Source organism: Ahaetulla prasina, chromosome 7, assembly GCF_028640845.1.
Source record: "Ahaetulla prasina isolate Xishuangbanna chromosome 7, ASM2864084v1, whole genome shotgun sequence".
NCBI lineage: Eukaryota > Metazoa > Chordata > Lepidosauria > Squamata > Colubridae > Ahaetulla > Ahaetulla prasina.
Window position 1 is genome coordinate 65,574,540 of NC_080545.1, and position 269,751 is coordinate 65,844,290.

At 38.3% G+C, this 269,751-nt stretch overlaps 9 protein-coding genes across 25 annotated transcripts; 5 read left to right on the plus strand and 4 right to left on the minus strand.

Moving 5' to 3' along the window:
* Positions 1-6,770: 6,770 nt before the first annotated feature.
* MEI1 (meiotic double-stranded break formation protein 1) lies at positions 6,771-67,962 on the minus strand. The gene is made up of 30 exons (XM_058191665.1): positions 67,825-67,962; positions 65,943-66,066; positions 63,814-63,864; positions 55,300-55,373; positions 53,952-54,057; positions 52,606-52,809; positions 49,946-50,076; positions 44,695-44,809; positions 43,951-44,067; positions 43,745-43,844; positions 42,406-42,540; positions 41,930-42,044; positions 41,545-41,636; positions 39,327-39,468; positions 38,831-38,942; positions 37,952-38,012; positions 37,265-37,362; positions 36,663-36,837; positions 36,431-36,578; positions 34,517-34,801; positions 34,010-34,175; positions 31,790-31,894; positions 26,499-26,609; positions 25,025-25,206; positions 23,103-23,181; positions 22,061-22,251; positions 17,460-17,541; positions 14,662-14,768; positions 12,381-12,512; positions 6,771-6,944 (listed from the first exon to the last, which is right to left on the minus strand). The coding sequence occupies exons 1-30, from the start codon at positions 67,960-67,962 to the stop codon at positions 6,771-6,773; spliced, it is 3,852 nt and encodes a 1,283-aa protein (XP_058047648.1).
* A 5,637-nt stretch (positions 67,963-73,599) lies between these two features.
* SNU13 (small nuclear ribonucleoprotein 13) lies at positions 73,600-80,792 on the plus strand. Of its 2 annotated transcripts, none has more exons than XM_058189658.1 (3): positions 73,600-73,682; positions 77,509-77,629; positions 78,689-80,792. In XM_058189658.1, the coding sequence occupies exons 1-3, from the start codon at positions 73,680-73,682 to the stop codon at positions 78,949-78,951; spliced, it is 387 nt and encodes a 128-aa protein (XP_058045641.1). In that variant the 5' UTR covers positions 73,600-73,679; the 3' UTR covers positions 78,952-80,792. The 2 variants fall into 2 exon arrangements, with proteins under 2 accessions (XP_058045641.1, XP_058045640.1); XM_058189657.1 differs by lacking the exon at positions 73,600-73,682 and adding an exon at positions 75,771-75,920.
* A 1,097-nt stretch (positions 80,793-81,889) lies between these two features.
* Positions 81,890-105,313, minus strand: XRCC6 (X-ray repair cross complementing 6). Of its 5 annotated transcripts, none has more exons than XM_058189648.1 (14): positions 105,174-105,313; positions 103,764-103,890; positions 100,685-100,775; positions 96,342-96,454; positions 95,725-95,863; positions 93,973-94,227; positions 93,136-93,319; positions 92,723-92,909; positions 91,183-91,351; positions 87,388-87,549; positions 86,238-86,367; positions 85,238-85,338; positions 82,843-82,956; positions 81,890-82,275 (listed from the first exon to the last, which is right to left on the minus strand). In XM_058189648.1, the coding sequence occupies exons 3-14, from the start codon at positions 100,761-100,763 to the stop codon at positions 82,073-82,075; spliced, it is 1,836 nt and encodes a 611-aa protein (XP_058045631.1). In that variant the 5' UTR covers positions 100,764-100,775; positions 103,764-103,890; positions 105,174-105,313; the 3' UTR covers positions 81,890-82,072. The 5 variants fall into 5 exon arrangements, with proteins under 5 accessions (XP_058045631.1, XP_058045630.1, XP_058045633.1 ...); XM_058189647.1 differs by having other exon boundaries at positions 100,685-100,778; XM_058189650.1 differs by lacking the exon at positions 105,174-105,313 and having other exon boundaries at positions 81,890-82,272; positions 100,685-100,778.
* DESI1 (desumoylating isopeptidase 1) lies at positions 104,959-117,021 on the plus strand. Of its 4 annotated transcripts, none has more exons than XM_058189654.1 (6): positions 104,959-105,442; positions 109,221-109,810; positions 110,401-110,470; positions 111,048-111,157; positions 113,289-113,411; positions 114,080-117,021. In XM_058189654.1, the coding sequence occupies exons 2-6, from the start codon at positions 109,668-109,670 to the stop codon at positions 114,171-114,173; spliced, it is 540 nt and encodes a 179-aa protein (XP_058045637.1). In that variant the 5' UTR covers positions 104,959-105,442; positions 109,221-109,667; the 3' UTR covers positions 114,174-117,021. The 4 variants fall into 4 exon arrangements, with proteins under 4 accessions (XP_058045637.1, XP_058045639.1, XP_058045638.1 ...); XM_058189656.1 differs by having other exon boundaries at positions 104,969-105,442; positions 109,221-109,242; XM_058189655.1 differs by having other exon boundaries at positions 105,344-105,632; positions 109,221-109,242.
* A 5,615-nt stretch (positions 117,022-122,636) lies between these two features.
* Positions 122,637-138,096, plus strand: PMM1 (phosphomannomutase 1). Its single transcript, XM_058191081.1, has 9 exons — positions 122,637-123,229; positions 124,147-124,837; positions 128,271-128,388; positions 129,410-129,486; positions 130,314-130,405; positions 131,830-131,929; positions 132,222-132,297; positions 133,498-133,613; positions 134,991-138,096. Exons 2-9 carry the CDS (start codon positions 124,760-124,762, stop codon positions 135,111-135,113), a joined length of 780 nt encoding a protein of 259 aa, XP_058047064.1. The 5' UTR covers positions 122,637-123,229; positions 124,147-124,759; the 3' UTR covers positions 135,114-138,096.
* Positions 138,097-139,350: 1,254 nt separating this feature from the next.
* On the minus strand, positions 139,351-163,047 carry CSDC2 (cold shock domain containing C2). Of its 6 annotated transcripts, XR_009156116.1 has the most exons (6): positions 162,932-163,047; positions 150,963-151,156; positions 145,184-145,306; positions 141,404-143,346; positions 140,234-140,309; positions 139,351-139,714 (listed from the first exon to the last, which is right to left on the minus strand). XR_009156116.1 is itself a non-coding variant. In XM_058191080.1 (4 exons), exons 2-4 carry the CDS (start codon positions 151,136-151,138, stop codon positions 143,184-143,186), a joined length of 462 nt encoding a protein of 153 aa, XP_058047063.1. In that variant the 5' UTR covers positions 151,139-151,156; positions 162,932-163,047; the 3' UTR covers positions 139,351-143,183. The 6 variants fall into 6 exon arrangements, 1 of the variants encoding a protein (XP_058047063.1); XR_009156117.1 differs by lacking the exon at positions 140,234-140,309; XR_009156115.1 differs by having other exon boundaries at positions 139,351-140,309.
* A 7,509-nt stretch (positions 163,048-170,556) lies between these two features.
* ACO2 (aconitase 2) lies at positions 170,557-207,072 on the minus strand. Its single transcript, XM_058189668.1, has 18 exons — positions 206,902-207,072; positions 203,382-203,524; positions 200,643-200,901; positions 199,413-199,505; positions 197,317-197,475; positions 196,846-196,996; positions 196,110-196,214; positions 192,435-192,526; positions 191,063-191,168; positions 190,373-190,530; positions 190,194-190,267; positions 186,800-186,911; positions 184,801-184,923; positions 183,947-184,102; positions 180,839-181,030; positions 178,988-179,120; positions 172,368-172,489; positions 170,557-171,042 (listed from the first exon to the last, which is right to left on the minus strand). Exons 1-18 carry the CDS (start codon positions 206,935-206,937, stop codon positions 170,905-170,907), a joined length of 2,352 nt encoding a protein of 783 aa, XP_058045651.1. The 5' UTR covers positions 206,938-207,072; the 3' UTR covers positions 170,557-170,904.
* Positions 207,073-208,676: 1,604 nt separating this feature from the next.
* On the plus strand, positions 208,677-220,555 carry PHF5A (PHD finger protein 5A). Its single transcript, XM_058189673.1, has 4 exons — positions 208,677-208,809; positions 210,711-210,734; positions 213,602-213,768; positions 219,983-220,555. The coding sequence occupies exons 1-4, from the start codon at positions 208,758-208,760 to the stop codon at positions 220,070-220,072; spliced, it is 333 nt and encodes a 110-aa protein (XP_058045656.1). The 5' UTR covers positions 208,677-208,757; the 3' UTR covers positions 220,073-220,555.
* Positions 220,556-227,579: 7,024 nt separating this feature from the next.
* Positions 227,580-239,480, plus strand: TOB2 (transducer of ERBB2, 2). 4 transcript variants are annotated; one of them, XM_058189669.1, is made up of 3 exons: positions 227,580-227,956; positions 232,338-232,413; positions 235,102-239,480. In XM_058189669.1, exon 3 carries the CDS (start codon positions 235,179-235,181, stop codon positions 236,196-236,198), a length of 1,020 nt encoding a protein of 339 aa, XP_058045652.1. In that variant the 5' UTR covers positions 227,580-227,956; positions 232,338-232,413; positions 235,102-235,178; the 3' UTR covers positions 236,199-239,480. The 4 variants fall into 4 exon arrangements, with proteins under 4 accessions (XP_058045652.1, XP_058045653.1, XP_058045655.1 ...); XM_058189671.1 differs by lacking the exon at positions 227,580-227,956 and adding an exon at positions 229,407-229,985; XM_058189670.1 differs by lacking the exon at positions 232,338-232,413.
* Positions 239,481-269,751: the final 30,271 nt, after the last annotated feature.

Below are 269,751 nucleotides of genomic sequence, written 5' to 3' on the forward strand. Positions count from 1 at the left end.
TATTAGACAAAAGTATATAAGGACTGTTTCTATTCTAACATTGTCATTTATGCACCATCATTTAGAAATAATCATAGTCTGTTGCATACTATTGAAGTCAGCACCCACCCCCCTCCTAGAAGAATGAAATATTTTAGAAAATGTTGGAAAGGCAGAATATTATATTTCCTTGGATGAGAAAGGGAAAAACGTTTTAAAGACAAAGCAGTTCCCTGCCCCCCCCCACTTCAGCTCAAGGGTGATGGGATTAAGACATGGCCCTCAGGACATAATAGGATTAGCCCTCTACCCATCTAGCAATAGAACTCACCACATGGCACCTGGGAAGATTGCATCACTCAGCAAGATTCAACCAAGCCTGGGACGTAAGACAACCTACAAAGCTCCCCCTGCATGGCCCCATGGGAGTCTGACAACCAATCAGAATACATTTTTTTCACAGGAACAGGAAGCTCCAAGAAGGGGCCCAAGAGAGGGTCTCACTCTCTCTTCCCCTCTCCCTCCTTCTCCCATGTGCTCATTTTGGCCAGGGCCTCAAACCATGTGGTCCTCTCTGCCATTAAACCATCTTTCCAAATAGCTCCATGTTTCCAATGTCTTTCTCCCCACTTGGAACTGAACCCAGATGGACATTTCTTCCAACACTCTGATGAGAATGAAAGTGATTAAAGGCAAATAGGCACCTTAGACAACTTGGACTTAATTCAAAAAAATATTAAGCAGGAACAGACCAGGTCAATACTTAGAGATCCTGGGAAATCCGTGAGCTATAGGCTAGGCTGAGATTTTAAAAACAGCTGGAAGGAAATTTAAAAAAAACATGTCTGTATTGCCAGGAAACCTGCCATAACCATGTAGTACCAGGAACTGAGTTAAACACAGAGATGGATGGGGGTATATTTACTAATACTGTACATGTTCTAAAATTATTTGGAAATTTTTGACATCATGCAAGCAGAGAAACACACTGCTATTCATAAAGAAGCCTGTTTTTTTCAGGTTTCCATCACACCTTGAAATATGCTAATGTTTTAATAGACACATAAATTTTAGGAGCAGACTTCTTGAAGTAGTGGTACGCTATATAAGCTAGCCCTAGTATTGATCTTTTTTTCCTGCACAGACTTTTTGTTGCCCTTTCAGCTAACAATTTTACCCTCTTTCCATCTTAAAATTTTAATACCTTATGTGCATATAAGGTATTACTTACTCCTTGTTTTCAGCTTGTTAGTTTTATAAACCCCTTTCCTTGTTAAAATCCTTGAACTACAAGTGATTGCTTAGCTATAAAAAACATAGTACTATATTAACAAACAAAAAAAATCACTTAAGAGAATTAGACAAGAATATACTAATTCCAAATTCTTAACAACAGCATAGAAAATAGCCTTAAAATGAAGTGTATAGTTTTATTTATACCATTTCCAGAACAATGGTAATTTTAATTTTTAATTAATTTTTTTTATTTATGAATTTCTTATTTCAACATCTGAGAAATTTCTAAATCTTTCTGCAGGGGAAAGAAATAACCTGCATTATTGTTCTGTAGGTCTATAACTGGTAAGAAAATTTAAATGCAAGGTGATTTATCAATTTATAATACTATGTTCTGTTCATTCATTTTTCTTTTCTCATTTCAGTCTGTAATATGTGAAGGAGATATTGCCACGTTCCCAAGGTATCTGAAGTCAAACTGGAGTTAAGAACAATCAAGTTGGAAGAATTATACATTACTAAGAAAATGCATTTTTTTATCAAATAATCTAGAATCCTTTTTCAATTTCTAAATCTACTTTGGTGCCTGAGTTCTGCTCTTTTAAACTACAATTCTATGTAAGTTTACTCAGAACTACCCTGTTTCCCCTGATAATAAACCCAATCTGGCTTTTAAGCGCATGGCAATAAGGCCAAGCGCTTATTTCAGGGTTCAAAAATATGTAAGACAGGGTCTTATTTTCGGGGAAACATGGTACTTGAATAAATGCTAAAAGCTTAAATAAGGAGTCTCAGACTATATCTCTGCCACAGGCAACTGCAGTATGGACAAGTGAGGGAAAATGACAAAATAAACAATATGACACACGTTTTTTGACATTTTAACATCATTGTTAAGAATACCTATTATCTGATCAGAAAACCCCTATTTCTTCTACCAAGTTAACTTTTCCCTTTTTGCCCCAGAAGGGAACTTTTATACAAATGCTTAAAAACACTATTAAAAGAACTATTAACTACTAAAGTGATCTCTGGTTTGATTTCTTTTATGTACACTGAGAGCATATGCACCAAGACAAATTCCTTGTGTGTCCAATCACACTTGGCCAATAAATTCTATTCTATTCTATTCTATTCTATTCTATTCTATTCTAATCTATCTTTAATTAATGTTAATAGCAAGTTGAAGTATCACAGACTATCACTTTTATTTTTAAAAAATAATATTCTCCCAAATTCTCGCCCTCTGGAACGAACTCCCCCCAGGACTTCGTCAACTTCCGGACCTCCGAACCTTTCGCCGCGAGCTCAAAACTTACTTATTTATCTGCGCTGGACTGGGTTAGTTTTTTAAGTTATGGGTTTTAATGGATTTTATCTCCAAATTTTAATTGTGGCCAATTTAAATAAGGTATTACTTACTCCTTGTTTTCAGCTTGTTAGTTTTATAAACCCCTTTCCTTGTTAAAATCCTTGAACTACAAGTGATTGCTTAGCTATAAAAACATAGTACTATATTAACAAACAAAAAAAATCACTTAAGAGAATTAGACAAGAATATACTAATTCCAAATTCTTAACAACAGCATAGAAAATAGCCTTAAAATGAAGTGTATAGTTTTATTTATACCATTTCCAGAACAATGGTAATTTTAATTTTTAATTAATTTTTTTTATTTATGAATTTCTTATTTCAACATCTGAGAAATTTCTAAATCTTTCTGCAGGAAAGAAATAACCTGCATTATTGTTCTGTAGGTCTATAACTGGTAAGAAAATTTAAATGCAAGGTGATTTATCAATTTATAATACTATGTTCTGTTCATTCATTTTTCTTTTCTCATTTCAGTCTGTAATATGTGAAGGAGATATTGCCACGTTCCCAAGGTATCTGAAGTCAAACTGGAGTTAAGAACAATCAAGTTGGAAGAATTATACATTACTAAGAAAATGCATTTTTTTATCAAATAATCTAGAATCCTTTTTCAATTTCTAAATCTACTTTGGTGCCTGAGTTCTGCTCTTTTAAACTACAATTCTATGTAAGTTTACTCAGAACTACCCTGTTTCCCCTGATAATAAACCCAATCTGGCTTTTAAGCGCATGGCAATAAGGCCAAGCGCTTATTTCAGGTTCAAAAATATGTAAGACAGGGTCTTATTTTCGGGGAAACATGGTACTTGAATAAATGCTAAAAGCTTAAATAAGGAGTCTCAGACTATATCTCTACCACAGGCAACTGCAGTATGGACAAGTGAGGGAAAATGACAAAATAAACAATATGACACACGTTTTTTGACATTTTAACATCATTGTTAAGAATACCTATTATCTGATCAGAAAACCCCTATTTCTTCTACCAAGTTAACTTTTCCCTTTGCCCCAGAAGGGAACTTTTATACAAATGCTTAAAACCACTATTAAAAGAACTATTAACTACTAAAGTGATCTCTGGTTTGATTTCTTTTATGTACACTGAGAGCATATGCACCAAGACAAATTCCTTGTGTGTCCAATCACACTTGGCCAATAAATTCTATTCTATTCTATTCTATTCTATTCTATTCTATTCTAATCTATCTTTAATTAATGTTAATAGCAAGTTGAAGTATCACAGACTATCACTTTTATTTTTAAAAAATAATATTCTCCCAAATTCTCGCCCTCTGGAACGAACTCCCCCCAGGACTTCGTCAACTTCCGGACCTCCGAACCTTTCGCCGCGAGCTCAAAACTTACTTATTTATCTGCGCTGGACTGGGTTAGTTTTTTAAGTTATGGGTTTTTAATGGATTTTATCTCCAAATTTTAATTGTGGCCAATTTAAATAAGTTTTTTACTAGTATTTTAATTGTATTTATAATGTATTGTGCATTTTTTACTTGGCTGTGAACCGCCCTGAGTCCTTCGGAAGAAGGGCGGTATACAAATTTAAATAATAAATAAATAATAAATAAATAAATAAATTAATAGTATGAATTTAGGACATATAAACTTTAGAATTTATAGATCCTTCTGTTTCACCTAGTTACAATGGAAAGTAGTAAAGGACAGGCAGGACAAATTAGAAACTGATTTTCATTTTTCTCATTTTTTCCTATCAACAGAATGGTTTTTGCTCTGTCAAGTTAGCATTGAAAGCAAAGACAGTTTTCAGCACAGAAAATTAAAATTGGATCCTAACTTTACTTCTCTATGCATATAGATAAGCAAAATACTATCTTGCATTTAACGTCGCACATAAGTACAGGTTATCTTCCACTTACAATAGTTCATTTAGTGATTGTTTGAAGTTACAATGGCACTGAAGAAAGTGATCTATGATCGTTTTTCATACTTATAACTGTTGCAGCATCCTCACAATCACTTAATAAAAATTCAGGCACTTGACAACTGGTTCATATTTATGACAACTGCAGTGTCCCAGGGTCATATGACCTTCTGACAAGAAAAATCAATGGGGAAGCCAGATTCACTTAACAACCATGTTACTAACTTTAGTGATTGACTTGATAACTGTGGCAAGAAAAGTCGTAAAATGGAGCAAAATTTGCTAAACCACAAAAATGTTGAGCTCAGTGTGGTTGTAAGTTGAGGACTATCTCTATATTCATATATCTAATGCTGATATTTTACATCACTTCAAATGATAAGAGATCAAAAGCACACACAAAAAATTCAAGATAGTAAAACTGTTTCTCTTCTTCCTAGATTAGGCACAAAACTACAAGGCTTCACACTCAACGACAAAGCAGACTGTACTTCACTTTAATACCTCTATAGATATCCTCTGAAAAAAGATACACCAGGCCTTGATGGGTCCATTGAAGCCTGTTTACGGGTGGGAGGTTCTCCAATAATGTTTGGATCACAGCTTTTTTGCTTGAATTCACTTCATATTTTATTTATGAATTTCTTATTTCAACATCTGAGAAATTTCTAAATCTTTCTGCAGGGGAAAGAAATAACCTGCATTATTGTTCTGTAGGTCTATAACTGGTAAGAAAATTTAAATGCAAGGTGATTTATCAATTTATAATACTATGTTCTGTTCATTCATTTTTCTTTTCTCATTTCAGTCTGTAATATGTGAAGGAGATATTGCCACGTTCCCAAGGTATCTGAAGTCAAACTGGAGTTAAGAACAATCAAGTTGGAAGAATTATACATTACTAAGAAAATGCATTTTTTTATCAAATAATCTAGAATCCTTTTTCAATTTCTAAATCTACTTTGTGCCTGAGTTCTGCTCTTTTAAACTACAATTCTATGTAAGTTTACTCAGAACTACCCTGTTTCCCCTGATAATAAACCCAATCTGGCTTTTAAGCGCATGGCAATAAGGCCAAGCGCTTATTTCAGGGTTCAAAAATATGTAAGACAGGGTCTTATTTTCGGGGAAACATGGTACTTGAATAAATGCTAAAAGCTTAAATAAGGAGTCTCAGACTATATCTCTGCCACAGGCAACTGCAGTATGGACAAGTGAGGGAAAATGACAAAATAAACAATATGACACACGTTTTTTGACATTTTAACATCATTGTTAAGAATACCTATTATCTGATCAGAAAACCCCTATTTCTTCTACCAAGTTAACTTTTCCCTTTTTGCCCCAGAAGGGAACTTTTATACAAATGCTTAAAAACACTATTAAAAGAACTATTAACTACTAAAGTGATCTCTGGTTTGATTATAATCTATCTTTAATTAATGTTAATAGCAAGTTGAAGTATCACAGACTATCACTTTTATTTTTAAAAAATAATATTCTCCCAAATTAATAGTATGAATTTAGGACATATAAACTTTAGAATTTATAGATCCTTCTGTTTCACCTAGTTACAATGGAAAGTAGTAAAGGACAGGCAGGACAAATTAGAAACTGATTTTCATTTTTCTCATTTTTTCCTATCAACAGAATAGTTTTTGCTCTGTCAAGTTAGCATTGAAAGCAAAGACAGTTTTCAGCACAGAAAATTAAAATTGGATCCTAACTTTACTTCTCTATGCATATAGATAAGCAAAATACTATCTTGCATTTAACGTCGCACATAAGTACAGGTTATCTTCCACTTACAATAGTTCATTTAGTGATTGTTTGAAGTTACAATGGCACTGAAGAAAGTGATCTATGATCGTTTTTCATACTTATAACTGTTGCAGCATCCTCACAATCACTTAATAAAAATTCAGGCACTTGACAACTGGTTCATATTTATGACAACTGCAGTGTCCCAGGGTCATATGACCTTCTGACAAGAAAAATCAATGGGGAAGCCAGATTCACTTAACAACCATGTTACTAACTTTAGTGATTGACTTGATAACTGTGGCAAGAAAAGTCGTAAAATGGAGCAAAATTTGCTAAACCACAAAAATGTTGAGCTCAATGTGGTTGTAAGTTGAGGACTATCTCTATATTCATATATCTAATGCTGATATTTTACATCACTTCAAATGATAAGAGATCAAAAGCACACACAAAAAATTCAAGATAGTAAAACTGTTTCTCTTCTTCCTAGATTAGGCACAAAACTACAAGGCTTCACACTCAACGACAAAGCAGACTGTACTTCACTTTAATACCTCTATAGATATCCTCTGAAAAAAGATACACCAGGCCTTGATGGGTCCATTGAGGCCTGTTTACGGGTGGGAGGTTCTCCAATAATGTTTGGATCACAGCTTTTTTGCTTGAATTCACTTCATATTTTATTTTTTGAAGCTAACATAAAAAAGAGAAATTACAGAATTTCAGCATTGAAATTTCCCCCAGTTACCACAATTGCAATAAATCAAAGTCTTGCAGGACTTTTTTCAACTAGAAAATGTTACTGAAAGGCATAATAAGTTATTGTGGACTGCAGCTGCTGCACTTAATGAAGTGAGTTTCAATTCACAAAGTATGTCTTTTAACATTTTAAATCAGAAAAGGTGCTACCAAATTCCTGATTTTTTGCGCCTATAGACTAACCTGGCTCTCCTTCTACAACGCCTATAATTGCAAAAACAGTCCAAGGTCTAGCCATGGGGAGGGGGGGTTTCCACGTAACTTACTATGCATAAAAAGACTCAATGTGTTTTCCTTTTTTTGAAATGAGAAATTTTTCTTTTTGGTAGATTAGGCACAAAACTGCAAAGCCTGATACTCAATTACAAAACAGACAGTACTTCAGGGGTGAAATTCAGCAGGTTCTGGAGATCCAGTAGTGGATAACTAATGAATGTACAACTGATCCAATCCATACTACACTATACAACGCTGTTACAAACCTAGGTCTTGAACAACTTGTAACTAACAATACAAGACTCAAAAATTGCCTTGACCTCATCTTCTGCAACAACACAAACTCAATTTATGGACTACAAATTAAAGAACCCTTTTCCAACAGCAACAACTGCATGATTGACTTTTGTCTCAATATACGCCCTTACATAAATCGTCGTAACAATAGCATTCCTAACTACAACTTCAAAAAAGCCAACTATGACCTTATAAACAATGATCTCTCAGCTCTGGACTCGCAAAATCTGTTCACAACCTGTATAACTGCTGAAGACCACTATAGAGTTTTCCTACTTGAAATCAATAGAGTCATTAAACTTTACGTATCACAAACAACCATCAAGATCAGGAAAAGCAAACTACCCATATCAATGAAAATGCTTCAATCAAAAAAAAAAATCCCTCTAGAGAAGAAACAAAAAAGGCTATGTAGCAAATTTCAAAAACCGCTACAGAAATATATGCAACCAAATAAAAACCGAATGCACAAATTACCACACCAAGCAAGAAGAGGACCTTCTGCGCACAAATTCCAATCGTGCCTTTTATAATTTTGTGAACAATAAACTTAAAGACTCAAGATCCATCCCACCACTAAAAGATTCTAACGGCAAAGAATGTAATGACGAAACAGTTAAAGCAAACCTCTTCAACATATTCTTTGGCTCAGTTTTTGTTAACAGCGATGACACATATCCGACATTCCCAAATCGTACCAGCAATGAGTATGACGACTTAACACATATAGATTTCACAGAAGATAATGTTGGAAAAGCTCTTCATAACTTGAAACCATCACTATCTATTGGACCCGATGGACTATGTGCATACTTCTTAAAAAAACTTTCCACTAATATAGCAGAACCCCTAAGCATAATCTTTGATAAAGCTTTCACGAACAGTTCCCTTCCCAAACTTTGGTCACTAGCCACAGTCATCCCAACCTTCAAAAAAGAAGACCACAGCTTAGCTGAAAATTACAGACCAATCTCTCTGTGCTGCATCACCTGCAAAGTTATGGAATCAATCATCAACCAATCCATTACCTTCCACTTAGAAACAAACAACCTACTCTCTAATAAACAATTTGGTTTCAGGAAAAAATTATCATGTAACTTACAACTTCTCCACTGTAAAAACATATGGACTACAAATCTTGATCAAGGCAAAACAATAGATGCAATCTACATAGACTTCTGCAAAGCTTTTGACTCAGTAGTACATGATAAACTTCTCCTAAAACTAAAATCCTATGGCATTTCAGGACCCCTTCACAAATGGATATCTGCTTTTCTGTCTAACAGACAACAAGTGGTCAAAATTGGCAATGCTCTATCAAATCCTGTTCCTGTCAAGAGTGGCGTTCCTCAAGGCAGCGTTCTTGGACCAACACTCTTCATACTATACATAAATGATCTTTGTGACCATATCTCAAGTAATTGTGTTCTCTTTGCTGACGATGTCAAACTATTTAACACCACAGAAAATACATCTACCATTCAAAAAGACCTTGATCATCTAACCGCTTGGTCTAAAACTTGGCAACTCCAAATCTCAACCAGCAAATGCTCTGTCTTACACATTGGAAAAAAGAACCCAAACACTAAGTACATACTTGATGGACATTACCTTACAGATGACCCCCACCATGTTAAAGACCTTGGAGTTTTCATATCAAATGATCTAAGTGCCAAAGCCCACTGCAACTACATAGCAAAAAAGGCTCTAAGAGTTGTAAACCTAATGTTGCGTAGCTTCTTTTCCAAAAACACTACACTACTAACCAGAGCATATAAAACATTTGCTAGACCAATTCTAGAATACAGCTTGCCTGTCTGGAACCCTCACCACATCTCTGACATCAATACAATTGAACATGTCCAGAAATATTTTACAAGAAGAGTTCTTCACTCCTCTGAAAACAACAAAATACCTTATCCCACCAGACTTGAAATCCTAGGCTTAGAAAACTTGGAACTCCGTCGCCTTCGACAAGACCTAAGTTTAACTCATAGAATCATCTATTGTAATGTCCTTCCTATTAAAGACTACTTCAGCTTTAATTGCAGTAACAAAGAGCAACCAATAGATTTAAACTTAATGTTAATCGCTTTAATCTAGATTGCAGAAAATATGACTTCTGTAACAGAATCATCAGTGCTTGGAACACTTTACCTGACTCTGTGGTCTCTTCCCATAATCCCAAAAGCTTTAAACAAAAACTTTCTACTATTGACCTCACCCCATTCCTAAGAGGAACATAAGGGGCATGCATAAGAGCACAAACGTGCCTACCGTTCCTGTCCTATTGTTTTTCTTTTTCTTCTTCTTATATATACATATATTCTTATACCTCTTTATATTTCTTCATATATATGTTTATATACTATATAATCTTTTTGTGTGATGCTTATGTATATTGTTGTGACAAAATAAATACATAAATAAAATAAATAAATTTGAGTAGTCGGAGAACCAGCAAATACCACCTCTGGCTGGCCCCAGAGTGGGGAGGGAATGGAGATTTTGCAATATCTTTCCCCCAGGAGTGGGGAGGGAATGGGGATTTTACAGTATCCTTCCCCAGGAATGGGGTGGGAATGGAGAGTATGCAGTATCCTTCCCCTGCCACGCCTACCAAGCCACGCCCACAGAACAGGCAGTAAAAAAAATTGAATTCCACCACTGCCATACTTCACTCTAATACATCTATACATATCCTCCAAAATAAGATACACTATGCCTTGATAGGCCTACTAATGCTTGTTTATGGATAGGAGGTTCTCCAACAATCAGAATCAGAAATATAGCAATTTTAATTATGATACCAGAGTAGGGGTGAAATCCAGCAGGTTCTGACAGGTTCTGGTGGTGGAAATTTTGAGTAGTTCAGAGAACTGGCAAATACCACCTCTGGCTGACCCCAGGAGTGGGGAGGGAATGGAGATTTTGCAATATCCTTCCCCCAGGAGTGGGGAGGGAATGGAGATTTTGCAATATCCTTCCCCTGCCACACCCACCAAGCCACACCACTCCCACCAAGCCATGCCCACAAAACCAGTAGCAAAAAAATTTGGATTTCACCACTGTACCAGAGGCATATAAAACTAAGACCTAAAGGGAATATGCACAATACAAATAATGCCCATGCTTATTGCATTAATAGATCTAGATTAGTACACAAAGTATTTAAATGAACTCAATGTCTATTCTACATATTTTGGTTAAACCTTAAAACAATTCTACTCTTTTTCATTTTCTGTACTGATATTGGAGGAAAGAAAACATAACTTCATGGAACTGCACTTAGAACCAAGTGGTTCATTTCAAAATTCCCATGCGTTTTTTTAAATAAAGATTATGAGAAAGGATAAATAACTATCCATTCTTCCCTTAATAGCCTATAATACAAATTAGATATTAAATACATAAAATAAATGCAAACAGCAATATTACTATGAAAAACAAACAGTAATTATGTTATTGAAAGTAAAAGACAAAAAAAGAGGATCAGATAAGCAGGCCAGACTGTATCTAAAGTGAAGTAAATCTTTTGACAGCCCTTCCAGAAACCAACCTGACAAGAAATTCAGAAGCAGGAAGCACAGCCAGTTGTTTAACTTCACTTCACAGTTATTTTTATTTATTTTTATTTATTTATTTATTTTGTCGTAAGAGTATATATAAGCATTAACATGAAATAATTATATAAGCATATATATGAGCATAAGTATGTAATAACTATATTAATTGGATATAATGAAGAGGAACAATAAGACAGGGAACGGTAGGCACGTTTGTGCTCTTATGCACGCCCCTTATAGACCTCTTAGGAATGGGGTGAGGTCAATGGTAGATAGTTTTTGGTTAAAGATTTTGGGATTTTGAGAAGAGACCACAGAGTCAGGTAATGTGTTCCAAGCATTAATAACTCTGTTACAAAAGTCATATTTTCTGCAATCAAGATTGAAGTGGTTAACATTAAGTTTAAATCTATTGTTTGCTCTTGTATTGTTGTTGTATTGTTGTGATTACATTCTATCTCTACATTTCCAGAATTCTTACCTGAAGAAGAAACGAGCGAAGAGCACTGATTGTGTCATTAGAAAGTTCTAGCACGTTGATATGAGCTGCTTCTTCAAGAATATGCGTTTTTTTAAATAAAGATTATGAGAAAGGATAAATAACTATCCATTCTTCCCTTAATAGCCTATAATACAAATTAGATATTAAATACATAAAATAAATGCAAACAGCAATATTACTATGAAAAACAAACAGTAATTATGTTATTGAAAGTAAAAGACAAAAAAAGAGGATCAGATAAGCAGGCCAGACTGTATCTAAAGTGAAGTAAATCTTTTGACAGCCCTTCCAGAAACCAACCTGACAAGAAAATGCAGAAGCAGGAAGCACAGCCAGTTGTTTAACTTCACTTCACAGTTATTTTTATTTATTTTTATTTATTTATTTATTTTGTCGTAAGAGTATATATAAGCATTAACATGAAATAATTATATAAGCATATATATGAGCATAAGTATGTAATAACTATATTAATTGGATATAATGAAGAGGAACAATAAGACAGGGAACGGTAGGCACGTTTGTGCTCTTATGCACGCCCCTTATAGACCTCTTAGGAATGGGGTGAGGTCAATGGTAGATAGTTTTTGGTTAAAGATTTTGGGATTTTGAGAAGAGACCACAGAGTCAGGTAATGTGTTCCAAGCATTAATAACTCTGTTACAAAAGTCATATTTTCTGCAATCAAGATTGAAGCGGTTAACATTAAGTTTAAATCTATTGTTTGCTCTTGTATTGTTGTTGTATTGTTGTGATTACATTCTATCTCTACATTTCCAGAATTCTTACCTGAAGAAGAAACGAGCGAAGAGCACTGATTGTGTCATTAGAAAGTTCTAGCACGTTGATATGAGCTGCTTCTTCAAGAATATGGGTAATTTCAATTTCAGAAACAGTCCTGATGTCCTGATATTTCATAAACTTAGAAAAGTTGTATTTCAGTTTTAGTGGGTCAAAATTATTTCTATTATCCAGCAAAAACACAGACATTAACTGCCACAAGTTTTATTGAAACAGATTCTTAAGCAATACTTAAAAATGGATGTTAGAATTAATAAAATTTTAAAAGTTTGGATAAACCTTCCCTTAGTAGTAGATTAGTGAGCCAAACTAGTATTTTTTTCCATTTAATGAAATTTTTGAAATATTTCAGAATTTCCAAACTTTATGATTGCACAATTATCAAACATAGAAGTCTTTACATTTTAAGTTTTGGAATATATGATATTCTAAGTAATGCACATTACTTAGTAATACAGTGAGCACATTACTAAGTAATGCAGTAAGTTTAACAAACAGGTAGGGAAGATTTATCAGTCAAAGGACACAAGGCAGCTTTACTCTACTTGTCTCCCTCAATAAATGAAGCTAGCTTAAGAAGTTGCTCTCAGGATTTCAGTCTGTTCTTTAGTTTTGGTGTTCATGGGTGTTATTAATTATAGTGATTAATTGCTGCCTTCCTTCCTTCTTTACCCCTCCCACCGAAGTCTTTTTGATGACATATTTCCATTGATCATTCTTTTATATGGGCAGGGGGTTGGACTAGAAGGCCTCCAAGGTCCCTTCCAACTCTGTTGTTATATTATATTATATGAGTTCACATATGCTGTTTCCTTCCATCCATGGCATCCACCACTGGATTGCTGGAGGAAAAAGTTTAATCTTCCTTACTGTCACTTCAGCTACTAGGAGAAATTAGCAGAACTCTTTTTTATCTTGCTTTTTTTTAAAAATACATCTTTTACTAGTTTACCAGTGAGCCTATTAAGAGAAAAAGTCCTGCCTTTCACCTTAACCTTTTCATTAATTCACTTTGGGAAGGCCTCTTCAAAAGTCAGCAGGCCTTCCAGCAACCCAGACAAAATGGTAATGCAGAAGAGCAACCAATGACAAAAACAGAGGGGCCATTTCTGCCACAGCACAAAGTAGACAGTTGGAGTGAAGCCATTTATCTACAGAAAATGAAGTGCAGCAGACAAACTATATAACACTGACTTCACACAGTGGAAGTCTGAAAACGTAACTTTTCACACAGCACATGAAAAGACAAATGTAGATTGCCTACATGAAGGCTCATGGCAAGATGAGGATAATGTGTATTCCTATACTAAATAATAATCGGGACGCGGGTGGCTCAGGGGCTAGGACGTTGAGCTTGTCGATCGAAAGGTCGGCAGCTCGGTGGCTCTTCGGTTTTTAAATGGAGATGAGCACCGCCCCCTAGAGTCAGCAACGACTAGCACGTATGTGCGAGGGAAAACTTTACCTTTACCTATACTAAATAAATGGTTACTGTAATGGCTATTCTCATGCCAGGGAAGTTAAGATGTTCCTGAGCCATAAGAATGTTGTTGTTTTTTTACCGTTGAACATCTAAACAGCTGAAACTGATGAATATGAATGAACAGATTTCCTAAATAGTTTTAATCTTTGGGGGTTTTTTAATTGAAAATCATCCATGGCAGTCAGATTTTGACTGAAGCAATGGAAATTGCATTCTTTCATTCAAATATGCACAACATTCCTTTGAACAAAATCATACCAATGCACAAGGGTTAGATTCACAAATTGTGCTAAATTATTATGCAGTTTGTTTGCTAGTGCTTCTATGAACAGTGTTATTTATAAATCATATTTTCTGCTTTAACATTATATATTAAGTCCATTAACCTTATTTAACAAATGTTTCAACAAACTCCTATTCGCTTTGCTAGAGAAAAATGACAATAATTATTGAGGGGATTATTAGAGTTTTCAAGCAAAGAAATGGAGTGTATCCTCTCTAATGCACCTTCTTGGATCAAAATCAGAATTATAGTGGCTGCATTTAAGAATTTATTTTGATAAAAGAAATGCAATAAGGTTCATTCCCTGTAAGTTTATGCTTAACAAAAACATGCATATTTAAGGCTCTCCAAAGTTTATAGCATAACCCAGTCCTCACTGTGTTATAAATGGTGTTTCACTTACGTTTTGCCAGTGATAACTAAATGGAACAATTCAGTTAAAACAGTCATAATGCAATGGAATAACACAATGGGAATTAATGGTTAACAGCCATTATACTCACCAAACTAATGAGTCTCAGAATTTCTGAGTTAAGAAAGGAATTCTCATTACCATCTAAAAGTGTGACCAATAGAAATTTATTCCATGGGTGTGAGGCAATATGACACGCTAGAAGTGGAAAAATTTACCACAAATATCTTAGAAAGAAATCTAAGAAAATAATCCACAAATAAATATATTATTCATTCTGTACTGAGTTAAGTCTTGTTTTATACCAGCAAACAAGATTTAAAAAAAAATAACAACAGAGGAAAAACAATGGAAGTAAAAAAGTACTCTTTATATGCTGCCCACAATTTAAACAATTTACAGGTAGTCCTTGACTTAAAACCGATCTTTAGTTACCATCGGTTACAACAGCACTGAAAAAAGTGATTTATGACTGGTCCTTGCATTTATGACTACTGTAGCATCTCATATTCAAAATTTGGATAATTGACAGTGGCGTGTATTTATGAAGGTTGCACTGTCACAGGGTCATCTGATCACCAGATTTTCTTAATGACAGCATGATTCATTTAACAACTGTAGTGATTTACTTTACAATAGCAATAGCACTTAGTATATACTGCTTTACAGCCCTCTCTACCGGGGTGAAATCTAAAAAATTTTCCTACCGGTTCTGTGGGCGTGGCTTAATTGGTGGGCGTGGCTTGGTGGTCAGATGGCTGGGTGGGCATCACCAATAACAATAAATAATAAAAATAATAAAGTATACAGAACAATAAGAGGTACCAAAAACCAACTTTCACACTTTACACACACACACAACACAACACAACTGATTCACACACAATGTAAAAGCAGCTGCACTTCACCCAAAATGGCCCCTGCAACAAGCAGGAACCTCACCCTTTCACACTTTACACACACACAACACAACACAACTGACTCACTCACATACACACACAAAATACCACATGCAGCTTTGTCAGATTTTGTGTGTTTGTGTAGTTGTGAAGTGAAACACTACAGAAACACCAAATCTCAGAAAGCTGCACAAATATTTTATTTTATTATTTTATTTTATTTATATTTTTTAGATCAGGGATCTCCAACCTTAGTAAGTTTAAGGTTTGTGGACTTCAACTCCCAGAATTACTCAGCCAGCAAAGCAGGCAGATTGAGTTGCTCACCAAGGAGATGGATATTAGGCAGGCAGATTCAGTTGCTAGCTGATGCAACTGACTGCAGTAGCTGAAGTAAAGCATGGCTTTGCCAGCCCAAAAGGAACAGTAATTAGGTAAGTGCGGAGGGGGATTGGCTGGGCATAGGTGGAGGCTGTTGTAAGAGGTTGTTAAAAAATGATTTTAAAAGCCTGTGATGATCAGGAAACTCATCTGGGATCACCAGAGGGAAAAAAGATTTTAAAAGCTCCTCTGACGATCCCAGCTGAAGTTGCCTCATCACAGCCCAGAACCTCTTAAAAGATTTGTTTTAACCTCTTTGGCTGAAGAGCTTGTAAAAAACATGTTTTTTAAGGTTCTGGTGATCAGGCAACTCAGGTGGGATCGGCAGAGGAGCCTTTTAAAACCATTTTTTAAAACAACCTCTTCAGCCGAGGTTGAAGAGGTTGTTAAAAAAAAGAATTTAAAGGGTTCTGACGATCCCACCTGAGCTGAGCCACGGGATCATCAAAGGCTTTTTTTTTACTTTTAAAGGCATATTTTCGGCTGAAATGCTTTTAAAAGTAAAAAACAACAAAAACCTCTGATGATGGCGCGGCTCAGCAGGGGCAGGGGGCAGGGCCAAGGATTTTTGTTACCGGTTCTGCGAACCACCAGTCACCATCGCTACCAGATCGGGCGAGCCAGTCCGAACCAGGAGCATTTCACCCCTGCTCTCTACGCAGTTTACAGAGTAAGCATATTGCCCCCAACAATTTGGGTCCTCATTTTATCCACCTCAGAAGGATGATCAACCTTGAGCCTGGTGAGATTGGAACTGCCAAATTGCAGGCAGCTGACAGTTTTTTTTGGGTTTTTTTGAATTTATATCCCGCCCTTCTCCGAAGACTCAGGGCGGCTTACATTGTGTAAGGCAATAGTCTTACAGTCAGCAGTCAGCAGAAGTAGCCTGTAGTACTGCACTCTAACCACTGCGCCACCAAGGCTCATGATAAAAAAGGTTGTAAATTGGCCATGACTCACTTAACAACTGCCTTAACAACAGAAATTCTGGTCCCAAATGTGGTCATAAGTCAAGGACTACTTATAATTCATTCAAAACAAAAATATAATAGTAGAAGAAAAGATCCATTCAGATAATATAAAATCTAGGAGAGTTGCTATATTATTCAGTAATGAAAATAGATTATTAAGATTTTCTGCCATGTGTAAAATATAAAACATGGTTCAGCCGAGTTAATTCTGCTTTTATCTCACTGGAAATTATAAACTTAAATATTCTGCCCTTATCCATGATCTTTTACATTTTCCATGAAAACCTTCTGCGACCAGTCCATTTCCCAAAAGACTAACATCCCAGTAAACTCAAGATAGCATGAAGAGTATGGGAATTAGGATGGTGTGCATTAGTTTCTGCACTGGAAACCTATAACATCTTCATAGCATCACCCAGCCATACCCAAACTGATATAAAGTTTTTCGATAATATTTTCTTGGTAACTATTAAATATCTGAAGTACTATAAATCTTCATTTTAGTAACAAAATATTTTATACTATTAGGTTTATATCCGCTTTAGTGATGATTGCAAACCATTTAGGCAAAGCAAAATAATTTCAATGTAAAGCATTTTTTACTAATAAAGAATACACAAGGATATTGAAAGCTGTACCGGTGCTCTGATTTTTCAGATACAGATATTCCAACAAGACTTCAAGACATCCAATAACAGTCTGTGATAGCAAAAAGTCCTTCTGTAAACATAAAAGAGAGAATACAATTTATTTTCAAATTCTTCTAAAAGGTATTCCTGAAATTATAACAGAAGTGGGGGCTCCTACCCTCTGGAACGAACGTCCCCCTGGCTTGCGCCAAGTGTCTGATCTTCGAACCTTTCGCCGCAAGTTGAAAACGTATTTATTTACTCGCGCGCGGCTGGCTTAAATTTTAAATTGTTAAATTTAAATTTCTAGATGAATTTTAAGGGTTTTTAGATTTTAAATGTTTTTAAATCTCGGCCAATTATTTAATAAGTTTTTTAATTTTGTTTTAATTGTACATTGCTTATGTTCTTATTTTTTGGCTGAGTCCTTCAGGAGGAGGGCGGTATAAAAATCTAATAAATAATAATAAATAATAATAATAAAAAGATAATTCATAATCTTAAGGTTGTCTTGAGACTCATAGGACATAAAATATTTGAAAATGCTCTATCATTTAGGAAGTCCTTCACAAGCAAAGGAATTTATTTATTTATTTATTTATTTATTTAGTCACAATATATATAAGCATCACATAAAAAGATTATATAGTATATAAACATATATATGAGGTAACATAAGGAAGTATAAGCATATATATATAAGAAGAAAAAAGAAAAGAAGAAAAAAGCAAACAATAGGACAGGAACGGTAGGCACGTTTGTGCTCTTATGCACGCCCCTTATAATCCTTTTAGGAATGGGGTGAGGTCAATAATAGAAAGTTTTTGGTTAAAGCTTTTGGGATTATGGGAAGAAACCACAGTCAAGTAAAGTGTTCCAAGCACTGATTATTGTTACAGAAGTCATATTTTCTGCAATCTAGATTAAAGCGGTTAACATTAAGTTTAAATCTATTGGTTGCTCTTGTATTATTGCAATTAAAGCTGAAGTAGTCTTTAACAGGAAGGAAATTACAGTAGATGATTCTATGAGTTAAACTTAGGTCTTGTCGAAGGCAATGGAGTTCCAAGTTTTCTAAGCCTAGGATTTCAAGTCTGGTGGGATAAGGTATTTTGTTGTTTTCAGAGGAATGAAGAACTCTTCTTGTAAAATATTTCTGGACATGTTCAATTGTATTGATGTCAGAGATGTGGTGAGGGTTCCAGATAGGCAAGCTGTATTCTAGAATTGGTCTAGCAAATGTTTTATATGCTCTGGTTAGTAGAATAGAATAGAATAGAATAGAATAGAATAGAATAGAATAGAATAGAATAGAATTTTATTGGCCAAGTGTGATTGGACACACAAGGAATTTGTCTTGGTGCATATGCTCTCAGTGTACATAAAAGAAAAGATACGTTCATCAAGGTACAACATTTACAACACAATTGATGATAATATATCAATATAAATCATAAGGATTGCCAGCAACAAGTTATAGTCATACAGTCATAAGTGGAAAGAGATTGGTGATGGGAACTATGAAACGATTAATAGTAGTGCAGATTCAGTAAATAGTCTGACAGTGTTGAGGGAATTATTTGTTTAGCAGAGTGATGGCCTTGGGAAAAACTGTTCTTGTGTCTAGTTGTTCTGGTGTGCAGTGCTCTATAGCGTCGTTTTGAGGGTAGGAGTTGAAACAGTTTATGTCCAGGATGCGAGGATCTGCAAATATTTTCACGGCCCTCTTCTTGATTCGTGCAGTATACAGGTCCTCAATGGAAGGCAAGTTGGTAGCAATTATTTTTCTGCAGTTCTAATTATCCTCTGAAGTCTGTGTTTTCTTGTTGGGTTGCAGAACCGAACCAGACAGTTATAGAGGTGCAAATGACAGACTCAATAATTCCTCTGTAGAATTGGATCAGCAGCTCCTTGGGCAGTTTGAGCTTACTGAGTTGGCAGAAAGAACATTCTTTGTTGTCCTTTTTAATGATGTTTTGATGTTAGCTGTCCATTTGAGATCTTGCGATATGATAGAACCCAGAAATTTGAAGGTTTCTACTGTTGATACTGTGTTGTCAAGTATTGTGAGAGGTGGAAGTATGGAAGGGTTTTTCCTAAAATCTACCACCATTTCTACGGTTTTGAGTGTGTTCAGTTCCAGATTGTTTTGGTTGCACCACAAGGCTAGTCGTTCGACCTCTCGTCTATATGCGGATTCGTCATTGTCTCGAATGAGACCAATCACTGTTGTGTCATCTGCGAACTTCAGTAGCTTAACAAATGGATCATTGGAGATGCAGTCATTGGTATACAGAGAGAAGAGAAGTGGGGAGAGCACACAGCCTTGGGGGGCCCCTGTGCTAATTGTACAGGTATTTGATGTGATCTTGCTTAGCTTCACCTGCTGCTTCCTGTTTGTTAGTGGTGTTTTTGGAAAAGAAGCTACACAAGATTAGGTTTACAAGGCTCTTAGAGCCTTTTTTGCTATGTAGTTGCAGTGGGCTTTGGCACTTAGATCATTTGATATGAAAACTCCAAGGTCTTTAACATGGTGGGGGTCATCTGTAAGGTAATGTCCATCAAGTATATACTTAGTGTTTGGGTTCTTTTTTCCAATATGTAAGACCGAGCATTTGCTGGTTGAGATTTGGAGTTGCCAAGTTTTAGACCAAGCGGTTAGATGATTTGCCTCATCTCCCCAATATCATGGATTATCCAATATGCAGAGACAATTTGGAACTATAATAAGTCTGTTCCTACTCCAAAGGAAATACAGCAAGAACAATTTTGCTGTGCTTCTTTTCATTCCAATCAATTTTCTATTTAACAGAAGAGAAGTGGGAATTTACTTCTCATCCCAGCTCCTGGGATTCCTCGTCCTTCATGAACTTAAAGCAATAGCATGTCACAATCATCTGTTGCTTTTTGGCTGTTCTGAGGGATGACATTACCATATCATTGCACAGTAATCTTTTAAAAAACATTTTCCTTGCTGCAGAAAAGAAAATATAGCAAAGGAATAACAAGAAAGTGGAGAAGTGATGTTTTTAGTGTTTCCCATTGGCAGCTGGAATTAATGTTGACTTGGTCAAGGGTCTGGGGGAAATACATGTACTTATGGCTCCTGTCGAATGTTCCAAAATTCTTCTCACAAATAAGGGGCAGTTGCAAGAGACAGTGGCTTTACAGCATTGAGAATAAATCTATAGTTTTATGAATAATTGTTTCTAGTAGTTTTTGCATCATTAGAAAGTTCAAAAGTGAGAAAAAGTGTACTTGATTGTATTCTCTTTACACTTCTCCATTCATTTGAAATAAATCAGCTTTGTTGAATCCTACAATTAATATTTCAATTCCATATTAACAGTAAAATTTACCTGGACAAGTAGGTTTTGTAATCTAGCAACCAAGGACAGTACATGCCACATAGCCAGTGGAAACAAGGAAATATTCTCTTTTGACTGTGGCAGTTCCTTTTTCTGTTCATCTGTGGACTGGACAATAAACTTCACAAAGGATGAACAGAGGTTCTCCTTAAAGAAGGCTCTCAAAAACTGAAGGATGCTAACTGGATATAAAACCAACTGTTAGTATAAAATAAGTATTTCCTCATACACTTCAGAGATCCTAGGCTACACATAAAATCCATTTACTTGGACAGTTTACTTGGACAGTATGTAGTCTCCTTATTGAAAACCCACTAACTAGCCCAAAGTCCTAGTTTTCAGTTTTAAAGGTAATAAATTATTTTATTGCGGTCATTAACCAGCATAATTAAAATTTCTGGCTCTTGAATAGGGGGAATATTCTATTAATTTCATCAATCTGTTTTTTGAAAAATGATTTGCTACTATGTTTCAAAGTGATCAGTAAACAAGGAAAATTCAACTAAAACATTGCAGTAACTCTAGTCATGGTGATAAGAACAGTATGGACAATTTGTCTGAAGAAGAAATTTCCTGCTTAATTTTATGTATGTTATTTTCAATATATGTCTGCTGCCACAAAATTGAGGAAATCAGCATTTTAATATAGTATAGCATAACTAGGATTAGACATACAGTTGAAAACAATAGCTAGCAGCAGGAAGTGGAATTTACTTCTCATCCCAGCTCCTGGGATTCCTCGTCCTTCATGAACTTAAAGCAATAGCATGTCACAATCATCTGTTGCTTTTTGGCTGTTCTGAGGGATGACATTACCATATCATTGCACAGTAATCTTTTAAAAAACATTTTCCTTGCTGCAGAAAAGAAAATATAGCAAAGGAATAACAAGAAAGTGGAGAAGTGATGTTTTTAGTGTTTCCCATTGGCAGCTGGAATTAATGTTGACTTGGTCAAGGGTCTGGGGGAAATACATGTACTTATGGCTCCTGTCGAATGTTCCAAAATTCTTCTCACAAATAAGGGGCAGTTGCAAGAGACAGTGGCTTTACAGCATTGAGAATAAAGCTATACTTTTATGAATAATTGTTTCTAGTAGTTTTTGCATCATTAGAAAGTTCAAAAGTGAGAAAAAGTGTACTTGATTGTATTCTCTTTACACTTCTCCATTCATTTGAAATAAATCAGCTTTGTTGAATCCTACAATTAATATTTCAATTCCATATTAACAGTAAAATTTACCTGGACAAGTAGGTTTTGTAATCTAGCAACCAAGGACAGTACATGCCACATAGCCAGTGGAAACAAGGAAATATTCTCTTTTGACTGTGGCAGTTCCTTTTTCTGTTCATCTGTGGACTGGACAATAAACTTCACAAAGGATGAACAGAGGTTCTCCTTAAAGAAGGCTCTCAAAAACTGAAGGATGCTAACTGGATATAAAACCAACTGTTAGTATAAAATAAGTATTTCCCTCATACACTTCAGAGATCCTAGGCTACACATAAAAATCCATTTACTTGGACAGTTTACTTGGACAGTATGTAGTCTCCTTATTGGAAAACCCACTAACTAGCCCAAAGTCCTAGTTTTCAGTTTTAAAAGGTAATAAATTATTTTATTGCGGTCATTAACCAGCATAATTAAAATTTCTGGCTCTTGAATAGGGGGGGAATATTCTATTAATTTCATCAATCTGTTTTTTTGAAAAAATGATTTGCTACTATGTTTCAAAGTGATCAGTAAACAAGGAAAATTCAACTAAAACATTGCAGTAACCCTAGTCATGGTGATAAGAACAGTATGGACAATTTGTCTGAAGAAGAAATTTCCTGCTTAATTTTTATGTATGTTATTTTCAATATATGTCTGCTGCCACAAAAATTGAGGAAATCAGCATTTTAATATAGTATAGCATAACTAGGATTAGACATACAGTTGAAAACAATAGCTAGCAGCAGGAACTTGAATTTATCTCTCTCTTGTTCAAGTTTTAATTCTTTGGATTGGGTTTTTATTTATCAAATATTTGCACATTAAAAAAATCATCCTACCAATGAAAATAAAGTATACTAAATTCATGTGATAAGTGGAGCATAATTAAGAAATTGCATTAAATTCATGAGGTGCGAAAGAAGATGGGAAATTGTGATATTGATAAATACTGGCTACTATTACACCTGTAATATTGTTGGAGAACTCCCAAGATCTTCTATTTTTTATTGTTAAGAATATCCTTAGGATATTTTGTGTTCACATATTTATTTTTTGTGATGTTACCTACCAAAGAATAATATGCTCTTTTTTCTGTATGCAACTGCATTGAAGACCTTGTCCACATCCAAGGAGATCATGTGATGAACCTTTCAGAAAGGAATCAAATGAATTGGTTGAGGACAGATGCATAGAAGGAGATGTATTTTTTTTTGTTTGTTCAGGATTTTCCCACTGAAAAAAGAACTTCGCCAGGGGTCCTACAGCTTATTTTCTCTATATGACCAAATCACCTCAGCTTATACTGTTTATGGTTATCACTATGGTCAAAGCACATTATTCATCCTTTCTGCAGTTTCTTTTTCTTTTAACAACACTTTTTAAATAACTCTTTAGTGACTGTTTGAGAGCTGTATGCAATGAAATTTCATTTTAATGTATGCCAATAAGAATATATTTAAAGTGACAATAGTTATCATTCTAATTCATTCCTACAGCATTTTAATTTTTATGCTTTTCCATATTAACAAAATAGGCAGCACAATATAGTATACAATACAGTATATTTATATATATATATATATATATACATATACATATATATATATATATATATATATATATATATATATATATATATATATATATATATATATATATATATATATATAAAGTGTCTTGGTGACGTTCGACAAAGTCTCATTCGTCATCTTCAGGCTTCAACCGTGCTTCTGGGAGCAATGTGTGATTGCAGCTGTTTCTTCCTTTTTAACTGCTAGTGGGGGTTTGAACTGATTGGGTGGGAGCTTGGCTGTGCTCTGATTGGCTGGGGTTTTTTTTGTGCTCTGATTGGCTGGGGGTGTGTCCTGTGTTGGTGGGGGCTTGGTTGTGCTCAGATTAGTCTGAGTTGCAGGGGGATTTGAGCTGGTGAGCTGCATTGCTGTTGTTTGGCTTCGTGTTTGTGGTCGTGCTACATCTTCATAGTGGGTGTCTGTCTGCTGTATGTATGGATTAGAGGGGTTTGAAATGGCTAATGTTGCAGCTGCGGTCTGGCTTCTGGTCCTTGGTCGTGCTTCCTGATCAGTGTGGGTTTGGGTCTGCTTTCTGGGTGGATGTGTGGTGGTGACATCCTGTGTGGACCTCGTGAGTGTGGGTCTGGTGTCATTCCTCGTGTTAGGGACTCGTTTGTCAATAAGGGCGGTTTCCAAATGGCTGGTAGGCGGGACGTATCATCTCGTTTGTTCATGCTGTGTGGGCGTTTTTCTATCTCGATGGCTTCTCTTATTATTCTGTTGTTAAAGTGTTCAGTTTTGACGATAGTTCTGGTCTTTTTAAAGTCAATATCGTGTCCTGTGGCTTTAAGGTGTTGGACCAGGGAAGAAGTTGGTTCCTCTTTTTTGACTGAGTTCTTGTGTTCTTTGAACAACTTCTCAAGAACATTTAACAGACAATTCCCATATATTCTTGCAATATTTTTTCTCTATATAAGGAAATAGTAATGGCATTCTTCTGATTGTCAGATAAGATATAGTCTTCATACATACAGTACATTAATAAACTGCACAGACAGTCTATAAACATATCATACCCAATGTTATTTTTCCATTTATATTATCTATATCAAGTTAATAATGCTTAATATAGTTAAGTAATGCCCTTATTAGTGAAATGACACTTATAAAGTAAAATTTGAGCCTCTGAGGCTCAGACTGGTAAGACAGTCTGTTATTAACACAGCTGCCTGCAATTACTGCAGGTTCTAGTCCCACCAGGCCCAAGGTTGACTCAGCCTTCCATCCTTTATAAGGTAGGTAAAATGAGGACCCAGAATGTTGGGGGCAATAAGTTGACTTTGTATATAAATATACAAATAGGATGAAGACTATTACTAACATAGTGTAAGCCGCCCTGAGTCTTCGGAGAAGGGCGGGATATAAATGCAAATTTTAAAAAAATTAACTGGTTGTACACAGATTTATCAGTGTTTCTAACCTCTGTATTGTAAATATTTTGTTGAGTCAAGAGTGAAGCTGTCAAAAGCCAAGCAGAACAAATAAGTGATTCAATGGATGAGGAGAAGACAGGTTCAGAGAAAGAGGTTGCCATCCAGGTGCAGTAGAGGACTTTCTCAAGGAGCTTTATCAAAGATTTATTGGAAAGTAACAATACTACCACTGTAAAAGAAGAAAGGATTCAACAAGCTGTAAGTGTAACAAGTATAAGTCAGTAGCAACCAGGTATAATTATAAATTAGTACTGAAATCAAAAGGAACAAAATACCATGGGTCTAAGGCTCTTGATCTAAAGATCCTAGCAAATTTCAGTAAATTGTATATTTTTGTCTCTGGAGATTATATACAAAAAGAGAACACTATTTTTAAAAATACTTTTGGGTGGTATGGAAAGAGTTTCCACAGATATTATAACACAATAAAGTATATTCTTAAAAACACAGTAAGACAGATGCCCTCACCACTAAATATTTGAATAGAAATAATAAATAGCATTCCCATTTTCGAACAGTTCTATATTGGTACCTATCTTTACATGTACATATTTTATTTTTTCCATCACATAACTAAGTTTTTTTTAAAAAAAGATTTAACTATGATGTACTTATTCTAGTACACAATAGAATCAAATAACTTTGGCTTAATAATTGGCTCAAGCGCACAGATTACTAGTTTCTACTATAAGAGTTGCAGATTACTAGTTTCTACTATAAGAGGAAACTTTGCATAGTTGTTTTAATATCAAAACTAGACTTCAACTCACTGAGCTAAAGACATGCAATAGTTGATAATCTGAACCTCATCAACAATATACAATTTTTAGAGAAGCATTAATTATAAAGAAGAGAACTACAACTAGATAGGGTCTTTGCTGTATACAACACATCCGTCTTTCTATTTCATTTTAATGTATGCCGATTAATGTACATTCAAAGTGACAATAAAGTTATTTTATTCTATTCTATTCTATTCCTATTCCTATTCTATTTCTGTTCTCTAGCTGGTCATCTCAAGAAAGCAACCCTGTGCAGCATAAAATAATCTTAATACAAGTCATTTTATAAAACTATTATATAATAAATTTTAAAAAGTATTTAGAACTATAAAAGCAAAACTAAAAGAAAAATAATAGGCAGAGAAACATTAATAATAAGGGAGCCACCTCACTTCTTTTCTTATACTTGTCTCAAAGATGCTTCTTTCAAAAGGCAGCTGGGTTGTTTTTTATTTGAGAAAGGAGATGTTTCACTTCTCATCCAAGAAGCATCACTGATGAAGTTTCTTGGATGTGAAGCGAAACATCTTCTTCCTCAAATAAAAAACAGTCTAGTTGCCTTTTGAAAAAAAAACACTTTTGAAACATTCATCCTGAAAATAACTTATGACTCTAAGTTCTTATGGGGGAAAAGCATTCATTCTATGACACACAACAAAACAATTATTTTACTTTTTACCTATTTGTTGGCTGGAACGAATTGTCTGCTGAAGGCTCCAATAAAGAAAGTTCAGGGATGGTTGAAGAATTTCAGTGTCTGTTGGATTACATTTCCCACACAAATTGATAACTGCATAACAGAAATACTGCGGTCAGTATAACAATCATCCTTTATAGATTTTAATATGTGAAATCTTTGGGGATAGCTACAATACAGAGTACCAATCAGATAAGTTTAAATATCATCATTGTCACAAACAAGACCAACTGCTTCAAAAAACCAGAACAGAAATCCCATAGTGAATATAGTCACAGCTGTGCTTACTAATTAGCACCTTCGTGGCCATTTTTCCACTATCATTCGGTTTAAGCTGCTGTAGTTATCCTCAGAAAAACAATACAGAGGAATAGTGACAATCTGGCTCAAGGAGCTTGGTTTTGAAATTAAGAAAACAGAAGCCTGGCACAAGCTACAAAAAAAAAAAGTTGTCCCTTGTTCTTGTTGACTAAATACTTATTTCAGAAAGCACAATTTTCATCATTACTGTTTTAGTGTGTTGTCTCCTGATATACGCAGGTGCATCTCTCTTGCCCAGAATATAAGCTAAACTAGCCAATTCAGATCCCAACGGGGGGAAATGCATTCCAAAAATACTGCCACTATTGAAAAAGAGATTTGCACCACTATAAAAGAAAAAAGATATCTCTCTTTGATCTGAGGAATCTCCTTATTATATAACTGCCTTTATAAGTTCTATGAAGTTGGGGATTCAAGAAGTGTGAGAACTCTATTTGCAATCGCTAAAGGTCATCCAGAATTGGTTGGACCCTTGAAAAAGGTTTTAATTGATACAATAAAAAAATCCCTCTGTCTCTCAAAATTGGGGCAACGGAAGGAGTATGGTTGTTAACATGACATACAAAGCCTAGTGCCGTGATGCCAGAAGTGACACACAAAGCCATCTCTCCAGGCATGCAGGTTGTTGCCTATTGCTCTTCCAGGTTCCGGCACGCCAGCCAGCTGGTCTTTATGCGTGCAGGAGCACTGGAAACCAGAACAGCAGCCAACCAATGTGCATGCACGTGCCGGGAAGACTGTCTTCCAGTTTCCGGCACATGCATATGTGCCAGCCAGCTGGTCTTCGTGTGCGCATGTGTGCCAGAAACTGGAAGACCAGGTGGCCGGTGCAAATGCGTGCACCGGAAACTGAAAGATCATCTTCCCAGTGTGCACATGTACAACGTGTAGCTGCTCTTCCAGTTTCCAGCATTCGTGTATGTGTGCGTGCATGCATGCTCCCATTTCGGCACTCAGTGCTGAAAAGGTTCGCCAACATGGGCCTAGTGTATCACTCAAAATGTCTGAAATTTCACACCTCTTTCAACTTTCCATAAAAAGTCAGCTTTTTTATATGTCTCTGCAGTTACAGGTAATCCTTGACATACAATCACAATTGAGGCCAGAATTTCTATTACTAAGCAAGGCAATTGTTAATAGAATAGAATAGAATAGAATTTTTTATTGGCCAAGTGTGATTGGACACACAAGGAATTTGTCTTAGTGCATATGCTCTCAGTGTACATAAAAGAAAAGATACGTTCATCAAGGTACAACATTTACAACACAAATGATAGTCAATATATCAATATAAATCATAAGGATTGCCAGCAACAAGTTATAGTCATACAGTCATAAGTGGAAAGAGATTGGTGATGGGAACGATGAGAAGATTAATAGTAGTGCAGATTTAGTAAATAGTTTGACAGTGTTGAGGGAATTATTTGTTTAGCAGAGTGATGGTCTTCAGGAAAAAGCTGTTCTTGTGTCTAGTTGTTCTGGTGTGCAGTGCTCTATAGCGTCGTTTTGAGAGTAGGAGTTGAAACAGTTTATGTCCTGGATGTGAGGGATCTGTAAATATTTTCATGGCCCTCTTCTTGATTCGTACAGTATACAGGTCCTCAATGGAAGGCAGGTTGGTAGCAATTATTTTTTCTGCAGTTCTAATTATCCTCTGAAGTCTGTGTCTTTCTTGTTGGGTTGTGGAACCGAACCAGACAGTTATAGAGGTGCAAATGACAGACTCAATAATTCCTCTATAGAACTGAATCAGCAGCTCCTTGGGCAGATTGAGCTTACTGAGTTGGCGCAGAAAGAACATTCTTTGTTGTCCTTTTTTGATGATGTTTTTGATGTTAGCTGTCCATTTTAGATCTTACGATATGATAGAACCTAGAAATTTGAAGGTTTCTACTGTTGATACTGTGTTGTCTAGTATTGTGAGACGTGGAAGTATGGAAGGGTTTCTCCTAAAGTCTACCACCATTTTTACGGTTTTGAGTGTGTTCAGTTCCAGGTTGTTTTGGTTGCACCACAAGGCTAGTCATTCGACCTCTCGTCTATATGCGGATTCGTCATTGTCTCGAATGAGACCAATCACTGTTGTGTCATCTGCGAACTTCAGTAGCTTAACAGATGGATCGTTGGAGATGCAGTCATTGGTATACAGAGAGAAGAGAAGTGGGGAGAGCACACAGCCTTGGGGGGGCCCTGTGCTAATTGTACAGGTATTTGATGTGATCTTGCTTAGCTTCACCTGCTGCTTCCTGTTTGTTAGGAAGCTTGTGATCCACTTACAAGTCTGTTCCGGTACCTGTAGCTGGTTTAGCTTAGTTAGAAGAGTGTCTGGAATGATGGTATTGAATGCTGAACTAAAGTCTACAAAAAGGACCCTTGCATAGGTCTTTGGAGACTCAAGATATTGTAGGATGTAGTGCAGAGCCATATTAACAGCATCATCTGTTGATCTATTTGCTCGGTATGCAAATTGCAAGGGGTCTAACAGCGGATCCGTGATGGTTTTCAAGTAGGAGAGCACTAGCCTTTCAAAGGTTTTCATGACTACAGATGTTAAAGCAACTGGTCTATAGTCATTCAGTTCCTTGATGGTGGGCTTCTTCGGCACTGGGATGATGGTAGAGCATTTGAAGCAAGAAGGAACATAGCACATCTCTAGTGATTTATTGAAAATATGGGTGAAGATGGGGGCCAATTGGTCAGCACAGACTTTTAAGCAAGGAGTTATCTTGTCTGGACCTGGAGCTTTTCCTGGCTTTTGTCTGTGAAATAGGTCCTGCACTTCCTTTTCTGTGATCACTAGGGGTTGTGAACCCAATGAAATGGGGTCAGTTGTAAGAGGCTTGCTGTTGTTGGTGTGTCTGAGATGGGGGTTGTGGAGATAGATGGCTGTAGTTTCCTTTCAAACCTGCAGTAAAACTTTCAGGTCATCTGCCGGTTGTTGATTACCTTCAGCCTGGGAAGGAGGTTTGCTATAGGCGGTGATATTTTTAAGAGTTTTCCACATGTTTGCTGGTTCATTTGCTGAAAACTGATTCTTTAGCTTTTCAGAGTAGCTTCTTTTTGCTGCTCTGATCTCCCTTGTTAGTGCATTTCTGGCCTGATTGTACAGTATTTTATCACCTTTTCTGTAGGCTTCCTCTTTGGAATATAATATAATATAACAACAGAATTGGAAGGGACCTTGGAGGCCTTCTAGTCCAATCCCCTGCCCAGGCAGGAAACCCTACACCATCTCAGTCAGATGGTTATCCAACATTTTCTTAAAAATTTCCAGTGTTGGAGCATTCACAACTTCTGCAGGCAAGTTGTTCCACTTATTAATTGTTTTAACAGTCAGGAAATTTCTCCTTAGTTCTAAGTTGCTTCTTTCCTTGATCAATTTCCACCCATTGCTTCTTGTTCTACCCTCAGGTGCTTTGGAGAACAGCCCGACTCCCTCTTCTTTGTGGGATCCCCTGAGATATTGGAACACTGCTATCATGTCTCCCCTAGTCCTTCTTTTTATTAAACTATCGTAGCTGCTTAAGTTTAGGTGTGAACCAAGGTTTGTTGTTACTGTATATTCGCAAGTTCCTTGTAGGTACACATAGGTCTTCACAGAAGCTGACATATGATGTTACAGTATCTGTGAGTTCATCCAGGTCTGCAGAGGTATCTTCAAAAATATTCCAATCAGTGCAGTCAAAGCATGCTTGTAGCTTTATTTTTGACTCCTCCGTCCAGGTCTTCACTGATTTAATTGTTGGTTTTGTGGTTTTAAGTCTTTGCCTGTAAGCAGGTACAAGGTGAATCATGCAATGATCAGAGTGTCCTACAGCTGCACGTGGTAGAGACCGATAAGCATCTTTTAGTGTTGTGTAGCAATGGTCTAGAGTATTCTTGCCTCTGGTGGGACAATTGACATGCTGAAAGTATTTTGGTAGCTCTTTAGTAATGCCTTTAATTTAATTTAATTTAATTTAGTAATGCCTGATTTTATGACCTTTTTTGCTATGGATATAAAGCAAATCCTTGCAGTTGTTAAGTTGTTAAGTGAATCACATGGTCGTTAAGTAAATCCAGTTTCCTCCATTGACTTGGCTTGTTAGAAACTGGTTGGGAAGGCTGCAAATGGCATTGTGACCATTGGATGCTGCAACTGTCACAAATACATGCCAGTTACCAAGCACCCAAATTTCGACTGTGATTGTAGGGCTTCGGTAATGGTTATAAGTTATAAATGAAAAGGATAGGCTGTAAGTCAGTTTTTCAATGCCATTGTAACCTTGAAAGGTTGCTAAATGATTGTAAATGGTTGTAAATCAAGTACACCTATAGTTAGTTATCTATGTAGATGGTTTGGAGTGAATAGTCAAGAAAAGAAAGGGAGGAGCAGAGGAATAGTGGCTAGATGGACTAAATAGATGCTTTGTAAGAATAAAAAGATGCAGTGATATGTGGTAAATGTTGATGTAAATTAGATTTAATTATATACAGTTATTATAAATTATACATTTTTCTTATCCCATGACTTAATTTCTTTATTGTTTCTTATCCTTTTTCTATCCTTTGTATAAGGTTGTTTACGCTGAAATAATGATGTAATGGTTATGTATTCATAAAAGATCCTTTCTCTTAAGTGATACAAAGAAAAAAAAAAGAAAACCAATCATTCTCAAACTGCAATCCTGATAAAACGCTGATATGATTATAACATTTAGAAAAAGTTGGAAGGAGAAATAGAGTTGATAACACTGTTACAGAAGACAGAAATGTAATTTCTATAGGCATTGTGCACCTGAAGAAGCCCACTGTAATATGTATTTAATTTCTTTTAAAATGTAATTGCAAATGTCATTAAATCCACTGGAGAGAGAGGGAGGGAGGGAGGATGGATGGATTTCTTTTGGCTTGCAAATCCTATATTCTTGTTATCCCTACTTCAAATGTCCAAAACAAATTTAGACACTCACCTAAGCGAAGCAGTCTGAAGCCTGTATTATCCAACTCTTGTTCTGTTGCATATCTCAGCTGAACCAGGAAAAGGAGATTTAACAAAAGTGGCACATTCTGGCTTGCTAAAACAAAACAAAAACAATAATTGGAAAATGCAGGAAAACATGCAGGTAGTTCTCAACCACAATTGAGCCCAAAATTGCTGTTGCTAAGCAAGACATTTTTAAGTGAGTTTTGCTCCATTTTACAATCTTTCTTGCTACAATTGTTAAGTGAATCACTGCAGTTGTTCAGTAACATGGTTAAGTGAAACTGGCTTCCCCATTGATTTTGCTTGTCAAAAGGTTGCAAAAGGTAATCACATGACCCTGGGACATTGCAACCGTCATAAATATGAATCAATTGCCAAGTGTCTGAATTCTGATCATGTGACCATGGAGATGCTGCAACAGTCATGTGAAAAATGATCATGTCACTTTTTTCAGTGCCCTTGTAACTTCAAACAGTCACTAAAATGTAAGTTGAGTACTACCTATATTTTAATGACATTTTTAAACCAAATTCTCACACATGGTGGTGGGCTTTTTTTCACTCAAGTTAATTTAGTATAAGTGTATAGCCATTTGAGGTCAGAATGCAACTAGATTATAATCTCCACTAAATCCCTTTGTTACAAAATATTGACCCAGAAAGCTAAATAAAAGCTACAATATGGTGTCAATTGAATTAAGCACTGCTTTTATAAATGGGCATATATCTACCTTTTCATTTCAGTTTAGGTTTGTAATCATTTGATGCAAAAAAGCAGCAATGTTGTAGATTTCCCTAAATTTTACATATTTCAGTTTCCTACTCAAAAGCAGTCAAATCTGTGTTGCATTAGTGCAAAGTATTGTCTCATTTTATATCTGAAATGCAGTCTATGCATTTTACTATATGCAGATTACTATATAATATTTATTATAGGACCCCAGATTTATTAAATTTATGTCTCACCTTTTCATTTAGAAGCTCAAAGAAGTATATATAGCATTTTGTCATCGTTGTCATCCCTCACAACAACCAAATGAGGTAGATTGGCCTGACAGAAAGAGACTACCCCAAAAATATCCAGTGAGCTTCCAGAGCTAAAGGTGGACTCCATACTGCTTATCCAGTATCTCAAGCACAGGGATGAGATTCAGCCGGTTTGAACTGGCTCGGGCGAACCGGATGTTAATTTTAATCTGGTTCACTGAACCAGTAGTTACAAGAACTGGCTGACCCTGCCCATCCCTCCCCTCCCCTGAGTCTCCACGCAGCCCATTTTGGATGCGAGGTAAGTGGAGGAACTGCACGGATGTTATGGCAGGGTGAACAACGGGCCTTCTGGAAGTCCGGAAACGGGATGGTTTCCGGCCTCTGGAGGGCCTCCGGTGCCTGGGGGGAGCTGTTTTCATCCTCCTGGAGGCTCCAGGAAAACCTCGAGCCTTGGGAGGGTGAAAAATGGGCCTACCAGAAGTACTGGAAGTGGGCCTGTTTCCGATCTCCGAAGGGCCTCCAGTGCCCAGGGGAGACTGTTTTCACCCTCCTGGAGGGTCCAGGAAAGCCTCTGGAGGGCAAAAAATGGGCCTATCAGAAGTACTGGAAGTTCAGAAACGGGCTCGTTTCCAGCTTCCGGAGGGCCTCTGGTGCCCACGGAGGCCATTTTCGCCCTCCTGGAGGCTTCAAGAAAAGCCTCTAGAGCCTCAGGAGGGTGAAAATCCCCCCCCCGCCATGGTGCAGGAGGCCAAGTAGGCCATGCCCCCATGGCCATGCCCACCCAGCAACCAGGCAGCAGGCCAGTTGTTAAATTTTTCAATCCCACCCCTGCTCAAGCACCATACTATACTAAATCTCAAGGGTATACAATTAAAATGATTTAATATAAAAATGATCTGTTTGTACGTCCTGAAAACAGAGAAAAGTATTAACATTATATCAGAGTTATGAAAGGTGTCTCAGTGATAATCAGGCTGTGCCAGATCATTCCTCTCCAAAGCAGAAGGGAAGAATCACATCTGTTTCTTCTATGTGTGCTGAATACGGAACTAATGAATAGAAGGGCATTGCTAACTATAGAAGTCAGCTGCAGACTAAAAATATTATCTTGGTCAAATACATACCTATAGAGAATTTAATAAATCAATACATCCAATAGCATTTCACAATTAAATTTCCCTGGAACAGTTGGTACTTAATTATTTATATTTATTCACCTTGTGAAATACTGGAATTATTGTCTACTAAAAGCTGTTGCAAAATCTGTAGAAACTGGCTTCGAAGAAGGTCACAGACATGGAGATCCTCAGCTATTCTTAAGAATTTTTTCAGTGAAATTAAGACTTTTTGAGCCACTTCATTGGTGCCAAAGCAGACTAGATCCTGAGTGGGAAAAAACAACTCAGACTTCATTTATGTGGATAACATTATTTACATTTGTGCTAAAGACATTAATATGAACATTTAATGAGAAAACCAAATCCAAAATGCTGGGGGGGGGGAATGGAAAATACTATTGCTAAATGTAACAAAATAAGAAACATTGAAAACATTTTCCTCATTTTAAGTCTTTCTTATTCTGTTTTTCAAATTCTACAGAAAATGGTTAACAGAATAGAGAATTTATGTATAATATAAACTATACTTTGTTTTATATCCTGGAAACAGATCTATATTTTAAATATTTTTAGATTTTTTTGTAAAATTTTTGTAAAATCACATACCAGTAATACAAGTACAGCACTGGGATTGGCTTTTAGCAAGCAAATCAAACTATTAAAGTTGATTGAAGAGTCAGAAAAGTCAACAGAGCCTCTTGTGGCAGCATCTTCATATTCAGTTTGGGAGAAATCTTCATAGGAAAACCAGAGTTGAAGGATGCAATGACCAAATCTTCCCATAAGATCAGGATATTGTAAAAAGAACTTAAGCAGTAGAGGATGATGAACATACACTAGGCTGAGATCAGATATAACATCCAGGATTTTCCTTATAGCAGAAAGGCATGGCTAGATATATATAGGACAGGGGAATAAAAATAATCAATTTAAAATCAATATCATGTCTTCGGGCAATTATATTTATTATTCCTTTTTGAATTAAAAAATAGTAACATAATAAATTCCAATCATTTTCACTGTAGTAGTTAGCTTCTCAAGGCTTCTTTTAGATATCAAAAATAAATATGGTAATATGAAATCATCAATAATTTCAATAACATGAAACAACATTCTACCATTTTTATTCTGAAAGTGGTTTGATATTGTACACATATCCATCTACACTTGAGTATTTTAGATGGTGTTTGCAAGATTATCACAAGTAGTAATAAATTCTGGATTTTTCCAACAAGTATTTTATTGTGGAACTGTTCTGCCTCATTCAAGAAACTCTTCATGAAAGAAAGGTACAGGTAATACCAACTTCCATAGTCCCACTGTGTTCTGCTATCTTTCCTATAATTATCTTCTTACAATTAGGAGAAAAACTAGAGGGAAAGATAGAAGGACAATTATTTTTGAATAATTTAAAAGTAGTCGATGTAGAAACAATTATTTTTCTTTCTCATGCCAATATTCTTTTGCAAAGGGTTATTGTCATTCTTTGTGGGGGAGAAGGTAAAGATATTTGGGTATTTTTAGCATGCCTGGACATTTTGCATACATGCTATTTGAACACGACATTTAATTATGTTGTCCTGTACACCTCACTATTCAAATTCTTTTCTTGGGAGTTTGATCTTTGTTACATGATCATTGAACTACTGTGCAAAATATAAAACATTTATTCACCAAACCCTAGTTAAATAAACCAAATGTAATGACTGCAAGATTAACTAGATGACTTTGAGTGATCTCAAAAAACTAAGCATGATGGTACCTAATAAGTGCTTTGGTGGAAGGCCAGCAGGAAATGTCATTACTATAGACTAGGCTGGAAAGTTGAAAAAGCATCACAGAATATCAGCTTTGGAAGCCATACTAGGCCAAAGGCTTCCACATGCTCCCACTTTCTCCTGTGTGGGAAAGTAGGGGAGTGTGGGTGATACAAGGGACTATTAGATATAACAACATTCTTCCTGCCAGTCAAGGTCAGGCTGAGCTCTCATCTGGAGAAGGAATGGCCGGAGTGATGTCTCGAGATGGGACGGTTGAAGATTAGAGCATATGATCGGCAGAGGGGTCATGAGGGTGGAGATTTTGGAATTTGTATTATTGAGGGAGGAACCCGGATCCCCAGATTCGGAATTCCAACAACTGTGCCAGATTACCTATGCTAGTAAAAGAACTTTGAAAGATGATTGCTTCAGAGTCTTTTCTGCAAGAAGGGTTTTCTGGAACGCTGACACAGAAGATAATAACATCTGTTTCATACAATTTCCATAAAAACTTCATGGACACTTCCATAAAGTTCCCAGATGTTAAGCCAGTTCAAAGAAGAACACTCTTGTACTCTAAAAAGCTTTTTCAGACAAGAATGGGTTACTAAGTTGCTGCTTGCAACAACAAAATACTGGTTCTTAATTCCTGGACAATTCCTTTAATAAAAAAAGACCTTCAATGTGATGTGGTAAATTTTAAAAGCTGTTTCTGTATATAATAATTAAGCCAATATATAATGATTAAGACGGTGTTTACCAAATCTAAAACTTTACTTTTGTGCTGACAAATTGCCAGAAGATACAAAATAGCTTTAACAATATATGGAGGTGGACAATCTCCCTGGTCCTCAACAGACAGAAGAAAACTTGATATAGCTGAGAATAGATCTGCTTCTGGAACAATTCTGAAAAAAAAAAAGATTAAAAAAATACTTAAGTTGATTTATCTTGCTTATTGACTGCTTTTCCTATTCATGCCATTCACCTACCTGTCTTCATGACTAAAAGCAAGGTAGAAAAGAAACAGAAGGCTATATTGCTGATTACGAAGTGTTTCATTTAAACATAAGGGATCTGGGGTTTCAGATAAGAGTCTGAGACTTTCCAGTGCACTGAAGTTTAATAGGGGCAGAGTCTTCCACAGGAGTTCAGATATTTCTTGCTCTATGAGGAAAAAAACATTAACAACCATAAATGTCAGAAAAGCCTGGACAGCACATAAACATCTTTTCTGCCTTAAAATCCTGATCCCTTGCTCCTAATATAACAACGGTCACATTATTGTTTTACCCACAAAAGAGAACAGTTTTCCCTTTTTCTTCTTGGTTAATATTGCTAGGTAATCATATGGTGCCATGAGCCCTTAAAATGACCATGGCAAATTCATATAATAATTTAGACATTGAAGGGCCCAGATTGTAAACAGAAGAATCTATATTTTAAATGTATCATTTACAGAGCCCACAAATTCATACCAATCTCTACAAATTGGACATATTTTTCCAATTTCTGCCACAAGCTTTATTTTCAGTTTTGAACTGTATGCTGCAGTTCAAAAAAACTTCACAAACAGCTGTTTTATCAAACTTACTTTGTTTTGAGGAATCCACCATTTTCTCAGAGGACAAATGAAGACTGAGGCACATGCTATGAAGAAAACTAGAACAAGCTTGATTCAAGGCAGCATTACTTAAAAAAAAAAAGAAATCAAGCAAAATGAAAATTTGAAAGTGCATCCATGGACAAACATCGGTCTAAGTTTAGTCATATGGTATTCTATGGTTATATTTAGTCATATGGTATTTATACCATAATAAATATGGTAAATAAATACCATATTTAGTCATATGGTATTCTATGATTTATATTGATATATTGATCATCAACTGTGTTGTAAATGTTGTACCTTGATGAACGTATCTTTTCTTTTATGTACACTGAGAGCATATGCACCAAGACAAATTCCTTGTGTGTCCAATCACACTTGGCCAATAAAATTCTATTCTATTCTATTCTATTCTATTCTATTCTATAAAAGTATGATGAGCTACATTTTGAAATACATGATTTTATTAACTCATAAAGTTTTGGCATCTTTAAAACATTCAAATCAACAAATTAACCAGCTGCTTTTTAAAATTATAAACATTTCTTCATGCTGTCTAAATGAAGATGCAAAATAACAAAATCCCTAAGAATTTCTGGATAGATCTATTTAAGTAAAAATAATGTTTTAATAAAATGAAGCATGACATAATTTTAATGTTAAATTTAATACCTTTGTCCACTGCAGAATTTAGCTTTCAATTCCAGGTTCAGCTGGATGAAAGAAGAAGATGCTAAAGAGAAAGATAATTCTACTCATGAAAAATGTCTGAATTAAAATAAGTATATTGTGCTTATCACTGTGCTTACGTCTTGGCACATTTTTTCAAAATCAATAAAGAACTGCTCTTGTCATCATTTCAGCACCATTTTCCTAATATTTTGGTAAGCGAAATTTTAATTTTTCTAAAAATGTGCATTTAGATATACCTGTAAAAAGTCTCTTAGAGCAAATGCAATTATTTATTTAATAAATGATAGGAAAATGTTTACTAAATAATAAAAATATAATTCAATAAATGGTGTGCCCAAGTAAATTACCATGACTTGCCTATGAACCTCTGCAACATGTTTTAAAATGTATGGCAGGTAAGCAGAACATATGCTCAAATTTAAGTGTTGTAAAGTAATGTATTGCTTTTGAGAGAATATAAGGAGAGGTAAAATAAGCCAGCTATGCATGTGTTGGTAACTGTTTACACCTGATGTAACTTGCAAGCTATCAATAAAGCCTACTTATGTATTGGTGTTGTCTTTCTTAATATTTTCTAGGTTCACTGGGGTAACAAATATAACATTCAGGAACAGGAAATGCTATATTCTCCAACTGTAGAAAGTCGCTTACAGTTCTGCCAGTAATTATAGCAGAAAAAAAAATGTTGGTCAGCACTAGGAGCCACCAATCTTTTAAGGAATATTACCTACTGAATCATATGATTAGAAATATATTTATTTAGGATTGTTATTGCATTTCTGGCATCATTAAAGTTCAGCAATAAAAATACATATTTTAATCATACTTCCAAAAATAGTTTGCTCTAGCTCTCCTTACCCATCTTAATGGATAATCTCTTATGCATGTCGGGCACAACATTGAACAGGATGCTAAGTGCTGAGATGAAGACTTCCATAATACCTGGGCGGACAGCCCTTTCAGAATATTTCTGCAAGAAAATATATACATATTCTCCCTATTATAAAAAGTAATGAAATGCAAATCAGAAATGCAAATCAGTATAGGCCTAACAGACCTATGATGCATAATATTGTTATAGCTGAAAACTCTTCCTAAAACAGCTTATTTTCTTAATAAAATTTGAGATGTCAAATACTGTATAATAAAATTAACTTGTAAATACTCCTAACTTGTTAACAATGTAATAAAAATTAGAAGCAGAGGACACTGCAGTTTTGCCTCTATTAATCAAACTTTGTCACAATTTCTTCTATATGATCCATACATACAACTATTTTCTTTCTTTTGCCTTCCTGTATATTTATATGACTTATTTGATATTTGTTGCTAAAGACATAGCAAAAATAATTACCATGACCAGGGGAATGCAAAGTGAATCAGATATCCATAGAAGAAATTCCGAAAATCTTTTCAATGTCTCAATATTCTCTGAATTTGGAGCTGTAAAGGCATTCTTCTGAGCCAGAGGATCTTTTTGGTATTGCACAGCTAAACTAAAAGGTTATAAAACGTATTAGATGCAACCTATACTATATCATGTTTCTATATCTTCCCTTAACCCCAGTATCATATTTAGACATGGTGAGATCCTAAACTACAGAAAGCAATAAAGGCTTTATTAGGCAGAGGTAATAGAAAAAGATGAATAAGAATGCAAGAAAACTTAGAACTACGCCGCTCATGGTCTGACCTAAGCTTAGTACACAAAATTGTCTGCTACAACGTCCTACCTGTCAATGACTACTTCAGCTTCAACTGTAATAATAGATACACACTCAAAGTAAACCACTCCAAACTCAATTGCAGAAAATAAGACTTCAGCAACAGAGTGGTCAAAGCCTGGAATGCACCACCTGACTCTGTTGTTACATCCTCAAACCCCACAAAACTTTAACCTTAAACTGTCTACAGTGGACCTCACCCCATTCCTAAAAGGTCTGTAAGGGGGTGTGCATAAGCGCACCAGCATGCCTACCATCCCTGGCCTACTGTTCCTATTTATTTGTACTCATTTCTTGTGTTTATACTTATACCTGTTTATAGTAATATGTTTATATGTTATATTTATACTGATACTTGTTTTCTCATACATGTCTGACAAACTAAATAAATAAAATAAATAAATAAAATAAAATAAGATGTGGTGAGGAAGGAGCTTCCATGAACAGAAGGTGTAAAAACATGCAACAACAAAGGGTAACTTAAATATTAATCAATTAATGTTGTACCTTGATGAACGTATCTTTTCTTTTATGTACACTGAGAGCATATGCACCAAGACAAATTCCTTGTGTGTCCAATCACACTTGGCCAATAAATTCTATTCTATTCTATTAATGAGATTCATATGAATAACAGAGGAGGCTTAATTCATTAACACTTTCATGTATAAAATTATAACGAAACTGTAACATATTACAAAAATTCTGAAATTTTGAGAGGCCCCTTCAGACTATGAAGAATTTATGATATAGCTTGCTAATCTTACAATATGCTGAAACCTAGCTCTGCTTAATCCTAAAGAACCTGATTTTAATGTTGTAGCTGGAGCACAAGATTTGGTATTTGTATTTGTGTGTGTGTGTGTGTGTGTGTGTGTGTGTGTGTGTGTGTGTGCATGCACACACATGCCCAAACATTTTTGAGTGAAAAACTGCATTGTCATTATAAATCAACTTACGACTTCAAAATATTTAATTACATAGTATGATATGTCAGACCTAATTAGATATATTTAGCTGAAATATCAGTAGAATTTTACATGTAAAATTACTTTTTCATACAAACACTATCTTGCTCAGGGTTGTACATAGACATAGTTTGTTTACTTTCTCTCCAACAGAAATCAGGAGGTATGACCCTATTTCTATTTTGAAGATATGAACAGAATTTAAACTGTTAGTCCAGTCTATTTTACAAGGTAGCTGTCAGCATAATATTAGGTAAGCTAAGTTGAACTTCCAGGAAGAAAGGCAGGATATAAGCATAGCAGGACAAACAAATGAATAAGACTCCATTCATATCTGGCAAGATTAAGGATAACTGAATAAAATAAGCTTCATTTCTTGTTATTATATATCAAATCACATTATCAGGTTTTTAATTTTTTAAAAAAACTTCTTGATAGGCTGCAATTATATCAGCTAAATATATGTGCATAAAATAGGAATTCTAACTGAAACCCCTTCAATCATTTTGATTGATTTTATTAAATTTATTCATCTCAATCAAAACAGTTTCTAGCCAATTTTCAAAAGTTAGTACTTGGATGATAGTATCACAGCTATAAGCAGGACTGAGAAGATTAAACAAAAATCCCAGAAGTCACTGGCAAAACATTTCTGTATTGTTGCTAACAAAACTGCATGGACATATCCATCAAAGATCAAGTTTGATTGAAGGTCATGTTCAGATCTAAAAATGAGCTCAGTACTTTTCTGCTGTAAATTCATGTAAGTGTGAATGAAAAGTATATTAAATATTTGTATATTTAGTATAACATCTCAGTTTCTAGTTGGTTTTTCTTACCGCTTCTACCTTCAGTAAAATTGAGCAACATCTTCTCTTACCTACAAGCATTTCTGAAGCTTTCCAAGGCACTCTGCAAGAACTGTGCCTGTTGTGAAAGTGCTCTATTGTTACATCTATCCCCTCGATGATCCTGTGATATTGAAACAAGAAAAATCAGTAAGAATATTTTTATGCTGCTATAGCCCAATGTTTAGATTAATAATTACTTTAATAAAATAATAGTGTGCAAATATGGTCAAAATTACATTTAACAGAGGCAAAGAATTGTCTTTAAAAGAAAGGAGGACTCAACTTTCAATATATGGGGATGGGAGCACTTTCAGCAAATGTTCTGTTAATTTTTTTTAAAAAGTTTGTATTTATTATATATATTACACATTCCTGGTCTTAAATCAGAACAAAAAAGGAGCTTGAGGGACTAACCATCAGCCTCTTACTAAACGGTGCCAGTGGGAGATCATTACATCGAATCAATATAGTTTCAATCAATTTCTGTAGTTGCTCATATTGTATAGGTGGAAAGCTCACATGATCCTTTCTGTGCTGAGAAAAACAGAAAAATGTTAAGCAAAGATAATAGTATAAATGAGTGTCAATATGAATACCGTGGTAAAAGAACAAATCAACTATGAATAAACAAGAGGATATTCACATACCATTTTTCCTACTAAAATCACACGTCATTTCTCTTGCCTAAATGAACATTTTGGTATACTTTAGACAAGTATATTTTCAAAAAGCATGCATGTTATAGAATAGCCAGATCCTAATAAACTAATGCTTAAAGAATTTTACCAATAAGGGACAAATTGGCAGAAAGTTATAAAAGAAGATGCAGAGGTAAGGAATTATCTATATTTTCCAGATAATAATTAAATTAAATTAAACTTTTCATTTACCTCAAAATTGCAGTAACAGCTTTCACTGCTTCAGATGCTACTTCAGTAACAGGGCATTTCACAGCTTCCATTAGAACACTAACAGCATCTTTAAATGTAGCAATATTTGTAAATAATTTAATATCTTCCGGTTGCCTGAAATTAAATAAAATATTCAAAACTTTTACCCAGCAAAAGAATTTTTATAACAGTATATATCACTTTGAACTTCAGGGTAACAGAAATTAAAAGCTAACACCTTAACATTTTTGTAAAGTACAATATGATATTTTCACATTCGAGTTCAAGGCAGGCTGCTTCAACAGACAGAATTTATCCAAACTCAAAACACTTTTAGTATGGATTGTAACCCTTTCCTAAAAACTGCCCATTTGAACTCAAGTTATTTCAAATCTAAATATACAAATGCCTAATCTAAAATCATTGTACACAATTACTTAGGTTTTATAGTTTATTTATGAGATGTATAAACCACTTTAGTCTTCAAGGACTGTAAACCGGAATGACATGCTCCTGGTTCAGACTGGATCGTATGATTCAATAGTGATAGGGGCGGGTAGTTCGGAAAACCAGTAGCAAAAATCCCTCCCCCACCACCACCCACACCTCGCTGTTCCTGTTCTCTGTCCCTGAAGCTCTTGGTGGTGATATAGCTGCAAACAGCCTTAAATGACTGCCGCGGCACTTCAAAGGGCCGCACTACAGCTGATCAGCGCTGTAAGTGGCTAGTAGACCGGTGCCTCTATTTTTAAAGGAGGTAGACCAGTGCGCTCCCAAGTTTTGTATGCTTTATTTTTTTTATTATTATTGGCCATGCCCATTCAGTCACCTGACCATCAAGCCATGCCCGCAAATTAAGCCACGCCCCACAGAACCGGTAGGAAAATTTTTTAGATTTCACCCCTGCTGTAAACAGTGATTATGTTAAATTAAAAATTAGTAACCCACCTATAAAACATATGTATATATATTAAATATATTAATTATATATATTATATATATATTAATATATTAAGGTTCTCCACTGAAATCCATTGGAAAAAATAAATTTGTAACTACAAAATATAAACATGCCATACACTGACAAATAAAAAAGCTAGAAGAATTTCATATAATATGCAAGATTCCCCATCATCCCTCCCAAATCTATATAAACTATTTTTCATTATTTAAAAAATAAGGGTAAACAGTTTTTCAAGTTCATAACATTAAATCATACTTATTATATATACATATTTGTCCCCTGAAACATTTATCCTCTCAGATAACTTTGGTGAAAGCTGCTTCCTCTGCTCAAATTTTCCAAACTAAAGTCAGATGGAAAGTTGATATCTCTTACTTTTTCAAAATTTCAGTAAAAAGTAGAAGTCCTTGTTTTTGCAATTCTATATTATTAAGATGCAAAGTTTCTTTCAAGCTCTTTATAAAAGGTTCTATGCCTAGGATAAATAAGATATTAAAAGATTGGTGAAGATAGTTTATATAGTTAGTAAATAGTGCCTAACATAACAGCAGTTTTATCCTATAAGAAAAGTGATGATTTACCATAGACAGTGTGGCATTTGGAAAAGAAAAGCTGTTCTTCAGTAAGGAGCAACAGGCAACAATAAACTGACCAGATGAGACTTTCACTCATGCAGAAGAGACATTCAAATAGAAATTCTGCAAGCAAAAAAACCAACAACCTATTAGCAGTTCAACCAATAAAACTAAGAGATTGGATTGGGGAAAACAAGGCTAGACTACATCCTACCATTTGTGTCCTTCTGACAAGCAAAGTAAATGAGGAAGCCAAATTTACTTAACAACTATGTTACTAACTTAACAATTGCAATAATTCACTTAACTATGACAAGAAAGGTCATAAAATGGGGCAAAACTCACATAATTAATGCCTCAGCAACAGAAATTTTGGACTCAATTAAGGTAATAAGTTGAGGACTACCTGTACATATATCAAATGCTGACACACCATATAAGGTATTTTTCTAATAACATTATAGTGTTGTCAGTTTTATATTTCATCTCTTTTTAAATGATTCCTTGCATGGAATTTGCCTGTTTCAGAGCTGCCATACCCTTATACATTTTTACTGTGCAGTCCACTATGAGCTCAGGATTGTAGTCAGTTTTCAGGTGTCTGAAATTAGATATTGACCTTTATACTATCATTAAGATTTCACTCATTAATAGCAATTCAGCAAAAGTTCTTTGAAACATGGCTTTGAAATCAAATACCGTGGCATTCCAGAGTATCAGACAAATATAATGTCCAATTATTCTTGTTACCTGGAATATCTGCATGGATAAAAGCAGGAGCATATTTAGCTGGAGAGTGCACCAATATAGCAGCCATGCATTGTGTACTTGCCACCTGTAATATTTCATCTCTTGATAATAGCAACTGCAGGAAGCATCAAAATTTGCAATTAAAGGATCATTTTATACTAATTACCATGAGTGCATTAGAAAATACATTTATTGATCATGAACAATATTTAACTATTTTTAAAAATGTTTGGAATTTATGGTAACAATGCAATATTATTAAAAGTTCATTAAGCTCTTATAAACAAGCTGTCAGGGTTCCAAGGAACACCCCCAACGAAATAAAGCTCCGAGGCTTTAGGTTCCTCAAAGTTCCAATTTATTAGAGATGTCATGTTGGCACAGCTGTGGTAGCTCAGGGCCGTGGTGGCTCAGGCTGTAAGAAGCCTGTTATTAAAACACAGCAGCCTGCAATTACTGCAGGTTTTAGTCCCACCAGGCCCAAGGTTGACTCAGCCTTCCATCCTTTATAAGGTAGGTAAAATGAGGACCCAGATTGTTGGGGGGGCAATAAGTTGACTTTGTAAATATACAAATATACAAATAGAATGAGACTATTGCCTTACACACTGTAAGCCGCCCTGAGTCTTCGGAGAAGGGCAGGATATAAATGTAAATTAAAAAAAAAAAAACCAGCTAGGAAAACTCGAATCTGAAAGCTTCCAGGTTTTCCACACCCAGTTGACAGTCCTGCCCCACACCCACAAGTTCATCACATTGTCCAATCATCTCGCCACACTCAATTGGATACAATCTTCAGGCAGTCTCCATCAAACGCAGGATGTCCTTGAATACGGAATGTTGTTATGACTAACTTTCTACCGCGCCAACAACAACCCCCTCCCAACTTCCCCAGCTAAAATATGTGGCAGTTAAGAAGCAAAAAAGAAAATTGCCTTCCAAAACTGACACAAGCTATATTACAGGAAGTGCTCTGACATAATTCCCTGCATTAAAAAATACTATATACAATATGAAAACAAAATTCCTATCACTCTTCTCATTCAGGCATGCTACATGTAGACATAATACAGAAGCTATTAATTTCTTTTGCAGCAAAAAATAGTAATTCAATTATAGCAAGTAGAGAAACCTAAATAAAAGCAGCTTGAAGTAGAACACTGGGTAGATTATTTCAGAAAACAGGCTGCCTTTTATTATATCAGATCTCCTCCTCTGAGATAGTCATGTCCTAGCTTCTGATGTTTATATTTTAAATTATTGGGTGCCTTGGCATCCAGTTGCTGTTAGAAAATGCTGTGTATTATTAAAACTTGGCTGGATAATGTGGATATAGTCCCACCTGAAATTGGCTTAGATGAGTATCTGGTCTTGCATCAGCTGCTACATCAATATTAGAGGAGTTGCTGTGATTGTGCATAAGGTTTTCATGGTGATACAGGGCATTGTTTTGAAAATGAAGGATTTTGTACAAATATTTTGTAACACTGAGATACTGTTGTAGCCTGCCAGCGACCAGCAGAGTTGGCAGCAGATTCGGACAGTGAGGAGGTTGGGGAGGAACATGGGCCAGTCCTGGAATCTGGGGAAGGCTCGGACGATGGCTCTGAGTCAGAGGGGACCAAGGCCATCTGGTAGTTCTTTGATGCCTCCGGAGTCTCCAGACTCTGACATCAGCAAGGCAGAAGAACAGCATGAGCCTGTTCCCAATGTGCACATGCGCAGAGCTGCCAGGAGACAGGAACAATTAAGGAAAGACGGTCGACTTGGGAGTAAGGCTTGGAGATGATTGGCCCCTCCCGTAAGACATAAAAGAGAAGTGAACGGGACGTGAGCTTTTGCAGGAAACAATTAGTTCATCTGGCTGATTCAAGATTTGAAACTTCTGTTTGTGACTCTGCGCCAAGTTTGGCCTTTCCCTGCATCTAGAAATTAGTTCTTTGGCAGCGTTCCATGTGAGCTAGGTGGGTGTTGATAACCTTCCTCTGAAAGACTGTTTATCAAGCCTTGCAGACTGTAAATGAAAGTAATTTACAGCTGTATGAATTAAAGAAGTTTGCCAGGACTAAGTTTGTGCTGTTTACTTTCTAAGGAAGCCTAGGTCAGAACAGATATTATGTCAAGCTTAGGCTGCTGCTTGTGTACTGACCATCCAGTTGCCCAGCAGTGGCCCTCTAGAAGTTCCTTAATTTCATTTTGGGGCTGGTGTTTGGGTTCCAAAAGTTGTCTTTTTTTTGTAAAGTTTTTTTTATTTTTTATACACAAACAACAACATACAATGCATCATTTCTGAACAGAATATCGGTCAGGTACATGTTCATATCAAATTTAGTTCTTCTCCAACACATCTTACATGCTTTCATCAATATATTTTCTCTCATTTTTATTTTCCTTCTTATATTCTCTTTGTAAATCTAATCTTACCCTTCAGCCCCAATTTTAATCTTTTATTATATTTTCCCTCTTCCCCCCACTTTTTCTATTCCCATTTATATTAAACCTTTATATTCCCATTTAATCATTGTATTCTTTTATATCTTCTACTTGTCCAACATCATCATATATTTACATTTCAGTGACAATTCATACATTATTAACCATAATCAAAAAAGGAAAAGAAAAAAACAAGAAAAAACTCAGTTTTTCTTTATATCATTTCTAAAATATCATTTATAAATCCATAATAATCTTCAAACATTTTTTCTCATTTTAAATTCCATTCTCAATATTTAAATCATTTAATATATTGCCAGTTCTTTTTTGTGCTTTGAATTCCATTAATATTTCAACCAGTATATATTTCAATCCTTTTTTATTTTCCTTTTTCTCTTCTTCTTTTTTCCTTTTTCTCTTAAAATTCTCTACTCTCTTTGCTTGTTCTGTGTTTCCATCAACTCTCCTCCTCCCCTTTATCTTTTCTCTATTAATCCCAAATGATCCTTCAACTTTGTATTTTTTTTCTTTCCCTTCGTTCTCTCGACTCTTCCTTCCCTCCTTATTTTTGTTTGCCCTTGTTTGCAATATTTTTCTATTTACTCTCCTCATTCCCCTTTTAAAGATTTCTCTTTTGTCACTATCAATCCCATAATTTAGAATCTTCTAAATTCTTTGTGCTTTTTCCCTTCTTATTTTCCCTCTCCTTGTTAATCCCTTCATCTCTCCTCATAAAATCATTTAATGTTTCACAATCATTTAATATTTCACAATCAATATTTTTTTCTTTGTCTTCCAAAGCCCTCTCTTGCTTCATGATTTCTTTGTTTTCTGTAAATTCCCATGCAGCTCCTGATTCTTCTGGTTTCAATTGTCCATATAGTCTTGTAATTATTTCTTTTCTTTCTCGCTTTAAAGTCATATACATCTTTTTCATCATTTCGATTATTTCCTGCACCATTCTCTATTTTCAGGATTGTATTTATTATTTTGTTATCAAAGTCAAACAGCTTGCAGGCATAAAATCCTCCCTTAAAATTCTCACCAGCCTTATCGCTTCAGCAAGAAAATTTTCCACAGCAGATGTTAGTTAGTGTAGTTTTACCTTCCGCCTGAGGGTGTCTCTTTCCAATCCACAGTTCCAATCAACAATTAGCGAAGGTATCCATTTTGTTTCTTTTTCTTAAAGCTGCACTTTATTTTGCTTTTACTTTTTAATTTCTCCCAACAGTTCAATTTAAAGTCTATGTCCCAATTATATTAAATCCAACTCACCAGGGGAAAAAGGAAGTCAGAGAAATTTCACCACGTTATAGTTCTAAGTACCCCAGCTTTCTTTTTATATTCTGGAAACAAGTTTTAGAAATCTCCAAACCTCTCCAACTTTGAGGTTTTTTTTCCTTGTTTTTTCCTTCTGCTTGGGAGATCTCCAATTTAATTTAAAAAACCAAATTCCTTTCAGGTCTTAGGGTAAATAATTCCGTTTCTCTTATTTCTTGCTAGGTTTACATTCCTTCTCAATTTATTCCACCACCAAAAAAAATTTCTTTGCCAATTCCAAATTAAAGTATTTTCTTGTGAATTGGTGTTCACTCACCCGGCTTCAACATTCCGTCCAAGTCACCGCTCCTGCTCAAAATCTTGGTCTGGTTGCCCCAGCTTAATGATGGCTGCTATGGCCACCGCCACTGCCACTGAATTGAAGAGCTTTTCCTCTGACCTCCGAGGAACTTGCCAGTTCCTCTTAGTCATCCAAGGTGTTTCTCCTTCTTCACCGTCCCTACAGGACAGATCTGGTCCAAAGACCCTAAATGGTGGTTTGTCAGCCCGGGAATTCGCGAAGCTTGACGGAGCTTGCTCTTCCCCGACTGTCTCGCCACGACACTTCCAGTCGAATCCAAGTTGTAAATCTTCAGAGATTAATCTTAATGGCCTGGAAATGGGAATTTTTGACTTCATGGCCTTTATGGCTGCAACCTCAATTCACATGGGAGGACACACATTTGATCTGATCTTTGTTTTTGAAAAAATTAGATGTAATGTGAAGATATAGGATTTGTCATTTTGCTCTGGTCAGATTGCTTGTTAAACTGAGGACATGTGGAACAGAACGAATTAGAACCACCAACCCCTAATATTTAATGGACCCAGATTTCCAGAAGGTTTGGGTTATCTTCCCAATTCTTTGGCAGGCAATTATATCTCTTCTCTAATTAGTCTGGTATACAAAGATGGAGTCAGATGAGGTTATTCCAGTAAGATCTCCATTCAATTGCCAAACATAAGCAGTTCCTTGATTTCCTTAAGCCCAATTTAAGATGCTGGTTATCACCTTTAAAGTTCTATACATTAGTTACTACCCTATCATAATATAATCTGCCCATCCAAATGATACTCCCTCCTCATTCTGAGATACATGAAATGTGGATAAGGCATTAGACTTTCTCAATAATAGTTCCCACTTTATGGAACTCTTTCCCTCCACTGGAAGGGCATTCCAGTGCTCCTAGCTTTTGATAAATACATTAAAATTGCATTATTCCATTGTCTTTGGCCCAAAATGAACAAAGGTGCAACGATATGAACTTTTCTTCAATCAGAATTTTATTAATTAATTATTTGATTTAATTGTGTTTTTAATTATTTCCAATGCGGGCTGCCCAGAGTCCACTAGGAGTGAAGTAGCCTAAAAATTATGTAAAATCAATGAACAAAAATAGGTTTATTATTCATCTTGACAATTACATTTATAATATTGACAAATTTATTTTGCTTTCATCAACTGATATTAGAATTAAATACATTTTTATAAAGTTACCTTCTTGAGAATTAAAGGTAATAAACTATCTCCTTCAAATAACTCAGGACTTGCAGAAACTACTGCTTTTCCTGTAAAACTCATGATAATTGAAACAAAATTATCATATTTCAGCAATTGCTTTAATAAACCTGAAGAGAAGAAAGAAAATGGACAATAGGAAACTGAACAATATTGAACTATGTCACCATTAGATTCCATAATATATTTGTATGTTCATATAATTAGCATTATATGGTAAGAGCTATAATTATTCACTTATGTTTATGGCAGAAGCATCTAAGATGCTTCTGGATTGAAAGGATTAGCCAGCAACATGACCGTTGCCCAGGGAATGCCCAGTTGGGGACTCTTTTCATGTCCCTGTTAATGTGCCCACCAAAGTGGTATATATCTATCTACTTACTATTACATGCTTTCAAATTGCTTGGGTCTCAAATAGAGGTTTGCTGATTGTCAACCCAGCATCCTAACCACGTGAGCCACTATGCTCCCAGCTATTATTATTTCCTTTGATAAAAAGATTAGGGCTTAAATATACTTGAGATACCCAGTACATTCATAGCTAAATTGAGATTTAAAAAACTATTTTTCTTTCATAATTCACATTTTTAACCATTGTGCTACTTTACTTGTGCCACTGATTCTTTATTTTTTTGTTTATTTTTATGTGTCTGTTGATGACTGATTTTTCTTAAGATTTACTCATAGTTTCATCTGGCAAATTATGAGTATTCTAGACCAAGTCAAGTACAAAAATACTAGTGAATTCCTGGAAGCCTGGCTCTTAACTAGTCAATTTAGTATTTATTATCTGCAGCTAACAACACAATGTTTCCTAATCTTGTTGTTTAAAAATATTTTTTCATTTGGGAAATTAAAATCAAGCTGCTTTCTCTGGAAGTTATTGAAGTTTTTGTCAGATGTCTGAACTTAAAACTGAACTTAAAACTTTGAAAGGCTAGTGCTTTCCTACCTGAAAACCATCACGGATCCACTGTTAGACCCCTTGCAATTTGCATACCGAGCAAATAGATCAACAGATGATGCTGTTAATATGGCTCTGCACTACATCCTACAACATCTTGAGTCTCCAAAGACATATGCAAGGGTCCTTTTTGTAGACTTTAGTTCAGCATTCAATTCCATCATTCCAGACATTCTTCTAACTAAGCTAAACCAGCTACAGGTACCGGAACAGACTTGTAAGTGGATCACAAGCTTCCTAACAAACAGGAAGCAGCAGGTGAAGCTAAGCAAGATCACATCAAATACCTGTACAATTAGCACAGGGGCCCCCCAAGGCTGTGTGCTCTCCCCACTTCTCTTCTCTCTGTATACCAATGACTGCATCTCCAATGATCCATCTGTTAAGTTACTGAAGTTCGCAGATGACACAACAGTGATTGGTCTCATTCGAGACAATGACGAATCCGCATATAGACGAGAGGTCAAACGATTAGCCTTGTGGTGCAACCAAAACAATCTGGAACTGAACACACTCAAAACCGTAGAAATGGTTGTAGACTTTAGGAGAAACCCTTCCATACTTCCACCTCTCACAATACTTGACAATACAGTATCAACAGTAGAAACCTTCAAATTTCTAGGTTCTATCATATCGCAAGATCTCAAATGGACAGCTAACATCAAAAACATCATTAAAAAAGGACAACAAAGAATGTTCTTTCTGCGCCAACTCAGTAAGCTCAAACTGCCCAAGGAGCTGCTGATCCAATTCTACAGAGGAATTATTGAGTCTGTCATTTGCACCTCTATAACTGTCTGGTTCGGTTCTGCAACCCAACAAGAAAGACACAGACTTCAGAGGATAATTAGAACTGCAGAAAAAATAATTGCTACCAACCTGCCTTCCATTGAGGACCTGTATACTGCACGAATCAAGAAGAGGGCCGTGAAAATATTTGCAGATCACTCGCATCCTGGACATAAACTGTTTCAACTCCTACCCTCAAAACGTCGCTATAGAGCACTGCACACCAGAACAACTAGACACAAGAACAGTTTTTTCCCGAAGGCCATCACTCTGCTAAACAAATAATTCCATCAACACTGTCAGACTATTTACTGAATCTGCACTACTATTAATCGTTTCATAGTTCCCATCACCAATCTCTTTCCACTTATGACTGTATGACTATAACTTGTTGCTGGCAATCCTTATGATTTATATTGATATATTGACCATCACTTGTGTTGTAAATGTTGTACCTTGATGAACGTATCTTTTCTTTTATGTACACTGAGAGCATATGTGCAAAGACAAATTCCTTGTGTGTCCAATCACACTTGGCCAATAAAATTCTATTCTATTCTATTCTATTCTATTCTATTCTATTCTATTCTATTCTATTCTATTCTATTCTATTCTATTCTATTCTTAATCTGGATCCATGTAACACTAGCCCATTTTTTTTCAAATAAAATTCCTTATCTCCAGGTCAGGTGATTGTTGGTATGTGCTCAATAGTCAAAAAACAAGTAAAATCCTTACTTACATTGACAATAATTTATGCTATATTTTAAAAATATTTTCCATTTTTTCCAAACATTCAGCATTCCCAAAAAAAGGATTGTTATTGTACATAAATTCATCCCTAACAATTATGAAAAATCCTTCTTATAACCTTCTGACTTACCTACAGAGTTAAGTTGCAGTTCCATGGTCTGAGCATCCTTCAAAGTAGTCAGAATGAGACTATTAAGTTTATCTTTGAAATGAATAGTCAACTGCTCTGCAGCACTGGGGACAGCATACAGTTTGCCATAAAGATAACATACAGCAGCTTTTATCCTCTCATTGGGGTACATCAAACCTGCAGTCAGATGCTCAATCAGGTTACATGTTAAAGAAAATAGAAAAGCAGGTGTAATGAGAAAACAGAAGTTTTGTTAGAAAAGTTCAGAAAAAATAATCACTGAAACCAAGTTCTGAAACATCACATAATTTCACATATTGTGCAAACCACTCAAATCTCAAGAAAAAACATTGGTTCTTTCAACAATTAATTGGAGGTGGATAGGAGATCTTAAAGGTGAGACCCTAAAACTTTTGCTTTCAACAGATCAACTCAGAAAATATTGTGCTAATAATATAGATAGTGTGAAATACTGTACAGCTAAATCTATTGGCAAACAATGAATCTTCTTGGGAAATAGTGATCCAAAAGAAACTGAGCCTCTATAGTTTTTCCAGTGATGCAATCTTAACTTTAGATTCAGATCAAGCTAGAATAGCACTAAGGTAAAGGCTCTTAGGTGTAGCAGGTCAAACAGAAATTGCTGCTTCCTCTCACAATTGCAAATAACCAAATGTTAGTATTTAAACCAGTCTCCTATTTATATTACAGTTCCTCAGTTTTGGACAGCCTTATCTTTAGCTCAGTTTAATATGCTTCCCACAGCTGTCCTGGGAGGAAAATCTAGGAAAAATCCCATATGAAACCCAATTCTTCTCTTATCATATGGATACTGTAGAAACCACAGCCCACATTCTCTTTTATTTTTTATTTTTTTAATTCACATTTATACCCCGCTCTTCTCCGAAGACTCAGGGCGGCTTACACTATGTTAGCAATAGTCTTCATCCTATTTGTATATTTCTATACAAAGTCAACTTATTGCCCCCAACAATCTGGGTCCTCATTTTACCTACCTTATAAAGGATGGAAGGCTGAGTCAACCTTGGGCCTGGTGGGACTAGACCTGCAGTAATTGCAGGCAGCTGTGTTAATAACAGACTGCATTAGTCTGTTGAGCCACAAGAGGCCCATTGCCAGTTCTATGGGGACATTCACCACCAGTTGATTACCAAGTTATCAAGAGCAAGTTATCTTGCTAATAGTTTCTTAGAGGTTGAAATTATGTTTTTAATCCTCCTTTTTACTGCTAAAATTATTCTGTGGAACATCAAGAAAATTGTTTTTATCATCCACTGAGTTCATAATATAATCACTGCATAGTTAAATTCACCTGTAATACTTACTGTGTTCAGTCACTAAAGTATCAGCAAACAATGGAATAGCATCTGCCAACTTTCCAAGAAGAATAAATACAGGCAAACTATTTCTTGTTGTGGCTATCTTGCATAACTATTGTGGTTGGGGGAAGCAAATTAGACAATTTACAAGACTAGCTACAGTATGGAAATCATTGCAATTTGCTTCTTTCTCTTTAATCAACTATTTTCCTCTCCTGTCATTCTTCTAAAGGGTTATTTGCCACATGCAATCATCCTCGGTGCAATTCTCTTGATCAGAATGCAAAGATGTATTGTGTCAACAAGCATTCCACAGATACATTCCCACAATCCTAAGTATGCTTTTAAACTCATTTAACCCTAAACCAGGTTGTCCAAATTTGGCAACTTTAAGACTTGTGGACTTCAAGCTGGTTGGATAATTCTGGGAGTTGAAGTCCACAACTGCCCTAGACCATCCCTCTCAAGACAAATTGAGGAAAGTTCTGTCTGCAAATGACAAAAAAGGTGCAAATTTGTGGTTACATGATTCTGAGATGCAGCAGGTTCCAATAGACACAAACCCGTAAGTGGTGTCAGGACAAATTACATAAATGACATTTATATCTGTTTCCATCCCTAAATAAATGTAGCAACAGTGACAGTTCTGGAGGCCCCTGAGGTGGCACTTTGTTATGCAAACTGCAAACCTGCTTCCCAGTCCATTTCAAGGTGTTGCCATTACCTTTAAAGCCCTGTATGGCATGGACCCAGAATATCTGAGGAACTATCTAGCCCCAATGAAATCAGCCTATCCGATTTGTTCCAGCAGAAGGGGCATACTACGGACTCTATTAATCAAGGAATTTTCTGCCACGACCCTCACTTTTTGGAACATCTTGCTGTGACAGGAGAGATCCATTTCCTACTCTTCTGGTCTTCAGAAAGAGCCTCAAACCCTGGCTATGTTGCTTAGTGTGAGGTCCTGAAGGAAAAAACTGTAGGTGGAGGTGGTTGGTGAGTGCAGTAACAAAGAGGACATCATCAATCCCCTGCTCTAAATCTGTGGCCTTTTTAGTCTGTCCTTAATATTTTGTAATTTTTTTTTATATTTATAATTGTTTTTATATCTCTATGTTTTATTACATTGTAAGCTGCCCAGAGTTGCCTTGAACTATGAGATAGGTGCACATAAATTCAATAAATAAATAAACAGGTTAATACCACAATACGATTGATTTTATCATTGGTATCATTGATCTTCCATTCATCCATCCTTCATAGAAATCAATATTTTTATAAACTAGAAAAAATCACTTATTTTTCAACTTACTTCAGTTAATGAAAAGCACATGGAAAAATGGAAAATACAAACCTCTTTCTGACATTCATCCAATAGATAATGCAGATACCTCTCCAATTTCAGCTCTACTACCAACTGTACTAATACTGTTCACAGCAAGAAAAAAAATACTCAGTTTATTCATAGTAATTGACACATATACCACAATCTATTTTGCTAACATTTTTACATATGACATTTAATTTTCTTTATTGCAGTTTTTCCAGAATTATATTTGCACATTAAAGTAAATATGCTTAATAATAATATATTATATACCTAATGATAGGGATTGTATAGAGCATGACTTTAGAATTCTTAACCACTTTACCAGCAGTGGCTGGGGGACAAAAAATTTTGTATGAACAATAATGCATTTCTGTAATCTGTTTTTGTGTTTCTGTTCTTTCCTCACATCTGTGTGTGTTTGTGCCCCAGGAAGAACAGAGCATTTGCATACATTCCGGTCTGTGTTTGATAACACAGATAAGAGGGGCTTATAATAAAAGAATACACAAATTTACTAGCCACTGCCCAACTGTGTCTCCCACAGGGATGCAGTGTAGGATTTTTTCTGGCATGTTTTCCTCCATAGCCCTCATCATTATGTTGCTCATTTTTAACTCAATTTTTTGTTTTGCTGGTTTCTCCTTGCATATTAGATTTGGTTCAGTTCTATTCAATTTTCTAGAGATCCTAAAAGAAATAAGGCACACTCACTACTGACCTTCTTGATGTATAAATGTAACAATCAAATTTCAGAAGATAAAGAATTTGGTTTTATGTATCCTTTTACATATCATTCAAGAAAAACTAGCAGTGTATGTATGTGTTACAGAAAACAAGAGTGAGCTATTTTTAGACATTCTAGTCCATGTGAGAAAGGCATCTTAAACATGGAATCCCGATTCTTACCCCTGGTTAAGGACCTCTATTCAAACAGCCACTTGAAAGTGTGTGTGAATGTAAATATTTTCTGAGTATGCCTACCCATAAATGTGTTAGACAGGATTGTATTCTAGCCCCAATGCTTTTTAAGCTCTATATCTGTTCCAGGATCCTTGTATGCTCCAGACACTTACATGCCAAAGTTCATTAGATGTATTAATATTCTTTTATAAGCTGACAATATGGTTCTAATAGCGCGCTCTCAAATAGGCCTGAGAAGTCTGTTGCAAAGCTACCTGTAGTAGTGTAGTCTCAATTCTCTAAACATCAATAAAACCAAATCTAAAATTATGCTATTTAGCAAAAAAAAAGTAAGAAATATAACTGGCCACTTGATGGGAAGCCTACTGAACAAGTGTGTTATTTCACCTATTTAGGAGTGGCCTTTACCATTACAAGACCATGGGCAAACCATTCTAAAAGAATGATAAGGGCTGAGGCAAGTACCAAAAAATTATATACATTGTTTAATTAAAACTAGCCAGGCATCTTGACCCCCATATTGAAAGTATTTAGGACAATGCTGACCTATGGTACAAAACTGTGGGGCTATACAGAACCTATATAACCTGAACAAGTTAGATTTGTTTATTAGGCACCTCAGGGTGCCGTCAGCCAAACAGTGTCGACTGGCAGCCCCCAGGGGGAGGGCCTTCTCTGTGGGAGCTCCGACCCTGTGGAACGAACTTCCCCTCGGACTTCGACAATTACCTGACTTAGGACCTTTCGCCGCGAACTTAAAACTTATTTATTTCATATGGCTGGACTAGCCTGATTTTTATTTTTATTGGATGGGTTTTTAAAATTGTGTTATTTTACAGGGGAGTATGTTTTTTAACATTTTGGGCATTTAAATTAGTTTTTTAAGGGTTGTTTTAAATTATTGTGTGTATTTATATTTTATCTGCCTGTTCACCGCCCTGAGTCCTTCGGGAGAAGGGCGGTATACAAATTAAATTATTATTATTATTATTATTATTATTATTATTATTATTATTATTATTATTATTATTATTATTATTATTATTATTTTTATTATTATTATTATTAAGAATAATGGGAATTGACAAGAACCCATCAGCCGCCGCAGTCAATATTTACTCTCAAATGCCTCCCAGGCAAAGGGAACTTTTAAAGTGAGAGTCTTAGATATCAGTGCCGAACAGACATGGTATTGGCAAAAAAACCCAACAACTTTAAATTGGTTGGTTAAGAACAAAACCACTTTCCAAGTGAAAAATACCTGTAAATGAGTTTGACACAATTCCGAAGAAGGGCCTATTCTAGAGCAAGATTTGAGTTGCAGGATTTCCTGGTCAAAGATGGATGGTCATATGCTCTTGCATCATGACAGGTTATGTATATGCAGTGCCTCAGCCACTGAAGATAATTGCTCATGTTTTCGTTTGTCAACTATATGCCTGTTTTAGGTTTAGACACTTAACATCCCTACTTGAAAGAACAGCCCACTGGGACCTGAATTGCATATAACATGATTCACAGTTGACCAAATGAATATTTGCAAAATATTCTTACATTATTACATTTGATCATGCTGGAGTAAAATTATTAAATGTTTTTAGAGAAACTTGTTCTAGTAGTTTAAGACAGGGGTGAAATGCTACTGGATCAGACCGGATCTGGCGAGTAGGTAGCAGAGATTGGGTCTGGTTCGCCGATCCGGTAGCAATCGCTGGCTGGCCATGCCCCCAAACCAGTCCACGGCCCGCAGTCCAGCCTTCGCAAGCTGGACACCGGAAAGGCAGCTCGCCACCTGCTCGCCCTTCGGTCAGGGGCCGGGGCCCATTCCCCGAGGCCCTGGAGCCGCCACCTGCCTCAACCGGGTCAGGGAATGCACCATTTCCCAACTCCGGCCTTTCCCCGGAGCTGCTGCCCACTCGCTGCCCGCTCGTTGCCCGTTCGCCCTTCGCCTTTGGTCAGGGCCCAGGGATACCTCATTCCCGAGACCCCGGAGCCACCACCTGCTTGCCACCTGCCCCAACCGGATCAGGGAATACACCATTCCCCAACTCCGGCCTTTCCCCGGAGCTGCTGCCCACTCGCTGCCCGCTCACCGCCCGTTCGCTCTTCGCCTTTGGTCAGGGCCCAGGGCCCAGGGATGCCTCATTCCCCTGAGACCCCGAAGCCACCACCTGCTTGCCACCTGCCTCAACTGGGTCAGGAAATGCACCATTCCCCGACTGGCCTTTCCCCGGAGCTGCTGTCCACTCGCCGCCCGCTCGCAGCCCGTTCGCCCTTCGCCTTTGGTCAGGGCCCAGGGCCCAGAGCCCAGGGATGCCTCATTCCCCAGAGACACCACCTGCTTGCCACCTGCCTCAACTGGGTCAGGGAATGCACCATTCCCCGACACCAGTCTTGCCCCGGACCCGCCGCCCGCTCTTCCTTTGCCTTTGGTCAGGGCCCAGGATGCCTCATTCCCTGAGGCCCTGGAGCCGCCACCTGCCTCAACTGGGTCAGCGTCCAAAAGTTACTGGAGTCCCTTTCCTTGAATATGCCGCTGCCATGGCTGCTTGTTTCATGCACCAGCTGCGCAAGCGCACACCGTTTATTTCATTTATTTATCAGCGGCAGGTTGGGTGTGCGCTTGCGCAGCCGGCGCATAGAACAAGGTGGCATATTCAAGGAGAGCAACTCCGGTAACTTTTGGACGCTTGCCTTTCCTGGCAGCGAGCCGTTGGAGGAAAGTAAGTATATGCCGCATGGCGAAGGAAGAGCAGGCAGCGGCTCCGGGACAAGGCTGGTATCGGAGAATGGTGCATTCCCTGACCCGGTTGAGGCAGGCGGTGAGCAGGTGGCAACTCCGGGGCCTCAGGGAATGGGGCATCCCTGGGCCCTGACCAAAGGCAAAGGGCAAGCAGGCGACGAGCGGGCGGTAACTCCGGAGAAAGGCCGGAGTTGGGGAATGGTGCATTCCCCGACCCCGTTGAGGCAGGTGGCAGCTCCGGGGCCGCGGGGAATGGCGCATCCCTGGGCCCAGCCCCCGACCCAAGGTGAAGGGAGAATAGGTGGCGAGTGGGTGGCAAGTGGGCGGAGAGGCTGCAGCTGCAGGCATCTCGCAAAAAGGGAAAAGGCAGAATAGAAATTTTAAAAATTTTCCTACTGGGTTCTGTGGGCGTGGCTAGGTGGGGGGGGTGTGACTGAGTGGGCATGGCTGTGAGGGACATTGACCCACCCACCAAGCCACACCCCCACCAAGCCACCCACCAAGCCACACCCACAGAACAGGTAGCAAAAAATGTTAGATTTCACCCCTGGTTTAAGATGGTACTTTCTTTCATATGTCATTAAAAAAAAGGTCAACTGAATTACGTAGTTTTTACATAGAGAATTAACCAATTTAATTACTGTTTAAGGATCTTTAAGACATATATTTATGAGGAAAAGGATTCTCACCATAATAATTTAGGGAAGAAAGTTAAACAACTTTTGAACACAGAGATCTCTAGTCTGGAATTATATAATGCCTTTAATGTTTTAAATTGGTTCTTAATCACTCCAATGTGTGTGATGTGAAATTTTCATTACATTGGGTGAAGCAGAATTATTGAGATGAAATACTGGGTAAATTATTGACTTCTGGGATGAAAAAACAACAACAAATTATTCTACAAATAAGGAATTACAAATAAGGAATTACAAGATAAGATATATGCTTTCATAAAACATGATTAAACTTTTAGGATTAGAGTTTATTGAGAATAAGAATTAGAGTTTATTGAGAATTAGAAATATTTTTATATAATTTAAGCTGAATGTTATGTTGAAAAACAAAATATAACCCAAATCTAAACCTCAAAAGAAATTTACTGGCATTTGCATAGCACCTCCTGATACAATTTTGATTATTAACTGCTCTTATTATCACACAGATAATAAAGTAATTCAAGCTCAATCCGTCAGCATCCCGTCGAGGTCTCCCACGGGCCCTGTGGAGTGGAGGAGGTCATCTGGGCCGTTGGGATGTTTATTAGACCGGCTAGTTCTACCTTGATGTTCTACCTTGATGGTCTGCAGAAGAGATTATGCTCAAGGTCTGCTTTGAGAGCATTTATCCTGCTTTTATCATCTTGTTTTATCATCTTATCTTCTGTGGGCTCCACGTTTCCCGCCCTCAAAAATGACTGCTGTATTACCATCAGTGACATTGGACGAATTCTTTTTATGCCCGATATGAGATATGAGATATTCTCCGTTGGAACTCCGTCGTCTGCGAGGTGCCCCCGCCTCGCAGAAATGGCCCTCTACGTTATCGGGGGCCTATCTTAATGACGGGTTTTGGGACCCAGAGAGATGGCATGCATCGAAGAAGAACCTTTGGGGGTTTTTAATAGGTTTTTAAATAAGGGGTTTTTAAAGGGGGGGAGGGGAGTGACGGGTAGGGGGAGAAGCCCGTCAGGGAGGGTATGTCCAGTCCCAGCGCCGGCTCACGGCATCACTTTATCTGGTCCGAAGACAGGGGGGGAGGGGGGTGTTCCGAGCGTAGAGTGTTATTCCATCTGTACGGTAAGTGGAAGAGGCAGATATGGCGGAGGCAAGGGGCCGTATCGTTCATTGGGAGCACGTGGTCGATGTTTAAAAGCGATCACGGGCTCCGGCCCCTCAGTCCTTACTCGTTCCCCGGATGGTAAGGATCCTCAGAGCTTGGGTCTTCGACTGATGTTATGCAATGCCCGGTCCGTGGCTAATAAGGCTCCCTTGATTTGTGACTACAGGGGTGGGGGGGGTGGCGGTTGTGATTAAAGAAAGCCTAGAGCCGAGGGAGTCCACTGTGCCTCAGATAGCTGGCTGTGAATCCCTCCTTGTGAAGTGGGGCCATAGGAATCAGATGGGCTTGTTGATCGTGTACCTGGCTCCTTGCTGCGTGACTACAGCCCTGCCTGAGCTACTAGAGGTGCTTGCCGGGGTGGTGGTTGAGATTCCCAGACTTTTAGTCATGGGGGATTTCAACTTGCCATCGGCCGGCTTGTCATCAACGGTGGTCCAGGAATTCCAGGCTTCCATGACGGCCTTGGACCTGATTCAAGTAACTGATGGCCCCACACACACTGGGGGAGGCACACTAGACTTGATTTTTATCTCTGGACAGTGCTTTAATGATCTGGAAGTAGGAGATTTAGTGATAGAACCGGTGTCACGGTCAGATCATTTTCTCCTTCGCCTAGACTTTCGGACCGCCGCTCACCACCGCAGGGAGACGGAGCCAATGTGTTGGTTCCGTCCCAGGCGCCTGATGGACCCTGAGAGGTTCCAGACGGAGCTTGGGCCGTTCCCTGAGGATCTTGCCCACGGCACGACTGAAGAACTAGTCACGGCTTGGGAACAGGCCGCGGCTGGGGCTTTGGACCGTGTCGTGCCTTTGCGGCCTCTGACCCGGCGTAGATCTCAATTGGCTCCTTGGTTCTCCGAGGAGCTGAGGGAGATGAAACGCCAGAGAAGACGCCTAGAGAGCACCTGGAGGTCTAGCCGTTCCGAGGCTGATCGGACACTAGTGAGGTCTTTTACCAAGACCTATCTAGTGGCAATGAGGGAGGCGAAACGTTCTTACGTTTCCACCCTCATTGCATCGGCAGATAACCGCCCAGCCGCCCTGTTTCGGGTGGTCCGTTCCCTCCTTCATCAGGAGGGACGGGATGACCCCTTACAGGGACGTGCCGAGGAGTTTAACGGTTATCTATACGATAAAATCGTTCAGCTCCGGGATAGTCTGGACCAAAATTGCGATGATCCAAGCGGGATGACGGAGCCTCGTCTTGTTGAGGTTATTTGGGATGAGTTTGATTCTGTGGCTCTCGAGGACGTGGACAGGTTGCTGGGGAGGTTACATGCAACCACATGTTTACTGGACCCGTGTCCCTCCTGGTTAGTACTGGCTACTCAGGAGGTGACACGAGGCTGGCTCCAGGGAATTATAAATGCTTCTTTGGTGGAAGGGGTTTTCCCCGCCGCCTTGAAAGAGGCGGTGGTGAGACCCCTCCTCAAGAAGCCTTCCCTGGATCCAGCTATTTTGGGGAATTACCGTCCAGTCTCCAACCTTCGCTTTGTGGCGAAGGTTGTAGAGAGTGTGGTTGTATGGCAGCTTCCCCAGTACCTGGATGAAACCGTCTATCTAGACCCGTTCCAGTCCGGTTTCCGGCCCGGTCATAGTACAGAGACAGCTTTGGTCGCGTTGGTGGATGACCTCTGGAGGGCCAGGGATAGGGGTTGTTCCTCTGCCCTGGTCCTATTAGATCTCTCAGCGGCTTTCGATACCATCGACCATGGTATCTTGCTGCACCGGTTGGAGGGTTTGGGAGTGGGAGGCACCGTTTATCGGTGGTTCTCCTCCTATCTCTCTGACTGGTCGCAGACGGTGTTGACAGGGGGGCAGAGATCGACCGCGAGGCGCCTCACTTGTGGGGTGCCGCAGGGGTCGATTCTCTCGCCTCTCCTGTTCAACATCTATATGAAGCCGTTGGGTGAGGTCATCAGTGGTTTCGGGGTGAGTTACCATCTGTACGCTGATACGCAGCTGTACTTTTCCACCCCGGACCACCCCAACGAAGCTGTCGAAGTGCTGTCCCGGTGTCTGGAAGCTGTATGGGTCTGGATGGGGAGAAACAGACTCAAGCTCAATCCCTCCAAGACGGAGTGGCTGTGGATGCCGGCACCCCGGTACAGCCAGCTGCAGCCGCAGCTGGCTGTCGGGGGCGAGTTATTGGCCCCAATGGAAAGGGTGCGCAACTTGGGCGTCCTCCTGGATGGGCGGCTGTCGTTTGACGATCATTTGGCGGCCGTCTCCAGGAGGGCTTTTCACCAAGTACGCTTGGTTCGCCAGTTGCGCCCCTTCCTTGACCGGGATGCCTTATGCACGGTCACTCACGCTCTTGTCACTTCCCGTTTGGATTATTGCAATGCTCTCTACATGGGGCTGCCCTTGAAGTGCACCCGGAGGCTGCAGCTAGTCCAGAATGCAGCTGCGCGGGTAATAGTGGGAGCAACTCGTTGCTCCCATGTAACACCAATCCTGCGCGGCTTGCACTGGCTTCCTGTGGTCTTTCGGGTGCGCTTTAAGATTTTGGTCACCACCTTCAAAGCGCTCCATGGCTTAGGGCCCGGGTACTTACGGGACGGCCTGCTGTTACCTCATGCCTCCCACCGACCCGTACGCTCACACAGAGAGGGTCTTCTCAGGGTGCCGTCCACCAAACAATGTCGGCTGGCGGCCCCCAGGGGCAGGGCCTTCTCTGTGGGAGCTCCTACGCTCTGGAACGAACTTCCCCCTGGATTACGTCAAGTGCCTGATCTTCGGACCTTTCGCCGTGAGCTGAAAACGCACTTATTTATTCAAGCGGGACTGGCTTAATATTTTTAAATTTTTAACTGGGGTTTTATTATTTTAGGGTTCGTAATTTTTAAATTTTAAATTTTTTAATGTTGGCCATTTTTTTCTAATATGCTCGGTTTTAAATTGTTGTTTTAATTGTATATTTTTTATGTTTTTTATCTTTTGGCTGTACACCGCCCTGAGTCCCTTGGGAGAAGGGCGGTATAAAAATTTAATAAATAAATAAATAAATAAGCTCCCCATTTTATATATACCTTCAATAAGTAAATCCAGGATATTGCTGTCTTCTACAATTTGTAAGATTCCTATAGAAGTATATAGATTAAGAATCATCTTTTGGGGAAAAAATAATTATCATTCTTAAACAAATATTTTGGCTGCAATCTTCACTGCACTTACTAAAGAGGAAACATAAATATATAATCATGATGCTATTGCTTTAGGGTAAGCAGCTTTATGCAGAATAAAGAAAAAGAGCAACAATAATAAATCTATATACTATATACACACACACACACATACATACACAAACCCAAAAAGGGAAATGTAGCTAAATCTAATTGCATTGCATCAACCTAATTTACTATCTCTCCATACCTTTTAATCCTTGAAAACCACCTCACCTTCTGTCATAGCTATACACTAATACACATAGCCTTTTGTTTTTTTAAAAAAATTGTCAACTTCTTTCTATTTAGGAGCTTATAAATTGTAAATTGTCATTTACAATAATTTATTACTTTCTTTCTGTCCTTTGGTACTTTAATTTTCAGATCCATTCTCCTCATTGCATCATTTATCTAATCTTTGCTGTAAGTAATTCATATTCTCAGGTATTACGATGTAATCTTCTGTATATACATTCCTCTTGCTATATATTCTATCTCCATAAATACATTGAAGAACCTTATCTTACTCATTGCTCAGTATTAAAGAACCATTCGTCAGGAATTCCAGGTATTTTCATGCATAATTCCTTCCATCTTATATCACTTTTATCTCATTCAGCAAGCAGCCTTCACATTCCATAAATCCGTGATGGCGATCCTATGGCATGTGCGCCGTTGCCAGCTGCTCTTCTGGTTTCTGGTGCCCCTTGCGAGTGCCGGAACACCGGAAACCAGAAGACCAGCTGGCCAGCCCACATTGCAATATAGCCTATGTCAGTGATGGCAAATCTTTTTGGCACCAAGTGCCGAAACCTGAATCTGTGTGTGCTTACAGGCACAGGAAACCCAAAGACCAGCGGGCCAGTGCGCATGCATGTGCTGGCCAGCTGGTCTTCTCGTTTCCGACACTCCAGCATGTGCATGCATGCATGCATTCCGGTTTCGGCACTCGGTACTAAAAAGGTTCGCTATCACTGCAATAAATCAAGGCGCTTCATTTTATATTACACTTTCTCTGAATCAGCACATTTACAATTAGCTTTCTTTCCTATATTTATATATTTTTCAATAACCTGCTAAAGAATGAAGCCTTGTCTGAATACCCTATTAATAATTCTTAGAAAGGGATGAACGAAGAATAAAGAAAATTAGAGGCCTGTTAACTTGGATGTTCTTGATTAGCAGAAGGTATGAGGTTTCCCAATTACCATCTTTAGAACATGCTAAAATAAATATTGCCACATATGATTTAACACCAGATTCAGGAAACATCTTGCAGTTTCTTATAGAACAATAACCTACTAATTACAATATGTGGGAGAGGTATCCTTTTTTAAAATCGTATTTAAACACACTTTATGTGTTCAAAATATTGAATAACACCACAACAGAAGTAAATATATTGATTGTGGATTACTAAAAACAAACACATACAAATGTACCAGGATATATATAGTTCATTCTAAGCATTCAAATGATTTAACATAAATTAAGAAATTTTAAAATGGCCCTAAAAATTAAACCTACATTATTAATAGCACTTAGACTTATATACCACTTTACAATGCTTTACAGCCTTCTCTAAGTGGTTTACAGAGCCAGGATATAGCCCCCAACAGTCTAGGTTCTCATTTTACCAACCTCGGAAAGTTGGAAGACTGAGTCAACCTTGAGCCATTGGGAATCAAACTCTGGCAGTCAGTAGAATTATTGACTGCATTTTACTGCATTTTAATCACTGTGCCACCATGGCTTTTAATTAATACAATCTCCTCAAAGGCCACATCCTTTATTCTTATTCTTTTCCCTGTGATATTTTTCATCACAGAAGAAAAAAAACTAATTATGTAATAGAAAATCAACTATGGTATTTAAAATGTCTATTTTGGCCAAACACCTCATCTTAGTCACTCTGATTCACAAAATAAATTGTGCTGAAAAAATTAAATTATTCTTGCAGAAGAACATGTTGAATGTGTCTAATGTTCTCTTACCAAACAAAGTTGCTATAAAATAAGCACATATTCTTTCATTCTGAACGAACAATGGGATGACTCTTGTTGCATGCTGAGTCAGAACATCTCGGAGACAAGAGACCACATGCTTCTTGCGTATTAGCTAAACGTTAACAAGAGAAAATTACAAAAATTGTTAAGAAGAAATATAAGAATTCTCCTTAATTCTCCTGTAAGCCTATATTCTTACTTTTTGAGCCAAAAACTGTTGATTTCCTTTGAAAGGATCAAAGTAGTGAAAACTTCAGAATTTTTCCCCTATCTTCTGCCTTATTTACCCATTTTATATCCAACACATCCTTGCACATAACAATCAATCGTATAATCTAGTAATCTCAACTGAAAAGTTTTTATATACTTTAGATGGCTATTTGATAAAGGATGTCCTAACTTCTCTCACAAGCCCTATGGCTGAAATGAAGGCAAAGTCATGGAGACATGGCAGAAAAAAGATATTGTCAAGTCAAATTTGTACCATGATAGTTTTAAATGGAGAAAGTCTCAATGAATGTCATAAAAAGCAAAAATAAAGTTACATTTGAAAACAAATAATCTTAACAACCATAGCAGCATTTCCATGATCAGATGATCAAAATTCAGACACTTGGCAACCGGCTCATACTTATGACAATTGCAGTGTCCTGAGATCATGTAATCACCTTTTGCCAGATTCACTTAACAACTGTGTTACTAACTTAACAACTGCAGTGATTCACTTAACAATTATGACAAGAAAGGTCATAAAATGGGATAAAACTCACTTAACAACTGTCTTGCTTAGCAACAGAAATTTTGGGCTCAATTGTAGTTCTAAATTACCTGTATTCATTTTAATTTCTAAAATGACTTTATTCTACATTCCCCTTTTTGATTCCAATAGAGGAAAACAACTAAGAGCAAAAGTCCATCAATTGTACAAAAGATCAACTGTAGCTGTATTCATTGCTCTAATAACTTATTAATTTATTATTTATAGACTGTTTGTTATTATCTATTAAACCGTTGTTTAGTATTTGTATTAAACACAGTAGCAGATTCAGGCAAGTTTCAGGAACAGAGAGCATACAAATTTAAAAGTTGGATCACATGTAATGCAAAATATAACATACTCTCATATTTTATGCAAGAAGTGAATCCCAAGGAAAATGTAGTACTTAGGAAGTAAACATAATTAGGACTGTGCTGTAAAAAGTATGGGTATATTTGAGAATAATTTGGGCTTTTTAATTTCTCATACAGTATGAAAACTATATTATCATTATCACCTGCCATTTCAACCCTGGGCTAGAACTCAGAAATACACAATCCATGGAGGCCAAATAATTTCCATACTCCAAGACCTGCCAGGGTTGGGTGCTTAATCACTGGAGGTTTTAAAGAAGAGACTGAACAGTCACTTGTCTGAAATGGTATAGTGTCTCCTGCTTGAGCAGGGGGTTGGACTAGCAAACCTCCAAGGTCCCTTCCAGCTCTATTCTGCTTGATTGATTATGTTACTACCATTACTCTACCTACATGTCTTCTTTCTCATCCCATTTAAAAAGGATCATTTCATAGCTAAGAGTTAGTAGTGAGCAAGTAAATGCTGGTTTTATGTACTGTTGCTATTCCAAAGAGAATATATTTGTTTCCGAATGTATGAACTTAAAAAAAACTTTAAAAATGACCAAACACAAATACACACATCCAAACCAGCCCACTGTTTGCATTTGAAGCTGATTCTTTGAGCTTAGAACGGGAAAGAGGAATTGTGAACTAAGGCGGGGCAACGACGAGTGACGACACGAAGAGGAAAATGGGGAGCGTTATTCAGCCTCCCAAAGAGTGCCGCGGCTCAAAGCAATCGCCCTGGCGCACATACCGAGACTCCGTCCTCCTTCAGCGTCTCAATGGCGCAAGCCAAGCAGAGCGGCGAAGGCAAAAACTCCAGCAGCCAGTGAGGGTCGTGCCGCGAGTGAAACCGTTCGCACACTAAGGGCTCTGAGGCGAAGCCTGCCATCTCGCCGCCTCACGTGCTCCTCCATACACGGTGGCAACTGCAAAGAAGATGCGACAAATTTGGCGGGATAGTTTAACGCAAGCGCACTGCAAAACCACCATATGTTGCTATGGGGATCCCGATGAAGGGCTCCAGGCCAGGGGAATCTTGCTTTCCACACTAGCTCTTTATTGTGGTGGCTGTTGCTCCATCAGTAGTTCAGCCTGATGTTTGATTGGGGTTGTGTTGATTTCTTAGATGTTAAGGGTCCCTCCCCCTGTACGAAGTGATACTATTACCCATCATTCCTTGCTGTCACATTGCAAATCTTTCTGTTTCAAGTCAAAACAGCCATACCTGATTTCCAAGATGATAATAAAGTCTAAATACACACTGAGGATTCTTTTAACCTGGTTAGAATAAATAGGAAAACACTACTTTAATGGCTTAAGCATGTCTCCCTAATGAGCTGAGGACAAGATGAAGGTAACATCATAACGACCATAGCAGGGAAAAAAATGGTGTCAGAGCATATTTGTACTTTGGATACAAAGTCACACAACAGGATTATAACTAAAAGCTTCATTTTAATCCAATATATAGGATTTTATTTAAGAGGTTCATTTTAATGTTTTTATTTTTCAATATATGTGTTAATTAAATATCAAAGGATTACATAATAAACAATATTTTAAAGCATATTTCCTCAGAAATCCAATGTGCTTCACTTGTTCCACAAACATCTCTAAATACTGTAGGAATTTAGCACCCACCCCCCTCCTAGAAGAATGAAATATTCTAGGAAATATTTTAAAAAGCAGAATATTATACCTTCCTGGATGAGAAATGGAGAAACATATTTTAAAGACAAAGGAGCTCCCTGCAACTTCCTGACTCCCCCCCACCTTTGTCAATGGGCCATTAAAAGCCTCAGCTAAGCTCACTCATTCTCCCCACCTTTGTCAATGGGCAATTAAGGCTTCAACCAAGCTCACTCAATCCCCCCATGATTTGCAACACAATACAACTGAAACTCACCACATGGCAAGGCTCAAGCAAGCTTGAGAGACAGCCAGCAAGGCTAGCTAAGACCCCCACCCCCTGGGAGTCTGACAACCAATCAGGATACTCTTCCTGTGCCCCAGAAAGGTCAAAGCTCAGAAAAAGCATAAAACCAGGGAGCACACAGGATCTCAGGCCCTTTTCTGTTCAGGAACTCAAGCCATGTGATCCTGACCACCATTAAACCATCTTTCCAAGCAGCCTCCATGTTTCCAGTGTCTTTGTCCCCACTTGGAACTGAACCCAGATGGATATTTCTTCCAACAATTGGCACCCCAGATGGGACTCCAAGCTAACCTAACCAATGGACCTGGCCCAGGTAAGCCTCCCTTGCTAGCAGCAGACCCATTGAGTCTGTGGGTAAGTTTTCCTGGACCTTGGCCATTTGGAACTAGGTTTTAAAGGGGTTTTGAGTGTTGAGCTCAAAGACTGCTTGGAAAGAAGGTGAGTACCTCTAAATTTTAATTTTAAGCATGGAAAAGCATGGGAAATATGTGTATGCCTGCATGTGTGGGAATGAGAACCCTGCTCCCAATCACAGCTGGATCTTGCATCCTCTGTGCATTTCCTAACCGCAGAAAGACCAAAAGTCTGGAGAGCATGGGGGTTTTGCCAGAGCACAGGACCTTCTGTTAGGGAAGGAAGAAGTGTGTGTGTGGGATTCCACCTAAGGAAACAGTCTGATTCCACCTCTTTGAGCAACCTCTAGCCGCACCTCTGCCTACTGCTAGCTCCACCGAGCCGTGACCGGTAGGATAGAGAAAGCAAGGGGGGGAAGCCAAACGTGGAACTTTGTGTTTATTGGGAACGGAAGCCGAGCGAGAGGAAAGTAAGTGTGAATGAAGCAATTAAGAGAGTAAAAAAGGAGAAAAGGAGAAAAAAAAGGAAGCAGGAAATCTGCTTGGGGCCCTGGATGCCCGGAGGCTGCCAGTACTGCCTGGTATGCTAAAAAGGAAGCAGGAAGCAGTGTTGAGGAGGTGCTCGTACCTACTGGCAGGGCAGTAGGTCCTCTGGGATCACCTTTTGATCCAAACCGAAGCTCCTTAACAGGAAGGTGCCCATACTTCGACAGAAGGGAGTCGAAGTCCTTCCCAGAACTTTTTTTTCTGAAAACTGTAGGAGGATCCACCCGGCTAAGCCAAAGTGAAAAATAAAACCTCACATCGGAGAGGGAAACATGGGAAGCAGTAGCTCGAGGGTGGAGGGAAATCCCCTGGAAAACCTGCTGGGGGCCTGGAGTGCCCGGAGGCTGCCAGTTTTACCTGGTATGCGGAAAAGAAATTGAGGAAATTGTGTAATAAAGATGAGACTAGGAAACAAATTTGGCTAAATAAAGGTACTTAAAAGAAAAGGGAAATATATAAATAGGAATGTTTGGGTTTTTGTTTGTTTGTTTGTCTCTTTCTCTGTCTTCTATGGAACCACGTGGTCTGTCTGTTAAGATTTGTGCCTTCCCTAATTTAACTGAGATTTATGGCGGGAATGATCAGTGTGTGTGTAAATCTCAGAGTTTTGTTTTCCTCTCTGTCCTCCTTGTTTTTATGTGTGTATGTCTGTCTTTGTGGGCCCTTGAAGTAATTGTAACTGTAAAATGTATCTGATCTCTAGAGACAAGAATTTTAAATTGTTAGGGAAAAACAAAAACAAAAGGTTGAAGCAATAAAATAGGGAAAAGAGAGAGAGAGAGAAAAGAAAGAAAGCCTTTGCCCTATTTTCGTGTGGCCACCGGGAATAGGGTACAGAACTTTTCATTTCTGCTTTTTTCTCCTCCTCTTTATCTTAAAGTAACAACTCAAGTTTATAAGGAAACATTTTAAGTTCACTTACAAGATAAGTTTATGAGGAAACGTTTTAAGTTCACTTACAAGAGAAAAAAAAAATTCAGTCTTGCATTTACTGTGTATTTAAATGATTTTACCTGTTCATCCTCTTCCTGAAGTATGTGAAGTTTTTTTTCTTATCAGTTGTGTCTCCATTTTGTTGAAACTGCATTTTGTTGAAACTGCATTACCTTTTAGTAACTGCAATATTGATGTGTTGTATCTTTTCAAACTCTGCCTTCAAGATATCTACCCCCCCCCCTTTTAATCCTGTTACAATGCCTTTCCTGAGAAGATTACCCACAAAAGTGGGGAGGAGATCCTGTTCTAATGTCTTTCAGCCCTGAAAAGATGACTCTGCAACTGTGGAAGCAGAGCACATGGTTCCAGATGCTGCCCCCAGAGGAGACCTTCCATTTGTTGGAGCCAGGAATTGAGTTTGAATCCAGCCCCACTGAAAGTCATCACAGCAACCAGATTGGAGCAGACTTTCCAAGCGTGACTAACCAGCCTTATTACCAAGCATGCTACCCAGCAGACATGAAAAAAAAAAAAGGAAGAAAGGAAAAAGCCTGGATTGCACACTGATTAACCTCAATTTGGACTGGAAAAAAAAATCTTGGATAGACTAAAGTAAGAGCTGGGGCAGGTTCAGTAACCAACCCTTGGAAATGGGCAGCCTGTAATTTAAAGGAAAACCATGGCTGTGAAAATTTTGGGATGTGTGCTTGCTTGAAACCTGACTGGAAGCTCTCAGAAAATTGGATCTAACAGCTGAAATTAATTGGCATAGAAAATTGGATACTGTAAAATTCTTACCAGAACTTTTCCCCTGGCTGCTAGACCTTCATGGTTGAAAGCTTTTGGGAGCCACTGAAGGAATCTTTTTTTCTGTTGTCTCTATCAATGGCTTCCTTTGCATCAGGAAAATTAAAAGCACCCACTGATTTGATCAATTTTAATTTTTGCCAAGAGCATGTTTCAAAACTCACGTTTTGAAAAAAAAAAAAAGTAGGGATTGTAGGAATTTAGCACCCACCCCCCTCCTAGAAGAATGAAATATTCCAGGAAATATTTTAAAAAGCAGAATATTATACCTTCCTGGATGAGAAATGGAGAAACATATTTTAAAGACAAAGGAGCTCCCTGCAACTTCCTGACTCCCCCCCACCTTTGTCAATGGGCCATTAAAAGCCTCAGCTAAGCTCACTCATTCTCCCCACCTTTGTCAATGGGCAATTAAGGCTTCAACCAAGCTCACTCAATCCCCCCATGATTTGCAACACAATACAACTGAAACTCACCACATGGCAAGGCTCAAGCAAGCTTGAGAGACAGCCAGCAAGGCTAGCTAAGACCCCCACCCCCTGGGAGTCTTGACAGCCAATCAGGATACACTTCCTGTGCCCCAGAAAGGTCAAAGCTCAGAAAAAGCATAAAGCCAGGGAGCACACAGGATCTCAGGCCCTTTTCTGTTCAGGATCTCAAGCCATGTGATCCTGGCCACCATTAAACCATCTTTCCAAGCAGCCTCCATGTTTCCAGTGTCTTTGTCCCCACTTGGAACTGAACCCAGATGGATATTTCTTCCAACAATACCTTGTGCTGCAATTCTGACAGATAGAGTTGTATACAGTTGACTATTACTTTTATCAAATATTCTTGTTTGTTTCAGCCAATGAGCACTGTTTGTAGAGGTAAGACAAGTGTGCTGTAAGTTAAAATCTCATGCCAGGTTTCATAACTTTGGTAATTTCAGGTATGTAAAACTTCTATTTCCAGGTGGCTCAATATACACTTAGGCAATAATACATTATCCAGGACTCATTCACTGTATAATCCATGAAGAAAACTATGTTGTCAAAGAACTATAAAGAACTACTTGTATAATCAAATGGTAGACATATCACACTACGGGACATATGCTTTTTAAGTGCTTCAAGTATTTAATGACTGCAGAGATTCTCAATCATCCAGGTCATGGTTGTCTGAAAGGAGGCAACTGGAGGCAGGAGGCAACTGGACTTGTTTTTTCTTTTGAAGACATTTAGTTTCTCATCCAAGAAGCTTCTTCAACTCTGACTTTCCCACTATCCTGCCAGAGCTGAAGAAGCTTCTTAGATGAGAAGTGAAATGTCCTCAAAAGAAAAAAACAAGACACTCCAGTTGCCTCCTCCTGAAAGAGCACCTTTGGGACAAGTATTTAATGAGTTACCTTCAGTACACTGCACCTGTTTAATTTCTGCAAGTTGCAAAGAACTGAGAGGTTAAAAAAACTATAATTGCCATCAGAATATGTCATGGATAATTTCTCAGTTTGTCACATACAGAAAATTTTGATGAATGGATTTAGAGTTTCCTTTTTAAGTCCAACCTCCCCCAGCAGGAAGAACTGCTAAGCGTGTCACCTTTAACCTATTAAAAAAAAACCATGGCATAATATTTTTATTGCTGCTGAAACTAGATGCTACATTGATCAAATCACGTACTTGTAAATGTAACTAATAGTTGTGTATAAATTACAATTGTTAATGAGTGAACGTGGAAAGACTGTTTATTAAGTTCAGTAAACGTCACCGTGAGGGAATTTGAACACGAGCACTATTTTAGGTCGAAGCTCCTTCTCTACACAAGTTTTCGGTAATAACAGTCAAAGGTAGAGGTCGCACTTGCGGGAGCTGAGAAATCTTTGAGGCCCGCCTCATATTCCCCGCAGGAGGACCGCTCCTTTCCAACGTCACTTCCGGGAGCGCCTCTATCTTACATATACGCGCACTTCACGTTTTTCCTCCGTGAAGCTTTCGGGCCGAGGGGATCCAGAGCAGAATCTCTGGGTGAAGTTTCTACTTAGCAGACATGGTGAGTGGGGCCGATCCAGACGTTGAGGAAAGCGAAGGCGCTAGTTGTCGGTGGAAACGCCGAAACGAATAGCGCTTCGGCAGCGTGGTGGAGAGCGCGAGCCCAGGAGACCATGCGGAGGACGCTTATCCGGGCACGCTCGGCCTCAGCTTCCATACAGGCACCAGTGAAATCACGTACTAAGCAAGACGCCTTCCTCAGTTGCTTTTATCGTTGCTTTGCCCATTGGAATAATGTTTTTGCTATCATGCTGAGGTTAGAATATTAAATGCCATCCCACGAATATCGGTGCTTTTGCGATGGATTTCTTTTATTTTTATCCGGTCCTTGTGCTATTGAATATGAAATGCATAATAAGTTGGCCTACTTTGTTCTATTAACAGCTTTCTCTGAAATAACCAAGTATTTGTAGCGGGACTCGGAGAAATCGGTTTCCTTCATGGTTATGTAAATATTTTAAAAAGCAGAATATTATACCTTCCTGGATGAGAAATGGAGAAACATATTTTAAAGACAAAGGAGCTCCCTGCAACTTCCTGACTCCCCCCCACCTTTGTCAATGGGCCATTAAAAGCCTCAGCTAAGCTCACTCATTCTCCCCACCTTTGTCAATGGGCAATTAAGGCTTCAACCAAGCTCACTCAATCCCCCCATGATTTGCAACACAATACAACTGAAACTCACCACATGGCAAGGCTCAAGCAAGCTTGAGAGACAGCCAGCAAGGCTAGCTAAGACCCCCACCCCCTGGGAGTCTTGACAGCCAATCAGGATACACTTCCTGTGCCCCAGAAAGGTCAAAGCTCAGAAAAAGCATAAAGCCAGGAGCACACAGGATCTCAGGCCCTTTTCTGTTCAGGATCTCAAGCCATGTGATCCTGGCCACCATTAAACCATCTTTCCAAGCAGCCTCCATGTTTCCAGTGTCTTTGTCCCCACTTGGAACTGAACCCAGATGGATATTTCTTCCAACAATACCTTGTGCTGCAATTCTGACAGATAGAGTTGTATACAGTTGACTATTACTTTTATCAAATATTCTTGTTTGTTTCAGCCAATGAGCACTGTTTGTAGAGGTAAGACAAGTGTGCTGTAAGTTAAAATCTCATGCCAGGTTTCATAACTTTGGTAATTTCAAGTATGTAAAACTTCTATTTCCAGGTGGCTCAATATACACTTAGGCAATAATACATTATCCAGGACTCATTCACTGTATAATCCATGAAGAAAACTATGTTGTCAAAGAACTATAAAGAACTACTTGTATAATCAAATGGTAGACATATCACACTACGGGACATATGCTTTTTAAGTGCTTCAAGTATTTAATGACTGCAGAGATTCTCAATCATCCAGGTCATGGTTGTCTGAAAGGAGGCAACTGGAGGCAGGAGGCAACTGGACTTGTTTTTTCTTTTGAAGACATTTAGTTTCTCATCCAAGAAGCTTCTTCAACTCTGACTTTCCCACTATCCTGCCAGAGCTGAAGAAGCTTCTTAGATGAGAAGTGAAATGTCCTCAAAAGAAAAAAACAAGACACTCCAGTTGCCTCCTCCTGAAAGAGAACCTTTGGGACAAGTATTTAATGAGTTACCTTCAGTACACTGCACCCGTTTAATTTCTGCAAGTTGCAAAGAACTGAGAGGTTAAAAAAACTATAATTGCCATCACAATATGTCATGGATAATTTCTCAGTTTGTCACATACAGAAAATTTTGATGAATGGATTTAGAGTTTCCTTTTTAAGTCCAACCTCCCCCAGCAGGAAGAACTGCTAAGCGTGTCACCTTTAACCTATTAAAAAAAACCCATGGCATAATATTTTTATTGCTGCTGAAACTAGATGCTACATTGATCAAATCACGTACTTGTAAATGTAACTAATAGTTGTGTATAAATGACAATTGTTAATGAGTGAACGTGGAAAGACTGTTTATTAAGTTCAGTAAACGTCACCGTGAGGGAATTTGAACACGAGCACTATTTTAGGTCGAAGCTCCTTCTCTACACAAGTTTTCTGTAATAACAGTCAAAGGTAGAGGTCGCACTTGCGGGAGCTGAGAAATCTTTGAGGCCCGCCTCATATTCCCCGCAGGAGGACCGCTCCTTTCCAACGTCACTTCCGGGAGCGCCTCTATCTTACATATACGCGCACTTCACGTTTTTCCTCCGTGAAGCTTTCGGGCCGAGGGGATCCAGAGCAGAATCTCCGGGTGAAGTTTCTACTTAGCAGACATGGTGAGTGGGGCCGATCCAGACGTTGAGGAAAGCGAAGGCGCTAGTTGTCGGTGGAAACGCCGAAACGAATAGCGCTTCGGCAGCGTGGTGGAGAGCGCGAGCCCAGGAGACCATGCGGAGGACGCTTATCCGGGCACGCTCGGCCTCAGCTTCCATACAGGCACCAGTGAAATCACGTACTAAGCAAGACGCCTTCCTCAGTTGCTTTTATCGTTGCTTTGCCCATTGGAATAATGTTTTTGCTATCATGCTGAGGTTAGAATATTAAATGCCATCCCACGAATATCGGTGCTTTTGCGATGGATTTCTTTTATTTTTATCCGGTCCTTGTGCTATTGAATATGAAATGCATAATAAGTTGGCCTACTTTGTTCTATTAACAGCTTTCTCTGGAAATAACCAAGTATTTGTAGCGGGACTCGGAGAAATCGGTTTCCTTCATGGTTATGTAAATATTTAAATTCAGCCCTTTTCATTCCAAAACAGCCTTTTTGTTTTTGCCTATCTGTAAATACTAGATCAAACTCGGTACTCAGGACTGGGAGCTACCGGTAGTACATTTTGGTAGTATGTATTTATGTTTATGAATACATGAACAGCCTTCCGTGCGCCTTTGGTATTTAGTCATGCTGGCCACATGATTACACCAGGGAGACGTCTTCGGGCAGCGCTGGCTCTTCGGCTTTGAAACGGAAATGAGCACCGCCCCCTAGAATCAGGAACTACTAGCACATGTGCGAGGGAACCTTTACCTTATTCATGTTTATGAGATTTGTCCGCTGCTTGAAATAAAAAGGACTTTAGGGAGCTTACAGAATTTAAATATAAACGCAAGTCAATATATTAAAATGGCAATCCAATGAAGGCTTGATTTAAATTTTGTTGAAAGTAATTTATTAAACTTATTAAATAAGATGCCTCTGGTACAATTAATCCTTGAAGATCTGAAACTGCTGTGTTTTCACCTGCTTTTGGAAAACTATGAGGATGGGGGGACGTTTCTTCCCTTTCTCAAGAGCTGTAATGGAAAATGCCTACTGCTTGGCCCTCTCTTGGGGGGGCGGAGAAGTAGGGACTCTTAGCAGGCCCTCTTTAGCAATTCTGATAGAATCAGAAGAAACTGCTGGGAGGTGATCCCTAAGTCCCATAGTTGTCACTTATATTGCATTTGGAAACATTTAGTAACAAGTGCAGCTTCTGTAATAAAACGTAACATGACACTCATGACTGATCACTGACCAATATCATTCTGACAAGCTGAAGCTTGGGGAGATCTTTAAGGCATCCCATGTTCAGTGAATGATAGTAGTCTAAATCTAGAGATGACAAGCATGAGTGACTATTTTCAGGATATCTTACCATTGTCTCCACCTGTTCTTTGAATATGTTATAGTGAAAAAAATGGAGAGAGTTTTTCAGGATGACTTGGATTGCTAATGAAAGGGAATTAGCAAATACAACAGTTCTGGTAATGGATAGATAATTACTTCACCTAGCACCAATACAGTTATATTCCTTAAAACAGATAGCAGGCCGTTGACAAAGAAATACTGTTTTCTGTAACTCAATTTCTGATATTTTTCTACAGACTGAGGCAGAAGTAAATCCGAAAGCTTACCCTCTTGCTGATGCTCAGCTCACCAAGACACTACTGGATCTTGTACAGCAGTCTTGTAACTACAAACAGTTGCGCAAAGGAGCCAATGAAGGTGAAATCTGATTGAACCTTTTTATCAAAATGTTCTTATTATATGGATGTTGGGGGGTGGAGTGTTGTCTCCTTTCAAATACTTTGCCCAAAGTAATAAAAACATTTTAAATAATTTGACCAAGGGCAAGATAAACTTAAGGATTCAATATGTTTGAAGATAGTCATAAGAATTCAGCAAGCTTCAAGAATTTAGCAGCTAAACCAAATAAAAATTGATAATGGATTAGATCAGGCCTGTCAAACTGATGGCCTGCAGGCCATGCCCATCCTAGCTTCACAAGGGCAAAACATGTCACAATACATCACATGATGTGATCAAATTCACAACGCATGGATTAGATAATGTACTTAGTAAGTGGAAGGAAAATAGAAGGACAGCTGTACCAGATATTACCAGAGGCAGGTTGAGAAGATGGTTACAGGAAGTCAGTCTGACCTTTAGCTAAATATATCCTTAAACATATTGATTCTCCTTAGTGGTAGCCTATTACTGGTATTTCCTCAAATGTGCTGAACAGAAATAATTGGCATCAGACAGACACACTGAAAATAAGTAAAATAAAATGAATAAATAAAACTTGAAGACAAGAGCTTTTACAATAATATCCATGTTTGCTTTCATTGTTAAAGAATATTTCCCAGATGGGAAATATTTAGAATGCTGCATAATATACTGATTTGTATTTCTAAGGTAGGTTAATTCCCAAAAGGCATTTAACTTGCCATGTATCTGGGTGAGAATGTATATTCATACATTGAAGCCTTCAGAAAGAGATGCAGCCAGATATCCAATTCATTGATTTGCAAGCGGTAAGCTATTTCTTCAGTGTTATAACCACTTTAGTGTCCACCAGACAAATCCCACAAATGTGAAAAGATAGTTGAAAGTATATTTGATTAAGATGAACACAAATCTTGAAATGAGTTCGATGAAGGATATAGTATACTATTGCATGTGGCAAGGTGCTCTTTATCCTCTTGCAGCTTCAGCAAAAGAAGCTAGCTCTTGAATTTAATGAGTGCCTGGTAGTAATAATACTGATTTCCTTTTCCACAGCCACTAAAACTTTGAATAGAGGAATTGCGGAATTCATTGTGATGGCTGCAGATGCTGAACCTCTTGAAATTATCCTTCATCTCCCACTACTTTGTGAAGACAAGAATGTGCCCTATGTGTTCGTGCGTTCCAAGCAAGCCTTAGGGCGGGCATGTGGTGTTTCTCGGCCCGTTATTGCCTGTTCCATTACTATCAAAGAAGGCTCACAACTCAAGCCTCAAATTAATTCTGTCCAACTATCTATTGAAAGACTATTGGTCTAACTTTGACAGAAGTAAGTCCAAAAACCAAGACTATATGAATATTTTGTTTAACAGCTATTATTTTACAATGTAAGTCATGCTCTTATAAGATGGATGGCCATATAAATGATTGGTTAATAAATGTTTATTAGGTTTTTGAATCTAGATTACTTTCTTCAGTTGTTGTTTAGGCCTATAATTGGAGATTGTGTGTTCTTTTAAGTCAAGACAAATTCATACCCTCATAATATTTAGGACAATAATTTGCAGTTACCAGGCAGTAATGATGCTAACCATAACCCTAATCCCAAATTGCTGAAGTTGGTGAGCAGCTTAGTGATTTTCAGAAGTGGAAACCCTGCCGCATGCATAGTCAAATGTTTTCAAGTTGCTTTTTTATGAATTTTGAGAGTGGGAATTGGAGGATTTGCAGAAAACCTGCCTGAAATTGTATCCTAAAAGCACCCTAATGTTCAGAAAATGGGATGAGCTTGCTCTGTCAGAATTCAGCAAGTCTACCAGTGTATTTCAGTGGCATGAGCTCAGGATGCTTGGGAGCCAAATGGGAACTGCACATTGTTCACCTATACTTGAGAAGTGTATTATTGTGTATCCCTGCTTTAAATCTGTCTGATGCAAAAATTCTTCAGTGAGATTTAAACTAATTATTTGATAATAACTAGCTTCATTTGAAGATGTTTGTGTATAAGTTAATGTTTAATACAATAATACAAAACATATACCGTTTCCCCCAAAATAAGACATTCCCTGATAATAAGCACAATCGGGCTTTTGAGCGCATGGCAATAAGGCCAAGCGCTTATTTCAGGGTTCAAAAACATATAAGACAGGATCTTATTTTTGGGGAAACACGGTAATAATCTGTTCAATAACCAATGACATGTTGAAGGTTATTTGGCTTATGGAGCTACCCTAAAAAGAAATCAAAGTTTCCTCCCCAATCTGATGCAGTTTGATAGGACAGAAATGTATGGATTTTTTTTTCATTTGCTTTTTGATGCTGTAGTCATTTTTCTTTGAGAAATAAATTACAATAAATAAGTACCATACCCAGTATCTTCTCTGAAACTGAGGTGCAGCACTGATTCTGATAGGCATAGTCTTCCAAATTTTACCTAACCAATGCTGCTTTCTAGAAAGTTAGATGTGTCAGGATGTTGGCCTCTAGCCTACCACTGCAACTAAACAATGTGATAACAGCAAACTTGGCACTGTTTGTGTTGAGATAAAAAGATAAACTTTTGGCAACGTTTATCTTTTCTGGATCAAAAAGAACATAGCAAATATATTTTGCATGATACAAAGTTTTCAGATGCAAAAATGGGATTATACAAAGGAACAAGACAAGTCATGACCAGATGAGTCATCGTTTCAGATATTTCCCTACGTAAACAAATAGAATAACCATGGGCAGCAAAAAATTTGTGAGACCGGAGTGACTTATTTTCTGTCAGCTTCACTAATGAGTTTCCTTGTGGGAAGGTGATAGGGAGCGTTAAAAAAAAACCCTTTCCCTCCCCAACCTTGTAAGTTTGCCTGCCAGCTTTATTACCTTTTAAAAACTGTTAAGTGCAGCAGCATTGAAGAATCTGTAACTTTACCAAGTTTTATTCTTATAGGAATCATAGATGCCAGATTTGGGTGTATTCTGTAAATTAATCCATTTGAGGTATACTGATTCCAAAGTTAGGACTTTCTAATGCAGCATTTTGCCCAAACAAAGATTACAATAGAAGTTTTAGTAGTATGTGGGTTACACATGTTAAATGTGCTCAACTATGCAAGAATGTCTGTCATACTCAATAGGTTGACTGGGTGTCGTAAATAAAATAATGTCTGTATTTTCTGCATTTTATTTTTATAATTAATTTGTGTGTGTCACAAATTTGTTCCAGGAGCTAAAGATGGCATATATAGGAATCCTTTTCCCATAATAATTTACCCCATAGTAATAATTGAGGTAATGGACTGAAAAAGTATGACTGATCCAAAGTCAAAAGTTAGCTAGTGAGTTTTCATTATCGAAGATAGATTTGAGTCAGAGCTTTCCAATATTTTAATCTCTAGCTAGGTTCAGCCATATGTTCAGTATTGCTGCCAAATCACAGTAAAGGAAACTCAGCTCACTATCACAGATTATCGAATCCTAGTCTGTGCCACCATACTCAGGCTTAGGCTGCAAAAATCCTAGTGACGCTAAATGGTAACAGAGATATAGAAAATTTTTCTTCACAATTTAGGTCAGATTGCCCCAGCTACATTGGAAGTAAACTTTGTGAAACTTCAGCCACTTGAAATAGAATAGCCATAGAAGATGGTATAGTAAAAAAAAAAATGCTCCTTTAAAACCATACTTTTCTGCAGGATTCCAACTTTTCTGCACCTGGATAGCACTTTTTCAACCAGTTCAGTGAATAATTTACTGTCAACTGGATGAGCTGTGTCCTAAAGTACAGTAAGGTTTCTCTCTTCCCCAAAAAACCTACTTTCCCACTTTATAGTGTAATTCATCCAGCTGCCAATTAGCTGTTCCAACAAATGGAAGGAAAATGGCAGCCAAGAATGTTCTCATTCACAAGAGAGAACACCAGCCTAGTAATGAATGCTGCCCTGTGGGTCATTGTAGATGACCTTTGGGTCACTGTCTATCACGAAATAGTAGGCAAATTGCATTCAGCTTTAAATGTTTTTTTTAAAAAGTACAGGGTTCCTCCTGAAGAGGAAAAACCTCTATAAAATCTGAATGGCTAGCTTTTTTCTATCATGGACTGGGAAGAAGTAACATGGTTGAAAAAAGAAGATTGCCAGGGCACGATTGCTATATTTGAGGCATGTGTACAAACCAAATTTGTACAGTACTATTCCAATAATAAGCTATTTTCCTAAATAAGTACGGTAGTTTGTGCATTGTTATATGTGAAATGAAAAAGCTGATGCAGCCAAACCAAGCTCATTTATTAAAGACAGATGAAAGTTGTACAATCAAATCTAGAACCAGAGTGGAAAGGGGAAAACCTGATTCCCGTTCCCTTTTATCAAATGTCTATGATGTCTTGTCAAAATCCTCAACATTTAGGAGATTTTCAACATTAACATGTTTGAAGCAGTTGGGGGTATAAACTCAGTGCTTATTGAAATGTGCAGTTATCACATCTAAAAGTTCTTGCTTCTTTCCACCACCAGTTAGCTTATAAATCCTGCATATATCCTTTAGAATTGGTACAGTAAGTTTACCCAAAGTGCCTTTATCAACATGATTCCTCACTTCGTTTTCAGAGAGTTCCATTCTTGCTTTCTTTTCTGATTGTTCAGAACCACTACCTGCTGGAGAAAAAAATTGGGTGTAGTTGTCACTCATTTGCAATAATTGAAATGTTTCATGTATATATCCATCATAACACAAAATCCTACAAAGCTTCACATTCTGATCTCTTTAAAAGATTTTAAGTCTCCTTCAGATCAAGCTCAACTGTTAGTGATTTCATAGAGATGTCCAGGTAGCTTTCTTAGCAATATTGAGATGATTTGCCATTACCTCACTCCAGGATACAGACAGTATCGATTTATGACAATTCGTTCAGCAGCATTTTGAAGTTACTATGTATTGAATAAAGGGACATACGACCGATCCCCAAAGTTGTAGTCATTTAGCATCCCCACAGGATCACAATCTGGGTATTTAACAACCCATTTGCACTTATGACTGGTTGCCAAGATTGCATTAATATGTCATTGCCATCTGCAAACTTCCTCAGAAAATCAAGAACCTTGGGTCAAGAATATTCTGAGAAAAAGATATGCTTAGATCCCATGTTACAATGTTGGCAAACTTAAAAAGGGCATATGCGTTTAAGGACACAATTGTCTTCTCTCTCTGTTCTTTCATCCCACCTTGTTTTCGTTTCATAGTTTTCCCATCAGGATCATAGCCTGGTGGATAAACAAGTTGTTTAAACTCTTCTGCAAGGCTACCCAGTCGGCCATCCATTAACTCAACCTTGGGCACTGGAAAGGAAAGAAGACGACCTTAGAACTGGTATTAAAAAATACAGAAATAATGGATATTTAATATGCTCAATATATTTTTGAACTTTAAAGCAGCAGGGACCATAAACTGACCCATAAAATCTGACTGGATAGGAACAAATACCAATTACTGTATTTTTGGGAATATAAGACTCACTTCCCCCGCCCCCAAGAGACGGTGAACATGTGGGTACATCTTATACACCGAATGAAGCCCTATCCACCTGCCGGCCCCCACCCTTCAGAGGTGGTCATCCTCCAAGCATCACATTTTCCAGCAGTTCCAGGCAGTGGGGATCCTCACTTTCACTCGGATTTTGATAATGATCAGCACAGATCTTTTTATCTGTTTAAAACAAAACCTATCACCCTATGCACATTTATCTGGAGGGGGTGGTTGGGGGATGATTTTCATGGGGGTAGAAGAGGGACTTGGCACCGAAGGCTCCACTTCCAAGACATCCTGTCTTCCTACCTATAGCTGTAGGCATTGAAAGCCTGGCTTTCTCGCAGCAAGGCCCGATAGACACACAGCACTTCAGTCCTCCTAGACGCTGCCATCTCGTAAATATGGTGCCGGGTCTCCCGGCAAGCCCCCTACGCCTTTGCTGCCTCGGCCAGAACCTGATTCTGGAAGCGGCCCGGGGTAGCGCGAAGGTCAGGACTCGGTTGGCGAAGCGGGCGCTGCGCAGGGGGCATAAGGCAAGGCGCTGCCACCCAAAAACACTGTTGCTGCGATCTCCACCGCCTGGAACCACCTGAAAACGTGATGCTCTTTTTATGCCTCCACATCTCCCATTTTTGAATCGGAGAAAAAAGAGCATTGCGTTCTTGTGTTTTCACGCAGGAGCGCCTGCCACACGCCTCATTTTTGGAATCGGGGAGGAAAGTGTTTTCGGGTGGCAGCACAGGGAACGTACGGCAATATACTGCCATTCCAAAAATGGGGCGTGCAGAGGCAAAAAAAGGAGCATCGCATTTTTGGCCAGTTCCAGGCAGCGGAGATCGCAGCAACAGTGTTTTCAGGTGGCAGCGCCTTACGTTACACCTGTTGTGCAGTGCCTGAAAACGCGATGCTCTTTTTCCTTCCCAATTCCAAAAATGGGGCGTGCGCAGGCAAAAAAAGAGCATCACATTATCGGGTGTTTCCAGGCGCCGGAGATCACAGCAATAGTATTTTCAGGTGGCAGTGCCTTGCCTTACGCCCCCTGCGCAGCGCCTGCTTCGCCAACCAAGTCCTGACCTCCACTCTTCCCTGGGCTGCTTCCAGAATCAGGCTCCGACCAAGGCAGCAAAGATGCAGGAAGCCTGGCACCATGTTTACAAGATGGCAGTGTCCAGGAGGACTGAAGTGCTGTGTCTCTATCGAGCCTTGCTGCGAGAAAGCCAGGCTTTCAACGCCTACAGTTATAGGTAGGAAAATGGAGGCGTCCCGAGAGTGGAGCCTTCAGTACCAAGTCCCTCTTCTGCCCTCATGAAAATCATACCCCACTTCACCCACTCCAGTTAAATGCGCGTAAGGTGATAGGGTTTGTTTTAAATGGATAAAAAGATCTGTGCTGCTCGTTATCAAAATCCGAATGGAAGTAAAGACACCGCTGATCCTGATGCTGGAAGGCAGAGACAGAATTCTTGTTTTCTTGTTTTCCTCCCCAGAAATTAAGGTTCGTCTTATAATATGGTGCATTTTACAATCCGAAAAATACAGTATGTTAATTACTGAAATATTTTGCTTTGTAAAATGACGTAACAAAAACAAAGTAAATAACTGCTTTAAAGAATTAGAAAGTAACTAATACATTATAACTCAATAGGTTAATTTTTTTCCTCAGCCTTCATTAACTAAGAGAAATGACAAGATAATATAGCTGCTAGGCAGAAAACAGAAGATAAGAATATTTAGCTAACTTAAATACACTAACTGATGAATGAAAACTGCTATAAAGCTCCCACTATGTTTCAAAACTCGTAGTACAGATTGGAAATCTAGGCTCTTTTTTAAAAAACTCACTGAAAAATGAATTCTATTTTTATATTTTATACTTTATTCATTATAAAAACAATCCCTACATTCAGGGTTGACTTTCAACTGTCTGGTAAGCATTTAAGCATTACAAATAATGTACAACTCTATCAAATACTTTTACTACTACTGTAAAAAAATATAGTTCTATAACAATTGCTTGCTGCATTCTTAAATGTTTATGACATATCAAAGACCATATTAAAGGCAAATTATATTATACTAAATTATTCTTGCCTGTCAGATCCTCAGCTTTTTCAGGCTCCATCAAATCCAGTGCCAGTGCTTCCAAATTCATATAATGTTGTTGTAGTACTGGATTTTCAAAGCTCTCACTTCTGTCAAAATCCAGCAAAAAGTGTAAATAATGTCATCATAATACAGAAATGAAAAATACACACTGACAGACTTATTATACTAAAGAATAAGGTTCTTCAAGCACCTTTCTGTGGGAGATTATCCAGTTTTGAATGTAAGTCTGTCTGTCATAAAATGGAGTAACTTTGCTATATAGATCTCAAAAAAGAGAAATGGCAGAATGTTTTGCTATTACCACTGGTGCTCTTTAAGAGAAATCTTAGATTTTTCCTTGCATTATGAAGCAGCACACATCAGTTATTGCCAAAAGAAATGCTGTTTAATGAAAACCCGAAGGTTACTTTAAATATAAAAAAATGTACAATTACTATGGTACATGCATTTGAAATCTATAGCAAGACACATCTCTAATGAAGTTAACAAACTGTTTTCTAGGTTAGAATTTTGTCAAAACTGATGTAGTTCCTACTTATAGATATTTTGAATTCATATTTTTCCTCTCTAGGATGAATGCTTAAGTTTTATACTGTTAAATTTGTCCCTCCTCTACAGAAGCAATTTGGTTTTCTATTCAAAAGGTCATTATAATAGCAGAAACTATTTGTTGTATATATATATATATACATCTTAGATATATTGGATTCCAAATTAAAATTTAATTCATTAAAAAGTTGCCTTGTTTGAGAAGCTAGTCTCAGTCCAAATTAATTTCTGCATCCTGCATTGAGCAAGCAATGACAGATGCAGATAGAATGAGATAAAGGAGACTGACTAGTTCAAAGTCACCACATGAACAGTACAGTTAACTTCTACCACAACACACAGGCAAAACAGGGCATTGAAAAAGATACTGAAGTTTGAAGGTTTGTCTAGTTACTATTTGCTATGTATATGTCTTAATTTTTATCTCTATATTCACCTGTACTTGAATCGAAGCTTCTGTATTATTTCCTTCATTTTGTTCACTTGTTGTTGATTAGCTGGTATCTTCTCAGTAAAGTCAGTATTTCGTTTGTCATCAGCATAAGGTAGAAAAATGAGATGAAAACCTAAACAGAAGGAAAAACAGACAATAGAAAGCCAAGTCATTTGAAAGACATTGACATTTATTCTGTCTGCATAATATGCAGTGTTTTGATAAATAATCTACTAAGCTAAGATGGCATTATCCCAAACTTTGCCTGAATGCTTCAACTATTTTAAACTCCTTCGAATATTGATTATTAAAATATTGATTCATTGAAATTGTTTTAAGTGCCAATAAGGGTGATTGTTTTTAAAGAGATAATCAATGTAGAAAAGTCATTAAAAAGGCAGAGTAGAAATAGTTTATTCATGTTTACATTAATTTTATTATATATAATTCAGAAGGGGACATATATGTAAACACCCTCTATAGTTGGAGCAATAAGCTCAGAAATAGGTAGTGAAGGATTGACAGAAAAAAAAAATCTCACAGGCAATCAAGGAACAATTTTCTTGTTAATGAAATATGCAATTTATTATAATCAGAAGTGGCCTAGGTATGTCTACATTCAATTAATGTACATAACATAATAGGTTTTTTTTTAAAGAAATAAAATAGTTGGAGGCAGCATTTAAACAACTTTAATTTGATTACACACACACACACACGCATTTGTATACAGATGCCTATACACACATACACACTATTACATATTTTAATATTTTTATTACATTATTTATAAGCCACATTCATTGGTTATGATTAGAAATAATACCAAATATAGAATTTGAAGATCCTAATTCTTCTGGAAGTTTTACAAATCTTTTTATCAGTTAATACAAAAACAGGAAAGAAATAAAATTCAGGAGGAGAAATACCTGCACATAAATTATTTTACCACACTGTCCTATTTTTATTGGACATATCAGATATCTTTTTTCTAGTATTATTAAATAATAAAGTTTTTTCAAGTTATACTTGTTCCATGCTGCTTATAATGGCATAAGCAAAATATCTTATTTTGATACTCTTTTGAAAAAAAATGGCAATAGAGCAACACCTCTAAGCCAACCACAAAACTAAAATATATCATTTAAATTACCTGCAGGGACTACCTGTACATTCTGCTCATCTAGTTCTTCTTCTTGTGGGACCAGAGCTATAAATCTGGGAGGATTGTTTTGACGTGGTATGTATCTACATATGGCCATCACTCCTTTCTCCAAACACTTTGTTAACAAGGCATTAAACAAAGTAGTACTTCCTGTAAACAAAAGGCCATTTTTTGTTAAATTATTATTTTCCCCTATAATTTTATTAGGGATTATATAATACAAATAAAGCATAAAGAACTACAAAATAAAGAGATACATTAAAGAAAATAACAAAAGAAAGATGTCAAAAAGAAAAAGATAAAAATAGAAAAGTCAAAGAAATAAAAGAAACTTACCCCTTTATCCCCAGCAAGTATAACCAATATCAAGGATGTGTCACTTAAAATAAAACATATCTTCATTCCATATTTTCTCTCACTTTCTATAAACCCATCTCTAAAACCTCACCCCTCCCTATTAAAACTGATCCATCTGAAACTTTCTAAAACCAAAAAAATAATCATCTTGGTATATATTCCAAAGAATAGAATATAAATATTTAATCTTATAATTAAATTGTTTTGTTTTAAAAAGGATCAAAGGACACCCACTGATTTCAATAAAACTTGCTAGTCCAAAGGTTCTTAATTTTTAAAGTAAACCAAATAAATAAATGCATAAAATCCAAAATGATCAAGAGATGAACTAGTGAAATTTAGAATCCATATAGATGAGATTAGCAGCTATGAGCAGGATGGAATCTCATAACTCCCAACTAATAGCAAACTGACTACAAAAATACAGTTCCTACTGTCTGCTCTCCAAAAAACAAAAGCAGTTTTATGGAGCACATGTGGGTAATCTGATAATCTCTCTTTAACTCCCAAAAGATTTGTTGCCTAATTTTTGCAATTGGGTGTTTTTTCAGCCACATGTTCCTCTCTTTTAGAAGAACATCAATTTGCCAATATGCAAAATGCCACTGATTTTTGGTTAAATTTTTCTAATGTTTTGGAACTCTTCAAAATAATCAAGAAGTTATAGCACATTTTCCCAAAACACATGTGAAGGTTATTTTTGTTTTCTATTTGACCTGGGACCTTTTAAAAATATGGATATCAACAGTCTTTTCCCACATTTCCTTATACAAATCTCCATCATGTAGAATTTCATCACCAATATTAAACCAGACTTCTGATGAATTATATAAGAATCTGTCTGGATGGTGGGAATGCAGTTCTTTTCATTCTGTTAGATCTCTCAGTTGCATTTAATACTATCAATCATGTTATCCTTCTGGTCTAGATGGGACACTGCACTGAAGTACAGGTGAAACTCTAAAAATTAGAAATATCGTGCAAAAGTTCATTTATTTCAGTAATGGAACTTAAAAGGTGAAACTGATATATGAGATAGACTCATTACACGCAAAACGAGATAGTTCAAGCCTTGATTTGTCATAATTTTGATGATTATGGTTTACAAGTCATGAAAACCCCAAATTCACAATCTCAGAAAATTAGAATATTGTGAAAAGGTTCAATATTCTAGGCTCAAAGTGTCCCACCCTAATCAGCTAATTAAGCCATAATACCTGCAAAGGGTTCCTCAACCTTTAAATGGTCTCTCAGTCTGGTTCAGTAGGAATCACAATCATGGGAAAGACTGCTGACCTGACAGTTGTGCAGAAAACCATCATTGACACCCTCCATTGGAGGGAAAGCCTCAAAAGGTAATTGCAAAAGAAGTTGGATGTTCACAAAATGCTGCATCAAAGCACATTAATGGAAAGTTATGTGGAAGGGAAGTGTGTGGAAGAAAAAGGTGCACAAGCAGCAGGGATGTCTGCAGCCTGGAAAGGATTGTCAGGAAAAGACCATTCAAATGTGTTGGGGACTTTCACAAGTAGACGACTGAGGCTGGAGTCAGTGCTTCAAGAGCCACCCCACACAGACGGATCCTGGACATGGGCTTCAAATGTCGTATTCCTCTTGTCATGCCGCTCCTGAACAACAAACAACGTCAGAAGCATCTTACCTGGGCTAAAGGAAAAAAGAACTGGTCTGTTGCTCAGTGGTACAAAGTCCTCTTTTCTGATGAGAGCAACTTTTGCATCTCATTTGGAAACCAAGGACCCAGAGTCTGGAGGAAGAATGGAGAGGCACACACTGCAAGATGCTTGAAGTCCAGTGTGAAGTTTCCACAGTCTGTGTTGATTTGGGGAGCCATGTCATCTGCTGGTATTGGTCCACTGTGCTTCATTAAGTCCAGGGTCAATGCAGCCGTCTACCAGGAGATTTTGGAGCACTTCATGCTTCCTTCTGCAGACGAGCTTTATGGGGATGCCGACTTCATTTTCCAGCAGGACTTGGTTCAATGCCCATGGGATTACTGTGCTTGATTGGCCAGCAAACTCGCCTGACCTGAACCCCATAGAGAAACTACGGGGCATTGCCAAGAGAACGATGAGAGACATGAGACCGAACAATGCAGAAGAGCTGAAGGCCGCTATTGAAGCATCTTGGTCTTCCATAACACCTCAGCAGTGCCACAAGCTGATAGAATCCATGCCATACCACCTTGAGGTAGTAATTGATTCAAAAGGGGCCCAAACCAAGTATTGAGTACATAGCATGCTTATACTTTTCAGAGGTCCGATATTGTTCTATGTACAATCCTTGTTTTATTGATTTCATGTAATATTCTAATTTTCTGAGATTGTGAATTTGGGGTTTTCATGAGCTGTAAGCCATAATCATCAAAATTATGACAAATCAAGGCTTGAACTATCTCGCTTTGCATGTAATGAGTCTATCTCATATATCAGTTTCACCTTTTAAGTTGCATTATTGAAATAAATGAACCTTTGCACGATATTCTAATTTTTCGAGTTTCACCTGTAGTACCATATCTGCTATAGGCAGAATCAGTCAACAGTTGTAGAGATAAAAGGGCAAATGCTTTTTATATAAAGTCCCACAGCACTCAGCACTCTCCCCCATTCTATTCAACATTTCCATGGATCTAATGGGGGAGCTCATATATGGATTCTAAGTAATTTGTGATCAATAAGGTCAGTACAGTTATACCTCTGTACTCGGGCCTAAGATGAAATGTTCTAGAGGACCTTACCCAGTATCTAAAGGCTATAAGATCCTGACAACACAGTTCAGTATGGATCTAGCAAAATTAAGTGGCTATTTGTTCAACAACTGCATGACGGTTGGTGCCCTCTTGCTGGCTGGGACGGGATAGCACTCACTTCAAAGGAGAAGATCCACAACTGGAAGATGGGGAGGAGAGGGCTGGACTGCCTTAGGAGTAATGTTTTTCCATCAGAGCATCAATCCAATACCAGTATTATTGAACAAGTTACACCCCAGCATTTAGATGGTCCTATTTTATTTTTCAGATGCTATTGAGATTGGTTGTTCTGCTAAAGCAGATGTTTGTGTTGCACGTTGCTTAATCGTCACTGTTGTTTGACTGGTTTTGCTTATGTTTACGGTTAACGTGGAAGTTTCTTCAGTTTTTATTACATTGTATGTTAATCTTATAAGATGACTTGCGTTAAATAAGTTAGCAACAGATAATGATGGAAAAAATAAAATTAAAAACTTGTTTTGCTAATGACATTTTTCTGGATTCATTTCTGAAGCCTAGAAATTAATCCTTTCTGATTATGCCAATAAAATTTATCTCATTCAGGAATTCCATTGCTGTTGTACTGTTGCTGCTAGTATGTTCTGGAACTGAGTAACCCTAAAGATAAATGGTAGACTATAATTTTCTGTTATAATTACCATTCATTAAGAACTCTTCAGGATAGACGAACTGTGCAGGCCTGATATAGTGATATGGCTTCAGCATTACCAAGGGTTTAAACCCAATCAGATACAAGCCCGGTGAATCAAATCTTTTTACTTCTTCTGTCTCTTCTTTCTCTAGCACAATCTGACGATTCCCATAAATCTAAGAAAGAAAATCAGGAAAAAGCAGCTGCTGAAAAAATGCAGCAAAAATTATCATAGTTGTAAATAAATAAGCCTATTAGAATCCCCATAACAAGATAGCACCACAAAAATCAAATTCCGTACTGATTGTGTAAGAAATAAAGAGAAGAGCAGCATATATTTCCCCCGAGTTCATACTCTACTCCTGAAGGTTACAAATTCAACCAAAGCATCCATTTCTCCCTAGCTTTAAGGACAGAGTTGGATTGGGGCTCATTTTCAACAAAATAAATACATTTATTGTTATCAGAGTTTTCTCTGTTCCTTGAGTTTCTTTATATCCTATCTCTTTTCCAATAAATTCTAACATGTAGCCAGTACATAACAATTTAAAAATACTTTCACTTTATCTACATTTGTGAGAGAACAAATAATGTGTGATAAATAAAATAACAAATAAAACAACAACCAGACTGAGTGTGGACACTCTGACAGTCAAATTTTCTATGATTGGGATTACATCCCAAAAAAAGGCTTTTAGAGCACACAGTGGTACAAGCCCAACAAGTATTACAAGAGGTGCAACTACTCTAAAGCAGTGCAGAAAGGTGCTATGTTCATGTTCTTGCATACTCCAAAGCATATTTCTGAATTATTTCTGAAGCATTGGACAGTCTTAATGGATATTGCAACAAGAGTATACTAAAGAATCCCTATTTTTTCCCAGCCCTTAGTACCACACATACAAGAATGATTTTATTTAAAATATATAGAACTAAAATGTGCTCAAGCTCCTTTAACAGGTTAGTTGGTTTTTGGATTTTGGGGTAATGGTTTCATTAGCTGTCTTCTTTTTCCACTTGATGTATTTCACTTTTTTACTTGTAAGTTGCACAGTCATCTAAAGTTGGACAGCCTCAATACTGAAATAATGATAAACAATAAATCATATTTACTCAATTTTCAACTAAGACATACTCAAACAAAAATAAATATTGCTATGAAAGCGATGCCATGAAAGGGATCCCAATTAAACTACAGTTAAACTAAAATTAATGGTTGCCAAATATTTAATAAGATCTGATCTATACTAGGCTTAGCTTCCTACATGTAAACTTGCCTTAGCAATAGAAAGTGTCTGATTCCTAGCAGTTTTATGAAAGTTGTGCTTGGAGAAAATATATATATACCGTAATACAAATTCCACTATCTGGTATAATATGGCCCAAGAGATGCTAAGGCATGAATTCATCACCTTTTGCAAAGCATCACACCAAGAAGCTCAGATACATAAGGCAGGATATAATGGCTTCTACACCATTATAAACATTGTGATGTACTGCCCTCAAAATTCTTTTTAATATGGAAAACAGAAAATTGAAAACATTACCTGAGCTCTCTTGGTGTCACTTGGAAGAAGCAAACTACCTGTCTCTCGATTAAAGGTTCGTGTTTTTGTTTTCAATGGCTCATTAGTTTCTCTGTAAAGTTTCACTGGAGGCTGCTTGACAGCCTTCTGGACTAAGTTGAAAACGCCTACAGTAAGAATTACATCTTTCCCCAAATATAAATTCAGCCTAAAGAATGAATAAAAACAAATTTAAGTCATTGAAACCTTGTACAATATTTTAATTTCTATTTTAAAGAGATGAAAAGCATATTACAATTTTTCATCTGAAAACACAATAAAGAAACTTTCCACAATTTAATATTATATACTATTTAATGTAACTCTCTGTTATCATGATTCCTCCAAACTCTCCCAGATTACCCTGCAAGAGGAAAATGTTTCTTGATACTCACCGACTTAAAGCTCGCTTCCTTGTTTCTTTTGCTCGTACTTTCTTCATAAGATCCTCCAATTTGCAAGACTCTTCAAACTGGATTCCTAGGTCCTCATCATCTGCTGTATTAATGATGTCTCGGTAGAATAAGGAAATATCAAACCCTCCAGGCTTCTTTAGGTTCATTAAGTCAAGGTAAATTCCTGCAATCACAGAATTGGTGGGGGGGAGAGGTGGTTTCCTATATGAGAACATGGATACCATTACTTCATTTCTTATGGTGATCTCCAGGTATGCACAAGATAGCATTTATTAGGTAAAGAAACCTCCAAGAATTAAACAAGGAAAAAAGCTTTGTTTTAAAACCACCTAAATGAGGGCAGGAGAGGCATCAGAAACTATAAGCTGCAAGATGAGCATACACATAAAATGGAAATCTTTCTCAAATTTACTGTACAGAACTGATGTTCCCTAGTAATTTCCCATACATTTAGAAAGTCAGGTTTAATTGGTTTACCCTCCTTTTCCTGCAATACCCAGGACATGCTGAAATACTTCACATTTCTGGACTGTAGAAAACAGACGCATTCAATCAAATTGGTGACCAAAATTTAGTCCATCAGCAAGATGATGTAATCATGTGGATGTGAGTCTAGGACTTAAACAACATGCATTTAACTCTTCATTCAACCAGAGGTCTTCCTAAATTACTTTGCAGCATTTATAATCTCTCATTTTAAAGTACCTCACATATGCCTTCTTGTAGAGATCAAATAGACGAAATGTTGTTTGCTTCTTTGAAATGAGGTATCACTTTTATTAAAATTATGCTTCACTTATAATTTGAAATACTAACCTGTTTCTCGTAGGTCAGCAGCTTTGGTCCTAGCAAATTTGGTTTTAGTACTATCTTGGCCATGAGGGTCATCTTCATTTGTGAACAGCATAATTCTCTTGTGGCTCATCTTGAAATGGACAACACTGAAGAGATTAGTACAAACCCAGAGTGCCTCGCCTAATGAGTAGTTGTCACTATGGCCAAAGGACTTTTGGAAGAGAGCTCTTCCCTGTTCTCCTTCATAGCTAGCCAGCTCTAATACCCGTTTTGCCCCTGGTAGGGAAAAAAAATATTTTTAGTTCTTACAAAACCAAAGCAATGAATTAGTGACAGTGCTATGGCTCTAGAAATGATAGGCCAGTATTTGCAAACCATTCAACAGTTTGTCAATTGCATTTCATTTTCAATTCAGTAAAGTAATGTTGTTCAACATGGCAAGATTGTTAGATTATCAATAATTTTTTTTCAGTTTATTTTTTATTTATTTTATTTCGTCAAGCATGTATTTTATAACAGATACAGGTACAAACATAAATACATGAAAAGGATACAAATAAAAGAAAACATTAGGACAGGGACAGTAGGCACGCTGGTGTGCTTATGCACACCCCTAAATGCTAAATACATTTATTTTAAAATAGGAAAAAGGCTGAAAAATTTACAGATTAATAAAATAATCTAAATAGGAGGCTTTAAGTAGAGAACAGCCATTTGGGGGAAAATAGCTTTATCTAACTGGGTAATCCAAATAGTTATTTGCATTGTTTACCTAAATATTTTTTAAATTAATTTTGACATTAAATTGTATAACTTGTTGTCAGCCTTCTTCTTTAACCTATTAAGAATTTTTGAATTATATTTCTGTCAACTATTATATTCAGTTTTGTGTAATCTGATAAGCATTCTCTCACTTTTGCATGCAAATCATTAATAGAAAATGCTAAGGAACAGAGGACCCAGAACCAAACCTTATGGCATTCTGGTGGAAAATCCAATGAAGATGATCTCTCCTTTTCCTAGGTTAATGATTCTCAAAGCTGTATTACCATAAAAGGTAAAGGTAAAGGTTCCCCTCACACATATGTGCTAGTCGTTCCCGACTCTAGGGGGCAGTGCTCATCTCCCTTTCAAAGCCAAAGAGCCAGCGCTGTCCGAAAAGGTCTCTGTGGTCATGTGGCCAGCATGACAAAACGCCAAAGGCACACAGAACGCTTTTACCTTCCCAACAAAGGTGGTTCCTATTTTTCTACTTGCATTTTTTACATGCTTTCGAACTGCTAGGTTGGCAGAAGCTGGGACAAGTAACGGGAGGTCACCCATTACACAGCACTAGGGATTTGAACTGCTGAACTGCCGACCTTTCAATTGACAAGCTTGGCGTCTTAACCACTGAGCCACCCTCCTGTATAATAAATGAATTTGTGTGAACCAATTACTCCCATGAATAAATATAAAGCTTCCATTGATATTATGGTTAAATAATAAATATGCCATTAATTTTTAATAATCAACTCTTAATTTATGTGTCACAGAGATTTTCACACTCTGAATTATATCACACCAATTTCCCACTGCAGGATTTTGCAGACAAAATAAGGAGCAAAACCTAGAATGAATTTTTACCGTATTCCCACTACAATTAGTTTTTTTTAAATGCAACTGAGTTTCTAATGGTTTCTCAGATATCCTCACTCTCAATTTGAAGATTCCTACATTATGTATTCCTGAATTCTTTCATCACAGATACATTCCACATAGTTTCCGCTTTACCTGGATTGTTCAAATCCTGGAGAACATATATGTGTTTACAATTCATTGTATTATTATGCTGCTCTGTTCCATAAAACACAACACCAACAAGGTCCCTCTCATGGCTGATGATTTTGTTTCTGTATACATTCTGAATGCACTGGTAAGAAAATACAAATCAGCTGGGATGGGAGAAAATAACATAAATACATCTAATCATCCTATTGACAGATGTCGGGTTATAATACTCTATACTTCTAAGTATGGCCACATTTTCTAACACTTGATCTTTAGAACATTTATAACTGAAAAAAATCTTATAAGGGAGGTAACTTGTACCAGAAGCCACTGGTCATCTACTTCAGATTGGCGAACAAGTTTCAACATCTTTGGTTCCCAATGTTTCAAACAGGAATGCTCCTCAGAGTTATTAGAGGATCTTTCAAGGACATTTTGCATATAAAGCATATGCTCTGTCTCTGAATAATACACTAATCAAGAAAATAAGGAAATACTGGATTGCAATTTCATTTCTACCCTCTCAATAAAGAATTTTGTCTTACCCAATGTTTCAATGCTATCACTACAATGCATTTCAGAATCTCAAATTTCCAGATGTAGAAAAACAGTCATCTTACCTGAATTGTCATATCAAAAGGTGTCAAATTACTACCATCAAAAGACTCAAACATGGTTCTTGAGCCATCCACTAAGAAAAGCAAAGTGTCTCGACCTCCATATTTATATACTCCTATAGAGGTAGAAAATGTTGCATTTAATGTGGATCATTCTATTTATCCAATCCAACTATTCTATATTCTCTAATTATAACTATCACAGTGATTCTGGGACAAAGGATATACATACGCTCGCGGCACTACTTTACCTGGTCCAAAGGCAGGGGGGGAAGGGTTTGTTCCAGTTTTAGAGGATCGTTCCATCTGTACGGTAAGTGGGAGAGGCAGATATGGCGGAAGCAAGGGGCCGTATCGTTTCCTGGGAGCACGTGCTCGCTATATAAAAGCGATCGCGTGCTCCGGCCCCTTAGTCTTTACCCGTTCCCCGGACGGCCAAGATTCTCAGAGCTTGGGCCTTCGGTTGATGCTGTGCAATGCTCGGTCCGTGGTTAATAAAGCCCCCCTGATTTGTGACCTTATTCAGGGGGAGTCCGCGGACCTCATGGGCAACACGGAAACCTGGTTGGGCACGGAAGGGGGTGTTCCCCTTGTTGAGTTGTGCCCTCCGGGTTTCCGAGCATTTCATCAACCGAGAGCCCAAGGTAGGGGTGGTGGGGTGGCGGTTGTTATTAGGGAAGGTCTAGAACCGAGGGAGTCCACTGTACCTCAGATAGCCGGTTGTGAATCCCTCTTTGTGAGGTGGCGCAATAGGAATCAGATGGGCTTGTTGATCACATATCTGGCTCCTTGCTGCATGACTACAGCCCTGCCCGAGTTGTTGGAGGTGCTTGCCGGAGTGGTGGTTGAGACCCCCAGTCTTCAACCTGCCATCGACCGACTTATCATCGACAACAGCCCGGGAGTTCCAGGCCTCCATGACGGCCTTGGACCTGATTCAAGTAATTGATGGCCCTACGCACACGGGGGGAGGCACACTGGACTTGATTTATATCTCTAGTCAGTGGCTAAATGATCTGGAATTAAGAGATTTAGTAACAGAACCTGTGTCATGGTCAGATCATTTTCTCCTTCACCTGGACTTTCGGACCACCACCCACCACCGCAGGGAGACGGAGCCAATGTGTTGGTTCCGTCCCAGGGGCCTGATGGACCCTGAGCGGTTCCTGATGGAGCTTGGGCTGTTCCCTGAGGATCTGGCCCACGGCACGGCTGAAGAACTAGTCGTGGCCTGGGAGCAGGCCGCGGCTGGGGTGTTGGACAGTGTCACGCCTTTGCGGCCTCTGACCCGGCGTAGGTCTCAACCGGCCCCTTGGTTGTCCGAGGAGCTGAGGGAGATGAAACGCCAGCGAAGACGCCTAGAGAGTACCTGGAGGTCCAGTCGTTCCGAAGCTGACCGGACACTAGTTAGGTCTTATTCTAAGGCCTACCTAGTGGCAATGAGGGAGGCGAGGCATTCTTACGTTTCCACCCTCATTGCGTCGGCAGATAACTGCCCGGCCACCCTGTTTCGGGTGACCCGCTCTCTCCTTCATCAGGAGGTGCGGGATGACCCCTTACAGGGACGTGCCGAGGAGATTAGTGGTTATCTATACAATAAAATCGTTCAGCTCCGGGATGGTTTGGACCAAAATTGGGATGATCCAGGTGAGAGGATGGAGACGCGTCTTGTCGAGATTGTTTGGGATGAGTTTGACCCTGTGGCTCTCGAGGACGTGGACAGGTTGTTGGGAAGACTGCATGCCACCACGTGTTTATTGGACCCGTGCCCTTCCTGGTTGGTGCTGGCCACACAGGAGGTGACACGAGGCTGGCTCCGGGGGATTATCAATGCTTCTTTGCAGGAGGGGGTCTTTCCTGCCGCCTTGAAAGAGGCGGTGGTGAGACCCCTCCTCAAGAAGCCTTCCCTGGACCCAGCTATTTTGGGAAATTATCATCCAGTCTCCAACCTTCGCTTTGTTGCGAAGGTTGTAGAGAGTGTGGTGGCACGGCAGCTACCCCAATACCTGGATGAAGCTGTCTATCTATACCCGTTCCAGTCCGGCTTCTGGCCCGGATATAGTACGGAGACAGCTTTGGTCGCGTTGGTGGATGATCTCTGGAGGGCCAGAGACAGGGGTTGTTCCTCTGCCCTGGTCCTATTAGATCTCTCAGCGGCTTTTGATACCATCGACCATGGTATCTTGCTGCACCGGTTGGAGGGGTTGGGAGTGGGAGGCACTGTTTATCGGTGGTTCTCCTCCTATCTCTGACCGGTCGCAGACGGTGTTGACAGGGGGGCAGAGATCGAACGCGAGGCGCCTCATTTGTGGGGTGTCAGGCCTGGAAACCATACTAGGCCTTAGGGTTCCAGACGTTGCCACATTTTTCCCCTGAGGGGAAGAGGGGGGGTTGAGGGGTATGGTAACATTCTTCAAGCGGTCAAGGTCGGATGGTGTTCACATCTGCAGGAGGAGTGGCGGGAAGATATTCGAATGAATTGGGAGAACGTGGGACCATGTGACCAGCAAAGGGGTTAGGGGGGTGGGACTCTTGGGGTTTGTATAACTGGGAAAAGAATCCGGAAGTTCAGTTTTGGAATTTCACTCATCGTGTGCCAGTTTCCTTATGCTAGTAAAGAACTCTGAAAGACAATGGCTTCTGAGTTTTTTTATGCAGAAGAGGTTTTTCTGGAACCTTGACATGGGGTGCCGCAGGAGTCGATTCTCTTGCCTCTCCTGTTCAACATCTATATGAAGCCGCTGGGTGAGATCATCAGTGGCTTTGGGGTGAGATACCAAGTGTACGCTGGTGATACCTTTCCACCCCAGGCCACCCCAACGAAGCTGTTGAAGTGCTGTCCCGGTGCTTGGAAGCCGTACGGGTCTGGATGGGGAGAAACAGGCTCAAGCTCAATCCCTCCAAGACGGAGTGGCTGTGGATGCCGGCACCCCGGTACAGTCAGTTGCAGTTGCGGCTGACTATTGGGGGCGAGTCATTGTCCCCAGTGGAAAGGGTGCCCAACTTGGGTGTTCTCCTGGATGAACGGCTGTCGTTTGAAGATCATTTGACGGCCGTCTCCAGGAGAGCTTTTCACCAGGTTCGCCTGGTTCTCCAGTTGCGCCCCTTCCTCGACCGGGATGCCTTATGCATGGTCACTCATGCTCTCGTTAACTCTTGCTTGGATTATTGCAATGCTCTCTACATGGGGTCCCCTTGAAGTGCACTCGGAGGCTTCAGTTAGTCCAGAATGCAGCTGCGCGGGTTATAGAAGGAGCCGCACGCGGCGCCCGTGTAACACCACTCCTGCGCAGACTGCACTGGCTGCCTGTGGCCTTTCGGGTGCACTTTAAGGTGTTGGTTACTACCTTTAAAGCACTCCATGGCTTAGGACCTGGGTACTTACGGGACCGCCTGCTGTTACCTCATGCCTCCCACCGACCCGTACGCTCACACAGAGAGGGACTTCTTAGGGTGCCGTCTGCCAGACAATGTCGGCTGGCGGCCCCCGGGGAAGAGCCTTCTCTGTGGGGGCTCCCACTCTCTGGAACGAACTTCCCCCTGGCTTGCGCCAATTGCCTGACCTTCGGACCTTTCGTCGCGAGCTGAAGAGGAATTTATTTACTCGCGCGGGGTTGGCTTAAATTTTAAATTTTTGGATGTATTTTAATTGGGTTTTAGATTTTAATATGTTTTAAATTTCGGCCAATTTTATAATAAGTTTTTTAAATTGTTTATTTTAATTGTATTCTGTTATTGTTTTTATTCCGGCTGTACACCGCCCTGAGTCCTTTGGGAGAAGGGCGGTATAAAAATCTAATAAATAAATAAAAAATAAAAATACATTCCTATACAGCACAGAAATGTAGCTTTGGGGGGAAGGAGGTTAGCTCAACAGTTTGCTCATGTTGCAACACACCATAAGACTAACAGCATTAGTCTTATTTAAAAGCAATTTACAGCAGTATATTCTATTTGCTCTAATTTTTGAGCAATAATTATACTAGATAAAAAGTTACCAAGAATCCTCATATCACACTAAACCTATATTTAGGAAAGCATACATACTTTGAATTAACATTGTGTGCTTCCTATAGGCATTAGGGTGGCTACTGTGGAAAAGCCTTTTGTTTTATCCAGTATGCACCAGTGTATGTTTTAGTTTTTCAGGACTCTGCACCAACATAAAAGAGGCACTTCACATAAAAGAGGCAAAATATTACTTTTGACACTTATCAAATTTTACATTAATGAGATAAGATGCATGGTTCCCCCATACCATTGTAATTTAGTTGCAAATTTCCCTCAAAGCAACATTTCTATCCAGCAAATTAACAGGATATGCATGCCCCGAAAATGAATCTTACCAACATTTTCAGCTTCTGTTTCTTCCTCCTCTTCTTCCTCCTCTCCCTCATTTCTGTAGTAAGATACCCAGTTTGACATGGTTCTTCTGTGCTACTACAAAGAATGAGTGATATAAATAACTTACAAGAAAGAGAAATGGGGAAACTGTTCCCTATATTCAGACTGGTTTCCATAGACAGAACTCTTTCCACTTATGCAAACATGAAGATGTTCATGTATTCTATTTTTGCTCCAACTCAGTCTCCCAGCTCTTAAATATATCCATCAGATCATTATTATTTTTTTCAGTAAATAGCAATACATTGTTAAAACATTACATGGGCAGCAGAAATAGATGACATAATAATTATGTACAAGGCCTCTGAAATATAAAGTTTTAAAAATAAATAAATAACAATAATAAAATAGCCACAGACTGACAACATCTTAGTCATTTCTCTACTCATTTCATATTTGGAAAGAGATGCTCAGTGTCCTGCACCAAAGAGATTAATAACTTTGCCGAACTCCAAATTACTGTAAACAAAATATCCCATAGAATATTATTAGAGGAAGAATAAGTAAAATAAGACAATAATAAATCTATCAATAAATTGTTATAATTACTATTCCTAACATCCATACTGGTTATCTTAAGATAGCTCATTCCAAGTTTGCAAAATATTAACAGTACCTAGTAATAAGAACTACCTTCACCTTAACAGAGGAAATGCAAGCAATTTAAATACTTATCCAGTCAGCAAACTGCTGTTAAATTTTATGATAGCATGCCTTGAAAAATAAATTGGATTTTTTTATTTTTATCAAATTTCTACATCACCCATCTGAACTGACTCGGGGTACTTTACATACAATCATATAAACATACAATCATATAAAAAAGACTGTTAAAAATAGTTAAAACAGAATTATAATAAAATTAAACAGTGAAAAGATTAAAAAAAAACAGGGAGCTCCTTCAAGCCACCAGCTACTTAGAGGATTGGATGCCAATTTTAGACACTCCCCCGTATCATTTGGCAGAACCACGTCTTAAGGTTCTTCTGGAAGGCCAGAGGAGTGGGAGTCCATCTCACCTTAAGGGGTAAGATGTTGTGAAGAAACAACTATTTTGCTTTACATTCATCTACAATCAAGATTAGCTGTTGTTTTCACATTAAATTGCACAGCTTTCAAAAGCAAAAACTATTAGATAAGGAAACAAAGACTAACAAATTGGAATCTAATTTCAAATATACTGAGCTCCTGAAGACACTGACAAAAAGAATACATTGACAAAAATCAGTATTTTCAATAGTTTATATCCTAGACCTAGGTAATGCATGCCCCACAGCATGCATTTTTATCCAGCTGCATCCTAAGCATTTGAACAGGAATACTGTAGTAACACTTTTGCAATAAAGTGACCACATTTCTTTGTGGCTTTGGTACAGTCACATAATCAACTACCGATCTATATGGGAAAAACTCATGTTCGACTACGTAAGAATTTGATGAGGTTCCATAAGAGACGTGTGTGTGTGTGTGTGTGTGTGTGTCTATGTGTTTCACTACCAATTTTCTATTACTAAAGGTTTGTCTCACAATCAAGGATTCAGGAATTTTAAAAATTACCATACTTCTGCAATTTGAAAAAGTATGAAAAAACCTGCCCTAGAGGAGAGCCTTCTGTTGGCATTCTCATCACCCAGAATACTAGCTTGTGCAAATGACCACACATTTCTTGACAGCCGTGCAAAATTCATCTGACATTGTTTTGGTATTTGATTTTGAAGTTCCTCCTAATGAAGTACATTTACTATATACCTGCTTTCAACACAATATGGATTATTCTTATCTTTTTCCATTCTTTTTTCACTACCTTGTTTCCCCGAAAATAAGACCCCGTCTTATATTTTTTTGAATCCCAAAATAAGCGCTTGGCCTTGGGGCGCGTGGAGCAAGATGGGGCTCCTCTTGCCGTCTTACCTGATTTCTAGCTCTGCATTTAAATATTTTGGGGGATGGGTTATTTTCGGGGGAGGCTTATTTTAGCACATGCACTCAAAAGTCCGAATGGGCTTATCATCAGGGAATGTCTTATTTTCAGGGAAACAGGGTAGTTCAGCAAGGTTGTATCTGTCAGAGTGTCTCGGGTCCTTGAAACTATTGAGCCTTCCCATCATATCAAGTTATTTTATTTATTTGTATCCCAGCTTTATTATTTTTTATGAATAATTTAAGGCAACAAACATATCCAACACAACTTCTTCCTCCTATTTTCCCCACAACAACCACCCTGTGAGGTGAGTTCTGATGAGGGAAACTGGCCCAAGGTCATGCAGCTGGCTTTCCTGGTTAAAGCGGAACTAGAACCTACAGTTTCCTGCTTTCTATCCTGATGCCTTAGCCACGATGATTTAGCATTATTGTGGGCCAGGCCATTGTTTGAAACTACATTCCAACTGTATGATTCAATCTGATGCATGAATATTTTGAAACAATTTGTAAGGCTTTTTTTTTTTTTTGTATATAGGATTGTGAGCCCGGGGTTGTACATCTTTGCTGAAGAGAAAAATTTGAAAATTTGAATTCAATATTTCCATCCCCTTAAGAAACCGTGCACAAAAAGGTAACTTCCAGAAGCGGGTGATGCCCTGCCATCCTTCAACTCCCCAAATTTCTTTTTTTGAAGAAAGGTCACGTGGGAGAGATTAACTCCATCTTCCAAGCGCCCTCAACAACTCCTGGGGCGCATCTTTGTGTGCCTGAAAACAGAGGCGGGGAGGGACGAGTGCAGCCACGCGCTGCTCTCGAAAACTCTTCTTCTCCACGTGAAAAGACCGCCTTTATTTTCTTACTTACTCACTTCAATGTTGGTAGCATTGCTTTGCCTTAATATTTTCAAACCATAAACCGCTATTACAACACCGCATCAAGGAATAAACAAAACAGCGTGAGCCCCAACTATTTACAACTCCCCTTCCGTCGTTTCAGGCCCTGCCTCATTTGCTGCTGAGGCGGACAGACCCTATAGACGGAATATCTTTATTGTGGTCCCACGGAACTCCCCCCCTCCCGCCCCCGATTCGGACTTACCGCAGATAAAAAGAAAGCGTTCAGGAACTGGCCTTTTGCAGAAAGTCCCCAACCCTTCGGGTTATTCTTTCCTCCCCCACGATGGATTCCAGCATAGGAGCCTGTCAGTCACAACGAATCTCCGCCCCTTGAGGGAAAAAAAAAGATAATTAAAGCGGCGAAGGAAAAGTAGGAACGGTCGTCCACAAACAAGTTCTAAAAGCCTCAGTAAAGTAAATCTTCACTGAGGCATTTGACATTTACTGCGGTTACTATTAATCGCAGGTATAAAACGAAGAATCGCAGAGACGTCCGACATTCCGATCGCCTGGACTGTAGAGGGTTTGCCTTCCGTTGTTTAAGCCGAATCCTTATTTTTGCTTTAACCTGCTGTATTTATTAATACGGCAATGCAAAATCTTTTTTTTTTTTGAGTCTCGGTGCGACTGCAGAGAAATCAAAGAAGCCCGAGACGTCTTGAAGTGAGATGATGTGATGCAGCTGTGAGTACCCTACTTTTTTTTTTCCTCCTGCAATCTGAAAAGTGCCTCAGATGGACGGTTTAAGGGTGAAAACAACTGCTTGTATTTAAATTCGGAGAATTTTAAAACTCCGCACACAAAAAAACCCCCACATTTTTCTTGTGGATGTTTGATTAAAAGAGCATACATTATCTTTGGTGCCAACTTTTATTGAGAAATTGGGAGAATATAGCCAATCATAATTATTCCTAAAGCCTGTTTTGCCGATTTACTGCTTCAAAAGGTAGCACCTAGCCCACCTAAGCTGAAAAGCCGAATAAGACCACGTTCAATTAGTACATGAAAAATAAGCCGCCAGGAAATCCCAGTAACAGAATAGACTAGAAAATCGAAAGGACAACTTGGAAGGAGGCAGCAACAATCCATTTCTTTTTCCCAATATTATCGATGCATTCCGGAGCCTATAAAGATACCAACAGTCGGATTCGATTTATACGGATTTTCCCCGTTTTAACATAGGCAGATTTTAGCGGACAAGAGGATTCAAGGTCTAAAACTCCCCTGGCCAACAGAACGCGCCACTCTTATCTATTCCTATCGAAAGGGAATGAAGTCTGATAGCAATTTCATTCTGAAACCTTCAACCGCGCACTAACCCAACTCGCATCACCCACCAACTTCCTAAATTGTTGCTTCTCGTTAACGTCTCGATGTCCCACCCCTTCCGCACGTTCTAACCAATAGCACGCGACAAAGACAGGCTCGCATTGTCCTCAATGATGCCGTCCACATGGAACAATTGCGTAAACTCTTTGGTCCCGCCTTTCTACTGTTCAGCGCCGCTCCCTCACAAGAGGCCCGGTGACAAACGGTTTCTCACCTTATGGGGCGACGCGTGCGTGAAACGAGCCTTCCCCTCACCGCCCTCCCTCCGCCCCTTTTCAGTCACCTTCTGTCAGTCGGTTAGTCCCGCAATAGCGGTCGCTGCCGGGAGCCGCACTGACTAGGCCGGCTGCGCTCCCCTTCGGCTTCTCTTCTCCAGCGGCCTCGCCAGAGAAGGGCGAAATTGGTCTGGAAGTTTCTTTTTTTCCCTACAAGCTCCCCTTCCTGTTTCCGCGGCCAATGCCATGGATTCGCCTCCGATGCTGCATTCGGTGAAGCTCTACGTCTACGACCTGTCCAAGGGCATGGCTCGCCGCCTCAGTCCTATCATGCTCGGTAAGAGCGGCGAGTAAGACGTGGAAAGCCGCCGCCTCCTCAGTCTGTGTGATAGGCTGAGGGGGAAAGCGGACGGGGATGGCTATCCGGTCAATACTGCCTTTAACGGGGGAAGAAGCGCCTGCTCCAGTTATGCAGGTCTGCGGGAGCGAACGAGCTCTTCCGCCTCTCTCCAGACTCCTAGGACCTGGTGAGAAAATGCGGGGTTGTATTTCCCTTCATCCGCCCAATGCAGGTCTTTAACCTGCCCGGCCTCTTCTCTACCCCTGCTATGTACCGTACTAAGGGGGCGACTTCAAGAGCCCCGATGCCTTTACAATTTTTCCCGCCGACACAAAAGGAGAGGAGGAAATGCTAAGCTCGACGCTTGAAACCAGCTGTTTCCCAGGGTCGTTTAAGGTGTTTGTGGTTAGGTGGGAGTTCAAAAAGCCAGAGACAAGGCATCTTTGGGGGGGGGGGTTGATAATGGAACCTCTAAAAAGGAACACATTCACCTTTACAGGTGAGTTACAGAGAAGACAAAAAAAAATCCTCCAGGTAAACAGAATAGTCACTACTGCATTATGATATACCTAAACCATTAAAAGTGACAATTGAATAAGGCACTTGTGATTTATTATTTTATTAATCAAATTTATATAGCTGCCCATCTCTTCCCAAAGAGGACTTACACAATAAATAACAATAAAACATCCAATATAAAGCAGATAAAAACTTAAAAAGTAACATTTGTGCTCGTTATGAATAATCAAGCTACTATTTCATCAACTCCTGATAACATTTTTCATTGAACTATTTAAATTTTCCAAAATTTGGCTCTTGTTCATTGATCATGTCCACATATGTATCGATTATTTGGGGTTCTTTCTGTAACTAAATTTACCTTTATCTCTTCCTTTTTCACGAGAAGTTTCTCTTTTTATTTTTTATTATGACTATCTTTGTGTAAAACCTCCGCTTGATTTCTCTCATTTTCTTAAATCTCTTGTTTTCCCATTTGATTATTATCCTTCATTTGTTTGCTTTCACTTATTTAGATATAACTTCTTGCCCTTCTTAAGAATTTGTGTTTAGGTAGGTAATTTTTTTCTGTTGCTGTCACCGTTTCCTTTTGCTAGTTTTCACCAATTTTCAGTCATCTTCTTTTGCTTCTGACAGCATGGAATATTTTAATTGCTTCATCTGTATGAATTTGACATACAGTACAACAATATGGCAGATTTCTATTAGGGACTGTGCTGAATTTAGTTCATTCAAATATATTTATGTACTCAATTTATATCCCACCTTTTCCAAAATGCACCCTTACCCAACTTTTCTCTATAAGAACCTTGTGAGATAGATTGGGCTAAGAGAAAGTGAGTGGCCTAAAGTCACTCATTGTGCTTCAATACTAAAACCTGGGTGCCTCTGTTTCTAATTCAACACCTTAGTTCATAAATACACAGACTCTCTCATATGAATCTCTTCTTTGATCATCACAGCCCACTCCAATGGCATATTGCTGAGATTCATCTTCTTGGCTTGATCAGTTTGTTTTCTTTCTTAGTTGAAGTTGGAAGTTCATGATCTGAGCCACAGTCAGCATCATGTCTTCTTTTTACTGGCTGAACAGAACTTCTTCATCTGTACTTGCAAAATATATGGTCAATTGTATTCCATCTGGTAATATTTAGTAGTTAGATTGTTGTACAAGTTGTTTAGATTGGTGAAAAAAGTACTATATTTCTTGTGAACATTAAATTATCATGGCAGAATTATGTTAATCTGTCATCTGCCTTATTTTATATATCAAGGTCTAATTTCCCTCATGAGTAGGCTTTAGTATTCCAGTAGCCTTTGAAGAGATCACATCTTTTTTGTTGTATTGACAAGTTGTTGCATGTCAGGATACAACTATTATCAGCCTCCTCTGTACCTGTGGGATGCAGGGATCACCTTAACATTGAACTTCTTAATTGGAATTAAAATCCTCCAGTCGTTTTTTGAGTTATATCTTGAATTTTGTTTGCATTGGATTTAACACTTTGTTTTTGCTAATAATTATAACTGCTTCATTTCTTGTCCGGTGTTCTTGTTCACTGTAGAATATCTGGTGCATTTTTTAATGTGAAGTGACTTATTCCAACTTTACAGTTTTCTAAGTCCCAAAATTTTGCATATAGACTTGATACTTCTGCTCTAATAGCACCCACTTGCTTTGGTTCATGATTCTAACATTTTTATATCAACTTGTTTGTGTGTGTATATGTGTGTATATACGGTATATATATATACACACATGCACACACGCACACAAATATATCTTTGCAGGATAAAAGTTGTCTTTTGTCTCTGGGTATACAAGCAGCTGAACATTCTATCAGCCTTAGTCTAGTCACATGATTATCATCAGTGCTACACATAATTGTCCTCCACTGTTATTGTCCTACTGGTAGCTGTGAATTTTACTTTGTTTTCTTGGTAGAATAGTGGAGTGAGTTACCATTTCTTTCTCCAGTGGATTGTGCTTAATCTGATCACTCAGCTGTGATTTACTGATTGTTACAAGTGCCCTTTTGAGAGTATGTGCTCCCAACTGTATAGTAATAGTTCATGACATAATGGGAATGTATAACTTTGTTTACCTCTACAAAGTGATGATTCTTGAAGGGTTAAATCATTTAATTTCATGTACGTATTTTAAATACATAAGATTTAATCAAACTAGATACTTTAATTACTGGCCTATAAACAGTAATTTTGTTTTTGATGTAGCATAACTTTTATTCTTAAAATTAATTTCATATCAGTAAAAGTGGCAACCAGAGCAGCATATGATTTTATATGATCATATAAAATGACTTTATATCACTGTCATAATAAAATCATGAAACAGAAGAAGCAAACTAAGTCACCTTATTACTATTCCCACACTATTTATGGAAGATTATTTTAATCCATAATATATATATATAGCCATTCCCTATATTTGCAAAGCAGCATTGAATTTATTCAAGTTGAGTTTTTATGTATCCTCAACATATAGATGTGTATTTACAAAGTAAATGTTTAGCAGTTAAGGGATTCTACAATACTGAAGTCCAAAAAGGATATTTTTTCTTTAAAATGCTACAGAATCATTTACTGTTTATCAAAGTGCTGTATTTGTTTTTGAAAGCAAGATTCAATCAATGATATATTGTGTGCTGCTTACTACTTTTGAATACTTTTAGTAAAGAGCAAGGCATAAACATTAAACCATTTCATAATTTTTAATGTTCATTTTCTTACTTTCATTTCTGAATTTGCACTGTCATTGTGATGAACAAAAGTGTAATCATAAGCAACTCATTTGAGTTTCAGCAGAATTGCAAGTACCTCCCACATGGAACTCCATATTAATTAACAGTCAGACAACAGTTGTTCATAGTATAGTGAGACTTGAGCACAGGGGCAATATTCACTTAATGTAATATGTTGCACTGATGATACATCATTTCTAACATATTAGGTCAGATGTAAATAAAAAGTAATTCAATATGTTTTATTTGATCTAAGAGAAAAAATATTCTGCATTATCTTAACATATTAATATAGATATTAATATTACATTTTACATTTCATATCCTTTAGCAGCCTGCCATACTTTAAGAATCAAGAAAAAGAAAAAAGGTGTTTCACAGGTTTTTAAAAAAATGAGGTAGTTAAGTCTGACCTGAGCTCTTTCTAAGAGAAACTAATTTAGAAAGTTATGAAGATGCTGATACGTATTGCTTTCTTCTTCTTTTGTATACAGGTAAGCAACTAGAGGGTATCTGGTAAGTAACTAGTCTTAAAATTAATTGGAATGTTTGTACTATGGGAGATCCCTACTGCTATGCCTACATAATTTAGACAGTGTGGTCAAGGGATTAAAAATTAACAGAGAAATCTAATTATTTTGATGTAGCTACAGTCAGTGCAAAAAAAATAATAATAATTCAAAATGAAGTAGGGCCAGTGGGGGAACAAAAAAAGTCCATGTGCTCAGTCATTCAAGCCCTTGTCTTCTCACATCTGGACTACTGTAATGCACTCCTCATGGGTCTATCTTTGAAGAGCATTCTGAATCATCAACTGGTGCAGACAGTTCTTGGGGGCCCTAGGATGGCCCGTGTTACACCACTATTCCATGAGCTGAACTGGCTGCCAGTTGCTTCTGGGTGCAATACATGGTGTTATCACATTTAAAGCCCTGCATAGCATGGGTCCATATTACTTGAGAAACTGTCTCACCTCCCTAGGTCTGGCCCACCAGACTCAACAATCAAGGAATTCTAAAGCTGGTGGGTCCAGAAGGGCCTTCTGTGCCATGGCTCCTGCCCTTTGGAACATCTTACCCCTGAGGTGAGATCGGCTCCCACCCCTCTGACCTTCCGTAAGGGTCTAAGACCTGGCTCTGCCAGATGGCTTGGGGCCCCAATAGGGGAACATCACACTGGAGGTCTTTGATGAATCAAGAGGCAATTCCACCTCCTTCTCTTGGTGCATCCTGTTCCCTCCCTCCTTAACTTTTAACTATAATTTTAACTATAAATATTTTATTGTCATTTCCACGTTTATTACTTTAGAAATATTTTTCTTTTATTATTTTAATTGGTTTTAATGTTGTAAACTGCTCAGAATCAATTTTAGATGAGTGGCAAAATAAATACACACACACACACACACACACACACACGTAACACATTACTAGGAGCAAATATTTGTCATAAAATGCTGATTGACTGCTGGAGGCAAGAGGTAAAAGCTAAGGGAAGAAGAATGAATTGAGAATGTCTGAAATTCTGAATATTCTGCAGTGTTATACAAGACAAAATATTATGTCTAAAGACAGATGAGACTGTTTGCATTTGTATTACCCTTGATAAGCTGTTAGGCAACATACTGGCTGGAGATTTACTCTTTCTTTTAACCTGCTGTTTATTTCTTCTTAGGCACACCTCCATAGTTGCCCACAGGGATGAATTCTTCTATGGTAGTGGGGGAATTTCAAGTTGTCCACCTGTAAGTTTACAGACATCTGAGAAGTTATTCTGTTTTTTTTTTTCTTTTGCTCAGTTGATTTCAATTTATTTTGTATTTCTTGAAATTAGTACCATGTTTCCCTGAAAATAAGACCCAACCGGAAAATAAGCCCTAGCATGATTTTTCAGGATGCTTGTAATATAAGCCCTACCCAAAAAATAAGCCCCGGTTAAGATCGTCTTTAATTTAGCCATATACAATGGGTTTTTATTTAACACACTTATCTGAGTTATCTTGACTGGCAAACTGAAGTCCTGGTCCTTCCTCTAAAGCCACTCTTCTGTAAAGCAAGATGTGGGGGATCCACATCTCTATCAAAAGCAAACAAGTTTTCCTGCTATTCCAAGTCTCCAGATTAAGAGGTTATATAAGGATCCTATGAAATACTACTGTCAGTTTTACTAGCGATAGCAGATGTGAGTAAATTCTGGAAGTTTCCAATTTTTGTGAACAAATTATGAAAGTTTGCAGAAAGTTTTCAGCTTAAATTATTCTATAAAAGATACTGAGAAATTTTTGTGTTGACTTAGTAACCTAATGAATGCAAATTTTGTAGGGTGGAACACTGCTTGGGCCCCCAGATTCTGTTGTAGATCTGGGATATACTGAAGTTTCAGAAGACCTCTTCTTAGAATATTTGTCCTCATTGGGGGAATCTATATTCCGGTGAGACTCTGCTGTTTAGTTTCCATTCTAATATTCTGTGAAAGGAATAATTGATTAGAATTATTTTTGAATTTTATGTAAAATTCTGAAATTATATGCACTCTTAGGCTGAAATAATGTAAGATATTAGAATATAAAGATAAACTAGGAAGAGTCAGTATACTACTACATTTGCTACTGATTGTTATAATGATGTCACTTCTGCATTGATTTACTGTATAAAATAAAATATAGTTAATATTCTTGTCTCCCTTCATGTAAATCTTTAAATATAAATACAGAAGACTGCTTATTCAGTCATTGATTACGTCATATCAAAACACTGAAGTATTTAATTGTCTTTTTGATGAGAAATAGAATGTCTTCGATAATTTTCCTTCACATATTTCAATCTCATGCTTTATTGAGCAGTAAAGTGTACAAAGGATTACTGATATATGACTATTAACACAATAAAAATACTACCAGCAAAAAAATAGGCAGCAGAGAAGAGAAATTGAGATTGATCAACTACAGGTGGTCCTTGTTTAGTGATTGTCTTGTTTAGCAACTATTTGCAGTTACAATGGTGATGAAAAAGTAACTTTACAATCAATCCTCATATTTATGACCTTCACAAATCTGCAAACCAAAGTAAAGTTTAAGTAAAATCATAAGCACAATTTCACTTAGTGACTGCTTCACTTAATGTCCAAGTTGGGGTCACAATTTTAGTTGCTAAATGAGGACAATTGTGGTCAGTTGGGATTAAGTTAGAACATGAATGTCCACATTTTTATAACAATTACTTTTTAAAATAATATAATTTGTTTTTTTAGAAATAAAATCTTCAGTTGCACTTGTATTATCTCTCAGTATTTCACCCAGAGTGTTATACAGTATTACAGTGTATATTGTAGAACAGTTGCAAACTAATCAATTCAGCATAGATATGCTACATTAACAGTGATATGTTGTTTCTGCTTTCCAACATACAAAAAAAGCACTTATCAGGCATGTATGGAAGTTGCAGTACTAATTGTTATATTTAACTGGGACACCAACAGAGTGAGGGTGATTAATCCACTTCTTGCCCTTAGTTTCTTTATTTTAAATGCAGTGAAATATGTATTTTCTTCTATATAGTTTGAATAAAATCAGCAGAAGATAAGGCTGACTAAGAGAAATTGAGGGCAGAAAAGAGTTAATTCCATTCAAGCTTTTGTATTCGAAATTTCTGCCTGAACACTGGCTTTTTGAAACAGTACTGACTGTCCTCTGTACCCATAGACGTAAAGGGTACAATATAGCAATTCTTCCTATGCATTCTTTCTTGATGTTTTCAATTGCGTTTGAAAGGAAATGGCATCAAACTTGCTGTTTGTTGCATCCATATCATCACTTTGCAATGTTATGCATTAGAGGAGGGGGATTTCTGTGTTGTATAGGTTCACTATATGATTTAAACTTTGGTCACATAGTTTCTTGAGCTGCAGAGGGAGCATATACAGGTAGTCCTTGACGTATGACCACAATAGAGCCCAAAATTTCTGTTGCTAGCAAAATAGTTGTTAAGTTAATTTTGCCCCATTTTATGACCTTTCTTGCCACAGTTGTTAAGTGAATCACTGCAGTTGTGAAGTTAGTAACACAGTTGCTAAATGAATCTGACTTCCCAGTTGCCTTTGCTTGTCAGGTTGCAAAAGGTAATCACGTGACCCTGCGAGGCTGCAACTGTCATAAATATGAATCAGTTGCCAAGCATCCAAAGTTTGATCATATGACCATGGGGATGCTGCAATGGTCATAAATGTGAAAAATGGTCATAAGTCATTTTTTCAGTGATTTAACTTTGAATGGTCACTAAATGGACTGTTGTAAGTTGAGGACTACCTGTACATATAAATGCAACAATCCACTTTATATCATTTAGAAAGTAGCAGACCTAGGTGGCAGAGGTGTGCTGGAGAAAGAACAATCAAGAGACATGATCCTGGTGTCCTCACTGTATCAACCGATCAGATAAAATCCAGTTAGCTTTTGATCTGGATGCTGTAATTATGAATTGTCTTTATATGTTTGAACTCTTGAGACTTTTTCTGCTTTACATCTTACTCATGTTCATTCTTCTTGATTTTTTGGTGGCTCACAGAGGAGACTCCTATAATCTTTTTGATCATAATTGTAATACATTCAGCAATGAAGTGGCACAATTCTTGACAGGGAGAAAGATCCCTTCCTACATTACAGATCTTCCATCTGAAGTCCTTGCAACGTAAGTGCAATCTTTTTTTATATAGTATACCATGTTCACACTGCCACAATGCATGCTAACTTTAACAACCATGCCTTCTCAGTTCATGATAGCACTAAGTTTTGCCAGAATTTCCATCACTAAACAATGTAGTCATGTCATGTCATGCTTTACAGCCATATTACTTAGGAACACAAATTCTAGTCCCAATTATTATTGTTAACCAAGGACCACCTGTATGCAAAAAAAAAAAAAAACTCAATGGACTGCTTACCCCTTCCCTAATACATTTAATATATTCTAAGGGCACACCTCTTCAGTGTGCTTAGCAGTTCACTGTCAAAGTATGAAGTTAATTGCAGAACAATTCAGTATCTAATGCTATGGAGCTATGAAGCAAAGAAACACAAAGCCCTCAGAAAAAAAGAAGACAAAAATGAAAATAAATTCCATGTCTAGGTTCTGTGCTATTATAGACAAGGTTTTGGATTGGCTTCCCTTTTCTTCATCCTGATTAGATATTATCATAGGTTCATTTCTGCATATGTCTCTTAAGGATTGTATTGATTGTGAATAGCCAAATTCTCCCCAAGGTTTTTAGGTGTCTTGTTTTTAAGTTTAATATTTTTAGTTACAAAGTGTTTTGAAAGCTTAAACATACTCTTCTCCCATGTTTCTTACTGTCACAGACCATTTGGACAAGCATTACGACCCCTTCTTGACTCCATCCAGATCCAGCCACCTGGAGGAAATACTTTTAGCAGACATAATGGACAAAGCTAGCAAACACAGTGAAAAACATCTCAATTCATAAGGGCATTTCCTTTTAAAACTCCACTGTATTAGATACTTGTCTTATGTTTATGCCATGGTTCAAAAGTGGCATTTCGGACTTGATAGGGAGAATATTTATTGAATTGCATGCCATGTGGTGATATCAGAAGAAATATGGTCATAAAATCAAATAATGTATTTACTTATTAAAGCTGTTTTTTGTCTTGGTTCACTTTTTTACTATTCCCTACTAAGAAAGTGGAAATTAGGAGATCCACCTGCACAGTTTAAAATAATAGGGATATCCTTAGCCATCTCTTTCCAAAAATACTAATTTCATTACAATTGTTGCAGTATTTTGTAATCTCAAAGTTGTAAATTTAACAATATTAAACAATACACTTAAATATGCTTTTAATTTTTATAGTAGAAAAAAACTAAAAACATTCACTGTGAAATTATTTTGAGAAATACAGAAAATAAAAGCCAGTTGGCAATAGAAATAAATATATACAGTAATAGATTTTTAAGTGTGGATTGTCGATGCCAAAAAAACCACCCTCTATCACTTATTTTGAAAATCTGACCTTTTCAATACCAGAAAGAATAGCGCTAACCCTTGTGCTATGTTAATCTTTTGTATGTTAAAAAAACCTACAATGGGTAGAAATGAATGTCTTACTGTAAGCAGTAACACCATATTTTAAAGAAGGCTAAATGAATTAAACTAATACAATAAGTAACATAATTTTCACAAAACTTATGCAATGTACAACTTTCAGATAAAAGTGTAGATTAACCATTTTCAATTCTGGAAGCCTATCCAAAATCAACTTTAAGACCTATTATTTAAATCCTGAGTTTTAAATATATAAATATGGTTACATTGGTTATATCCATCCCTATAAACACCCTTCTCCACATGCTAACATCCACTTTGAATCAGGAGAATCTTGTAGCTGGTTTTTTTTTTAAATCATTAAAAATTATCTATTTAACCAGGTTTGGGGCCCACTTCATTTTTTTCTGTAAATAATTGTAACAGAACACTGGAATCAGTTTGAGGAGCAAACAGATATAATATGCCTTTTTTTCTTCTCTGCTGAGCATGATTAACAAAGCATAATATGGCAATGACAGCTTTTTTCTGAGAAAACACACACACACACACACACACTTCCCTCAATATCGGGCTATTTCGTTATATCAATTTTTTATTAATTTAAGTGGATTTTTTTCAGAAACTGGAAGATTTTCCTTTGAGAGGCTATTTATTTGTTTCCACTTTCTCCTAATACTTGGGAAGAACATTAGAAAATCTGCTTTACTCAGAGATAATATTCACTTGTACAATGTATTGACTATAAAATACAGACCTAATAAAGTAACTAGATTGCAGTCCAAATGTTTTTGTCCCCTTTTTAAAAGGAGAACTTTTGAAAGATTTATGTGATGAGCCACAAAACTCACTATCTATAAACATTACAGGACTGCTTGCTGGAATTTGTTGCTAAAGATACAGTATCGGTGATGCCAGATGAGAAAGGCTGTTTTAAGTCTGAGGCTCAGAAAAATTCTTGGTAGGGAAAACAAGGTTTCCTTCCTTAGAAAAAATAGAAAATTCTGAATGAATAGAACAGTAGAGAAATGAGAAAGAATGCTTCATAAATGCATGCTTTTGAAATGCCTCAGAACTTTTGTGCTGAATTTTCAGATTGCAATCTGATAAAGTATTTTTCTATTACAAAAGTATTTTATATCTATATTGATTATTGCAACACAGAAAGAATTGGAGTGACAGTGAATATAGTTCTGAATGTTCTTTCTATATGACAAACTGTACCTGCTTTTAGACATCTCTTCTCTATCACAACCATTATGAATGTGTGATAGAGGAGAAGAACTGCTGATATAAAATATAACCTTTCTAAAATTTATTCCATAACATATTGGAAGCAATGGTTGATTAGAATATTTTGATTTCTTAAAAGCTACATTCAAAACACACATACTTTTTTGTATGTTCCAAAAAGTCATGCTTTCTAGTAAACCTGTTTTGAATTGTAGTTTTAATAATGTAATTGATTGTTTTTTCTTGTGTAACTTTTCATCATTCCTTCTGTCAAATTTAATGTACATTTCTCCATTTAACTAGTGCATATAAGCATATGGAGAAATGAAGAAATTCCTGGTACTTATTTAATCATATTTTTGGAACTTTCCTTCCTATAACTTTAGAAAATGCAAAATAAACTCATGTTTACTCAGAAACAGGTACCACTTTTTCCTACAGGATTTGTTCCCAAGTAAGTTTGCAACCCTAGGTAGTTGCCTTCACTAAGAGTAAAAAGAATATTCTACTTTTTGCATTATGATCATGTCCTCTCTACTGCTTGCAGTAAAGAAAGGATTCTTTTGCTTTCTGGAATACACTGTAGGCTCTATTTTCAGTGATGGGCAATAATATTTAGAACTTCACTGAACAGAGACCTAAAAGAGGCTGCATTTCAAACTGGGGTTTCAATTCTAGGATCTGAATGATTATTTATATGTTATATTCCACGACACTAGTGACTAAGGTCAGTTCAGAGACAGCAGACCTGCTTTATACTTGTGGAAAAATATACTGGTAGCTACATTCATATCTTAACATTTTTCCCATCCTTATATTTATAAGTCTATATAAAGTATGAAATGTGCATGTATTTAAATTGATATACTTTTAACCTGTCAATGGGCATGGAATGCTGAGCAGCCTGTATATGACAGCAAAGATCTGGCTTAATTAACAGGTCTGTCATTTCCAGGAATTCCATATTGTTCTTGTTTTATAATTAAAATAAAGCCTTTGTCAGAACCCACTTGACTTTGCTTGTTTTATTTTGGCATATTTGCCTTCCTATTTATCTTGATATTATAATCAAAAATATGATCCTATGATATTTTAGATTATATTGATACAATCAAAGGCCTTTCTATAATCAATGAAGCACATAGTCCTTCTTTTGATAGTTTTAGCGTTCTCAATTTTCCAGCATGCATCAATAATAATGTCTCATGTTCCTCAGCCTATTTCAAAGGAAACTTGGAACATCTGGAATTTTATTTTCCATGTATGGCTTTAATTTGTATTATTATACTAGTCCATCTTTATTTATTTATTTATTTATTTTATTCAATTTTTATACCGCCCTTCTCCCGAAGGACTCAGGGCGGTGTACAGCCAAGTAAAAATCACAGTATAAACATTAAAAGAAATTAAAACAAACATAAGTGGCCAAATTTAAAACAGTTTAAAACATTAAAAAATAAATAACCCCAATAAAATTTTAGGCCAGTCCCGCTTGAATAAATAGATGCGTTTTCAGCTCACGGCGAAAAGTCCGAAGATCAGGCACTTGACGTAAACCAGGGGTAAGCTCGTTCCAGAGCGTAGGAGCTCCAACAGAGAAGGCCCTGCCCCTGGGGGCCGCCAGCCGACATTGTTTGGCGGACGGCACCCTGAGAAGGCCCTCTCTGTGAGAGCGTACAGGTCAGTGGGAGGCAAAAGGTAACAGCAGGCAGTCTCGTAAGTACCCGGGTCCTAAGCCATGGAGCGCTTTAAAGGTGGTAACCAGAACCTTAAAGCGCACCCGAAAGACCACAGGGAGCCAGTGCAAACTGCGCAGGAGTGGTGTTACATGGGAGCAACGGGTTGCTCCCACTACTACCCGCGCAGCTGCGTTCTGGACTAGCTGCAGCCTCCGGGTGCACTTCAAGGGCAGCCCCATGTAGAGAGCATTGCAATAATCCAAGCGGGAAGTGACAAGGGCATGAGTGACCGTGCATAAGGCATCCCGGTCAAGGAAGGGGCGCAACTGGCGCACCAAGCGTACTTGGTGGAAGGCCCTCGGAGACGGCCGCCAAATGATCATCAAACGACAACCGCCCATCTAAGAGGACACCCAAGTTGCGCACCCTATAGGTCGGGGCCAGTAACTCGCCCCCCACAGCCAGCTGCGGCTGCAGCTGACTGTACCGGATGCCGGCATCCACAGCCACTCCGTCTTGGAGGGATTGAGCTTGAGTCTGTTTCTCCCCATCCAGACCCGTACGGCTTCCAGACACCGGGACAGCACTTCGACAGCTTCGTTGGGGTGGTCCAGGGTGGAAAAGTACAGCTGCGTATCATCAGCTTTACTTTAAAGTATCTTGCAGGGGTTGGGTGGGGTGGATACTTTAAAGTATCTTGCAGAGGTTGGGTGGGGAAATGCCCCTGATGCATTAGTGAGATGGTTATGACCTAAACCAAGGTCAGGTGAGTGGCTCTGGCTCTGGATTTTCCTGCCTCTGAAAGCATAATTGGCATTTTCAGTACAAATTTTTAAATTCTCAAGATGTACCTCTTCACATAAGCCTTGGGGTCATGCTAGCAATGCTTCACCACTGAACGATACCATATTTTTCGGTGTATAAGATGTACCTTTTTACCCCCAAAAAGAGGGTGAAAATCTGGTGCGTCTTATATGCCAAATGTAGCCCCACCCACCCACTGGTCCCCACCCTTTGAACATTTTCAGGCAGTTCCAGGCGGCAGGGATCTGAGCCGGGGCACAGCCTGTCCTGAAGAGGAACAAAGCTCTTCGGGACACTTTGTGGGGGGGTCTGCCCGGCGGCTTTAGTGGACAAGGCGGGCCCCATGGTTCGCGGCTGGTCACCCCTCTGGCCGCCCAGCGGGCAGTTCAGGCCAGACAATGGTCACGATGACTTCACTCCCCAGCAACATGAGGAGCCACTGCTGGTGCCACCACCTAAGCCCTCTCTATGCCCAGGAGCCGAGCTGAGCAGGAGCCGTGAAATGTCCCTCCTTTCCAGCCACCGCTAAACCATTGGCCCAATTCCCCAGTGCAAATTTCAGAACCATATTTCAGGCGGCAGTGTTTTGTCCTCCCTCGCCTCCGTCTGAGTGATGGCTTAATTAGCCGGCACTATCAGCTCTTGCAACAGAATAGCCAGCAATTACCAAGAGCCTCCGTTATCTTCCACGATACTGGTGAGTCACCCAGAAACAAACTTCAGCTCTTAATCAGTGGATTTGCCTGTTACAAAGAGACACAGCAGCTCTCGCTGCCTTTTATTTATTTATTTATTTATTATTTACATTTCTACACCGCCCTTCTCCGAAGACTCAGGGCGGTTTACAGCCAAGTTAAAAAGACATATACAAAAATTAAAACACAATATTTGAAATTTAAAAATCTGAAACCATAAGGCCGAATATTAAAATAACAAGAAATAAAACCACTCAATTAAAAATTACTCTTAGGCCAACCCTGCTCGTTGAAACAAAAAAATCTTGAGCTCGCGCTTAAAGGCCTGGAGGTCGGGAAGAAGGCGTAGCCCCAGAGGCAGTTCGTTCCATAGGGTAGGCACCCCAACAGAGAAGGCTCTTCCCCTGGGGGCCGCCAGCCGACATTGCTTAGCTGACGGCACCCTGAGGAGACCCTCCCTGTGGGATCGCATAGGTCGATGGGAGGCTATTGGCGGCAGTAGGCGGTCCCGTAAGTAACCTGGTCCTATGCCATGGAGCGCTTTAAAGGTGATCACCAACACCTTGAATTGCACGCGGAAGACCACCGGCAACCAGTGCAGCTTGCGTAGGAGAGGTGTTATATGGAAGCTCCGAGACGCTCCCTCTATCCCCCGCGCAGCCGCATTCTGTACCAGTTGAAGTCTCCCGGTGCTCTTCAAGGGGAGCCCCATGTAGAGAGCATTGCAGTAATCCAGGCGGGAGGTAACGAGGGCATGAATGACTGTGCATAACGAATCCTGGTCCAGGAAGGGACGCAGTTGGCGGATCAGGCGAACCTGATAAAAAGTTCCTCTGGCAACGGCCGTCAAGTGTTCTTCCAACGACAGCTGTGCATCCAGGAGAACGCCTAAGCTGCAAACCAACTCCCTGGGGGCCAGTGACTCACCCCCCACAGTCAGCGACGGAACTAGCTGACTGTACCGGGACGCCGGCATCCACAGCCACTCCGTCTTGGATGGGTTGAGTCGAAGTCTGTTCGTCCCCATCCAGACCCGAACGGCTTCAAGGCACCGGGACATCACATCGATGGCTTCGTTGGGGTGATCCGGGGTGGAAATGTACAGTTGATTGTCATCAGCGTACAGCTGGCAACTCACCCCAAAACCACGGATGATCTCCCCCAATGGTTTCATATAGATGTTGAACAGGAGGGGCAAGAGAACCGACCCCTGCGGCACCCCACATGTGAGGTGCCTCGCAGTCGATCTCTGCCCCCCCACCAACACTGTCTGCAAGCGGTCGGAGAGATAAGAGGAGAACCACCGAAAAACGGTGCCCCCCACTCCCAGGCTCCCCAACCGCTGCAGCAAGATACCATGGTCGATGGTAACAAAAGCCGCTGACAGATCAAGTAGGACCAGGATAGAGGAACAACCTCTATCCCGGGCCCTCCAGAGATCATCAACCAACGCGACCAAAGCCGTCTCTGTGCTGTACCCAGGTTGGAAGCCGGACTGGCACGGGTCTAGATAAACAGTTTCATCCAGGTACCGAGGGAGCTGATGTGCCACAACACTCTCAACAACCTTCACCACAAAACGAAGGTTAGAGACCGGACGGTAGTTCAATAAAATTTTATATCCTGTGGAGTGTGGCTCCATGACTCAGTACTTCCTGGGCCTGCCCCATCCCTGCTTCTGTTGTTCCCTCCTCTCCTGCCTATGAAACCTAAGATCCAACCAAGCCTGATTGCCGTCAGCTGGGTGTGAAGGCGTGGCCTGGGGGGGGAAAGAGTCAGGGGACGAGGCCTCGTTATCTCTTCCACCTGGCCTGCTTCTGGCTCCTGGAGCTGAGCCAGGGAAGCCGGTGCTCCCAAGGTAAGTCCTGAAAGCCCTTCCCTCTCACTGTCCAAGTCACTTTCTGGCAGCAGGCCCAGCTCCAAGTCACTTTCTGGCAGGAGGGCCGGGTCGGGGGGCACAGACACAACAGGCAGCCAGTTCCCCTGCAATGTGCAGCTGGGAACCAGGAACCGTTTTGGATTCGAGGAGGGGATCGCAGCGTTGCCACCTGAAAGTGCTCCTTCCCATTGCACATTGCAGAGCCGTGCACCCTCGTCCTCCTCAGCAGACTCGCCTCTTTCTTCCTTGCCAGATCTGCCGCCTAAAATGTGAAGCACTTTTTTTGCCTCTGCACACCCCACTTTTGGAATCAGGAAGGAGATCGTGGGACTGCTGCCCGAAAACACTTTCCTTTGGAATCAGGAAATCCCAATTCCAAAGGAAAGCATTTTCAGCTCAACAGAGTTGTGGGGAAAATGAGAAAGTATTTGTATATTTTTCACCTTAAATTATTTATAAAAACAATAAAAGCAGTGTTTAAAAATCTAATGTGTTCAGTCAAGTTAAGCTTTCTTTTACCAATATCTGAGATAACACTCTTGGCCATTCATCCACTCAACTGACTTAAAATCTGGGTAGCTGCAGCAGCTCATTTGCCAGGAAAATGTTTGGGAGCAATGAATTTGCCTACTTTCTAGTTGATTGCCGGTTTGGACATAGGCCAAAACTTTGTGATCTATTTTTATTTCTCAATTTCTGGAGTTGGATCATTCTAACAGAAATGCCTCAGAACAAGCTTTTCGTTCCTGAAGCCATTCATAACAGAGCTATTTGATAGGCAGAGACTCTCATATGTGTATAAACTTACAAACATGCAGACCCACATGCAGTTCCATACACCCAGTTAGTAGGTGCTGTTGCAGCTATGCAGTCATCTTACATGAGCTCTATGTAGAAGGTAACAGCATTGATAAATCCCAATAAATAAAACCAGTTCATTCTTCAAAGGATCATATTTCTCCTGCCTATCACAACTCATTTGGGATAGAGTTTATTGTAGAAACCAGCCAAACCTGTAACTCAGGTAAAGAGATGTTAGTATGGCTGGCTTTGTAACCCAATAATATTTTTCCTCTTATTCAGTTGCAGTAGGATATAAATGCAATAAATGAATAAAATTATAATCCTGCTTTTACAGCCCACAGGGACTAATCAAGAACTCTAATGCATAGCAATAAATTAAGTTAATCTCATCTCCATGCTCAGGCTAGACCTGAGCAATAAATGTGAGGTTGTATTCAGAACATTGCAATCACTTGTCTCAGAAAAAATCAATACGTCAGTTTTTCCCATCTTACATAAGGGGAATTGCCATATCAAAACTGGACCAGAAACTCTATAGAATTGTATCTAGAAAATAAAAATTTGTTTCAGAAACCACAGACTTGCATCTTCTCTGACGTTTCCAATCTACTATTCTTCCTTTTAATAATTTCATCCCATCTTCTTTCACGACTGGTGAATACATATTAAACTTACCTTTCAGATTCTGTTCTTTATTTTGTATCATGAAATGATAGCTGTTGCCCAAGATATGATAGCTGGGAGTAAAGTTACGAAATAGATCTTTATATAATCTTGGGTCTTCCACATTAAAGTGATAAAACTGGTTTGTTGTTTGTTTCTCCTAGGTTACAGAGGAGCAAAGGGATCAGGGCGTGTCTTTAAGTTGCTGGTTGCCACACACATTCAGATTCATGGGGATTGTTTTGCCTATCTGTCAAACACATACCTTAATTAAAGATGGATAAATATTCACTTTTTAAGTTTAAAGTAGTCATAATGCAGCCTTGCTATAGATAGTAGCTTATACTTGTTTTTTTAGGGATAAGCCAAAAAAATTTAAAGCTCTAGATTTTAAGATGTTTCCAGGCTAGATGAACTGATCTTTTAAATAAAAAGTTAGGTAAAGGTTCCCCTCGCACATATGTGCTAATCATTCCCGACTCTAGGGGCGGTGCTCATCTCCGTTTCTAAGCTGAAGAGCCAGTGCTGTCTGAAGACGTCCCCGTCAGTGGTGGGTTGCCCCAGGTTTGGACTTGCGAACTGGTAATAAAACTGGGGAGAGGCTCCGTCCACCGACCCCAACATCATCAGGAAGCTTCTGCGCAGAAGCAAGCGCACGCAAGCAATCCTGCTGAGAACTGGTAGTAAAGGTAAGTAGAACCCACCCTTACTTTCCAAGAGCATGTTTCTCCTTTTCTTATCCAGGGAGGTATAATATTCTGCCTTTTTAATATTTCCCAGAATATTTCATTTTCTAGAAGGGTGGGTGCTAACTTTCTACAATGACATCTGTGAATTTGCTTCATTAAAAAAAAATTCTGCAGTTCACCATTTCTTAAGACAAAATGAAGAGAAAATTCTTAAAGAACAGCATAGTGTAATGTGGAATATTAATGTAGTGAACTTCCTTGACAAATGCTTTTTAAAATTGGAATTTTAATTCTAAGGCACCACTATTGTCTTCTATGGTCTACTGTATAACATTTTGCCAAAAAGGATTAACATATTGGAAGAAAAAAGTCCAAATATATATAGTGGGATCAATAAGAACGTAACACTCATTTGTCATCTTTTGGTGGAGCCCAATAGAAATTATCCCACTCTATAGTTTGGATTTTTCTTCCATGGATCAACAACGTTATGATTTTATTTTGTATATTGAAAGATGCAGATGTATACCCAATGGTTCTGCAAGGGCAACATTTGTGCCAAATATTCCTGACTGACCAATTTCAGGGCTTTGATCTACAACAGAGGTCTCCAACCTGGGCAACTTTCAGCCTGGCGGACTTCAACTCCCAGAATTCCCCAGCCAGCAAAGCTTTTTCTGGGAACTCTGGGAGTTGAAGTCCGCCAGGCTGAAAGTTGCCCAGGTTGGAGACCCCTGATCTACAATGATGTTTTGCAGCTTACTAGTATTGATAATCTAATTAGTAACTGAAAATGAAATGCTCGAAGGAGTTCACTAATTAAATCAGCACAAATGGATTATTCTGGTAAGCAATACACAACCCTGAAAGCCCCACGTATTCCAATGTTTATATTGCTTATTATTTATTTGTATTAGATCACACAGAATTAGTAACTGCACGGCGCTGTGGGGTATCGGTAAATAGACTCTGCTAGAGCCGAAACTGGGCAGGACCTGTAGATCGCAGGAGGCGGGGTCAAGCTGTCCCTCTCCCACCCCCTCACCTAAGAACTCTCACGCATAACCTTCCATTCATTTATATGCACGAGTGCGTATATATTTGTAAACAACGGTCAATGTAAACCCGCACGTGACTATTCACGCGTATAGATACGCGGTCACTCATTCAGGAACACGTCAAAGGAGAGGACCGATGGAGAGGGCGGCCAGCCTCTTCCTTACGCCTGCAAAGACCGGAAAAATCTTGGCTTACGCCACTCATTCCTCTCCGGTTTTGAGACTCCGGCCTGAGATTTCCGAAGGGTCCGGATCAGCCAAGCTGCTTTGGGACTTTTAGCGCCAGAAACCGCCACGAATCCTCCGCAGCTCTCCGCCAGGCCCGGACGGGTCGTCAGCCCGGTTTCCAAGGATCACATGAGCAGCTCTTATCTTCCTAATTGGTTCCTTCGTGGGCCGACGCCTCCGGTGGATCGCCGCCTTGTCGCCGCTGAAGAGTTAAAGCCGCCGAGGAAAGCGGGGTCGACGCGCAATGGCCGAGACCTCCGGGAGTCCGCCGCGCATTCTCTGCCTCTTTGACGTGGATGGGACCCTCACACCGCCTCGGCAGGTAGTGCGATCAGGAAACCCTCGCCTTCTCCCCTCCCACATTCGCCATCGTCCTCAGCTCGTCCTTCAACACCTCTGCGGAATGAATGGGTACCGTGGGGGGGATCCCGGGAGCCTAGGCGGGCGGGACCCTGAAGCGTGCCGCAGAGCAGTGGCGCCTGAACCCGGGAACGCCGGGCGAGCCCAGCGGGGAAAAAAGTGACGCTTCTCCTGTCTTCTCTGTCTCGTTCCCGCCCTTTGAAGCTCTGGCTGAGAGGCGGTTGCAAAAGACGCGATGTGGGAGTTCAGTTGCCCTCATACACCGGGGTGGGGGGGAGAGGGGAAACCTGCAAATTGTCCGGGGTGGCCTTTTCAAAATGTTTCCATTCGGCACCGATTATGTAGGAAATGTGAAGAGGACAAGCGACTCAGGTTGGTTGGGGAGATTAAATTCGGGATGCTTTGCAGGACTAGAGAGTAACTTTCACTTGAATAGAATAGAATAGAATAGAATTTTATTGGCCAAGTGTGATTGGACACACAAGGAATTTGTCTTGGTGCATATGCTCTCAGTGTACATAAAAGAAAAGATACGTTCATCAAGGTACAACATTTACAACACAATTGATGGTCAATATAGCAATATAAATCATAAGGATTGCCAGCAACAAGTTATAGTCATACAGTCATAAGTGGAAAGAGATTGGTGATGGGAACTATGAAACGATTAATAGTAGTGCAGATTCAGTAAATAGTCTGACAGTGTTGAGGGAATTATTTGTTTAGCAGAGTGATGGCCTTCGGGAAAAAACTGTTCTTGTGTCTAGTTGTTCTGGTGTGCAGTGCTCTATAGCGTCGTTTTGAGGGTAGGGAGTGCTTACCACAGGTTTGGCATATATACGATTAATAGCGCTGTTGTCTTCCAAAATCGATCAGCCAAATATATCCAGAAGTGCCCCTATCAAACCAGTGTTATCTAGAAACAATGTAACCTAGGATATAATAGCAGTTCTTAAACTAACAATTGCAATTGGGGCCAACATTTCTGTTGCTAGGGAAGACAGTTAAATGAGTTTTGTCCCACTTTACGACCTTTCTTGCTACAGTTGTTAAGTGAATCACTGCAGCTGTTAAATTAGTAACCCGGTTGTTTAGTGAATCTGTATTCCCCATTGGCTTTGCTTATCAGAAGGTCACAAAAGGTGATCACATGACCTTAGGACACTGCAATAGTCATAAATATGAAGCAGTTGCCAAGCATCCAAATTTTGATCAAGTGACTGTGGGATGCTGCAACAGCTGTGACAACAGTCATAAGTCATTTTTTTCTGTGCCGTTGTAATTTCATACAGACACTAAACAAAAAGCTGTAAGTCAAGGACTACCTGTAGTGCAAGTGCAACACATTTAAAGGTACTACAGTGGGTTGACCATGTAATGGGCTGACCATTTAAGTTCATTCATTGCATGGAGATTTATACCCAATACTAGACAATCCAAAACTGTTGGATCATCGTTTCACAGATATTTCCTTACTTAAACAGAGAAACCAAATGGCAAAACATGCAGGCAAAATATTAGTGGGAGTGGGAGCAGCTTGCAAGTTCCTGTCAGCCTCCCCATTGAGTTTCCTATGGGAAGCTTGCAATGAGCACTGGAACTGTTCCTTCCTTCTCCCTCTCTCTCTATTCTTTACTTCTTTCCCCCTTTCCTTCCTCTCTCCCTTCCTTTATTCCCTTTCCTCCTCTAGTATTCCTTCCTTTCTCTCTATTCCTCCCTCCCTCTCCTTTCCAGCAGGCAGGTAAGTGGCTGCTGCCAGGTGGGGGAGGGAACGAGGAGTGCAGTGCAAGTGCAGAAGGATTTATGGGAAGCTGCCAGGGAATGTTGAAAATGAAGACCAGGAGGCCATCACTGACCATGGCAGCACTGAAGCAGCAACAGCCAAAAACTGTGAAGCAGACACAACCTCCCCAAATTTCATTCATTTGGGAGTCATAGGCCCATAGGAGTCATTCTGTAAATAAGCCCATTTCAGGTACCTTAGTTGAAAATATTTTGCCCTGTGATGTGTGGTTTTGCCCAGATAAAGGTTACAGACATGGGAGTTTTTGTAATATATAAATGACTCCATCCTAAATTTCTATTTCATTAACTGGTAGTTGGACTGTTGAGTTCCATATCAATCTGCATTTCATGAAAACTTAATTCTCTTTGTCCGTTTTGAAGCTACTGCAAATACCTCCAGTGACTTTTTTCTTCAACTATATGATAGTTAGAACTTTAATCCATTCACCTGTACAGCAGAGCTAGTAGTACCTGTAACCAATTTTAGTATGATGATTGAAAGCTGGAAAGGACTATTGAGCCTTATTCAGTGCATGATTCTTCATCCATTTCTTTGCTGGATTGATATCTTGATTAAAGTACCAAGAAGGTCATTTTGTTGCATTCAGTCTAAATGTAATTTTCCAATTACCGTATATACTCGAATATAAGCCGATCCGAGTATAAGCCGAGGTCCCCAATTTTACCCCAAAAACTGGGGTAAACTGGGGACCCGAGTATAAGCCGAGGGTGGGAAATGAGGCACCTACCGGTTGGGGAAAGCCTCCCTCCCTCAGCTGAGAAGGCTGGCGGCTCCCCCGCCCCGCCCTCTCACTGCACCGGCAGGGCTTCCGTCCGGTAAAATGTGAAAAAAAGAAAAAAAAAACTCGAGTATAAGCCGTATATACTCGAGTATAAGCCGAGGGGCTTAAAAAAAAAAAACCTCGAGTATAAGCCGTATAGACCCGAGTATAAGCCGAGGGGACGTTTTTCAGCACAAAAAACGTGCTGAAAAACTCGGCTTATACTCGAGTATATACGGTAGGTCTGAAAAACAAAACACTTGGACAAATAAAGTAGTATCTTGCCCTTTATCAAGGTGATCAGCGCATCACTACACCAAGCATCATTTAGAAAAAAAATAATGCTCACCACTAAATCTATTATTCCCTAATCTCTCTAAAGTCCGAAAAGCCAAATCATTGCCCTGAAGCAACAAAAACCATGACAGAATAGTAAATGAGACATAGGCAAGACAGCAATGTCTGGTGTTGTTTATAAATGAAAGACCAAGTAGTTCTGACTGGTTAAGAATCAGATGGAAGAAATACAGTATGAGCAGAAGGAAAAATCGTCCATACATTTCCAATTTCCCTTCCCTGGACTGTCCAAAGCCATTTTATGGCTCTCCACCATTTCTAAATAAGGGTTTTCTAGCAGTGTGGTTTGGGTTGGGTTTTTATCTACTGATTACAATTTATCTGGTAATCTTAAACATTAGTTGTCCTGGTTTATGAATGTTTATTTCATCATGATGATTTGATTTTAACACACACATTATGTTGCATAATATCAGCATGCTGCTATCTATAGCTTTTCTATAAGAATCTCTTTTTCTCTGTTCCCTTCAGAAAATTGAGCCTGAAATAGCAAAATTTCTTCAAGAGCTGCGTAAAAGAGTGATGATTGGGGTGGTTGGAGGCTCAGACTACTCCAAAATAGCAGAACAGCTTGGAGAAGGGGATGAAGGTAAGTAAGGTGTCTTTCTTTTGTCTCACTTAATTTTTATATTATAGAATTTTTATTGTTTGGACATTGTTGAATGACTGCATATTAGTGTCAAATCATGTTAGTGAATCATAATTCAAACAAAATGGGAACTTGTGGCAAATTCTCCTATAGCAAGGCTGTTCTAAGTATCCTGGGCAAGTTATTACTTTTAGTGTAAAGATTATTTAAGAGTTTCAACCAAGACATTGGTCATTACTTCCTATGCAAATGCTTTAAAGTCATAGAACAGAACAGGAACATTGAGTTTTAAGGCACAGGAGCAGCCTTGAACTTAGGTGGCAAGCTCTAAGTTTAAATGTATAGTTCTTCATACATAACCAGGAAACTCAGGTGAAAAAAAAATCAAGGATAGAAACACTCCAGAATGCAGGGAATGTAGGAAACAACAGAAATTGCAATGTAAATTTTTACAGACTAAAATAACTTTCAGAACAGAGAAAAAAACCATGAGTTTTATTTTTGTAACAAGCAATCAATCCCCCACCTATGGCCTGCAAAAATTTAAGTGAGGTTGAAAAATGTTAATATAATTTATGCTTACATAAATTTGCATGAAAATGGCAGATTGCTTTCCAGTCCAGGTTTCCAGATATACCATTAAGTTAGTGGAATTTCACTGTATGCTTTCAGTTTAAGCTAGATTCAGTGCAGTTTAAAAAAATTGAACAGTTATTACGTATCCCTGTGTTCTGTGTGTTAGTCATCGTGTTTTGTAACAAAACAATACAATATCAGATTCTGAATCTTTCCTTCCAAGGAAAGGTGAGAACTCAGGTTTAGCACTCCTAAAATTATAAATGAGCATCACTGTTTACACATCTTTTTTAGAGAAGCAGCGCAAATAGAATTCAACTAATTCATCCATCTTGGCCCCTAGCCATCTGAATGATGAAAAGAATTGCATTAATATTTGACTGATTTCTCTTCCATTGATTTTTTTTCTCAATTTCTCTACTCTTCCAACAACCATTTCCAACAGTCATAAACAAGTTTGATTACGTCTTTGCAGAAAATGGCACTGTGCAATACAAGAATGGGCAACTAGTCTCAAAGCAGGTAGGGGTAGCCTCTTTTGTTTCTCCATTGACATTACAAATACTTTCCTGCCATTTCTTTTCACCTGAAATCACTCAAAGGGAGAAAGTTATATTCAAAACCCATTCAACTCATCTGGTTTCACATAGGAATTGAAATAAAGAATAACCTTATTTAAAAAAAGAGGATGGATAATTTTTGTTGCCTAACTATTGTTTGCACCAACCCACACTGGTGCTTATAGTGACTTAGTCTGACAGGAATTGAAACTCAATTAACTCTGGAGGACCACTAGTTGCATAACCTTTTAATAAACCTCCAAAAGGAAAGCAAAATCTTGATGAGTGATGCCTGAAAAACATTATTTCATAATATAATATACCAGATACATGGTTGAACATTATAAGTTATTTTCTTTTTAACACAAAATACAAGATAATAAGACATTAAAATTATATTTAATAAGACAAGATTTTCTGATCCAACATCCACTAAATGTGTTGTAACTCTTAGAAATGGCTGGGATTGCTGAAAATTACGGCCCTAATTGGATTTTGAGGAGACCAAGTCAAAGGAGGCTGTTTTAAGATTATTATTTTCCTTTCAGTCCTCTTCATCCAGATATGACAATCTAGAAATGTCGTGATTTTAGTACTACTGCAGAAGGTAAAATTGTTTCTTGCGTCTTATAAAATAAAATTTGTTAAGCAACATTTTAAGATTTCACCTACCTTGATTTCTACTGCTTTTGGCAAAGGCCTCTGTTTCTAATTAACATACTGTGTGGTGAAAGCATCTGCTGTCTTCTGCAAGGATCATTTTTATCAATTGTATCCTTTGTTCAATAGGCTATCCAGAACCATCTTGGAGAGGAACTTTTGCAAGAGCTGATCAACTTCTGCCTTAATTACATGGCACTTCTAAAGTTGCCCAAGAAACGGTAATGTACTTTCCTTATATCAATATATGAGGGTTCTATTTTACCATATACTGTTTGGACTTTGGATCACAGGTAAACAAAGAAATACCCATCTTTCTTTTCCTAGGCAAGGAACAATTTTGTCCAAGAATAAAGTTTTCCCCATTTTATTATTTAACCATTTTGTTAGAATTTGTAACTAATTAGATCAGTGGTATCAACCTGGTCCCTACCGCCCACTAGTGGCGTTCCAGCTTTCATGGTGGGCGGTAGGGGTTTTGTCCGATACTGAAGCACTTTCCTTTTTTTTAATTTAATTGACTTTTTAAAAAAAATTCATAGCATTATTTAAAAACATTTTCATTGGGTTTTCATAAAATTCCGTGTGGCAATTTAAACTTCTGAAAATATACTTTATGTATCGCCCGCACATAAGTTTAGTTCACATTATGTAAGTGAAACTAAATGGCGCTATAATGTGACTGCAAACAAAAAAGCCTCGTCCCAGAATAGCTCACGCATCTCCCCCCACACCACCCAGCTGTAACAGACAAGCAGAGCTTGTAGCCGGTGCCCCCCCCAAACCCAATCCACGATGCGCGAGAGGCATGCACAGACGATACCATGCCATATTACTGTGGAACCGGTGGGCGGTTAGAAAATTTTACTACTAACGGAGATACAAAAGTGGGCAGTAGGTATAAAAAGGTTGACTACCCCTGATATATAGATGATATATTGAGAAGAAAGTCCTTAATCTTCCAGCCTAATTTGAAAATAGTCAGAATATTTTGTCAAAATTAAGCCATTTCAGTTAATTGTTTTATTTTATTTTATTTATTAATTTAATTTATATACTTGGGGGGGGGGTATGTGTCATATTCAGCCTTCTACAGGAGGCTGCTGAGAGACACGAAAGCATAATCTTAAAGGTAAGTGTTGAGATATTTCAGCTTGCATTCATGGGCAATTGCTTTTTAAGCATGGGAATAGGAACAGAAGAACCTTCAATCTGCTTGGGTCCTAAAAAAACCAGCCGAAAGTCTATTTTTAAGGTGATTTTGAACTGTGTTTGAGATTGGGGATTGGAATTAAGAGTAAATTTGAAGTAGTGGGAGGATGACAGAATGAGAATAGAAATAGGAGTAGCTGGCCTTCCAGAAATTTCATGCTTAATTTGTCTTTTAAAAATTCAGTATCACTGAAATAAAATCACTCAATTAAAAAGTCAGTATCACTGAAATGGAATTTTTTTAACACTGAATTTTAGCAATCCAAATTGAAATACTAGAGATCTTCAAATAGGGTGCTTGTAGAGGCTACATGCCCTCTTTAAGATAGAAGTTGCATACCTTTGTTTCAACCCCAAGGATTTTGAGCCTTTGTAAACAGTACAGTGCTATTTTCCTACCTTGTATTTTTCTTTCTTCTCCAAATATACAAAGGGGAACATTCATAGAATTTCGCAATGGAATGTTGAACATCTCCCCCATTGGTCGAAGCTGCAGTTTGGAAGAACGAATAGAATTTTCTGAACTGGACAAGGTAAATATGAGCATTAGGCTTCCCAATGCATTATCAGTGGGGATGTTTTTCTTATGATATATAATTGCTTTAGGATTCCAGTCATCTTTTAGGTAAGGGTATATGTAAATCTTTTATTCAGTTTTTATGAACAGGATGTACTATGTCAGGAAGCTGAAATTATACAAGAAGATTAACCTAACAGTTTGCTGGAAGATATCTTTGCACTGGTTTCTGTGGAGAAAAAGTGGAATCTGATAAATAAAAATAACTGAAGTGTCTCTTTTCACACTTCTGGTTGCCTCCACTATAGAAAGAAAAGATACGAGAGAAGTTTGTAGCAGCTCTGCAGAGAGAGTTTGCAGGCAAGGGTCTGCGATTTTCCCGAGGTGAGGATAAGAAATTTCTCACAGTTATTTTGGATGCTTTTTAGTGCATTTTATTTTGAGTGGGATTTGGCAAATAAAAATCAAATTCTATTTAAAGCAGGCATGTGGGGAATATAAAGTGATATGTGACTGCAAGGAAGTTAAGTACAATTTTAGTTTGTATCAACTGAAGTTTACAAATCACAGGAAATAATGCCTATATTTTGTTCAGACTCCATTCCTGTATTGCTTTGGACCACATTTTAAAAACATTTTAAAAACACTGGAGAAGGCCAATGGAGATGTTGAAGGCCAGTGGAAATAAGTGATAAATGGAGATGACGGACATTGAACCTTATGAAGAGAGATTGAAATAACAGGACATATATAGTCTTGAGCAGGAAAGACTCAAAGGAAATATGACAGCATTCTTCAAAAAGCTGAAAGAATATCACAAAGAATGCCAATACATTCTTGGAATGAAGGAAGGGTTATACTCAGGTAGATTTCTCATATAAGTGGAGCTTTGCACAGCTTGAACTTCTGTATATTTTTTCAGTTGGCCAAATTTCGTATGTAGTTCTGGCAGGACCCACTATTTCTTACGGTGGTGGCATTTCTCCACCAACATGCCAAACTTATTTAGGAAAAAGTATTAGGCTACCAATGTGTCAGAGATGATATTCAAAGCACTCATGAAGAAGGTCCCTATAGTGTTAAGGTTAAACTGAGTTACAGGATGCATGTGCTAGGTCCATCCATGTTAATTAATTTCAAACCACCCAGAGTTACCATGTGGTTATTAAATTTTACAAATAAATGATAAACATTGGGTTTATGATAAACATGAGTGTTTCTTGTAGTCCAGTTACACCAGAGAATGATAAAAGAATCCCTTCCCCCATTAGCCATATTATTAAGCACATTTTCACATATTTTTCTGAAATGTATTTGAACTCTGCGTACTCAAACCAACTGTTTCTTGTTTGTATCTTCAGCTGAGGGCCCACCACTAATGCCAATTAATCTCATTGCTATGGAAACATCAACTGTAACATTATAATGTGTCTGGGAATCAGGCCGACACAGCAGCGCAGATCCATGTGTCATGTTTAAAAAAATGTTTGCACAAAGACACAGTGTCTTATGCCAGAGATAGCAAAGGAAAGATTTTACTCCCAAATAATCTCATTTTCACTAAATTTTCTCTAAATCTGACAGGTGGTATGATTAGTTTTGACGTTTTTCCAGAGGGCTGGGACAAACGCTATTGCCTCAACATCCTTGAGGATGAGAAATTTGATGTCATACATTTTTTTGGAAATGAGACAACCCCTGTAAGTATATGATAAGAAACCATTTTAAGGACTAAGGAGAATGCTTCCCATGTTCTTATCAGAATGAGCTCTTCTCAGAGCCCAGTTACCACTATGGCTCAAAGACATCTTCTTTGTGATCTTCAAACAGTAATTTCAATGTTTGAAAATATCAGTAGGCACATTTGGGAACCTCAGATATTGGCTGTTTACAAATTGAAGGGTCCTACAAATGCTTCTCTAATTAGAATTTTCAGTGAGCAAGGCCTTGTTTGTACAACAAAGCCAGCTTGTATCAAGATGTTGCAAGTCATGCAGACCCACAGCCCAATATACGTTCTGGCAGTCAAGTCATTCTTTTCCATGGACTGTTACATCCACCACATGAAAGAGAGAGTACTTTGAGACTAGCCTGCTTTTTTTGGAGATTACAGTCGCTGTAAAAAGACTTCTTCAGTAGTTCCCCCGCATTTTTGTAAGCTCTTCCATGGGCTTGCATGAAATAAAGACAGAAGAGCCGCCCAATAGGAGACAGCAAACTTTTCCTGGCTCTTGCTAGGCTTTGAGGAAGCCAGCCATGTGCAGGCAATTGGCTTCCCAAAAGCCTAGCAGGAGCCAGTGGAGGCTTGCAGTCTTCTGACTGGGGCGGGAGGTTTGTTCTGAAGCTGCTGTCTTTGCATGTAGGCAGCAGGTATCCCAAAAGCCTAGCAAGAGCCAAGAGAGGTTTGCAGTCTCCTAACGGCCAGCTGATTGGGCAGAAAGTTCTGAAAGCAGCTGTCATTTCTGCAAGGAATTGGTGTGCTGAAAGTAGCAGCTCTTCCAGGATGCATGGGAAGAAAGCCCAGGCACTGCAGGGTCTCAGTGTGGAGGCATGGGGGGGTAGAGAGATGGGGAGGTGTTGCAGTATACCTGTGTTCGAACTAAGAGCAAATGACATGGGGATGTTGCAGCTCCCATAACTTAAAAACAGGGTTGTATGTAGCTTTTGGGGGGAAGGGATCTGTCGTAACTTCCAACAGAAGTTATATGACCAGTCACATAGTGAGGACTGTCTGTATGCATTTTTAAAAAGAATCATTCATTTTGAGATGCGAGTAAAGCCCTTTTTCATCTATGAAGATTAAGATTTCCTTGTTGCAAATTTTATTCTTGCTTAAACCAGTTCTTAAGACCCTTTGCATCCTTTCTCAATTATGGATTTTTAGATGGACTTTAATTTCCCTGGGAACTGACACATCCAGATTGTCTTGGGCTAATCTAAGTGGAGCCAGGTATCCTAACTCAGTGGAGGCAGGAGGATTGGATGCATGTTTTTTCCATAATTGCTGCCACAGCACTTCCAGCCTCATGAATTTAAAAATAATAAAGCAGAAGGAATAATCTTATTTATGTCCTTAGGGTGGGAATGATTATGAAATCTATGATGATCCTCGGACAGTAGGACATAGTATCCATTCTCCCCAGGACACAGTTCGGCGATGTCGAGAGATATTCTTTCCAGAGACTGTGAACAATTCTTGACTCACGGATCTTCTGCTGCTATTCTTCTTGTTCACTTCATAAAAGCACCTTTTGAATTATAATCAAGGCTTGCTGAAGCCCACGGTTGAAATGCACTTTGGAAATGGAGGTGAAGTGTGAAAATAGAGATTTAAAGTGCCATCACCAGTTTGTAGTAGTAAGAATCTACAGAACAATGACTACCATATTTCATCCTCCCAGCCCCTAAAACAAAAGGTTTCGTTTTAAAGGGAGCTGTGTCCTTTTTCTAAAACTGTGAGAGAGAAGGAGAGAAATAGAAAGCTGGTAATCTCTTCATATATTCACCTAAATCAATTTCTGCGATTAAAATAGTAATATTAATAGGTTAAAGGGAAAACAATCTGATCTTTCAAAGTATTTTCATATTCTCGAACCTGTTAGATGGCCTGCCATTTTTTAAAAATTGGAATCAGGTCTTTTTTAAAGCTAATAATGAATAGGGAAAACACCCCTAATCTATTACTAGCCATGCAGAATGCAGAGAGAGGTAGAAAGTAAACTTTGAAATATAGATCCTATTGAAAGTGATTAGTCATAGACATCACCATTCTACTCAGCTTTCAGTATCCATTAGAATATTCTTCTGTGACTTCTGATCTAATATGTGAAACCATCTGTTTAAAATATGACTTTGGTGCTCAGGTTTATTTTATCATAGATAATATATTTTTGGTCCAATAAAAGTACAGTTTGTGTGTTGAGGTCCACACGTCTTAGCAGTCTTGCATATTGCAACTGCGCCTTCTCACAAAAAGCCTTTGCTTTAGTTTCAGTTATTAGAATATTGTTTACTTGCACTTTCTTCCCATTGCTCACTCTAACTCTTTATCACCTTAATTATCCAACCTAACTATAGAAGTGCTGGCAATAGCATTTAGATCTAATAATCAGATTAATGGAATGAAAATGGGAGGTAAATGTATCTTTTAAATCTATTTACAGATGATTTTGACTCTCAAATGCTTTTTATTTAGCTAGGTATATTAAGGAGTGAAAGAAATTTGCAGAAATGCCAGGACTATCAGTTAATTTTCCTAAATTATATATATATATTATATTACACACACACACCACAAAATTATAATTCAAATATTAATAAAATCTTTACATATAATTATGTACCAACTTGAAAGAAATTAAATAAAGAAATGAAAAACTGGGCTTGAAAACATTTCAATATTTTAGGATGAATTACAGTGGTTAAAATGAAAATGCTTGCACAGTTGAACTTATTATTTCAGTGCCTCCTAGTGGCAACTCCTAAATAGGCTTTAAGACATTGGCAAAAAAAAAAGCTTCTATTTCAATCTACAAATACTAAGAGTAAATAAAATTATTTATATAGATTTCAAAAACAGGGAGGTTGGATCATGCCCTATTTGTTAATACATTATTGAGGATTGCAGCTAAGGCATATGATTCCATGTATTCTGGGAGAATCATCTAAACAATGAATTTATTTTGAAGCTATGTTAGAACCAGATAAGTTTATAAAGCAATGGCTTTTTATCCAAAATGTTTTTCTAGAATTAAACAAATTGAAAATGTTTTTACTAAAACAATGCTTCAAATTTGAAAGAGTAGATATGTAGTTTTGATAAAGCTTATTCCTCATTTTTCTGTCAACATAAATTGATCAGGATGATTATGGCTTGGCTAAAATGAAATCTTTGAGAAAATATATTTATAGATTTTTATAGTAATAATCTTTCAATAAAGATCAGATTGAGCAATGAATAGGTGACAAATTACCAAGCTTTTCTGATATCAACTTAAATTTCTTTTGGGTGATAGAATTATTAGAGATTCAGCAGCATGACCTGATATCCATTTTGAGAATTTAATACTTTATCATTTAAAACAGCGGTTACCAACTGGTGGTCCATGGACCACTGGTAGTCCACAAGAAAATTTTGGTGGTCCACAGAAACATTATTTGCATTTTTTATATTGCACTAAATACTATTTATCTTTTTTAAAAAATCATATTAGTGGTCCGCAGAATTTAAAATTATGAATTTGGTGGTCCCTGAGGTCCAAAAGGTTGGTGACCCCTGATTTAAAACAACCAAAAACCATTTCAAAAATTTATTGGTTGTGATTGCAATCAGAAAGAGAAGATCAGTTATATATTTTAAAGGAAGCTTGGGATACTGATCTTAGTAATCCTGTATAGGAGACAATTGGCAGAAGTTCTGGAAAGATCTTTGGCTTCAATGCAAGAAATGTAATAGAAGATAATTGGATTGTTGTACAATGCCCAGAGTCATTTTCCATGAGATAAATGACATGTGAATTTGATTGATTGGCTGATAAATAAATGAAACAAAACATACCATTGGTACTTTACTCCCGTTAGGCTGGCTCATACTGGATATATCAAAATTATTCTTCCAAATTTTAGAAAAGGTGTTAAGTCATTTTTTCATTTGTTATGATCATGCAATAAAGATATGAAATGGATGCCTTCAGCTATAGTACTTTCATATAACATGGCACTAATTCAGAGACTTGAAAGCAGGCATTTCATCACTTGCTTCCTTCTTCATAAATAGTGCTATTAGAGGCATCTAAAGAAATAAAAGGATGAGAAGCTGATATTATTAATGAAATGAAATTAACCCATTCTTTTCCGAGATGCTGAGGCTTTTGCTTTAAAATAAATATTGCCAGCTCTTCTTAGTTTCCATTGCTTTTCCAGGGGGGTTATGAAGTCCTTAATACAGGGACCTACTTATTACTGTGAAAGACACAAAGTGGTCTATTTCTCAGATGGATCAAAAAACAGAACCCCACTTTATTAAGAAGGAATGTTTATTTTGATGTCATGTATGTTAAAGTAACCCAACTATTTTGCTGTAGCTACAGATGTCAAGCCAAGAACAGATTTGTGGGGCCTTGTTGGCAGGCAGCTTTTATAGCATTATAGAAGTATGACATTAATAAAATTGAATTAAAATATTGTCAAGTGTCTGTTTTGTAGTTCACATTTGTAACTTGATATAAAATTAAAAGTCAAGACATAATAGGAAATCAGTAAACAATATGATTTCACACTGGTTCATTAAAATTTAAGCTAAAAATTCTGTCTTTGGAACTGAATGGTTTGCAATATGTTAAAGCATATATGATTTACTATCCACAGCTTAGAAATGATAGATACTTCCCGATAAAAATCATAACATTCATAAAAGTTACTGGTAAAATCTATTAACAGGAACACCTACAAACCTAGAAGTAGCAGAGAGTAAGAGAAAATGCCTCATTTAAACCTAGGAAAGCTACTACTAATACTGGGCTAGATGGTTCAGTGATCTGACTTCACTGCAAAGTAATCTGAATTAATTGCTAAGTAAAACTGCAACATTCCAGAAGTTGTTCTGTGCAAAGTCATTTCTTTTAAACAGCACAACCAAAAGCATACAGTGATAGGAGCTGCAAGTCTACCAATGACTAACGTGCAAATATTGCTCACCCTAAATGGACTGCATGCATTATGCTGCTAATCAAATAGTTTCCAGCAGACAATATACTTCATCTCTCCCATGTGACACCTCTCCTGCGCAGACTGCACTGGCTACCTGTGGCCTTCCGAGTGCGCTTCAAGGTTTTGGTAACTATCTTCAAAGCGCTCCATGGCATAGGGCCGGGTTACTTACGGGACCGTCTGCTGCCACCGATTGCCTCTCACCGACCCGTGCGCTCTCACAGGGAAGGACTCCTCAGGGTGCCGTCGGCCAGGCAGTGCCGACTGGCGACACCCAGGGGAAGGGCCTTTTCTGTGGGGGCTCCCACCCTCTGGAACGAACTTCCCCCAGGACTTCGCCAACTTCCTGACCTTCAAACCTTTCACCGCGAGCTTAAGACACATCTATTTATTTGCGCAGGACTGGACTAGAATTTTAAATTTTGAATTTGGTTTTAATGGGGTTGTATTACTTTTATTGTTATTTTAAAATATTCGGCCTTATTTAATAAGTTTTTTAATTGATGTTTTATTCTGTATTTATATGTATGTTTTTTATCAGGCTGTAAACCGCCCTGAGTCCCTTGGGAGATAGGGCGGTATAAAAATGTGATTAAATAAATAAATAAAATAAATAAAATCTCTGCATCACGAATTCTAGAAACAGCTACCCCATTCCCTTTACCCAATAACCTTAGACACTCATCTCAAAAGACCATTGTGAAATGAAAAAAATTCAGAACAGAAGAGTCTTGGAAAGTCACTTTAATTTATTGCCAGTGTTACAAAGATCAACATGGGATTAAAGAGGCAAGAACCACACAAAAAGTTGTTAGAACACAGACACATTATAGATAACAAGGTTATTTTAGAAAGAATTAAAAGCATTCTCAGAAGTCACAGTTTTGTGGCACTCCCACTGGTATTGCACCATCAAGGAGGGAGATAAGCTAGAAGCTGCTGGTGTTACATGTGTGCAGGAAGTTCCTCCAACTGTTACAGGAAGCATATCTCATACAGCAAAAGGAAAGTGGCCTCCAGATCTTCACTTCATTGGACTTAAGAGCAGCTGCTGCATCGCAAGGAAAAGTCCAGAAAAATTCTCCCTCTATATCTACATACAGAAGAATGATAATTGATTTCAAAATCACTATACTCCATTTTCTCCTGCATGTATGGAGTTTTCTTTCAAAACAGACCATTGGGAATGTTTTATTTGGATTTTTAATTGAAGGAGGCAGAATATTCATATCATTTGTCACTAGCATAATGAGGACATGTCAGGAAAAAGGGAACAATAATGTCCCTGGTTAAGAATGACCTTAACCAACTTTTTAATAGCTTTGCTTGGAAAGAACTCATTTTTTATCACAAACACAGTTGTAATAAATCCACAAACAGATTTCTTGGAATATGTTAGTTAACAGCATATTGGGAACAGAAGGGGACTGTTAGGGTACCATTTTATTTTAGGCTCCTATATGAAGAAACAAATTCAGGAAGAACTAGGGTAGAACTTTTCTTAAAATTGCACTCCATTTCGATCCATATCGGGCTTATGGGAGAATATTTTAAAAACTCGGCTGTAGAGTAACATCCATCCAAGAAAGAACTGTATGAAAGCCTTCTCTACCTTGGCACCCTCCAAGTGTATTGAAATGGCAGTTCCCAGAATTTCCTCACAATACGGCTTTCCAGGAGTTGTAGCCCTAGCAAATCAGAAGAGAGCTAAGTTGGGAAAGGTTGCGTTATATCAATGTTCTTCAAACTTGGCAACTTTAACATATGGACTTCAGGCCCCAGAATTCCCTACATTGGCTATGAAAATTTGGGATATGAATTACACATGTTAGAGTTGCCAAGTTTGAAAAACACTGCATTAGATTGGCATCCTTACAGCTAGTTCGGGTATCATTTGGAAGTCCCCAAATCCTTATAGCTATGAGGGCTTTCTCTTTAATCTTCTGGGTTGAAATATAAATAGAACGGAACTCAACACCCTCTGGCTACCTTGCATGAAATTTATTATAAATCTAGGCTGGCAGTATACTGTAGAACTAAACTATCTGTGTGGGGTGTCCCCATTGAAAACTAAATATGAACATTAGGCTGTTTTCAAATGTCTATTTCTACCGAGCAACAGCCTATCCTGAACCCTCCCCGTCTCACCTCACACGTAAGTGCAAGTTTGTAAAAGATCAAAGGGGCTGAAATCCCACAAATACAAACAGTAAGTTTGTTGGACAGACATTCATACAAACTCATTAAGGACACTGGAAATACGTCCCAAATACAAAAAGCATATCTTTTATAGACACCAGTTTTATTCCAGCATACTGCAGTACCATTATGCTATAGGCTCTATTTTCAGACTTCCTCATCTCATTCAAGAGAGCCTCACTAAATCCACATCGCTCACATTCTTACTTACTTCATTTACTTAAACACACCCACTAATTCCTAGAAGCATAGTGCTTGCTTCCATGCATTAATTTAAAAACTTTCTATCCATGTACATCTTTTCTCTCCAAGATCATGCAACTTCAGCGTGGCACTGCCCATATGCTTTCAACTCAGCAGATCATACAGTTTAGCCTGCCTGACAATTCCATGCAAGTTCTGAGAATGTACATGGTATCCTGGGAAACTCTTCTTAATACATCTAAATCAATATTGTGCTTTTAAACAAGACCCTGTATATCCTGGGGAATTAAGATGTTGGGGAAAACACTGGATAGAATTGGAACAACTGAAGGACAATACTACTAGATACCATTTATTTAATACTACCCATTAATCTTACCTCTGCTGAACATTTCTTCATCTCTTCTACACATAATCCTCATTCTCCAGTCACATAGAGGATAATCGTTAAAATGGGAGAATTAGCCTAAACATCCATTCTGAGGAAATGTGTTGTGAGAAGTATTCAGAAATGCAATTACATGCAGATAATACTGAAGCCTACATTGATGAATGCGTAATAAACAAAGGTGCTATTTTTCAAACAGATCTTCATGGCCGGAAACTATCAATCATAATATAAGAGGATGAAACAGATGCTTCCTGGTGATTTTATTTCAGATTTTCCTAGCATAATACAGACCAAATGAATTGGAACTGCACCTCCCAGTAACATCTGGAGACACTATGTAAAGAAGACCATTCTAGTCCCTTTTAATGTTAATAATAATATAATCTTCTAACAAAGAAAGCTTCATCTGCAGGGGATTTTATTATTATGTATTACTTTTAGTAGACACAAATGCAGTCATGGACAATACTTAACACTTTATATGAAAAGTACAATGTCAGCAAAATAACACATTTCAGTAGCGGCTGAATTCTAGAATACCCTTGGACACATACTATTAATTGCAATTAATTCCTGTATTATATTTTGCTACCCTTTTAAAAAACAGATGCAACTTAGTTTACAATTAAGAGAAAATAAGAAAAGTTGTTTTTTAGGTATAATCTGAATGTATATCACAACAGTCTGGAAGCAAGTTACTGCTACAGTTCAGGCTACCTGGGACAAACCACTGTGATGCACATGGAAAAAATTAAAGTCAATTTGAGATTAATACATTTAGAAAAGTTCCTTCTTCAGTTACCTCCAGCAAAGAATTATTTGCAAAATTTACTGACTTCCTTGTATGACAACAAGCAGAAGATCCTGATTTTGGTGATATCATATTTTATAAGACCAAAAAAAATCCCTCCACCCATTTTAGACATATCTGAACAAAACTTCACAGTGAATTATTAATTTGTCTTTAGAAATGCTCCTTCCTTAGTGTTATATTCTATTGGATTACTGCATAATTATTTCAGACCCTGTGCATGAAGTGTTTTTGAAAGAAGACTTGAAGCTATAGCAATAATTATATACACAAGTGGTAACCAAGCCATTGATCTCAAACTCAGCCAAAGATAAATAGAAATTTAGAGAAGTGTGATCCCTATGCAGGAGCAAACCTATAGGCTCTTTCTTTGCATATGATTATACATGTAAGAAATACACACAACACCCCAAACAACAAAAAACAAACTTCAAGCAGGTGCTTTAGAAAACTCTGAAAGAATGACAGCTTCATCATGTTTGGACCATACAGAACTGTGCCCTGAAAAATACTATTTCACTGAATGCCTGTTCTGGCTGAGAAGGGTGCATAATAACAATGCAACAGCCTCTGCTGAAGATGGAAGGGAAATTTTTGTTAAAGCGATAGGATAATAGACACTTTCATTACTAATTTGTTTAGAATAGAACCAGATAAACATCACTGTGGCCAACATATACTACTTTGATAGTAGATTTCTTTCATCCTATTGGGTACAGTCAGGAATTCATGACTTAAGTGTAAATCTACCCAGCAACACTTTTCCATTTCTTGCTTGCCCTTCTATAACAAAAAAGCACATTTACAAACTAAGATTAGATCTTAGAAAAGACAAGATAAAGTTGCAAACATGTCACACAGCAAACAAAAATTGCCAGCCTGGCTCTTTCATTGCTCCAGTAGTTCCACCACCCACCATATCATTCAACTCCACTTCCTGCAGGCTCAAGAAGTAGTTTATGAGCCAATTATTTGACCTGACCATGTTTCATGCTTTGTATGTGGTGCTAAATGAGTGAGCACCACCTCCACAGCCTGGAACTTCTGATTCTTTGGTGGGATGGGACAGATTTTATATGTGACCACATCTCCTTCTACCGGGACATATTCCCCCTCAATGCTGAAAAAGAAAAAGAAGGAACATTTAATTACAAACTGATGTAATTAAAACTTGTCAGACATGGCATAACAATTTTTTAAACAACTGCATTTCCTTTAGAAAGCTTCAATGCATCAGTATCTAAATAAGCAATTGCTACAAAATTAACGTATAGAACTATCAAAGAAAACTATAAAATTAAACATCATTAACAGGATGTGAATTAACAGTAAATTCCTCCAAACATGATGCATTTTGTAGCACTCTAATTTAGGAAGAGTTCTGCCATCATAGCAGAATTAAAATGTTATGGCTTGGAATATTAGCCCAAATTTATTTTTAATAACATTTTCTACTGCATTTACTATGAAGAACCTTTTTGCCAGCCAAAGATGACAACAGAAAATGGTTATTTCAACTTCCTCCAGCTACAGAATTTACAGCAAGATTTCTTCCTGTTCTGTGGAAATCCCTATTTTCAATCATGTACACTGATTTCTGAATATACAACTGACCTGAGTGTAATTACATTTCTTAGTTGAATAATTCACTGTATCAAAAAAAAATCTCTTGATGGTATCATAGACTCTCAAAAATGAAAGAACAATGTATAACAGTTAGCAAACACAGGACAATACTTAATAATTTGACCTTTAGTCTCTTGAACTGCCTCTGAATATACCTCCTTTCAGTAGAGTGGGAGATTTCTCCATATGCCACAAGGTTCATTTGTATTATTGTTTACAGGCATACCAAATAAAATGGTCTATAAGCCAAAATGGTTTCCACACTGGTGGCTAAAAAATTAGAACATAGGAGATCTTTCCATTTATTTTTCAAGCACAAAGTTGCAGCCTTCTGATTCCAAGTAAACAGTGAGGCTGTAAGAGATGATGTCTGGGCATTTTAGGAGATGGCACAAGGGCTTCTTCCTCATCTCCACTAAGACAAATTTGAGGAACCACAGTTCTGGAACATAATGTGCTTCACTATCATGAATGGGCAATTGATAGATGGGGGGATCCCCATCTTGCTGACGTATCACAAGAAACCTCTGCTCCTTTCTAAGAGAAAGCATTGATAATTCAGCCTCTTAGCTGTTCCCTTTATGTACTTGGCTGATATAGAAAATAAGAATGTCTATACTACATATACTACACTATACTAAGAATGTCTATACGCTTTTTTCTGAAGCGTACTTTAACCTTAATCTGGTTTACATAAATTTTGGTCCAAATATTGTTTGTCTATACCACTAGGTGCCACTCATTCACCTGCTGTGAAAGTGCCTTCAAAACCAATCATACTTTTCTTCAAGTTGATTGATAGGGAATATTGATGGGACCATTTGTGATGGGACCATGATCCTTGCGCTGACTTTTTTTTTTATTTGAGGAATCTATCCCATTAGACAGGTATTGTATCACCTGAACAGCTCTCCAACTGGCATTCTTTACCAATGCAATGATTGAGCTACCTTGCAAATTCTCAAACAAAGGGGACAAATTGACTGCTCTGCACACCACAAATATGTATACCTGTGTTTGTAAACCTTTATCCTGTCACAAGTGACACAACAGAAAGTTTATGGAGAACAGTATTTCCTTATAGAAATTAAAATGGAAGGACTGCAACACTGGTGTATATAAGTGATTATTGTATTGGAGTATGTAGAGAAGCAGAAAAAATAAAAAGTTCATCTTTTTTTCTGTCAGTATCAATATGTGAAAAAATGTAGTGCATAAGAATAGAATAATGTCAATAATGGAAGTTGGGATGGAGAGAGGAAACAGGGATCCTGACTTACAAACACATAAGCCACTAAAGACATCAATGTTCCATTCCCCATAGAACTCACTCAGAAACATGTACAAATATGTCTTCTGTGCCATTCTCTGGAGTGATGAAACCATGGCCCTGGGAGCGTGAGAACTGCTTACATACACCCTTGTAGATAGGACCAGCAGAAGCACGAGCCGTCCTAGGGAAAAAAAGAGAGAAGGAAAAAAAGAAAAATGAAAATCAAGCTGACCTATTCTGGTATTCAGAATAACAGAGTTGAAAGTGGCCTTGGAGATCTTCTAGTTCAAGTAGGAAAGTCTATGCCATTTCAGACAACTGGTTGTTCAATCTCTTCTTTAAAATCTCCATTCTTGCTTACAAAGTATTACCTTCATTAACAATATGCTTCTTCATGAGAAGGATGCTTAAAGTGAGTAAAATATAAACAAGGAGTAATTATGCTATAATAGGCAACAATGAAGAACATCTTTGATATACCTCTTATAAGACCAGCCAACATATTACCCTAGATTTTTTATTTATCTACTTCCGATATTGAGTATGTATAACATGGATAGATAACATGGTTTTGTGCAATTTAAGCTATTACTACCTTTCACCATTGGTCATGTTAACTATGGCTCATGGGAGATATATCTGGAATTCAACATCTGGAGAGTCACATGTGTACATGTTTCTAATCTCAGGCTGGTTATACTATTTCAACAATACAATCTATAAATTAGATTCTCCAGGATTCACTATTATCATTCAATCATTGTCTATTTTTCATGAGCTAATGGACATCATTTTGCCAGTGTAGCACTTTCCCCAAAAGGGCCACTGACAATCAGGCCTAACCCTAACCCTTTCTAGGGGACCAGCCTGACATGGCCCAGGCACACCAATACACGTGGAGGGAGTTATTGACTTTATTAAAAATAATGGCCATTAAGATAAAAATCAAGTTAAACAACACAATAATATAAAACATGTGGTGGACAACATTGCTCAACTAAAAATGCCCCAAAGACTGTCCTTTTTGGCCAAATGACCCCTCACCAATCCTGCTGTTTCAAAAACATGTCCTCTGTGGACCCAGATAGAGGCCTAAGGAGCTTCCCTCTTGTGGCAGCCAGGATCCAATCTCTAGGCCCAGATATAGCTGTCCTCTCTTCCTTGGGGTGGCAACCTCTCTCTTTGAAGGAGTGCAGCCTCTTTTCCTTGTAGCAGCTTTGTTCTTTTCGCTCCCTCTCAATTCTTTTTTTCCTCAGCTCCTCCTGGGGACTACATTTCCCAGCCATCACTTCCTGCTCCTTCTTGTCCCAATTCCAGGGGAGAGGCCCCGAACCAGTCAGCTAACATGGAAATGCTTCCAATAGAGCAGGCTACATCTGGATTATCTGTTGCCAACTATTACTTTGAATTCTTTTAATCTTTATATCTTCAATATTTAGCCAACCTGACTTCTGATATCTTCTTTTTCAATGTCTTTGATTTTTTCAAGCATTAGGATGTATCCAATGATTGATGCTTTCTTTCACATTATGTGTAAGCTTCAGATTCATTATTATTATCAGTGGTGAAATCCGGCTGGATCTATCCAGCTCGCGTGAACTGGTAAAGTTGGCGGTGGGAGGCTTTGCCCACCCTCCAGGATGTCATTATGTCCCATTTTTGACCCTCTGCGCATGCGCAGAAGAGGCGTGCATGAGCATAGCGAGAGCACACACGCTCACATTCCTGAACCAGTAGTGAAGGTAAGTGCATTTCACCGCTGATTAATATTGCAAGTAATTCAATTTTTACTTCTGCTATTGAATAATGTATTCCTCTTGCAGACCAAAGTATTCTCAAACATTTTTTTCAAGCACCACCAATTCAAAGGCATGCAATTTCCTTCATTTGTTTTGTTTTTGTTTTTAATTATATAAAATAAACAGCTTTTTGGTGAGAACCAGAATTATTTTGAATACCACAAGCCATAACATAGATAATGAGACTTTATAATTTAAATTGGACACTGAAGGAAATTAAAATCCAGGCCAAAAAAAAAAAAACCCTTGCCTTTAGGATTGGGATTTACAAAATGACACAAAAATACCATAACAACTGAAATATTAAAAAACATCTTCAAAGAATGGAGACAGAAATTAGTAGCCACAATTTCAATGTCTGCTTTTATGGATAAACTAATGAAGGATCAACAGGCAAAAATAATGGAATCAGAAAGGCTGAATTTAACAAAAGTATGGATTATAAAACAGGCCAAGCATTCAACCTGGAAATAACAATTTACAGGAAAAAATGTGGATTACAACACAGAGAACAGAGTTGAGAACTTTTTACTGGATTCACGAAAGAAGCTTGCTAATATTTTGAAAAACAAAGGGGAAATATAAAAGACAACTAAAACAATGACCTGGATAAGAATTTTCTTCTCACAATTTTTTAAATCTTATTTCTAATGTTAAAATACAAAAGAAAAGAAAAAACCAACCATCAAACTAACAACTATCAAACATTAATGATAAAAATAAAAATGTGCACAAAAAAATAACAATGACGAATATATAATTCACACTGACGTTAAATGTTAACCCTGGTTGAATGCTAAAAAATACTTTGAAAACATTTGATACATTATTTTCCCCTACACATAACAGGTCCACAAGTAATTATAACTTCCCCATCTATATTTAATACTATGTTACAATACTCCAAAAAATGTCCCTGGTGTGGAAAATTGTGAATCTATCAATCAAATTGACCCACCATTTGTTCCCTATATAAAAGCAGCAATCAACAGGTAACCCCAAAAGTAAAACAAATCTTCAAAGCTCTCAGTTAACCTAGATAAGGATTTTCCATTGGATTTACAAAAAATATCTGCTAAAGTTGCAGTCCCCAACCTTCCAGCTTTGCGAACTTTCCAGCAGCAGGAGGGGAGAGGGATAGTTCCATGCAAGCGGTGGGCAAGCATGCACATGTGCACACAGCTCCATTTGTCCAAGAGGCAGGCGCCCATGCCCACCCGGACTCAAACGGAGCAGCCTTCCACTTACATGTCCTGTGAAAAAGACACAAAAAAACCTCTGCAATGGGAAAAAGAAAACGAATTAAGGATTGAGATTGTTAGAAGTAAAAGAAAGCAATATAACAGTTTGTGTGATCAATATTAAAATACAACATTTTTTTTTAAAGCTCTGGCTTTAGGGACATTTTGCTAATGTCAGGACTGAAAAGTTGATTTATACTTTTGCATATAGAAGGGATAGGCTGGGGGGGAAGATATCTGTAAGTTTATGATGAGTTATCAAATTTGTTTTATTTGTGATGAAGACTGGCAGTCACTTCTTTGCATATTTCTTTTCTTTTGATTCGACTTCTTTCCTCTTTTTGTTCTAGTTTTCTTTTTCTTTCTTTGCATTTTTTTTCTCTTTGTATTTTTTCTCTTTATATTTGCTTTTACTATTGTACTGAAAATTAAAATTAAAAAGCTTCCTTAATTGATCTAATTCAGGACCTTGGCTCCTACAGATTACGAACTGTTAATGATACAGTGGTCCTTGGCTTATACAACAGCAATTGGCTAACAACAGATAAATGACATAGTTGTAAAGTAGAATTTCCTGTGACTGTGTCACTTAGCAATAGCAATTCTGGTAGTCTCAATTGCTGAAATTAAACATGACTATGTGGACCATTAAGCAGGGACCTCACGTGACAGTAACTTCTGACGTCCTGCCAGTTTCCCCATTGACTTTGTTTGTGGGAACCTGGCAAGGAATGTCAGAACTTAGTAATCACATGATTACTAAGTAATCACATGATCACGTTTGGATGCTGTAACAACTGACACTCCATCATACTGTAAATGCTTCTTATTCAGAGTCACTGTAATTCTGAATGGCTGTTTAATGAATAATCATAAATTGAGGACTATCTATATTTCAATTGCAACTATTTGAAAGATTTTGGGTAGTTTGGCTAGTAATTCATCAACTTTTACACATTTTTGTTAGCAATATTTTCTAGAACCCATTTAACTATGTCATCTCTTTAGCTGTATCATCAATTTTTATTTCAATTAGACAGTTATCCCATTTACTGATGCCATCTTTTTTCACCAATAAATCTTTGTGTTTGTTGTCTTTTATGGAGTCCACCATTATGTAATAGATTTCCTTAACTTCCATGATTTCCTTAAACAAGTTTTTTATTTTTTCCCTTTTGATTATTATATTTAAATATGCAATCCAAAGAAACTGGATGTCTCATATCTCTTCTTGCTCTCCTCTGGAACTTGATGTTTACTTGAGAAAATACATTTCTGTTGCCTCTTGCTTTCCACTCTTTTGAACTACTTTCAATATAACAATACACACTCATTTCACCTTCTTTTGTACTTTCTGCATATCAGGATATTTCTATTTTGTTCCAGCTTTACAAATGTTATAGCACGTTACAAACATCAGTCCAGAATTTTCATTTATCATATCTACTACATGAGATCTATTATTTACCATCATTGCTGTTGCTGAAATTGTATGCTATCCGTTTGATGAAGGTTTGTTTTCTTTAATTTAAACTATAAAGAATTCATGATCTGAGCTGCAGTCACATCAGATCTTGTTTTTGCTGGCTGAAATCTTTGATTTTGCTCACAGCATATATTTTCAGTCTGATTCAGTTATATGTAAAGCCATCTTTTAGATTATAAATTAATCTAAAATATTTTAGATTGCTAAAAGAAGGAAATTGCTTTAAATGTTAAATTGCCTCAGCAGAACTCTTTTAGTTTATCTCCTGCTTCCTTTCTATACTGAAGCCAACTTTCCCGTTATTCCAGATGTTATTTCAATTTTAGCCCTGCAATCACCTACATTTGGGAGGGTGTTATATCAATAAAGCACTGCACATTATCACAGAACTATTCAACTTCTACTGCCTCTGCACCTGTGTTATTGGATCACCACAATATTGTCTTTGATATTAATTAATAATGGCTATTCCACTTTTATGATTTCTCATCCACATTAAATCTAATACTCCTCTGATATAAAGTGACTTATTCCAGTACATTTCAGTTTGTTGATTCCCACAATGTCAATATTCATTACTGACAACATCAAGTTTATCTGGATTTATGGTTCTGATGTTCCACAGACTAATTATGTGTGTAACAATAGTATCAAACTTGCATTGTATCTCTGTACATTTTTTCAACCTTAATCTACAACAGCAGCACCACCACCTCTAGTACTACTACTATTGCCCTCTATTCTTCCCCAATACCTTACTGTATATGATACCTTCTAACCTGAGGCATTCAGCTTCCAGTATATTGTCTTGATTGGGAATATCCATTTGGTTTTCTTGGAAGAACATTGGAATTTGTTGCCATTTCCTTCTCTAATGGAATGGAATAGTCTGATTTCTCATATATAACCTGCTCCCATATCTCCACTTCCAGGATTAAATACATTGAAATGGCAATTGTATAACACAACATTAAACAGGGCTATGACCTTATCCAAAAAGGCTCTTATGATAATTTTAATGAAATATGGGTACAATTTGGTATTCTCATTATGTGGGGAACTGAATAATCAAAGTTATCCAAAAAAAGCAGCATTGCAAATATTGCAGTGTTCAACTCTTTCTCTAGGATCATAATCAGGGAGAAATAGACCAGAAATATATGCACCTGGAAACAAGAGATACAAGAGAACATAGAGATACAATTATGACTGCAATTCCTCACTTCTTCCAGCCTCAGCTAATAGGCTTCATGTCATCAAATTCTAAAATAAAAATCTGGTCAATAATTCTGATCAATTTTGGATACTTACGCAGAGTAAGTCCTTGTTCTTTTTGTGGGAAGAGGGCTGGGTAAGTCCCGAAGAAGATGACTACCCCTCTCACAAATCCGGCTTCCCTCTCTGTTGAATGGGAAAATAGGCCACACAGGTGACTTTGGAGAGTGGAGAGGTGGTACTGTAGATTGAGATGTCTGGTCAGATGACATGGTGGAAGAATCTGTCTCCTGGAATGAGAGAATCAGTGTCAGTGGAAAATTAAATGAGCAGCAGTGCTCAGCTTTTAAGTTTGACTTGCAGGGCAAGACAGAAGCAAACGAATAAATTGCCTAAGGATTTTTTGCCTAAGGTAATTTTGAAAAGAAGCTGCAACAACATTAATGTAATTCCTGAGATAATTCAGTGTGTACACACACACACTATATTGATTCACTATAATTCATCATTACTGTATTAATAGCACAAAGGAAGAATCTCTCTAAAACTGTAAGGGATTAGCCAGGCAATGAGAACATTAGGGAGCTATACAATGTGTGTTTGCAAAAATGTTTCCCATTTAAAGTTGGCAAGGATGGAATTCCAGACCCAAAACACTTGAAAAACAACAGGCTGGCGAAGACTGTTCCAAAATGCACCTAAACTTCCCTTCTCTATCTTTCCTCTCTGTCATCAGGGAATGACAATACTGCAATAATAAATAATAGGCACATTGGGTGCAATTCTAAAACACCTACCGTACTACTTGAACATCATTGGCATTGACAAAACCACCATAATCAGCTGCAAAAAACAACTTTATTCAGAAATACTTACATCCTGCAACAATACTTTTAATGCCATCAAACAACATCTGTCTGGCCTAGGTGTGAGAAAGACGCAGGTGGTGGACAAAAATGCCAAATCCACTCTAAACATCTGGTTGACTGTACAGACAGCCATAATTCATTAAACTTGTGTGCAGCTTGACTCTAAATTACTTAGCACATCGCCACCCTAACCTGGTGGCTCTTATATCCTAAACACTCTCTCCTTCCCAATTATGCATATTTATACTTTGCATTCTAAGATGCAGCCACAATTATTAAAAGAAATGAGTTTTTAATTATTTTTACTTTCATATTTAGCAACCATCTTCATCCTCACCATTCACAGTTTAGTTGTCTGTTTGGAAACTAGACAAGTGCATCATGCAAAGCCATGATATGGTTTATTTTGTTTTGGCTGCTTGTTGTATGAACTCAGCCATATTTTCATATGATTTAGTGTAATGTGTGAAAGTAGCAAGTGGTGACCTATTCAACAATCTTCATTAAACAAATCACAAAGTACTGTAAAAGACAAACTCAGACATAGAGGAATAAATATTTTGCAAGATTCTCCAAAAATTGAGGGAACAACTTTTAGGGAACAGTAATTCAATCATCTTCTAGCTATCTGGCCATAGCAAACATCTGGTTTTGCTACTACTAAAAGATTTATGCATCACATTGGAAACAATGTATGTCAATGTCAAATTCTCAGTGAGTTATTTCTTATGAAATGCAAGGGACAGGAATGCTGCTTATTCTTTGATCCAGGGCAGACTAAATCTATCAGCCTAAGGCAGTCTAGAATTGCGCATTTCTTGGAAGTCCTTAGCCTTGTATACTGCAGAGCCTACCTTCCCACATGAAACATTCATAGCATACATCTGGGGCAGAAGCAAGCCCTAGAAAATACTGGCTCAATTCCAAAACAAACGTAACCATTTCTATGGAAATACAGCATCAATTCCCAAATTTTGGATTATTTGAACACTGCTTACAGTTTTAAATCTTAAAATAGAAGATTTTATCTCACAAGTAAATAAACAATTTTTATTGTCCTATTAAGACTGTATTTTCCTTGGTGAAGTTCAGTGGTTAAACCAAGGCTTCCCAGATAAGTGAGGATACAGCTTCTGCCATTTTAACTTGTTCTTCTTTTGCCAGACAAAGAAGAGACAGTCATGACAGACAGCTAGGCTCATGCTCCTCTTTTGTGAAGCTATGCCATTCTACTTTTCAGAAATTCTTTAATCATAAAGACTGAAGTGCAAAACTGGGAGAATCTCGGACAAACCAGAGTGTAAAGTAAGCCTCTCCAAGGCTACCATGGGAAACAAATCAAGTTAACCCTTAACAAAGTAGGGAAAAAGAGCCACAGATTTACTTTAACACTAAGCCATAAACTATACTATGCAAATAATAACTAATTAATGGATTCACACAATACACTAAGGCAGTGTTTTTCAACCTTAATGACTTTATGATATGTAGACTTCAGCTCCCAGAATTCCACACATCTTAAATTTGACAACATTGGGAAACATTGGACGAAAGTAAAAATTGAGAGTTCATTACAGCAGAAAAGAACCAGGTCTTTAGGCAGCAGGCCAAGAGACTTTTCTGCTGAAGTGCTGTTCTCTGGACAAGAAAGATGGCTGCATCTTCCCTCTTTTTTGCTTTACAATGCTCTGTACTTTGTACTCTGTACCTTGCTCTCTTCAAGGGAAAAAAACCAGCAATTACTCCTATTATCTCTCTCTCTCTAAGATATAGAGATATTGATCTCTCTTCGCCCACTGCATTAAATATAATGCATAATATACCAACTTTTTGGTTTGAAATGTTTCGCTGCTAAATGTACTTGCATTCCCTCAGCGCATAAAAACCAGTAATAGATGCAAAGAATCAAACTGCAAAGGCAGGACATGCTAATTAATTCATTTCATGCTTGAATTTATTACCCAAAACAAGGTCCAGTATGAAATAATTTAAGGGAGCAAGGGACGAGAACATATTAAAATCAGATATTAAGAACAGTAATGTTTATCTAGGTATGCTTAATGAGGTGAGGAATTATATTCTAATACTCTTGAGGATGTTACATTAGAAAACCAGCTCCCTGGTATTCAGAGGAGCTGAGGGAGATGAAACGCCGGAGAAGACGCCTAGAGAGTTCCTGGAGGTCCAGTCGTTCGGAGGCTGATCGGACACTAGTTAGGTCCTATACTAGGACCTACCTAGTGGCAATGGGGGAAGCGAGACGTTGCTACGTCTCCTCCCTCATTGCGTCGGCAGATAACCGCCCGGCCGCCCTGTTTCAGGTAACTCACTCTCTCCTTCATCAGGGAGAGCGGGATGACCCGCTGCAGGGACGTGCTGAGGAGTTTAGTGGTTATCTATACGACAAAATCGTTCAGCTTCGGGATGGTCTGGACCAAAATTGGGTAGATCCGGGTGGGATGTCTGAGAGCCGTCTTGTTGAGATTGTTTGGGATGAATTTGACCCTGTGGCTCCCGAGGACATGGACAGGTTGCTGGGTAGGTTGAATGCCACCACATGTTTACTGGACCCGTGTGCCTCTTGGTTGGTGCTGGCCGCACAGGATGTGACACGAGGCTGGCTCCAGGGTCTTACAAATGCTTCTTTGTTGGAGGGGGTCTTTCCGGCCGCCTTGAAAGAGGCGGTGGTGAGGCCTCTTCTCAAGAAGCCTTCCTGGACCCAGCTGTGTTAGGTAATTATCGTCCGGTCTCCAACCCGCCGCGGCGAAGGTTGTAGAGAGTGTGGTGGCATGTCAGCTTCCCCGGTACCTGGAGGAAACCGTCTATCTAGACCTGTTCCAGTCCGGTTTCCGGCCCGGTTACAGCACTGAGACGGCTTTGGTCATGCTGGTGGATGATCTCTGGAGGGCCAGGGATAGGGGTTATTCCTCTGCCTTGGTCCTATTAGACCTCTCAGCGGCTTTTGATACCATCGACCATGGTATCCTGCTGCGCCAGTTGGAGGGATTGGGAGTGGGAGGCACCATTTATCGGTGGTTCTCCTCCTATCTCCGATCGGTCGCAGACGGTGTTGACGGGGGCAGAGATCGCCCCGAGACGCCTCACTTGTGGGTGCCTCAGGGTCGATTCTCTCGCCTCTTGTTCAACATCTATATGAAGCCGCTGGGTGAGATCATCAGTGGTTTCGGTGTGAGGTACCAGCTGTACGCTGACGACACTCAGCTGTACTTTTCCACATCGGACCACCCCAACGAAGCTATCGAGGTGTTGTCCCGGTGTCTGGAAGCCGTACGGGTCTGGATGGGGAGAAACAGGCTCAAGCTCAATCCCTCCAAGACGGAGTGGCTGTGGATGCCGGCATCCCGGTACAGTCAGCTGCAGCCTCGGCTGACTGTTGGGGGCGAGTCATTGGCCCCAATGGAGAGGGTACGCAACTTGGGCGTTCTCCTGGATGGACGGCTGTCTTTTGAAGACCACTTGACGGCCGTCTCCAGGAGAGCTTTTTACCAGGTTTGCCTGGTTCGCCAGTTGCGCCCCTTTCTAGACCGGGACGCCTTATGCACGGTCACTCATGCTCTCGTGACATCTCGCCTGGACTACTGCAATGCTCTCTACATGGGTGCTCCCCTTGAGGAGCACCCGGAGACTCCAGGTAGTTCAGAATGCAGCTGCACGGGTGATAGAGGGAGCCCCTCGTGGCTCCCATGTAACACCTCTCCTGCGCAGACTGCACTGGCTGCCTGTGGTTTTCCGGGTGCGCTTCAAGGTTTTGGTAATGATCTTCAAAGCGCTCCATGGCATAGGGCCGGGTTACTTACGGGACCGTCTACTGCCACCGAATGCCTCCCACCGGCCCGTGCGCTCTCACAGGGAGGGACTCCTCAGGGTGCCGTCGGCCAGGCAGTGCCGACTGGCGACACCCAGGGGAAGGGCCTTTTCTGTGGGGGCTCCCACCCTCTGGAACGAGCTCCCCCCAGGACTTCGTCAACTTCCCGACCTTCGGACCTTCCGCCGCGAGCTTAAGACACACTTATTCATTTGCGCAGGGCTGGACTAGATTTTTAATTTTTTTTAATTTTTAAATGCTTAAATTTTAGATTTGGTTTTAAACTGGGTTTTATTATTTATATGTCTATTTTAATTATTTGGCCGATATAATAAGTTTTTTAGATGAATGTTTTACTTTGTATATTTATGTGTTTTTATATGGCTGTACACCGCCCTGAGTCCTTAGGGAGATAGGGCGGTATAAAAATATGAATAAATAAATAAATAAATAAATAAATAAATAAATAAATAAAAATCTGCCCTAGACTGATACACTAAATTGCTGATTGGGAATAGATTTTAAATGCAATTCAAGCAGTCACAATGTAAAAATGACCATGTAGCATAAAGATATCCTCATTAGCGTATCTTCACATGTTTTTATGAAGAGATATTATCACACACTTCTTCCTTCAAATACCCTGAAATATTACAGCATTTTTTTCCTATATTCCTATGTAAGTATGTTCTTTAGGAGGCTGCAGATTTTACAGCTAGAAACAGCTCTTATAGCTTACTTTCAAAAGGCATCTAACCACCATTAATTGGGGCAGAAAATTGGGTGAATAATTTTTCAAGGGGAAGAAGAAATTCCCCAAAACTTTTGAATATCAGAACTTCCCACTTAACTGGTGACTTCTCATTAAAAAAAACAAACTCATGGCCAAGTTCTGTTGTGATATTTTCGGTTAGAATGTTATCAAATGTGGAAACTCAGACTGCAGATCAGTGGACAGATAATCATCTTCTCTTTCACTCTACATTCAGACATAAGTCCTTGACTATCTTGCAGCTAACTCAGGGCAAGAACTCAACTATCTGCCCAAAAGCATTTTTCCAAAATTCTTTCTACTTTGAAATAATTTCTAAAGTTAACTCCATTTCATGTAATGAATTAGAATTAGAAAAAAAATTGCAGATTACTCTGATAAGGATATTCTGTTGTTTTTCCTGTGGCAGTCTGCTAGGTATTATATCATAATAGACAAGAGTCAAAAGAAGATGAAAATAATGGCTTATCTAGTGCTCTTTGGCACCATTTATATCAGCGTGTGATCTACCAGTGTTAGTTTTTCCTTGAAAGAATAAGGCTTTAGACAAAACAATTTCTTGCTCTGCTCTGTGGGCAACCATTTACTTACAGATACTTTTAGAAGCTCTTCACTAAGTTAGAGGAAACAGTGTCAGGTTTCACACACTGAGCTAACCATGATTCAAGTACATAACAACATCTAGTTTCTGGACTATTAATTTGTTAAGTATTAAAGAAATACATTTATATACTAGTCCATAAGCCACATGTATTGAGATTTACAATAAGAATGTTGTAAAACAACATTTAAAATAATTTGAAAACATATTCATTAAAGGTGGGGGGAAATACTTTTCCAACATTCATATCTGGAAGGACTGGGTGAAGAACAAAGTTTTCAATAGGATAGTATTTTTTCTTTTATGTACACTGAGAGCATATGCACAAATTCCTTGTGTGTCCAATCACACTTGGCCAATAAAAAATTCTATTCTATTCTATTTTAAAAGAATGGAAAGACATTGCTTTGTGCTAAGGCTATGTAAGTATATGAACATTACTCCAGTTAGAACACTAGTTTCACATTGCCATCTGAATTTATATTTTAGGCCAAAAATGTGACAACTGCAGTAAGATAGGGATGCCAATGCCAATAGTCAGATATTGTCTCTGAACAGATATCCATTCTATTTGTAGGATAAGACTTTAATTATACATAACTAATCCATCAGGAAGTTGGTTGATTGCAGAACAGCACTTACCTATCCTTCAACAGTGTATAGCTTTAGAAAGGATCAAAACTATTTTGTTGTTCTCTGAAAATCAAGCTAGATGATTGAGATGATACTACAATAGAAAATTCTGAAAAATATCTAATGGAGCATAGGAATGCAAGAACTTTCCCTTAGTTTATTATTGATTCTTATTTACTCTGGGATTTGTTTACAAATTCTTAAGCTTTTTTTAGTAAAATAAATTTTAATATCTCTTTTCTGTATACAAAAAGTTGAGAACCATCTGACTTGATCTTCTTACTGCTAGCCACATATCCCTTGAAAATTTAAAATGAGGGCATTATCGTGATTGCCTGCAAGAAGCAGCTATCTACTATTTACAGCCTTCTATCTCTGAATAAACTTGTTCTGGTTTTAGTTACTAGGATAAATAATATCAATTTTTCATAAATGTGTCAACCCTTAAAAAACTACTGATAGAATATGCCTATTACTGCATGATGCTAAAATTAATTCTCAATATTAAATATTTCCTTTGACATTCCCAAACCTATTGCCAATATTTTTTATGGCTGCCTTCAAAACTACACCATAGCATTTTAGGATAATTTAGTTGTACAGATTTCCAATATGTCACTAGATATAGTTACTTAGAATTAGTTGCCAAAGCAATACAGAATATTTGCTAATGTAACATTATGATTTAATATTGCTAAATGAGTGTATGGATGAATGCAATATAAATAGTCATGTGCTTCATGACTATTTGGTTCATTTTGAGTATTTCAAGCTTTTGTCAATTTCTTGTATTCATTTACTGCTAGGCATCCAAATCACAGCTGCAAAAGATATGGAAAGTCATCCTGCTATGCAGATCATATCAAGACATATATTCAAACGTTTGTCCTACATGAAAACTCAGAATACCTAGCTGCAAGGCAGTGGACCTTTGGAGGACAGAATTTTCAAGGAGTTATAATTAAACCTGCTCTTTTTGGTGATTTAGGCTTTCAGTTTTGGGCTGCAAAAACCTGAACTAGTAGATGGCAGCAAAATGACACAGTAAACTCTTGTTCCTGTCATCTATGGTCACCTGGATTTTTGTAGCCCAGATTTACTATCCTTACTGCTTTACTGTAAGATGCCTTGAGTTTTGTTGAAGTAAAAACAATTAGAGACCCAAAGTCCATTCTGACAAGACCAATGCCTCTTCAGTCTCAGATTTCACTATAGATAGTCCTCAACTTACAATCATTCTGTTAGCGACCATTCAAAGTTGCAATGACATTTTAAAAAGTGACTTTGTAAGTCCTGGTGCTTACAAGTACAACTGACAAGTATTTACAATGGTTGCAACATCCCGGAGTCATGTGATCACCATCTGCAACCTTCCCTGCAGGCTTCCAACAAGCAAAGTCAATGGGTGAAGCCAGATTCACTTAAAATTGCATGATTTGTTTAACAGCAGCAGTGAGTCATAATCTGACCAAAAAAAAGACATAAAACAGAAAATCTGCTTCTACCGTAATTGTGGTTGTAAGTTAAGGACTACCTATACCTACGCAAGAGTGTTTGGAGTTTGTTTGTTTGTTTCTTACATATCATAGTTCATGGTGTTCTATGGTCTTAGAAGAAGATGCAGAATCATAGCATGAGAAAGCACCAACAAAGAAACAGATCTCTAATTCTTTACTCATCATACATTCAAACAAAGATCAGCTAGTAAATACTATAACCCTCTTAAGGTTTTCATTAACAAAGTTATGAAAGTATTTATGAATATTTGCAATTTACTTTGCCTGTTGAAGGCAAGACAGAATTATCCAATTCTATATATTATTTGTGCATCAGGATTGTAATTTAGTTTTTTCATTATCCAAGAACCAGACAAGGAGCATGTTGGATATACATAATATCATGAGAAGCAGATGGCTTTTTTTTTTGCTTTTTACTTCTTTTTAATAGGATCTATTTAATACAGAACATCCATTCTTTGTTGGAAGATGTCTGAGTCTCTTATGTGACCCATGCTTTAATAACCTTGTCCATGTATATACAATATGCATATACAGTACATTTTGGTGTGCAAAATGCTTTTAAGTTGAATTGTTTTGAATTTGAAACATATTGTTCTGAGAATAAATTACTCCAAGTGTTTAACAGCCCTTTCAAGTATTTCTAAAGTGTTGTAAGCTCAAAACCTCTGAAGTTTGAAATATTTCTCAAATTCTAAAATCAAACTATTTGATGGGTGTTTCAAATTCAAAACAGAGCTGGGAAGATTCAACTCTGCACATCTCTATGACAATATTTGTGTTTTATAATGAAAAAAGTTCACTTCAGACACAGATGATTGTCCACTGATTCATAGTAAATACATGTTAGTTGCTAGCACCCAAATTCTGATCATTTGACAATATGGATGCTGCAATGGTTATAAGAGTGAGGACCAGAAAGTCAGTTTTTTCAATGCCCTTGTAAGTTACTAAACAAATGGTTGAAAGTTGAGGACCACCTGTACTTAGATTGTTTAGGTTTATTTTGAGCTGTATATCAGTACCAAGGAAATATGGATTTTATGCCAGACATAATGAGAACACTGAATTCACAATTCACAGAACACAATCAGTAAATGGAGTTTAGACCAGAATTCAATTTGCTGTGCCTGCTTTATTCATGTTCCAATTTAAAACCAAAGTTAGATTATGGCCCATCAACTTTTCATTCTAATTTCCTGGTGTCAAACTATATCAGGATGAATTGCTTAGATAGGCAATACTAATGTAATAAGTTTTTTCTCTATTTCTCTTATAATAAATCTGTCAGTTTTGGAAGACAATTTTCTTTTTGCTTCTTAACTGCCACATATTTTAGCTGGGGAAGTTGGGAGGGGGTTGTTGTTGGAGCGATAGAAAGTTAGTCATAACAACATTCCATATTCAAGGACTTTCGCCTGCGTCTAATGTAGGCTGCCTGAAGATTGTATCCAATTGAGTGTGAAGAGTTGATTGGACAATGTGATGAACTTGTGGGTGTCGGGCAGGGCTGTGAACTGTCAACTGGGTGTGGAAAGCCTGGAAGCATTCAGTTTCGGGTTTTCCCAGCTGTGCCAACATGACATCTCTAATAAATTGGAACTTTGAGGAACCTCAAGCCTCAGAGCTTTATTTCGTTGGGGGTGTTCCTTGGAACCCTGACACATTGTTTCAATAATGAGAAAATCCTTGTAGTCTCAAAGTCTTTCTCCTTGACACCATTTGAGCTGGTAAAATAAATCCCTCAATAGCATTTTTGTGCATGTGCACACACAGCCATAACCAATACCAAAAACCAATTAATTTTTAAATCCTATCACCCTTCCATGTATCTTAAATATTGTCATACCAAGGGAAAATTGCCAGAAAAATTCATTGTTTAAATAAATACATTGGTTCTTCCAGTCCAGAAAGCATGTAGATACTATACTAAATAGAAGCTTTCACCTAGAGGCAAAACTAATCATGCTTAATTGGATTTCCAAGAGGTAATTGGTTTCCACTGTTTGGCCCTTTTATTAGATCCTTGGTTTTTAAGCAAATTATATATACATAGTTCAAAAAAGAGAAACATTGGTAGTTTTATGAAGTTTTTTTTAATTCATGCAATGTTAGCAAGCAAACTTGTCCTCTTTTACTAAATGGCCCCATCAATTAAAAATGCACACTTAAAGATAGTGCCTTCCCCCACTTTATCTTAAAAGTGTCAGGAACAAATTAGAAAACAGATTTTTTGGCCCCAACTGTATCTAGCCATATAATGTTGCCTTGATAAAAACAAAAGACCTCTCTTCAAACAGATCAACATTTTAAACTATAGCCAGAGTGAGTACAACAAACTGATTAAAAGACAGATAAATCCAATCCAAGATAATGTTCCATGCATTAACAGCTAAAATTACCTTTGGTCCACAGAAGTACCATATGAGGCCTGATCAATGTTAAATCTTAAAACTAGCACATCTTATTTTTACTGCAACAGTTACCCTTTTGGTAGCTATTTTAGATGCAGATATACACATTCACGTGTGTATGATTTACTAATGCCACAAAACAGCCTCTCCAAATGTAGTCCCTCAGATGTTAGATTTCTCCTCTTAATCTCCAAGTCTGTTCTAAAATCTTGCCATAAAACATGGTTATAAATCTTAAAAGAAAAAGCAGCCATAAACGTGTAATTAAATGTCACACTTTTATTTTATTGAGGGTCACAGATTATAGTCCCTCTCTTATACTTCCTTAAATGTTCAAAACTATATATATGCCACTGAACAGTTATAGATTAAATTATTCATTCCTTTCCTAAAATGGTAGAGGGTCAATGCAAGGGAAAACACAATCACTTTCACTTCCATGTTATAAATTTGTAACAGGACTCAGCACTCCTTCAAAAAAGGGAACTTCTATACAAAAGGCATCTCTGAAAGTAAACAATTTTTAAAACCAACCCACCCACCAATAACTGGGTTTCCTCCAAGGGCTACCACTCCCCTACACAGACAACAATCAGTCGCACCCTTATGGAGGAGCCATAGTTAAACAGGCACATTTGCAACCACTATTTAATCTAAGGCGAGATGAATGCCATCTTTATGATCTGAAGACAGAAACCTCCTCAGTGCTAGGAAACCAAGTTTGGAGGCGGCAAGTGAGGGGAGAAGCGATGAAGACCCAAAAAGGGTGTGGGGAACTGAATTATTTCACAAATCCTACAGGCCGCCTTTATGAGTTTTTCTAAGGCAAACGCACAAACCTCCAATTACGGTTTTCGCACCACTTCCTCCGCCCCCCCCCCACTGCCCTCAAATCCTGGCCCCTTGCCGCCTGCTCCCCTGTCAAATTGCATACCCTGTGAAGGGGCTGTATAGCCGATTAATACATATTAGGGAAAACCCCACCTGGCGCTTTTATTCTGGGACCAGAGCCCCTTTTCCTTCGGAATAAAAGGCAAGAAAGGCGTCCCAGTTGATCCTAGCTTCAAAGAAACAGCGACAAACGGCAGGCTGTTCAAAGGCATAATAATATACGTGCACAAGCGCGCACCCAGACGAATCCGGGGTGGGGTGGGGGATCCAACGCGACCCTTCGCGCACATCCAAAATCTCACTCGGCTGTTATCCATCAGGCGGGATGCTAATAAATAAATCCGAATCCCCCGCATTCAGCGCCAGCACCTTTTGAGGCTCTTCTCTCTCTCTCAACGTGGCGCCTTTCCCCCTTGTTCAGCTCCCGTTTTCCCCCTAAAGCTGCCTCGCTGCAATTTGCAATGCATCCTTGCCTCCCTCCCAGGGAAACTATCGATCACCTTCGCTCGAGCGGTGGTTCCCTCACACGAGGCTAAATTTACCTCAGGGCTTCTCCTTGGCGCTTCCTCGCCCGCTTTGATTATGATTTTCTTCTTCACTCCCAAACTACCAGCAGCCTTTTCTGACGAATTTAAAGGACCGGGAGGCGGGGGGGGGACGGGAGGGTGGGAATGGAGAAACCTCTCCTCCTGACGTCAGAATAGTAGAAGATGGGCGGGGTTTGGATGGCGATTTGTGTACCAGATTTTAAAGAGACCTGGCTTGGCCGGGTGGGGGAGAAGGGAAAAGAAAGGCTGCGTCCTATGAGTTGCTTTCATTCGCCTAGACAAACAAAGCCTTTTCTTTGAGAATTTACCAAATGCAAACGCTCAATCTTTAGAGGGTCTGTCTGTAGGAGGAAAACGTGGGCCAGAAGGGAAGCAGATTTTGTAAAAAGGAGCCTCGTGTGCAGTTTTCCCTGGGCCTTGAAGATGCTATTTCCCCATCCTTTCTTCTGCAATAAGAGTCATCTACCAGTCTGGTTAAATGAGTAGCCTGGCTAAGTGTGTGTGTGTGTGGGGGGAGAAGTGGGGAGGGAAATCGCCTTTGCCTTAAGCAACGAAGTATTTTGAGATGAGTTTGACTAGTAGAGTTTGACTCAGACAAGTTAGTGAATACATCCAGTTAAGGGTGAAATCCAGCAGGTTCTGACAGGTTCTGGAGAACCGGTAGCAGAAATTTTGAACAGTTTGGAGAACTGGTAGCAGAAATTTTGAGTAGTTCGAAGAACCAGCAAATACCACATCTGGCTGGCCCCTGAGTGGGGTGGGAATGGGGATTTTGCAGTATCCTTCCCCTGCCATGCCCACCAAGCCACACCACACCCACACAGAACCGGTAGTAAAAAAATATTTGGATTTCACTACTGCATCCAGTTTATACTGTACCAGCAACCCATGCCTCAGGAATATTTCTTACTGGGTAGGAAAGCGGAGGTGGATCTCACACATTTGCTAATAGCTGTACAAAAGAGAAGATGGCTTTATTAGGAACTGCATACTATATAAAGGTAAGAAATTAAAGAACCACTCAGGTGCTGACATTGCCTTTCCTACACAACCTTAAAAAGTGACAGATCCTGCCCTCTTTTGTGGCTGGTCAATAGGCCCAATTCCAGCCATGTCTGCTTATTTCCATAGTAAGAATTCTTGCCAGCTACTATTATGCATGTTCAGTGTCCACTAAGCAAAATAATGATGTCCACAAAGCTATCGTGGTTCTATTTGCCGAATATATTTAAAAAACCTAGTTAACAACCACCTACTACAAAAATGAATTCTGCAATTCTATTGTCACCTAATGGGGATGAGGACATTCTAAAAATTGGGACTTCACATGCATTTGCCTTTCTAACCCAATATGTTTTTCTGCAATCTTCTCAAATCTGACCTCTTGCAAAACAATCCAAGTTTATTGGGACTGTAATTTGCATCATCCCTCTTGCTGTGCTAGCTAGATGATACTGTTGTACTGTTGTAGAGTACCAGTTGTAAAGGAATCTGGCTACCTTGGCAGTAACTACCCAGGTAATAGGATAATTCTCTTTTAGAACTTTATCTTTTGGGAGGATGGGGCCTGGTGAGGCAAGTCTGATGAGGTTAGGGTTAGGGTTAGCAATAACCTTTGCAAAGAGTGATACCAAACTTTTTCAGCCTATTTTTTTCCTTTTTACACCAGCAGCAGTTAACATAAAAATATGTTTGTAACTAAACCTTGCAGAAGCTTAGTGGACCTACAGTGTTTTTGCATTTTTATGTATCAGGCACAGAGACTTATCCCCAAAGAAGGAAAAGGTTATAAATCATTGCTTTTGCCATAAAATTCAACTATGTAAATCTGAGTGATCTGGGAACAACAAATGAGTACAAAATTACATGTAGCCCAAGGGTTGCAAGTTCCCCACCTGTCCTAAATGGAAATAGTAGCAAAGTTAGCTTTTTCTGCATGCAAATCATGTGTTTGTTATGCCCCTTAGAGATAATAGGGGAAAGAACTGGGAAACTATTTTGGTTCATCTTTGAAGCATTCAAAATATAGAAACATCTAGACAAGAATTTTAAAATTCCATGTGGGGTCACTTCTCTATTATCTTAGAAGGACAAACTGTTTTCTGAATGAAATTGATGGTCTCCCAGGCTTCAGCGTATCTAGACAATTGCTTGTACAGATCAGTGTTTTTTCACATCTGTTATTAACATTTCTTTCCATGACTTTAGCTGGAGAAGATTGCCGGGTTCTGCATACACAAAAGAAGGCTATTCCATGTGCCAAGATGCTTCCATTCACAACAGATTGTATCTGAGACCTGAATATAAATCTCTTGCACTGAAGGAGGGGAGATTTTATACCAGTGAGCAGAATTTCTATCAAAAGAAATTAAGCAGTTCTTCCTTTTGTGTGGCTGAGGACTTGCTTCCTCCTTCTCTTTACTCCCCCCCACTTTTTCATAATAATTGAGAATTATGTATCAATCATATGAGGATTCAAAGTCTCCCCACCAAGATATAATTGATACCTTTTAATATTTGTTCAAGTTTATAGGCTAATGGTTGTTTCATTGTTGGAATTTAAATGTTATGTGGCTTTGTCCAAAAGGCATGCATTCCTACTTAACCTAGAGGAAAAAGAAGGAAAGAAGTGAGGAAGTTACTTATACATTAGGATTGAATATTCTCAGAAGAGAAAGTGATTTTTTGTTCAAAATAGTTATTTAAGTATTGTATAAACAAATAAATATGAATGTGCATAGAAATCTATGCATTAAAACATCTTTTTATCCTGGGTGCATGGCAAATTTTACCTAACGATGGTGTTATTAATAGAGAGGTCAGCACATTTCTAATTTGCTTCATTGTTTGGACCATTTTTACTCCATTCTGGTTTTTTTTACTAGAATAACCAACTAAAGAAAAATACAAATGTATGCCACCACATTAAAATAGCCCGACAATCTCAGCATTGATAAGCATTATGATTTAAAAAGTGGGGGAAGGAAATGCTACAAGACAATGTTAAAAACATTTATCATGTTGCTTATTACTTATTCTACTCCTAAGAGTTCCTAAACTGGATAATCGTGAAAATAATGAAAGCATATAAGATAAATATAAAGCTATATTAAAAATACTAGGAAAACTAAAAAAAACCAGATTTAAATGAGGTTAAACTGATGTAAAAGATATACTTGGGTAAATACACATGTTTTTATCATGTGGTAATTGAGAACAGGATAGAGAGTTGCTCTCAGAAATGTATACAGAAGCCCCAACCCAGTAGAGACTATGGATTGGCTCTAGCCATTTGGGAGACTTGTGGCTTTCAGAGACACAACTTTCTAGTTACCTGGATAGAGATCCTGCTGGTCAGTGTTCCTACTTCCACTGGGACTACTTTGAATTTTATTTTCCATATCCTCTCTAGTTTCTCCTTCAACCCCCGTATTCTCCAGCTTTTCATAGTCTTTCTTCCTGATGTTGCTGTTATCTGGCACCATTATATCTATCATCCCCCTTGTCTATTGTCCAGTGATATCCAGTATTTGCCTGTCTGTATGGATCTGGAAGTTCCACAGGATGTCTACAACCTTCTATAGAAACTCCCATCTGGACTTGGGAGAATCTAGTCCATACACTGTGTAGATGTTTCTGTACACATTGCCAGCTACTTGGCTGTTCAGTGTATGCTGTTCCTGCCTGAATCTTACACCCTGCTATTGTATGTTAGACTCCCTCTCAGGCCTTTCTGCATAGTTTGCACCTTGGATCCTGTCTAGTGTGGCAGACCCCTGCTTCTGGTGAATCTAGTCCTTAGTGCCTGTTCTTATGCTGCTATGATCAGCGCCTCACTGCTGTCTCTTTGTTAAGCCCTTTCTAGTTGTTCATAGAATTTCCCAGTCTACCGTCTTAGCTCGCTATCAATAGAACATCCCACACAGCAGCAGTCCCCAATCTTTTTGGCTGCACAGACCAGTGGTGGTACACCGGGGGGGGGGGAGGATGAGTTTGTGTGCTCAGCCTAATCCTGTGAATGAGCAAATGAAGCTTTGTACGCTCGTCCACTGCTTATGCAGCCTGGTTCCCAATGGGCAGTGGCCAGGTAACAGGCTGCAGTCCAGGGGTTGGGACCCCCTGGTACATAGGGTCTTTTTCTTACCATGGCACTTCCTCTGCTTCATCTTCCTCCCAGGTCTACTGCTGTCTCAACAGCTCATTTTACTTATGTATTCCTGGATGTTCTGGGTTTTGTCCAGGGCAGGGGCTTTGACACTCACCAGACTCTGCCTGCCATCCTTCTGGTTGATATACTGACTTTGGGAATTGGTAACACTACTGCTGGTAGTTCCAGCCCATCAGTCTTAACTACCTTCCCAATCTTAAATACCCTCTGGCTACACTTCTCCAGTCCAAATTACATCCCAGTGTCTTCACTGTAGATCCATGTCAAGTGGACCAGCAAGTCAATGATGTCACTTAGCAAACAACTTAATGTCATTCATGTAAAAAATAATATAAAAATGGGATTTGTTTTGTTGGCTCAAGATAGGCAGTATAGTATTTCTTTTCTAATATCACAGGATATAAATTTTGTTTTGTTCTTAAGAAAACAAAACATTTCTTGAGGGAAAAGATATAGAAGCAAGCAGTATGAAAGTAAACAGCCGTTTTATTATTTTCACAGTAGCAAGCATTTAAAGCAATTCTGACACATTCTGAAGGGATTAACATATGGGTTACCAATGTGCTGGCTTTTTAGTCTTGAACTTTCAGCAAAAGCTATGACAGGAAAGAAACTTGGTATTGTATTGCTACTAATCTCATTTTATTGATTGATTGATTGAATTTATATTGCCGCCTATTTGCCTATAACAACTCAAGGTGGCTTACAGAATATAAAACCACATTTAAAACAATAAAACTAATAAAAAGAATTAAATAAATTAATATAGTATAATAAAATCACCCCTCACCCTGGTGACAGCAGATCACACACGCCAGTTAATGGGTTCCATCCCACTCTGGGTTCCCCAGGCCCGCTGGCAGAATCGGGTCTTCAGCGCCTGGTTTGGACTAGTTTGAATCTCCTCAGTGTGCAAATAACATAAAACCAAAAATGAATGAGCCTCATATTGGCAATACAAGATTCCAGACTAGATTGCAAAGCAGCTGAAAAAGTTAACAGTACAAGTAGAATCCATTCAGCTTCCCTATCTTCATGTCTTGTTCTGTTCCTGTAAGCAAATGATTAAGAGTATTATATTTAGTTTGGTTAGGTGGGTAGCCTGTATTCTATTGTGCAAAATGAGCCATGTTTTATTGGAAACTATTGACAGATAACAGCTACATTTTTTTTTTGGTTTAGAACACAATGTTCTAACCAATGAGTTACATTTTTTTTTAAAAATCCAGCTTTCTCAACCAAGTTTTTGTATTAGGAAGAGGTTGTTGTTCCTATGTTGCTACATAGAAAAATCTTGTTTTTCCCTGGACATTGCATCTATCTTTAGGCAATGGTGTTTCTTGCCTTTTAAAGAACAAATATAGCAATGAAACAAAATACTAAAATCTGTTACAACAATCTTGTTTATGACTAGTTTTACATTTGTAATTAAAACTATTAGATATACATGCTGTGGAATTGTAGTTTTTCACTACACAACTTGTAATTCATACTTCATTAGTATGATAAGCGTAGCCAAGAGTGTCTGCAATTCTTACATCCCACTTACAAAGACTGGTACCTTTCAAGCAGAGGTAGATACATTTTAGAGGAAAAATGGGAAGCAGTTTCATAAATGCCAAAATACCTCTGTTCCGGGGTACTTATCTTCATTTGTTTTTGAAGATGAACTTATTTTTGTTCAGTGCTCATGTCACTGTGCTCTATTTTTCAGGGGGGGAAAAGTCTCATGCACAATACTGTGAAGCAGGAAATAGCACTAATTTCTAACATCGATACAAATATTATGAGAGCCAAATTGATCAAATGGCTAAGGCACCAAGCATGTAAGTATTATGAAACCAAGTTTGGTCTAGTTATTAAGGCCCCAAACTAGAAACCATGAGTTTGTGAGCCCTAGTCCTGCTTTAGGCATGAAAGTCAGCTGGGTGATTTTCAGTCAGTCACTTTCTTGTAACCCAACTCATCTCAAAGCTTTGTTGCTATGGAGAAAATAGGAGGAAGAAAGAGTATTAGGTATGTTTGTTTGCCTTGAATTATTTATAAAAATAATAAAAGCAGGGTAAAAATATCTAAATATTTTCAGTTTGGTTTCGACATTTTCATATGGCTTGTCGGTTACAGTGGTACCTTTCCCTGCATAAGTGTAATAAAATATGTTGTTTAGCTTATCCATAATTCATCAGCTTGGATAGTTAAGTATTCCAGGCCTCTAGAAATTTAGGGGATGACTATGTTTAATAATTTTGATCACTTGAAAAGCTGTAATTTTCAAGAACTAAGTACTACAGCAAACTGTATCAGAGCAGGACTCAGTGATTTCAGGAAGATGTAATAGCATTTTAATTAATATTCATAGCATGGCTCACTACTGAGAAATATGATAAGCTGCTTTCATTACATAAAAATGTATTCTATGTCAAAAATTAGTTTTGGGAATATTCTCTAAAACCGCTTATGTTGATGTAAAAATAGGAAGGTGCTGACAACTTAAGACATGCAGATTGAATAAAAAAATGCCTTCAAACTATTCTGTGAAAGGTATAGGTCATTCCAGAATGATCCCAAAACATTAGTATTTGTTGTATAGGAAACAGATGATACGAAAAGCAGCTGAACTCTGAATCAATGCTATTGATATTTTGGAAATAATTTATAGAGTTCTGGCTATAAACCAATCATTTGATAATCTGTTTATATTTGATTAATAATCCCCATCATCCACAGTTCTTGATCATCCTGGCTGAATGTGATGGGAATTGAAATATATCTGAAAGACACCAAGTGAATACCACTACATGAGTGTGTTTTAATATGAAATCATTTCACACTATGTTTTTAAAAGAGTCACTTAAACGCAATCAGGAAGCATGAGAGGTGGCAGGCTCCTAGCATCATTAAGACATCTTTTTGTGAACTAATCTATTTCTCAATAGGAAACAAAAAACTACAATAACCACAACAGAACTATACTTAAAATATATAATTATTGAATTCCAAGTTGTGTCATAAACATCAGTATGTTTATGTAACATACTAGTAAACAGCATTATAAGCAGTCACAACTAAAATTATTTTCAATTTTTAGTGCTTCTTTTAAAAGTAAGACATAGGGATGGGATGGGTAAGAACATTATAAAAGAAGAGAAGTGAGTCATTTAGAGCTGAAGACACAGGTAGAAATTTCTGTTAAATGGGAAAAGATCTACTTGATATATGGAAATATCAATATGCTGTCAGTTTCATAGTGTAGCAGAAATAATTCATAGATCAGGATGTTTACTGAAACTCTTTAAGACAAATAAGGTTGTAATCAAAATTACATGATTCCAGGTGCATACATATTATTTATGGCACTTGTATTGCTAAGTTTTCAAACAATGCACTCTCAATTTTTAGTACACTCATTCCTCACAAACTTGAACAAAGTGCTACTAGGGACACTCAGAAATCAGGTATGTCAGTTACAATTTTATTTTCCACAAGAGCAATAATCATCTAATTTTTCATTCTTTCGTCATCACTGAAATTACTGGGCAAGAAAATAATTGAAAAATAAATATGAAGCAATATTAGACAACCGAAATGCATTAAAAACAGGCAGCTATGAAAGATAGAACTGTATAATGGAAAAAAGAAAAGAAAGAAAATACTTTTATTGGTGTAGGCAAGTGAATTGAAATGAATAGGAAGCTAAAGTTACATTTGATCACATTACATTTATTCTCAAGAATTGTCGTGGAATTGCACTTTAATGGAGATTACTCATCAAGTCCACTGATACATTATGTGCGTAGATTCAGTGCTTCTGTAGCTCTTTCATTCTGTTGAGTGCGCTACCAGCTTTGAACCACTCAATCTGAGTCTCATTGAAGGTGTGGTTCAATATTATTGTTTCTTGGCTCCCATTAGGATGTTTAATGATGCATTTCAGGGGCTGTTGGAGAAATTGGAGAAATATATATATATATATATGTTTGGACTTCCCATCATAAGTATGCATTTTGTTAAATCATTATTAACTCTGGTGGTTTTTAGACATCTGATATCCTCTAAAACATTTACCACAAGAACTTGGGAATATTTAGTTTCTGAATTTAAGGGTCTACATAATATGCCATGATTTACTCCCTCATTTGATCATTTATCTAATCTTACCAAATATTGAATACAAAATATGCAAAGATCCAGGTATTGTACTAGATTTGGCAGAACACAGCATTTCCCCTAAGTAAGCCTCTTAAATTCAATATTCTACTTTAACCCATTAATGTTAAGACATACCAGCCAAGAAATGCTGCTCTCCCCCATTTTAATATCCCTGCAATGCTTCAAATCTCAATAGTGCTTTGAAATGCTCCGGCATCAAGGCTGAAGAAGCTTAGAGAAGCACCACCTCCAAGTGGGTGTAGCTTCTTCAGCATATGAAGCATTGGCAAATATTCAGTTTCTACTCTCAACACTGGATTTGGAAAAAAAAATACATTCTTCCCCAAAATACAATATGTATTCTTTAAATTCATGTATAACAAAATACATTGTAGAAAGAAGAAAAAACACAGCTACTAGAGTGAAGAAACACTAGCTACCATATATGATAAACCAACCTGTACATTTTGTCTATTTCTAAATACACTAGGGATATGCAAAGCAGTTTATTTTGTTTCAAACATGAAATTTCACAAAATTTAAAAATGTTCCATTTTGAATATAAAACTGCTTCTGAGGTGTTTCAAGCCCCAAACAGTCTCGATACCTGTTCCAAGCCTGAGGTACTTCCACAATGCATGGAATAGCTTGTCTTGAACTCAAAACACCAGTTTTCTACTCTCAACAATAAAATTTTATCTTCCAAATGTTTTGTACACTCTTCTAATTTCCTGTAGATTTGAATATTTCTGAGAATTCAAGTGTATTCTCAGTATGGTTGTAATATTATTATTTATTCTTATTATCTTCTATACTCTCTCTTTTATTGGTATTATTATGATTATCATTATTCTATTGCTTTGCGTGTACACTAAGAGCTGCTGCACTGGAGACAAATTCCTAGTATATCTAATCACACTTGACCAAATAATATATTCAGTTTCATTTGACATAAGTTGTATTTTTAATATGTAAAGTTCAGCAAAAAGTATTAATGTATTTTCAAATACACTGTTGCATGTATCAGAACCCTGAAATACAGTAGTTCATGATAAAGAAGGTGCAAGAAAATGAGATGGAGAAGGAGTAGGGCTGAGAGCTGAGACCATTTACCTTTCCGGGGGCAAAATCTTTTAGACCCACAATGCTTAGCTTGTCCACAGGGTGGATCTTGTCATAATCAGCTGGATCAGCAAATGTTAGTGGCAAGAGTCCTTGCTTCTTCAAATTGGTTTCTGGTAAAAGATTTAAATTTAATATATTAGAATGTGCATTCCAGTAGACTATTGCCAAGAGCAAAACCTCAATGCTATTTGTGCATTTTGCAATATGCCTTGCATCTCATCGTCACAAGTACCTTCAAATATTTATGAAATTGATTGCTTAGCATCCTATCTATATTCCTTCAGCCTTGCATATGTATCTAATTTTGTTAAGCTGATAGGAATGGTAGTTGTACTTACCACAAAGTAACATTTAGTTCACTGAAAGATGAAATTGATAGGAAATTAACTCCACCTCTTCAATGGCAGTTCAAAATCTTTTTCCTGCCATGTGCAGAAAACTCCATTCTTTCAATTGTATGCACTGACTTAATTTGAGTATTGCTCAAATTCTTTATTGCATAATTCAAAATAAAATATTTTTTGCCTCCAGCCAAAACAAAAAAAAAAGGAAAATGTAACATTAAGCACAATCAAGTAATCTCCACACCTGAAAAGTATTTTGAGGTATAGTCTTAGGCCCTGCGCATATTTAGTTTATGCCAGGTTTATTCTCTGGGATGAGAAGAATCTGAGAAGAAATGGGGGAGCACTCACTCAGCTTCTGAAGTAGGTAAAATGAGAACCCACATTGTTGGGGACAATATGCTGACTTTGTAAACAACTTAGAGAGGGCTCTAAGTGCTATTGCTATTACAATCATTTGTGTTTGGTTGAACATATAATTCTTGGGCATAAAAGCAGACATCCCATCTTACCACCAGTTTGCTTTGGAGTACAGTACATATAGATCCTCTTTCACTGGACAACCCTTAGTTCCCTAACAGTCTTAACCAGCATTAGTACTATCAAACGATTGCCATCAACAGAAGTATTAACAGGCTGTGTACTTTACTAAGGTATTTCTAAAAATTGCTAAAATGAGATTTTAAAGGCTAGCTCAGTGGTTCCCAACTTTTTTTTGGCCATGCCCTACCTAAGCATCTCTAAAATTCTGATACCTTCCCCGGTGACATATAATTCTTACTAATCAAAAAGTGAACTCCTACTCACGCAGAGGAAGCCTAAAAGGCCATTAATTAGGTTTAAACAAGGTTCCAATTGCCCCCATTAAAAATCAAATTGCCCCCCTGTGGGGCGTGGGGCCCACACTGGGAACTACTGGGCTAGATGGTTGAGGAATCCAGAAGGAAATAAAGATCACAATGAGAGAAGAGCATTTGAATTTACTAATACAAAATGGAACAAAATACTTCAACATACTGAAGAAAAATTGTGAAAAATGGATCCAGAAACTAATTTTTTAAATGTCTGACGTTATGGATAGGCTTTGTTTGGAATAATATGAAAGGACATTATACTGGATATACAAATGAAACTGGATGATATCTTTCTACCTCCTTGTTTGATTGGTTGTCTTGGGGTTGATGCTTGGGATTAGATCCTAAAGATTGGTCACCCTCTCCCCCCACTCAGTTTTATTTAAAGTCCTTTGGATAAACTGAGCCAGTCATTTTCCAAATACATTCTTCCCGGTTATTGTGAGGTACAGCCCATGTCTTACCAGAAGCCCTTCATGTAGAGCAGAGGTAGTCAACCTAGTCCCTACCGCCCACTAGTGGGCATTCCAGCTTTCATGGTGGGCGGTAGGGGTTTTGTTCGATACTGAAGCACTTTCCTTTTTTTTTTAATTTAATTGACTTTTTTTAAAAAATTCATAGCATTTAACCATTTTGTTAGAATTTGTAACTAATTAGATCAGTGGTAGTCAACCTGGTCCCTACCGCCCACTAGTGGCGTTCCAGCTTTCATGGTGGGCGGTAGGGGTTTTGTCCGATACTGAAGCACTTTCCTTTTTTTTAAATTTAATTGACTTTTTAAAAAAAATTCATAGCATTATTTAAAAACATTTTCATTAGGTTTTCATAAAATTTCCTGTGACAATTTAAATTTCTGAAAATATACTATTTGTATCGCCCATACATAAGTTTAGTTCACGTTACATAAGTGAAACTAAATGGTGCTATAGTGCAATCGCAAACAAAAGAGCCTCATCCCAGATTAGCTCGCGCATCTCCCCCCACACCACCCAGCTGTAACAGACAAGTAGAGCTGGTAGCTGGCGCCCTTCCCCCAAACCCAATCCACAATGCGCAAGAGGCATGCGCACACGACGAGACACAGTGCATTACTGTGGGTGGGCAGTTAGAAAATTTTATTACTAACAGAGATACAAAAGTGGGCGGTAAGTATAAATAAATTAATAGATGTTTTAATAGATTTTTTAAGGGGAGTTTTAATGGGGATTTTAAGGGTTGGGGGGGGGAGGGTGGAGATGGGGGGGGGAAACCCATTGGGGTGGGAGGGAGGGTATGTCCAGTCCCAGTGCGTGCTCACGGCTTTATTTCATTGGGTCCGAAGACAGGGGGGAAGGGGGATATTCAGAGCGTAGAGTGTCATTCCATCTGTACGGTAAGTGGGAGAGGCAGATATGGCGGAGGCAAGGGGTCGCATCGTCCCCTGGGAGCACGTGCTCGATGTTTAAAGGCAATCACGTGCTCCGGCCCCTCAGTCCTTACCCGTTCCCCGGATAGCCAAGATCCTCAGAGCTTGGGTCTTGACTGATGCTGTGCAATGCCGGTCCGTGGTAAATAAGGCCCCTTGATTTACGATCTTATACAGAGGGAGTCCGCGGACATTACGGGCATTACGGAGACCTGGTTGGACACAGAGGGGGGTGTTCCCCTGGTTGAACTGTGCCCTCCAGGTTTCCGTGCATTTCATCAGCCGAGGGCCCAAGGTAGGGGTGGGGGGGTGGCGGTTGTGATTAGAGAAAGTCTAGAGCCGAGGGAGTCCACTGTGCCTCAGATAGCTGGTTGTGAATCCCTCCTTGTGAAGTGGGGCCATAGGAATCAGATGGGTCTGTTGATCGCGTACCTGGCTCCTTGCTGCTTGACTACAGCCCTGCCTGAGCTGCTGGAGGTGCTTGCCGGGGTGGCAGTTGAGACTCCCAGACTTTTGGTCATGGGGGACTTCAACTTGCCATCGGCTGGCTTGTCATCAACGGTAGCTCAGGAGTTCCTGGCTTCCATGACGGCCATGGACCTGATTCAAGTAACTGATGGCCCCACACACACCGGGGGAGGCACACTAGATCTGATTTTTATCTCTGGACAGTGGATTAATGATCTGGTATTAGGAGATTTAATGACGGAACCGGTGTCATGGTCGGATCATTTTCTCCTTCGCCTGGACTTTCAGACCGCCGCTCACCACCGCAGGGAGACGGAGCCAATGCGTTGGTTCCGTCCCAGGCGCCTGATGGACCCTGAGATGTTCCGGACGGAGCTTGGGCCGTTCCCTGAGGATCTTGCCCACGGCACGACTGAAGAACCAGTTGCGGCCTGGGAGCGGGCCGCGACGGGGGCTTTGGACCGTGTCGTGCCTTTGCGGCCTCTGACCCGGCGCAGATATCACTTGGCTCCTTGGTTCTCTGAGGAGCTGAGGGAGATGAAACGCCGGAGAAGACGCCTAGAGAGTACCTGGAGGTCTAGCCGTTCCGAGGCTGATCGGACACTAGTGAGATCTTTTACTAAGACCTACCTAGTGGCAATGAGGGAGGCGAAACTTTCCTACGTTTCCACCCTCATTGCATCGGCAGATAACCGCCCGGCCGCCCTGTTCCGGGTGACTCGCTCCCTCCTTCATCAGGAGGGGCGGGATGATCCCCTACAGGGACGTGTTGAGGAGTTTAACGGTTATCTATACGATAAAATCGTTCAGCTTCGGGATAGTCTAGACCAAAATTGCGATGATCCAAATGGGATGGCAGAGGCACGTCTTGTTGAGGTTATTTGGGATGAGTTTGAGACTGTGGCTCTCGAGGATGTGGACAGGTTACTGGGGAGGCTACATGCGACCACATGTTTACTGGACCCGTGTCCTTCCTGGCTGGTGCTGGCTACTCAGGAAGTGACACGAGGCTGGCTCTGGGGAATTATAAATGCTTCATTGATGGAAGGGGTTTTCCCCGCTGCTTTGAAAGAGGCAGTGGTGAGACCCCTCCTCAAGAAGCCTTCCCTGGACCCAGCTATTTTGGGAAATTATCTCCTGTCTCCAACCTTCGCTTTGTGGCGAAGGTTGTAGAGAGTGTGGTTGCATGGCAGCTTCCCCGGTACCTGGATGAAGCTGTCTATCTAGACCCGTTCAGTCCGGCTTCGGGCGGTCACAATCTGGAGACAGCTTTGGTCGCGTTGGTAGATGACCTCTGGAGGGCCAGGGATAGGGGTTGTTCCTCTGCCCTGGTCCTATTAGATCTCTCAGCGGCGTTTGATACCATCGACCATGGTATCTTGCTGCACCGGTTGGAGGGGTTGGGAATGGGAGGCACCGTTTATCGGTGGTTCTCCTCCTATCTCTCTGACCGGTCGCAGACGGTGTTGACGGGGGCAGAGGTCGACCGCGAGGCACCTTACTTGTGGGGTGCCTCAGGGGTCGATTCTCTTGCCCCTCCTGTTCAACATCTACATGAAGCCGCTGGGTGAGGTCATCAGTGGTTTCGGGTGAGTTATCATCTGTACACTGATGATACTCAGCTGTACTTTCCACCCGAACCACCCCAACGGTTGTCAAGTGCTGTCCCGGTGCTGGAAGCTGTATGGGTCTGGATGGGGAGAAACAGACTCAACCTCAATCCCCCCAAGACGGAGTGGCTGTGGATGCCGGCACCCCGGTACAGTCAGCTGCAGCCGCAGCTGGCTGTGGGGGGCGAGTTATTGGCCCCAACGGAGAGGTGCGCAACTTGGGTGTCCTCTTGGATGGGCGACTGTCGTTTGACGATCATTTGGCGGCCGTCTCAAGAGGGCCTTCCACCAAGTGCGCTTGGTGTGCCAGTTGCGCCCCTTTCTTGACCGGGATGCCTTATGCACGGTCACTCATGCCCTTGTCACTTCCCGCTTGGACTATTGCAATGCTCTCTACATGGGGCTGCCCTTGAAGTGCACCCGGAGGCTGCAGTTAGTCCAGAATGCAGCTGCGCGGGTAATAGTGGGGGCAACTCGTTGCTCCCATGTAACACCAATCCTGCGCAGCTTGCACTGGCTTCCTGTGGTCTTTCGGGTGCGCTTCAAGATTTTGGTTACCACCTTTAAAGCGCTCCATGGCTTAGGACCCGGGTACTTACGGGACCGCCTGCTGTTACCTTGTGCCTCCCACCGACCCGTACGCTCACACAGAGAGGGCCTTCTCAGGGTGCCGTCCGCCAAGCAATGTCGGCTGGCGGCCCCAGGAAGGGCCTTCTCTGTTGGAGCTCCTACGCTCTGGAATGAACTTCCCCCCGGTTTACGTCAATTGCCTGATCTTCGGACCTTTCGGCGTGAGCTGAAAACGCACCTATTTATTCAAGCGGGACTAGATTGAAATTTTATTGGGGTATTTATGTTTTAAGATTTTAAATGGTTTTAAAATTTCGGCCACATTATAATATTTCTTTTTAACCTCTTTTTAATGTTTATATATTGAATTTTTACTTGGCTGTACACCGCCCTGAGTCCTCCGGGAGAAGGGCGGTATAAAAATCGAAATAAATAAATAAATAAATAAATAAATAAATAAATAAAAAGGTTAACTACTCCTGATGTAGATAATGCAGACCATGGTCTAAGAATCCAAAGTTCTCTTGATGGCACCATCTCCTAAACCAGTGGTTTATTTCTAAAATTATTTGTTCCCTCATTGGATGTTGATTTTTCATTAGAAGTACCAATGAAAACATTACCTGTGCTTCTAACTCCTTAAATTTCTTGCTGATCTGCTCATAGTTTCTTGATATTGTTTTCAGGGTCATTGTCATGTCATTCATCCTCACATGAATGAGCAGAAAGGGATAGTAATCTGTGGGCTTGATTATTTTAGTAAGGCTCTCAGCCACATCTTTGATTTTGCTGCAGGGAGACAACATATCTCCCTAGAATGATTGATGAGTCTACAGACTGCTGATTCTGGTTCCCTGAAAGTGAATCTCCTACTATTTACCAACACTCCCTTTTTTTTCCTTGGGAAAGTCTGGGCTACATTTCTTCCTGTCACAGGAACACTTGATGATGTCCCTTCTCAAGGTATCTGCATGCTTTCTTTAAGGAGGGAGATACAAAATCAATTGCTTAGCTCCAGTGGGACTGCATTGAATTGGGCTAAACTAGGCAGCAGGTAGAAGTATTGACAGCAAATCAATACTTATCAATTTTAACAGTATATACGCCTAAATTTTTTTTATCATATTTAAGTTGTTACATTTATACTACAATTAATAATCTCATTCTTACTTGGTCTTGAGTTTTATTAGATTTATTAGATTTTATTAACATTGCTTTTTCTCTATCTCCAACAATTGCCTGAAGATATACAAGAAAGTCAAACTAAATATGAGTGCTATTATTCTGGTGAGCAAAATATATTATATATCTAATAGCCTTCTAGCAGCAGTTGTTTTGCAGAAAGTGGTGGTCTTACCATGAATCCTGGCAAAACTCTTGACAATAATGGCCCTTCCTCCTAGATGTCGCGGCTCCAACGCTGCATGTTCCCGACTTGAGCCTTCCCCGTAGTTTTCATCTCCAATAACAACCCATTTAACATTGTGTTTCTGAAACAAACAAAATATTTAATCATTAGTATAAATACATAAATTATGTCAGGAAGCAAAGCAAAAGCTAAGACTGTTACTCTATTTTTCTCTGAAAAAAATGGTAACAACAATGAATGGTTGTATCTGAAAACTTACTTGAGAGCTATGAAAATGGGAAAAACATCAAGTTGTAAAACGTTGGAGGAAGACTAGTAACTGGTAAATTTCCAAAAAATTATAAGTTGTCTTTCAAAAAGTATTATGTTGCCATCAGGGAAAGTATATGATACTGGTATATATTTCTTTTAAGCCTGTTTTTCCTCTCTCACAAAGCCATCAAGATAGAACTACCCAAAATGGAGGGGTGAAATGCACCCGGTTCGGACCGGATCGCTTGATTCAGCAGCGATGGCGGCAGGTAATTCAGAGAACCGGTAGCAAAAATTCCTGCCCCCCCCCAGCTGAGTCACGTGATCATCAGAGGGTGTTTTTTTTTTACTTTTAAAAGCATTTTTTCTTTGGTTGAAAAAATGCTTTTAAAAGTAAAAAAAAAGCCTCTGATGATCACGTGGCTCAGCTGGGATCGTCAGAACCCTTTAAAAGCATTTTTTCTATAACTTCTTTGGCCGAAGAGGTTGTAAAAAAAAAGCTTTTAAATCCTCTGGCAAGCCCAGCTGAATTGCCCGATCGCCAAAACCTTTTAAAAGCATTTTTTACAATCTCTTCGGCTGAATAGGTTGTAGAAAGAATGCCTTTAAAAGTTAAAAAGAAAAAAGAAAGACCACGCCCACTCAATCACATTACCCCCCCCACACACACACACACACCAAGCCACGCCCACAGAACCGGTAGTAACAAATTTTACATTTCACCCCTGCCACAATGGTCTGTGAAGTTATACAGAATGCCATCTGAATACCAGGATTGGGCAACCTCTGGCTGATATTTCAGCAATACCTTGGCCCTCTTGCAAAACTCTGCCCAAATATTCAAAGAAAGGCAGTATATGGAGCTTCCTCTACCTCTTCCATTTCTCAGACAAAGCTATTGGGTACTTAGGCTGCAAAGGCCTGGCACTAAAAGAACCATCCTCAACCTCCAACCCTTTGGTGCAGGACCTTTCCAGACAGCAGCATACGTAGAGGATTTCACCCTATCCCCTAACACATCTGGCCTGCAGGAGAACACCTTGAGAGGCTCTTGTGTCAGATTTTGTTTTCAGCTTCCTAGCATCCTAAGAATAAATAAGTAGTGGCAATGATTTATTTAATGTAAACACCAAGGAAAGACATTTTCATTCTCAACTTTGAATGCATTTAAATGTTTATACCTGTTATCTTGTGTCAGTTACTCTACTGAAGTGAGCAAAAGTGTAACTAAGGAAAACATAAACATAATAACAAAGTGTTCACAGTTAAGAGAAGGGGCAGATAAGTTCTCATACTGAGTTAGACCCAATTTAATATTTTCTATTTTAAGTGACAGTTATTCTAGGTTTTCTGACATAGCTCTTTCCCAGTGTTTCGAAGAGCCATCTAAAAAACAGAGAAATTCTAATGACTGTCAATGTCTCAGATCTACCCAGAATATTCACTATTTTTAGTTATGGACTTCTGTTCTGAGCACATGATCTCTGGCTCCTCACAGCATTTGAATGGCTGTAATGAAAAACAGTCTCTTTCTGCTGCTACACACATACAACGTACCTAAAATACAATTAAATTTCATAGCCTTACCTTGTAGTAACGGGCTGTGTCAGGAACAGGTCCAAACTCCTGCGTTAATGCATTTCTAACTGAGTTGGCCTTGTCATTTTCAATATTTATAGCTCCAATCAATAGATTGTTTGAAATGTTGTCCAGGTGCCCACGGAATTTGAGCCAGGGGCCTGCTGCTGAAATGTGGTCAGTTGTACATTTTCCTTTTACCTGAATGCAAGATAATTACAGACATTCAGTCTGCATAAAAAGAGTATTACAACAGCATTAAGCAATTTATTTATTTTAAATAAATAAACAAACAAATAAATAAATAGACAACATTTATTTTACCCTATGGATCATTACCTTGTAGCATGAAGCAGCTTGCGCATCCCAAGGAAGCTCTGAGCTATACCATTGGGAGTATACATTTCCAGAAGGGTCATCCATTCATCCATGACAGGCAGGTTATAGACAAGGGATCAAACTAAATATGATCCACTGGAGAAGGAAATGCAACCCCCTCCAGTATTCTGCCAAGAAAACCAAATGGATATTCACAACCAAGACAATGTAAACATGATATGGAAGATGAGCCCACAACAAGCTACTGAGGAAGACCAGAAGGCAAGTACGAGTAGCAATTATGAAAGCCAAAAGAATGTGTAGTTGCTGGTGTGCCAGAGACAAAAAGAAAGTTCTTTGCTGTAAACATATATAAATAAAAAACCCACTAGTATGCAGAATGTAGAACCGTGAACAGACAAACATGATGTCAGAGCAGGAACTCAAGATTCAACACTGATATTCAGGGACTCAAACTGAAGCAGATGGGAATGGGTCACTTCACATTAGAAGAACACCTGATCTTCTACAATGGACAAAGGAAAAAAACAGAGAAGAAATGGAGCAGCTACTGTTATTAATAAAAGGTTGTCAGAGTCAGTGCTCAGATACAACCCCCATAAAATGACAAAATACTATCAGTTTACATCCAAGGCAAACCAACCAGCATTATAGTGGATCAAGTCTATATTCTGACCACATATGCACAGGAAGTAAAAACCGGATGATTCTATGGTAACTTGAAATGCTTTCTTGATGCAACACCGTAATGGACACTCCTTACAGGTACACCGGAATACTAACGTTGGAATTGAAATAGCATTTGGACTAATGGGAAAATGTGGTCTTCGTATAGAAACTGAAGCAGGAAATTTAGTAATAGATTTATTTCAAGACAATTAGACGTTTGCCTTCTTTCAAGAACATACAATACAACTTTACATATGGATATCACTGGATGACAAATGCCTACATCGAATTGACTATGTAAGACACCAGACTAGAACTCATGAGATTCTGACTTCTAAACCCACTTTAGGCATGAAAGCTGGGTGGGTGACTTTGGGCCACTCTGTCTCTCTCAGCCTAATCCATCTCATGGAGTTGTTGTTGTGAGGACAACAGGAGGAGAAAGGAATATTAGGTATGCTTGCTGCCTTGAATTATTTATAAAAATAAGTGTGGGATAGAACCAAATGCATAATCTGCAAGTACTACTGTATTCAATCAGCAAAAAAAGAAGATATGTTGCTGTCTTAGGCTATAAACTTCCATTTGCAAAACTTAAATTAATGAAAATAAACAGAGTCATATCAATGAGATAAGACCCAAGTAATATTCAATATGATTGTAGGGTGAAGATGAAGTAGATTTAAATGGTTAGATTAGATAAATAAGAATGTCTGAAGAACACTAGACTGAAATTGTGGAATCAGTAAAGATGAAGCAAACAAAAATATCCTGTAAAAGAAGAAAATGAAGTTGCTGTCTGCTGACTTATTGCAAATAGGACATATTTTCAATGCTGAGGAAAGACAGAAAGCAAAAGATGACAGAAATAGAAGAAAAATTGTCCAACTGAATTCCAGAAAACAAGAAGAATCAAGAAGTTAAACCTCAATAAGCAATGCATTGAAACTAAGGATAACAATCAAATGGGAAAGGCAAGTGATTTAACCTTTTATGCAATGGTTAGTGATTAGGAAAGGCAAAAGCTCAACTGAAAAAACAAAGATGGCATAAATATATGGAAAATAAGAAAGCAAATAGTAAATATAAGAAAAAAATAGCATTAGCAATAAACTTATATGCTTCAGAGCCCTCTCTAAGTGGTTTACAGAGTCAGCATATTTTCCCCAACAATCTGGGTCCTCATTTTACCGACCTTGGAAGGATGGAAGGCTGAGTCAACCTTGAGCCGTTCAGAATTGAACTTCTGGAGTGAACAATGAGTTAGCCTGCAGTACTGCATTCTAACCACTGTGCCATTACAGCTCCCCAAATTGATGATGCAAAGACTTATTCAATTAGTTAAAGCAGTGGAAATTGAAGATAAATGGCCCTAAAAATATCACTCTACATAGAACTTCAGTAGTTAATTAACATCCAGCTGAATTGCTTAAAATTTTGCAAGATACTGCAATCAAAGTGGTACTTGCAATTTGCAAGTAAATATGGAAAACATAGCAGCGCCCAAGGCACCTGAAAGAATAAATTTATATTTCAATTCCAGAAAAGAGCAGTGCTAAGCCATGTTCCAACCACAAAACAACTATACTTATCTCAGATACAAGTAAGATAATGTTTTAAGATTTTACAGTTCAGCCTGGAACAGGAAGTGCCAGATGTACAAGGTAGATTCAGAAGAGAAAGGGATACAGAAGAGAAAGATCACATGGCAAACATTCTGTAAATAATGGAAAAGGTAAGAAACTTCAAAAAAAGATTTTACTTCATTGTTATATAGTCCATAACAAATTGCATACAACCTTGGATATACCGGTAATCAAGTATTGTGTTATGTATTATGATATGTGTGGATGTGTTATGACATAGAAGCAACAGTTTGAAAGAAATATAGATCAACTCTACGATTCAAAATTGGGAAGGAGAGCAAAGTTGTATGCTGTCACTACATAATTCGAGCAATACTTATTTATTTATTAGTTACTTAAGTTATTTTTGTTCTTTGCATTAGAAATTATGAAAGTTTCATAAACTATATGAAAGTTTAGCTATTATCAAATAATCACACAAAACAAAACTCTTCAGATTTATCTGTTTGCCTCCAGTTCTTACCTTTATGAGGACCAACATATCTTCCAGGTCCTTGCCATTCCACTTGTCAAAGGGCTCAAGCAGTTGCAAACGCTGGCTAGTGGGGCTCACATCCACATGTTGGCTACTACCATCCTTTGGAGGATACTGATAGGTATCCTGGCCTGGATCAAATTCCTAATAGAAAGTAGGAAAAAGTGACTGGAAAGAGGAAAGGAATATTATTTAGGAAGGAAAGGCAAACACTATATGTTGGATGCACACTGTGTCTTGTGTATATCCATAAGCCAAATAAACTTTTATCACTTGAATCATTTTGCTCTAGCATCCTCAAGTATTGTTTGACTCAAATAATTTTCCTTTCTCCTTCCCTTTATTGAAAGCTTAAATTAGTACTCTTCACCTATTTCACTTCAATGTACTACCATTGTTCATGGGGATTACAACCTATAAGGAGTATTTTGTGTTTTATACAGCTGTACTTAAGCTATGTACTGTGCTACATAGTTAGCCTACCAACAAACAAACAAAATTATATTGCCACACATCTAGTTAATGGAACTCTGTAGGGTAGCCAGAAAATAAAAAAACATAAACAATCAAACTACATTAAAAGAATCAAACTGATGCTCTTAAAAATAATTCCTTCCCAATACACCATATACACATATGTATGTGTACACCACCCATATATACACATCTCCATTAAAGTCCTCATACCAGTGCCTGGGTGAAAAGCCAGGTTTATAACTTTTCCAAAAGCCAACAGGGTCGTAACCATCCAAATCACTGGAAGGAGGCTGTTCATTAGGCAATCACCATGACAGAGAAGACATGCTTCCTAGAATTTCTGAAGATTAAAAAAAAATAAGTACCAATTTTGGCAACTCATCAGCATCAGGTGGCTCAAGCTTAAACTTCTTTCCATCTGCTCCTGTTAGAAAGTCAACCTCCGGATTAAACTTCAGAGTGCCAGCAAGTGCCAGGGCTGTTACTATCTGGAAAAGGCAATCCATTATGAGTAAAAAAGGTTCTCTCATTTCTGTCTTACTTGCAAGTAATAGCATACTAAGTATTTTTGTAACCATCATTGACTACTTCAACTAAAACCCTGGCATTGTATGAAGAGAAATACCTGATTGGGAAAAGCTACTTGTAGCATGAAGTTCAAGATGAGCAAAAATTGGAATATAGGTCCAGAATTGAATAAACGATCTTAATTAAGTAAAGGCCTCTGAGAAAAGGAGGCAATTGAAATACATTCTTTTTCTAATACAGGTAGTCCTCAGTAGTTCATTCAGTGCCATATTCAGTGCTGAATATATGATGGTTATAAGAATTCCAAGCACCCCTCACGGTCATAGCATCTTAATCTGTGTGCCTAACAATCTGTTCACAATTAGGGACAGTTGTTAAATGCCCTGCGATTATGTAGTCACTATTTGCAACCTTCCCTGCTGGCTTCCCCTGCAGGAAAGATTGCAAGTCACTGGTGTAAGTCTCCCCCCTGCTTGGGCACACTCACTAGCCCCTCTGCACCAACACCAGCCATTTGCATATCCTCATGCAGCCTTCCTGGCACAGCTTCCCTGACATGCATGGCACCTCACCCACCCTCCCCAAACCCATGATGTGACATGAGTGCAATGTCACACCAGCCATTTGCACATCCTCCCTGACTCATGCAACACTCTTCACCTAACTTTCCCACTGGACAGGTCTCACACATTATCGGCCCTCCCAAGCAAGCCAGACAGGAACTATAACCAGATGAGCTACTTCTGCTTTACTGAAAGGCTATATTCTCAGAATCTGCAAGTCTGAAAGTATTCTCCCACTATTTCTTTTATAGCCTTAATGGGGAGGGGGGGGAGAGGAGAGAAGTCATCTTTCAGCTGCAGGCTGTGACCTTTTATATGACCTTTTCCTAAACAGCATATCTTCCAACTCTGACGGTCATTGCCACATACTACCCTGTTTCCCCGAAAATAAGATCCAACCAGAAAATAAGTCCCAGCATGATTTTTCAGGATCCTCGTAATATAAGACCTACCCCCAAAATAAGCCCCAGTTAAGATTGTCGACCAGATGGATGCATTTAGTATCGTACTTCCCCCAAAATAAGACCTAACCAGAAAATAAGCCCTAATATGTCTTTTGGAGCAAAAATTTATGTAAGACCTGGTGTTATTTTCGGGGAAATACATGCACCGACTTGCACCCTTCCCAACTTGCAGATTTCTCGTGCAACCCTTGATTCCCTTTCCAATACCAGTGCTTTTTAGCATCCCCTCACATCTTTCCTGACATGCATAGCATCATGCACTTACCAAACTTAGCAGCCCCCATCTCCATACACCCTCCTGACCCATACAGCACATCATGTGCACATCTTCATGCAGCCTTCCTGTCCAGACAGTGGCTCTCATGCACTCCCTCACACCCTTGTGTACCATCCCGAACCCACACATCTTGAACAAAAATTCTGACTCTCCCAGCATTTCTTATGCATTCTCTCCAACCCTCCCTTGCATCTTCCCCTTGCTATGCTTCTGTGGTCCTGGGACTTGCAAATTCCTGTCGGCTTCCCCTCTGACTATGGTTATGGCAAGCCAGCAAGAAATCGTCTTGCCTAAGGACCATGGAATTCAGTTAACTACGGCAACTGGGACTGCAGGGATTGCCATCACTAAATGACGCAGTTGTGCTTTATGCCTTCATTGCTTAGCAACAGAAATTCTGATCCCAACTGCTATCGTAAGTCAATGAGTACCTGTATACACAATGGGTTTGCATGGTTTTAGCTTTAGTGTGATATGTGAAACTATGCTAAGCAAGTTGTGTTTACTCTCATATACTCATCATATACTATACCTCTGGAGAAGTTACAAATGCATGTGTCTCAGGGTTGGCATCATTACGACCAGTAAAATTTCTGTTATAGGATGTAACAATTGTATTCTTTTCACCTTTTTTAGTATCTTTTCTGCAAAGGAAGAAAGTTTGTCCAATGAGTAAAACGTTTAGTTTGCCATAAGGGTATGAACAAATCATTGTTAACTTCCTAAAATTTATTACTACTTATTACTTCAAGCTAATGCTCCTAAAAATTCATAGAAAAATTCCTATTATATATAAAAGCTGAGTAATTGGAACAAGAAATTATCTACTCAAATAACACATTGTCTATAGAATGATGTAAATGAACAAAACCCACACAAAATCCATAGGAAGTCCTCATACCCCAAATCAAAGGGATGTTACAATCTCATCAATTCACATCTTTTTACCTTAGTTTATATTAGAAAATACATAATTTTGTTAGCAATCTAAACTCTTTTGTTCATAATTATGCTATCATGAAACTGAGATGAAAATATTTATAAAGTAGAAAGTGCAACATATATGTATAGGTTATACTACAGTCATGGCCGAAAGTGTTGGCATCCCAGAAATTTTTCCAGAAAATCAAGTATTTCTCACAGAAAAGTATTGCATGAACACATGTTTTGCTATACACATGTTTATTCCCTTTGTGTGTATTGGAACAAAACAAAAAAAGGCAGGAAAAAAAGCAAATTGGACATAATGTCACACAAAACTCCAAAAATGGGCTGGACAAAATTATTGGCACCCTTAACTTAATAATTGTTTGCACACCCTTTGGAAAAAATAACTGAAATCAGTCGCTTCCTATAACCATCAATAAGCTTCTTACACCTCTCACTCGGAATTTTGGACCACTCTTCCTTTGCAAACTGCTTCAGGTCTCTCTTATTGGAAGGGCGCCTTTTCCCAACAGCAATTTTAAGATCTCTCCACAGGTGTTCAATGGGATTTAGATCTGGACTCATTGCTGGCCACTTCAGAACTCTCCAGCGCTTTGTTGCCATCCATTTCTGGGTGCTTTTTGACGTATGTTTGGGGTCATTGTCGGGCTGGAAGACCCAAGATCTTGGATGCAAACCCAGCTTTCTGACACTGGGCTCTACAGTGCGACCCAAAATACTTTGGTAATCCTCAGATTTTATGATGCCTTGCACACAGTCAAGTGCCAGAGGCAGCAAAACAATCCCAAAAGATCATTGAACCTCCACCATATTTCACTGTAGGTACTGTGTTCTTTTCTTTGTAGGCCTCATTCTGTTTTTGGTAAACAGTAGAATGATGTGCTTTACCAAATAGCTCTATCTTGGTCTCATCTGTCCACAAGACGTTTTCCCAGAAGGATTTTGGCTTACTCAAGTACATTTTGGCAAACTGTAATCTTGCTTTTTTATTTCTCTGTGTCAGCAGTGGGGTCCTCCTGGGTCTCCTGCCATAGCGTTTCATTTCATTTGAATATTGACGGATAGTTCTTGCTGACACTGATGCTCCCTGAGCCTGCAGAACATCTTGAATTTCTTTGGAACTTGTTTGGGGCTGCTTATCCACCATCCGGACTATCCTGCGCTGCAACCTTTCATCAAATTTTTCTCTTCCGTCCATGCCCAGGGAGATTACCTACAGTGCCATGGGTTGCAAACTTCTTGATAATGTTGCGCACTGTGGACAAAGGCAAATCTAGATCTCTGGAGATGGACTTGTAACCTTGAGATTGTTGATATTTTTCCACAATTTTGGTTCTCAAGTCCTCAGACAGTTCTCTTCTCTTTCTGTTGTCCATGCTTAGTGTGGCACACAAAGACACACAATGCAAAGACTAAGTGAACTTCTCTCCTTTTTATCTGCTTTCAGGTGTGCTTTTTATATTGCTCACACCTGTTACTTGCCCCAGGTGAGTTTAAAGGAGCATCACATGCCTGAAACAATCTTATTTATCCACAATTTTGAAAGGGTGCCAATAATTTTGTCCAGCCCATTTTTGGAGTTTTGTGTGACATTATGTCCAATTTGCTTTTTTTCCTACCTTTTTTTGTTTTGTTCCAATACACACAAAGGGAATAAACATGTGTATAGCAAAACATGTGTTGATGCAATACTTTTCTGTGAGAAATACTTGATTTTCTGGAAAAATTTCTGGGGTGCCAACACTTTCGGCCACAACTGTATCAAAACTGCTTGCAGAATCAAATTGTTAGTAGCAGCTATAATTAAAAAAAAATAATGAGTTTATTTAGTTGTAAACTACTTTGAGGAGGAGACTATTCAGGATGTACACACAAATACCAGCTAATTTGAAATATAGGTAATTCTCTACTTACAACCATTCATTTAGTGACTGTTTGAAGTTACAACAGCACTGAAAAATGTTACTTCTGACCAGTTTTCACACTTTTGATCACTGCAGCATCCCCATAGTCACGTGATCAAAATTTGGGCACTTAGCAACTAGCATACATTTGTGACAGCGGTATTGTCCCGGGGTTATGTGATCATCATTTGTAACCTTCCCAACCAACTTCTGACAAGCAAAGCCAATACCAATAGCAATAGCACAATGGGCCTCTTTAATGACCACAGATTAACTTAATGAACACGGTAATTTGCTTAACAACCACCACAAAAAAAATCTTGAAATTGAGTTAGTCATGGGGGTGACTCATTTTAAGATTTATGATTGTAATAGGCTCCATTATAGTTGCAAATCAAGGCCTACTTATATAACAATACATGGATTTGTATCACATCCAAAATTGGGTTTCTCTATTCTTAAAGTACTTTAGTTTTACTAGATATTCTAAATTAGAATACATTTTTAACAACATAGACTGAATTTAATATAGGCTGTAATCTTATTTGATTATTTACACTAGGATGTTGGGCTCAGTTTAATTGCAACTAATGATATATTGAAAATTTATTTTTTAGAAATCACAACTGTCCTCATTTAGCAACTGTCATTGGTTCTGGCAAAACAATCACTAAACAAGGATCTTTGGTTGCTGCTGCTTCATTTAGATAAAATTCTATTGTGCAGTAACACCAGTATTACTCTTACTTCAGTGTATGTTGCTATCATGCACAGACAGACATTTGGTTGTAAGTGTGTACATTGATTAGAAAATGATTTTTTACTACTGTTTACTACTATTTATTATAGTTGTAATTGTAAATAATCACTTAAGTCAGTTGTGAAACAAGGATTACCTGAAATTTTTATAAGTTTCTTGTTTATTCAATTTTATTTATTCCTTTTTTTATTTCTATTTCTATTCTTTAGTAATATAGTAATATTTAGTAATATTCTTTAGTAATAATAAAAGAATAAAATGCTTATTTCTTATGGGAAATTAACATAGTTTTTTCTATATATGTAACATCTTACCTGTCCCATTGGCCTATGCAGGGCCCACATGCATTAGCAAGAACCACTCCACCAACATCACGCAAGATTTTTGACTGAAGGAGACAGAAAACAAAATTAGACATCAGACAAAGTGTTGGTCTTCAACCCAATTTTAAAAAAAGCATATTCCAACTGCAAAGAGGAAAAAGAATACTTACATATCCATCTCTTTCAATTGTGGCCCGTATCTGCTCTGAACCAGGTGTAATAGTAAACTGAGACTGGCACTTAACACCATAACTTAGTGCTTGTTTCGCCACTGCTGCGGAGCGCCCCATATCCTCATAGCTTGAATTAGTGCAGCTACCAATCAGACCTGTGCAGACAGAACAGAGACGAAATATCGCTATCAGATTCTTTTAAACTTTATCCTGCTGAAAATACTTTTTCTTCACTAGAAGAATTATCTGAATCCGTAATTTTTGCATGGCTCTAGCATTTTAGAGTAAGATTAGGGGAAAACAGCCAGTATTCTGTCATATCAATTTGAATTAAATGGCACAATGGCTACTACTTAAGAATAAATTGAAGACCTGTAGTGAATACTTTCATTTTCCAAACAGTTTAGTTTATTACTTTAATATTACTTTATTAAATCACTTTGAATATATAATCACAACAGGACCATTAACCCTATAATAAACAATGAAAAATAGGTGAAAACGTTGGTTTCGCTATAGTACAGTAAGCCAATATTATTTTTTCCAGATATTGGCATGGCAGAATCAAATACATTATGCAAAAAATGTTTAAATGTAAAAGAAATGTTTCCTTTCCACCTGAATGTTAAGGTGGAAAGGAAAGCTACCTTAAAAAGAAAAGAGTCAGTCAGATAAAATCCTACTCACCAACTCGAATATCCACTGGCCATCCCTTTTTTTCTGCCACAGAGCCAATCTCTTCTATTGTATGTGCCAGATCTGGAGTAAAAGGCCCATTGATAAGGGGTTTCAGCTTTAGGAAAGAAAAATTTAGGGAAATATTTGAGAATACACTAAAGACCATTATAAGAACACAACTGTTTTTTTGTAATACATCAATGCATGAATTGCATCAGGATATGGCATATTTTAAAATTGTTCTTACACAGCAGGGGTCTTCAAACTATGGCCCACCAAAGCCATTAATCTGGCCCGCGTGGGACCACGAGGCTGCCCCACCCAACATCGGCCCACCTACCCAGCGGCCCCCACCTGCCTTCTGGAGACCGAGGCCAAAAACGGGATGTGCAGAGGCCTTGGGAGGCCAAAAACATGCCCGTTTTTGGGTGGCAGAGTGGTTCTGGAGGCTGAGGAAGCCAAGAACGGAAGGCATGAAAGCCTCAGGAGGCCAAAAACGAGCCCATTTTTGGGTGGCAGAGTTGTACTGGAGGCCAAGGAGGCCAAAAACAAGCCCATTTTTGGCCAGCAAAGTGCTTCTGGAGGCCGAGGAGGGCAAAAACAGGCCAGTTTTTGCCCTCCCTGACCTCCAGAGTGAGAGAAGGAGGGATGGAAGGGAGAGAGAGAGAGAGAGAGAGAGAGAGAGATATGGGGACACACACATACACACACACATCCCTCAAACATCCAAAGCAGCCACATTCCTTCACTAACCTGCTTTCCATCCCCAGGAGCATAACAAATTAAAGTTTAATTTGTGTGCATTGTTTAATGGACTGCTAAATTGGCCATGACCATCCAGTCACATGACCATCTAGCCCAGCGTTTCTCAAATAGGGCTCCGTAAAGGGGGGCGCGTTTGACCTCGGCAAACAAGCTAAGCCCCGTGTTTATGTCTCTGTATCCAATCAGAGAACAACGGGAGCATCTGATTGGCTGTCCAAAACCCTTGTGACACGAGCCTGTCGGAGCCATCTTTAGTGTGGGACTGCCAGTACATGTGACTGCGCATGCTCCTCCCTTTCAAGGAGAAAAACGCCTGAAAGAAAGTCGCGCGGGGGGGCGCGAAAAATGTTTTCTTCTTCCTAGGGGGGCATGACAGAAAATAATTGAGAAGCACTGATCTAGTCACATCCACCGAGTTGGTTCGCCCAGCTCCACGCCCCACAGTCTGAGGGATCGTGAACTGGTCCCCTGTTTAAAAAGTTTGAGGACCCTTGTTACACAGGCTTCTCAGCAACAAAGATAAGGAAAAAACGAACACACATAGCACAGTCCAGATCCCTTTCTAAATCTCTTGTTATTTCTCTAGCTTTCTTCAGAAGCTACAAGAATTACTTACCTCGCTGAGATTAATTTCAATTAGCTGATCATAGGAACAGCCAGGATCAGGTTTCAAATGCTCTTGGAATTCATCTGCCACATTAGCAATTTCTGAAAATAGAAAAAGAAGAGGATAGATTAGAAAGAGAAAAACTGACCATGATCATCTGTGAAGAAAGAGCAATTAATTTTTCTAAAATTACCAAACAGGCCTCTGCCTCATCCAAAATCTGTTTGTACCAAAATATGCAAGCTAATATAAAGTACACTAATATTTATTTATTTATTTATTTATTTTATTTTATTTATTTTATTAGATTTCTAAACCGCCCTTCTCCCGAAGGACTCAGGGCAGTGTACAGCCAAGATAAAAATAAACAATGTACAATTAAAAGTAAATTAAAAAACTTATTATACAATTTGGCCAAAAGATTAAAATATTAAAAAATCTAAAAAACCCAATTTAAAACTTAAATAGAATTTAAATTCGAAATCTAGACAATTTAAGAAAGCCCCGCGCGAACAAACAAATATGTTTTCAATTCGCGGCGAAAGGTCCGAAGGTCAGGTATTTGGCGTAAACCAGGGGGAAGTTCATTCCAAAGAGTAGGAGCCCCCACAGAGAAGGATCTTCCCCTGGGGGCCGCCAGCCGACATTGTTTGGTGGATGGCATCCTGAGAAGTCCCTCTCTGTGTGAGCGTACGGGTCGGTGGGAGGCATGAGGTAACAGCAGGCGGTCCCGTAAGTACCCAGGCCCCAAGCCATGGAGCGTTTTAAAGGTGGTAACCAAAACCTTGAAATGCACCCGAAAGGCAACAGGTAGCCAGTGCAGTCTGCGCAGGAGAGGTGTTACATGGGAGCTACGTGGGACTCCCTCTATCACCCGCGCAGCTGCATTCTGGACCAACTGAAGCCTCCGAGTGCATCTCAAGGGGAGCCACATGTAGAGAGCATTGCAATAATCCAGGCGAGAGGTGACGAGAGCATAGGGCATCCTGATCAAGGAAGGGGCGCAACTGGCAAACCAGGCGAACCTGGTGAAAGGCTCTCCTGGAGACGGCCGCCAAATGATCTTCAAACGACAGCCGTGCATCCAGGAGAACACCCAAGTTGCGCACTCCCTCCTTTGGGGCCAATAACTGCTTCAACAGTCAGCTGCAGCTGCAGCTGACTGTATCGGGGTGCCGGCATCCACAGCCACTCCGTCTTGGAGGGATTGAGCTTGAGCCTGTTCCTCCCCATCCAGACCCGTACAGCTTCCAAACACCGGGACAGCACTTCGACAGCTTCATTGGGGTGGCCCGGGGTGGAACAGTACAGCTGAGTATCATCAGCATACAGCTGGTATCTCACCCCGAAGCCACTGATGATCTCGCCCAACGGCTTCATATAGATGTTGAACAGGAGGGGCGAGAGAATCGACCCCTGTGGCACCCCACAAGTAAGGTGCCTCGCGGTCGACCTCTGCCCCCCTGTCAACACCATCTGCGACCGGTCAGAGAGATAGGAGGAGAATCACCGATAAACGGTGCCTCCCACTCCCAACCCCCCCAACCGGCGCAGCAGGATACCATGGTCGATGGTATCAAAAGCCGCTGAGAGATCTAACAGGACCAGGGCAGAGGAATGACCCCTGTCTCTGGCCCTCCAGAGATCATCCACCAACGCGACCAAAGCTGTCTCCGTGCTATATCCGGGTCGGAAGCCAGACTGGAACGGGTCCAGATAGACAGCTTCATCCAGGTACTGGGGTAGCTGCCATGCCACAGCACTCTCTACAACCTTCGCAATGAAGCGAAGGTTGGAGACCGGACGGTAATTACCTAAAATAGCTGGGTCCAGGGAAGGCTTCTTGAGGAGGGGTCTCACCACCACCTCCTTCAAGGCGGCAGGGAAAACTCCCTCCAACAAAGAAGCGTTGATAATCCCCTGGAGCCAGCCTCGTGTCACTTCCCGGGAGGCCAGCACCAACCAGGAAGGGCACGGGTCCAGTAAACATGTCGTGGTATGCAGCCTCCCCAGCAACCTGTCCATGTCCTCGGGAGCCACAGGATCAAACTCATCCCAAACAATCTCCACAAGACGCGACTCTGCCCTCTCATCTGGATCATCCCAATTTCGGTCCAAGCCATCCCGGAGCTGAACGATTTTGTCGTATAGATAACCACTAAACTCCTCGGCACGTCCCTGCAACGGGTCATCCCGCACCTCTTGATGCAGGAGGGAGTGGGTCACCCGAAACAGGGCGGCCGGGCGGTTATCTGCTGGCGCAATGAGGGTGGAAGCGTAGGAACGCTTCGCCTCCCTCATTGCCACTAGTTAGGCCCTAGAATAAGACCTAACTAGTGTTCGGTCAGCTTCAGAACGGCTGGACCTCCAGACACTCTCTAGGCGTCTTCTCCGGCGTTTCATCTCCCTCAGCCCCTCGGAGAACCAAGGGGCCGGCCGAGATCTGCGCCGGGTCAGAGGCCGCAAGGGCACGACACGGTCCAAAGCTCCAGCTGCGGCCCGTTCCCAGGCCGCAACTAGCTCTTCAGCCGTGCCGTGGGCCAGGTCCTCAGGAAACGGCCCAAGCTCCATCAGGAACCTCTCCGGGTCCATCAGGCGCCTGGGACGGAACCAACGCATTGGTTCCGTCTCCCTGCAGTGGTGGGTAGCGGTCCGAAAATCTAGGCGAAGGAGAAAATAATCTGACCATGACACCGGTTCTGTTTCTAACTTATCTAATTCCAGATCATTTAGCCACTGACCAGAGATATAAATTAAGTCCAGTTTGCCTCCCCCTGTGTGCGTAGGGCCATCAATTACTTAAATCAGGTCCAAGGCCGTCATGGAAGCCTGGAACTCCCGAGCCGTCGTCGATGACAAGCCCGTTGATGGCAGGTTAAAGTCCCCCATGACTTTATAAGCAGTTCTTGACTTACAATTGCAACTGGGACCAAGATTTCAATCATAAATTGTGGCAGTTGAAAGTTGAGGGACCAACACAATTAGATACAATTATTTTTACCATTTTGGTGGCAGTCATTAAGGAAATCACAGGATCATAAATCCAAATCCATTCTCCTGAATGGAAGTTATTTTATTTGGGGTTCTAACTTCAGATGGTCATTAAATGACTAGTTGAAAGTTGAGGTAATCCAACTTTCCCTGTAGGGGTAATCCAAATCTTGACCAAATTAAATAAATTGAATTAACATAAAATATAATCACATAATAAATGCAAATATGAAAATTAACTATCTCAGCACTTTCCAATCTCTTCAAATGTTTTTCAATCTTTCTGCATTTATACACAAAAATACAAGTAATTCTAGTTTAACGACTGCCTTGTATAAGTAGCCATTTGCAGTTGCAATGCTAATGAAACAGTAACTTTGCGACCAATCCTCATCTTTACATGTCTGTAAAGCAAAGAAAAGCTGAATTAAGCTTATAAGCATAGTCCCTGTTTCACTTAGCAACCATTCTGCTTAACAACTGAGTTGCAGGTTCCAGTAGTACTTGCTAAATGAGGGCTATATGTATGCATGCATTATTATACCACTATCCAAACTGTTGAATATTCATTTTTCATCACCATCATCTCTATGAAGCAATTGTTAAACCTAACTTTATCTCTGTTTCCCAGAAAGGAGAATAGTGAAAACAAATAACAGCCTTTGGTAAAATCCGACCACTTAAAGGTCTTACCAGCACGTCCAGTCTTGGATAAATATGTCTTCATACGGTGATTGTAAGGGAAGACTGAAGTAGTTGCACCAATCTCTGCTCCCATATTACAGATAGTTGCCATTCCTGGAGTTGAAAGACATTCAGACAAGTGAAATTAGAACCCAGAGCAAATACCATTCAGAAATTAGTTTACTCACAAAACGTGTTTAACATAAAGTAGGAGGTAAGTAGCATTTTATGTATTTTAGTTAAAAGCAGTAACTCTTAAGGCCAAAACAGTTGAATTCCATCTCTGATTCTTTATAGTCATTCCTCTTCCTACTCATGACTGGTCCCTCAGGACTCAATTTATATTTAAACATTATAAAACATTTGTTTTCCTGGACAGAGTACCTCCAATTGCTAACAAATGAAACCAAAATACCACTGATATTCTCTGAATGTATTAAGATTCTCTCAAGTCAGTACTGAACTGTCTCTTGATGACAATACTGAACTGTTCTTGGTTGATTCAAGTTTGATGCAACTCAGCTTTATAATTATTTTCTAACAGACATAATAAAGGGCCAGCATACAGCAGCATTTCTTGTAACACTGCTGATCCACATGGCTTAATGGCTGTCAAGTATTTCCCTCCATAGATTACAAAAATGACGTATATTTTAGCCAGTGAAATATCACTTTAACACCCATAATAGTCCATCATCAATGATCAAACATTCATTTTCATTGATATGAAATGGTTGTTCCTCACCTGTACAAGAGATGGAATCCACACCAGGCCCATGATATTCTATGATGGCTCCTGTACCACCTTTCACAGTAAGTATTCCAGCCACTTTAAGGATTACATCTTTTGGAGAACTCCAGCCTGATAGTTTACCAGTTAATTTTACTCCTATCACCTGAAAACCACCAATGAAAATAGATTACGTCACTTAGATTTAAGTAAAAATTCAGTTTCTCAAATCTTTTGTGTAGTATTTTACAGTAATTGGAAATAAAGAAATAAGATACTTTTTGGATAAAAAAAACGATTAGTATTAAGGCTCTCATAAGTTTAGCACAGTGGTCAGTAAGAATGGGGAAATGATTAAAATTTCAGAATTTCCCCATCATAGCAGCATGTTTAGCAATGTAGCATCTCCACTTTTAAAAAATATTTTCTTGTTCATATAGTTCCATTTGCTGGATGAAGAAACATTTTTATTCTTCTCTAATTTACCTTTGGACATTTAAGCTCCCAGGGGATTCCTGCCATGACATCAACTGCATCAGCACCACCAACTCCAATACAGATGCCACCCAATCCACCACCATTGGGGGTATGGGAATCGGTGCCAATAAGCATAACACCAGGATAGGCGTAGTTCTCCAGAATAATCTGAGACAAACAGTACAATGTAATTTAAGCAAAGATGAGCAAACCAACACTTCAAAATGTTTTAAACTTCTAGTACAAAAGAGGGACCAAAACTAGTTTGTTATAATATTTCAAAAAAATTAAAACTAAATTAATCATAGAATAAACTTAACATCACAGTAAATAAAACTGCACCATCTCTTTCCAATCCGGGCTTCCTCCAGATATGGCAACTTCCAAATTCCCCAGCTAGCATGATGAAAGTTTGAGAATTGAAAGTCATGCATCTGGAAGGCATTCAGTCATTGGAAGGATTCTACTTTTCCTAATTCCTTGCAATTTTTAATTATTGTTTAACTATAATAATCCACAAAAAACAGTATAGTAAAAAATAATTAATTTAAAAGTGAAATCCAGTGAAGATTTATTTGCTTGACATTTTTCCCATCACAAACCTGTTCCTACAGAGTAACGCCAAGCAATCAAGAGGCACCACCAGAGAGGCTAGTAACCCACAGTGAACAAACAGTAACTTCATCTTGCTAACATTCAGCCTCAGCCTGTTCTACCCCATTCATGCTCTCACAACATTCAGAGACACTGGATCAACACATATATTGTTGTTGTTGTTGTTAGTCAAGTTGTATCCAATTGATCGCGATCCCATGGACAGAAGGGAACCATGCTGAGGATACTGAAGGCTGCTGAAAGGTCCAATAGGACCAGGAGGTGCTTATCTCCCTCCAATCCAGAGATAATATATCAGAGAGACTAATACTATCTCAGGTCCATGCCTTGGCTGCCCTGGAAAGATCCAGATGATCTGCTTCTTCTAGAGTGAGCTATAGCTGAACTCCAAACATAGTCTCATTGTCTTTCCCCAAAAGGAAAATTAGAGACAGAGCAATACTTAATCAGTGCAGATGTAACCAGGAAGGGCCTCTTGAAATGATATATTATGATCTCCTAAATGGATACTGATGTTACCACAGTGTGAATCTCTTCCCAGAAACAATGTGTCATCCTGTTCTCCTAAAGAGCCAGAAGGGGTAGGAATCAAGCACACAAATGGCCAGGGAAAATCTCAAGAGCATCCTATCGACTTAATGAGAGTTCACAAGACAAAACTGATCACAGATGATAGGTCTGGCTCCAAACACCACAATGGACTTAACCCACGTGAAGCATGATTTTGCTGAACCAGAATAATTTTATTAGCAAAATGCCATGTTGCACTGACAAGGCAGCCAGAGAGAAATCTACATGCCATCCTTTAAGCTATAATAGAGTGGGTAGCTATAAAGAATTAAAATAATAATTAAAATAATTTATTTAAGAGGGAATTTGCCACTCTAAACAATGCACAATCTGCTGATACTATCAGGTAAGAGAAGTACCATAGTTAAGCTTCTCCTGCTTTATCACCATGGAGTAAGCTTAAGACATGTTCAAATAATTTTACTTTTAAGTTTTCTTGCAACAGCAGTCCAAGTCACTTCATTTCCTCGGAGCCTTGAAAAACCAAGGAGTTGTCAAAGAAACAAGAAGAATCACAGTCTATCCGACAAACACTTATTATAACAAGCTCTAACTCAGAAAAATATCATTTTAATTTGTGGATAAGAAAAATCTTGAGTCCTTCAAAATATTGGCTTTCAATAATTCATCTCAGTAGGAAGAAAATACGTAAGGAACTTAGTCAAATTCCCTGATTAGTGAATTAGATTCGAAAGTTTAAAAAACAGCACTATTTTTTAAGAGATTGATGTCACAGAATTATAATGTAATTTTATGTAATTAATTACTTTCCTGACTTTCTGATCCCTTTAAACAGAAGCTAAAGTCCCAACAGTTACGGTCAATCAATATTCAGAACAGTGGGTATCCAATTTAGCATAAATTAACTTCCTTTGTCTCCAATCTTGCCTACTTTTCCCTTAACAAAGAAAGAAGTTTACCTGGTGAATAATTCCTGATCCTGGTTTCCAGAAACCCACTCCATATTTGGCACCTGCGGTGGCTAGGAAGTTGTATACTTCTTGATTAATATCCTGTTTATGTGTACAAAATTTAAGTATGTTCATTAAATATATTCATTTGAACAGGATTGGCTTAACTATTAGGAAAATCCAAGTGACAATTTCAACCGCACGCAGTTTCATTATTATTTCAAGAGTTTCACTTCAGAACACTTTATGTAAGACAATGAAGTGATACTGGAATGCTGCACTGGCAGACAGGATACATCAGAAGTTTTCAAATTCTCAGAATGCCTGATCAAAAGACAAAGCTCTACTGATTGTGTGATTTTCTTGATAACAAAAGTGGGTTGCTGCTGCTTCCTTCCAGGATGTCATTTTCAATTTTCCAGCCTAATCCATAGTGTGGATTTCCCATCCAAGTACTAGCCATTAATAAGTCACCATAGACTATTAGAATAATGTTTTCTCCTCCTGTAATGAACTGATGTTTACTCATCAAAATATCTTATTAAATACAACAGAAAGGAGGGGATGTGTGATCTTAGGGAATAAGCAAAGTTAAACAGTAATCTGTATGTTAAATCTTGGGCATCTATTGAGAAAGAATCTAAAAATGAAAGGATTTTCCTCTACAATGAACTGGCGGAAGCTTTTAAAATGTTTACAGTAACTCAAAGGCCTTAACTAGAACAGAGTACATTCACATGGTACAATTTGATGCAATGTCATTGGCCATTCATCCTAACTTATTATGTGCCAAATAGCTACTTTAAAAGTGCAGCTGCAATTTTTATTCTATTGCCATGGACAAAAAAGAGGGAAGAGTTTCAAAACTTTCAAAGAAGTTCAAATGACTAGCATTAGAATTCAGAAAGCAAAGTCCATAGAGAGGAATATAATAAAAAATGTAAATTAACTACCAAAAACATGCCAAATAGACAATTCTTGAACAGGAATTTAATAGACAACACAAAGTAAGGATTTTATAGGATCAATTTTGTTTTCTCTTTGGCCTTCTGCAAGGTAATTCTCGAATCCAGAGCCTGAGACAGGATAGGCTACAAGTTTATCTTTCAGGCCACAGTTCTCCAAAACAACTCATGTAAAATAATTATTATCTTGTAGTGCAGGAGTCAAAAGTAAGGTGGGCTACATTTCACATTAAATTTGAACCAATTATTTCACCGTAGGCTAAATAATATTAACCTTTGCTCTTCGAAGATCTTTTTCACCACCTAGCTGAGCTTCAATAAGGTGATCACAGTGGATAGTTGAGGGCACTGCCACCTTAGGCAACCCACTACTGATGAACTGCAGCATGGCCATCTGGGCGGTGGCATCCTGCATAGCTACCCGATCTGGTCGCAGACGCAAGTATGTCTTGCCCCTCTCAATATCCTGATTGACAGGATCATCTAAATGGCCATATACAATCTTCTCTGACAATGTAAGAGGATGGTCCAGTCTGTTGGGAAGAAAAGGCAAGAAACATATATTTCAACTCATACATGTTATTCATATCACATATTTCAAACATAAGAATTTTAATGAGAGTCTTAAAAATCCTTCCTGTAACTGTACAACAATTGGTTAAACGATCACCACTAGAGACAAAGGCCACAAAGAAACAGTTCTCATGCTGTACAATCTAATGTTATTGTTATTTCTGAGGCTATTTCTTTATTTCAGCTGTTATTAATGTTACATACCATTGCTTAGATTCATACTTTAAATGGGAAACTCAACATCTGTCTATGGTTTATACTAGTTAGAAAGCAATACATAAAGGAGTAGCAATGTTTTGGAAAACTGGCACCCAAAATCAGGCTAACTGGTTTCAGTGATTCTTCTCTTGAGATATTATGCAATATGCATTTTGCCTGAATCTCATGGGAGAATGCCATAGTCTAGCACCGTGATGGCAAACCTATGGCAATGATAGATCAGATCAAAGGTTCAGCATTCTGTTTCAAATTATATATTTATTAAGAACACTTATGCACTATACTTCAGCTGGAAAGCTTCCCAGTGCAACTTACATTAAAAAAAGACTGTCTTCGGGTTTATAATTGAAAAAGAAATACATATAAATTAAAAAGAGAGGGATAGGACAAGAATAAGAAAACATGGGATACCAATTCTTAATGTTTCACTGAGTTCAGCATTACTCTTTACTTTAGTTTGGTAGAATAGCTGCCAGTTAATTGTGAAGAAGCAAACTGTACAGATCTGGATTTGAGGAAGGTTGCGCTCCTTCTCTCCCCCCTCATCACAGCTATGAGAAGTCACAAATCGAGATACCAGTAAACCCTATTAACATATCCCAATCCTTTACTCAGCCTTTTACTACCAAATTGTAGAATTCTACTTCTGAATCTTCCTTTGTTCAATCTCACTAAATGATGTGGGTATTATTCACCATTTTCATATCCTGCCTAACTATAAACATTTGTATCATATCTACTTTGGATTACATTTTTCCTAAGCAAACATTCCTAAGCAAAATACTGTTTCAGATTTTTCTTGCACCTATTTAATTTCTATTCTATAATACAAGAAGAATAGTATATTATTTTTTAACAACTGTCTAACAACATCATAAAATTGTATGGTGACATTATCATACTGACAGTTAATTTTAGATTGTCTAACATCCCACAATAGTACTTGCCCTTTTCACAACTACTGAATGAGCTACTATTTTCATTGAGCTATCCACAACTCCAGAATCTCTTTTCTGATCACTTATCATTTCCTAGGCCTCTTCAATAGATACTGTATTTTTTGGAATATAAGACGCACATTAGTTTTTGGGGAGGAAAATAAAAAAAAAGCTGATTGGCAGATAGATTGGCCTCACAGAATACCCCCAATCAGCTGTTCCCAGAGGTGAATTTTAGCAACAGGTTCCTTGGTTGTAAGCTCTGTGCCTTGCTCTTTTTTTTCTGCCTCTGAAACTTCTGAAACTCCATTTCAGAAAAAAGTTTTTTCTGCCTTTGAAAGCCTCCTAAACAGAGCTTCAGAAAAAAAGCCTCTGAAGCTCTGTTTAGGGCAGGGGTGGGCAATTAATTTTTATCAGGGGCCGCATGAGAAGCCTGAATTGTGTCAGAGGGCCACCAACTTTCTTTCATTGTAAAATACTTAAATTAAATATTTTGAATAGCTGGTACTGATAATCAGAAGAATAAAGCACTCTGTAAATATGTATATTAGGTTATGTGAAACTGTGGTCTATTGGTTAAATAAGAAAAACAATTATTGAACCAGTGCAATTTATTTTTCAAAATAAAAGTTAAAAAAAAAGTTTAATTTATGGTGTTTATGATTGGCCTCATGCGGGCCGGACAGGGACGTACAAAGGGCCGGATATGGCCCGCGGGCCTTAATTTGCCCAGGTCTGGTTTGGGGGTTTCTTTTCTGAAGCTCTATTTGGGGGCTTCTTTTCTGAAGCTTCATTTCTGAGCCTCTGAAACCTCCCTTTGAGAGGAGTATAAGACACACCCAGATTTTTACCCTCTTTTTTGGGGGGAAAAGGTGCTTCTTATACTCTGAAAAATACAGTAGGTAGATCAATGCACTTTATAACTGATTACTCTAAACTGCATTAACCATTTTGTTCTAACTTTCCCTCAAATTTAATTTTATTTACAAGCTTGATATACTAAGCATTCTGAAAGTACTCTAAAATCTTAGCAATGAAGAAACTCGATTCCAATAATACAAAATTTATCCTATACACGACATGATAACCTTTACTAGCACATTTCATCTAATTACCTGATAGGGTGATAAGGAAACTAGCCTATACTTCCCTGAATCTTCTATGAAAACAGCTGGCATATTTTGGTCCTTTGGGACTAAAGCCAAGCAGATACATTACACAATGAAGCCTTCAGAAAACTACATACTTCTGTGTAATAACAGCTATATTGTCTTCATTCTTACCTTTTCCGAACAATGTTGATATTTTTTTCAAGCTGTTCATACTGTATGTATTCATTAGGCTCAAACTGGCTCATGGCCACTTTGGACCGTTGGCATAGGAAGGTAGATACATGGTACCTTCGAATTCCTTTACTTAATAGTTGCTGAGACAGAACAGATAAGAAAGCAGTTAGCTAATATCATTGACAATTAAATTTATACTTTCTGTGTATAAATATATAATTAAACTTCATCAGGACTTTAAGTTTTTAGGAATTAAAAAGGTCTCTGCAGGGAACAGAAAGCTGGAAGTACCATTTTTTGAACAATGTATTTATTTATAATGCTAGTTTTTTATGCTTGTAGCACTTTACTACACGTTCATTTTTCTTTCAATATCCAACAACATAATGTCAGCATTATGTTATGATCTCATCTCATCTGAAACAAAATACTAACCTAATCATTTAAAGATAGGGCTGATAAAATATGAGAGTTATAACTAAGACAGTGGTATCCCGAATCAGACTCGAAATGTTATTTGATTTTACTCTTGATCTATTTTCCACCAGAAACATTGGAAAATTGGATCTAATTCATGTACTGGATTGGGTTTCCACTACTGCTCTAAAGCAATAAACCATAATTACAATTAAATGAATACTTGAGAGAAATTAGAGCTAGTTTGATTGAGTGGTGAAGGCACTAGGCTAAAACTGGGAGACCATGAGTTTTAGTTCCACCTCAGGTCTGATGGAGTCAGTCATTCACTCCCAATCTCTGAAAATTAGTATTTTAGATTAACAAAACCAATTTCCATTTTATATTTATTAAGCATATTTATCTGATCACCTGTGCACCAGAGTCACTAAAGAAAGTAAACAAAAATTAAAAGAAAAACCAAATTCACAAACCAGTAAAGAAAAAACAGCAGTAATTCTGGTTGTATGCACAGAGATGGATATCTGAAACCAACTGAAATGACCCTCTACTCATTTTAATGCAGCTTGCAAAGATTACTTTCTTATAGATCAGTTTCTATTTACTATAGCAAATATGGCATATTTTGCAAGCAGTATTTAATATTTAAATAATTCTATTTTTAATGATGCACAATATACTATTTAATAATAATTCAGACAACAACCTTAGGTCCTTAGGAAGGATTTGATAGGTAGATAAAAATGCAAAATCCAGTCTAAACATCTGGCTGATTGTGTGATGAACCATACAATAACAATTTGTTAAATGTATATGCTGCACAACTCCTCTAACAATTCTAGATGGCTCAAAATTGTTAAAATGTTTAAAATGGAAAAAAAACCAGATACACAAAAACAACCCAACACAGAAAAACAATGGAAATATAAAGTGCTACTTTGGTCTAGTGATGAAGGCACCTGGCTAGAAAGCAGGAAACTGAGTTCAGGTCCCACCTTAACCATAAAAGGGAGCTAGATGACTTTGGGCCAATCACTCTCTCAGCCCAACCCAGGGGTGAAATGCTCTTGTTCAGACCGGATCACGTTATCCAGTAGCGATGGCGGCGGGTGGTTCGGAGAACCGGTAGCAAAAATCCCTCCCCCCCCCATGCCCAGCTGAGCCGCGCGATCATCAGAGGTTTTTTTTTTTTACTTTTAAAAGCATTTTTTCTTCGGATGAAAAAATGCTTTTAAAAGTAAAAAAACCATCTCTGATGATCGCGCTGCTCAGCTGGGATCGTCAGAACCTTTTAAAAGCATTTTTTCTACAACCTCTTCGGCCAAATAGGTTGTAAAAAAATGTTTCTAAAAGTAAAAAAAAAAAAAAGTTGGCTATGCCCACCCAGTCACATTACCTACCACCACCAAACCACACCCACAGAACTGGTAGTAACAAATTTTACATTTCACCACTGGCCCAACCCATCTATCAGGATTGTTGTTGTGGAAAAAATAGGAGGCGTGTTGGGTATGTTCATCACCTTGAGGTATGAAGTATTAGTAAAAAATTCTAAGGGCATGATATAAATAACTAATAAATAAATACACCCACAAGGGGGAGGGAGAAAGAAAAGAAGCATTATCATATAATTTTTATAAGTGACAGAAGAACACTACAGCAACATTAATATAGGATAGTAGCTCTTTTCAGATTTTTGGTAACTGTGCACAACTTGATAAATCTTATTTTATGCTTAGGAGATGGGGGAAAAATCACTGAGAAGAATTTATTGTTCTGATGTCATTTAATTAAAATCTAATATAAAAAAGCTATTAATATTTTAATCGTCTGTTTATCCATTTGTAGCAAATTCTGCTAAATTCAGAGGTGATTCAAAGGAACTTATTCCCATATAAGAAGTACTTATTCCAATATAAAAGTACAGGATTATATATTTACATAATAAATACTCTAAAGCCATGGTTTTTCAAGTTGACTAAATAGCATGCCTTAGTGGGAGATTATGAAAAAATTGTAAGAATTTTGCACAAATTTGTTCCAAATTCTACATATACTCGAAATATTGTATAATGAGTTTGGTCCAGTAGTTAAAGTATCAGGATAGATTGAAAATAGGAAACCATGAGTTCTAGTCCTGTTTTAGGCATAAAAGCCAACTGGGTGACACTGGGCCTGTCACTCTTTCTCAGCCAAACCCACCTCATAGGGCTGTTGTTGTAGAATGAAAAGAAGGACGGAAAAGCATTAGTTATGTTCACTGCCTTGAGTTAAAAATAAAAGCAGGATAAAAATAAAAACATAACAGAGCTGAATGATAGTTATCAAGTTTGTATAAACAAAATGATGGATTCAATGATTTTATGAATTAGACTGCTTGAGAAATACCCACTAAAATATTCTCTTATTGCATCTCCTTAGTAGAAAAATTATGATTGTAGAATTCCTAAGTATGTTTGAAAAGGCTGTGACTGTATGCATATCAAGACATACTGACCCCTGCTCTAAAATAACGTGCCTTAAAAATGGTGATTTTCTTACACAAAACAAAGCAATATGCCATATTAATATCTTGCACTTTTACTGCAAGCACTGCAATTCATTAGGAGTTCAGAACAGAATCATTTGAATAGGGTAGGAATTGAATCTAGCTGGCCTAATTATTTCAAACTATAAGACATGACAGCAAAGCAATATTCAGCATGTTTGCAATACATATTGAATGATTGAATCACAATGACCTAAGTTTCCTCAAAAAGCACGGCAGAATGCCAGTCACCTTGCCCTCACCTTGGCTGCAAGGGCAGAGAACTACCAGGCAGACTAGCAGTATAAAAAAAGAGCAAAACCTATTAATGCACATGCCGAGGAGAGAAGTCGATTTGCCGCTTTGCTACCGAGCAAATATTACTCCACGCGCTCCAGAGAGCTACAAGCAGGAGGAACATGCTGACCTACAGAGAGGAAGGAGAATGCTAAGAACCCAAGAACAGAACAGACAGGCCCCCTTCGGCTGCCATCCTCGCCATCAGCTAGATGGTCGGCGCTCGCTTTTTACCTCGGATCTATTAGCAACCCGCTCTATCGCCACTTTGCTCACCTGTAACCGACTGACTAGGACATAATACGGCGCCATTTTGTTCACTGACAAAGATGAAGTCGCCTGGCAATAGCGTCACGCACCGACGTTTTGTAAAAAACGTGCTGATAGGCGGGGCTTTTTTAGGGCCATCGTCACGCTTTCCTTTCCAAGAATTCAAGAGAGACAGTCTCCTTGGCCCTGGAAGTTATAATACAAGTAGTTCCGGAGGACTGAAAGATTAACAAGAAGCAGTTAAAAAAATTCCGCAGTTGTCAATTATTGTATAAAAACATAAGAGACCTGAAAAACGTACAGGAACTAATCTTGGACAGGGTTACTACCGCTTTACGTTGAAAAATTTGTATTTATTTCTGTTTCAGTGGCTGAAGCAAACGCTGCCTACATAAAATAAGTCTATTGGCCTCCGATTGCACACGAGCGGGTGAAGTATGGGCTTTTATTGTGAAAGGACTAGATAGGTTAGTCTTTGAACGTGTATAGCCGGAGCAAAATTTGTAGCGGATCAGAATGAAAATCTGCTCCAAACATATAGCAGTACTGACTTATCAGATACTAAGAGCAATTAAACACCTTATCATGTAATGTGGGGAGATGATAGAATAAATGAAAATCTAGAATCTAAAATTACATATGTATGCCACTAGAAAAGCAAAGGCAGTTAATCTTGCAGCAAGGTACAATTTTAATTTATACACAGAAATACCTTGCCCTGAATTCAGTGGAGCTTATTCCCTAGTAAGTGGATTGTATTCTTAAAGATAACCTGATTTAATTATGATAGTCCTGCAGTTTGCAATGCAATCTGTTAAGTGCATTAAGTAAAACTGCCTTGACTGCAATTAACGTCAAAAGAGGGAGTGCTTGGTACATGAGAGAACAGACACTATAGAATTAAAAAATGATAAAGTAAAAGCTATAAAGTTAGAAAACTAAAGATAGAAAAGCTATAGGTTAACTAAGATTAACTTTTAATTAAAATTCAGAGTGATGAGTAAAATTATATGCTTCGATAATATTAGTTTTAAAATTAAGTAACTGGAGATTATAAACAGCAATATAATAGTAGAGCACGTCGCATGTGATCAACCTGATTATTCTAGCTGGACGTGAAAACCCAGAAATTTTTTTTAACGTTATTGTGCAGAATTTGGCAACAGTTTGTGTTATGTTAAAGTCATAAAAGTATGTAGTGATCAGAAAGGTTTCGAAGGATGCACATGAAGAGTCCTGCAATTAAGCGTTAGACGTGGGGCTGCTATAGAATCCGATTCCCCCTCAGAACCCAAGCTTTTTTAGGATTAAATAAAAAATAATTCACTTACTCCTTTCAAGGCAAGTTTAGCCTTCAACTGCATGCTGGCTCCTAAAACTACGAATTACATGTCGATACTTTGTTTTTTATTCCTTTCAAATATTTACACGCTTTTAAAAATGCTTGTTTAGATGCACGATTACTTGCACTTAATATAATCTGCATCTTATAATTCTTACAAATTAAAAAAAACAAACCCGGCTCTGACTACCTCTTTCGAGGCTTTTATATGAATCCATTTACAATACAGGGTAAACTATACGATTAGTGATGGTAGATTCAAGGGGCGGGCTTTTTCGGGTCCTAGAAGAGAGAGCGGTACAATTTAATAATAAGTCAAAACTTCATATTCTCCTTCTTTACCTAAATTGTTAGTTCTACAGTATTTTAAAGCTTGAAACAAGAGGTCGTACTTTTCTTTCGCTAAGAGAGGAAGCCCTCTGATTAATTCGCAGGACTTCTATCGTCCTTTGGGACCTAAAGAGTAAGAGGTCACGGGTAAAACGTCGTTAACAACGGCGCGAGACGGGAACCTGAGGTGATGGCTAAACATCATCCGGATTTAATCTTCTGCCGCAAACAGGCGGGAGTGGGTGAGTAGTCCGTTAAAGAGAGGACGAGTATTACCCTGCAGCCCAGACCTGAAGGAGAGTTTCGTTTAAAAGATGGCGGGCGGGACTATGCACTATTATAAACTATGCATGGTAGCCGTTCAAGTTGATTTCAGCTACTCGTTCCCAATCAGCATGCTGGGCAATTCTGCCACGTTTAATGGCATGTGCTATATAGCTAAAAGCTTTTTGTAAGTCTGGCGGCTGTACAAATTTGATTAATAAATAATATTTTTTTATAATATTAAAATAAAATGGGTGAGTTTAGGCCAGTCACTCTCTCGGCTCAGAACAACCTCACAGTTGTTGGTGGCTGTTGTGGGGAAAATAGGAGGGTCTGTTACCGGTATGTATGTTCGCTGCCTTGAGATACTTATAAAGTAATAGAGGTGGGGTAAAAAAACCATCACCCATTTTCAGGATCAATGGTTCCATCATGTAAAAGTAAAGTGCCCAAAATGGGCAAACTGAAGAATTTGAGAAGCCTTGCTGGGCAAGGGAGCAGCCTAATGATAAAGGAAGTGTCTGAAATTAGAGCATTCTGAAATTGTTCCATTGTATTAGAATTCTCCTTGAAGTCTTTTACAATGAAATATCTAGGATTTCTGAGGAATGTGTAATGAAAGTGGATGGCAGGCACTGAAATAAACCAAGAGGAAAAGGAAAATGAGTTGAACCAGAAAAATATTTTTTCTTTTTTATTGTTGGCACTTGGAAAACTTACAAGGAAGTTTTCCTTTTTCAGAATGGACTGGAAGGTTGATAAGCAATGCCTGGGTTGGACAATGGATTAAGTAGAATGTTACGAAGATTATGCCCTTTTATTTATATATCATTGTTACATCTTAAGATCCTGGGCCAGATGCCCATTCTTTTCTTAAACTTCCCCCAAAAGTGTATATCAGGAGATTCCCTAATTTCTGACAATTCAATCCAACAAAATTAAAATCTAACTATTGGTTACAAGAAAGTAGCCTTTCAAATCTTTACCTGTTTTGTGCATCCAGTTAATTATGACTTATTCAATAAATGCTATAGCATGATTATGTAATCTGGATCAGTTAAGAAATCGTCAAACACAAGTTGTTGTTTTTTACACACACACACACACACACACACATATATTAAAATAGTTCACTGATGATTTTCTTCAATAGCTTGTTAAGAAGAACATTTTTACTTACTATTTTAAACGGATATAGCAAACACATTTTTTTTATTATTTACTGACAAGAAGATCCTCTAATCTACAGCTGTGAAATTCTGGCCTCTCCTTTTTGTTAGCAAGCTGAGCAATGAAGCTTATATATATATATGCTACTGCCAATGTGTGAAAAGCTGGCATTATATAGAATCCCTAGGAAATCAATAGAATGCATGAACTATTTGTTGCACCAATGAAAGCTAGAATGGTATTTTAGCAGGAGTATTTTATACTTTGCCGGTTTGCCTTTTGGCATTGCATTGAATGCTTAGGAAATATGTGAAATATTAAGATCATACATTGACATTCCATTTTTAGCCTTCTATAGATTTACTAGACATTCTATAAAACACCTAATTTCATACATTGACAGTAATATATACATATGAGCAGTATGGTGGCCTAGTGGTGAAGACATTTGCCTCCTACTTGTTAACTGTATTTCTTAACAACATAAATTTTGGGCTCAATTGTGATAATAATTTGAGGATTACCTGTATGTCACTACTAGTCTCTGACTTAGTGGAACATAAACCTTCACTGCTGTCTTTAAAAACCGTGCTTATCTCACTTCATATATACATGAATATTAGGATAATAAAGGGAATACATAATATTTAAATTGATGGGGTTTTTTAAACTTTGAATATCAATATGACTTTATTTTTTGCTGTTGCAGCTATTGGAAGACTATGTGAAAAATGTAAGTATAGCTTCATACATATTTGCGTGAATTCATGCCAGAATTGTTCACTAATTGACTAAAAATATCATCTTTATTTTGTGAATATAATGAATTTCTTGGAATAACTTAAATTAAAATCATTAGTGTTCTTAAAGGTTTGGATTTCATTTCCAAAAGCTGTTTTGATACATGCAGAGGTGCAGTTAAAACCTATCTGCAAATTTTAAAAACAATTCTGAGATCATATGGCATCTGCAAGAGGTTGTCTAAAGCTCTACTTTTATGTGCAAGTAAATTCTAAACGTAGATACTCTTTGGAACTAAATTTCATATATATAGCTGTATTATTGCACTTTGAATAGACTTGCGATATATCTGACTAGCAACTCCTTCGACCTAAATCAGGAAACTTGGTTGATTTGGTAGTGTTTCCAAAAAGCTAGATAGTTAATTAAAATATGAGAGTAGCCAAAACATTTTATAATTTGAAAATAAAATATTAGAAAGAATGAAATATGAAGGGGGAGTGTGAATCTTCAGATAACCTGTCATCAAATACTAAGGGCTTCATTAGCTCTTTGAACTGAGCCTGCAAATGATATAGAAAACTATGTAAGTGACAAGGTTAAATGAACCATAATATGATCAGAAGATAAAGCATAGCAAATCTGTGTCTAGAAATGTGAGAAGTAACAAAAAGGTCTACAACTTATATGAAAGCTGTTTTTAGCATCAAATGATAACTTAAAAATAGTTGGCTGAATCAGCCCACAGGTGTCAATCTTAATACTGTATACAACATCAAATATATTGCTGGTCCTTTCAGACAAGCTGGAATATATGCATCATATTTACCTGAAAGACGACCATGGAAAGATCCCTCTGCAAAGGAAAATAGGACCAAGAAACACTTATAAACATGCGCATAATTTTTGTGCCAACCTTCCTACAGATAAAGAAATAGCAAAGTATTTAATTAGTTCCAGATAGTTTATAACTTTTATTGTGAAGATTTTTTAAAAATGCTGCTGCTAGTGGCATGACATGCAGTTTTCCTTGACTGTAAGGTAGGGATAAGTAATATTTCAATGGATATAGGAGGATGCATTATCATTTAACATTATTTGAATGGTAGCCAAAGATATCATCCTGACATACTGATGGATAGGTTTGCTGTTTCTGTGGTGGTTTATTTTTAGGTGTTAGATATATTACTTTTGAGAATAGTTTATTTCAGCCATCTTTATTTTTTAGATATACCTGGCAAATATTGATAGTGAAATTCTAGGTACCAAATGACTTCAAAAAGGGATCTAAAAGGGTCCGCATGCTGTATACAGAGTGCTGAATACTTGCCATTATGAGGCCGAAGCAATAGTGCAGGTTAGTATAGACTAGGAAAATATAGATAGAGAAATGTAGTTGTTACACTACCTCATGATCAATTGCTTCATGCCACACTAATGTAAACCAATAGTTTTATTCCTTCTGGAAACTAGAAATTGAATGCTGGTGGCAAGATTTTGAGCAGAGGAATTATAGTTTTTCCCACCCAATAAAAATAGAACTGAACTGCAAAAAGAAGTCATTTGTTCTTTAAGTAGGAATAAACTTACATGAATTAGGGCACAGATAATGAATGTGAATCTCTTCATTAGTAGGTATTTCTAAATCTATATCGTCCAGTGCTTGTCATTGTCTTATTTATATTTTACTGCATTCATTGATGTGTATTATCAAGTTCATTTTCAACTCCTAATCACCACAGATTTTTCCATAACAATCTGTCTCCATCCTTTCAGATCTTCCAACTGCACTCATCACCACTATAACTGAGTTTCTTCATCTTGCTGTTAGTCACACTCTCCTTTCTTCAACCTTTCTCAACATCAGGCCCTTCTCTAGGAAGCTAAATCTTTGCATAATGTGGCCAGAGTAGAATAATTTGAGCCAGGTCATTTTGTGTCTTGAGTGAGAACTTTGGATTGATTTGTTTGATGATCCATGTGTTTGGTTTTTTTGGCTATCCATAGTATTCTCTGGAATTTTCTTCAACACCAAAGATCAAAAATGTCAGTGCCCCTCCTATCCCACTTCTTCAACATTCAACTTTCACTTCCATAATGGGTCGCTGGGACTTTATTTACATTGCTTGCCCAGTACTGATCTTTATAGAGACATTACAGCATGTGTGTATCTTTTCCATGTCTGCTCTACCAAGTGCTAGTTGCAGTATGTTTTTTGACTGCTTATTCCTTACAGTTGATCGTTGATTTTAAAAGGTGCTATCCATCACTTCAATACCTTTCATTGACTTCTGTTCATTCTTTGAGATTCCACCCCCTACACTGACTTCAGTGATATATTTCTAAATTGCTTTGTTAAGCATTGCCTAAACGCTACTTGTCTTTTCAGCATTTCTTTTGTATAAGCAAATAAATAGTTTATAAACTCTTGAGTTTTCCCATCCTAAGAAAAATTGTAAGCTTGGATTGACAAAATATTATTTTGGATTGATTCATTCTATTTGTTTATGCCCCAAACTTGATAGTGCTTTGTAAAAGAAAGAAAAAGGTTAGAGTTGGTTAAAGAGGATTCTTTCCCCATACACTACAAAATAATAGTTGGATTAAAGATAAGATGAAAGTCACTTACCGTATATGCCATTTGTCTTTTGCAACTTCTAAATGCAGTCTGCAAGATGATATATTTATATTTTGGATGTTAAAAATCCACTGCAAACATGTAAGGTGGAAGAAAAAGGTCCAGTGATTACCTTTAAAATATATTCCCTATGTAATCAGTTGGACTACAGCTTTGCTTTGTTTGAATGTTATCTTCTGTGTATCTCGTCTCAAATGAAACGTGTACACTTTTGTTCTCAGGTGATGGCAAATGTGTTATCTGCGACTCTTATGTACGGCCTTGTACATTGGTGCGCATTTGTGATGAGTGCAACTATGGCTCTTACCAAGGACGTTGTGTGATATGTGGGGGTCCTGGAGTCTCTGATGCTTATTATTGCAAGGAATGTACTATTCAGGAAAAAGATGTAAGTTTTTTAGATTTTTTTTTATTTGTATCCTTTTAAACATATGTACATACATACAGTGCATTCAGAAAGTATTCAGACCCCCTTCACTTTTGTCAATTTTGTTATGCTTCAGCCTGATTCTACAGTTGCTGAAATTCATTTTTTCCTCATTAATCTACACTCAGTACCCCATAATGACAAAGTAAAAACAGATTTTTAGAAATGTCTGTAAATTTGTTAAAAAGAAAAAATGGAAATATTACATTGGCATAAGTATTCAGACCTTCACTCAGTACTTTTTTGAAGCACCTTTGGCAGCAATTACAGCCTCGAGTCTTTTTGTGTATGACGCGACAAGCTTTTCACACCTGGATTGGAGGATTTTCTGCTACTCTTCCTTGCAAATCCTCTCAAGCTGAGTCTGTAGATAGGCATTTTCAGGTCCCTCCAGAGATGTTCAGTAGGGTACAAGTCAGGGCTCTGGCTGGGCTACTGTAGGACATTTACAGAGTTATCCCTAAGCCACTCCTGTGTTTCTTGGCTGTGTGTTGTCATGTTGGAAAGTGAACTTTCAGCCCAGTGTTAGGTCCTCAGCACTGTGAAACAGGTTTTCATTAAAGATATCCCTGTAACTTTGCTCCATTCATCTTTCCCTCAACCCTGACCAATTTCCCTGCTGCTGAAAAAACACCCCCACAGCATGATGCTCCCACCACCAAGCTTCACTGTTGGCATAATATTGGGAAGGTGATGGGCAGTTGCTGGTTTCCTTCAGACATAACATTTAGAGGCAAAGAGTTTGATCTTGATTTCATCAGACAGAGATACTTGTTCCTCACAGTCTGAGAGACCTTCAGGTGCTTTTTTGCAAACTCTAAGCAGGTTTTCATGTGTTTTTCACTGAGGAGAGGCTTCCATCTAGCCACTCTGCCATAAAGCCCAGATTGGTGGAGGGCTGTAGTGATTGTTGTCCCATCTCCATACAGGATCTCTGGCACACAGTCAAAGTGACCATCGCATTCTTGGTCATCTCTCTTACTAAGGCCCTTTCTCCATCAATTGCTCAGTTTGACTGGGCAACCAGCTCTTGGAACAGTCCTGATTGTGCCATACATCTTCCATTTGAGAATTATGGAGGCCATTGTACTGTTAGAACCTTCAATGCAGGAGAAATTTTATTGTAGCCTTCCCCAGATCTGTGCCTTGCAATAATCCTATCTCTGAGCTCTGCAGGCAGTTCCTTTGATCTCATGGCTTTTGCTCTGCTACAGTATGCATTGTCAGCTGTGACAGCTTTATAGAGAGGTTTGTGCCTTCCCAAATCATGTCCAATCAATTTAATTTACCACAAGTTGACTCCAATCAAAATATAGAAACATGTTAGCAACAGTCAAGAGAAATATGGGGCACCGGAGCTGAATTTTAAGTATTTGTTGCAAAAGGTCTGAATACTTATGCCAATGTGATATTTAAGTTTTAAAATGAATTTCAACAACTGTAGCATAAGAAAAGTGAAGGGGGTCTGAATACTTTCTGAAAGAATATAAATATATATAAATGTATATATATAAATATATATATAAATGTGTGTGTGTGTGTGTATATATATATATATATATATATGTTTTCTGAGGTTTTCACGGGTGTTTGTATGTAGGTCTTTGGTTGTTCAGGTTTTCTCCCGTGTAAAATTGGAAATGTCTTGGCAACGTTTCGACGAAGTCTCATTTGTCATCTTCAGGCTTCAGCTTCGTGCTTCTGGGAGCAATGTGTGATCGCAGCTGTTTCTTCCTTTTAACTGCTAGTGGGGGTTTGAACTGATTGGGTGGGAGCTTGGCTGTGCTCTGATTGGATGGAGGTTTTTTTGTGCTCTGATTGGCTGGGGGTGTGTCCTGTTTGGGTGGGGGCTTGGTTGTGCTCAATTTAGTCTGTGTTGCAGGGGGATTTGAGCTGGTGAGCTGCATAGCTGTTGTTTGGCTTTGTGGTGGTGCTACATCTTCATAGTGGGTGTCAGTCTGCTGCATGTATGGATTGGAGGGGTTTGAAATGGCTAATGTTGCAGCTGCGGTCTGGCTTCTGGTCCTTGATCGTGCTTCTTGATCAGTGTGGGTTTGGGTCTGCTTTCTGGGTGGATGTGCGGTGGTGACATCCTGTGTGGACCTCGTGAGTGTGGGTCTGGTGTCATTCCTCGTGTTAGGGACTCGTTTGTCAATAAGGGCGGGTTTCAAATGGCTGGTAGGCGGAGGTATCATCTCGCTTTGTTCATGCTGTGTGGGCGTTTATCTCAATGGCTTCTCTGATTATTCTGTTGTTAAAGTGTTCAGTTTTGGCGATAGTTCTGGTCTTTTAAAGTCAATATCATGTCCTGTGACTTTAAAGTGTTGGACCAGGGAAGAAGTTGGTTCCTCTTTTGACTGAGTTCTTGTGTTCTTCAATGCACATATTCTTCTGTTGGTTTGTCCAATGTATGTGGTAGGGCAGGCAGTGCATGGGATTTCATATACTCCTTGATTTTCTAACTCAATTTTGTCTTTGGGGTTTCTTAGGATGGTGGATATTTTTCGGTTTGTGCAGAATGCTGTCTTGATGTTGTGTTTGTGGAGGATCTTGCTGATTCTGTCTGTGGTGCCTTTTATATATGGGAGGAGGGCTGTGCCGTTTTCTTGTTCTCTGTCTTGGATTTTAGTGGGGGGTTCTTTTTGGATTAGCTTGGTAATCTTATTTCTTTGGAATCCATTGGATGTTAGTACGTTAGTGAGAGTGTCTAGTTCGGTTTTTAGGTGTTGTTCGTCAGCTAAGCATTTTGTTCTGGAGATGAGTGTCTTGGCTACGGAGTTGATCTGTGCTGGGTGGTGGTGTGAGTGCGTGCAGATAGCGGTGTGTGTGTGTTTTCTTCTGGTAGATGGTGTGTCCTAGGGAGCCATTGGGTTTCCTGTAGACTAAGACATCCAGGAAGGGAAGTTGGTTGTTAACTTCTGTTTCCATGGTGAACTGTATTTTGGGGTGTAGGCTATTGAGGTGTGTGAGGAAGTTGTCAAGTTTTTCTTTCCCGTGTGGCCAGATTATGAAGGTGTCGTCTACATATCTGAGCCAGAGTTTGGGTTTGTGATCAGATTTTTCTAGAGCTTGGGTTTCAAAGTGTTCCATGTAGAGATTGGCAATGACAGGTGAGAGGGTGATCTCATGGGTGCTCCTTCTACTTGTTTGTATTTTTGTCCATTATAGATGAAGTATGTGTTGGATAGGCAGTGGTTGGTCAGATCTAGGATGTGCTTGGGGGGTTATATTTGTTTTGGATAGCTGTCAAGGCTTCTTTGATTGGCACTTGGGTGAAGAGGGATATGACATCAAAGCTCACGAGTAGGTCGCTGGGCTGTAAGTTTTGTTTCTTTATGATCTCTATGAACTGGAATGAGTTTTTTACGTGTGAGGTGATGGATTCTGCATAGGGCTGTAGTTGTTTGGCGAGAAATTTGGCTAGGTTTTGTAGAGGTGAGCCTATGGAGCTGACTATGGGTCTAAGTGGGGTTCCTTCTTTGTGTATCTTTGGGAGACCATAGAGCTTAGGGCATCTGGATGATTTCTCTCTGGGAATGATTCTTTGTTGGATTTCTTCGCTGATGGGGGAGGCTTTTATTTTGGATCTAGTGGTTTTTTCTAGGTAGGTGGTGGGGTCTATGTTTAGGTAGGTGGTGGGGTCACCCACTATGAAGATGTAGCACCACCACAAAGCCAAACAACAGCTATGCAGCTCACCAGCTCAAATCCCCCTGCAACACAGACTAAATTGAGCACAACCAAGCCCCCACCCAAACAGGACACACCCCCAGCCAATCAGAGCACAAAAAAACCTCCATCCAATCAGAGCACAGCCAAGCTCCCACCCAATCAGTTCAAACCCCCACTTAGCAGTTAAAAGGAAGAAACAGCTGCGATCACACATTGCTCCCAGAAGCACGAAGCTGAAGCCTGAAGATGACGAATGAGACTTCGTCGAAACGTTGCCAAGACATTTCCAATTTTACACGGGAGAAAACCCGAACAACCAAAGACCTACATATATATATATATATATATATATATATATATATATATAGTATTCTTAAATTATGGTTGCTCAATAAACTATGTAAACTTGGGGCATTTGAATTTAAATATCTACATTTATTTTTATCTAATATGTGCCTTTTTTATGTTAAACTACTTAAAAGTGAGAATTCTTAATCAAATTTTCTCAAATTAATTTTTGGACATAATTCTATATCTTATTTATGATTTAGATTATAGGAGATTAGAACTAATTGTTTAAATAAACTTCCAGTATTATAATACATGATATCATCAAAAGTGTAGAAGAATTGAAATGGAAATGAGCTGGTCACATAGCATTGACGGCAGGTGGACCAAGGCAGTCATAGAATGGATCCCACTTGATAAAAAGCATCCACAAAAGAGACCTAAAACAAGATGGATGATGATATCAGCAAGTATTGCAGACCCAATTGTCAAAATAAAGCTTAGGACCATATTGGTTGAAAAATTGCGAAAGAAGCCTTCATCCTGCAGTGAATAGACAATGGCTAAATGGTGATGATGATGAGTTGAACATTAGGGTAGCAATTGAATAAATATACAGTAGCTTGGAAGATAATTGGAGAGCCAGTTTGGTCTAACATTTAAGGCACCAGGCTAAAAACCAGAAGACTCTTGAATTCTATGAAAGCTAGCTGGGTGACTGCTGAGAGCCTGACCACTATGAGCCATGTTGGTGCAGTGGTTAGAGTGCAGTATTGCAGGTTACTTCTGTTGACTGCTGGCTGCCTGCAATCTGGCGGTTCAAATCTCACCGGGCTCAAAGTTGACTGATCCTTCCATCCTTCCAAGGTGGGTAAAATGAGGACCCAGATTGTTGGGAGCAATATGCTGACTCTGTAAATCACTTGGAGGGCTGTAAAGCACTGTGAAGTGGTATATAAGTCTAAATGCTTATTGCTATTGCTTTCAGCCCATGATGGCTGGCTCATGTACCAAACTGGTTGGTCAATTCCTGTCACAACTAATGGATCAGTACTTGGTTGAATGAAAAAAAACAGACCCTGCCCTTGTAATGATAGGAAGAAATAAAACAGTTGGAAAGATAAGAAAAGAAACATGTACAAAAGTCTTTCCCATTTTAGCAGAAGCCTTTCAAAAGTCACTCAGATGAACCAAAGAAACAAAGTATTTCATAAGGTACAAGCATCATGAGTGGGATTTTTTTTTTTAGAAAGTTAGTACATCTGCCATATACTGTCTCTTACTTTTAAAGAACCTGTACTTTGAATGTATTATATCCATTCACCTTTACTGGATTTTTGCCCTTTTTGTTGTCTATGCCTGCTTCATTGTTTTTATTTGTTTGCTATTATGTCAAATTCTACGTTCCTGAGTTTCAGGATAGTGCTATTCAAATAATTTACCTTTTGTGCAATTACAATTGATTGTAGAATTTTATGGAGAAATTACATTGAAACAAATCCTACCCTTTTGTATTTCTATGCTAGTCTCATCAAATTTAGTGACAGGCTGCTTTTAAGTAAGTGCTTTCTAAGACTGCAGTCTGAAATGTAAAGTACTATCTCTTAATTTGATATTAGGAATAGGACATCTTAATTATCTATAGCAGTGATGGCTAACCTTTTTGCCATTGTGTGCCAGGGATGGTCTGGGGGTCGCGTGTGTCCACACCCATAATTCTATGCGCCCCACCTCCACGGATGCATGTGCAACCCACCCACCCCAAAACAGCCCGTTTGACAACATCTGGGCCGTTTCTGGCATTTGGAGGACCTCCAGGGGGATGGGGAAGGCCGTTTTCGCCCTCTCCAGACTCCTAGAGAAGCCCTGGAGCCAAGTGAGAGAGAAAAACGGGCCTTCCCCACCTCACCCCAGAGGCAGGAAACAGCTTGTTTCCCTACTTCTGGTGGGCCCAGAAGACCCGAAAATCAGCTGGCAGAGCTGAGCTTATGTGCCCACTGATATGGCTACGCGTGCCACCTGTGCATAAGTTCACCATCACAGATCTATAGGCAGTATGTGGGTTAATACAGGACAGAAAATCTCTCTCTCGTACACATACATACACGCAGACACATATTCTATTGGAATTGTGATATACAGATACTATGATTATTCCTTTTGGAATCTATTAGGCTTAGCTTGTTCTAACTGTTTGACTTTTGCACCATTCCAGCGAGATGGTTGTCCCAAGATTGTCAATTTGGGGAGTTCAAAAACAGATCTCTTTTATGAGCGAAAGAAATATGGCTTCAAGAAAAGATGATCCCATCTCCACTGTGAAAGTACTCCTGAAAAATTTTGGACTTCATTTTTATAGGAAAGCAATTAAATATGGAAAATATTGCTTACTAAAAATTATTGTCATTTTTCAATGAAAACAAATATTGAGTTAAATGTTATAATTTGAATCACTAAGTAAGTAAATTGGAATTCAGACCATGGATCTTGATAGACATAGACCTTTTTTCTGATATAATTCTTTCATTGTATATTAGGTCAAACCCAAGGTTTTCTCAAGAATTTGTTCTGTTCTTTCAGTGCTATGGTGGATTATACCATAATAAAGTTTTATAATAGCCTTCTAATGGAAACTTTCATATTACATTTCTTGATCTTGGGTTGGCGTATGTGTGATTGTTATTAGTTTGTTAGTTTTCAGGGAGATAAATTCAGGCATAAATTGGTAGTGGTAGTGGACAGCATACAAGCTGAATAAATCAATAAAGAACATTTGGTATTACCCTAACTTGTGTTTCTTGCATCAATACAATATATTTATATCATAAAACATTTTTTTTCTATGAAAGTTTATATGCCCTTTGAGACATACTCAGATTATTCACTTGCTTATTGTTCAGCAAAGGGGAAATAGTATAGTATCTGAAATTCCAGGTGCAAATCATGAGAAGCGGGATTTAAAAAGTTAGGTGTGCATCTTTTTATTGTGCAATAGCCATCCTATTTACAAAATCATCCACAAATCCAAAATGTCATCTGTTGTTATGAGCTATCAAATCACAGACAAATTTTACATATGTTGTAGTCCATTTAGAAAAAAGCATGGCTGGTATTTATAGAGACTTTAAACACAAAGGTAATAAAATACACATCCACAAATCAGGTTTAGGAAAGGAAATAACCTCACATCCTCCTAATCCTGTTCTCAGGCATTCTTAAGGTTTTTAGAAAGACATAATTTTCAAATGCTTTTATTCACTTCCAATGTATTTAATGATTTAAGCTCATACTGCAGACTTGTTACTCAAATGGTGTTTTGGAATAGAACATAACCATGTGATTTACTTAACAACTACATGATTACGGTATAATGTGGCAGTGAATCAGTTCAGTGTATTTCAGCCTTCCTCAAAACAAATATTTTAACGTACCTGTTTAGAAAATAGTAGAGAGAGGATTGGGGATCATAAATTATTTTTAATAATCTTTTGGTTCTTAAAATATGCAAGTTGCAACCAATTTGGTATTTTTAACACTATTATTCTAGGAAGAAGCTTATCATTATAATTGGATACCACTTCATTCACGGGATGTAAATGGAGGAACATGTACTGTGCAAGGATCTCTCAAGGGGTGGAGTGGAGCTCCTTTACAGAATGTAAATTTTATCATTATCACAATATTCCCTAACGGACTGCATTACTTCAGTCCAAATGAGTGAATAATCATCAGTAATCTTTGCTAGGACATAAATATAGAAAGCAGGAATACACCACAAAGTAAGCCAAATTCATTTCTACCCCATACAACCTGAACCATATCTTAAGCCCATTTGTATCATTAACTCCCTCTCCTTCCCCTGCCCTCAGGGTATATTTGTTTACCTTCATTCCTTTTTATGGTCATTATAGAATATAATTTGTGGATTAGCTCTGAAATAAGATGACCTATTCTAAAAGCTTTTTGTATTTCTCTTGTATTTTGTGATCCTACAATTAGAAATACATAAAAATACTAAACAGAAGCAGCAGTTATCAGACTGAAAATTTTGGAACTTTCATTCATGACTTAATTTATGCATCTGGACTATAGAAATGTTCCTTGTTTCTTTGGCCTTTAAATCAGGCAAGTGACAAAAGGTTATTTTTTAAAAAGTAAAGGTATATAGAAACTTATCTCATCATGAACTAATACTGTACCTAAAAATTCTGTAGCAAGTTTTAGCTAGAATTTAATGCAATGAAATTCGAAGGGAAGTACCAAGTCCATGGAGCATGTTACAGTATGTGGAAAGATAAGTGATCTGAAGAAAACCTTGTCAGGTGTCTACTGTAACTAATGGGCATTAGCAAAACAAATTTTCTTTTCCTACAATTCTCATCCATTGCAGTGGAGATATGCAAGACATATTTTGTATACATTGGGTTCCTTTCTCAATATATGCTTGTACGTATAGTGGTTCTGTATAAAAACACTGTACAACTGCCTGAAAATTGCAATAGTTGCCCAGACCAGGATAGAATCGTAACTATTAAGCTTGGGCTAGATCATGAGAGCAGACATAAAAAGACCTATTAGTAATTATCTGAATCATTTAATCATGTGTCTAATCATCTTTCTGAATACCGCATATAATGGTTATATGGTTAGCTTAAATTCAGATGTCTTGTCTCATTTATTTCTGAAATCTTGGCTACAAAAGGTTTTCAGAACAACTGTCTAATCAAATCTAACAAGGGAATGAAGCACTGAATCACCTGAACTAGATGAACATAAAACCTAATGTACTGATTGGAATAATTACTTGTCCTAGTGAGAACTGCTTCTTCTTCTATTACAATTGGCCCTACATCCATAGGACTACAAATGTCTAAATTGCAAGATCCTCTGCAATTAATAACATATTCCTGTTATATTGTATTTTGCATCTCAAAGTGACATAATGTGCTTCTTGGCACCTTTCATTTGACAGGCAGGAAAAAACTCATTTCCTTTGGGTTTAAATGTCAGCTGATGAGAAGAATGATGGATGATGAATGAGTGCTAATTACAGCTAATTATAGACTGACTAATCTTTCCTGGTATTAAAACTACTATGATAGAAGGGTGTTTGTTATTGTTTTCTTTCACATTTTTCTTCTGATTGTTCAGTTGATGCCATTTGATGCAATTCCTGAATTTCTAGACTGCTTTTACAATCTATATCAGACTTCCATTTTGCGCTGGAATTCTTTAGAAAATAAGTGATTCTGTAGTAAATACTAGTAACTATTAACATGTCTGAATTTAAATCTTGATTAGTACATTCCTATTGTTTCATACTATTTAGAAATGACTACATTGAAATACCTGGAAATTTCAGGACTAATTATATTGGAATTTTACAGCAGTTTGCTTCCAATAAAAAAGGAATTAATGGATTTATTAATATACAATTGCTTATGAATTTACTACTACCGGCTGTCTTCCTAATTATCCTTAACTAGTTCTAATATAAATATAGTGGACTATTACATAGCGATGAGTTATCTACTTGAAAAAAATATGCATTCCTAATGATTGATCTGCATTCTTAAATTCCTTGGAATAAGAATCAATGGCTTTTTCACATAAACAATTTTAGTCTCAAGTACTGTGACAGCTGGATTTGAAAAAGGGCCTTCAATGTATCTTTTTAAAGATAAGGGATGCTATCTGAGCTCCATTAATTTAGGAGAATAATTATGGATTGCAATTTTAATTACATTACTTGTCTAGAAAAGGAAGTATTCTTATCATTGAACAACTGACCTTTTAAAATCAATTTAACTTCACTATTCATCAAAGACAGCAGCTGAGCATGGAAAAACAAATTATTTTATTTATTTTTTGAATTTCTAAATTGCCCTTCTTCAAAGAGGGCCTCTTGTTTTATTAACATTTTATGCCTTTAGTGGCCAATCACATTAAATGTTTTAAATTTTAAAACATTTTAAGAATATAGAACACTGTTGTATCTATATAGTTATGTTTCAATTCATTTTAATTAACCTGTTGTCCAGTATTAAGCAATCTATAGGTATTTCATTGTTTAACAATATGTATATCTACCATTGCACCTTTCTGTTAATTACTGTACTGTATTGTACAATACTACTGTATTGTTTTTGATTTGGGATTCAAAGGAAGAACAGTTAAAGATTCAATTCTTAATGCAATTGGAGAAAATGTTTTTACTGTGTTTATTTTTATTTTATTCAAAAACAAGGTTAAAATACAAACTCCAAAAAATCTAAAAAAAAGAACAAAACCCCCACAAACCAATCAAGATGCTAAAAAAGAAAAAGGTACATCAAAAAATCCCAAACACATATACACATATTACATACCCCCAATTGAATACTGTTTAATATATTACTACAACATTGATTCTTGGGAATAAATTGGAAAAAATGTTAAGTGCTTTTGTAGATCTTGGGATTTTCAGTTAGTTTCAATTAAAAGTAAATGTTTAAAGATATCTTTTCCCCCTAGATTTAAGACCTATTTTGGGAGGAAAAAAAGCTTTGCTTTAAATACTAGATGGGATATCTGGGTCATCTATTCAATGCCCATAATGATCACAAAAGAATCGTACAATATAATTGAAGAATTTTGTCCCAAACATAATAGTTCGGCTATTCAACTAAACACCCTTATGAGCTATGCCAACTAATAAGATTAACTGAGCTCCATGTTCTTTAGCATTAGAAAATAAGTGAATAAATTCTGAAACCAACTCACAAATGCTCTAGTATGAAAATGTCTTTGAAGAAAAATATAAACGTCAATCAATAGAAGCTGATAAAACACCGTTTTGCCTCCTTTTTCAACAGCGGAGCTTCACCTTTTTATCCAGTTGCTTTTTATTTGAGAATGCCGAGGTCGCTTTTTTAATTAAAAACTACACTTCCCATGAACCTCCTCCGAACCGGCCGAATTTTTCTTGCATACGTAGGAAAATCGTTTAGCCACCGGTTAAATCAAATGGCCAATCTGTAGAACTCTTCATGCCTTTAGCCAATCGGAAGGCTGTTGCTATCATGGTGCTGTTATTTTTAGAACTGCGTGCGCTTCTACGCCTTGCAGGCTGTTCTCCCGAGTTCTCTGCTTGCGTCTGAAGTTACGTTGACGGGGATGATGGACCGGCGCACTGGTGAGAAAATAGTCCCTAATCATGCGCATTCACAGTTCAGCCAAGGGAAACATACTCCATGAATAGTTAAAATGCCATCTGACAGCCGTGTCTTGTGAGGTTTTGTTTAGGGAATGTAAGGTGATTTGCATATCCTTCAGCATTTGAGAGACGAAAATAATCAGCAAAATATGTGCGCTGAGGTTAAATATGCGGGCTGCGGTCTTTAAGCGGAGGAGTAAGCGAGATGATCGGAGGCCTACGCGCAGCCTTTATGCTACGACAATGTATTGTTTTGAACAGATCCGTGAGCGACAGGAGCGCAAACGACAAAGTTGAGGGATCATCGAAAGGAAGACGCTTAACTATCTTTCTTAAAATTAAACTGATCGACTGGGAAACGCACGCATATTGCGCTTCGGTAAACGTTGCTAGTTTTTGTAGACAATACGGCTGCCTCCAAAACAAGAAGGCTGGCTCTATCCCGCTCTCTGTGCCAGGTGAGACGGCCCCCCGCCGTGGAGGAGGCAAAAGTTGAACACCACCCTCCCCACCTACGGACCACCACCAGCCCTTCTCTGAGGGAAAGTTCAAAGTCTGCTTCACCAGGCCTTTATTAAGAAAGTTCAGGCCTCCACAAAACAGGATGTGTTAGCATCAAACACTCAGCCAGCAGCCAGTAGTTACTAGAGTACCCTTGGAATTTTGCCTTGTCTCTTTGAGAAATCAACAGTGGGCAAGTTTAGGAAGGTCTGTTGGGACTGACTTCAGGCAGGGGTAAAACACACATACTTTTTTTCCTGAAATGTACACTATGTAGTCCTTCACTTCCATTCGTTTAGTGACAATTCGATGATAGTGAAAACAATGCCTTAAGACCATTTTTCACACTCATGAGGGTTGCAGCATCCCCATGGTCATGTCAAAATTCAGTCATGGTCATGTCAAAATTGGGCATGTCCTGGGGTCATGCGATCCCCTCTTGCGACCTTCTGACAAAGTCAGTGGGGAAGCTAGATTCACTCAACTGCACTGACTCTTAATTATGGCAAAAAAGATCATAAAATGGGGCAAAACTCACTTAACTGCCTTTGCTTAGCAATGGAAATTTTGGGCTCAATTATGGTTGGAAGTCCAGGATTACCTTTGTATGTCTGCATATATATTGTTCAAACAGGTGTCCTTTTGTGCAGAACTTTCTCAGAAATAGGGTAAAAGTAGGGTTTGCTTATAGGTGTTTGTCATATGCAAATATCAGAAACAGAGGAAGGTTTTGGAAAAGCTTGAAATTCTACACAATATTGGCTACATTGTAGGAGGAGAGTTATGTGTCCTTTATAGTAACAAAAACTCTTGACTTTTATTATGCTTTTATTAAAAAGCATGTTTCAAAACCATACATGTAGGTAATTTTCCTTTAGACAACTGTAACAGAAGTAGGCACTCATGTACCTAAAGAAGTACATGAGAAGAACACTGATCATTATGACTGATAAAGAATATTTGTAGCTCAGGTTTGAAATGAGGGGTCCTTGGTGCTCTATGTATTTGTTTTTGTTTTTTTAGGCTGTTCATTACCCCAACTAGGTAACATCATTTGACCCATATTTCATTGTGTAATGAATCAGCTGCAAGAAAACAACCAAGCTCACACAGCAAGCACCAAGGGCCCTTTATTATGACTGAATTAAGCCATTTGCTTCTGCTTACATAGTCTTATTTTACCATTTAAAATAATACTAATATATTTGAGAAATGGTAGGAGAAATATTTTTGGAAGTTAGCTTGAATAAATTACATCCAGGAATAACCTCTTCTAGGAATTTGAATAAATTCTAGTATGTATGTCACTGTAATCTATTTTGCAGATATTTAGTGCCATCTTTTAGCATTGTTGCTTAGATTTCTGAGACATCATTTAAGGATCTAAATATGAATGGACAACAAGTAGCTGAAAGAATGTTTTGTTTTTAAGACTGCAGTTTATTAATGAGGCAGGTTTCTGCAAAGTTTTCATTCAAATGTATTTGTGTATTAAGATCAGCCTTCAGATGATTGCATTTTATATGCAAGGCAGTGGGAAGTTATCATAAACCCATTTATAGTATTTCTGGGTTGTTTTTGACCTATTCTACCCCATCAGGAGTAAACTCTACTGTTCGCACATTTCCTAAATTTTAACCTACCAACTGTCTATTTCTTTCATTAGAAAAAAATGGAAAACAAAGACACTGTGATGCTAATGTGTCTTCATTAAAGATGAATGGTAAAGTCTTGGTTTTCATTTGAGATTTTACTACAGAATCAGCAGCTGTGGTTACTTCTGATGAAATAGGTAAAGGGTTGAGACCTTACAAGTGGTCCAAATATTTTACTAAGTTATTGGTACCGTAATAATGGGATCTATTCTATATTAAATGATTGATGTATTATATTTATAGTAATAAATGCAAAAAAAGACTACTAGAATTACAGTATGCAGGGAGTTAATTCAATAACACGTAGTACAAAAAAATTGCTGTTAGCGACTGATCGATTTTCCTTTCCGATCGATTTACATACATTTGCAACAAGAGCGAAGCACAAGCCACGGCACATCGCGAGTTAAATAGAAACCGACGTTGGGGAAGTAGTTCCGGCCCGCCCTCCCCTCTCCTCCCCTTCCTTGTCCTTTGCAAGTCGCATCACCATGGGTGTGGAAGAGAATATCCTTGCGCAGGGTTGCTAAGGGTGAAACTTTTCATTTACTTTGCTCACTTTGGGCCGGGGAGAGGGTGGCTTCAGGTTTCCCGCGGAGGGAGGAAATTGAGGAAAGAAGGGGGCTCTCCATTCAATATCCTCTCACCCCACTTCTGATTTGGCCTATAGAGGGGGAGAAGTTATCGAAATAGCATCCGTACGGTTTAAAAATATATATCGAATATACCACATCAGCGCTTTGTGAAAAAGAAACTCCCTAAAAATATCTGGAAAGAAAAAGAAGCCACCAAGCCACCTTTCCTGGTGCTGAAAAAAAAAAGGAAAAAGGAAAAAAAAGTAAGTAAATGCTTATGGCTAGAGAGGGAGAGGGAGAAGGTGGGCATAATCGAAGAGTATACTACTTACATTTGTTTGAAGAACGCCTTTTTGACCAAGTTTGCCGTTTCGACGCCCTTTCCTATTCAAGCTTGCTTTTTCCGCTGCTCCTTTAAAGGGCGATTTCATCTGGGCCTTTCAGAAGCCGCCGCTCTTCCAAGTCGGGTTCTGAGAAGTCATGTCGGGGTTCTTTATCCGCCCGTTCCCCCTCTTCCCCCCCACCGGTTCCTTAGGGGAGAACGTCGCTGCCTTTACAAGAAAACCTTCCCTTCTAGTAATATTGTTTCCCTTAGAACCAGCAACATTGCTGATACTACAGTATTAGTTTGAAGAGCGAGGAAGTCTGAAAACCATTTGGCTTGAACGACTGAAAAGACTCCAGTTCACCATTTTGTCTTCGTTCATTTTATTGGAATCGTGACCCGACTATTAAAAGAAATTCCTATAAAACAGATTTTGGTTTAAAGAGAACATACTGCGGACGAGCTTGTATTCTTCGCCTTTTCTTTTAAGGATAAGAAAATGGTAGTGAATATGAAATAATGGAGGTGGAGCGAAGGGGGCACAATGAAAGTCGGGGGGTCGAGCTAGGGAGTTTATTTCGTTCCATTTAGCTTAATCCGGATCAATGGCCAGCGCGGCTTTGTCTAAAAAGTGGTTCCATCCCTTTTATACTCGAATTTTTTCTCCCCACCGCCGCCTTATGATTTCGTATGTCACAAACACAGACCTAGGGGAAAAAATAAGATGCGGGTTCCCCATCCCCCACCTCCGCCGAAGGCTTAAAACGGGTAAACTTGTTCCTCCTCCTCAATGGTTTTATTTTTTAAAAAAAGCCGGATTGGGAGCCGGAGAGGTTCAGTCAAATGAAATAGCCGTAGTCGTTCCTGCAGCAATACTTTCTGGGTATCAAAAACGCACTTTCCGGCTTCCATCGATTCTTGTTCGTGAGGTAAATTAGACTCGGCATTTTCCTTTGGGCCACAAAGAGATCCTGGGGCCTAATCAGCGCCTTGGACGCCGCGCAACCTGGGATTATTTATTTTTCCCCGAAAGAGAGAAGCGGGGATGACCCTTTCAGCCCCGAAGGGAGCTAAAGGTAATCGGTTGAGCAGGCTGGCTTTTAAAAGAAAACTCGGCCAGCCTTTCGAAAGGACTTGGGCTGTCCCGGGTTTCTTCCAGGGAGAAGGTCAGGTCTCAACCTTCAGTCGGGCACGGACTTTTTTTTTTTTTTTTTGGTTCTGCCTTCGGTGGGCTTTGAAGGCGTGTTTATGCGATCCCCCTTAAGGAGGAGAGGGATTAGGGCCACAAGTGTACCTTGACACTTGCACGGGCGAAACTGAAGCCTCCGCGAGGGGGCCGGCAAAATAGCTCTCTCGCTCTGTGGTGAAAACGGCAAAGTGGCTTCTCTTCTCCATGGAAGGCTATATCTCAAGATTTGCCCTGCATCCGCGTGTAAAAGCTTGGAGGGAGAGGTGGGGGAGGGAGTGTTCTTAGGAAAAGGCTCCATCCTGGGTCTCACTTCCCAGGTAGGCAGGATTGCGCTGGGGGTTAGGAAGGTCTCTTATGGGCCTCCAGCAAAGAAAGAATGAAAGGTTAGAGTGGGGGAGTAGAAGCTGCTGTGCTTTGCCAAGTGCCTGATATTTCCTCAGCCAGCCTCCCTCCTGCTCCATACGCTTTTCCGCACACGAGAGAAAGAGGGCGAAAAGAAATCGGCGATTGTAGCTGAAATGCGAAATGGCAAGGGGGAGCGGGGGGGGGTTGAGCAATAGAGCGCAAAGAGCGCATGCGCCATGGAAAATTTTACACGGCTTAGCTGAGCAGGCGCTCGCCTGGGCCAGCTTTGGCGCAAAGCAAATGGAGAAGGGTAGTTAAAAGACAAAGTAGGTCACTTACTCGGGCGTTCCATTTTGTAACATGCTGAATTCATGAGGTAGTACGGCTTCGGAGACACCCGAATTGGGAGGAGGCCAAGAAACTGTTCGCAGAGGTAGGGTCATTAGAGAGGCTTCATCAGCGAATGTTGGCGACTGCGCTTGAAGTAGGGGGAGGGGCAGGCAAGCCGCCCGAGACCTTTCGGGGAGGGGGAGGAGGTCCCTAGGGAGAAAACACGACATCAACTTCGCACGTGTGCGGAAGCTTGGGAAGGAATTGGTGATTTGTCCATATAACCCTATGGGGGCAACGGATTTTGATAGAGGAAATACTAGGTTGTGGTTCGAGAACGTGTCTAGGATTCGCCCCTCTGTTCTTCCTTAGTTTTTAAAGCAGATAACTTGAGTTTCTGTAAACAGCGGATTAGTGTGAGAGTCGGTTGAACCAAGGCTCCTGTTCTGTTTAGTAACAGGAATTCAGATTTTTTAATTGGTCAGTGTGGCTTTTATTTTTTAAAGTGCTTTTGATCATCAGCCTACTCTAGATAATTAAGAACATTAAAAAAAGTTCTCTAGTTTTCTGTGTTTAAAGTATTTTACTCAATACTCTATGACTAGGCAACTATACACTCCTCCCAAAGAAATAACTATAGTTTTAACTGCTTATATGCAAAATCATTGAGTAATATTGATTACAATCTCATGGAGATTGTTATTTAATTTGTTGTCTCATGGATATAATTGCCACATGCAGAATAAATTGCAATTATATTTTATATTCTCAAGATAATTGGCTATTCTGAAATAACTTGGATTTTATTGAAGTTCTATAGAAAAAACCCCAAAAATTTAATTCTGTTATTAGTTTCTGAATTTGTCTCACTTGTTTCCAAATTAACAATCTTAAGGATTAAGGAATTCTAATGAATGGAAGTTTACTTTGCTGATAATTAAAGCTAAGGTATTATTTTTAAGATCTTTTTCAAAAATTACCAAATTTGGAGGATTCTTTTGTATTTTGTAAATTTTTGTTTTGATTCTATAATTTGAATATACTAAAATACACAATATTGTGGGGGTGGGGGTTCCTTTAAAATTATTTCTTGGTACTTTTAGTCGGATGAAAAACCACAGTCTATTCTAGAAAAATTCAAAGCAAAATAAAACCTTGAATAGAAACATAATGCCAAGTGACTTGGGCTGATTTGACTTGCTGCCTTTCTGTTACTTGATCTAATTACTATTAATAGATCATTGTGTAGGTCATTATTTCTTATTTCTTGGGTTTCAAGACCATCAGATTAAAAAAAGACTCTGGGTAATCTACAGTTTTTTTAAAATCCTTTTTTTAAAAAGGCACCTAACATTTATGTCTACATTAGAACAAAATGAATTTCTATAGATCCAAATGTTGCTGTTTTCATTACATTTATTTGGCAGTAAGCCCCTTTGAATCTGGAAACACTTAAGCCTAATTATTCAGAAGTGAGCTCAAGGTGATTTGCGTCCTGTCCTTGAGAAAGTGGCAAACAAGAATAGTATTTTCTGAATAACATTTTCCTTTTTGTATGTTTCTTTAGGATGATTGGCAGGATAACTCTTTAGTCATAAATTATGGTATTCATGTTGTAGACCATAGCCTTGTGGCCCAAAAAAGAAAAAAAAGAACTTTCACAGTCATGTGTTACTTTTCTAAATGTTCTAGTTTCTCAAAGCAATAATTTCACAGGACACAGATACAAACCATTTTGTATACTTGAGCTTGTGTGTTAGTTGGTCTTGCCTCCCAAGTTAAGTGGGCATATTCAGATAGTTTTGGTACAGCTTGTAGTCCAGTTGCTCCTGGAGTACAAACTCTCAAGGTCTTGGATTCTGCTATCAGAAATAATTTTATGGCTATTCCTATTCAGATGGAATTATTTTAGAAGCTTTTGTATTGGTTGCAGTAACAACATAGGTAGTCCTCAACTTACAACTGTCTGTTTAGTGACCTTTTGAAGTTACAATAGCACTGAAAAAGTTGACTTATGACCATTTTTCATAACCATTGTAGCATCCTAGGGTCACATGATCAAAATTTTCTTGGCAACTGGCATGTATTTATGATGGTTGCAGTGTTCCAGGGTCATGTGATCACCATTTGCGACCTCAAGCAAAGTCGATGGAAAAGCCACATTCACTTAACAATCATATTACTAACTTTATAACTGTAATGATTCTCTTAACAACTGTGGCAACAAAGGTAGTAAAATAGGGCAAAATTCACTTAACAACTGCCTTTCTTAACAATGGAAATTTTGGGCTCAGTTGTAGTCAAGTCCAGGACTACTGTATGCTTGAAAATCTTGTATATATGCTCCCATTTACATTTTGATGCAAAGCTCTGCTTTATATTTTTAGAGATTTGCTGAGTTAAAACAAAGACCTGTTTTCTCTAATATCTTAATTTCCCACAATGACTTAACTAGATACCTATGGAAAGTCCACAAACAGGACATGAGGGCGGTCCTCTTCTCATTGGTTCACAGCAGCTGATAATCAGAGGTATGCTTCATGTTAACCTGGAGATAGCAAATAATCTTCTCAATTTAATAGTTATTCTTCGTAAATTTATTCCCTTTGGCAGTCTCTAGTATTACTTCTTTTAATTATTGAAAGAGGAGGATTTATTGCCAATCTTTCTATCTCTTTCCAACAAATGTACAGTTCCCATACATATCTGCTCCTTAAATACCAGAAGGTCAAGATGAAAGAAATGACACTGGAGCATGCATCCTTATCTCATTTTCACAAATTGAACTGACATTTGAAGAGTGCTGTTTCAGATTACTGTTTTATGGGAAATTCCATAGTTTAATTACTGCAAGGAGATGATGGTTTATTAAATACATCACTTTATGTCCTTTTGCCACACCATTTAATATGCTTTCAAGTATTGGTATACAAATGCAGTTGCAGTTAGAAATGGCAGATATGCTGGCACAGTTGTCTTAAGAATGAGGGTATGACTGAAAAAAGATGATAATTTTTCTTCCTGTTCCTCAGTGGAATGCTGTTCTAGTCCCAGGTTTCCAGTGGGCTCCTAGCTTTTGAATACCAAATAGTTTATCAGAAGAAATACTTGCCATAAACCACCACATTTTGTAGTGCATCATTAAAATTCAACTATAGTATTCATTTTTTTGAATATTTATGGACCCAAAACAGGCTGTTGACTAAGGTGCCAATTAAAAACTGGATCTTTTACATTGCAGGTAAATTGATGATACATACAATCCTCAATTTAAATAATCTTATATATCTATTCTAGGCACTTAAGAGTATTATTGGATAGAGTAAAACAATGTGGATTGAAGTATTATTGAGAGCAAATCATTTGGTAGTGTAACCCTCCTAAAAGAAGGGAAGTTTGGTTAAGAATTTTTTAAACTAGTCTGCATGCCACACAGAAACCATTAAAAGCATCATTTAGATACTTGCGTCTTTACAAGTGACCGTTTAATTGAACATTCCTGGGACCAGGAATGGTACTTGCTAGTTCCTCTCCAATATTATTTTTTGTTCATATGAAATGATGCTAAGGAAAGAAAGTTTCAAATATTTAATTGTTTGCTATTAGAACAACAGGGATGGGAGGCATCATAATTTGTTTCTCAGTTTACCTCCTTAAATGTATTGAACTGCTATATCTAGTAGCTTAAAATGAAATTTAAATGTAACTTTGATTGTTATATTCAGTATCAGAAATTCAGAAGGTAGGTCGATCTATCAACATACAATAAATTGGGTGGTTGTGGCTAATGTGCTTATTTATATCATTTGTATCTGTACAAACATACTGTTCCAATGTTAAATACTGTGAGTGTCTGAAGATTGCTTAACACAATGTAAGCCGCCCCTGAGTCTTCGGAGAAGGGCGGGATATAAATGCAAATAATAAATAAAATAATAATAATAAAGATACCAAGTATCTAGACAAGACAGACAGACAGAAACAGGAACGAGAGGGGAAGGGGGAGAGAGAGAGAGAGATCGGGGCAGTCATTGGGTGTCATGTGACATACAAGTTTAACGTTTTATTGTCATAAAACAATGTTTCCATGCTATTTTGAAGAAAAAGAGAAATTGGGTAAAAACTTATAAAATGAAATTAAGCAGTTCAGTATTTATTTATATTTCTTATTTCTTAACTGCTCATTTCTCAGATGGGCTCTGGGCAGTGTACGATACAGTAAATAAATACAGACCAAATATAGCACGTATATAGGCTAAGATACATATTTCTTGGAAGCAATAATTAGATCCAGATTGAGTTATTTATTTAGAAGATGTGTATGGCCGCCCACTCACTCTCTGTGACTCTGGGCGGCTTACAAATAACAGTGATTATATGACTAGAGCTATAGTTTTCAGATCATGAGAAACAGCATTCCCAGTTCTTTTCTGTTTAAATCAGCTCTTACTTGAAAGACTTGCATATATTTTTTGGAGCTGGATTTTAAGTAGTACACAGATAAACTGGAATGTGTTCAAATGAAGTAAAACAATACAATTAATGTGGAAAACAAGTCATCAAAATTATGACGAATGCTTAGCCAATGGATCATAAATTTGAACTAAATCACTTTAAAAGACTCTTTAGTATAGTAATATTATATATTCACACAGGTATATGTAAATATATACATTTGCATGTATATAATGTGCAGGCACTCTAGAACTTTACTGAGTATGCTATGCTATGTTAAATTTCTATTAGAGGACATGGTATATTATAATCAGCACATTTTATTCTTTTACAGATACCCTGGCTTTCAAAATCTCAGATAAATAACAATTGGCACATGAGAAAAAGTGACTTGAATTTTTTTACTAACTTAACTTTGGAGCTAACCCAATAGAAAAATATATATATAGTGCCAGTTTATACATTCAAAACAATAGTACTTACTTTATGGTTTCTAAATCACTTTTATGTCCCATTTCAAAAAAATCTATAAAATTATTTAAACAAAGCTGTATATTAAATTGGCAAATCAAATCCTTAGTATCTTAAAATCCCATGTAAGAACTTGATTTGTCCACCATAATAATCACTCTGAAATTACATACAATTTAATACATAGCAATTGCTTTAGCTAATTTTTGAACTGTTTTAAAACAGTACTATTGCTCTGCCATAATATTAAATATACCACACTTACTCCTTTTCTTCCTTTTCTCTTTTTCCAGGAGCCAAAATCCATTTATGATTGTATCCTTTGTCTATTTTTAATATACTGCCCTAATTTGCTTGCTGTAAAGGGAGTATGCATCTAGAGATCAAAGTTGCTCTGAACTTCATCATCTCATATCTGTACAACAAGCTTCCACGAAGGCGAGCTGACCTGTTTGGTGAAGAGCTAGAAAGGCTGCTAAAAAAGAAATATGAAGGTCACTGGTATCCAGAGAAACCTCTGAAAGGTTCTGGCTACCGTTGTGTTCACATTGGAGAAACTGTGGACCCTGTAGTGGAAATGGCAGCCAAGCGGAGTGGACTTGCTGTAGAGGATGTGCGAGCCAATGTCCCTGAAGAACTCAGTGTTTGGATTGATCCCTTTGAGGTTTCTTACCAAATTGGTGAAAAAGGGTCAGTCAAGGTCCTCTATCTGGATGACAGTGAGGGCTGCAGTGCAGCTGAGTTGGACAAGGAGATCAAGAGCAGTTTTAATCCTGATGCACAGGTGTTTGTACCTATTGGAAGCCAGGACAATTCCTTGTCTAATTCTCCATCACCATCTTTTGGTCAGTCACCTAGCCCTACATTCATCCCAAGATCTGCTCAGCCAATTACTTTTACCACTGCTACATTTGCTGCCACAAAGTTTGGCTCAACTAAGATGAAGAAAGGTGGAGGAGCTGGATCAAGCACCAATGGTACAGGGGTTCCACAGCAGCCACAACGTTTGGTCCGTTCACCCACCAATAGCCTGCTGAAGCACAAAGGCCTTTCCCTGTCTATGCATTCTCTGAACTTCATTGGGGGCAGCCCAGCCCCTCAGTCTCAACTCTCCCCCAATGCCAAGGAGTTTGTTTACAACGGTGGATCACCAGGAACCAGCAGCCTCTTCTTTGATAGTGTAGCCACTGAAACCCAGGCTGCTGGCATTCCTCCTGCATCACAGTTCAGTGCCAGTAGTGGCAGTAGTTTTGACATGGCTCAGGTTTTTGGTGGAAGCACCAACAGCCTTTTTCTGGAGAAGACACCCTTTGTGGAAGGACTCAGCTACAATCTGAATGCCATGCAGTATCCCAATCAGTCGTACCAGCCAGTGGTTTTGGCCAACTGACCATCATATGAATATTCTGGGGAAAACCACTTCCAAAAAAAAAAAACCCTGAGAGAAAAATAATTAAGAAATATTTGAAATCTTATAAATATAACTTCTTGGAAAGAAATGAAACTTCTTATGTCATGCCAGGGAGCGCTGCTGAAGCACTGATTCTTTTTAAAACTTGTATTCTGTGCTCTTTCCTACCCATTGTTGTATGTTTAATGAAAGAGGCTATCCTTCTTGGCCCAGCAGTGGTTGGAATCACAGTTACTTTATTTAATCTCCCACGCTGCTCATTGGAACTGGTCTTCAAATATGCTTGCTGTAAGGATGGCCTTGTTCAGGTGCTGTCATGTTCTTCATACCCAGATGTCTTGAATTTTCTCAGTTTTTCAGGTGGCCTAGGGTAGGGATGGGGAATGATTAAATACCTCTGGTTGTGTAACATCTCAAGCACTTCCAAGGGGAGACTTGTGGTTTGTTTTCGTATATATATGAGCGGCATAGATGGTGGGATAAATTAGTTAAATTTCTTAGAACTCTCAGATTTTATAATCCTAGAACAGAAAACAAAGTTTATCTTATGCTAACTGGTGATGACAGGGTCTTGCAGTGAAAATATTATTTCCCTGGAAATTCCTCTAGAGGATAATGTGACATCTGGGACAGTATTTTGCCTCATGCTTCCTACAAGCCTTTTTTCTTCTCTAGTCTTCTTATAAAGCTAGATTGTGGTGGATTTTAGGGAAGCTCAGTCTCATTTGCTAATAAATAGAGCTCTATATGAAAATTCTTCTGATCTGTGAAAAAAAATTATCCTTGTATATTGCACTCATTCAAGAGTAAGGGTGAATGTTGGATTTTTGGTGTTTTGTGCCTGAGAACATCTGTTGATGTTTCTCTGGATTAATCAGTTGGAAATTTTGTCAGGTTCTATGCTCTTCTGACTGGTAGCTGATCACTTGGTTACTAGATCTCATAGAAAAGATGGTTCTCCTACTTTCAAATATAAGCACTACTTTTGACAGGGATGAAGGAGTTATTGTGTAGACTATTCTCTGAATGGATGGTAAGAGGGTTTGCACTTTGAATTTCACATCTCCTAGGACTTTTGACCAAAAATGTTACATTTTTCATTGGAAAGGAATCAGGTATTCTTGTATAGACGAGCACCTCACATACCTGTTCCAGCTTGAAGTTGTTCCATCTCAAGGCAACAAGGCCATCTGCATCAGGGATGAAGTGGGCTTGCCATAGAATATCCAAGTGATTTGAATGTGAAGAAAGTGTTCACTGATAGAAATATAGAATCTGTCCTTCCTTATTGGTGAGCTAGCAATCCCAATTGTATTCTTATTTCTCCTTTTTTTCAGCGGGAGAGGGTGCCAGGAAGAAATAGACAATAGTGGCCTTCTAATGTTGAGTTTTTTGCAAACCAGTTGACAGAATTTGCCTTAGATAGGAAACCTTCCCCATCTATGCCTTATGGAATGATTATGAGTCCCAGAATTTACGTAGCTATGGTAATAAGTAAGCAATCTTTTTTAGGAGTTAAATGAGCAGTGAAGATAGGAAGAGGAAACTGACTGTGGTATCCCATTTAGGCAGTTTTACATCCTCCACTTTATGCTCTCGTCTATAGCTCAGTTTGGGTTGTATTAAATCTTACTTCTGCAACTTCTCTGGCAAAGTCTTGTCAAATAGATAAGCTAAAATATGTTCTAGAGCTTGACCTTTTAAGTTTCCCTTCCCCATTCTCTCAACCTAAATTAAGGATTCCTTGCTAGAATATAAAAGAGCCTTAACCTCCAGATGCACCTATCCTCCAGAAAAGCGTAATTATTTTTAATGTGTTCAATATCATGGGTGTAGTTATGGGAAATGTTTCCTGCCTAGGCACATTGTGGGATTGATCTGTAGGCTATTTTAATATGCCCCTAAAGTGAGTCCTTTCTTTGTTTCCTCCCCTTTCATGGGATGAGGAAAGAAGACACTATAAGTATATTGAGCACTCTGCCTGTTTTCTGATGCACTCAGTGGATGAAGAGGGAAAGTACACAGTAATGAAAAGGTAAAACTGCATAGGGCTGAAACTTTAAACCTGAACAAGACTATTACAAACTGTTCAGCTTTACTCTTGTTCATGCTTTCCCCCTAAAAATACCACTGCCACCCACTTGCCCCTGTGGAGTGTATTGTAATGTAGACTGCCTAGTTATTACACTGGACTTGAACCACATCTTCCTCCCTGGTAGAGACTATCCACCCAGCATAATCTCTGTTAATTTATTCCTGTAGCAGAGAAGGATGCCACAAACCCACCTTTAGGGATTATATGCATACCCTTCTAAGGTTTAGAATAATAGGGAGGAAGTCTCACTTAGCACCTGCAATTTGCGATGTTTGACACTGCAATGTTTGACACTGCTTTATTATACTCTTGCTTTTGGAAAAGAAGTCTACATGCACAAGGAAGAAAGGGGGAGGGACCAACCTCTATTTCCTAAAGGAACACATGATGAACACATAACTGTGCTTCAGAAGCATTTCCAGTGCTGACAACAATGAAACTCACGGCCTCTTTTTCGGTCTTCTTGTCTCAAGAGTTAGATGTTTGGCTTCAATTTTATTTTTAAGACCTGCACTAATTTACCTGGTTTCATAGGAAGAAAAAAAGATTTTTTTTTTACTTTTATTTTTATGGGTTTGTGTTAATTTTTTGTTGTCTGTTTATATTGAATAATTTGCTACATTTGTAAAATGTAAGAGGTATATATAATATATGTATATTTCTAACGTACAAAATGAAACTTTTCTTTTCAAAATTTTTTCTTAGAGGAGAGAAAAATATTTTTTCAGGAAAATTTTAAAAAAGCAGTGAAAGCTCCTTTTTCCCTTGTTTCCCTCCTTCCTGACCCTTTTTGAAGAGTGAATCAACAACATGTGATCTAAAGTGGACGGATGAACACAAAAGAGGACATAATTATGTATGTTTTTTAATGCAGAGGTCCATGCTGTTCTTGTTCGTCTCTCTGATTTTCTTGTTTTTGTTTTGTTTTTTACAGGCAGAGGGCCATTGAGTAGGGATTCAGAGGGGGTGGGGTTCTGTTTTGTTTTTTTCTCTAGCAAAGAAAGAATACAATCAGCGTTTTGTATTCAGAATGTTGTGCAATATTTTGGAACAGGACATTGGCATGTCTAAAGATTTAGTTAAAAACAACAAAGGTTGATCAAATCTGTACAGTTTCTATTGTTCCAGATTTTTTTAAGTTTGTATTAAAAGCATGATACATAATAGCTTCTTGTCCTGTTGTTTGTACAAGCACATAATGTTTAAGAGTGAAGAACAAGACTTTCATTTTGGATTTGCAAATAGACACGTTCCACATAAGGCTGTGGTATACAGAATTGTGGAAAGCCTGGAGGAAAAAAAACTTGGCTCTTTCTCTGAGATGTTCCCCTGAATAAATGAGATCTAATTTTAATATCCCCAAGTTGGGCTTGTTTCTGTTAATTAGGCTAAAATCAATAGGTCTGAAGTAAAACTAATTTATGACAATTTAAAGTTTTGCAATGGCATAGTTTAAAGAGGTCAAAACGTGTACATAACCTGTATTTGTCTCAAATATGTCTTTTTTAATAGAGCAACTCTTTTTGTTCATATGCAACTAACATTCCACCAGGTTCATCAGAGTAAAAATTAATATTTTGTGTGTTTTCATGCAAGATGGTGATCTTTTATAAAGAATTGATTATGTTGTTGAAAGTTTTGCTGTTTGGACTAGATTTTCTTCCCTTTTTTTAGATTTCTCCACATAAAATTGTGATACTTTTGCTTGCCACATTAAAACTATCCTGTTGGGAGAGTAGAATGAAAACCTGAATTCTGTGCCTATGCTGGGATGTATCACTTCCCCCCCCACACTATGGAGGACCACTAGGAGATGAATAGTGGGCATGGGTAGAGCCCAAACACATGGGGATATCTTTCCTGTCTTTGATAAATACTTTTCCCTTTGAGAGTCTTCTCACATGCAGCAGATTACTGAACAAGACAGACTCAGTACTAACTGGTTACATAACACCTTACTGTTCTTACTGAATACAGTAGGTCTTGGGCAAATTCAGCTACAGCAAAGTGATACCTGGTGTAACCTGTTGCTCTATAATCTGGGACTTCAGTAAGTAATAACCCACGCTTTAAATTCAGCCTGGAAATTTGGCAGGGTGGACAACACCAGCAATCTAATCTGGCTTTTGACCAGTTGTAATTTTTGTTTTATCTCCAAAAACTCTTAATGGCCTTTGGGAATTCCTTTCTCCCAAGACAGGTTATGGAATGGTATACAGACACTAAGAGCCAATGGCTGCTCTTAGTAAGGACCTTCAAAAACTGCTATTGGAATAGATATAGTATAATCAAGTCAATTGGCTCTCGGGATAGCAATAATTTTAGTCAAGCAAAAAAAACCAGGTGATTGATGTGGCAGCATTTAGCTTGTTAAAATATCAGGTAAATTGAAAGAGGTGGACTGTTGAAGATGTCAATTTCAATTTTTAATTAACATGACAGGTTTAGCAGAGGTTGCATTTCCCACATAAAGAAACATACCAAATGCCTCACGTTGTTCATAATTGGACAAGTATTTTTTCTGCCTATCTGTATTTAGGGAATTTGTACTTCACTACTGGGGCACTGGCCCTAAGAAAGATCTCATCGGTATAATTTTGATTAGCACGATATGCTCTTCTAGGGTCAGTTGACTGCTGAAACAGCTCATTTTTGTTTTGCCTGATAAAACAGTATGCTTCTTAATTCCAGCTTTTGTAATCCAGTCAGCATCTTCAGAAGTGTACATCTTATTGGCTTCTATACTTTATGGAATTATTGCTGGAATTTATGCCTTTCATGGGGAGCAGATACTGAGTTGACATGATCTTCCGCCTTACCTCTACCCTATCGTTCAGAATTTAAAGAATGGGGAAAAGATGGAGATCTGGCTCTGCTCCTTTATTTTCCCCTTTTTGTCCCCAACCCCCAGGATGTGGCTCACTAACGAGCCTCGAGGCCTTTGAAATCAGAATTGGGCGAGTGCATGCGTGTGTTTGCAGATCCCCACTTGCACGAGTTCACGCAGAACGTCACCACTTCCCCAACCAATCTGCAAAGCCAGAAAGTTTGGGGAACTCTGCTCTAGGCCCTTGAGAATTTGATTTACAGCCTTCGGAAGATGGCAGGGAAGATCTTTAACCCAAAAAATAAAATATAAATGTTTTATAGGCCTGGAGTGATGCTGTTAGAAGATTCTTGGATCTTATTATTTCAGGAACACTTGTCTACACACGTCAGATCCAATAAACAGACCCTTTTCCAACTGCTCCAAAAGTTTATCCATTCCAGTGACCAAGCAGGTCTCTGGAATTTCTTGTTTAATTCTGTATAATATCTCCACCAAGCTTGTTTGTGGAGCTCATGACTGAGATTCAGGGTTTCTGAAAGAATTATGATTCCTAAGAGGCGGGGTGGCTCATTGGCTTAATAGATGCCAAGAGGATGTCTATTTTCAGGTCATTCAAGTCCTTCCACCACATGACGGAGTGAACGCCTGTCACTTGCCTCAACTCCTGCCAATCTAGAAGTTTGAATGCATCTAAAATGCAAGTACATAAATAGGTACACTTTGTTGGGAAAAGCTAGTAGTGTTTGGTGTCAGCACCATAAGCTCTGTGCTATGGTGTGATATCATGGTGGCCACATTGGCCAGGATTGTGTTTGGACAACACTGGAGATGAGCACCTCCCCCTGAAATTGGCTACAACTAGCAGAATAAAACTTGCAGGGACACCTTTACCTTTCTTTACCTCATGATTCCCATCCTTACCATCTCTCCAATTTCCTTTTCCATGATTTTTGTGCCAAAAGTTGAACACTTTATAAAGTCCCTGAAAAGTGTGGATACTTCACCTGTTTGAATAGCATAGCTGAGTGCTGAGTAGCAAACTGGGAGTATACTTGCTTAGTCTTGACTCTCTACTTCACTATTAGAATAAAGCACCATGAAATATCTTCCAACCTTCTCATTTCATAGTCTCCAAAACAGTGGTGTCTCCCTTTGCCTTTAGTTCAACATATAGCTTCACATGATAGACTCTAAAACGAATGTTGTACTTGGGATTTCAACTAAATAGACCCCAGTTGTTCTTGGACATGGCACAGCCTTGCTGTTTGTCCTGTTCATGTTGGGAGCTTATTACTTGAAAGTTTTCTCCCATAAACAACAGATCTGTAATAGTTATAGAGAGTGCTAAGCAATAAACGATGATTTATAAACACTCAAGGAATCTGATAGAACATTTTCCAATCAACAGATTTTATTAAAAAGCATACACATGTTGAGCTACAAGTATAATTCATATAACCTTATTCCTTTTTATAAAATATGTTGGGCTGCCATACACAAACAGGGTTTTCACTTCAACTCACATAATCCTTACCACAAAACACATTAACTAGCCTTGCATAGCATACTAATCAAGAGACAATAAAGTTTTAGCCTAAGATGCTGTGCAAGCTCAGTAAGGTGTGAGAGACTGATTAAAGAAGGAATGGTTTGTCTGTACTTTCTGAATTGGGCATTTATCTTGAGGAAACTGAGCTGACCTCTCAGTCCTTCTGCATACAAATTCACATCTGATTACTCAAGTTTTTATTTCTGCATCCTATTTTAGGTAGAAGAATATATAGCTGTTGGGAACGGTTAACCCTTACCAATCTACTGAAAATCACTTGAGAGTCATATCAGAAGATCACAATCTGTTGCTTTCTCAGACAGCATATGGAACATACCTGAAATTAGAAATAGCTTCCAAGTGATGGATCACTTAAACTTTATGGATGGACTTTGCTGCTACATTGGATACAGAGTAGAATGGTGTGGGGAGTGTTAATCAACAGGGCTGCAGGTTTAAATGTGTATTTGCTCTTTTTGTGTCCTACATAACACTAAGGTGGCTGGCCAGGATCAGTCACTTAAATTAGTTTTTCAACTCCTATTATTTCACTCATCGATATTTTTAAAAATGCAGGTACTTTGGGGATTCACTCACAAAAACAAATGAGAAAGCTGTGTTCCAGCATACACAATAAATGGATTATGCTGATTTTGACCATCAGCAGATTTGCAGGAATACTATTCTCCACCTCATTAAAAGGCATGCCTCAAGAATTCAGTGCTTAAAAAAATCTATTAGTTGTCTTTTCCGCACTATTATAACAATATTGGAATGTAATAACTATAATATTGCAGTTCTAACCAAATAAAAGCAGAACAATTTATAAGTGAGATACAATTAATCATAGGTCTTAGATTACTGAGTGTATTAGTACTAAAATACACTTTTAAAATTTTGTGATTTTATGGGGGAGTATGTTTTTTAACATTTGGGCATTTAAATTAGTTTTTTAAGGGATGTTTTTAATTATTGTGTGTATTTGTATTTTATCTGCCTGTTCACCGCCCTGAGTCCTTCGGGAGAAGGGCGGTATACAAATTAAAATATTATTATTATTATTATTATTATTATTATTATTATTATTATTATTATTATTATTATTATTATTATTATTATTATTATTATTATTAAAAATGCTGATTTTTTTTTTATTACCAGAGGTCACTGATTTTAAAAGGAGCAGAGTAGTTGGAAAACAGACCATTGTATTGTTTGGCTAAAATAATTTCTTCTATAGTATTTCAGAGTTATGGATGAAGAAAAACTGAACACACATGGAAACTTTGCATCTAATTACACTATTGATGTAACACATTTAAAACATGTTTTGTTTTGATCCTATTTTTGAAGACGGGAATGTAACTTCACCAGTTCTGCCCTCGCTCAATGGGTAGTTTGGTTTTTTTTTGTATGTATGTATATGATTGTTTTGAAATAGAGAGCATTTCAGGATAATTTCAGCAGATAGTTCGCGTTAAATTGAATCATTATTATAGTTTTGAAGCAGAAGGCCTTAGATCACTGAAGATGAAGATATTGAATAATTTTGATGGTAGATATATTATCAGTAGAAGCAGTCCTTAATAAGGAAAACCATTGATCCCCACTTGCCTATTCAGTAGTGTAATCAAATAGGAACAGATTGATGCAGCTCAGTAGTTTATAACAGCATGTTATCTGCATCATGGATTGCTCAAGGTTACATACTATCTATGTTTTCCTGCATATCCTAAAGGTGCTCCCATCTGTGACCTACTTTTTCATATAGAATAGAATAGAATAGAATAGAATAGAATTTATTGGCCAAGTGTGATTGGACACACAAGGAATTTGTCTTGGTGCATGTGCTCTCGGTGTACACAAAAGAAAAGTTACCTTCATCAAGGTACAACATTTACAACACAAATGATGGACATAGGGTACAAATAAGCAATCAGGAACAATCAATATCAATATAAATCAAGGATTTCCAGCAGCAAAGTTACAGTCATATAGTCATAAGTGGAAAGAGATTGGTGATGGGAATGATGAGATGATTAATAGTAGTGCAGATTTAGTAAATAGTTTGACAGTGTTGAAAGAATTATTTGTTTAGCAGAGTGATGGCCTTCGGGAAAAAACTGTTCTTATGTCTAGTGTGCAGTGCTCTATAGCGACGTTTTGAGGGTAAGAGTTGAAACAGTTTATGTCCAGGATGTGAGGGGTCTTTAAATAATTTCACGGCCCTCTTCTTGATTCGTGCAGTATACAGGTCCTCAATGAAAGGCAGGTTGGTAGCAATTATTTTTTCTGCAGTTCTAATTATCCTCTGAAGTCTGTGTCTGTCTTGTTGGTTGAAGAACCAAACCAGACAGTTGTAGAGGTGCAAATGACAGACTCAATAATTCCTCTGTAGAACTGGATCAGCAGCTCCTTGGGCAGTTTGAGCTTTCTGAGTTGGCGCAGAAAGAACATTCTTTGTTGTCCTTTTTTGATGATGTTTTTGATGTTAGCTGTCCATTTTAGATCTTGCGATATGATAGAACCTAGAAATTTGAAGGTTTCTACTGTTGATACTGTGTTGTCTAGTATTGTGAGAGGTGGAAGTATGGAAGGGTTTCTCCTAAAGTCTACCACCATTTCTACGGTTTTGAGTGTGTTCAGTTCCAGATTGTTTTGGTTGCACCACAAGGCTAGTCGTTCAACCTCTCGTCTATATGCGGATTCGTCATTGTCTCGAATGAGACCAATCACTGTTGTGTCATCTGCGAACTTCAGTAGCTTAACAGATGGATCGTTGGAGATGCAGTCATTGGTATACAGAGAGAAGAGAAGTGGGGAGAGCACACAGCCTTGGGAGGCCCCTGTGCTAATTGTACAGGTATTTGATGTGATTCTGCTTAGCTTCACCTGCTGCTTCCTGTTTGTTAGAAAGCTTGTGATCCACTTACAAATCTGTTCAGGTACCTGTAGCTAGTTTAGCTTAGTTAGAAGAGTATCTGGAATGATGGTATTGAATGCTGAACTGAAGTCTACAAAGAGGACCCTTGCATAGGTCTTTGGAGATTCAAGATATTGTAGGATGTAGTGCAGAGCCATATTAACAGCATCATCTGTTTATCTATTTGCTCGGTATGCAAATTGCAAGGGGTCTAACAGCGGATCCGTGAGTATGAAAGCATTAGCCTTTCAAAGGTTTTCATGACTACAGATGTTAAAACAACTAGTCTGTAGTCATTCAGTTCCTTGATGGTGGGCTTCTTTGGCACTGGGATGATGGTAGAGCGTTTGAAGCAAGAAGGAACATAGCACATCTCTAGTGATTTATTGAAGATATGGGTGAAGATGGGGGCCAATTGGTCAGCACAGACTTTTAAGCAAGAAGAAGTTATCTTGTCTGGGCCTGGAGCTTTTCCTGGCTTTTGTCTGTGAAATAGGTCCTGCACTTCCTTTTCTGTGATCACTAGAGGTTGTGAACCCAATGGGATGGGGTCAGTTGTAGGAGGCTTGGCTGTTGTTGGTGTGTCTGAGATGGGGGTTGTGGAGATAGGTGGCTGTAGTTTCCTTTCAAACCTGCAGTAAAACTCATTCAGGTCATCTTCCAGTTGTTGATTACCTTCAGCCTGGAGGTTTGCCATAGCCGGTGATATTTTTAAGAGTTTTCCACATGTTTGCTGGTTCATTTGCTGAAAACTGATTCTTTAGCTTTTCAGAGTAGCTTCTTTTTGCTGCTCTGATCTCCCTTGTTAGTACATTTCTGGCCTGATTGTACAGCATTTTATCACCTTTTCTGTAGGCTTCCTCTCTGGAGCCTTCTGAAGATCTGACAATTCTTGCCAATTTGGTATTGTCTGCAATTTTGATGAGTTCCCCTTCTGTCCCCTCATCTAAATTTATGAAGATGTTAAAGACTATTGGGCCTAAGACAGAACCCTGAGATAATCCACTGCATACTTCCCTCCCTGTAGATGCAGTTCCATTAAGGACTACATGTTGTGTTCAGTTGGTTAACCAATTATGAATCCATCTGCTGGTGATGCTGTTTAACCCAGAAAGATCTTGACAGACTTGAACATTGGGCGCTATCTAACAAAATGAAATTCAACAGTGACAAAAGTAAGGTTCTACATTTAGGCAAAGAAAACAAAATGCACAGGTACCTTATATGTGGTACCTTGCTCAATAGTAGTACCTGTGAGAGGGATCTTGGAGTCCTAGTGGATAACCATTTAGATATGAGCCAGCAGTGTGCAGCAGCTGCTAAAAAAGCCAACACAGTTCTGGGCTGCATAAACAGAGGGATAGAATCAAGATCACGTGAAGTGTTAGTGCCACTTTATAATGCCTTGGTAAGGCCACACTTGGAATATTGCATCCAGTTTTGGTCGCCACGATGTAAAAAAGATGTTGAGACTCTAGAAAGAGTGCAGAGAAGAGCAACAAAGATGATTAGGGGACTGGAGGCTAAAACATATGAAGAACGGTTGCAGGAACTGGATATGTCTAGTTTAATAAAAAGAAGGACTAGGGGAGACATGATAGCAGTGTTCCAATATCTCAGGGGTTGCCACGAAGAAGAGGGAGTCGGGCTGTTCTCCAAAGCACCTGAGGGTAGAACAAGAAGCAATGGGTGGAAATTGATCAAGAAAAGAAGCAACTTAGAACTAAGGAGAAATTTCCTGACAGTTAGAACAATTAATAAGTGGAACAACTTGCCTGCAGAAGTTGTGAATGCTCCAACACTGGAAATTTTTAAGAAAATGTTGGATAGCCATCTGACTGAGATGGTGTAGGGTTTCCTGCCTGGGCAGGGGGTTGGACTAGAAGGCCTCCAAGGTCCCTTCCAATCTGTTGTTATATATATATAATTTTTTCTATTTTAGTACAACTTATAGAGGTTGTGGGTTCTCTGTTCTTGGACATTTTAAAGAAAAGACAGGGCAGCCACCTGTCATTGATGATTTAAAAGTTTTCCTGCATATTCCAGAGGGAAGAGCTAAATAATCCTTGTATTTCCAACTCAATAATATTATGACTTATAACCATCAACAGCACCACAAAATTAGAATTGTGAAAGGGCATTTCCTGATGCTCCAACACTTCAAAGAATAGAATTGGTAATTAAGATAAAAGATGGTAATATGATATTAGAGGCATTTTGCTTTTCTACAAATTATGTAATTTTGAGTGAAGGATTATAGATGCACAGGAACTGCTTCTAATACCACCCTTCTGTGTTTCAAAAAACTTACCAGAAATTGTGGTAACAATATAAAAACCCATATTTTTCTGTCTATGTGCATATCCTGATCTGACTGTAAGCCAGAAGAGTTCCCCCTCAGAATTTGTTTTAAGGCCTGTACCACAGCCTGGAACATAAACAGAGTGCCATTCTCCTCTTGCTGACTTTGGAATTGCATTGGAATTGAGGGATAAGGTTTTGGAATTGTAGGACATATTTTTATAAATTAATAATTTAGTATGAAGCTACATAATGTGCTTTCTAATACTCAGGGGTACCTGTATTGTGCGTTAAAGAAACTATACCTGGGATTATCACCTTACAGAGGAAGTTGTGCCATTCAGAGAAAATATGTAGGGGGTACAGCTTGGGGAATGGGGTAAAATGAAGAATAGTCCAAAGGCAATTCGTACAAGTGATCTGGGTCCACTGGTGAGACAGTTACTTGCCCCATTAAAAACAGAAAATTCTGCAAGCGCAAGTGAGCAAGCAGCCACTTTATGCAGCTTCTATTCTATTTGGAACAGACCTATAAATAGAGTTCTCTATTTTGGCCTGCTTGACGTCACACTTCAACTCCTTAACTCTCTGCTAGTCTCCAGAATCTGCAGTAGGAAGAGTCCTAAGCTGCATATAGGAAGAGAAGGAGAAGTCTTCATCCTTTCTCTCAACAGCTGATTTTTTTTATTGGTCTTTCTTTGAAGCATGCTGCTGTTTGTTATTTTTCAAGTGCAACTGCTGAAGATTCTAAATGGAATAACTCCATAAAGACGTTACTGATATTTATAAACAATCTAGTAATTTTAACAAGGAAGAGAGTTTGAAGGTTAACAAAGCCTGGTTTTCAGCTCTATCTGACATCAAAATAAAAAACCCTTAACAAAACATTATGTAGATAGAATCTTCAGCAGCTGCCAGCCACCGTTGCTGGCAAAATGTCAGGATACCAGATAAAGAGAACGCGGTCAATTAGCTCAGAAGCTCATCACTCCATACTGTACTGGACTAATGTGACTGTGAAAGCTTTCACCAATATAATCTGAAGAATATTCTTGTTAAATAAACATATATAGGGAATACAAGATAGATCCAAAAGTATGCATTCTGAATGCAAACTAGTATGAAACTGCAATTATTCACAATCTGATTATTAAGAAATGCAGATTCAGCAGATTCCTGACCTAGGAGATCAGATGGGAGTAGTGAAATAAATAGCTTGAGAAGTCTTCAATTAGTTATGGATTAAGGGCATCTAAAGATCTCTGGTGTTTATAATGTCAGCAGGAAGAGGAGTCTGACACTGTAATGAGGCCAGGTGAGGTTAATTTTTGTTTTCATACTATCTGATACATAAGACTACTTCAACTTTAATTGCAATAATACAAGAGCAACCAATAGATTTAAACTTAATGTCAACCGCTTTAATCTAGATTGCAGAAAATATGACTTCTGCAACAGAATCATCAGTGTTTGGAATACTTTACCTGACTCTGTGGTCTCTTCCCATAATCCTAAAAGCTTTATCCTAAAACTTTCTACTATTGACCTCACCCCATTCCTAAGAGGACCATAAGGGGCGTGCATAAGCGCACAAACGTGCCTACCGTTCCTGTCCTATTGTTTTTCTTTTCTTCTTCCTATATATATATATGCTTATACCTCCTAATATTTACTCATATATATGTTTATATACTATATAACCTTTCTGTATGATACTTACATATATTGTTGTGACAAAATAAATAAATAAATAAGCAATTCCATGGGCAGGAAGAGGAAGGGATTTTTGCCTTAGTAAAATTGACTGATGGGACCAGAATTTTCTGTTGCAATTGACGACAAAGTTCTAAGTTCAGCATATTAAAATCCTTATTTTTCAACCTATCCATCAGACATTTTATGTGTTTTGCATGTTCATATACACTGTAATCTAGGTAGTTTGTTAATATAAACTGCAAACTTGTTTTAGCTCCTCTACTCCCTTTAGCTTTGCAGAACAAGCAAAACCAAAACAGTACATTCAGTAAATTCAGTTTCATGCAAAAGTTTAGATTAGGGTGCTCAAAATTGCATGCTTCAGTGAACCCCTGAATGAAAGGAAGCTATCGCAATCTCTTCATGGTACAAAATTAAAGATATTTTTCTGCAGTTCTAAAAGCATAACTACTATTTATGTACAGCCTGCTAGAGTTTTGCAAGCTGCAGCAGTTTAAGAAAAGCTGATAAAGGACAATATTTGCTGTTTTCTTTTCTTCTGACTTTAATGAATGAGATGTCTTTCAAATGAAATGAACGTTACAAAATGATGCAAAGGTAAACTAGCTTGTCCTTTCCATTAAAAATGTGATTCAATGTTTTTTTCTTATTTCAAATGGCTTTATTTATATAGTTTCATGTGTAGACCCTAGTATACAGTAAGATCATCCATGCAATCTAAGGCAGGAGGAGTCCAGCTTAGAGCAGCTTGTTTGGTCCATCTGACCCAGTCTACTTGACTTGTCTTTTCTCTCTTGCTTAGGAGAGGGGACCTGTAGCATTCCATGCCTCCCAGCTCTGGTGGGTTGGGTTTAATTAGGAAAAGACAGTCCTTCAAATATCCTGGTGCCAAGCCATGTAAGTAACAACCAGTACCTTGAATTTGACCCGGAAGCAAGTCAGCAGCCAATGCAACTCCAACAAGAGAATTAACACATGAGCATTTAAGCCTGCACAAAACCAGCAGTCTGCCTCATTTTGAACCAATTGAAGCCTCCAAATACTATCAAGGACATCCCCATGTAGAGCATTGCAATAGTCAAAATGAGAGGTGACTGGGGTGTGGCTAGGTATGAGCAGGAATTGGTGGTCCAGGAAAGGGTGTAACTGTTGCACAACCTGCAATTGTGCAAAGGCCTTCCTGGCCATGTCTGACAGGGGGACCAAAGATAGGTCCATCAATTCCACATCAGATTGTCACTGCTTTAACAAGAACACCAAATCAGTTATGTGACCACTATTACTAGTCGGGTCATGGACAGGCCCATAGAAGTTATAGTTTCCATGAAATCCTGATCTACCTTCCACCCTTATTGATGGAAGACTGAAGGCCCTCAGAACAATAAGCCTGGGGAACACCACTGTCAATCCTGCAGTGAGCTCAAGAAGTCTGGGTAGGGAAGCTGCTACTGATCCCTCAAGCCCAACATAAGAAAAAAGGTCTCACAATCAAGCACTTGTGGACCCTTGACCTAGAGGCTGCCAAAGATTCTCTGATGACAACAACCTACCCACTCCCCGGCCCTGTAGTCTAGACTGGTGCCATATTTGATAATCAGCTGGGCACATTTCTGAGAGAGCAATGCTTCCTTTGAGGTCCAGCCAGATCTTGGTGATAAAAGAAATATTGTTCTAACCACTCTGTGCGTCTGATGAGATGAGCTGCAACTCACAGAGGCTTATGCTTTGTAATAAAATTTGTTAGTTGAGAAGGCTGCTACCACACTCCTTATTTTTGGCCACCATGGACTAAAAACAACTCTTTTCCTAAAATGCCCATAATATATAACAGAGCATTTTAGTACATGTAGTTATGTTTCTCATACTCTGATTGTCATTCAAGTTTACCAAAAGTTACTCCTGACTTTTCTGTGTCCCAATCAAACAAAAACTCTTGTGCATGATTCAAAATTTTTTAAAAATGGAAAGAAGCCAAATAATAAAAAAAGAGGAGGTAAGAAAAGGCTAAACACATAAGCTGAAGAGGCCTTCTGTAGGTAACTATTTCCATCGCCATTAAGGTATCTTCTTGGAAATTAGATCATTCTTATAAGAACTGCTTAATGAACAATTAACAACCAAGATACGGAGAATGTTATTTATAAATCCAGCAAGGCAAAAATATTCCTGAGGGACCAAAAATTCCACCTCATCCCAGTTCTCTCCTCTTGGGTCTCATCAAAGCTCTCTCTGCTGTAAAAAGCAAAACCTAGTTGCTTGTAATACACATAAGGTCATCTCTTGAAAATTATTGGGAACATGCTGAGGGAAAACGGCTGTACAACATCTTGGGGCAATTTGATTCATTAAGTTATAAAGACAATTCTCAACAGCAACAACAACAATAACAAAAACCAGCCTTGTTCTTGTATCTTTACAGAATTGGTTTTTCTCAATTTAGTGTCCCCAGATACGTTGAGCCCAACTTCTCAAATATTGATTTTCTATGTTTTAATTTTATGTTAATTTTAAGCCATTCAGAATCTTCAAAAAGAGCAATATAAGCTGAAATAATACTAAATATCCCCATCATTTCAGAGGGAGAGGTTTCACAATCAACGGACCTTCCAGTAAATAAAAAAGGAGGGGGGAATCATTAAGGGGAAATAAATTGCATAGCTACTCTTGGCCCTTTAGTGTAGGAACAAAGAGCTAGAGAAATTAGCTCTTCCTCCTTCTTTGTGTGAAGAAAGACCAATCTCATACAATGAAACATTATTTTTAAAAAGGAAAGAAAAATATTTTAAAACCATCACTTTTAATTTTAAATAGTGAGATGGAAAACAATCAATGGCTGAGGGAATAAAAATATCCGGCTGCTCAAATTACAGACAACATTCGGAAGAATTTCCAAATAAAAATATACAAGAAAACCAAAGGTTCTGAGCAGATCCCAATATGGCATAGCAACTTTGATCTAAAGAGATGCCAGTCTATATTAAGTCCACAAGGACTGAGCATGCAGCAAAACAATAATTACCAGTGACATAAGACATAGAAAAAGAAACAAAACTCAATGCAAATGCTTATTCTTCCAGAGAACACACAACCCTTAGAACAAATGGAACTTCTATGCTGGTTTGTTATCTAGAAAATGCTCCCTGAAAATTATAATATATATCATGTTTGGAGAGGAATCTTAGCTCTTCCTTCACAATCTTAAATTCTGCGATCTCATCATTGGAAACTGCTTATGAATCACAAACTGATCTAAGATGGATCATGACAATAATAATATTTCTACTATATATCTACTTGATAAACAGTTAAGAAGTAGGCACCCTCACTTCTGTTTGGATTAAAGGCTGGGTCAAAAGAATGAAAAGATAATGAATAGAATAGAATAGAATAGAATAGAATAGAATTTTTTATTGGCCAAGTGTGATTGGACACACAAGGAATTTGTCTTGGTGCATACGCTCTCGATGTACATAAAAGAAAATATACATTTGTCAAGAAATTAAGACTGTATTTAATACTAATGTCTCCAAATTAAAAACCATCATAAATTTCTAAGATCTGATTTTTAATCTGCCCAGTATACCAATCCTGCAGTAGGATGATTAGCAGGGGATAGGGGGAAAAAAGAGGAATATATAGATATTACATAAGTCAGAATTAAGGCACACAGAAGGAACCACTTTTTACTTTATCACAGAGATGCTATAAATCAGCAAACAATTCCAGATATTTAATATATACCCAAATGTGAGAAGAGTCTTCTAGTTTTTTCTTACAAAGGCATCCATTTTACAAAGATAGGTTTATTTTGAGAAAATACCAGCCCCCTGATCATACAGCTAGTTCCTAAGTTAAACCCGAACTAATCTTTGGTTCTTTGTCAGTGGTGTGATTTCCCCACTACAACCTTTCTAACCAGACAGCTTAGTTCTGACTTTCTTTGTGTGCTCGTACACTACATCCACTACATCCATTCTCTCAAAACAATTTTGTTCTACGGCCAGTCCATCCAAACACATTTCACAGCTGCCACTTTCAGATGCAGGAAAGTGGGACAGTGATGCTTCACACTCATGCTGGGGTCCTATCAGCCTTTTAGAAACAGAAGTCTCTTGTTCCTGCCTGCTTCTCTATTCCAAAGCTGACATGATGCTCAAGTGGGAATCAGGATGGAACAGGGACACTTGCACACAGTGAGTGAGAGAACCATAGCAATCAAAGAAAGATGAGAGACACAGAGACAGACATTACTAAAACTCTCTTTTCCATAATTTTTAACTGGGTAAAACAGTGCACCATAGGACAAAACATTTTGAACTAAGGCACCTCCTGTGAACTAACTTACAGAACATGTTCAAATTCCAGGGCAATGGAACTAAAATATAAAATGTTTTATGACATAAAAATTATCGTAAAACAATTTATGACATGATACAAAATGTCATAAAACATTTCCTGATGTTTGAGGCTATATCGTTCAACAGGGGCTATTTTCAACACAGATACATCTTCTGATTGTATCCCAACTTTTCCAGTGAAAGCAATACATTAGAAGTTCTGTCATTGTTGAAGGCATTGAGGAATCTAATGAGGAAATATCTCTGAAAGAGATGTGTGTGTGTGTATTTGTGAAGGCTACTATGTTATATTAAAAACCGAATCCTCTAGAACAGGGGTCTCCAACCTTGGCAACCTTGGCAACTTTAAGCCTGGAGGACTTCAACTCCCAGAATTCCCCAGCCAGCTTTGAATTCTGGGAGTTGAAGTCCACTGGGCTTAAAGTTGAGCTGAGTCCCTAGGGAGATAGGGCGGTATATAAATGTGATAAATAAATAAATAAATAAATAAATAAATAAATAAATAAATAAATAAATAAAATAAAGTTGCCAAGGTTGGAGACCCCTGATCTAGATTTAAGTAACTTATATAAATACTAATAATTACATTAAAATAAACAAACAAATAAATAACTTTGTTAGCAAGCTTTAAATAGGAGAAATGGCCGGTTCCTGATTATCTTAGTAATAAATATAGAAGCTGAGTATACTTCCTTTGATTGAAAATATTCTAAACCTTCAGACTGTACATGTCACCATTTCCACTACTATCTTTTTCTCATTGCTGATACTGCTGTGTTTCTTAATCTCCAACTCTGCTCCCGGTAGCATTGCCAGCCCCTCTCTTTTGCTGTAACATTAGAAAGGTCACACACTTTCTGATGTTACCCTTTCATACCCAGAAAAGGAGGAGGAAGAGATGGAGAAACCAATTCTTTTGATGTTCTATCATTATGATAATACGACACCTTAAAATTGTCCAGTTAAGGAACAGAAAGTCTGAAGTAAGAATGTGCTCACTAAGGAGTCTATGGTCACTATATTATTTAAGCTTATTTAAAAACAACTATACTTAATTTTGGGGGTTGGCCTTTACTCTTTTATGTAGATATATGCTTAGTGTCTGCCAATGCAGACCATCAACAAAACCACATTACAAGAAGAACAACTTACTCCTATTTTTATTCTCAGCCTCTCACACTGAGAGAGATATTTTATACATATATTGAAAGAAAAATCCGGTCCAGTTTCAAGCCAGGAGAAAGATGCTGGATATAAAAGAAGAGTACGGCTGCAGGAAAGGAGGTCTCCATTTATTTGGATGCCAGAAATTTCAGTGACAGCAGCATATTTCTGGGGTGGGTGACAAAATGGGGTTGAGATGGGTAGGCTTTTATACATTCTTTGGGGCTTTGTGATTTTTTTTAATTGAAAAAGTTTTACAAAGTTTTTTTCCCCCATACATCCCCCCTCCCTCCAACCCTAACCTTCCCCTCCCTCCTCCCTCTTTCCCCCATCCCCTCCCCCCCCCAACTTCCCAGAGCAAATACAGGGTATCGTATCTAACAATCATCAACTAAAATATGCTAATTAACATAAACTCCTATCCCTCTTCTTGAACCTCAACTCCCCTTTTCCATAAAAAAGAAGAAAAAGGAAAAGATTAATACTAATACAATTACATTCTATTCATTTAAAAGCTATTTAGTATTTTGTTATTTCAATCCAATATGCTGATAATTCTACCTTCTCATCTAAGTCCATTAAGTTTAAAGTCCAATTTTCTATAATAAACAATATCCCATCTTTCAATGCTGTAATATCAAAAATTATTCCTCAGTATACTTTATAATCCATCATATTTGTATATCTGTCATACATAATAATAATCATCTTTTCTTATATAATTTTAACATTTACCTCATATTCTTCCCCTTATTCCCCAAACTATAAATTTCTAAACATTTTACACCCCATTTATCATACAATCCATAACTAATTATATTTCTTATCCCTACACAATATTACACTATCAAAAGGTTTCAATATATCTTATATTCCCTCAAATTTATATATCCATCATACCCTAAAAACTTTTGTACTATCTAGTTTAGCTATCCTTTTTTATATTTGGAAATATCCCTTATAATTTACCCTATCCCATGAAAGGAAAGTCTTTTCATTTTAAGATATTACTTCTTTACTCCTTGCTCTTTATGTTTAATAGTTACAATCATACTTTGATCCTCCCCTGAAGCTTTCTGTGTTTCTTCTCCCAAATTTACAGCCCCAATTTTAGGTTGTATTTGCTTTGCTTCCTTTCCCCCTTTTTTTACCATTCCCACCTCTTCTTCCATTTTAACTTCTAACAATGGCAAACTTCCAACCTTCAATACTTTAATATAAAAATCTCTTGCTTTAAAAACTGTATTAAGACAATATTTCCCTCCCTTATAGTTTACTGTTAATCCAGCTGGTACATTCCTTCTATACTGTATCTGGAGAGTTCTAAGCTGATCCACCAAAAAAGCATATTCTATTCTATTTCTTAACATTTTAGAAGGAATTTCTTTCAATACCAATATCTCTTGTCCCGATATTTGAATTTTGTTTTTATAAGAAACTTGTGAAATTTCATTCCTAATCTTCCTAGATGTAAAATAAATTACTACATCTCTTGGCAAATGTCTCTGCTTTGCAACCCATGAATTAACACGATAATTTTTTTCAATTTGGATTTCAAAGTCCACTGGTTTCTGTCCAATCAGCTGTGCAAAAGCCTCTGCAAAAATATTTTTTAAGTCCTCTCGTTTATTTTCTTTCAGACCTCTTACTCTCAATGCAAATTCCATAACTCTGTATTGCAATAAAACCCACTCTTCTGCTCTCTCTGCCTTGATCTGGAGCACCTCTATTTTATTTTTTAAGTCCAAATTAACTTGATTAATTTCTTCAACTCTATCATCCAACTGCTTTATATTCTCCGCCTTGGTCTGAAACTCCTCTAGTTTGCTTTTTAAGTTTAAATTAACTTGATCAATCTCTTCCACTTTTTCATCCAATTGTTTTACATATTCAACCAGAGTCTTAAATGCTGCCACCACTTCTTCTCTTATCTCTTCATCCTCAGCTGCAATAAAATCTTTAATTTTCAATATTTTCTCCTCAATTTCCTTAATTTCTTTATCCTGAACAGAAATTTGAGCCTTCAGAAATTCCTTCAGCTCCTCTTGTAATTTATGTAGTTGAATTAACGGGGCTCCAACTTCCTTGAAGACAGCAGGCTGTATTTGTACAGAAGCCATCTTACTTTGATTTTATAATTTAAAACAAAGTCAAATCTTTTCGTAAACACAGTATTTAAGTTGAATAAATCAGTTGTATAATCCTTCCAGCTTTCACTTTATAGTTTCTTCATATAAACGTAAAATCCAGCAAGTTTAAGCAAAGTTATAAACGGTAACAGTGTTAATAAACACCTCTTTGACTTTCACTTTCATGCCCATTATACTCGGATGCCATTTCCTTTCTTCTCAAACGGAATCCACACATGGGGTTGAGGTCTGGTAGTCACATCTACCTTGCCTCCTGACATTGCTCTGTCTGGTTAAGTCAAAAATCCATTTAATCTCAATATTGATTGCAGATGTGGTTGTGGGTTTTGCTCTGCCAAAAAAAGACAGAGGCATCCTGGATCCGGAGCTCTTCGGGTTACCAAGGGAGCTCTTCCCTTCAAGCCTCCAGGATCATTCCTGGTGCTTTTGGGGGAGCTCTACCTCCACCCGATCGCTCACCTTTCTCTCTTCACCTGGGGAAAAGGTTTCCAAGCCGCTAGACAGTTGATTTTCACTGTCTTAGTGGCTCTACGCAATCCAGGGCTGGCGGTCTAAAAAGACCATCCTCAACGACCAGCGGAGTCACAGGAAGTTCGGGGCTTTGTGATTGAGATGCCTATTCCTGTGTAAGAATATGCCCTTTAACATTGTAATGGATGTTGCCCAATTCCTATGGGTTCACGTAAGGATAATGGCTGGCTTGTCAGGCAAAGGGGGAAATGCAAATCCTAGGTCCGTGATGGCAAACCAATGGCACACGTGCCCAAAGTGGCACACAGAGCCGTGTTGCCCGGCATGTGCGGCCTTGTCTGTTTGTTTTCCGGGTTTCTGGCGCGCATGTGCACATGATGATCAGCTGTCCTTTGCACCGAAAACTGGTGTGCGCATGAGCGCCACCTAGTTGATCATCAGGCACGCATGCGCCAGAACCCAGAAGTTTGGCTTTTCTGGAGCGTGGCCCCTTGACAATGTTTCCGCGCAACCATTTTGGCACTCAGTGCCAAAAAAGTTCACCATCACTGTCCTAGGTGTTTGTCTGAACTAATCTTGTCAGCTTTGACTTGCCTAATTGTGTTGCTTATTTGGAGTCTCTTTACTTATGAATAGATTGGCCCAGTCTTTTGAAATCTCCTTTTCAAAAGCCCAGCCTCTTCAAGCTTCTGCTTGAGGCTGTTTTCCTATGTGAGGAAGATTGGGACTCCTTTCTACCTTTGTTAAGATTTTTTCTCTCTTCTTCTCCTTTAGAGGAAATATTCTATCCTGCCACTTTTTAATATTAAGAATAAAGAATATTTGAATCTGGGGGTGGGGTCTTCCTACACATGCTCATTAATCATATCAATTTCCACTTGTAAATGGATATCATTATAAGTAGATGACTATGCTTAAATATAAAAATGGTGCCTAGTGTTTCCTAGGGTCTTTGTGCACTTCAAGGAGTTTTTCTAAAAGTATAATTTTACTGTAAAATGACAAATAATAGTTGGTGATTATTGATTTAATTATGTTTAATTTGATGTTGTTAATTAATTACATTGAAATCAAATTTAGTTTTTATTCTCATTGTACTTCCATTTTAAAAATTCAGCACGTTACTAAAATATAACCCTCCACCCATAGAATATACAAAAGTTAATTTATTTAATTGAAATCTCCCATCTAAAGCTTGTTAGAGAAGAAATCTTTAAAAAGAAGTAAAATATGTAAATGAAGAACTACACGAACAAGGTGAGACTCTAATTTTTTAAAAGCATACCAAATTACTGCAAGTGGGGTGGGTGCAAGTGTATCTTTTCCCATAATGATCCAACACTAACATACTGTAGTTTTGAAATGTGGTACACATAGTTTAAAAAGGGGGAAATGATCAGCATATTCACTGAACATATCAGCCCACCCTTTTTCATCCTGATTAAAAAACGAAGAATATTGAAAAGATAATCCTATCTGTTGTTCTTTAAATAAGCAACTACCTCTGTTGCTCAGTGGCCACAGGAACCTGAAGGACCAGGTTGAGAACAGACCTACTTAGACAAAATATCTGTGTGGTTGCTGAGTTGACATTGATTTGAAGACATATCATCATCATCTCTTTGCTTCCCAAAAATATGCTGTTAGGAAACCACAGTTGTAGCAAAAGTTTGTGCTGCTTCCTAGTGAAAATTGATACAAAATGCTGCATGATTAAGAGAGCTGAGAGCTAATATTTCTAAAGAAAATAAATATTATTCTGGATAAATCAGTACAGGTTTGAAAAATATTCTCTGAATTTAAATCATTAGGGCAATAAATCACCTAGCATTATATATCCATATGTTTTTCAATGTCACTAAGAATTTATTATAGAACTATATTTTCCCCATATTCTCTTTTCTGCCATTTATCGCAGCATATTAATAATAAGTTGCCTATAAAAAGCTATGTGATGTAAATGCTTTAGAGTAGAAACAGCATTGGCATAAAAATAAAAACAAGAGTTTTATTATTGATCAAAAGCAATCAATCTAAAAAACAAACCTGAATCGCCAATGAACTACAATACCTAGAAAAATAGAAAGAGAGCATGCCAGGGAAAATATTTTAGAGCTGGAATCTGTATCAACAAAAGGGCTCCACGTGATAAAGATTTATTATATGGATAGTTTTTAAAATGCTTTTTATTTTAAGGGTTTTTTTGTGTCATTAGCTTTTATCCTGTTTTAATAATCAGCAGTTTTGAAATACCTTAAAGAATAGATAATGGCTTCCGTTGGCGCCACCTTCTTCGCTGAGCTCCTAATTAAGGAGCTCCGTACTGAACTTCGTAAAAGCCAGGAAAACGCCGGCTTTAATCTCTTTCTCTGGATGAAAGAGAAAGATAAGAGCTGCGGGGGTGTGGTAGACCTCCCCAGTGGCTTTGTTTTTAATTAAGCAGAGCCCTGTGGGTCGAGGGTCCCATAAATATTCCTGCCAAGCTCCGACTTCAGTGCGTGCCTGCAAAAGCAGGAAAAGAAGAAAGTGTCCATCTCTGCTAATTGTCTTATCTTTATGGATTCCTAAATGCAGACGGAATGAGTGCGAGCGAACAATGACTGGATTGCAAGTATTTTTGATTTCCTGACTTCTACCCTTTTAAAAAGAGAAACTTTTTTTTTCTTTGTTTCAACTGACTCTTTAAGATGGCGCCTGAAAGGGAGTGAAAGTGACGAATGGAATTCTAAACAGCCTGTGTAACTAAGAAGCTAAGAAATGTTATGTGGATTTTAATGAAGTGAAGTGAGCTCTCCTATACTTAAAGGGAAAGAGAAGTTTCTAGACTTATATTTTGTGAATTTTAAAAACTGAAATGGCTACTAAACCACCTAAGACTGGGGGTAGAAGGGGTTCTGAACCAGCTTTAGAAGATTTGATTAAAGAACAAGGGAAAGTCTTTGAAGAAAAGTTTAAGGAGATAATGGATAATAATGAGAAAATAAGAGAGGAAATAAAAGAGAATAATAAAAAAATAAGAGAAGATATTTTGATGGCTTTCCAAGGCTTGGCAAAAAGACTGGAGGTGGTGGAGGAGGAGGTGCAAGAAATTGCTCAGTCAAATCAGCAAATAGAAAATAGAATGGGGGGAATGCAAATTAAACTGGACAAAAATGAAGATCAAGTGGTGGTGATGCAGTATAGAATGATGGAAGGAGCTCTGAGAATTAGGGGCTTGAATGAGGAGAAAGGGGAAGATTTAAAAAAAATTTTATCAGAAGCTCTGGCTGAATTTATTGAACTTGATCCACAAGAGGTTGCTTATCAAATTGACAAAATTTATAGAGTTAATTCCTGGATTGCTAGGCAGAAGAAACTTCCTAGAGATATTGTGGTTTATTTTTTGAAAAGAACAGTGAGAAATCAAATTTTGCAAGTTGCATTTCAGAAAAACTTGAAAATAGGAGAACAGGAGCTGAAGGTTTTGAAAGAGATTCCTCCCAAGATGTTAAGGGATAGAAAGGACTTTACATTTTTTACACAAGAACTTAAGAAATACCAGATTCAATTTAGATGGGAGGTTCCAGTTGGTTTGACAGTGTATTATCAAGGAAGGAGATATCGCATTGATACAGTGCTTAAGGCCAAAGATTTTCTTTCCACCGTGCTGAAACTTGAAGTAGAAATAATAGAAAAAAGAATTCAAGAGACTCAAATGGGTGTGGAAGCTGAGGTGACTCCAGTGATGTTACCATCTGAGGAACAACCACAAGAACAAAGACTGACGAGGGGAGCCCTTAAGCGTAAAGAAAAGGAGCAACAAACTCAAAGTAAAGTTCAGGATTCTGCTACAGAAGCGGTGGGAGGAGCACGGCCGAAGATACGGGAGGACGATCTTCAGCTGATCGCTCAAAAGCTTCAGCAGGCCAGTAATGGCAAATAAAATCTTGACTTGGAATGTCAATGGTTTGAATTCAGCTCAGAAGAGAAGAAAATATTTCATTATTTGAAACAATTTAGAAATGATGTTATTTGCTTACAACGGTAACAGTGTTAATAAACACCTCTTTGACTTTCACTTTCATGCCCATTATACTCGGATGCCATTTCCTTTCTTCTCAAACGGAATCCACACATGGGGTTGAGGTCTGGTAGTCACATCTACCTTGCCTCCTGACATTGCTCTGTCTGGTTAAGTCAAAAATTCATTTAATCTCAATATTGATTGCAGATGTGGTTGCGGGTTTTGCTCTGCCAAAAAAAGACAGAGGCATCCTGGATCCGGAGCTCTTCGGGTTACCAAGGGAGCTCTTCCCTTCAAGCCTCCAGGATCATTCCTGGTGCTTTTGGGGGAGCTCTACCTCCACCCGATCGCTCATCTTTCTCTCTTCACCTGGGGGAAAGGTTTCCAAGCCGCTAGACAGCTGATTTTCACTGTCTTAGTGGCTCTACGCGATCCAGGGCTGGCGGTCTAAAAAGACCATCCTCAACGACCAGCGGAGTCACAGGAAGTTCGGGGCTTTGTGATTGAGATGCCTATTCCTGTGTAAGAATATGCCCTTTAACATTATGGAAGTTGCCCAATTCCTATGGGTTCACGTAAGGATAATGGCTGGCTTGTCAGGCAAAGGGGGAAATGCAAATCCTAGGTCCGTGATGGCAAACCTATGGCACACGTGCCCAAAGTGGCACACAGAGCCGTGTTGCCCGGCATGCGCGGCCTTGTCTGTTTGTTTTCCAGGTTTCTGGCGCGCATGTGCACATGATGATCAGCTGTCCTTTGCACCGAAAACTGGTGTGCGCATGAGCGCCACCTAGTTGATCATCAGGCACGCATGCGCCAGAACCCAGAAGTTTGGCTTTTCTGGAGCGTGGCCCCTTGACAATGTTTCCGCGCGACCATTTTGGCACTCAGTGCCAAAAAAGTTCACCATCACTGTCCTAGGTGTTTGTCTGAACTAATCTTGTCAGCTTTGACTTGCCTAATTGTGTTGCTTATTTGGAGTCTCTTTACTTATGAACAGATTGGCCCAGTCTTTTGAAATCTCCTTTTCAAAAGCCCAGCCTCTTCAAGCTTCTGCTTGAGGCTGTTTTCCTATGTGAGGAAGATTGGGACTCCTTTCTACCTTTGTTAAGATTTTTTCTCTCTTCTTCTCCTTTAGAGGAAATATTCTATCCTGCCACTTTTTAATATTAAGAATAAAGAATATTTGAATCTGGGGGTGGGGTCTTCCTACACATGCTCATTAATCATATCAATTTCCACTTGTAAATGGATATCATTATAAGTAGATGACTATGCTTAAATATAAAAATGGTGCCTAGTGTTTTCTAGGGTCTTTGTGTACTTCAAGGAGTTTTTCTAAAAGTATAATTTTACTGTAAAATGACAAATAATAGTTGGTGATTATTGATTTAATTATGTTTAATTTGATGTTGTTAATTAATTACATTGAAATCAAATTTAGTTTTTATTCTCATTGTACCTCCATTTTAAAAATTCAGCACGTTACTAAAATATAACCCTCCACCCATAGAATATACAAAAGTTAATTTATTTAATTGAAATCTCCCATCTAAAGCTTGTTAGAGAAGAAATCTTTAAAAAGAAGTAAAATATGTAAATGAAGAACTACACGAACAAGGTGAGACTCTAATTTTTTAAAAGCATACCAAATTACTGCAAGTGGGGTGGGTGCAAGCGTATCTTTTCCCATAATGATCCAACACTAACATACTGGAGTTTTGAAATGTGGTACACATAGTTTAAAAAGGGGGAAATGACCAGCATATTCACTGAACATATCAGCCCACCCTTTTTCATCCTGATTAAAAAACGAAGAATATTGAAAAGATAATCCTATCTGTTGTTCTTTAAATAAGCAACTACCTCTGTTGCTCAGTGGCCACAGGAACCTGAAGGACCAGGTTGAGAACAGACCTACTTAGACAAAATATCTGTGTGGTTGCTGAGTTGACATTGATTTGAAGACATATCATCATCATCTCTTTGCTTCCCAAAAATATGCTGTTAGGAAACCACAGTTGTAGCAAAAGTTTGTGCTGCTTCCTAGTGAAAATTGATACAAAATGCTGCATGATTAAGAGAGCTGAGAGCTAATATTTCTAAAGAAAATAAATATTATTCTGGATAAATCAGTACAGGTTTGAAAAATATTCTCTGAATTTAAATCATTAGGGCAATAAATCACCTAGCATTATATATCCATATGTTTTTCAATGTCACTAAGAATTTATTATAGAACTATATTTTCCCCATATTCTCTTTTCTGCCATTTATCGCAGCATATTAATAATAAGTTGCCTATAAAAAGCCATGCGATGTAAATGCTTTAGAGTAGAAACAGCATTGGCATAAAAATAAAAACAAGAGTTTTATTATTGATCAAAAGCAATCAATCTAAAAAACAAACCTGAATCGCCAATGAACTACAATACCTAGAAAAATAGAAAGAGAGCATGCCAGGGAAAATGTTTTAGAGCTGGAATCTATATCAACAAAAGGGCTCCACGTGATAAAGATTTATTATATGGATAGTTTTTAAAATGCTTTTTATTTTAAGGGTTTTTTTGTGTCATTAGCTTTTATCCTGTTTTAATAATCAGCAGTTTTGAAATACCTTAAAGAATAGATAATTGTCTTATAATGCCTAGAAATAGTCTGCATAAATCTGTCAATTAAGAATTTCTCAGCTAATTCTAAATCAATTAACACTGATAAGACCTCTCAAAAGTAACATATATAAAACATTGCAAAAATCTTATCTTCACTTTATCCAAATGCAAAAGAGAACCATTATGCCCAAGCTACATCTGTTTCAAAAGAGCCACTGTGGCAGATAGTATATACTGAGATTAAATACAGTGCATGCTAGAAGTACCACAAGGTATTTTAGACCTGTTAAGAAACTAGAGGAATTGGTGCTCCTGAGTAAGAGCCTAATCCTTTAATTTCTAACCCTGTTGGTATTTAAATATTTTATGGATATAATTACAGAACCCAGCTGAATGAGAAAGATTAAAAAGCAAAAATCAGTATTATTAACTTTTCTTCAATATGGAATTCCCTCATCTCTACCACCTTCCCCTTACTTGGTATTTGAGCTGTGCTGGAGCCTTGGGGCTTCTTCAGGGCCCTGGGCAAAGCATATGTATTTTATTTATTTATTTTATTTATTTATTTATTTGTCATAACAATATATACAAGCGTTACATAAAAGGTTATAAATATATGAACGTATATATGAGGAGAAATGAGGTACTAAAAACGTGTATATACATAGGGAAAGAAACAGTAGGACAGGAACGGTAGGCACGTTTGTGCTCTTATGCACGCCCCTTTAGAGTCCTCTTAGGAAAGTGGTGAGGTCAACCGTGGACAGTTTTTGAGTGAAACCTTTGGGGTTATGAGAAGAAACCACAGAGTCAGGTAATGCATTCCAAGTATATACAATTCTGTTACAGAAATCGTGTTTTCTGCAATCTAAACTGGAACGGTTGACATTGAGTTTGAATCTGTTTGTAGCTCTTGTGATATTGTTATTGAAACTAAAAAAGTCATTGACAGGAAGGACATTACAACGGATGATTTTATATGCTAAACCCAGATCCAGTCGAAGGCGAAGTTCCAAGTTTTCTAGACCCAAGATATCAAGTCTGGTGGAATAAGGTATTTTATTAGTTTCAGAGGAATGGAGAATTCTTCTCGTAAAATACCTTTGGACACGCTCAACTGTGTTGATGTCAGATATATGGTAAGGGTTCCAGACAGGAGAGCAGTAATCAAGAATTGGCCTAACAAATGTTTTATAGATGGCATCTAGATCCTAAAAAATTATCGTGTATGTATCCAGAAATGCAAGCAAAATGTTGGAGATGTAATTGTGATGACGCTACATATTTTCACATTTGGTGGACTTGTAAGGACATAAAGGCCTTTTGGATAAAAATTTGGTGGATTTTACAAAATGTTCTGAAAAAGAAGATAAAGTTCCTGCCGCAATTTTTTTTGTTGGGAATTATTACGGATTGTACAGTAATTGAGACTAAATTGATTTTAAATCTAATAACTGCAGCAAGATTACTAATAGGACAATATTGGAAGAAAAAAGAAGTACCAACAATACAAGAATGGATATTGAAAGTTGCCAATTTGGCTGAGATGGCGAAGATATCAGCCTTTTTGAAAGACAATACGCAAGAAAGATACTTAAAGGAATGGAAAAAATGGATTGACTATGTTCAACGTAGATATCAGACTAAGAGTTATCAGACTGTTTTTGAATGATTATGATGTATTATTTTGATTGTTTTTGGGGAAGTTAGGAATTGATGATTGTAGGGGTATAATTAAGTCGGGATGAAAATTTTTTAGCATATGTTTGTTTTATTTTTAACTATACCTTGTGCTCGTTCTGGGAAGTTGGGGGGGGAGGGGGGTTGTGAAGGGAGGGGGGAGGGGGGGGAAAGGGGGAAAAAATTTTCTGTAAAACTTTTTGAATAAAAAAAAAAAGAATAGATAATTGTCTTATAATGCCTAGAAATAGTCTGCATAAATCTGCCAATTAAGAATTTCTCAGCTAATTCTAAATCAATTAACACTGATAAGACCTCTCAAAAGTAACATATATAAAACATTGCAAAAATCTTATCTTCACTTTATCCAAATGCAAAAGAGAACCATTATGCCCAAGCTACATCTGTTTCAAAAGAGCCACTGTGGCAGATAGTATATACTGAGATTAAATACAGTGCATGCTAGAAGTACCACAAGGTATTTTAGACCTGTTAAGAAACTAGAGGAATTGGTGCTCCTGAGTAAGAGCCTAATCCTTTAATTTCTAACCCTGTTGGTATTTAAATATTTTATGGATATAATTACAGAACCCAGCTGAATGAGAAAGATTAAAAAGCAAAAACCAGTATTATTAACTTTTCTTCAATATGGAATTCCCTCATCTCTACCACCTTCCCCTTACTTGGTATTTGAGCTGTGCTGGAGCCTTGGGGCTTCTTCAGGGCCCTGGGCAAAGCATATGTACCTGGGGCCCGTATGACAACAACTCACAGGAATAAAAATGTCGATAAAATTAAACATAGATTTATTTTATTGGCACTTCCAACAAAATCGGTATTGAAACATTAAAAACATGCTGTGCAGCAACAACTAATCAACATGATAAACATTTGAACAATACATGAGGCTTGAAAAATACATAATACTCAACAAGCCATACAGTTGCTGTATTTATATGATACAAGGTGCACTGAAGGGTTAAGATACACAGATTAGTAAGGAGCCCCTATGCTCATGGGGCCCACAGGCAAGTGCCCATCAGGCCCATGCGTTAAGACAGCCCTGGGCTTCTTAGGGGTTCAAAAGAAGAATTCCAGTTGTAATCCTGTGCAGTTTAAGGTTCTTTTGATATATAGTACAAATTATGAACTAAACATGGGGGGGGGGGTGTTTCAGTTAAAAAAGTAAAAAAACCTGCACCATCAAAAATCTGCTCTTTATAGAATCAATACTATAATACAAGCGTGATGGGAAGAAACATTTTGTACAAAGAAGTTTGTGATTCCTGTCTTGTGATATGCGAATGAAAAAGATAACCCTGGGAAGCTGTCATGCAGCTGTAAACAGAATTTAGTAGAAGATAGGAGGAGAAGGTGATTGCAAATGAAAATGGTGGATTATAAAGTGGTGGCAGGGGCAGGCAACTTGGTGATGTCCAGATGCTATAGAATATAACTACAGAATGTGTTAACGCTGCATGTTATTTGATACTTCCAGAACTTGTAATCCAAGATTTCTGGAGGGCATCAGGCTGCCATTGGAGCATTTTGCAGTGGAAAGGATTAGAATTTAATTCTTTCCATTAAAAAAAAAAAACCTCCATCAAAGCAGATAAATATTTCTTTGTTGTGCACAATCTGAAGGAAAACAAGAACAGGTATACAATCTGCTATAAACCCGTTTTGTTTTCTCACAATATCCAAGGTAAAGATAAATGAAGCCTCTTTGTAAACTGGAAGTTAGAAAATTTGTATCTGTTTCTTCACTGAAAATCCTCAGGCAAGATATCACATTTTTCTCTGAGGGTTCTATCTTTTTCCCCAAAGAGATGTGATCTAACAGAATTGAGGTCACCTTGAGAGCTTTTCACTCTCTTTCTTACTTGCAAATAAAAGTATTTTCATGTATTCACTTTCCTCAAAGCTGCTCATTTATCCAAATAAAACTCACTAAGAATGTGTAGGTTGCCAGAATCTTGGCCTGATTATGTAGTCAATTAGGTTGATGGTTTGAGCTCCGAGCTTGGCAATTTGATTGCAAATGTTTCACTATCATTCAAGGAGACATCGTCAGTGCCATATGTAGCCAATGCCATATGCCACCAAACTGCAGAATTTAGGCTGGATTGCTTGCACCAGAAAAAGCAACTTGCTTCTCTCATGTCCTTCTTAATTTCATATTTTTAGTTTCTTGAATTCCACAGGTATCTCATTTAATTCTAAAGCAATGAGGGGCACAAATGTTAAACAGGAAAGGCTTTACTGGACAGTCCCATCTTGCTTTAAAGGGCAGTGCCCCCTGCTTCTCAGCAGAACAGCTGCAGATGAAAGGCATAAGGGGCAATCACTTCTGCCACATACCCCCAACCTTGGCATTAAATTGCCAAGGCTGAGCGGTGGCAGAAAAAGCAGTTGGACTCAGAAATAAGTAAGGGAAATATAGGAAATATAATAAAGCCTGAAGTTCGTTCAGTATCTATTGGCAACTTTGGGAGCTACACTTTAGCATTGAAAAACCCTTGACATGTTGCTTTTCAGCTTGGTTGAGGGGCCTTGCCAAACCTTGGGAGGCAGTTCTTTTCCTGCCCACTTTTAGCTGCAAGGGGGGAGGTGGGAGGATACAGTCTCCAATCCTTAGGAACAGAGTCATTTGACAAGAAACTTGGTAGATAAAAAGAATCTCTCCCATAATAGTCTGAAGATGGAAATCTGATAGGTAAATGTATATAAATAAATGTTAATATTTAAATGTAATATTAATTTTTAACAGGCCTGTAGGTGCAGGGAAAGAGATTTTGCCCTGAAATGGCAGTGAAAAAGCTGGCTGGCTGTGGCAGGCCTCTGAGCCAAGAGATTGCTCAATCCTGATGTACAAGGGAAGAATAGAAAGAAGTGGACTCTCCAGTTGCCAAAAACAGAATGGCTCTGGAGGACAATGGCCAGGGACTGGAGGGAGGCAGCAGCTTAAAGTGACCAATAGGAGTTGACAGAATCCCATCCTTTTACCTGCATCATCAATGACATCATCAGTGAGGCACTCTAGATTGGATTAGGTCCATGGCAAACATTGTGTCAGGAGGCGAGGAAGAATAATAATTTAAAGCTGAAATTGCAAAAGAGGACTTGAAGCTGATTATGATAAGGACTATGGATGAGAAGAGGCAAAGTCAATGAGACATGTCACATGAAAATATTTACTGGAGCATTTTTATGCAGTGATTAGGGGGAAACACAAGGATGAACACTTGTTTTGTTGCAATATTGCCATCTAGTGTCAGGCTGTTAGAAATAAAAAAGGCATGTATGATTCATGTTTTCATTTGTCAGAACTGAAAGTAAGGATTAAATGATTTTACAAGAAGAGAAATGTGTATATGTGGAGGTGATGGGAGTACAGAGTCCTTCCCTGCCTTATGTAATGTAGCTCCTAAGAAAAACTCTGCACTGGAGAATGATTCTACTGCAGGCACTCAAGGGTAAAAACGGCCAAAGGCTAATTATCCTTAAAAAAAACAGGCAGAGGAAACAGATTCAAGTCAGGCAAGGTGTGAGCCTGCTGATTATTCCATTTATTTTCTATCCCAACTTTCTACCTAAAAGGCACTTAAAATTTATAGCAAATACAAGCATGTAAATGAAAATAATTCAAATTCTTACTATTTACAACTTAGCAGGTATAG

Coding starts and splice junctions, on each gene's coding strand:
- MEI1 (XM_058191665.1), bottom strand. CDS start 67,962: ATGGCAGGCTTCGCCTCAGAGCCCTTAGTGTGCGAACGGTTTCACTCG. Junction 37,363..37,951: donor AAATTCTGCAGTGGACAAAG/GTATTAAATTTA, acceptor TTTTTTTTTAAG/TAATGCTGCCTTGAATCAAG. Junction 36,838..37,264: donor GGTGGATTCCTCAAAACAAA/GTAAGTTTGATA, acceptor TTTTCCTCATAG/AGCAAGAAATATCTGAACTC.
- SNU13 (XM_058189658.1), top strand. Junction 77,630..78,688: donor GCGCAAAGGAGCCAATGAAG/GTGAAATCTGAT, acceptor CCTTTTCCACAG/CCACTAAAACTTTGAATAGA.
- XRCC6 (XM_058189648.1), bottom strand. CDS start 100,763: ATGTCAAACTGGGTATCTTACTACAGAAATGAGGGAGAGGAGGAAGAA. Junction 94,228..95,724: donor CCAGGATTTGAACAATCCAG/GTAAAGCGGAAA, acceptor TTTCCCTACCAG/GGGCAAAACGGGTATTAGAG. Junction 92,910..93,135: donor AGGAAGCGAGCTTTAAGTCG/GTGAGTATCAAG, acceptor TTCATTCTTTAG/GCTGAATTTATATTTGGGGA.
- DESI1 (XM_058189654.1), top strand. CDS start 109,668: ATGGGTCCATATTACTTGAGAAACTGTCTCACCTCCCTAGGTCTGGCC. Junction 110,471..111,047: donor GAATTTCAAGTTGTCCACCT/GTAAGTTTACAG, acceptor CAAATTTTGTAG/GGTGGAACACTGCTTGGGCC. Junction 111,158..113,288: donor TTGGGGGAATCTATATTCCG/GTGAGACTCTGC, acceptor GGTGGCTCACAG/AGGAGACTCCTATAATCTTT.
- PMM1 (XM_058191081.1), top strand. CDS start 124,760: ATGGCCGAGACCTCCGGGAGTCCGCCGCGCATTCTCTGCCTCTTTGAC. Junction 131,930..132,221: donor AATTTTCTGAACTGGACAAG/GTAAATATGAGC, acceptor CCTCCACTATAG/AAAGAAAAGATACGAGAGAA. Junction 133,614..134,990: donor TTGGAAATGAGACAACCCCT/GTAAGTATATGA, acceptor TTATGTCCTTAG/GGTGGGAATGATTATGAAAT.
- CSDC2 (XM_058191080.1), bottom strand. CDS start 151,138: ATGTCATCTGACCAGACATCTCAATCTACAGTACCACCTCTCCACTCT. Junction 145,307..150,962: donor AGAACAAGGACTTACTCTGC/GTAAGTATCCAA, acceptor TTTTTTCCCTAG/GACGGCTCGTGCTTCTGCTG. Junction 143,347..145,183: donor ATATTTGTACATGTTTCTGA/GTGAGTTCTATG, acceptor TTTCTTTTTCAG/CATTGAGGGGGAATATGTCC.
- ACO2 (XM_058189668.1), bottom strand. CDS start 206,937: ATGGCGCCGTATTATGTCCTAGTCAGTCGGTTACAG. Junction 191,169..192,434: donor TTGAAATTAATCTCAGCGAG/GTAAGTAATTCT, acceptor TCTTTCCTAAAG/CTGAAACCCCTTATCAATGG. Junction 186,912..190,193: donor TGCATAGGCCAATGGGACAG/GTAAGATGTTAC, acceptor CTTCCTTTGCAG/AAAAGATACTAAAAAAGGTG.
- PHF5A (XM_058189673.1), top strand. CDS start 208,758: ATGGCTAAACATCATCCGGATTTAATCTTCTGCCGCAAACAGGCGGGA. Junction 208,810..210,710: donor CCGCAAACAGGCGGGAGTGG/GTGAGTAGTCCG, acceptor TTGCTGTTGCAG/CTATTGGAAGACTATGTGAA. Junction 213,769..219,982: donor GTACTATTCAGGAAAAAGAT/GTAAGTTTTTTA, acceptor GCACCATTCCAG/CGAGATGGTTGTCCCAAGAT.
- TOB2 (XM_058189669.1), top strand. CDS start 235,179: ATGCATCTAGAGATCAAAGTTGCTCTGAACTTCATCATCTCATATCTG.